We start from the raw sequence: 224549 nt of genomic DNA on the forward strand, positions 1-224549 counted from the left end.
AGCCCGGCTGAGTGTAAAACCAAATAAAATAAAATTAATATAGGTATATCTCGTTTCTTTTAGTTCTGAAAATGTGATTTAGCGAATACTATTATAAGTAAAATGCAACTATGTCATTAATTTTTACTGGGATACAATGGGTGTTTTTATATATATTTGGACCAATATTTTCGAAAGAACAAGTAAATTAGAACGTAAATAAATAAATGATAAGCATTTGGGTAGATCGGAGACGATCAATATCAATAATTCTCAACGTGTATTGATGTGCGATTAGCGGAACAATCGAATCTTCAATACTTTCGCACCAGTTACTTTGTGGACGTCTGCGGCAACATAACCTAATGCTGCAGTGAAACAGTACAGTACAATGCAGTGATATTCTTTGGGTTTTTCTTTCCAAAACACAGGACAATCGCGATATCCGCGTCGTAACCGAATACCAAGGGGCTCTATTGATAGAGCGATTGAACGAACGATTGTCGATTGCACAGCAAAACGACCATTCCTCAGCGTCCATGTCGTTTGTCTATATTGTCTACGCGCTACATCAAAATACACGTCAATGGGCAGGTCCAATAATTGTCAATCGCTTCAATTTACTCAGGAAACTATCAATATTATCAAATGTCCATCGCATTAAAGATGTAACTTGACATGACTATTGACAATTTATATTGATCGTCTCCAAGCGCATAATAAAGTTTTTTGGAGTTAATAAACCGTGTGGTTGTCGGACATGTTGAAAGATGACAGGACTTTAGAAAAATGTTCCACTGGAAGCGACCCAGAGGCAGATCGTTGAAGAAGTAGACAGAATGCGTGGAAGATAATTGAAGTAGGACAGAATGGTTGAGAACTGGAGGCGAATGACGAAGGACTGCGGTCCCGCTTGATATCGATGATAAACGACAGTTCATTTGTTTGTTTTTCCATGTATTTTAATTAAAAAACAAATGCGCCCTAAATCAGGCAATCTGTTTAACAAGTATGCGAAGGAAATTGTGTTATACATAATACAAGACGCACAAATTCTTGATATTAATAGTATTATAATAACGAAATCAAATATGTTCCATTGTTAAAGTTATGTCTAAACAAAAGCAAATGAATTACGAGTATTATGGATTATAGCGGATTAACATAGTTTTGGAAGAAAATAGATTAGATTTGAATACTTAACATGATAACTTACATATCACTCAAACATAAGTACTAAAAGTAAACAGTTCTCAACACTCTACACAACATTCAATTTGGTTTGGGAACCGCTGCCCCAGGAGTCATTTATTACTAAACCGACACCTCTGCCATAGGTCATCCCAAGTGGTTCGACGTTTGGTGATTTAGCAGGGGTGCCGGTTTCATCGGGTGAGGTGTGTTCAGGATACGCCTGCCCTACAGCTGCGTGGCTTGTCAGATCGGGCCGGATTGTGGCCCTTTGATCTCTACAACTGGACTCTTTTGACCCATCGCCTTGCGCCGCAGCAGGAGGCATAGACTGGACACACTGATCCCTAGATTCCTACCTACCCTTCATACCCTTTTCCTTCCCGGAATATCCTCTTCTTCCTTTCCTTAAAAATACCTTCAACACATCATCCCCAAAGATGTAACGTGGTTAATAAAAACAACGCACGTGTCATTAGTGACACTAGCGAACCATTTTTCTAAATAATATTACCTTTGCACATTCTTGCTGGCCGCAGAAATTCCTGTAGATTCCGAAGTAGCAGGTGCCGTAGGTCAGGTCGCACTCAGAACCGGTGCAAGGGGTACACAGGAGTCCATTCTCTGCTTTAATTCTGGAAAAAATAATATATATTTATCTAACAAGTTTTTCTTTAAACTTCGATCTATCTATTTTCAATTTTCGACCTAGTTGCGTCATCTCTTGGGCCAGATAGGAGCCAATTCCGAAGAATATTTTATTTTTTGATTTGATGGAGAATTGAACCTTCCTCCCTGGGGACTAGAGTCAACCGCGCTAACAACTGCGCTAAGTGCCGATCGTTTAGGACAGATATTTATTTCTATAATTAACTGCTTTAATGTCATTCGATTTCAGAGAAACGCGCATACGTCCGCGTGTTTGTACGTGATTGCCACTTTTTACAAGGCGTCGTCATTGACAACGAGTTTATCTGTCGAGTTTCAGTTCCATCGAATGTCGGGAAGTGATGCATTTAAAAACACTTTTCCTCGAAACGAAAACACGAAATAAACGAAACATGTTTTTGATTATTCTAGCGTAAACGACGTTGAGAAACAGTATTTTGTCTATGTCTATTTATATATTATTAGTGAGAAAGGGACAACAAGTGTATATGATCATCGAATTTGGAAGAATCTAAAGTGACGAACTTTGACTTTAGGTAACGTTAGGTGACCTGAATAGCAAATAGACCTCTGCTGGTATAAATGCGAATCAGTCACGTTTTATGGTCTGAGCTCGGTTGCTATTTTTCTTGCATTTATTTAATGCATCTTTTCACCTATTTATTTCTTCTACAGCGTGAAAGGGCGGAAACGTGCCAACATAAGATCACTGTTCGCAAATATTACGCTTCATAAATATGGTTTCCTTTTTAGACGGTTTTAGGAGGCTTTAGTTACTGGAGATTTCAAGTCAGAAAGAGTTTCTGAAAATGAAATAAAACCGTATAACTAGGTATATCCCACAAACGAGATGAGCCCTGAACCAAGCGACCCCTGGTACTGTATTATATGTTAGGTATTCAGCGCCTTGGATCATTGGCTGCTTGGCGCCTTGGCAAGTCGGAGCCCGGAGTGGACTGCTCCAATTGCGCCTACACACGGCTGGCCCTGGATGAGCTAAAGGCTTGAGAAGAACTGTCGGCTGTCAGTAAAATCTAAGAAACTGGAGATGTTTTTGAGAGGTTCAAATCTGTATAGTGTGATACTTAGCATAGATGACACTAGTTCTAGTAGCTTGTAAACTTTATGGAGTCATTCAAGAGACGGGAGTATATATAGGTTCGCTAGAAAATAGAAACCAGGTGAGTTGGCAGTTACTCGTAGGTGTCAACCAACAGAGGAATTTTGAGAGCATATAAAATAGCAAATATAAAAAGTTAGTCTAAATAAGACAAAGTGATTTGTACTGAAAAAGGATTTTTTTTTATTTATTTATAAGAACCATTCACAACAAATTGGCGCAGCCGGTAGGAAGACGATGGTTGGACTTACTGATGGAGGAACCAGTCGCTGGAGGTGGTGAGGACGACTAGGAAGATGATGGCTGGGAACTTCATTTTCGATGACGAGTGAGTACAAACCTGTAAAAATAAACATAATTAATCAATCTAATAAACTTCCAAACTATTAAATGTCTTTAACTTCCCTCACTATTTTGTTATAACAAAAGTTCACTTCAATTTTTTCTGTCCATTGACACTGACAATTTTTAAATCTCACCAGTACGTTCGAACAAAGCATAAAACAAATCCTCCGTCTGTATTTTGTATTTTTAAAATGGCAATTTTTAAAAATACAAATTAAAGTACATATTTTTTTGCAGTCCTCCTCACTAGGTATTTAAAGTCTTCATGAGTGGCCTTGTATTGTTGTTACGTCATAATTTTAATGATTTCCTCATCTTCATATTGTTTATGTCGTTTCTATTTTTTTTTATCTCCATGGTGATTTTATTTTTTTCGCATTATATATATTTAATGTGATTTCAATACTTTGTTTTAGTATAGTGACTAGTGACTATACTGATAGCCCATTCTTCTTCTAATGCTTTTGCTTAAACTTCAGTCGTAGTCGTCACCACGACTAACTCAAGATACCACACGGCAGAACAGATGTTCTAGCACAGCATAGCATGACAAGAGAAATTGTGGTATTCAATAAAATGTACAGTAGATATATTTGATTACTCTCTAAATCACCTTGAAACTTTAAATTAACAAAGCAAATAAAAAATCAGTTTATCGCAATCAACGGCGGCTCGTGAATTTAAGTGTAATGAAAGGATAATGCTTTGTTAAAGTTTGAAAAATGCGGCATTATTGTGTTCCAAAAAGATTTTTTTTTTTGAAACTTAGATTTTTTGGTAATTTCAGTTTGGTCGTGTGCCGCACCGATTTCCTGGAAATCTCTAAACATACACATATAAAAAAACATTTTTCGAAAAAAAGACGTTTTCAGCTACAATATCAATAATGGCATTTTTGCAATATTTTCACTCTATTACACCTAAAAGTCACCATTTGCCACTGCCCGCAAACCAATCGATCTATCTGTAATTTTAAGAAAGAGGGAGTAGTTACAAAGCACCTATCAACACATCAAGTTTGCGTGTAGTTTGAGTTTTTAGACCCAGTATGACACCCTAGTGCATCGAACTCAGTGTTGATTTATCATTGTCAAATTAGCTTTCTAGTACCTATTTACAATTTACAGATCACCACAGGATACACACAGACAATAAACACAACATAAATTATTATAAGGCATTTTCTTTTGTTGACTCGAGAAAGGAAAAGTGCGATGTATCGTTAAAATTTACGGCATTTACGTTCCCACCAAGCGCCACGCGGCTACTTCAATTGGAAGTTGGAAGCGCGCATTTCATTGCACTCTAGCCCGAGAAGCTTATTTAGAATTTATTATGATTGAAAATGGTTTGAAGTGCGTCCGTGATTTCTCTTTCGGTGTTGGTGTGTGCTACAATCTCATCAGACTATATTTCTGTGAGGGCAGATAAAATAATAGAGTAATAACAGTTTTCCGTTAGCCCTAAAAGTAACATGGCGTGTATAGTTTGTACGTACACATACATTATTGCACGACAATGAACTTATGTGACTGTAGATTTATTTATTATTAAAAATACATCAAACTAGGTAAATACCCTTATTATGGTGGCAGAATAATATAATTAAAAAATACAATGACACTGTAAAGCGTATTAATATAACAACAAAAATATGAATTATCTTCTTTCCATTAATTGGGCTGGTGTCCATTTATTGGTGCCCGATGGATTAAAACATTAGAAAGATTTATATGTAACTATTTTTTGTATTTAGCCACACCATCATCAGGTCAACAATGTAACTGGAAAAACTCATGTATTCCATCAAAACTTTGTTTAAAAATTATCTTTCTCATATATGTTTTTGTGCAATTTGTCATTGAAATATTAAGGTGTAGGTATCGACCATTCTCTTCATTTAACTTATTTCTCAGTTTGTGTTATATGCTGTGTTATTATTGGATAGAGACAATGCGTGCGAATTTATACAATGAGGCGTTAAATGCGATCATTTCATCATAGCATAACATTATTTCAGTAATAAACAAATATCTCTTGAGAGCAAGACGGAAATTGCGTTCCCAGAAAATTTCGCCGCGTAAAAAGAGTTAAGTAAACAACCAAGAGATGAAGTGTGGAGAACGGAGAGATGGAAAGTCCGCAGAGTGCAATGGACCAGCTCGGAAATATGGACGTTGCCCCTTGCTATATTTATTCCTGATATTCTAGAGGCATCCAAAATAAAGTTGCACATTTTGAAGAAGTGGAGATAAGCTTGCATTTTTATTAATAAACGAGAAAAAACGGATTTTAAATACGTGAATCAAACTAAAATGCTTCTATCAGAGAGATTATAATACTTAAAGGTGTTTTAAAGGAGTTCTACATATAAAAAGAGTTTATTTCTATCTCTAGCATGTGTAACTAGTTATTAGTAGACAAATAATGTAGAATCTAAAAGAGCCGTTTATTGGATTTATTATTTTTTTTAAATGAATCCTGAATTTCGCAATACTTTTTTATTTGAATTTGATCGCAAGTGTGGAAAACCTTTTGTTATGACGATTGAACGAGCAGCTACCTAATAATATTTACGTAGAATGAGTTCTGATGAAGCAATATTATTTCTTGGTATTTATCTCTGCCACTGATCTGTTTTTAAGTGATCACTATGGCTGAATTCTGTATCATCTGAAAAATCTACATTCTTATTAATTATCGCAAAGTATGCATGTACGTGCATGTCTACAATACTTACAAGAAACAGACATACCACGTGCGAGTGAGTTGTCGCGAGTCTTGTTACCCTGCCAACAATCACATGCGTCTAACAAAAGGTCCGCAAAGGTGTCTTTAAAACTGCGGTAGAGAATTTATTACAAGCCCAATTTGCCTTAATAATTTAGGTTACAGAGGTGGTAATATAAATAGCCAGGTTCCTACCTACTTCCTAACCCAACCTACAGCTTCAATTTTTCTTATCCCTCTAACATTTCTCAAATAGGAAATGCATAGTCGCAAAAACAGCTAAGAAGGGTAGTAGGTAGACTTATATGAGTGAGTCAGAAGATACTGTCCAAAGATCCAGAAGGAAGATGCTCAGTGGATCACCTCGGGCAAAGCTGAAGAAAACAATTTATAGGAGAGGCTGGGCTATGAGGTAGCTCAAGAAATGGACATCTGGAGGCACCTTGTCGAAGCGATGAGTTCCCGACTCGAATAGGACCAGGGAAAGCGCAATGATGACGATAACAATAATGATAAATCAATGATTTGAACTGATCTCAATAGGAAATGGTCTCATCGTGTTAATTATTCTATGTCGTTCTCCGAAGTTGTCTCCTTCGTGAGTCCACTTTTAGTCCGCTTCATGAAGGTTTGTTTGTAAACACCGGAGCTCCGTGCGTCACAAAGCAATTATTGACAACATTCCGGCATATTGAAAGAAAAACGTCGATTCAGATTTTCCTTTGACGTCAGTTCCCGTCCGGACACCGGCATTAAATTAAATATAATTCAGTCACTTCATAAAAACAATTACATCAAGCTTTAGAGCGGATCGTAACTCAATAGATCACGTACCGTTACTTTTGACAAGGAAGCACGAATTTACTCTCGTAATACGCAATTAGAAATTAGGTGCACATGTCGGCAGTCACGTAAAAAATCTTGGCAAATGAAGGAAAAACTAATTTGAAAACATCATGAAAAGATGTAAACCAGATATTATCTCCTAAAAAAATTATACAGAGCCTGGACTGGAATTTATATATGATAGTTTGTAACCACGTCACAACTCAATGCGACTCGATCCTGTATGCGCAGATCTGCTCCTTAAAATGGGTTTAGCTGTGTTTTGTGACCAGAAGTGGGAAATATGTTTAAGAGGAAGGCTGATGGAGATATTGAAAGAAGGGTAAATGCAGGTAACTCCATTAATGGACGACTACAGGCGGTTGGCGCTAGCAAAAAAAACTGTCAAAAGAATCGAAGCTAGCAGTCCACAATGGAGTGCTGGTACCTACCCTGATGTATGGCATTGAGGCATAGAATTGGCAGAGGAAGGATAACAATAGACTGAATGATGTAGAAATGATATTCCTGTGGCGCTAAAACCATGTATGATCGTGCATGGAGAAAAAAGATCCAGTAAAAAAGCGATAACTCTCCAAACTGATCAAATATTAGTCATTCAGATTATATCATGGTGGAATGCGACAATATCAGTATGTCAATATCAATATCAGTATTTGTGTGAACACGTGTTCCGCCATCCTCACAAAACATTCGCTTTTAACTGATAATTTGCTAAGAACACAGTCTATTCATTTGTTAAAGGCCCGCAGTCCCGTTTTTAACAGGAAAACAAATACCGTGACCAGATTTTAAATAAATTAACAGTGTTTTAAATCTGTAGTTTTCTCCGTGTGTGAGAAATGTGGAGATCCGTAAAGAATGCAAGAAGTAATGAACAAGATCAAGAAAGGGACGGAACGAAGAAAGGAGTGCAAGGAGAATAAAAGAAGTAAATGAGAATGGTAGAAGAAGCCGAGGAAGATATGGCACGAGTTAGAATTATAGAAGAGTGTGTATGAATGTGAATGAGGCAAGGAGTGTGTGCCAAGACAGAATTGTTTGGTGGTCCGGGTTCTCTGTCTACCCCTGCGGAAATGACGTAACGGTTAGTTAGTTAGTGACCAGATCGAGAAAGCCAGATAACTTCCGTCTACCTCATCTTCTCTTTACCAATCACAACATCCAGTGTCATAGTTTTGCTTGTTTCGGGTAATTTGCAAATCTTTTGCGGTATATTATTTTTAAAAATAATCGATTTATGACAAATTTTCACTATTTTCTAATAATGATAAAATAATTAACGAATTCATGAAAAAACCGTTATTTCATTCGTGGGGATGTTGTGAAAAATCTTAAAATAATATTTCAAACTCCTCATTATATTTTTTGTTGTTTTATTTAGGTCGTGTTTTTGGGATGACAACTCCCTGGAAAGAAGCCAAATTCTTTTATAATGCCTGAAATAAAAGCCGCATTCAAAAATACTTTTACTCTTTCTTTTATGGCAACAGACTGCAGACTGCAGACTGCATACTGCAGACTGCAGACAGCAGACAGCAGACTGCAGATAGCAGACTGCAGACAGCAGACTGCAGACTTCAGACATGCTCTACACCGTTACCAATTACACCAACATGGGAACAATATTTATTGCGTGTTTCCTGTTAAAATAAACAATTAGAAATCAAATGAGTGAAAATTAAACCACTGTTTTGATAATTTCCCCCAGGGCCTATGTTATCTTTGGGGATGAGGTGTGGAGGGTATTTTTAAGAATAGTGAGTAAAGGAAGTTTCGGGAAGATAAAGGGTGTATGAGGGGTAGGTAAGAATTAAGGTTTCAGTGTGTCCAGGAGTTATAGACGAATGAATCCATGGCAAATTTCACCTCATTTTTTAAAAATTTATTTATCTATCAATATAAAGTTTTTTACTTGTATTTATCGACATCTGTCTCACTAGGGTAAACCTGTATCGAGACAGGCGTATTCAGATACTTAAAGAATATTTACATGCATGACTAAATCAAAATCAAAATACAAATTACAAAGTTGTATACATTTTAAAATATGGAGTCACTAGATAGATAAATGAACCTGGGCAACCCTTGTTATAACTTGTTACTTAGGGTCACCTATAGAGAGAGTGTTGGTTATCCAATAAATGGTCCGCGGTACCCATACCCGCAGCCAAAATTGAATATAAATATAAAAAATATATTTTAGTGAAGTAAATCAAATACTAAGTTAGAATCACAGAAGAGTCTGTGTAAGACGATGTGATAAATATGATTGAAGCAAGACAGTCCATCCTCCTTGCCTACTGAAATAAAATAACAATGTACTCGAAACTATAAATGAGATAGAAAACATCGTTAGATTCTGTAGATCAAGATGACAGGGCACCTGAAATCTTTGCCAGATGGGTGCCCCAATGGAAGCCACCCACAAGCAGAACGAGGAAGAGGTGGATCGAATTTTTGAAAGAAGATTGGAGTACGATGGGTAGAAATGAGGACTGGATGTGAATAGAAAAGGGTCTAAATCGGTAGAGAACGTTTATTTGTGGAGATGGATAAATCCAACCTTGAGATATGGCACCCTGTCGTAAACTGATTTTTAGAGCTTGTTGATGCAACTATATGCAGTGCACGGAGTACCTACATCAGTGAAATTTGAAACAATTTATTATTACATGAATAGTCTGTTAAGAAAACCTGTGCAGTGTACACGTTGAGTGTTCAACAGATTACACAGTTTTTGTATGATGATCAAAATCAAAAAAGAAACTTTACTCTCCGCACATTTTGAACGGTAATCTATTAATAATTACTCCCTATAATCTCGCGTAGACGGAGAATATATATACTACCAACATTTCAATGCCTCGAAAAGAGACGTGCTAGCAATCACGCCAACATTTCATAATTACACAAGAGGAAAACTATGATTTCTAGGGAAATTAGTGTGTCATACGGGTGTAGACTTTCCCGTTTCCGATTAGCATCTCACCGCCTGAGAGTGGATCAACAGCGGAAGTTATTTTGGTCCACGGCGCGTGAATCTTCCCGAGTCACGAGAACGACGACAATTCATTCACTTGTAGCTAAAGGCGATCGCCATCGAGATAAACTTTCACAATAACAATCTGCAGTAATATAAATAATTCATTGTGACGATGATTTATTTTACAAAATAACTTTTCAGCATATTGGACATAATATATTATAATCTACTAGTGGAACCCGCAAAGCTTCGCAATTGCTAATGTATTTCTCGGGCGTCTCCGACTTCTCCCACCATTCATTTCTGTATACCGTTACTGTTAACAAACTACAATAAATCGAGTTAAATTCGACTTCGTATTTCATTCCGGTGCAGAGATGTTGCGTTAAGTATTCTTCAGGCGTCACCTACTATTTCTACCATTGAAACCACTCTCCAAACACTCCTGGCACTAATAGGAACAAACTTTGTCATTTTTAGCGATATCGGTCGACTACTTTGCGAGTTTTGCGAGCGCAAACATACGCAAGCTGAATTTTTAATTATTATTTTATAAGATAAGATTGAAGGGCAGAATCAACAGAGTAAATTGAATATTGATACCTACTTTTACAGGAAGAATAGCTTGGAAGACATCTTTGAGAAATGCGTCTAAAACCATTGGTAAACTTACTGCATACAAAGGCTCTTTAAAAAAAACACCGCTTGATTTCAACTTAAATATTTAATGGAAACTACTATTTAAGTCGGGGGTTTCAATAAACTATGAGAAAAATTGTTTATAGGGTGTTAGTTTGGGTTATTTTAATAATTTATGTGTATTTCCTGATCTACAAACTTATCTTTGATTGAGATAAAATCAAATTTTATGCGTCTAACAATTATTTCTGTGACTATAAAGCAGAACGTTTTTTACTGTCTCACTAAAAACTCTCATATTCTGGCATTTGCATTCAGAGCAAATGAGCTTTCTAATATTAAAAATAAGACAAGTGAGTTGCTAAATTGGTTCGTTCCATATTTTAAAATTGTTCCATGTGTTTAATTCTGATGAAGCCGGGTGGACGGCGGTAGGTACCTAACGACTAGCAATATAATGTTTTATGGTCTGTTTATATTCAGCGGCCTTCTGACAGATTATAATTAATTAAGTAAGTACCAATATGTTTTAAACTTTCCAACGAGCAGATCTCTTAAGAAACGTGTGCCAAACATCGAAATATCTTTACCGTGGTTCTAAAAAACCTAGGAAACTTCCTAGAGAAATGCCACCATATTATAGTTATAAATACTCGTAATAAGTGGATTTAGATTTGTGATTCGGTTCCGCGATGATTTTACACTACGTTTTGTTAGTCACGAATAATATTATTGAATATTGCCACGTAGTATTTTGGCAGAGGAAAGCAGTGTTTATGACACGTTATATTATTTGTTATTATTTTTTTTGCAATTTCTTTTCACGTTCTCGATGAAAACGAAAAAGTCTTGGCAAATGATCGGGACGTGGGGTGATGTTTAGTGAATTGGTAGCCAAAGGGCAAACATCTGTACAATGTACAACATTCCAAATATAAATATTTACGCCATTGACAAAGATGATGTCTTCTCATTGTTTGTTCTGCCTCCTCCTCTACTTACCTCTCCACTGAAAGCTCGTCTGTGGAACGGTTAGATGCATCTGTGTTTCTTCCCTCCTACAAAACGGTCTCTTCACAATCGAGCTTGGTGAGGTTCACTCCTAACTTTCATAAAAACAACACTCCGCAGTACTCCGCACTGCACTCCCAAAGATGACGCACTCTGTTTTGTTTTGTTCCCCGTTAACCCTTCGAGTCTCTGACATTTTGACCGTTATATTTCTTAAAGAAGCTGTTCGAAAGTCAAAGAATTTGTTTGCATTTCCGCGTCAGAATAAATTTGATATTGTATATAAAATTGTGTATTATATATAAAATATGCTTTATCACCTTTCAAAACGTAAATAATTTTATTATTAGAGAAATAAACATTTAAATTTTTTTAAACATAATTTTTTTTAATGCAAACATAAAAAAACATTTTATAATGGCTCGCCTCATTGTTTTTCATATAAACACCGAACTAAAATTGCAGATAAAAAACGCATATTTTAATGAAAAAAATGTACTTTAAACATTACAGCCATACTCCTTTTTTTCATTTTTTATAAGAATAATTATTTAAAATTTCACAAAATGGTTTGGTAGAAGTGTACATTTTAATTTATTCAGTGTAAAAGTTTATGTTTTTTTTTCTTCTTTATAACACCGTTTATTTCATATGTCTAACAAAGGAGATAAACATTTCTATAAGACCATATGAGTTGTTCAAAAAAGCAACCAAATTGATTCTACGTGTACTAGCTGTTTGTTTTCAAAACCGAACAAATTAGTGCGAGGAGTTGAAAGCTTTTTACGTAGTCAAGTACTTCCTACATCCTGTTATCTGTAGCGGTGCTTTCTAAGTTTCTTCACAGAATTATTGGAGTGTTTCAATTAAATAAATTTTGTATTAACGAGTAAAATAATTAGATAATTCATTGATAAATTTTCAGAACAACTTCAAATAATTTGTAATTATCATTATACATTGAAAATAATTGATCAATCTCACGAATAGGTTTGGGTTGTTTAACCGTTTGTGTATAAATTATATTTAAATTACCAAATAAATACAGAACGTAGAGATAATTAAATGAATACCCACATCCTTTTAAATACCATAAATGCATAATAGGGATAAAAACAATTGAAAATTTGACTTTTTTTCAGTTATGATTTTTTAGTCTGTTTAATGTTATTTTTTTTGTAAAACTTATTGATATCTTTAGAATACTATTTTGGAATATTTAAAAATATCAAGTGTATGCTTTTTTCGCCATATTTTTCCTTGTGGAAATGGGTGTGGAAGAGTGAAGGGATTTTCTCTTATAGTGAAAAGGGTGTAAATTAGATTATTAACCAAAATTTCTCAAAAATGCGGGGTTATGCCTCTTTTGCGTTTGTGTCCTCAAAAATTGTTCGATCTCGGAGCTTTGTTTCGAGTGCTTAATTTTTCACCGGCCATTAAAACGTAAGTACATATCACTGACGTCAGAATAAAACTATTTTCCCTGTGGTACTGTACCTACGCACAATTCATAACATAAGGGCTTCGCTCTGCTTATACATGTGTAGTGTATGTACGCTGCACATAGATAGATTTTAATGATTTAGGCGGCCAAAATTATTTTTGGGGTTATTTTAGTTCTAAGTTCAATTAAAATAAAGAAAAGGTATATATTTATAAAAACATACATATATTTGTCAGGTTATAAAGAACAGTAATATATAATAGAGCTAAATTCACTAAAAAATACAAATGAATGGAAACAGAATTTAACAAGTTTTCTTTAAATATAAAATTACATTAAAAATCGGTATCTTCAGGTCCAGATGTCTCTACTGACTCTGTGTTTGGGTCACCAGGTAATAAAAGTTTAACCGTTTCAGGTAGAAATGCGTTACGTGAAGGTTTTCTTATTTGTCTCAAGCAACTAATGAAGGGATCTGAACTTAACAAAAGCCTATAATATACATCTAAGTTACATTCTTCTCTAGAAAACTTTCTGGCAAAGTTTAGCCGGTACGATCGGAAATGCTTGTTCCGGGCTTCTGCAGCTTCTTCCGATAGCTGTCCAATTGGAAGGAGCCCCGAACTTTTTATGATTTGGCTTCCATGTACCAATATCTTGTGCATAGTTGGCGTCATTGGGTGCCAACCATACTGTTCTACGTACAATTTTGCTGTGTCGTACGCATACTTATCATATTTTTCAGCATCAATTTTATGGCCACTAGAAATAGTTTCTAAAATAACCTTGAATCTGTAAATCAGTTCAAAGTTAATACCTGTGATGGCTGAAGCCAATTCGGGGTTTTCAAAAAACCTCCGGCTTGTGTTGCCATCATTGGTGTTGCCAAAGTTGGCCTTTGGCATGTCAATAAGCAAACCGGTTTCATTTCGAAACCTCTCCTGAATTTCCAACTTCTTTTGGGCTTCTAATGCCTTGTCTTCTTCGGTTTTTCTTTCCCTGTATTTTTTTACTGCCAGTTTATACGAAAGGTGTATAATGCTTTCGAAAATGCGGATCCGGGCGTGTAATACTGACAAGCCGAATTCCAAAGCTTGAGGGTTTACACTATTTTTATTCGATAGATCATTAAAGGTTTTCGAAGTAGCTCCACAGATGTAGCACTGGGATGTTGACTTTGTGTCTGTGGCTGCGTTACACACCTTTCCGTCAATCATAGTCATTTTGAGTTGGTGCCCAAACGAAAACTCCTCTTCATTCAACGTAACAACTGTTTTGTTCAGTTGCTTAATGGACTCCTGCACACATTTTATCTCTTCTTTAGTTATGTCCGTTGTTTCTTTTACAAATCGGAATCGAATCGGACGGCAAAACCTTGACGAAGAAGGAGTTGGATTCTGCCAAACAATTTTACTGCCTTCTTTTCCACAAACAATGCGCAAAGGCACAAAGGAACTCATAAAAATGTTGGCATCGGAATCAGTCTCATTATCGTAAATTTGTTTAAATTTGGATTGCTGAGAACCGTCACAACCCCATTTGCAGATTATCATTAACGACTTCCTTTCTTGCTCGTTAAGCCGGATTATCACATCTTCTAGGTATTTTGATAATCGTGTTACGGTTAGATCCATTAAGCACTGTAGATTACTTTCCGCGCAAGTAGCCGTAATTCTTAGGGATTCTTTCGGCGGATAGCACTCTTGTTTTGCTTTCAAAACAAGATCATAGCAAGGAAAATGTTGTGGATTTGTTGCCCTTACTATCTCATACTGTCGTCTCGTAACATCAGCTTCAACGAACATCTTAAGTGCTTGCAGAGGCGTCAATTGAGGTACCTCATCGTTGTTGGTAACTCTACTGTAGGCTTTTCTATATTTACTAGCCCGTGTTGGGGAGTTCGTAATATCTTTAAGCACTTTCGAGGCGTCCTATGTCCCGTTGTCTGCAACACAGATGTAGCAGCATGAACAATAACTTCATCACCTGCGGAGGCCCTTATTCCTTCCGTTTTTCTTCTTTTACTACGCTCACTTAGTTCTCCAAAAGACTTGGGTGGTCGACCTTGCGAGGAGGCTGATTCAATGGGAATCTCGAATGTTCCCTCTAACCATGATTGGTTTATTTTCAGGAAAACATCTTGGTGTTTATTTGCTTTACCCATCGTTGCTTAATATGTGATTTTACAAAAGAAAATCTTTTTTTAAAGTCTTCTTTAGCCTCTTTGTTGTGCCCATAGCGCATAAGGAGAAAATTCTCAAAATAGTCAATTTTTTCATTTAAAGTTGGTAAATTTTGACTCTGTAGTTGGTCAAATATGTATTGACGAGTCACTACTTTAGTACCCGAGGTAGTAGGTAGACCTGAAACAAATATAAAAACAATTTTAATACAAAATATCGCACACTCAATATTTCCTATATTTGACAAAGAGCCTTTCAAAAGGGCTTAGCTCAAAAAAGCGCGATTTTGCGCGGCTATTTCTTATGGAATTAGTTAGTTACATATATGCACTATATAGTATAATGAAAATTAATACAGGGACGGACTCATAAGTACATTAAAAAGGCACTCAAATTTAAATATATAAAAAAAAAAAAATTTTGACAGAGTGATGTTTGTCGTTTTAAAAATGAATGACAGAGAATGTTAATTAATTTTTTCTGTAACGAAAAAAAATTGTTCTTACCTGTATTATCGCAATCCATCACAGTTAAAAGGGAAATATTAGCTTGAAATGAATAATGCACGTTTGGAAAGTTATAAGTTTAGGAGAGCGCCGAGAGCCGACACGTACACACTTGTTTACTATCGAATTCCGACTGATCAAAGTCGACTCCCGCGCTTCCAAGGAGGGGGGAGGGGATGTTATATTGTACATAGAACTGTTGACTCGCCAATTAAATAGATACCTTACCATTATATTGATTTAAAAAAAAATACTTTTGGCCGTCTAAATCATTAAAATCTACGTATGTGCGCTGTATGTATACGCCGTTCGTTTAGTGTTAGTAGGTTCCGGCCTTTTTGGCTTCAGAAGCCGAGAGTTCCTACGTCACTGGCAGGGCATAAACATCTCCAACTCGGTGAAATGCCCGCGCAATTAGATGCCCGCGATACAAAGTTAGACGGAAATAGGAATAGTCTTCTTCCACGGCTTTCATAAACAAACTGAACTTACGGCCAGCACGACGTGCTCCCAATCGCGCCCGGAAAACAGCGCGCGCGTGCTACTAAAGAAAAGCCAAACATTCGTTTCAATATACCGCCATTTCAAGTGAGCTTTTTCAGTAATGCAATATCGCTTTAAAATTTAAAGTGTTTGAATTCATTTTAAACTCAAAGCTTTGTGGTATCGGCGAATAAAATACAATATTGCTGTGTAATTATTGCATTTTTTAAACTATTTATTATCGGAAGTGTCGTACAGCAGGTTTTTTTTTTAAATTAAAAATTAGGGGATCTGTGTTATTTATGGACTGTAAGTTGACAAGAATATTAATAATGGGGATGATAACAAGAGTGAGGGGAAGGTTGCGAAGTGATTCCATGTCGAAGTTGGACCCCAGAGTAAAGGATGAGAAAATTGCCAAAACAGGTAAATTTTTTTTTTGATTATTTGACTCAATTAAATAGTTTATAAAATTACTCGTCTAATTAGCGATGACGACTAAATATTGAACGATGTTTAAATTTTAATTATCTAACCATAATGTGTCTTAGCATACGATCTTTGCTTCAATCACATGCATACGTCTCCTCATACAATGCTCTTTTATACCGACACTAGTGTTCGATGTACCCACTGGATCGTTTCACGTCTTCTTGAGATTACTTAGCTCTAATTTTGCTCTCATCCACTTTTGCATCTTACAATATTACTTCCAATTTAGCTAAATATGTTTAGCAATAAAAAACCCCATTAGTTTTCCAGTAATCTTTTGTTCTTGTATATAAAAACCATTAAAAGCATTACATTTCTTCGCGAATTGATTCTATTTGTGAATATTTAGTTTCGTCTCAACCAACATTGGTCTTTCTTTATTTGTCCAAATCATTCCACGTGATTTTGTTTACCAACGTTATACGCTAGTTATTGCTTTGTTTTTTTATTACTGTAGACACTGGTCACCACAAAGGAGAGGCCACTATTACATAGATCAGGTCCGTTAGTGGGTCGACTTGATCTTTGTAAACACGCCAATATAAAATAGACGCTATTAATCTCCGTGAATCTACAAATTTACAGGTTTTAAAATTGTTCTGTCGACGGAAGTAAATATTTACGTAGAGAAATATTTTGCTATTGTTCATCCTTGAGATTTTTGAATGGTGTTGAAAATTAGCAATATTTAAAAATAGCAGTCCGAATGATTAAAAATAAGTCGTCGTTGGTATTGTATTCTGAATGGAACTTTATTAATATATAACGGTCATTAACTATAAAGCAAATAACTGTTTGTCGCAGCAAAAACTCCAAAACAGAGGCCTCTGGCTTCAATGATACTTGTGTAAATAGTTCGGAGGGCTTTGAAGCAGGGAAAAGACGCTTATTTGGAGAGAGTTTTCTCTTGAGGTGAGACTAACCTCGTCGTTGCTTGAAATGGCTTTCGCCGAGTTTGGTGATCAGATCTGAATAGCCAGGTACTCCCCCACTCTTCACAATATATACCTCAATTGGGGATGCCATAGTCTCACTGTTTCCGGACGGTTGGGAGCAATTGGGAATCTTACTCGGTATTCACATTAAAAAATATATTTATAAAAAAAATGTCTCGGAAAAATTCATGTATTTATTACGTGGAAGGAAACTATCATAAAAAAATATATATTCAGTTAAAAATGCTCGACTTTGAAATTATGTTTTATTAATTTGGAAAAAAAATGTTGGGAAAGAGATATATATTTTTAATTATTATTTCTAATGTGTAAATTTATGAGTTACAACACGACAGGTCGCGTCGTGGAGATCATATGATTTAATATTACTTGTATTTTCGAAACAATTTTTTGGCACTGTTGCTGTCATCATGCTTTCAATTAGAAGTACTGGCCAGCTGTTGTTGTTATTTTCTGATAGATATTATAGAATACATGTGTCTAGATTCTAGATTACAACAGGGCTGTGTATATTTAATAAAATGATTGGTGTTTTTATAATTTAGTAAACCTCCCAAATAACTTTCTTTGGGGTGGAGTTGGGATCAATGAATTTGAACCATAACAGGAGCAACAGCCCCGCCATACTGACGGCATTAAATTTTGAGAAAGAAGCAATGCGGAGCAGTATCTGTTGATAAAATTTTAACAGTGAAGTAGAACCTTTAAATATAACAAAAGGGGTTGGACTTAGAAGGTATTAAATTTGATTGTGTGTTGCAATAATGGGGAGAAAGATTCATTTACTACAAATTACAACACTTATGTATTGTTTGGGAAGATGTTGATTAATGAAGGGTCGACACAACAGAATAAGTGCAGGAATGATTTGCCGCCAAAAACAACATGTTCGTTTTTGTTCGTGGAAATGGCGCAGTTGACGTCACACCCGTCTTAAGGGGGTGACATATTACTCTATAGGTTCAAAGCGTTTTATATAACTCTATATTGCTCGCCATACAATCCCATGCAGACTTGTCACACTTAAAAAGATGATGTGCTATAAGTGTGGGAGTAGCGATGATATGTGGCGCGATCTGCTAAAATAACACGTCTGTAATCTGTCAAAGTGACAGATCCAATACAAAGAAGTGATATTCCGCGGCAGTTCCCTCAATTGATATGAGCCCCTCTTCTGAGAAAGATTATAACGTAGTGTTCCACCCCAATATATAATATAGCGTAATGGGTCTAAGGCTTAAATGACGTTGTAGTTCGAACCGTATAGGAACATGCTGTTGTATATCACTTTTAATAAAAATATGAGTGAATATATTAAAATTACATATTTTGAGTGCAATGATTGAAATGAGAAAATAAACATGAAGTCTTTCGTATATTTTAGCGGTAAAATACCTTACTATTGTGTAATGGAAAAGATCTTTCAGTTAAATATGAAACCTAAATAAACTGTTAGTGTGTTCATAAAATGAAAAAAAAAATCCCAGAAGTTTTTAGGGAACTGAAATTTTCAGCTTTCAGGAATTTTCACTTTTCAGTGAATATTTAACTTTCATAAGTTTCAAAATGGTAATAAAATTTTAAACAGTGTTTTATTTACTCTTACTGGTTATGAGTTTGGTTTTGAAGAAAATTCTCGAACCTCCAATGTCTTTAGTTTTTATTTGAACCTCAGGTACATGAAAAGCTAGTGAGTGTATTACCCTAATTGACTGTAGCGCCGCCACGCCACGTGATTCCACTCGGTGCCACGCGGCGGTTCCACGTTGCAACTTCTGCCACATGCTCGTGAATTATTTTGGATGTTTTGATTGCCGTGCTTAAATTAGACACGACAAGAACTGATACATTGTCGTATTGTCTGCGTAACATACGCCACCACCTGGATGTCTAGTAACATATGTAATATTATTTAACTAACTAAAATATAAAAACACAAATAATGTTGTAAAGCTACATTCTACAAAATGGATTTTAGATACGGACAAGTCTTGTGTCTATCCTAGGTTTGTTTTCAGTCTAGATGATAATAGTAACATTTTGTGAACTTTATAATCTACTAGTTCATAGATGGCGTAATTTTAATTATTTAATTAAATTGCCCTTTTGCTAGTAAACGCAATGTTCATTACAATCTACGTGTTCGTGGATGACGTTAATTCAATTATTTTATTATAATACGCATTTTGCAAGATTTGTTTTACAATACCGAGACGATTTTGTGGTTTGCGTACGTACATAAGCAAAATCAATATGAATAAATAGTTTTGTCCGTATAAATACTCAATTCTTTCAAGAGAGGCATATAATACAATATTGGATTGAATCACCGATACTATATTGAATTTGTGTGTATTTGTTGAAAGAATTGAGTTTTTATGCGGACAAAACCATTTATTCATATTGCGTTTGTACGGGGGCAAACAAATAATTTGTCTTTATATTGTATCATGGATAGTATAATATTATTTGGAAAAGTGGTACATATTGATAACTATTGATTGTCATGTTTCCAGTATGCCTTCTGTCAGTGGTGCTGCTATTGCCGTATTGTGGACGGGGTGCTGGTCCTCTGCTGCTGGGCGGGTGGCTAGCCGCCTACTCCTGCCTGGTGCTTCCTCTTCTAATCTCCGCCAACTACAAGTACCCCGTCAAGGTGTACAGCAGGATACTGGAACATGCCAAAGGTGAGTTCAACTAATTGACTACTTCCAGTTCTTCCTTCTTTCATGTGGTGACCAGTGTGGGTAAAAGGGGAACATTCTGGTCCGCGAATCAATCTAGGGCCTCATATCAGGCGTCGCTCTGTGAACCTCATTAATATGGTATTTTCACTGTTTTTTTGTTCTTGTGATATATATTTATCGAATTTTTTGTTTGTTTTATGTTATCGATTAAATTTTATAATGTGCAATTTTTGTTATGCCACCAAAACTACATGTTCATTTTTGTTCGTGAATATAGCGTTGTGACATCACGCCGACTGACGTCGGTGACAGCCGTCTCACTAGCCAGTTGTGTTTTCTGTATAATAATGACGTTGTAGCCAGTTCGAATCGTTTAGAAATGTGCGATTTTAGATAGTTTTAAAATCAGTAATTATCTATGTGTGAAAATTACATGATGATCAGAATGATAAAATACTTTTTTAAAGGTAAGCGTAGTTTGTCAAAATACCCCATTCCTGTGGGGAATGACACAACGGTTGTGGAAATCGTATCTGGGTCAGGTATTCCAGTCGAATAGCACTTTATGTAGTAAGGTGCGTATTCCCGGTTCTCCAGCCTTCTTCTGCTGGTCTCCAACAATGGTTAGTCAAGTATAATCAACTATACGATGTGTGGTGTTAAATCAGAGGTTGTTTTGAAGTGCACTACGCATTATCACAACTCATGGGTTCACATGGATTTTTTCCAAGGCAAGGTATTATTGTGTTATTATTATGAGGTAACCGAGCTTGTATTTATCAGTTTTTCGATCGAGAAAACTTTCTCATTCGCGCATCGCTTCGTCAGTTGGTTAGTTTTTCACCTCGCCGCCCAGGCTGACAGATGTGATCCCAGGAAGGGAAGTCACAGCTGTGATGACCGATCAAAAGTCATGTTTTTGTTAAGTTACCCAACTTCGGTTACCTCTGGCAGGTCTGACTCAAGAGACGCCTCCTAAACCGTCTGCTTCGGAACATATTACGTTCCTTTGAGAGGAACGGTACAGGTTTAACCTGTTTCCTTAGTGAACCCATGAAGAATACACTGTCAGAATTACTATTGTTGAACTGTTATAAATACGTGTCATACTTGCAAATTGATTGTACCCAAAATAAAGACTAATTGTGTTCCATTATATGTAATAATAATTCCGTTACAGCGTTATTTTTTATAAAGGCCTTATGTTATAGTGCCGGGGCTGCGTATATTGCGCACATGTGTATTGTACGTGGATGCAAAATAACTATTTATCTTTCCGACTAGGCAAAAATAACGGAAACAAATAGCGTAAAAACTAGTGTATTTTTATACTTTAGTCATGGTAGGTAGTTGACAATTTCATGCAGTGCCAGCGTGGTGTCATCTAATTTCCGTTACAATGAGTTTAAAACAAAACCCAACAGATACTGCTGTCACAAAAATCATCTTTCAACAATGTGAAATACTTTTGAACATAGCTATGACGCATTTCAGTTTGTTATTGTAATTTTATTTTTGCTACACACACTAGAAATGTCTTCCATATAGATTTGAATGGAACATAATATTTCATTCTAGCCAATTTGCCACGCGCTCTGTCTCCCTTAAAACTTGCCTGATATCGTATCTATCGCCATCCCATTTGATCTAAATGAACATTTCATAATGATGTTAAAACACAGTTCTGTTGAATTTGGCAGTCACCTCTGGTCTGGAGTAGAGGTGGGTCCTATGAGTAAAAATACCGGTGACAAAATACTCAAAAGTATTTAAATACCGACCTGAGGATTGATTCAGAATAAGTAATTCTAATGAACTCGCATAAATTCTGCCCACATATTCCCCACAAATATTCTACGGGAGCTTGATTCCCCGTTTTATTATTCGAAATCCATGGGGGGGGTTGTTACAGAATTTCTGAAAAACATTATTCCCCACAGCAAAATTTCAAAGAATACTCCATGGGGGGGGGGGGGGGGGGGGTTGTTGGAGAATTTCTTCTGTAAACCACGATTCCCCACAAAACAATTTCAAAATCGGTACACCCCACCAAATTTTTGAAATCCATGGGGGGGGTAGCTACGGAATTCCATTTCGAATCCCCACATTTTTCCCGTCGCTAAATATCTGATCAAAATACCAGTCGAATATGCCCATCAAAAATAACTATCATAAATACCTGCTAAAAATACCCAACAAAAATACTCATCAAAAATACCCATTGAAAATACCTATCAAAAATACCTGCTAAAAATACCCATCAAAAATACCCATCGGAAATACCTATCAAAAATACCTTCTTAAAATACCCATCAAAAATACCTACTAAAAATACCCATCAAAAATACCTATTAAAAATACTTGTCAAAAATACCTATCAAAAATACCTGGTAAAAGTACCTATTAAAAATATTTAGTCCCGGTATAAAATACTTATGAGTATTTTGGAACCAGGTATTTTAGAGATCTGTCACAAGTACAAAGTATCGTATGGAAATACCCGGTACTTTTACTGGGTACGATAAATACGCCTCACCCTAGTCTGGAGCCCTAAAATACCTGAAATACCATTGAGTGTAGACATGGGCTGTCCGTTTGATATATTTCTCTTTCTTAACAAACGGATTGCAATCTTTAGTGCACAGGCGTCAGGTGGGTATGCTGTCCATGTTCTACCGGTATTACAATGGAAGGAATTAGCGTCATTGTTCTTTTCGGCACCGGTGCATAATTGAAAATGTACACGGTTGCCATTTGTCGCACGAAAATGGGTCGCTACCACACGACTCCTTCTTGAATTCAATAGTACTCTGTGTTTCCTCCATCCACATGGGTCTCTTCACTCCTTCCCATCCTCAAAAATACCATTTACACAGCATCCCCAAAGATGACATAGGTCCTGTGGGAAATTATTTTCCCCAGGGCCTCCAGTGTGGAGTTAACATAAGCCTCAGGGGCCTCATGTAACAATTCCAAGACTGAGCATTTCAAACACTCGCTTGTACCTAGATTACATGAAGTTAGTAATAGGTACGCAGATAAAGTGGATCTGTTTAACTGCACAGAAGCTAGGTACAAAAAGGCTTTACTATCATATATTCTAAATCATTTCTAATACAATGTAAGTCAACTCATACTTGTTGATAATATTATGTATGTACTTGTATATCCTTCTAGTATTAATTTTATACTTTCTGTCTCCATTTTATGATCAAATGCCATAGTTAATTGTAATTCTGTGACATTAATTATGATGTATGCTATATTTATGCTGTTGAAATTCAATAAATAAATAACCATAAAAATAAAATCTCACGAAACAAGCCGACATCGCCTATCTTGAGTTCTTCGTTTAGATACGTGTTAATTTGACTTCTCCAATAGAAATACGATACACAAAACCATTGCCAAAAGTCATTGTACTTTTTTTATAATTGTTGTGGATTTATTGCCGTGTGTTTTCGAAGATCCGCGTTGTGTTGAGCGTGTTCATTCATCCGCCCAGTTTGTTATTGTCTGGGCGGCAGCGGTGGAAAGACGTCCCGCCCACCGCAGTGGTCACTCCGGTCACTGGCCGCCCACTAAACTAACCCACGGGGATATTAATACTAACAAAGACTCGCCCGTCCTGAATTGCTGACGACTGCTAATTTTTTAATCGATTTTCACAGCTGATAAGAAAATACCTTACGATAATAATAATTAATATATTCGGCTACTGGCATTAAACCTAGCTCTCTCATTAAAAATTTAGGCGTATCTGAATTCGGTGAATTATTTTCCCATTTGATCTCTGGTGAGTTGACGTGTTGTTCTTGTATCGTTTTGTATTTATTTTGCTTATATAATGCACTTGCATAATGTTGACTGTCTAGAGTCTAGATGATCATTTGTGGAAAAGTGTGTGGAAGGGTTTAGTTTTTCCTATGGGGAAAATTTAACCCGGACATAAAATCGGAAAAGAATGTAAAATGGCATTAGAAGCAATAAGAACGTACAGCTTAAGTAGATACCTCTGGCCATAGTAAAAAAACTGACACTACATGCATACATAAATTAATGAACAAATAAAAACGCTTCTAGGGAAGTGATAAAACACTTTTAAAAACCATAACGATTTGACTATGACCGGTTTGATTACCGTTTTGATTATGACCGGTCGGTGGCTGAGTTAACATCGCGTTTGGGTCCCATCCAGGCTTAGTGTGTTCAATTCCTCGGCTGGCTAAGTCCTCCATCACAACACAATCAAAATTTTCGTGTGGTGGTAGTAGGAGATTTTCAAATATTGTCAGGTTATTCGTAACCCGGGGATGTTTGTCTTTTTTTTTAAATAAAAAAAATTAAAATTAAAGATTAGAATTCTTGCGTTCGGCAAATAAATAAAGGATCGAAATGATTAAAAAAGTAACATGATGTCGTTACAATATTTATTTAAAAAATACGTAAGACTTTATTTCACAAGAGTTACATAAACAATATTATCTGTTCGCAGAGGGGATTAAAAATATATATATTTCCATCCAATATCAGCCATAAAGTGTCGCTAACAATCAACATTGTTATTAAATGGTCATAAAAGGACGGTGGGAGCTTTTAGCTTCCATTACAAATAGTGACGATATTCTATTTACGTAACAGTATGATTGAATGCTTTATAAACCGATCGATGAAAAGCAAAGTTACTAAAAATGAACACAAGAAACAGGAACGTACCTAATGATTTAAGAAATTTTTTTATCATTGGGTAACAATAAGTGAAAGTGAACATTATTACTCTAAGACCAATGAATATTCCTCTTGAGTTGTATCAATCGAGGATTACACCAATTATTGATTACATTACATTCCTCCAGAGGAAAAATCAAAGAAATTAAACTAAGTGCGAGTTGTTTCGGAGAATTTGAACAATTCATCAAATTTCATCGTTCATTTTCGGGTTCTGTGAAAGTCCTATTCAATTTATGTTACTATATCGTTGCAGGCTAGTTGCTTGACAGAACTGAAATAAAAACAGAACTTGAAAAAATCTTTCACAGAACATGAAAATGAACGTTGAAATTTGATGAATTGTTCAAATTCTCCGAAACAACCCGTCCTAAGTGCCTGATAGAATTTATAAATATCCTGTGCTTCTGACCTACTTTCGACTAGTTTCTAACGCATATATATTTTTTAAATAATAAATTTTCGACCACAAGGTCGCTAAAATAACGCTTTGCCAACTAAATTTGTAAGCTTTCGCATAATTCATTTTAAACATAACAATAATAAGTTGGGTTATGTAAATATTTACTATACTTAAACGCTTTTGTAATTTCAACAGTAGGTGTTTAAGGAAACATAACTCAAACGTGTTTACACATTTATCACAGTGGTTAATTATTTAAACAAACTTGAAGATTGTTTACTTTATAAGCAGTTTGCAATAGATTAGACTAGTTCTGGAAAGTCAAAATCTTCCAACCTTTTACATCTGCTTTCCCCATTCAATATTGAGGCTATCACAGAGAACCCGAGCACCAACGATGTATGTTAACAAAGACTATGAAAAACTGAATGAAAATTGAAGCAAATTTTGAAATATTAATTAATTAATAATTAAAATGATTTCATGTTATTGGACATTAAAATAATATTGGATGAACGAAATAATTTTCTTTCTATAATATTATGTCATCCTAGCATTAAAAAACTGTGAGATGCTTTGACCTCTGCAGCTGGACGCTCTCAACCCAACGCCCTGTACTGCAGTGGAGGGATGGATTAATACTCTCTCCTGGACATTTTTTTATTTCTTTATTCATAAAAATATATTTGGATACAGGTTTTTTACATGCTTTTCGACTACCACATTATTACCACTATTGACCCCATGATTTCTAACAACCTCTTATACCTTTACCTTTCCAAAATTTTTTTTTTCTAATGTTTTTGGCTTTCAACCTTCAAGAGTGTTCTAGGCCATCGTTTCACATTATGAAGAGAGGGAAGGTGAATTTATGCATCCATTTTATATAAATTGGAAAATTTCAAAATTAAATAAAAGAATGTAGTCGAATTCAGACTAAGAAGAGATAAGGTCATTTTAGATAAGACTTGATAGAAGAGAGGGTATCTGTTTAGAGAGGGACAACCAAAAAATATGTGATCGAAAGTTCCTACTTCTAGACCACGGAATGTACAATGTGAAGAGAATCTGAATCTGCCCATGCATTTTAAAAAGGTGAGAAGGAACAAAACATTCACAGAACTTTTTTTCCCCACTTAACAATGACCCTCCACACAGTATCCCCAAAGATGGCATACTTCCCGAGTGAAAATATGGGTAGAAATTATTACTCCTGTAGGAGTTAATGTAAAAAAATTCAAAAAGCTTCCTTTACTGTGTGATCAGATGAAAATTATGCAAGTGTGTAAAAGCTGATAAACGGATTTTCGTGGAGATTTCAAGAAATGTATAGCTTTTAGTCAAAGTATTCACGGCGTTCAAATAACAATTTTACAAAAGAAACAGATTTTTTTAAATGTAAAGATATTTTCTTCGGAACTATTCAAACAGAATCTGGAATTATGGTTTTAAAGTTCAATTGTAAATATATTTTTATACATAAAGATTAAAGATAATGGTTGGTATTTGCTCACCGATGTTGATGCAGGATCGGAAGGAGTCGTACTGAATTATGATCGGATTTGCAGCTCTTAAATACTCTTTATTTGAGATAATATATTCAAAAAATGATTAAATTCTGAACTTGCCTCTGTTATAGTTTTATTATATTCTTGAGAAGAGATTGTGTTTTTTTGACGCTGAAGATTTTTATGAAATAATTCGATCGCTGATGAGCTGCTACAATAAACAGGGTAGAATAAGGAAATTTTGATATTGAAATTGTAATTAAAACAGTACACTTTTAGTAATCCGCAGCTAGATTACCCGACAACTACTATATTCCACTGTTATTTTTACTAGTTGAAAGCACAAAATCAATATAGTAAAATTTAGTAGTCCGACGCGTGAGTATTATGCATGAAAAAGTTTACAATATGGAATTTTCTCGCAAGCGTAAACCTAAGATGCACCTTAAAACGACATTTTATGAAAGATCGAGAGCAATGTTTTTTTTTCTTCACGCAACATTTTTAGTATATTTTGTATGCATACACGGATAGAAATCGACACGGAGAAAAATGAGTACCTAATGCTGATTTATTGAACATCTTTTCAAATCATTGTCATCCTTTTAAAAACGGGACCGCACCCCACTTCTGATAAACTGTTGGTAAGTTCGTAATAATATCGGAAAATGTGTTCATCTCATCTACCTGCGTTGGTCTTAATAACATTTCATGACGAAATGCAAAAATGTTAGGACTTTTATGAACACGTGTTCGGACATCTTGACAAAACGTTGGTATTTTACTTAATGTTTATCAGGCAGGATACCTATCAATTCATTTGTTAATGGCCTACAAACCCGATTTCAACAGGAAAACGAATGGTTTTTGAGATTTTTTAATAAATTAACAATATTTTTGGCGTCACGATGAATTAACAACCCTTATTAATAAAACATCAATTTGCCTTGATAATATATCGTGACGATACAAAGAACTTTCGTTGTAATACAAAATATTCGGATTTTCATAATCAGGTATGCCGATATCGTGAAAATGCTCGTATATCCGTGTTTCATTTACTAAAAGTTTATAAGGAAACCTGTTAATTCATTCGTAAGACCTGTAATCCCATTTTCAAAAAGAATTACCAATAGTTTGAAGAGATTTTTAATGAATTAGCAAAAGTCATTTTTATAATCCATATACCATAATTTGTAAGTACATATATTGTTCTATAATCTGCAGATTCCACTAATTAGACATTTATCCGGTTTTTAGAGTAGCTGATTAGTGAGAGAGTACTGTAGTTACTATAGGGTTTTCCAATAAGAGGTGTTATTTTGATATTCAATCGTAAAATATCAATAGTTTCGTTGCTTGTGTGGCACGTAGCGCCGTTTCGTTGAAAGTAAACGTTGTCCAGATCAATACCATCCAACTCCGGCCATAAAAAATCATTAATCATCTCTCGATAGCGCAATCCATTCACCGTAACTGTTGCTCCAGCCTCATTTTTGAAAAAGTAAGGTCCAATGTTTCCCCCGGACCATGAACCGCACCAAACAGTCACACGTTGAGGATAGAGAGGCTTTTCAACAATAAATCTTGGGTTTTCCGAGCCCAAGATGCGACAATTTTGCTTGTTGACGAAGCCACCGAGGTGAAAATGGGCATCATCACTCAAGATGATTTGCATTTGATTCACTCAATTGAATTTCAATGCGCTGTTGAAGCGTGTATCGTTCCATTTTTATTAATGGCGTAGTTTCTACTTGTCAAATTTCAAAAAATGACAGCTTCAAAAGTAACATATACCGAAATAGCGGGCTATTCAAAATAACATCTCTTATTGGAAAACCCTGTAGTTAATACCCGGTTTTGCCAGGTTAGTATAAAGAAGAGACAATTATGTGGCGTCTTGTTTAAGATTTTGTCAATTGTAATTGTTTCAAAGCTGTACAGCTCACAAAGAAAATTACCTTTTTTTTTTTTTTTATAGTGAATACCTCACAAGAGTCCCAACTGCTCCCGTCTGGAGCCAGTGAGACTATGGCATCCCCAATTGGGGGATGTTGTGAGGCAGAAGGTAAGTGGGGAAGGGAAAGAGGAAGGTGGGGAAGTACCTGGCTATTCAGATCTAGTCACTAAACACGGCTAAAGCCATTTGGAGCAACGTTTCAATTCTGAATGGTGGTCTTACACCAGGGCGATACTGGTAGTATCTTCCACTCTGGAACGTGCCGCAAATATACTATATATTATTTTAATTAATTAATTGTGAAATAACACAAATTAATCAAATAAAATTTATTTGCGCACGCCGGGTTCGAACCCGCGACCTTCGGAATGGCAGTCCAATGCGTTACCACTGGACTATGCCGGCCGTCGAGCCTGAGCTGGAAAAAGATGCGTCGATCAAGAAATCTAAAACCGGAAAAATGTGCATTTCATAACATCGGAGCTCACTGTTCGCACATTACCATACTTTATTATATAGATTTTTGGCTTATTTATTTTTATGGAGCCCTTATTTATCGTCGCGGAAACCCAGCGTTTTTGGCCACTCGGCTATTTACAGGTCAATTATTTAGTTTTTTTCAGTGTTCCAATCCAGCCCTATTTTTATATTTAAACATCATTACGATCAAGACTGAAAATAATAAAGCGTGAAATGAACAGAATCTCAACAGAAGACGACTTTTAATTGTTCTGTCATCCCGCATTAGCCTTCCGCCGCCATTGAATCTGTCATATTAAATGACATAATTATTTTACATAAAGGCTCTGTTTATGGATTTGTCCTTGAAGTTTCGATCCTTACGCATTGGAAATATTTTTCATAGGTCATGTTAACGTCTGATTACAACGATAGCTTTTCACGTGGCGCCTGGAGGGTAGGCAATTCACACAACATCAATTAAAAATTATGCTCTTCGAGGAAGTCTAACCAAAACTAACTAATTAATAGTTCTGTGAACAGCAGATTTTTTTCTCTTGTTTAATAAATCAAAACCAAAATTACTCTTGAAATCATAAGACTTGAAAGTAGGTAGATACCTAAATAACTACATCTAATATAACATTTAAAAAAATACAAATAGGAAATTATACAATTTCATAAAAAAAACGTCACTATCTCAATGACTATTCTTTTTTCAAACTTTCTTCTCGTAGGTACTTTTCAGGTAGATAACATAATATTATCGACGATTTCACATATGGAAAAATAATCTTTAGTGAATCATTAAAACTACCACCATCTTGAACCGGGAACGGAACGTACAAACGTATTTAAAGACAGATGAAATGCAAAACCGTCGAGTTAAAAAAGGACTTCGCTACGCTCAGTCAACTAACCATCACGCTTAGGGGTAGACAGAGAGGATGGACCACCAAACAATTTAGTCTTGGCGCACACTCATTGCTTTATTCACAATCATACATCGTCTCATACAAACCCTTCTGTTATTCTGACTCTTGAAATAACCCGACTAAAGTATTTAGTTCACTTTATCATGCCATGTCTTCTTCGGGCATCCCCGACTTCTACCACCAATGTTTTATGTCGTTCTTATCTCAGCATCCTTTTCTGAATCTCACTCATTATACGTCATGCTTTATTTTACGAATCTCCACATTTCTCACACGATAATACGATACATTACGATTTTACAGACATACGCCTCAGGGATCTTATTTTTTAGGCAGTCCTCCTACAAAATACATTAATGAGAAATGTGAACGACATACACAAACATATTCTTCTTCAATTGTTTCGGTTCACATTTAATTAATTATGAATTAACTGATTCATAATTAATTAAATGTGAACTACATACACAAACATATTCTTCTTCAATTGTTTCGGTTCACATTTAATTAATTATGAATTAACTGATTCATAATTAATTAAATGTGAACTACATACACAAACATATTCTTCTTCAATTGTTTCGGTTCACATTTAATTAATTATGAATTAACTGATTCATAATTAATTAAATTTGAACTACATACACAAACATATTCTTCTTCAATTGTTTCGGTTCACATTTAATTAATTATGAATGAACTGATTCATAGTTAATTAAATGTGAACTACATACACAAACATATTCTTCTTCAATTGTTTCGGTTCACATTTAATTAATTATGAATTAACTGATTCTCATCGATATAATAACGATACACAGTGGATACTTACAGTAACCGGGCAACTCAAAACATTGGCAATTCAACACACTTTTGAAAAGTGATATAAATTAATGAAAGTGATGAAAAAAATAACTACGTTAAATCCCTTTTTTATCACTTTTCAAAAGTGTGTTGAATTGCCCCTGCCCCGAATTTCCATGTAACCGGTACTTACGTGGAGAAAAATGAGTACTGCTGATTCATTAAAATGTGGTTAAAAGCGGGATTGCAGGCCTTTTCATATTATATTTTAGTACATGAAGAGCACGTGTTCATGCACTTCCTTTTGCCTTGATAATTCGACCGATCGGTAGCTGAATAGACATCGCGCTTGGGTCCCACCCAGGCGTAGTATGTTCAATTTCTTGGCTGGCTAAGTCCTCCATCACAATACAAGCAACATTTTCCGCTTACTGTAGTGGTAGTAGGAGATTTGTTGGTGACTAGTTATTTGTAACCCGGAAATGTTTGTCTTTGTATATATATATCGAAATGCGGCAATATTATAATTTTTATTTTCCGACATCGTGATAATACATTCGTATTTTACTAAAAGCCTAATTAGGAAACCTATCAATTTATTCATTTTTACAGGATTACGAATAATTTTAAGAGATTCTTAATAAATTAGATATTTTCTATATGTTTTTTTCTCCGTACGTTAGGTTAGGTTTATTGGCCTTTTTTCGTCGCTTTTAACTACTTTATGTCACTTTTCAAAAATGCATTGAATTGCCACTGTCCTTAATTGCCATAGAACCGGTACTTACCTATCAGAATTTAAAAAAAAATAAAATGGAATAATCTGGAAACAATAGCTTGGCACCGCTCTGCGTATAAGCGATTTGCAAAAGCATCTCTAAATGATGCTGGCGGCACTCGTGGTGCGCGCGGTTCCATTTTGATAATTGTAATATTTTTTACCGGCTGCGCCAATATTCAGTAACTTGCTTAGGTAACATGGTTTATAAACAGTTCTTCAATGATTACACTCTATTTTACACTTAGGACGGGTTTTTTCACAGAAATTCAAATGTAACATTGTTATTAAATGGCCATTCAGCGCCATTTTGTTTTTTTGAAAGTTGAGAGGTCCCCGTTAAATGAATATTCCTATCACAACTATGACGTTATTAAGCTTGTCAGATTATTTCAATTTGATAGAAAGCTGAAACGCGCCCAGAATATGCCTTTAACGGGGACCTTTCAAATATCAAAAAAACAAAATGGTGCTGAATGTTCATTTGATGACTTTGTTACGCGTTAATTTCTGTGAAACAACTGGGCCTTAATGTAGTTTATTGGATTGATATACTGATTTAGGTATATATTATGGCAGACTAATGTCTAATTTGATTATTCACTTGGTATAGAAAGAGGCTCTATATGAAGGCTCATCTATTGCCGTCTCATTCTTTACTACGTAAAACAACTTCGCGTATTTTAACACCACGTGACCCATCTCCATTGTTTCTGTTATCTATGGACATAAAATAAAATTAATGAATAAATTTATTAATGTGTTTGTGTGTTGTTGTAGTGTTCGCTCGGGAGATGTACAGCCCCGTGGTGTCTTTCCTGCGCTGGGTATACCGCCCCGTGGAGCGCTGTGAGAAGGTCTTCAACCAAATGACCAACCTCTCCACCATGGCCAATCAGGTAACTACACATCTTCCCTATTCGTTTTCTTTTCCCGATGACCTCGTAACATTCCCAAATGGGGTAGATTCTTATTCACACAGACCACATCCTTGAAAAATAATCTGTGATAGCTCGAGAGAACTATCCTACCGGCTGCGCCAGTATATTGTGAAATGGTTCTTTTTGAATAATTTATTATTTTTTCACAAAAGAAAACTTCTTTTTATTTAGAAGAGAAACTCTTATAATCCGGAATGCGTTTGTAGGACAGTCAGAAGACTTGATGTCCGTTATCATAAGCTCTCAAAATTTATCTATAGAAACAAGAAAACTAACTTTTAGCTTACCTCTATCTGAACTGGATGAGCCAGCTTATTATACTAGAGACATCTCTTGAACTATATGTATAAACCAGATCTATCCATGCACATTTGCTTGTTGCAGTTGGTGTTCTTCGTAATGTGCGACTGCGTGATGATGGGGCCGTGGGGGCCCAAGCAGCGCGTCACCTGTTTATACTCCCTCATGTTCTACAACGTAATAGCCTACTGCGTCTCCTATATCAAGGAGCTCATCGAGAAGGAGAATTGGTCGCCGTACGTCAACATGACGCACCACTCCGACCTCAAACACCTCGCTATGTCCACTACCAAGATCGTACTCGAGTGGACCAAGGCGGTCACTTTCATCATCACAGTCATCTTCATGCTGCTCGTCTTTGGATTGGAGCAAGGACTAGAGCAATACCAACCATCTTCCCTGTACCAGTTCATTACGTGGTCTTACTACATGACTACTGAAAAAGTATTCGTCGAAATCTTTCCTACTTTGCTGAGTCTGTTCCATTTTGAAGTGTTCGAGTCTTTGGAGAGTCTATATGCTCCAGTCATTCTCAGGGTGTTCACGATAGGTTTATCTCTTATATTCATTGTTCCTTTGATATTCTACGCAGAGTACAAGCTGGCTCTTTTAGTCCTTTACGTCAACATCTTCCTGAAGGGCAAGGACGCTTGGCAGAACTCGCTGAGGCAATTGAGGATGGAGTGCGCCGTCCTGGACCAGTTCAGACGGGCCTGCAGAGAAGAAATCAACAGCCTCGAAGACGTGTGCGCAGTTTGCTTGAACTGTATGAAGTCTGCCAGAGTGACTCCCTGCCAGCACTACTTCCACGGAGACTGCCTTCGCCAGTGCCTCAAAGCCTCCAACAAATGTCCTATTTGCATACGCGAGTTTAGATTCGAATAAAACATCTCCATTTGGTTCAACTGAGCTGTAATTTGATTTGAGTGAATTATTTTACGGAAATAATTACACACGTGGGCAGCTAGTTAAGTAGATACTATCTTTTTTATGATTATAATATAAGTAATTACGTGCTGTAATTAGTGAACGCTTTTAAACTATTCAATATAATGACGAGTCTCGAAACCTCGAACACTAAAGACTTCAAAGTGGTATGTCAATGTGACAAAGGTTTGTTTGCAACAGAGAACTTACCTTCATAAGTACGAGTAGGTATGATAAAACACTTTGATGTCAGTAATTGTATTAGGAAAGTGATACAAAATGACATCGCATAACTCGCGAGGATATTTATCATCAAAGGCAGGCGAGCATTATTCAAACATTGTTATTATGTCCACACATAGCCGCTGTCTCGCGAGTCCTTTATTAACCTCGGCAGCCATTAGAAGGTACAGAAGTATTATATTTTTAAGAATATATGATTAGTACAATATTATATTTCCCAGCTTTGATAAAAAAATTTAAACCTAACCAAAATTATATTACGAAACGAAAATTATGTACGATTTCAAATCCTTTGTTGGTAGCCTGAATGATTAAATCAATCGTATTAATATTGTTAAAAGCTTGGTTAGTGATAGAATATGAACTGAAAAATATAAAATAATCGATCTGTGATTGTGCAATTAGCATGAACTTTATATTGTGGTGTCGTTGAAATGGGTTGCATTTTTTTAAATTTAAAAATATTCGTTATAATAATTTTTAATTTTGCTAATGGAGTCAGTCTGTCCTACAAATGTGAAATCTGCAATGTAAAAAGGCTTTTCGAAACTAAAACACTTTGTTCACTTCGCAATGTTTTCTATTATTTCAAATGTACTGTACAAATCTTATTTTTTTATTTTCATAAAAACAAATACTGTTTTAGAAACTATATAAAATTATCTTTCCGGTATATATAAGTATTGAAAATAAAAATTACTAATTCTAAATAATAACATTTTATAAAAGCAGAAAAAATTAGAAAAATCGATATTTCGAAAACAAGTTCGTTTTGTTTAGGGAATTCGTAAGAAAACTCTAACGTTCTTTTTATCTCACTCAAAAAATTACATATTTCCCCATGATAGAAAAAAAGATAAAAATAATTTTACAAAATATGGACGCCTGATCATATATGACCATAAAACGCTGGAGGGGTAAACAAATGTTAAGGGAGGTGAACAATCAAGAGTTGTAGAGGTAATAATGGTGATTATATACTGTCATTATATTATTATTATTATTATAAGTAACAAATTACACAATCAATATTACCAATAAAAATGGTGTGTTGAATTGTCATTTTGATGAGTTATCTCCAGTCACCTGCATAACAACATAACGCAACAATATGCATTGTTCTCGGTAATATTGTTTGTGTAATTTGTAACTTATAATAATAATACAATGACAGTATACAATCAGTACACATTACCTCTACAACTCTTGATTGTTCGCCTCCCTTAGCATTCGTTAACTCCTCCAGCGTTTTATGGTCATATATGACCGGGTGACCATATTTTATAAAAGTATTTTTGAGTTATCGTGGAACCGTAATTTTTGCCATTTAAGGCATTTTTAATACTAAAAACAATAATTCACTCTCAAATCTCTCATAATTATGAATAGAATTTCAATATCTTACACCAAAATTTAAAAAAAAAAGAAATATTATTTTTCATATAAAATTTTTACGAAATTTGTAAATATTCATTTTTATCATCTCTTGTAAAGATTTCATTTTGTTGCTTAAGGCGTAGCACTACTAAGTCATGTGAAATCATGTGTTTTAGGTTTGAATTTGATCGTTTAGAACGATGTTAGAAGAAAACATTGCTTTTGAAATAATCGAGCATTTTATGAGCACAGAAAAAATAAAGTATTAGGCCAATAAAACCTGATTTAAAGTTCAAAATCTCCTGCTTACGAACCGATTTTCCGATATGGTTTTATTGTATAAGTTCTTTAGAAAATTATCGTAAAACATTTAAATATTTGTGTCTTAACTGTGCAAAATAAAATAACACCCTTTTTGGCGATGTTTTTTTCTGGTATAAAACAAAACAGGCGGCTGGTGTTAAGCGGGAATTTAAACCTTATCACCATTACATAAGGAGTGTTATTGTTAGCGGCCCGATTACAAATATTACACGACGTGGTGCGTCGCCTTGAAGGGTTTTGTGGGTTGCGCCAAACCGCAGTCGGTGGGGTAATTAATTCTCATAAAAGGAATCCATTATCTTGGGAGGTGGGAGGGAGAAAAAATCACATATTATTTTGAAAATGTAACCCCTTTTCATAAACAAATGTTTACTGAATGTGTTTTTTTTAATGTGCATTATTTATAAGTAATCATTATGATGATGATTGAGTTAAGTATGACGATTGATAAAATGTGTGACGTAGTGGAACAATACGAGGAAAGTTTCTAACTTCAAATCAATTATGTATTTATATGAACATGTTTCGTTACGTCCCTGAAGGTAATGTTATTTTTAATCGAAGCCATTTTTTTACGTCAAGCCAATAAAAAATTAAACATAATGAAATTGTTTTATTTCATTGAAATAAATAACAACAGCTGCCTAAATAACGGGTTGCAGTAATTTACTAAAACTACCAAGCATATAAGGTGCCATCACGCAGGGGTTTCATCAACAAAGGAACATATTGTTTTACCGGTATTTCGATGGACGATGCTCTCATGCACACCCATAACATTTGACCCCATCAGCAATGTAAAAAAATCTGCATAGGACGGTTTGTTTCACAGAATTTGAACAATTCATCAAATTTCAAAGATAAAATTCAACTTTTGTGAAAGTTCTATTATAGTTCTGTTAGTATTTAATCAAGGGCCTGTTTTTTGGATAATAACAGACTTTTCAAAGGACTTTCACAGAAATTGAATATTGACTCTTGAAAACTTCTCTCCTGAAACTTGATGAATTGTTCAAATTCAAAGTTTTTGACGGGCTCCGTGGACATTTGACTAGCAATCCGGTTGCGGGTTCAAATCCCGGCGTGCGCTAGTAAATTTTATTTGATGAATTTGTGTTATTTCACAAGTTATTAATTTAAAATAATGTATAGTATACTTGCGGCGCATTCCAGAGTGGAAGACACTCTCAATATCGCCCTGGTGTTAGACCACCATTCAGAATTGAAACATTGCTTGAAATGGCTTTAGCTGTATTTGGTCACCAGATCTGAATAGCCAGGTACTACCCCACCTTCTTCCCCATTTCCTTTCCCTCCCCACTACCTTCAGCCTCACAATATACACCAATTGGGGATGCCATGTTCTCAGTGGCTCCAGAAGATTGGGAACAGTTGGGACTCTTGTGTGATATCCATATATATATTTTTTAAAACTAACAAGAATTTTGTGAAACAACCCATACATTATTGACAGTAAAGAAAATCTTTTAAAACACACCACTGATTTTATATTATACTAGCTGACGAGCTAGCTACTTTACCCGATGTTGCTGGGGGTTACCCTTAGGACAGTGCTCCGCAACCTTTTCTCACCTACGACACACCAAATTTCTTCCTAGAATTCCGCGGCACACCAAAATCTAAAATATATAGATATTAAATTGATTCACAAATTTTACAATAATTTCTTGTTTTTTATTTGAAAAGTATACATACATACATATAACTATAACATATTTATTTTTACGCAATCTTCATAATTATTATAAAGTAATAATAAATGAATGAGCGATTAATTGTTAAATTAACCTGCGCTTGTGAACACAAAAGTTTTATATTCGGCTCGATTTTTGACAGCGCGCAACCCGAAGTTCTTGGTAGAGACCTTTTAAGCATGGCTTATCATTTTTAATAAATACAAGTGTTGAAAAACTTTGCTCACATAAATATGTCGTTGATAATGGAAGTAGTGTTAAGAATGCCTTGACGGAAATGTGCTGAAAAGTCAGTGCTTCCGTAGAATTTATTGCATTGGTTGCAAAAGGATTTAGAATCTAATCGTATTGTTCCGTATTAATGGAATAAAAATACCGACCAAATTTTTGCTGAAGCATACTTAAATGTTGTTGGGCCAGATCCACAGTTAATTGTTTGTTTTCAATTGTACTATGGTTGATCCTTTGGTACATTTCCAAACATCCTTTTTGCAACTCTTTCTGCCAAAGTTCGTTATTAAGTTCATTCAAATGCTCGAATATATCAGCCATGTATGCAAGTTTGGCTATCCAGTAATTATCATCGAGGTGCCGATATAGTTTGGGCATATTTTGATTTAAAAGAAACTCACACACCTCTTGACGAAGCTCAAACAATCTAGCCAAGAATTTCAGTATAAAACAATAAGGATTCATATTCGGCTCCCATTTCTGCACAGAGTATTCCAAAGATTCGCGAGTTTAGGGCTCTTGATTTAATTATGTTTACGATTTTAATGCATTCATTCATCGTGTTCAAAAGTTCCTCCGGCAAATTTGTGACCATCGATGCTTCTCGTTGTATGCAGCAGTGTAAATTGTAACGTTGGATTTTTTTGTTTTACACAAGATACAATACCCTTTTTACTACCCGTCATTGCAGCAGTGCCATCCGTGCAAACAGCGATGCAATTGCTCCATTTAATATTATATATTTTGAAGAAATCATCGGTTACTTGAAAAAATTTTTCACATGTAGTTCGCTCTGGAACCTCCTTACAAAATAAATAATGTTCTTTAATAAAGTCCTCGTCAACGAAAAGTACAATAACTACCAACTATGCTTTATTTTTAATATCGGTTGTTTCGTTGATCTGAAGCGCACATTTTTCAGCCAATAACAGTTTTCTAATCAGTGTTTCTAATATATATTGTGAATACGTCTTTTAACAGTATCTACAGACAATGAAAAATAGACAATATTATGAAAAATATTTTGTCATTGTGTATTAAATACATAATGAAATATTGTAAAATGTCAAATATATTGAATTTGACCGCGGCACACCTGTGTCCGGCTCACGGCACACCAGTGTGCCACGGCACACCGGTTGCGGAGCACTGCCTTAGGAGATAGACATATACCATCGTGGACTTTTCTGTAGGCCTTTTAAAGATATACAATTCCGTACTGCATTACTTTGATGTATCTTATAAGGTTTAGTCAGCGTTAGCAATGTAGTGCCTGAAAATATATTTTTACAGCTTGATTATAAAACATCGACCTTCCTCTACTTTCTATAAATATAATATGCATCTATTACATATACATCAACCTTCCGGAAAAAATTCTCTAAATGATAGTGAAAACCCTATCAAAATTTGTTGCGTAGTTTAGAACTAAGCGCAAAAACAGACAGACGAGGATTTATTTTACACTATTTAGAGATTCCGCTATATAAGTTGGTTGACACACAAACTCATTACATTAATTATACGTATAAAAAATGAAGAAAGTAAAATCATTTCATTTTTCCAAGATTTATTAATATGCATCAAGCATGCTTCGAGATTTAGTGAAAAACACAAAATGTTATATAGGTACTACAATATTTTTATCTAAAAGCTGCATGAGACATTATTCTATATCTTAACACCTGAAATAAAAGTCTAATATAATTATAATAAATATCTTATCATATAATAAAGAGAGCAATTTACACATATTATGTAGAAGCAAACAAAAATCACATTCACATAATATCATTTTTCGTTGGCAACACAAGAATTTTGAAAAATCAAATAAAAAAAAATAAAAAAATAGTTTTACAAAGAAAACTCAATTCGTATATTGCAATCAATTACAATGATTTACCAAAAATTACAAGTGATAATACTTTTTTTTAAATAACCCTATATTTTTATATTTAATACTAATAACAATAGTATATTTAAATGGATATCTTCAGAGATCGCAGTATAATCTTATCTCTAGTAAACATTATTCCAAAACATTTGTTCAACCATGCGCATGATTTAAAATTACCTACATAATAAATAGAAACATAATCCTGTATGTATTTTAAAATACAGGTCAATTTAACAACTTTAATGAATATTTATTACAATAACAGGAATCTAGAAAAATTTAACTATAAAATATCTAGAAGATTTATATAAATTGATAAGGAGGATTTGTTTCGTTTTGAGGAGTTTTTGGAAACTGCAACATTGACTTTAACTTTAATTTAGTAAAGTTAAGAAATCCCATAACGGATATGTAAACAGTCAAAAAGCAGATATGATTTGAGATTTTCACGGCCAAAAGTATTATAGCGATTTATTTTTGGGGTATTATGCTGTGTTGCCGGGGCCAATCTCAATAGTTCTTTGTATCCGATAATTGACGGTTACACCAAAACTAAAAGCAAAAAAAAACATTTAAATTATAATGTATTACTAGTTCTAAGTGGATTGGAGTTGGCGATACGGTATCACATCATAAGCACACACTTCACCACAAACTTTACAAATCTGCCCTGATGATGGACACTGTAATACTATCCGAAATGTTGGCTACAGAATGAGGTAGCACAACACAGCATAATACCCCAAAATAAATCACTATAAGTTAAAAATCATTTCAAACCTCACCCAGACAAATATTTATTTTATTTAATCTTGCTTCTTAATCCAACAAAGAACACAGTGTTACAATTTAATACACCCCAAAGAGGTTGCCCCCACGGATTGAGTAACAATTTTACAGTTTACGAAGCGTTCATTGAACACTCCTTTCTAACGTACCTACAACATTACACCCTCGCAGCCGCCAAACATAAATACATAACGAAAAATTGTCTAATTTATGCTTCACAATAAATTAAAATATTCACTGTTCATATTAATGCCACATTAATGTACACAGTACATGCCCGTATTGTGGCTTTATTTGTGGGTTGTTTCAGAAGATGCTCTTCAAATCCATCTATCGTTGGCTGTCCTAGGAAGCATTTACACATTTTGGATTTAAGTTAATTATTATATTGTTTAACCCAACTGGCTATATTTGCAGTCCAGTGAGATAATAACTACCTAGAGGCGCCCTGCGGTGTGACGTGTGTAGTTTTACAAGTTTTGAACGTATTTCGTTAACGTCCATTCAAATTCCAAAGCAAAACGTCGAAATTGTAGAAGTGTATCCATTATTTCAAGTATAATTATATTTGGCTTTCAGATATTTACTAAATTTTACCCAGCTGTGGCCAAAGAGTTTAAATAATGAAAAATTTATCACATCCTAATGACGATACACTTAAATGGAATCGAAAATGGCTGATGGTTATTTTTTCATATTATGTATCGTTGCTTCGTGTTTTTTTAAGCGCTCTGTAAATAAAAAGGCTTTTCCACAAATATCGCACACAAAGGGTTTTATTCCTGTGTGGATCTGCTTGTGTCTTTTTAAATTATCGGGCATGGAGAAGTAATGACCGCAGGTGTCGCAAGGGTACGGCTTGACGCCCGAATGTACTCGCAAGTGGCGTTTCAGGGAACTTTCTACCCTGAAGACACGCCCGCAGAGGTTGCAAAAGAAATTCTTTTCACCAGTATGCTTCATGGCATGTCTTTTTAAATTCTGAGCCTGAACGAACAAGGCGCCGCAGATGTCACAGGAGAAAGGCTTTTCCCCCGTATGAACACGCTTGTGTCGCTTCAAGTGTATCTCACTCGTAAAACAGCTACTGCACTCGGTACATCCGTATGGTTTTGCGCCACGATGAACAAGTTTATGAATGTCCAACTCTGATTGTGTTGTAAAAGATAACACACACTCGTCGCAGTACATGAAGCTCTCTCCCGTGTGTACATGTTTATGTCTTTTGAGATTTCCTGCATGCGTGAATGTCTCCCCGCACTCGTCACAGCTGAACAGTTTCCCGCTGTGCGCCTCCTTATGTGCCAGTAACAAGCTCTCTTCTTCAAACACGCGTCCGCATATCTCGCAGTAAAATGGCGTATCGTCTGAATGCGTCCGCTCGTGTTTTCTGAGTTGGCTCAGGTTATCGAATGATTGTTCGCATTGCTTACAGGATACCTTTGTGTCGTATTGAATGCCGTGTTGTACGCGAGAGTGTTTCTTTAAGCCATACGCGTACTTGAATAAAGATCCGCACTCTTGGCAGGAGAAAGGCTTCTCTTCGGAGTGCCTTCGTTTATGTCTCCTCAAATAATCTTCCTGAGCAAATGATTTCCCGCACTCATTACATGAAAAAGTTTTTAGAATTATGTCTATAGGGCCATTTTCAGTAAATGAAGATGCTTCTTGGCAGCCGTCGACGGCTAGAGATTCTGGGTGTATCTTTTTATGTTTCTTCAGGTCACTGGACTCCCGAAAACGGCCACCGCAGACATTACAGCGAAAAGGTTTGACATCGGAATGGATGCGTCTGTGTCGCCTAAAATTACTTAAATTAGTAAATGACTTGTCGCACTCTTCGCAGTAGAATATCTTCTCTTCAACCGGCCCCTTGCTCTCCCCGCTGGTTAGCGTAGGAACCCTCTGCCCTGAGAGTTGTAAATATAATAACAGAGGATTCAAATTCTCCTCACGAATCTTTACGGGATTTTTTACTTTGCTTTTCTTATTTGTTCTTATCTTTTTAACACCTGTAATAACAAAAAAGAACATTTCAGTCAAAAACTTATCTTACATTAGCTACTAAAACATGTTTAAATGTACACTGTTTTCATTTTAAAGAGTAAGGGTAAATATAGTTTTTTCTCATTGTTATCAAATTTAAAATAAAATGTGCCGGCAAACCAACAAAAAAATAGGGACACACTTAATAAGCCCTTTTTTATTTATAAATACTTTGCAGTAGTTAGATAAAAAGAGAAGTAAGTATTTCAGTTTCCAAAAATAGGAAATAATGCATTTTAATAGTTATTTAGTTAAAATTAAAATCGATTGTTATTTGGCGGCCATTGTTTTTAATTTCTATATTTTAAGGTGAGTTTTTTTTTTTCTTCACTTATTTAAACCATAATATAAACCTAAAGTAGGTTCTTAGGTTATCAGTTTGGGTTTAATTAAAACAAAACTAGCCTAAAAATAACAATTAAAATTATTATGTCAAAACATGGCTTGAAAAAAAGAAGTCAAATTATCCGTTTTTTTTTAGTCAATAGCTACTGAAATGCATTACTATTCATTTCCAGAAACTGAAATACTTACTTCCTATTGTTATCTAACTAATACACAGCGGTTTTTCTATTAAAACTAGGTATCAACCGTGTGCCTATTTTCTGCATATTTACAAAGGTGCCTATTTAGCGTATCCCACTTTTCGGTAAATTTATCAAAGTACGTTGCGCACAACAAAACTCACTTGAGGCTTTATTAACTGGATCTCTTTGAGGGATTAAGTTCTGATAGTCTGAAACCCCCGGATATTCCTTTTTAATGTCATTTAAACCCGGGGTAAATACACCACCATCTTCTTGGCTACTATTGTCAAAACAACTAGTTTGTTCTAGTTTTATATCAGCACTGGGCAGGAGAGAATTTAGAACTAAATCTGTGTTCACTCCCTGCTCTTGATTTGACGAAGTACCAAGACCATCCATCTAAAACAAATAAAGAGTTTTACAATAAAAAAAATAGTTTTGATTTTTACCACGATAACAAAGAACCACAATAAATAAAAAGTAGAACGACATGTATTGCACCAGTTACAAAGAGACATTCATAAATTATACAAACTGAATTACTAATTGGGAATGCTATAATAAAGAACCAAATGTTATTAAAAAATTACTTCGCCAGACTTTAAAAGTGTCCATATGCAAACATCATCTATTTTATTTACGGATGTTTACGAAGACAATTCCAAGCCAGTATGTTACATGTCCGTCACTGGACATTTAACTAGCCTATACTGAAAGTATTGAAATTGCGAATGCAAACACAAAACGCAAAGAAACGATTAATCTTACATTTAAATCCTAAAAAAAACGTAATACTTCTTTTACATATAGCCAAGTGCACAGTTAATTTGACACTAATAAAGCAAATATACACCCAATCTTGCTGCCGAATTTTGACACTTCAGATTTGACATGTCATATATTCTTTTTTTTTTAAAGGTGGTTCACAACAAACTTTTATAAACTCTATAATTCAAATAGGTACTTACTTAAATTATGCATTTTGGTTTAAAGTTTTTTCTTTAGCCTTTCGTCCCATTGGGTCGGTATCGGTACCGAATCGACGAAGGCTGGAGTTGGAGTCCAGCCATTTGTTCCAGCCGATACCGACCCAGTGGGACAACGGGCTTATAATAAATCATATTCAATAATATCAGGAGCGTCGCCAGCTTCCAAGTTAGGGGGGCACCTTCATTTTTTATAGAGCTTATAGGGAAAGAACAATGAATAAACTACAATTTTTTACACACAAGCTTTGCCCGGCTGTACGCGGGGTTAAGAACAGGGCCGTCTTGAAGGAGCCCGTGGGCATACCAAGTAAACCTACTGAAAACACCAAATAATCTCATTTTTTAGATAATTTAATTGAAGCGGTTCGTGCCAGACAGTGATACGGCACCTAATCGTGATAATTTGGAAATATAAGAGCATGTTTAAGCCCCTGCGTTCCCAATTTCTACCGATTTATAACATTTTTCTCTTTTACTCTTTAAGTTTTTAAATTCCAAAAATTTAAGATAATTATCATATAATCAAGAAATTTGTAATACCGTAACGGTAATTATATGAAATTTCCTCTAAAGAAAAAAGAACGCTATGTAATCTCCAAAAATTATTAAAAACACGTTGTGTTCTGTTATTTAATATTTTAAAGTTGTGAAATATTTCACAGTTTATTTTTAAATGCAACTAAAGCATTTGTCAACAGATTTTTGATATACTTCAAACGAGTCGTGTTCTATTAAATATTTTCATCTTTTTTTGCTTAATTATTATCGTTTTTTCTAATATTAGCGCATTCCCTCTAAAATTCATATTTACATATCTCCCTTTCAAACCATATTTGACCGCTTACTACGGGGCCTTAAAAGTAGAAATATAAAAAAAAAATACCGCTATTATCATTTTGAATTGTGTATTTACACAATTTACATATGAAAATATTCTTTTGCATTTTTCGGAAAGGTCAAACAAAAAATAAATGCACAATATTCCCAAATAACCTCGGAGCCTGTGGAACTATGCAATCCCTAACTGGAATAGTGACGAGAACGAAGAGAGAGGAATATTGTTACAACTCTCAAAAAGAAACAGATGAGCCCCCCTGCCGACTTATATGAATAATATTATTAATAATTTTATTAAAAAAAAAACAGTTTACTTATGAAGAAGTTCTTCTGTGGAATTATTATTACGCATGATATAAAAAATATTATTATTCTTTCAGAAGGCTGAACAGCTAACACACATAATAATAACTACCCAATAGAACTTGTTGGAGATTTAAGATTTTTAACAAACGAACCTTTACATTTTTATTATTATAATTTATTATTATTATTAAAATAAAATAAATAAAACAATAACTTAGTAAATACCACTTTTTTAAACTCTTAATGCCGACCGGTTTCGCTACAACCATAGTTATTATATTTAGGTATAGGGGGAGTACGGATATTATCGGACGCATAGTGTTTTTCATTTGTATTTTGTTGTTATTGCTTCAATATACACGATTTATGAATGAATCATTAGTGGAAAGGACAGATCTACATGATATGCTAATTTGAAAAATCAATAACCGTCACTGTTCCCCAAAATATAGATTTTAAAATTACGAAATTTTCGTTTATTATCGGAATTCGACGGGTGTTATCGGACAAATTAGCTCCCTGGTTTAACACTGTATTTTATTTTATTTTATAATAAAACGGTTGCTAAACATTACATTTAAAAGACTTCAAATATATCAGAACAATATCTTTATTAAAAAAAATACAATTAAGAGAAATACAAGAAAAAGGATAACAAAGTATTTGAAAGAATTGTCTATTATCGGACATCAAAGGTGGTATCGGACACGAAAGTAAACAAAAAATATTCTTTTTTTTTATTAAAAAAAGGATTTAATAAAAGTGGTAAAACCGTGTTCAAAATTTTCACAACACGTTATGATATACTGAAAATAATAATTATTTCTGGCACAATTCAGATTTGTAAAAATGCTGGTAAGATTCAAGACCTGTACAATTTTCATGGGCCCATCCGTGACAACCTTGGCATTGAATCCAGTCCTCTTCGAAGCTTTCTCCACAGATTATGCAAACTTCATTTTTGTTGTAATCCTTATGTAGTTTTAGTTTATCTGCTTTCTTAAAATTGATGCTGTTAACATTATTTTCTTTGTTGTGTTTGGGCGGATTCTTTTTTGATTTACCGATTTGAAAATCGTTTTGGCGTTTACCTTTTCCTGATAGCTTTTCTTGTTTTATTTTGATTGGGAGACCCGGTACTTGTATTTTCGCTTCATTCTTTACAATTTTGGAACTCTTTGGAAGTGCACTTAAATTCAACGGTTTTACTGAACTTCTTTTTATTTTAGTTTTATCTCCAGTTTTTTTTCTCCTGCCCTACTTTTATACTTAAGTCTAATCTCAGTTTTTTGGCATCGCTCTTCTTTTTCCGTTCTTCCATTTTTCGCTCTTTGGCTAATTCCTTCGCCTTAGATTCATCGCGTTTATTTTCAAGATCCCTTTTATAGGGGCTCGATGTTAAAATATCTGAATTTTTGCAACGTTTTTTTTGGAATTCATTCTCCGTGTAACAGCATCATTTACAGGAGAAAATATTTTTATTAGTTCTATAAATTTGTCCTTTTCTTTTGAAGTTGATGGTTTTGGAGACGTTGGCGGGAAAGTGACCATTTATATTTGAGGTCTTTCATAAGGGGTAGTTATTGGAGTTGAAGCGGATTTCAAACGAAAGGTTTTCAAGATCATTGGTTCAGACGCACGACACGAATTAATAATGGGGATTATTTTCAAATCAGATGATTTCCCCAACAAAAACTTGAGCTCACTTAGTGACAGATCACGCAGTGAACGGGGTTGGTATACATTTTTGACGTTCGGTAGAATTATTTTTTGGGGTGGAATGATTATGAGATTTTCTACACTTAAAGAAGATTCACATGGTGGTAAATGCTCTGGGGATTGTGTTTTATTCTGTGAAACAATCTTCTGTAGCTGATTTATTTCATTCTGTGAAATACTCTTCTGTACTGATTTGTTTCATAATCAACGTCAGAAATATCTAAACCTTCCGATGGCAGATAGTCTATGTCTGTAAAACTATCAGGATTAAATGGTTCAATACCCGAAGCTGCGAAACCATTTAACGATATTTCCATTCGACATGTTTTGGCGAATGCAAAGTTGACTAGAGAAGCTATGTCATATTCAGATATTCTGAGGAATGGATTTTTACGCTTCCACATAGTACAAGCCACATCGAACATGTTTTTGAAAGGCTTCATGAAGGTGCGGTCCAGTGGTTGTAACCTATTTGACGTGTGTGGAGGAATGCTTAGCATATGAACATGGTTTTCACGGGCAAAAATTATAACATCATATTCCTTATGACTCCCGTGACCGTCTATTATTAATAGCACTGGATCTTGTGCTGTTGGTTTCACTATTTGCACGAATGCTTTGATCCAACTCAAAAATATACCCCCATTCATCCATCCACTGGGTTGCGCATGGAACGTGCTTCCTGCCGGTGCACCCATTTTCAAACGTTCAGCAATCTTCGCGCGGGGAAAAATGAAGTGTGGAGGGATGAAATGGTCACCAGCCGCGTTGATGCAGAAAAGAAGTGTTATCGTCTTGCCTCTTTCTGCGGAAGTCATTTTCCCCACTTGCCTTTTACCCTTCGTGCTTAGAACTTTAAATGTGTTCTTATGCACGCAACTTATTCCCGTCTCATCAGCATTGAGACGTTATATTATATGAGACGGAGAAAAGTTGAATTGGTTTCTCAAATGACGTAATTTTTCAAAGAATATATGAACCTGCGGCTTATTAAATCCAACGGCCCTCGCAATACTGGTAGATTCTGGGGCGCGTAACGACAATTCTGGATGTCTCTTCAGAAATGAATAGTAGAATTCATTGCCAGCCTTTTTCTTTTCCATATTGAACCGATGAGGAATTTTCTGGGATTCAGCCAATTTAAATACAAGTTCTAAGAACTCATCTTTTGGTAACGGAATCAAGCGGTTATCCAAATCCTTTACATGATCGACTAAACAGTCTTCAAAAACTTTTGAAAATGTGGGGTTATAACCACCCACATCGACGTGCAGCTCAATTGGGAATCCATTCTTCAATTTCAACAACCTGTCATTAAGTGTATTTTTAGGGACATCAAAAAATAAGGCAGCTTCTCGAATCGTCATCTTCTTTTCACGACCATATTCCACTGCCGATTTCATATTGCAAGCCTTCCATTCACACCGAGCCCCTGCTCCAACTTTTTTTTTGAATCTCGGCATTATCTGGAGAAATGGAAGAAAAACAGAATGAATTTTTGAAAATATTTTTTTAAAATCAACAATAGCAAACCCTTTGTACATAATTTTCATAGTACAACATACTTTCATAATATATATGTGAAACACTTCATTTGGTGTTGGTATATTAATTTAAATAAAAAAAATAAAAAAAATAATAATTCGTGTGTCCGATAATATCCGTAACAGCCATGTCCGATATTATCCATACGACACGGAGTTAAAAAAATAACCGTCTACCTGGTATGGGACACAAATTTTAAAACAATAGATCGTCATTTGATTGCCACTGAAATGTAGTGTACCGCCTTATATACACAAAAGTAATTAAATTAATATCGTACCTTTTATTTGTCTTCGAATAAAGCTGAGGACACAATATCCGGGAGTCAAAGTTCGTTTTCTGGCACAGCACGACACAACCGACCATGGCGAGAGCCATGGAAACACTGGACCATGACCATCACTGGACACTGGACTGACTGGACACGAGGAATTAGTGCGGCAATATTATGAATTTACTTGCATCGCCCTATCTATTCGCCAGGAAGAGAAATAACACTTGGACGATACTATACGTTGTCCGATAATATCCGTACTCCCCCTATATAATATCTTCAAATAGTATAAAAACAAAGTCGCTATCCGCGTCTGTCTGCTTGTGCGCTTAATTCTTCTAAGGTGCACAACATATTTTGATAAGGTTTTCAATCATTTGAAGAATTTATTCCAGGAGATTTATATGTATATATATATATATTATATAATGTCAACTCGGCCACCGACCGGCCGAGTTGACATCGCGCTTGGGTCTCACCCAGGCGTAGTGTGTTCAATTCCTCGGCTGGCTAAGTCCTCCATCACAACACAAGCAACATTTTCCGCTTACTGTGGTGGTAGTAGGAGATTTTCAAATATTGTCAGGTTATTCGTAACCCGGGAATGTTTGTCTTTCTTTAAAAAATGCATGCATATTAAATTTGTAGAAAGTAGAGAAAAGCCAGTGTTTTATATAAAATATTTTCGGGCGCTTACATTACTAACGCTGGCTAAACCTTACGGATGAGGAATATAAAAATGATGTACCACGGAATAGTAAATCAAAAAGACCTCACAACCTCAAAACTTAGCTCCAAACCATTTTTAAGACCCCGAGCAACGCCGGGTTTCACATTTTACACATTTTTTTTAAAAAGAAAGACAAAAATTCCCGGGTTACGAATAACCTGACAATATTTTAAAATCTCCTACTACCACCACAGTAAGCGGAAAATGTTGCTTGTCATTGACACACATAATCTAAAATAACACTTTAATCTACATGCTAATAAATTACAACTATTGATCGATAGTTATGACTAGTATAAAGTATTTAGAAGCCATGTTTTCAGCATATATCTGAAGTACCTATATCAGCATTGTATTGTTACCCCGTTACCCCCGAGGAGGTAACGGGGTAACATTGGTTGACATCGGGTTTGGGTCACACCCAGGCTTAGAGTGTTCCATTCCTCGGCTGGCGAAGTCCTCCATAACAACACAAGCAACATTTTCCCCTTACTGTGGTGGTAGTAGGAGATTTTCAAATATTGTCAGGTTATTCGTAAACCGGGAATGTCTGCCTTTCTTAAAAAATATATATATCACACGACGTACTATTATAATTTTTTTTATCCTGAGGCAGGTATCTGCAAGTAATCCAATTTCACGGTAGATCAGGGGAGTTAAAAAAAACACTTTTCTCGGGCTTCGAAATTCTCTGCAAAGCCCTGCCTTTGCATACAACGGTAATATTTCGGTGAGTACGTAATTGTAGCATTCTGTCTTGTGGTGATGTCCATTGAAATCATAATTAATACAACAGGTGAAAGGGCAAACGTTCCACCGTGAATACTGAATAATGTATAACTTCGAAAACACGGTGACTTTAATTTAGTCAGTGTGAAAAAAGTCGCGGTTCAATAAGGTTCCTAATTATTTATCAGTAAAATAATAATCATATTACAATGGCAGTGATTTTGGGGAAACTGGTTCAGTTGTACAACTTTTTGAATGATGAAATCAGCAGTGAGTAATTTCTTAAAAAATATAATATTATATCGCAGACTTACAGACTATATTATAATTCCAATTCTGAAAAATAGTCAGTTAAATAATTTTCTGTTAAAATATTATATTTTAGGTAGGTACCTACTTTATCGCTTGTCTGAAATATTCTTAACACAATTAGGTAGTTCCAAATTTGACAATGAACGGCGAAGCTTAATGCCAAATCACTATTTTGATTAATCTTTATAACGTATTTAAACTTTATAAATTGGTGTACATTATGAATACCAAAAATATGCTTTAGATAAATTGAAGGTTTTCCTATCGTTTCGCTTGAGTAATATAAATGTAAACTACTAAAATTTTTTTTTCAACAGAAATATATGAACGCGTAAAGGAAACAACTTAAAAAAATAAAACAAAACAGTATTATAGCATTGATTATCTGTGACAGTTTCACTTGATTAACTTTTATGCTTCATTATAAAATTATTTACAAAATAAATAAAAACCAGTTTTGTACTTGAAATCGAATGTTTCTAGACTCCATTTGCCAAGCGATTTTAATGCCTATTACCTACGATATAAGGTATACCAAGAATATAGACGTTTTTGGCATGTTGCTTCCTCTTAAATTGAAAACAAATTTGAGTTCATTAAACGTGAATAATTTTACGCAACCGAAATTAATATGTTTAATTAAATTTGTATTCTTTTGCGTGAATCAAATACAGTCGCCAATTTTATTTTTCCTTTTAATAGACTATAATCTGCGAGTTGTAGAAAACGTTACCATTGAACTCGTAAATCGAATGAGATGAAAAGTGCACAGGGTTCCCAAACCCAAGCACTGTGGGTTCAAATCCTCCATCATTATACCATCAATATTTGTAGCTTATAATGTTGGAAGAAGGAGTTTTTCAAATATTTTCAGGTAATTCGTAAACCCATAATGTTTGCATTATAAAAAAATAACTAGCTGATGTGTTACCCGGCGTTGTTGGGGGTTATCCTTAAGAGATAGACATAAACCACTGCTTACTTTTCTGTAGGCCTTTTTAAGATATTCAATTCCGTAATACATTATTTGATTTATCTCACAAGGTTTAGCCAGCGTTAGCAACGTAAGCGCCCGAATTTGATCGATAAAACATCGACTTTTTTACTTTCTATAAATATAATATGCATGTATTATATATGTAACCCTTTCAGAAAAAAAATTCGAAATGATCCCTACCAAAATTTTAGAAGAACTAAGCGCACAAAGTACAAGTGCGGATGACGACTTTATTTTATACTATTTAGAGATTAGAGATAATGCTTCAGATATGCCCGCAACACATAAATTAGTTTACTTTTTGTATTACCTACATGTTTACATCTCTTTACTGTTTTGTATTACATGTTTATATCCATTTACTGTTTTGTATTACATGTTTATATCCATTTACTGTTTTGTATTACATGTTTATATCTATTTACTGTTTTGTAGTGAATACATAATTCGTAAATGTGTCCATATCTGAAAAAAATCATTTAAAAAAAAATTAAACACTCCAAAAAATACAAAAATACACAAAACACATTAATAGATAAAAAAGGTATAAATGTTTCGGATAAACATAGTGATAAACGCAGTACCTTTAACAGAAGTGTAACAAAGGAAAACAGAAAAACATATTTGTAAATTATTTATTATTATAATTAGTTCCCGGCGTTGCCCGGGCTATACACATAATTTTTCAACATCAGATGTAGACAGTAATTTTCCTCGCAAAGGCAAAATTTCATCAAGAAGGATCAAAATTCTGCTTTAAGGGGTGGAAAAGCGGATATTCACAGATTCCTTAAAAGACTGCTCCGTAACTCGGTAGTTTAGAGCAGTCGCCTGGTTAGCGGAATGTTCCGAAGATCAAAGCCTGATTATCCATAAATGTCTCGTGTGGTTTGAATCATTAAACATAAAATTAATATTGTTCCAATATTACTATTTTTACTTTGAAATATTGTAGTCTCTAAATTAGTCATTTTGCTTACTGTGTCTTTCGTAATAATATATTACAGTACACAATAGCATGATGTTGCAAAAAATAGGAATCATTTCACATATCATTGAAGTAATGAAGTATCATCGTTTGAATTCATCGGCAAAGTAACATACCTTCCTGGAAAAGACAATGAATGATAATAATTAACATACATTTGCAATGCTGGCTCAAACTGAATAAAATTGAAAAAATAAAGAAAATTGAACAGAATTCGCTAATATTTTTTAACCACTTAAAATAATTCAAAGATTGATAAAATATCTTTTAAAAATATCAACATTTTGTGCAGAAACCCTTTGTACAATATTCATACTACCTACTAGAGACAAAAAGCATGAAAAATATTATATTTTAAAGAAAAACAGTTGAATAACTTAAAATTTCTATCAGAATTACCTTATCTCTAAATAGTATAAAATTAAGTCGCTTTCCGCGTCTGTCGTTTGTGCGCTTAGTTCTTCTAAAATAAACAACGGATTTTGATAGGATTTTCACTATCATTTAGAAAATTTCTTCCGCAAAGTTTACATATTGAATACATGAATATTATGTTTATAGAAAGTAGAGAAAATACGATGTTTTGTAATCAAGTCGTAAATAGAAAAAAATTGTGCGCTTCCATTGTTAAAGCTGGCTAAACCTTATGAGATACCTACATTAAATAATGTACTACGGAATTGTATATCAAAAAGGCCTACAGAAAGTTTGCGATGGTATATTTTTATCTCCTAATTTTAACCCCCAACAACGACGGGTAAATTTCAGCTATATATTATTAATATAAACCTTCCGGAAGAAATTCTATAAATGATAGTGAAAACCCTATCAAACTCCGTTGCACAGTTTAGAAGAACTAAGCGCACAAACAGACAGACGCGGATAGCGACTTTGTTCACTATTTAGAGATACCAATGTATTGTCACGATTACGAATTTACTAAAAGTTTATCAGGAATTTTATCGTTTTCAGTTCATTATGATCTGGGATGTTCAAACATTCGAACATTCCGCAACATTCCAGAATGTTCCGGGATATTCTGGAATGTTGTGGAATGCTTTCGAATACTCTCGAATGTTTTGGACATGTAGAAATTTATAGAGGGCGAAACTTCCAGCCCTTACCATCTTCAAAAGCACCCCCTTCAGGTAAATGCGGGAATATTCTTCATGGATGGGAGATAGAGGGCTACCAAACCATATAACTCTCTTGATCGTACCGGAACTTGTTTCTGGGTTTTAGCGGCACTTACTTTTATAATATAAATTGAAGTCATCAGAATAACCTCGTGTCAAAGTGAAAATAACGATAAAATCCAAAAACTTAACACTAAGGACGGGTTGTTTCGGAAAATTTAAACAATTCTTCAAATTTCAAAGTTAATTTTCAAGTTCTGTGAAAGATTTTCTCAAGTTCTGTTGTTATTTTAGTTCTGTCCAGCAACTAGCCTATAATGATATAATAACAGAACTTGAATAGGACTTTCACAGAACCCGAAAATGAACGTTGAAATTTGGTGAGTTTTACAAATTTTACGAAACAACCCTTCCTTTGCATTTTTAAAATACCTTACTTTAATAATTAAAATAATCTTATTATTTCTTGTTTTTTTATTTTTTTTTTTTAATTATTCTTTTCTGTTTTCGATAAATCTTGCGAATTTCTGATTTATTTTCTTGTTATTATTATCATTTTATTATTCGAGCTGAAATTTCCTCACGTAGCACAGGAGCTTTCTCTTTGTTGTGAGGAAAAGCAGTTATGATTTGATCACTTTATAATAATTAATAATTATTGTATATTTATTTTAAAAAATACACAATATTAAAAAACAATAAAAATGCGACTAGTAAGTTACTATAAAATTAATAACACGTTACTAACTGCAAGTAGAACTGTCGGCTTCGACCCTGATTCAAATGACTCGTTAGTGGAAAAATCATGTGGCGGCCTGCAACACTAAACTACATGAAAAATTATAAGTGCTGGAAGGAATGTGACAATTCACCTGTAATGGTACAACTTACACGGAGAGACCAGACCTCGAGCCTTATCGATACGAATAGAACTCACTGAGAGAGCTACATAGATAACAGGATTATCTACAGGAAACTGCCGTTTGAGAATGGAAAGCTCCAATAGCTGCAGAAGATATAAAGAGGATGAAGATACACCCATTCATCAATGGTGCCAACGTCCTGCCTTGAAGGGAACAAGGCTCAGATAACTACCTGGGGAGACATAGCTGAATTTCCAATGACAAATGTGCTGTGCAATGCAAATCACCGAACATGTGCTCAACGAATTTTCGCTCCATTTCCCCACAGGGATTGATCTGAATCTGAATCCACAGGGCGACTGCCGAGGACCTATGCTGAATTGCAGATAGGCTGGATCCCCATCCAAAGAAGAAGAAATGGCCAGTGACCAGTGGTAGTGCCAAAGGAATAAAGTTAAACATATGAAATAGCGAAATGGGTCTATATCCTGAACGCAGATGAAAACGGCGCTACACAAAAATACAAATCATTCAGATATATTGTTGTTTACAGTGAGCACATACCTAGGGTATGTTAGTTTTAACAACGGTCGTCAAAATCCAAGTATTATTCAAAATCATTCTGAGGTTAAAGGTGAAATACGCTCTACGAATATTTTGTTTACCTATCGATCAAACATGATTAACATAAATTACATTCCAGTTACTTTAAACCTATAAATTACAATAATTCAAAGCTTACCATTTAACAATGATGCAGGGAACGGCTGTCAGTTGTAATGTAATTTTATTGGACGGAATTGGGGGATGTCAATATTGTCAATATACAACAAGGTGTCCTAAAGTCCCGGAACTTTTTTCGGATATTAAAATTTGTCAATAACATGACTTGACATCAGCTTGATAGTTGATCACAATTTGATCAAACACTGAAACAGGTGAAGAATAGTTATGTAACGGAGACTATTCAAATGACAAAAATACAAAATGGCGCCGATTGTCAATTTGATGGTGATCAAATTAATGTGGGAAGTTTGAAACACCTCAACCTTGTGATGAAAGGCTTTAAATCACAGTGAAAGAAAAAACAGATAAACCATAGCTGCAAGAAAATATGCAAATTATTTATGAAAACGGACATGCTAACGACATCTGGCGGAGAAAGAATTGATCCAGCTTGCTTGCAGTAGACTCCTGTAATAGTTGAAATTAAATCAAGGTTCCGGGACGAAAGCAGAGAGGTCGTAAAATCGTCTAGGACGACTGGTACTTCCCCTTTCCTAGGCCTAAAAATAAACATTGAATTTTGTCAACCAATTAGATCTGAACAAAGAGCTATAAAATTTTGAGTAACCAATCAGTGAGCGGAGGGGAGTGTGTCTACGACAGACAAAGGAATAAACTTTGGATCGGGCAATGAAATAGATAATTAATGGCTTCTTCTTTCCCACAGAAATTAGAGGTGAACGCACTTTAGGGTCAACATCGACTTTCAAGGTGACAAACTCCTGGGAATGTTTACAATAACTGGGACATTTATGGGGTATCGAACCATTGAAATCGGGTGCTTGGAAGTTTTACAAGTTGTAAAACGCACACACAAAAATGCAATGAAAAAAATTATAAACGTGATAGTATAAAAAAGGGACGGGAAAAGCGAAGGAAAGTTACTGGCGGAATTTCAACTGTAGTGCAATTATTTATGATAGAAGGAGGGTGTCATGTTCGATAAAAATCGTACTAAAGAGAGGAGTGAGTGTTGGAAACAATGGAAATTAATCGTTATCAATTTAAGATGAAACGGACATATTGGTGAATCAATTTTGAATGAAAAATCTCGCAAAAAAATACACATTTTAGAAAAGTGCGGCGATCGAATGGAAGGATAATACAGAGATTTTAGCTGTTACAAAGGTCCTAGGAAAATGAAAATTGAGTATCAGAAGAAGACAGTAAAACTAAACATATAGCGATAGATTAGATTCAGGAAAAGTAGACATTTTACATAATTATTAGGTTAGATATATATTAGAGTTACCCAATATTACGGAGGGATCGAAACAAGATAAAAGGTTGGCGGTCTCATGTATATTTTGAAGGATAAACAATCAAAATCCGAACATGATTTTTATTTACGTTAAGGTAATAAACGATTAGAAAAGCGATTAACTTTAACGTGGACCTTATGAAGTATTTAGATTAAGCAAAAGAGATTAAAATTAATAGGTTTGAAATTAAATTAAATTTACGAGTCTAGTACCAAAATTTTAAACGTAAACAGGTGTCCAGACATATAATTTATGTGAAATCTTGTAAGTGAGGGATGGAGGATGGGGCGGAGATTGGATCAGGCAATAAAAGTGACAGATATCCCAGAGTCGAATTAGGTATATCTCCCATAGAAGTGTGGAAAACTATATATTAATTAATAATAGATGAAGTATGAAATTTTCCTGGAGACCACACACATCGGGAAAAGTGGAGAAAAGATAAAAGAAAGGGTAAAGAACGGAGATAAAGAATAATCCAAGTGGAGAAAAGTGATACAATTCAAATTTATCCGTGAAATAAATAAATACGACTTGGAAAATAATTAATTATAGAGTTATGAGAAATAACATAAGAAAAAAAGAAGAAATTGTGCAAGAAAACGTCGCGGATAAAAGAAAATCCAAGAAGATAAGGAAAAATTCAAATCTGCGGCATTAAGAGAGAAAGTACTGGTGAAAATGGAAAAGCCCATATAAGGGACAATAAAATTGAGTAGAATTTAGACGAATCGAAATTCAAAAATGCGTAGTAAAGATTTCAGCATGGATTTAAACAATTTCGCACGAGATGCATAAAATTGAGATCTATATATATGTTATTGAGGATGGACCTATCGCGAATTGAGAAAAAAAAGGAACACAAAATCATGAGATTTTAACTACATTTTTGTATGAACAGAGAACAAAGGGAGCTTGGGCGATTAACGCAGACTTACCCGATTCGGACCCTATCGACTTAGATTTGTGAGATGGAAACTGACCACCGCCTTGAGCCGGAAAGCAGAACATCTTATGGAAGCACAATCGATATTGATGGAAGGGGTGTTCGGATTTACGAGTTGATAGGAGATAGAATTAAGCATCAAGAGAAATTCAGATACGTCTTTTGGAACCTGAGAGGGGTATAAAAGATGGAACACATCAGTCAGGAGACAGTCGCGCCGAGGATTCGAAAAGTTGTTACGTGGCAGTACTACGTCTTTGGTAGGATTAACAGTGAAAAATCTTTAAGTGTTAAATTTTAAATAAGCCCCTGGACTTAGGAAAATTTTGTGAAAATTACAAGTGCTAGAGTCAGTGAAATTTAATAAGTCTGTTTAATTTAATTAAACAGTGTTAATAAATAAATATAATTTAAACTCAGTGCTTAAAAAGTAAAGTGAGAAGTGCAAAAAAGTGAATTGTGAATTAATTAAATTCTAAAAATAATTATTTCATTCAAAGTGAAAACATTCAAATTCAATTAAGAGTTTTCGGAAATCTAAAGTGAACGTGATCGCGTATTGATATTTAAAAATAAATTATAATTTAACATCAATTTGGTTAAAAAATAATAATAATAGTAATAAATATTTACGTCTTAGTTTAAAATAAACGCAATCTAGACAGTTCGAAAGAAATAACAACAAATGCTCAAACCTTTGTTCTAAAAGTAATAGTTCGGAAAAGAAACTAATTTATTAAGAATCGAGATAATTAAAAGTCTGCGCAATTCGGAAAAAAATTTTCTTATAAAAATATATAAAAAGAAATTTAGAATAAAAAAAATTTGATCAATTAAAATCCATCGTGCGTATAGCGACAGTGTTAAAAGTGTTTGTCATTTTAACCGGAATTCTAAACATCAATCTACCATTTCGAAAAAAGTATTTTAACAGCTATCATTCAAAAGCCTAAGCTAGAAAAGTGTTATTAAATCAACGGGTTTTCTGAATTAGGATTTCGTTCGGAAGGAAAATCAAATATCAGCTAATTTATACGATTCAAGCGAGAATAAAATATTAAATAGGAATAAATAGTCGAAAAGATTTATTTTGAAATTAGTTGAAAAATACAATTAATTAGGTAGGATTTCTTCATCAAGGTTGTTGTGTACTACCCGACCGGAAATACCTTGACGTGGGTAAGTTTTCCTTTTATAAATAATTTTCAGGTCCCAGGAGACACAGAAGGGCTGTGAAGTGGAAGTATATCAATTGAATATTAAATTGAAAAAAAAAACAAAACAAAGAATTACACATTAATATATGTATATTGTATATTTGTATATATATTTATCTATATAAAAGTAAAGTAAAATATTGTATATAAAGAATATATATATGAGTAATGTAATTATATATATATATTTTATTTATTAATCGAAGCATCGAAATGGTAGCGATTTTTAATACCTACCCGAAGACATATCTATATTATTGAAAAAGAAAATATGTATTTATTAATATTCCAGACTATGTAGAATCATATATTTTATATTTATTTATTAATATATGTACTCTTATTTAACATATTTTGACAATAGAGATATGTGTACTTAAATATATATGTATATTTATTCTTCAATTAAACCTAGTAAGTTTACTAAATTCGGAAAATGAAAAATAGTTTAACTTCAATAAAGGATTTAAAAATATTTTAATTAATAGTGCACAATAAAAGTAAAGAGGCACAAATGACTTCTAAGGAATTTTAAAATTAACAAATCTCACATTTAGGTTAGTGTGTCAGGAGATGTTTATATTATTTGTTTACAAATAAAGAGCTCACTGGAGAATTGGGTCAACTGCATAGTTTGGAAACGACCTTGGCCGTAACTAGATAATTTATCGGAGTTATAAGGATAAACATCAGGATGTTATTGTGCAATGTGCAGCGATTTGGGTCATTCACAAATACTTATCAATCACAAACGACAATTGAAAAATCACGGGTTAGCCAGATTTATATCGAAATTACATGAAACATTTAAATATCATTGATTAGATAGTCGCATAGATTTTTATTAATTACCTGAAACAGCTGGAAGATGCGTGCTCACAAATACTTATCACTCACAATCGACAATTGGAAAATCACGGGTTAGTAGGATTATATCGAATAATTATACGAAACATTTGAATATTATTGATTGGGTGCTCATACAGAACCCCATCAGTTGCCTGAGATATTTGAGGGTCGAGTACTCTCTAATGTGGCAATCAACTACTTGAAACAATTGGAAAATCACGGGATAGGATGAACAAAAATTAATGTTGAACCCTGGAGGTAAAATTTAAAACAAATACAGTTCATCAATAGGAGGCAGTGGTCGCTCCTATAACAAGACCATTAACCAAATCAAATAGAGATGGCGATTCTCTTAAATAAAAACGTCAAAACCAAACAAACAAAAGCCTGGAGTTCGATAGCTCTCCAAAACAAACTATCAAATATGACCTTATTCTACTAGTATTTATTAGTATCACCTTATTAGTACGTATATATTCGGTTACCAGACCTAGAGCTTCGCAGAGTTCTTGGCGCGAGATCCGAGCTCGGGATGCGAGGTAGATAGCCTCGTATTGCGAGTTATAAACCTTTCCCAAACTGTATGTATACATATATTTATTCGTATGTACTGTTTACTGGAGAATGCGGACCTGCATACAGCTTGCATTTTAGGTCTTATAGACCACTCCCGCATTTTCTTTTAAACGTGGAATGAGGATTCATGACCCGTAAGTCCACACCAACCGTGAGTATATGATTGTATATAGGACGAAACCGGTTCGCCCTAAGTAAATTGTAGTCCAAGGAGGGGTCGGAATTTGGGGGTATCGAGACCCGAGGGGAAACTTGAATGCAGTACATGATGACGTGGAAGGCTCTTTGGGACGCGATAACTTAGGTATCAATCAAAGAGCCGTGTCAAAGGATTGTGCAAATTTCTTGTTGACTCACGATCATCTCGTTTACTTGCAGGAGGATTTGGAGCCAAATTATGCCAGCAAATGGGCTATTCCGAGTTCGTCAAATATGCAATTAACTAATTACATTAACCTACTAAATCAATCTCTACATGTACCTTATAGCAGCAGAATCATAAAGGAGTGGCGCCACACAGACCCAAGAGTTTACCAAAATCAAATTTACTAACAATTAACCATTTGAGTTATATTTAATTACTTGTCCAAATAAACATGTATAATATCTTTTATCAGCGTTTAACTACGACTTTGTTAGGGTGCAGGGAATCAGAATAATTACAATAGGAAAGTTAGCTCATCCAGAGAATTCATTTAAGTCTAGGTTTGCAATGGAAAGACCAATAAAATTGTGAAACTCAACACCTCGATCAGAACCAAGGGGGTTACCACAAAAATGAAGGTAATTAAAATCCTATATCATAAATCAAAAAAATTACACAACGTTTGATGGAATTTAATTACAATATAAATACGGAAATATTTGCGTTCAAGTTCGTAAATAACGTATTAATTAGTTGAGTACATATGTCTATGAAGATATATAGTACAAGAGAGCTTTAAGTAGCTTTCTGTAGATATCAAAGAAAAGGGTCCAATTTTCATGGAGGCTTATGTGTTGTAGGGGAGGAATTTTCCATCCCTGCGAACACATATGCAAAGCCTTAGAGAAAAAATTAAATATCGGTCATAGCCAAGAGAGAAGAAAATTTTATATTGTTTTAAACAAATAAAAATAAAAGAAAATGGTGAAAAGGCGAAAACATTACAACCTTAACGACGCCATGACTAGCGTAGACCTTTGAAAACATCACAGGACATTGTTATTATACTACTAATAATTATTCCACGTCAATGGGGGCAAAAAAGTCTTAAAATAGGAGGCCCTGAGGAAAATGATTTCCTTTAGGACCTATGTCATCTTTGGTGATGCTGTGTGGAGGGAATTTTTAAGGAAAGTAAGGAGAGGAAGTTCTGGTAAGGAAAAAGTTAAAAGGAGTGGGTGGGAATCTAGGGATCAGTGTGTCCAAGAGAGCCAGTATGAATCCATCCCTCCCGCTGCGGCGCAAGGCAATGTGTCAATAGTGACTAGATGGAGAGATCAAAGGGTAGTTATTTTTTTTGCATTTACATTAAGGTCCCGGGTGCTGGTTTCTCTGTAATTGTTACTGGAGCAAGCCCATTGGTGCCAAGTGTGTAGCCCCAATTTTCTGAAAAAGTTTTGTATTCCATACTTTTTTTAACTTGATGGTATGTCCTTAATGCATGAAGCAAGATACATTTGCTTTTCGTTGTTGATTTTGTAAAACATTGGTAGCGGACTTCTTCCAAGGTTCCCTTTTCCATTTCGCTGCAGTACTATCTGCTATATCTTCTGGTTTTGCATCGATGTTTAAAAATGCAAATCTTGGCGTTGAGTCTTGTTTTTTCCGCACAAGCAAACAAAATTTTGTTTTTCCTTTGATGAAGAAGGACGATGTTGTATCACAGCCACTAAAGGCGTGGAGAAAGAATGTTCTCAGCTGTTTATTTATATTTTATTCGCAGATTACAGTATTTTAGTTGTTTTGCCTCTCACGGGTTTGCGAAAGTTAGTGATAGGTTGCTTTGAGATAGTGCTAATACGGTCATTAGAACTAGGAGATTGATGTCTTCGCCAATGACGAAAACAGCATCAAATTTTAATGATGAACACAAGAAATCAACACATCAGCATCTTCTTAAAAGCAGCTTGTTCAAATTACTTGTCGGCATCGAAATCAGACGTACCTACTTTACTGTTTTCTCTGGCTAAAAATCGTTCTTGGGAAACTTGAACTAGCATTGTTTCATCGAAAAGAACATACGCAGACATACGTTTCTTTGATCGGGTGAGTCTTTGTATATTTTTGCCATTATCAAACGGAAATCCATCGCGAACAACGACTGCATGTGCTCTGTAGTGATTTCGTACATCATGAACGTACTTCTCCGCCCAGAGTACAACTTTAAGATGACAGATAATTTTGAAACGTAATAAGAAATAATAAAAATAAAATTACAATAGATAAAAAATACTACAACATAAATAAAAATTCAGTGATCACATAGATTTACATGACACTTGAACCAAAGGAATCATTACGATGCCAACATGTGTACATTAATATGACACATATACACATCAATATGCTGACATGTATATATTACGATGCCAAAATGTATACATTGGGATGTCAACATAATAATATAATAATAATAATAATAATAATAATAAAAACGTTTATTTGACAATAATTTTTTACATGTTTGCATATAGTTTGTACACATACATTTAGATGATTATATTGCCAAAAGGGCAACTGCTCAGCTGTACATTCCGGATTTCTCCGGGAATGTAGCTGGTTTTCAGCAGTGCCATGTAGGTATACATTACGTAGCCAACATGTATACATTACAATGCCGACGTTTTTTTATTTATTTTTATTTATTTATTTATTTAGTACAGGTGATGATACAATGACACATGTACATATACATAAAAAATACTTTGACTGCCCAACTAGGAGGAATTCCCGTTTTAGGACAGTCAATACCTTATAGTTATACCTTACGATGCCAACATGTACACATACGGTGCCGGCTCGCCGTCCCGGCCCCCTGAATCGCATGTTAGCTAAAAAGTACAGACCCTAGAAAAATTACAAAATCTGACTTTACTTGTCTTTTAGGGTTTACCCTAAAAAAAATTAAACAAAAGAAATACACACTCCAAACAAGGAATTAAAATAATTTTCTGGTAAAATAATATTATATGATAGGTAGGTACTTTATCGTTTGTCTGAATCAGTTCCAATTATGAAAATGATAAATTAAATTGAAAGCAAATCCGAGTTCATTGAACCAGAGTTACAATCGCAGACACACAACTTAAATTAGTATTGATAATATGTTGGGTTGATAAGATTGTATTTATTTAATTTCCAGATCCCGGCACTCGAGATTGGTTTTTAATAAGCAGTCCTGTCCCTTGCCTGACCTTACTGGGAATATATCTCTACGTAGTACTCAAACTGGGGCCAAAGTTGATGAAAAACAGAGAACCATTTTCACTTAAATACACACTAATAGCTTTTAATGCCGTACAAATTGTGGCTTGTTTCTATACATTATATCAGGTAACAAAATATATTATTGTCCAATGACATTACAAGCTATAGACATGTTGTACAGATCTCAAAAGTGGCAAGCAAAAGATACGCTAAATGTCGTGCTTTCAGTTTAGTGGTTTCAGTGCTAAACTCGTTGTGTGCTATCTCTTTCGTATGCATGCCATGTTGGTCTTAGTGTAAGTGAGTAAGCTTACCTTGTCATCTCAGTCACACCCGTGTTGTAGAATGTTGTATTCGCCGCAACTTTACAGTTCGTACATTCTGTCTTATATCGTTTCATAAACCGTCTTATATTTATTTTGTTCATTCACACATATTCTTTAAATGTCTATCTTTGTCATACATGAATAATGTTTGCATTAAGAATTTTCTGGAAACTTACAAGTGTTTGTTACTTGTCACATTTTGGGTTAATTTAGTGAGACCATAACAAGTCTATTTGTATTGTAGTGTCATTGTTATTGTTGTTGTGTTGTGATTGTAATGGGTAAGCATAAAGATAGTATCATAATACAATATGTTTAATTTCCAGGGAATAACATTAGCGTGGGGTAATAAATATAATTTCGTATGTGAACCCGTGGGCGACTTTGACAACCCTGTAGTAGTGAACATAGCGTGGAAGTTCTGTTATGGCTACTTCGTCATCAAACTTGTTGATCTTCTAGACACGGTAAGAAATAAACAATTTAAACACGATCACCTGCCTAAAAATATTCACAACAATAAAGTTACCACAAATATTATTTTTTATTTTTTAATAATCATCATCCAATTTCAAAAAAAATCGTGTGTGTGCCTGATCGCCACCAAAAGTTGATAGAATGAATTGTCATGGACAAGTAGTATATCTGCCCAGTTTCAGTTCAATTGGGTTAATTTCACTTCTAAGGTTCCAATTCATTCGTTCAATCAAGAAGATGTATTTAAAATGATATCTACTAATAATTAAATTGCAGATATTCTTTGTGATGAGAAAAAAACAGAAGCAGGTGTCGTTCCTACACGTCTATCATCACACCGGGATGGTCTGTCTCTCCTGGGGAATCATCAAGTGGCAACCAGGTATAAATATTCAATAAAACTAACTAACTAACCATAACGCCGTTTTCTCGCAGGGGTAGGTAGAGGACGGCCAAACAACCCGGTCTTCGCACACACTTCATTCATACATCGTTTCCAGAGATGTGCTTTATTTCAAATAAATCCATTTCAAATGGAAATGCAAAATGCAAAATGGGTATTTTCCATTTTGCATTTTAAATGCTTTTTTAAAAACCATTTTGCATTTTTAATGCTTTTCTCAATGCATTTTCCGTTTTTAAATGCTTTTTGCAACATTCTTCCTACTATCTCCACTAATATTTTTTTCATAACCCCAAATATCAGTCGGTCCTCAACCTCGCTATGAGAGATAATTTACATTTGTCAAGTTTCTCCCTGGTAGGAGCCCTGGCAATTGAGTGATACCATTACAAAAAATACTGATTCAAATACTGAATATGGCCATGACGCTGTAATTTTAAATGTTAGATAGCAGTTTCTATGTTTTTACGTTGGCAACATTAGTCCCGCGCAAAATTTTTTGTGGTTCCATAATCTGTAGTCGTGGTGTTTTTGGATTTACCATCATGTAATATGTTTGTTCAACATTGATGTCCAATTATTTAAAAATTCTACAATTATTTAAATTGTTTGACCTGAGAAACCATTTTGCATTTTCAATGCATTTTGAAAATAGGTATTTTGCATTTTGCATTTGAAATGCTTTTCTAAAAACCATTTTGCATTTTGCATTTTCAAATGGAAAAGTTTTGACCCATTTCCATTTTGCATTTCAAATGGTTTTAGGTACCCATTTTGCACATCTCTGATCGTCTCATAATAATAACTCTTCTATTATTCTGGCTCTTGACATGGCCCGACTGAAGTATCTGATTCACTTGATCATGCCATGTCACCAACTTCTGCTACCTTATAATCTTTACTCAAAAAGGTAGATTATCATATATATTTTTTTTATAATAACCCCACACAGGAGGCCCTGAGGAAAATAATTTCCCATAGGGCCTATTTCATCATTAGGGATGCTGTGTGGAGAGTCTGTTTAAGGAAAGGAAGTTCTGGAAAGTAAAAAGGTATGAGGGGTGGGTAGGAATCTAGGGATAAGTGTGTCCAGTAGTGATAGACGCAAGGCGATAGCTCGAGATACCAGTTGGAGAGGACAAAGGGTCTCCTCAAAGCAGCCTTTCCCAATCTGGCACACCACACACCTGGTGCATCCTGAACACCCCTCACCCGACGAACTCGGACACCCCTGCTAAATCACCAAATGTAGGGAACCACTTGGGGTGACCAGAGAGTGACCGAGGTGTTGGTTATCCAATAAGGCGGTACCTTAAGTTAGAAGCCTCGATAATATAGCTTCATGACTAAAATAACTGTCTGTTTCCTCCGTCCGTTGCATGACTTTCTTTCTGTAGACTAAAGAAGGTGCACATTTTACTTTTCTTAATAACATCTACCACACGAATCACAAAAAATGACATAATATGCACTAAATAAAAATAAATTGAAAGAGCTGAAAATTAATAAGTACTATTTGGCTCCGAACCAGTCCACTGGATAAAGTATATTATATATAATTTACAATTTCCAGTGAAATAAATTCCTTTTGAATGGATTTTAATCAAATTAATTTCGTCGTCATTTGCTAGACAAAATTCTTTACTTTTCAAGATACATTAACATCGACCTAGCATGAACTCAATACAAACAAATTCATGAATTAATTTTTTATTTTTGGAATAACTTATTTAGTAAAACCTCAAATTGTAATATTTAATCATTAAAGACAATGACTTTCAAACGAAAATTCGAAATATAAAAGTTAAAAAAAAATTGGTTGCATTTAGAAAATGAACCCAGGACCTCAACCTTGCAGGAGTTTTGCTCTACCACTGAGCTAATTCGACTCTAACTCCTTCGGTCATATTTAACTGTATAATCATGTATCAACAAAAACAAAGTACCACCTTACACAGTATACAAAATAATACAATACAGTATACAAAAATAAAAAATATATGATTTTTAATCGATGAAATACAAAGTAAAAAGTTTTTGCGGTGTTTGAAGTGTTTACAGTGAAGGATTTCAATTCAATTCAATTCAAAAGTGACTTGTATACTGAGAAACATTAATAAATATTTGTGATCCAATGATAAAGTGAAGTGACAATCAAAAAGTGACAGTTCAATGTCTGCTACCAGCTACGATTTAAAATTGTCTTGCGAAATACATGAAATTCTATTGATATAAAATTAGCTAACAATAATTAAATTATCATACGAAGTGTTTTGAATCGGTGAAATAGGAATCATCTCTCTAAAAAAAATTAACAGCAATCAATGAACACAACAATAAAAAACTATTTTTATACATAGCACTCTCTTTAGGGTGAATTGCCTAATACAAAAAAAAAAAAACTATTTTTATTTCTCTGCTGCTCGGATTCTATTATAATCTGATAAATTCACAATTTACCTTGCGGCGTTCGTGGGTCAGTGGTCTAAACAGCCGGACGAGTTTATGCAGACATTCCGGTGAAATTGGATCGAATCCTACTGAAGCCATAAGAAAAAAATATTTTATTTAAATTAAATAAATTCGTACATTTTTATTTTTAAATTAAAAATATCCGATCATCGAACCTTTCTTCAAAATGAATAAGCAAAAGAAACCTAAAAAAAAGGCGCCATCTAGCGACTCAGAAGAAGAAGACACAATGACTAATAAAATGATCAAATGCATTGAAAAAAAATTTAATGAATTAACCAGTCAACTAATGAAATCTTTTATTGAACAAATAAAAGAACTTAAAGTCCGTCGAATTTTGTTGTGAGAAACTAGACGAATATGAAGAAAAAAACAAAAATAAAGAAATATTGATTAAACAACTTCAAGCAGAAAATAAAGAAGTAAAACTACATATTAATAAAATGGAGCAAAATGAAAAATAAAATAACGTAGAAATACAGGGTGTTCCTTTGAAGGAAAATGAAAATATCACAAAAGTATTTAATAATATACTGGAAACACTCAAATGTGATAAAGAAACTATAAAAGTGGCAAATATTTTCAGAAGCAAAAATAAAAACCCAAACAAAAATCCTCCCATAGTAGTTTGTCTACAAAACAAAGATAGTAAAGACGTAATCATAACACATAAAAAGAAATATGGTATTTTATATGCAAAAAACATAAATTTTGAAGAAAACAACACAATATATATTAACGAACAACTGATCCAACACAATAAACACCTACTTTACCTAGCTAAATCATCAAGGCTTGGGTACAAATTTGAACGGAAAAATTTGGATGAGAAAAAATGAAAAATCTCCAATCATACAAATATTCTTATTTGCTCAGAAGACATCCCCTCCGAATAAATAATAATAACACCACATAGTAAACACCAATCAACCTTTAACATGGCTGAAGTAAACCATATACATGAAAATTATAAATGTACCAACCCATATGAACTAAATCTACTTTTAAAAAATGTTAATTTCACGATATTAAACATGAATATTAGAAGTTTAAGGAAACACTTCGATGAGCTCTGTATCCTTATAAATAACCTAGATTTTTCTCCAAGTGTAATTGTTTTGACTGAAACTCAAATGAAAGATGTTATTCCATATAACTTATCAGAATATACCACAATTTCCTCTGCCTGTAAGCATACTGGTCATGATGGAGTCACTGTATTCTTTCATAATACTCTGAAAAATGTTGCCACTGAATTTATTGAATTTAAGTCAGCCAATGCAATAAAATTAACCTTTTTTCAAAACAACTATAAATATCATGTACTAGCCATTTACAGATCCCCATCATTAAATGATTTTTTATTTGTAAAAGAACTAAAATCTTATGTTAGAAATCTTGACAGAAACAATTTTACTTTTTCCATTTTGACAGGTGACATTAATATAAATATTAATGATAACAATATAAATGTAAATTGTCAAAATGAGTATCTAAATTGTTTGTCAAGCTCTGGATATATGTCATATATTAGCTCACCAACAAGAGTAACCTTAAGTAACTCTGCATGTTTAGACCACATATTTGTCAAGTCGCACAAAGCGACCAATATTATCTCTTCAATTCTCGAAACTAATATCACAGATCATTACCCGACCTTTTATGGACACCATTTCAAAAATACACCTTTAAACAGAAATTCCGTAACTCTTGAAAAAGTAGACATTGATTATAAAACTCTAAACTCTTTACTTCAGTCAGAAAACTGGGAAAATGTAATATCAATAGAAAATCCACATTTAGCATTAGAGAATTTCTATAATACTCTAAGAGATTATATTCTAAAAAGTGAAAGTAAAATAGTTGTCACAAACAGAAAATATAAAAAAATTAAACCTTGGATTACAGTTGGATTAATTATATCAATTAAACAAAGGGATAAATTGTATAGAGAAATGTTAAAATATCAAATGGATTGCCAAAATAATAATCTGAGAACAATGCCTTATCTGAAAACAAAATATCTAATGTACCGAAACTTACTAAATAGACCGATACGAAACTGCAAAAAGAAATACTATTGTGAACAAATTGAAAATGCTAAAAATCATACTAAAAAAACTTGGAATATTATAAATGAAATTGCCAACAAAAAAATATGTCTTCAAATATTGTAATGAGGTTAAAATAAATAATGAAATAATAACAAACAAATCGACCATTGCAGAAGGTTTTAATAACTTCTTTACAAATATAGTAGACGAGGTACTTGAATCTTCCGGCATTAATGTTAATGATGATTATATGGAGACATCTCCTCAATTAGATTCTAACAACGATTCAATTAACTCTATAGAATATTTTTCTCCTATTACATTTAATGAAATAAATAAATATATTGATAGCCTAAAACCATCCAACTCTAAGGGAAATGATGGACTATCATGTGATACATTAAAAAAATAAAACAACATATCTTAACTCCATTACAACATATTTTTAATATATGCCTCAAAGATGGTCATTTTCCAGAACAATTTAAAATCTCCACTACATATAATACCTATTCATAAATCTGGGGATACGCATAAATTAGACAATTACAGACCAATATCCCTTGTTTCAAACCTATCAAAAATATTCGAAAAATGCATCAAATTTAGAGTCATTGAACACTTAGAAAAATATAAAATTCTATCGAAAAACCAATACGGCTTTCGTAAAGATCTAAGCACTGATGATGCCATATATGAATTGATAAATAACATTTACACATCTATCGATAAAAAAAAGAAGTGTCTTGCCATATTCCTAGATTTAAGAAAAGCTTTCGACACCGTTAATAATAATTTACTCATTAAAAAAATAACTCGACTGGGCTTCAAAAAAGACACACTAAAACTACTATCAAACTATCTTAAAGACAGAACACAAAAAACAAAAATTGGGAATAATTATAGTTCCGAGACACAGATAAAAAACGGAGTTCCGCAGGGAACTGTGCTTGGCCCGATTTTATTCTTAATTTATATAAATGATTTATGTAATTTTGTAATCCCGGGTAAAATTGTTTCTTACGCCGATGACACGGCAATAATAGTGGATGGTAATAATTGGACAGAAACTTTTTCGAAAGCAACTGTATGTATTTCACTTGTTTCAAAATGGTTAAAATACAACAAACTTGTCTTAAACTACAGCAAAACATATTACTTACCTTTTTACAAAAACATAAAAAACAAACCAAAAGACAACCTTAAAATTAGAATCCATAATGCAACTTTCAATCAAGACATGTGCTTCCTGTGCAACGAACTCGCTAATGTCAAAAATATAAAATATTTAGGAGTATCAATAGATATTAATCTTAATTGGAAATCACATATTAATCAAACCACTTCTAAACTAAGATATCTTACCTACATATTTTATAGACTCAAGGAAATTTTAAACGCTGAAAAATTGAAAATGACCTACTTCTCCCTGGTGCAATCTGCAATCACTTATGGCATAATAGGATGGGGTGGTGCACCTGATACATTTATTAGGCCCCTACAAATAATTCAAAAACACATAATTAAAGTCATATATAACAAAAATAAAACATTCTGGACCGACCTATTATACAAAGAATCTAAATTATTTAACATTCGTAAATTATTTATATTACAAACTATGAAATATTTATTTAAAAACAAAAATAATTTCAAAATAAATGAAAACAGAATGAGTAAAAGAACAATTAATATATTTTACACCCCCCAAACAAATACTAAATTAATGCAGACACATAGCAGTTTCATTGGTCCTCGTACATTTAACCTTCAACCACTACAAAACTCAAATGATAAATAAAACAATAGAATATGTTAAGGAGGTAAAATTATGGCTGAATGACGCAGATATTGATACGCTTTTTATATAAATTTATTGATCCTTTCTACAACTCACTTGCTGAAACTTTATAAACTATTGTACATAATGTTTTCTCTTTACTTTTATAATAACTATAAACAAAAACAAAAAACTTTTTCTACTTATATATATTATACTTAGGTACTTGAAATATAGTAATGGTTTTATATTACCCAAACTCAGGCAGTGCCTTAGTGAGTTTTCATTTCTTGTGTATACAATTTGGTAATATATTATGTTATTATTTACTGTCTATTATTATGTATAATATATGTAAAGAAATGAAAATAAATAAAGTTAAAAAAAAAAAAAAAAAACACTTCGACTAAGAACTAATCAACATTTTAATGCATGTTTTTATTGGGTGCTATTTTTATGTATGATTGCAAGATTCTTCCTGAACTAAATGCAATCTAGATAGTGTCTTGGATAAAATTTTCCATTTTTATTTTTATATGCGACATCTATTGGACTTTCTACAAGTCGGGGTCAGTATTTTTTTTGTTTTTGGAATAATTTAATGAGTAAAACCTCAAATATTTATATTTAATCATTGAAGGCAATGTTAGCGACTCCCGAGGAAGATACTAGATGCAACTGATTTTTCTGTTTCAAATTTTCTTTTGATCGCTAATATTGTCTTTGACAATTAATTTATTTCTACCATTTGGCATTTAGAATGTTTCTTGATCCAATAGTCAGACTATCCTTTCCTTAAATTTCAAATACAGAACCGTGTTTAATAATATTAATAACAATATTTGGATGATTTGTGTAGCGCCGTTTTGCTGGCGCTGTACAAATATGATATATTTAACCATTGTGTATTATGAAAATTCCATTTCGACTAAATGGGATGGCGATATAGGATGTCAGGCAAGTGTAAGAGAGGCAGAGCGCTTGCTAAACGGGCCAGAACCAAATGAACTAAGCCAGTGCCAACATTGGTTTCCATCCGGATCTGAACAGAAGGCATTTCTAGTGTCGTTCTTTAATCTATGCATTGGCAGTTCTATGTTTTCTTGTTGATTTATGTACAAAGTTGGTAAACTTGTTGAATTCCACTGCATGCAAAGGCTCTTTAAAACACAATGCTTGATTTCAACTTAAATATCTAATTGACGCAACTATTTAAGTAAACATGCACAAAATTGGTTTTTAGTGTGTTAGTTTGGGTAATATTAATAATTTATGGGTATTTACTAATCTTCAAACATAACATTGATTGAGAAAGGGACCTTTTATGCATCCCCCAACATAAATAGTTGTTTCTTGTACTAATTAAGTTGAAACCAAGTGCTATTTATATATATTTTGCATATTAAGTGTGCAGCGAAATTTATTTAGTTTATCATTTAGTTTATCTAAGCCCTCAGCGTAAATTCATTTAATGTTTGTATTTCAGGAGGCCACGGTACCTTTCTGCTAATATTGAACTCGTGCGTGCACATTGTCATGTATTTCTACTACCTGTTGACGGCATACGATGAAGAGTACAAGAAATCTTCCTGGTGGAAGAAATATGTCACTCAAATTCAGATTGTAAGTATTTAATAATAATTAAATATTGTGTTAATCAGATCAGAAAACTTAGGCAGTAATTCCCGGTCAAACTCGGCGAACGTTGATCTGAAATTTTGCCTAAACCATGTTCAAATTAAAGTGTCCAGTGTGGTCTTAACCTTGTGGCAGTGTAATTTACCTCAACTCTCAGTTCCCTCCAAAAACTTAAATCCAGTCCTCTTCTTCATCCTGTTGATCACTTTGTATGCCTTATTCGAGTGATGATAGCCTCCATTCAAAGCTCTGGTAAAACTGTAACTCTGATTTGGATTCCTGAGAATGCTGGTATCATGGGTAATGATATTGCGGATGCCTTGGCAAAACAAGGAGCGTCCAACCCTGTTATTACCCACGTAAACCACATTCCCCTATCTGACATTTTTCCCATCATCAAAGATAGATCCCGCAATGTTTGGTCGGAGTATTGGCACATTGCTAGTCAATCTAAGGGAGCCTGCTATGCCTCAATACAAAGGACTATTCCATCAAAACCGTGGTTTCAGCAATTCCCTCATTTTTCCAAAAAAGAAATTTCTTCACTCATTCGAATGAGGATCGGACATTGTTCCGTTCCTTCCCATCTTTTTAAAATTCACGTCGTTGACTCCCCAGATTGTACATTCTGTGGTCTAGAAGTGGGAACTTTAGATCACATATTTTTTGGTTGTCTCCCTCTAAACAAATATCCTCTCTTCTATCAAGCCTTATCTAAAATTGCCTCCCCTCCATTCAACATCTCATCTCTTCTAAGTCTGAACTCGACTCCAATTTTCATTATAATTTTGAAATTTGCCTATTTAAATAAAATTAATATTTAAATTCACCTTTCATTTCTCAATAATTTTAAATGATGGCCAAGAACACCCTTGAAGGGTGAAAGCCAGAAATAATGGAAAAAAGCAATCTGTTTCTAAATAACTAAAATACCACATGTCTTTCTGTAAAAAAAAAAGTCCGTTGACTGTCTCTTAATTCTGCCGTTGCTAGGGAAAGATTGAATAAAACAGCCGTTACAGAATTTAAAAAAATACAATTATCTTTCAGATCCAATTCTGCATGATCATCATCCACTTCTCATCCGTGTTCTTCGTGGAGGATTGTGCTTACCCGAAGATTCCATCGATAATCTTGATTCCACAGAACCTGTTTATGGTCATACTTTTCTCAGACTTCTACAGGAGAGCTTATCTTGTCAAAAAACCAATAAAAAGCGATTGAATATTACCACTAAACCTGAAAAACAATTAATTTTTAAGCCTGACATCTTTTATAACATATTTAATAAAAAAATAATAATTAACAGTATATACACATAATTAACTAAGAATCTTTTTCTTCTTAACTTATTTACTTGAAGGTTATGTAATATATCATACTATACTAATAAATGCTGGTGAGCAACTGGGCCTAACAATCAACGTCAATAAAACAAAATGGATGACATTTGGACGACTAGATCACTCTGAATCAGTGATACAGTTAAATGGTTGCAATGTCGAAAAGGTCGAAAGATTTAGATACCTCGGCAGTATTCTCACGGAGACTCTTGACCCAGATGTAGAGGTTAGGTGCAGAATTGAAGCAGCAAGAACTGCGTTCATTAAAATGAAATCCCTCTTCTGCAATGATAATATCAGCTTAAAACTAAGGCAGAGAATGCTAAAATGTTATGTGTGGTCGGTCTTTTCAATTCAATTCAATTAGTTTATTCCTTTAAAAACATTACAAAATTACATTTTATTTCGTTTTTAAGTACATTTGTAAAATGGTATTACATAATAAGTAAACGGTGTATAAACTATACCAGCATCAATAGAGCTTGCCTTTTAAAGGCAGCTTCACCGATGCTAAATATGTCGATATCCGAATTAATTCTGTTCAACAGCAAGACTGCTCTCCCCACCGGCATGACCATTGGCAAGTTGGTCCTGCAGGCCGGGAGATAAAACAGTCTATGCTGTCGGTGACGGAGATAACCATCAGGAACATAGAGACTAATACTCTCCATGATAGTCGGATTTACTAACCATCCACGAATCAGTTTGAAGAAGTGTGATACAATATGCACATCTCTTCTGACCCGTAGATGGTTCATACCGAGCATGCCCAAGAGAAAGTCAGTAGGATAGAGCCACGGGTAGTAGCCATACTCCCTCAGGTAGAGGAATCTCAGAAATTTCTTCTGCACTCTCTCCAACATAAGGGAATACTTCACCTGATGTGGGCTCCAAACCACCGACCCACTCTCAAGCCTACTCCTAACCAACGCAATGTATAGCACTTGGAGAACCCGGGTGTCTCTAAAATTCATCGCAGTGCGTAGGACGAAGCCCAGCATTTTCAGTGAAGCACTACACGTCATTTCGATATGAGTATGAAATGTCAGCCTACTATCAAACATGATGCCAAGATCTTTCATAGTGGAGACACGTTTTAAACTTCGGGCATTCATGGTATACCGGTAAAACCAAGTATGACGTGCCCTTGTGAAAGAAAGAATGAAACATTTAGAAACATTGAATTCGATCCGATTCCGTTTACTCCAGTCAACAATTCTATTAATGTCCGATTGGAGTCGAATGCAGTCTTCTAAAGTTTTAATTTCCAGGAATAGTTTTAGGTCATCAGCAAAAAGAAGTGACCTGGAATGCAGAATATTTTCTGTAATATCGTTAATAAAAATTAGAAAGAGGAGCGGTCCTAAATTAGAGCCCTGTGGAACGCCTGAGAGTACAAGGAATAATTTTGACATGAATATTCCATGAGATACAAATTGCTTTCTTCCAGTAAAATAGCTTGCAAAGAATATGAGAAACCGTAGAGAAAAACCTATAGTTGACAATTTATTCAATAATATGTCATGGTTTACGGTATCAAATGCCTTCGAGAAATCATTATATGAGCAATCTACTTGGTAGCCCTTATCTAAAGATTTGGAAACATAATCTGTGAGTACCAGTAGGTTAGTATCTGTTGATCGACCTTTTCTAAACCCATGCTGTTCCGATATTAAGAAAGGCTCTACTTGAAACAGCACATGTTTATGAATTATCGATTCGAATAACTTAGCCGGGGCGGAAAGTATTGCCACTGGCCTGAAATTTTCGACAGATGTCTTTGATCCACTTTTGAAAATGGGACAAATTTTTGAGACTTTCCAGGAATCAGGAAATACACCAGTATTTAAAGTTAGGTTGAATATAAAACTTAGTGGCATTTTTAAAAATTCAACACATCCTTTTAAAAAAAATACTGGAAGAAAGTCTGGCCCAAGTGAATGTGTATGCTTTGTACGGGACGGCACTGTAGTCGCCGGCCGCACAGACGATATAGCGGGAGTGGCCGGCTGGCCGCTTCGACGCCTTGGAAGAGAAGGTCGGGAAAAAGTAGGGAGAATGTTGAAATGTGGGAGAAAGGTATAAGGCAGGGGGGAGAAAGGTAGGGGGGAACCTGCGCCCTGACTAGGGACGCTTCGACTATTGTGACAGTTTCTTCTTGATGAACACCAGGGAGCCGGGAGAAAGAAGAAGGCCAGGTTGCAGTGAAGGTCCAGGGCAGAAGAGGCTTGAAGAGGGCAGTCAGGGCAGTCCAGGAGAGATGTTGATCGTTCGATGGTTGCTGGCTCTCTGCCGAATTGCACAAGTTGTCCGCCTTTTAAAGGACCAACGGGCCTAGCTCTCCCTTTGTTAGCGACAAATTCCGAGAGTTATTTTTGGGTTCCCGGAATTTGTCACAGGAGAGAGCGCCGTTGTTGCGTAACTTGGAAGGGAACGATTTTGACTAGGTCCCTGACTGTTCTTCAACCCACTTTGCCCGGGTCATTTTTATTTAAATACATTTTTGTGAGTTTGCACAAATTACATATTAAAAGGGGGAATTGACATCCAAAAGGCAGTTTTGCACAATATTCAATTTTGTGCAAACGGCAAGTTTTGTAAAGGAAACTGCGTTTGCACAATTTCAAACTTTGTGCAAATTTACATTATTAAAGGGAGTTGGTATTAAAGGGGAAGATTTGCACAATATTCAATTTTGTGCAAACGGCAAGTTTTGTAAAGGAAACCGCGTCTGCACAATTTCAAATTTCATGCAAATCTTCCATGTTTTGTACAGATTTAATATAAGAAGGTATTTGGGGGGTCAAGCCTTTGTTTTTTGTCTATAATGATGACTGCTTGACCCCGTGGTTTTATTTATTGATCAGTTTTTCATATAAGATTTACAGTTTTACACAAGTGCAGATAAGATTACAGATTTTTATAGAGAGAATTTTGTTGCCTAAATTCGAATATGCGCAGAGGTGAGTTTGTAAAGGAACTGCCTCTGCGTAAATTCAGATTTATTAAAATTAATTTAAGTCGGTGGAGGTACGTCCGGTACAATTCTCCCCCCGGTGCAGTCACGGCTGCGCCTAGCGGTCCGGACGTGTAGGTCGGCGGCGTCCTCGACGTCAGGTTCCCCTGGGCCGCTGGGGGTTATGGCTCCCATGCGGCATCCGTGGTCCGGGTGCTGTAGAGGGCGGCGCTGGTGCTGGTGCCGGTGCGGGCGCTGGTGCTGGTGCGGGGGGGATGAGGGCGAGTTTGACAGCAGGGCGGGTGTACGTTCCTGTGGCTGTTTGGACCCGGGCTGTCCTCACTTGGCCGTCGGCAGCTGGGATGGCCTCAACGATACGTCCGCGCGGCCAGCTGTTGCGTGGCAGCGCGGGGTCTAAGATGACCACCAAGTCTCCAGCTTTGAGGGGGTCAGTCGCGGGTGCCACTTCTGTCGGGCGCCCAGGGTGGGGAGGTACTCACTGAGCCACCGCCTCCAGAACATATCGGCGAGCTGTTGGCTGATACGCCACTGGCGACGGAGACATACCTCCTCCTCCTTGCTGTCGTAGAGTGACAGATGTGGGCGGTTCCCGGCAGACCCCATGAGGAAGTGATTCGGGGTGAGGGGCTCTTCGTCCCGCGGGTCGACAGAGACATGAGTCAGTGGCCGATTGTTGACCACAAACTCAGCCTCTGCGCCCTCTCCTTTAAGGTGGCGCTCAGGGCTCGTTTTACCGAGCGCACCAACCTTTCCCAGGCTCCCCCCATGTGGGGACTTAGGGGGGTGATGAAGCGCCACTCGATGCCCTTGGTAGCCAAGGCGTCCGTCATCCTGTCATCCTGCTGCAGGGCTGCCGTGGCATCTCGAATTTCCGGAAGTTTGTCCCGTTGTCTGAGTACAACACCTTGGGCTGACCTCTTCGGGCGGTCATCCGTTGTAAGGCCATAATGGCCGAGTCGGCAGACAGCGAGACCGCTAGCTCCAGATGGATGGCGCGGGTGGAGAGGCAGGTAAATAGGGCTCCATAGCGCTTCTCCCGATGTCTGCCGACGGTGACCTCCATTGGCCCGAAGTAGTCCAGTCCGCAGTGTGTAAAGGGGCGGACGTGGTGAGCCAGGCGGGTCGGCGGGAGAACCCCCATCAGTGGAGGAGAGGGCTTGCTCCGTCGTAAGCGGCAGGTGGGGCATTCATGGCTGATTTTCCTGCTGATGGTACGGAGGCGCAGGATGAAAAAGCTGCACCGGATCTCGGCCACAGTTTTCTCCGTGCTTGGATGGTCCGCCTTTTCATGGTAGTGGCGGATCAGCAGTCGGGCGTATGGATCGGAGCCATCCAAGATCACGGGGGTCTTCGCCACGCTCGTGCTTCCAGTGAGCTCCCTCAGCCGTGAGCCCATCCGCAAAACGTCATCAGGTCCGAGGAAGGGGGCCAAACTGACGAGACGACTGGCGGCAGGTAGCGCCTGGCTGCGACGGATGGTGTGCAGGTCAGTGGAGAAGGCGTCTTCTTGGGACCTTCTCACCCATCTGCGCTCAGCCTCCGTCAGCTCGTCTGCTCGTAAGGAGCCTTCAGGGGGTCGGCTTGGGCCCGTCCGACAGCGCCTGATGAAGCGTAGCACCCACGCTGTAGCCCGGATCAGCCGGTGCCATGACGAGAACCTCTCGACCAGAGGTAGGGCCTCTCCGGCTGTGGTGATGTGCCCGACGTAGTGTCGGGGCCGGGTCTCGAGGGTCTGGTCGTCTGGCTTTGTGAGGGTGCGCTCCTTTGGCCAGTCGCTCTCCGGTGTGGTGAGGAAGGCGGGGCCGTTGAACCATCTTCCTTGGAGTGACAGGTCGGGCAGCTCCAAGTCCCGTGTGCCGATGTCGGCCGGGTTCTGCTTGGTGGGAACCCACCTCCAATTGGCTATGGAGGTGAGTTCATCTATTTCGCCCAACCTGTTGGACACGAACGCAGAGTACGTGCGCGGATCGGTGCGTAACCAGCACAGCACTGTGGTCGAGTCCGTCCAGAAGATGGTTGAAGCTATCCTCGCTTGGCTCTCCAACCGGATGGTTCTGGCCAATCTGGCCGCCATGAGTGCGGACTGCAGCTCAAGGCGGGGTATGGATAGCGGCTTGAGAGGTGCCACCTTACATTTGCTGGCGATGAAGGTGGCTTTTAGGGTGCCCTGCACTTCCTCCACGAAGTAGGCGACGGCACAGCAAGCTTGCTCCGAGGCGTCGCAGAAGAGGTGCAGGGTCACGCTGCTTGACCTCTGTCGGAGCGACCGTCGTGGGATGGAGACGCTGCTTTCCTGGAGCAGGCTCATCCAGTCCCTTCAGCGTTCAGCGTGCTCCGAGGTGATGTGGTCGTCCCATCCAACGCTAGAACGCCACACGGCTTGCAGTAGGATCTTCGACCGTATGGTGAGGCAGGAGACGAAGCCCACCGGGTCGAAGATCTTCATCACGATGGAGAGGAGCTGCCGCTTTGTAGGCCGTGTGGCTTCCTCTAGACTGGCCGCTTCCAGGAAAGTGTAGATGAAGCGGTCGGTAGATGGGTCCCACACCAGTCCCAGGACCCTCTCGGTCTCGCTGCTCCCGCTGCTGATAGCTACCGTGGAGTTGGCGCGGTCTTCAGGGGGCACATCGGCGATGGCGTCCAGGCTGTTTGAAGCCCAGTTCGTAAGGTGGAACCCTCCCTTTGCAAGGAGGGCCCTTACGTCTCGGACTAGGGCAGCAGCTTCGTCAGGGTTGTCCACTGCGTCCAGGTAATCGTCCATGTAAAACCGTGAACGAATGGCTGCTGCGGCGGCCGGGTACTGGTGCTCGTACTGACCGGCCACCCTGTCCCGCACGTACTGGGCACTGCTGGGCGAGCAGGTAGCCCCAAACATCATGGACGCCAGCTGGTAGGTGTCCGGCTGTTGCCGGTCCGGCGACCTCCACAGGTAAAGTTGCGAAGACTGGTCCTCTTTCCTGATTTGGATCCTCAGGAACATCTCCTGGATGTCGGCGGCGATGGCTATACCGCCTTCCCGGAATCGGAGGATGTTCCCCAGGAGAGAGGACAGCAGGTCAGGGCCAGTGAGCAGTTGGTCGTTAAGTGACGTCCCTCGGCATCGGCTGGCGGCGTCGAACACAACCCTTATCTTCCCTGGCTTGTTCGGGTTGGTGACGGCGAAGTGGGGAAGATACCACTTCCGTGGGGCAGGGAGCGACGCCTCATTGGGGGAGAGGCGTCTGGCGTAGCCTTTGGCGACAAGCTGCGTCATTTTGTCATTGTACGCCGCTGCCAGGGTTGCGTCCGCTGCGAGCTTTTTCTCGAGGGACTGGAGCCGCTTCAGCGCACACTGCCGGTTGTCGGGTAGTGTGGCGTCAGGGTGTCTCCACAGGAGGCCAGTTTCCCACCGCCCAGAAGGTAGGGGGCGGGTGGTTTCTGCCATTAATGCCATGGCCTTTGTGTCCATGGCATTGACTCTCGCCGCAGACGTGACGCCGAGGGAGTCGACGGCAAAGTTGGATGTTACCAACTCCCTCAGGCGGGCATCTGCAGCGGTCTCCGACTGGAGGGCCAGTGTGGTAGCTGGCCCGTCATTGCTGAGGCTCGAGCCTCCGTGGGCGATCCACCCCAAAGGGGTCCGTGACACTATTCGAGTAGTGCTATTCTCACGGACCTCTCTTGACACGATAAGGTGGGCATTATCCTGCCCGATCAAGAGTTTTGGGGTGACGCGTCTTCCAGGAACGCGCTGCTCCGGCAGGCTCAGGTCAGTCGAAGGACCATGTACGGGACGGCACTGTAGTCGCCGGCCGCACAGACGATATAGCGGGAGTGGCCGGCTGGCCGCTTCGACGCCTTGGAAGGGAAGGTCGGGAAAAAGTAGGGAGAATGTTGAAAAAATGGAAAAAATGGGGAAAAATTATGAAAGGGAAAAATGGGGAAAATGTGGGGGAAAGGTATAAGGCAGGGGGGAGGAAGGTAGGGGGGAACCTGCGCCCTGACTAGGGACGCTTCGACTATTGTGACAGTTTCTTCTTGATGAACACCAGGGAGCCGGGAGAAAGAAGAAGGCCAGGTTGCAGTGAAGGTCCAGGGCAGAAGAGGCTTGAAGAAGGCAGTCAGGGCAGGTGCCAGGATGCGCAGCAGCGGGCGCAGCAGGGGGCCCGCCAGGGTAGGCGGTAGGGTAGGCTGCGGGATGCGCACCAGGGGGCGCGCCAGGGTGCTCGCCAGGAGAGGCGCCAGGATACGCAGCAGCGGGCGCAGCAGGCGGTCCGCCAGGGTGCTCGGCAGGGTAGGCGGCGAGTTGGGTACCAGGGGGCGCGTTAGGGTGCTCGCCAGGGCAGGCGCCAGGATGCGCAGCAGCGGGCGCAGCAGGGGGCCCGCCAGGGTAGGCGGCAGGGTAGGCGGCGGGATGCGCACCAGGGGGCGCGCCAGGGTACTCGCCAGGAGAGGCGCCAGGATACGCAGCAGCGGGCGCAGCAGGGGGTCCGCCAGGGCGCTCGGCAGGGTAGGCGGCGAGTTGGGTACCAGGGGGCGCGCCAGGGTGCTCGCCAGGGCAGGCGCCAGGATGCGCAGCAGCGGGCGCAGCAGGGGGCCCGCCACGGTAGGCGGCAGGGTAGGCGGCGGGATGCGCACCAGGGGGCGCGCCAGGGTGCTCGCCAGGGCAGGCGCCAGGATGCGCAGCAGCGGGCCCGCCAGGGTAGGCGGCAGGATGCGCACCAGGGGGCGCACCAGGGTAGGCGGCAGGGTGCGCACCAGGGGCCGCACCAGGGTAGGCGGCAGGGTGCGCACCTGGGGCCGCACCAGGGTACGTGCCCAGGTGGGTGCCAGGGGGGTCCGCCCCTGGCAGGTACTGCGTCGCGGTGGGGAGGGCTGCGAGCAGCACAGCGAGCTGCCTGCTCATTGTCCGGTTCGCCTTCCGGAGCTGCCTGACCGTGTCCTCTGTTGTGGTTGAATCCTCCTCTGCATCGGAGGACGGTGCGCTGTCAGGGCCGGCAAAGTGAGTGTCAGCAGGGCTGGCAGCGCGTGGGGCGGCAGGTCCGGCAGGGTCAGGGCCGGCAGGGCCGGCAGGGTGAGGGCCGGCAGGGTGAGGGCCGGCAGGGCCGGCGGGGTGAGGGCCTGTCACCAGCTCCACGTCGGGTTGTGAATCTGGGGTGGAGGCTGAAGCCTCGCGGCCACTCCGCAGGGACGGCATCTTGGGACGTCACTGGAAGGCGTGAAGGAGTGAAGGCGTGAAGAGGCGATCGCGGCTCGAAGGACCATGTACGGGACGGCACTGTAGTCGCCGGCCGCACAGACGATATAGCGGGAGTGGCCGGCTGGCCGCTTCGACGCCTTGGAAGAGAAGGTCGGGAAAAAGTAGGGAGAATGTTGAAAAAATGGAAAAAATGGGGAAAAATATGGGGAAAATGAAAAGTCGGGAAAAATGTGGAAAAAATGGGGAAAAAATATGAAAGGGAAAAATGGGGAAAATGTGGGGGGGAAATGGGAAAAATATAGGGAAGGGAGAAATGGGGAAAATGTGGGAGAAAGGTATAAGGCAGGGGGGAGAAAGGTAGGGGGGAACCTGCGCCCTGACTAGGGACGCTTCGACTATTGTGACAGTTTCTTCTTGATGAACACCAGGGAGCCGGGAGAAAGAAGAAGGCCAGGTTGCAGTGAAGGTCCAGGGCAGAAGAGGCTTGAAGAAGGCAGTCAGGGCAGGCGCCAGGATGCGCAGCAGCGGGCGCAGCAGGGGGCCCGCCAGGGTAGGCGGTAGGGTAGGCTGCGGGATGCGCACCAGGGGGCGCGCCAGGGTGCTCGCCAGGAGAGGCGCCAGGATACGCAGCAGCGGGCGCAGCAGGGGGTCCGCCAGGGCGCTCGGCAGGGTAGGCGGCGAGTTGGGTACCAGGGGGCGCGCCAGGGTGCTCGCCAGGGCAGGCGCCAGGATGCGCAGCAGCGGGCGCAGCAGGGGGCCCGCCACGGTAGGCGGCAGGGTAGGCGGCGGGATGCGCACCAGGGGGCGCGCCAGGGTGCTCGCCAGGGCAGGCGCCAGGATGCGCAGCAGCGGGCCCGCCAGGGTAGGCGGCAGGATGCGCACAAGGGGGCGCACCAGGGTAGGCGGCAGGGTGCGCACCAGGGGCCGCACCAGGGTAGGCGGCAGGGTGCGCACCTGGGGCCGCACCAGGGTACGTGCCCAGGTGGGTGCCAGGGGGGTCCGCCCCTGGCAGGTACTGCGTCGCGGTGGGGAGGGCTGCGAGCAGCACAGCGAGCTGCCTGCTCATTGTCCGGTTCGCCTTCCGGAGCTGCCTGACCGTGTCCTCTGTTGTGGTTGAATCCTCCTCTGCATCGGAGGACGGTGCGCTGTCAGGGCCGGCAAAGTGAGTGTCAGCAGGGCTGGCAGCGCGTGGGGCGGCAGGTCCGGCAGGGTCAGGGCCGGCAGGGCCGGCAGGGTGAGGGCCGGCAGGGCCGGCGGGGTGAGGGCCTGTCACCAGCTCCACGTCGGGTTGTGAATCTGGGGTGGAGGCTGAAGCCTCGCGGCCACTCCGCAGGGACGGCATCTTGGGACGTCACTGGAAGGCGTGAAGGAGTGAAGGCGTGAAGAGGCGATCGCGGCTCGAAGGACCATGTACGGGACGGCACTGTAGTCGCCGGCCGCACAGACGATATAGCGGGAGTGGCCGGCTGGCCGCTTCGACGCCTTGGAAGAGAAGGTCGGGAAAAAGTAGGGAGAATGTTGAAAAAATGGAAAAAATGGGGAAAAATATGGGGAAAATGAAAAGTCGGGAAAAATGTGGAAAAAATGGGGAAAAAATATGAAAGGGGAAAATGGGGAAAATGTGGGGGGAAAATGGGAAAAATATAGGGAAGGGAGAAATGGGGAAAATGTGGGAGAAAGGTATAAGGCAGGGGGGAGAAAGGTAGGGGGGAACCTGCGCCCTGACTAGGGACGCTTCGACTATTGTGACAGTTTCTTCTTGATGAACACCAGGGAGCCGGGAGAAAGAAGAAGGCCAGGTTGCAGTGAAGGTCCAGGGCAGAAGAGGCTTGAAGAAGGCAGTCAGGGCAGGCGCCAGGATGCGCAGCAGCGGGCGCAGCAGGGGGCCCGCCAGGGTAGGCGGTAGGGTAGGCTGCGGGATGCGCACCAGGGGGCGCGCCAGGGTGCTCGCCAGGAGAGGCGCCAGGATACGCAGCAGCGGGCGCAGCAGGGGGTCCGCCAGGGCGCTCGGCAGGGTAGGCGGCGAGTTGGGTACCAGGGGGCGCGCCAGGGTGCTCGCCAGGGCAGGCGCCAGGATGCGCAGCAGCGGGCGCAGCAGGGGGCCCGCCACGGTAGGCGGCAGGGTAGGCGGCGGGATGCGCACCAGGGGGCGCGCCAGGGTGCTCGCCAGGGCAGGCGCCAGGATGCGCAGCAGCGGGCCCGCCAGGGTAGGCGGCAGGATGCGCACGAGGGGGCGCACCAGGGTAGGCGGCAGGGTGCGCACCAGGGGCCGCACCAGGGTAGGCGGCAGGGTGCGCACCTGGGGCCGCACCAGGGTACGTGCCCAGGTGGGTGCCAGGGGGGTCCGCCCCTGGCAGGTACTGCGTCGCGGTGGGGAGGGCTGCGAGCAGCACAGCGAGCTGCCTGCTCATTGTCCGGTTCGCCTTCCGGAGCTGCCTGACCGTGTCCTCTGTTGTGGTTGAATCCTCCTCTGCATCGGAGGACGGTGCGCTGTCAGGGCCGGCAAAGTGAGTGTCAGCAGGGCTGGCAGCGCGTGGGGCGGCAGGTCCGGCAGGGTCAGGGCCGGCAGGGCCGGCAGGGTGAGGGCCGGCAGGGCCGGCGGGGTGAGGGCCTGTCACCAGCTCCACGTCGGGTTGTGAATCTGGGGTGGAGGCTGAAGCCTCGCGGCCACTCCGCAGGGACGGCATCTTGGGACGTCACTGGAAGGCGTGAAGGAGTGAAGGCGTGAAGAGGCGATCGCGGCTCGAAGGACCATGTACGGGACGGCACTGTAGTCGCCGGCCGCACAGACGATATAGCGGGAGTGGCCGGCTGGCCGCTTCGACGCCTTGGAAGAGAAGGTCGGGAAAAAGTAGGGAGAATGTTGAAAAAATGGAAAAAATGGGGAAAAATATGGGGAAAATGAAAAGTCGGGAAAAATGTGGAAAAAATGGGGAAAAAATATGAAAGGGGAAAATGGGGAAAATGTGGGGGGAAAATGGGAAAAATATAGGGAAGGGAGAAATGGGGAAAATGTGGGAGAAAGGTATAAGGCAGGGGGGAGAAAGGTAGGGGGGAACCTGCGCCCTGACTAGGGACGCTTCGACTATTGTGACAGTTTCTTCTTGATGAACACCAGGGAGCCGGGAGAAAGAAGAAGGCCAGGTTGCAGTGAAGGTCCAGGGCAGAAGAGGCTTGAAGAGGGCAGTCAGGGCAGTCCAGGAGAGATGTTGATCGTTCGATGGTTGCTGGCTCTCTGCCGAATTGCACAAGTTGTCCGCCTTTTAAAGGACCAACGGGCCTAGCTCTCCCTTTGTTAGCGACAAATTCCGAGAATTATTTTTGGGTTCCCGGAATTTGTCACAGGAGAGAGCGCCGTTGTTGCGTAACTTGGAAGGGAACGATTTTGACTAGGTCCCTGACTGTTCTTCAACCCACTTTGCCCGGGTCATTTTTATTTAAATACATTTTTGTGAGTTTGCACAAATTACATATTAAAAGGGGGAATTGACATCCAAAAGGCAGTTTTGCACAATATTCAATTTTGTGCAAACGGCAAGTTTTGTAAAGGAAACTGCGTTTGCACAATTTCAAACTTTGTGCAAATTTACATTATTAAAGGGAGTTGGTATTAAAGGGGAAGATTTGCACAATATTCAATTTATGCAAACGGCAAGTTTTGTAAAGGAAACCGCGTCTGCACAATTTCAAATTTCATGCAAATCTTCCATGTTTTGTACAGATTTAATATAAGAAGGTATTTGGGGGGTCAAGCCTTTGTTTTTTGTCTATAATGATGACTGCTTGACCCCGTGGTTTTATTTATTGATCAGTTTTTCATATAAGATTTACAGTTTTACACAAGTGCAGATAAGATTACAGATTTTTATAGAGAGAATTTTGTTGCCTAAATTCGAATATGCGCAGAGGTGAGTTTGTAAAGGAACTGCCTCTGCGTAAATTCAGATTTATTAAAATTAATTTAAGTCGGTGGAGGTACGTCCGGTACATGCTTCATGTTATTAATTGAAGATTTAACATCTGATTCGTCTATATGACTTATATCAATGTTTTGGGCTCCCTTCACATTCATCTTGGAAGCAGAAATGGGATTTAGTAATGGAGGCTCGTTACTGTACACTGATTGGAAATGAGTTGCAAATGCATTGGCTACATCCGCTCCTCTAACTTCCCGATCACCATGCATCATGATGTTTGTTATACCACCATCTTTGCGCAGTGATTTTACGTAGTCCCAAAATGCCTTGGGATCATGCTTGATATCACTCTCTATTGAGTCGACATACGTTCGGAATGCTATATGAACAACTGCTCTGAGGTTACTGAACATTTCATACTCATTTTGGTCAACAGTAGCTTTCCATTTTTTATGGTGAGCATGTTTTATCTCAATGCTCCTGATGGTATCTCTAGTGAACCACTTCGGATATCTACGTCCACCTCTGTTGGGAGGTTTCCTAGGGAAGCAAGCGTCAAATACATTATAAATACATGAATAAAAATGGTGTAGCGCCTCATTAACGGTATCGAATTTAGAAAGTTCATGCCAATCCAATTGGCTCATCATCTGATAAAGTTTGACAAAATCACCCCTACCAAAAATCCATCCCCGCAAAGTGCCGTCTGTAGTTTTAGGTAATTTGGTAGTCTTCGGAGGCTTTTTACAAGAATACCGGAACTCTAATGCGGGGTGATATTTGTCCTCATATACGAGGGGAGAATCGCTATGTATGACATTTAATTCAATGTTACACAAAACTAGATCCAACATCCTCAACTCAGAATTGGGAATACCATTATTCTGGGTGAGCCCAAACACTTCGCATAAAAAATTGAGGTCATTTTCAACATCCTTGCCGCTACGCGCTGAATGGATGTTGAAATCTCCCAAAACAATAATATTCCTTCCTCCGAAAAGATCCACGTTTTCGTGAAACTTATCGAAGAATAGTTGATATGTTTCCAGAGTTGATACCGGTGGAAAATATATTACACATATAAAAGTAACAGACAAATCGATTGTAATTTTTATCCACAAGTCTTCGATGTCAGCTTCCAGATCAGGCATGTGTTCGGCCTTAAACTTAGTTTTGACAGCCAAAAGGCAGCCTCCGCCTTGTCTGTGGCCACTACCACTATCTCTGTCCTTTCTGTACACTTGAAAACTGTCATCGAATAACTCCTGGTTGCACACACTGGAGTTCAGCCAAGTCTCAGTGAGCCCTATTACATCGTAATTGTTTACCAAAACGTTAGAATAAAATAGAGAACATTTAGTTTTTAGTCCCCTCACGTTTTGGTAAAAGAAATGAAAACTATTGTACTGTCAACTATGTTTAATATTTGGTAGCCGTGGTGTAATTACCTTATTGACCCATTCTTTTAAAAACGAATGCTTAGGCCAATGCTTAGACTGCAGTAATTCTGCCACCGCTGACCCGGGTACACCGATTTTAAATGATGCATATTCTCCCCTCGTTTTGATTTTTGTTATCTTAAATGAGGAGATACTGACAGATTTACTTATTGTTTTGAGGTGCGATGTTAAGTCATCTACTGTAGTGTCTGGATGCAAGGGGTAAAGATGGAAGTATTTCACTTCCTCCTGGTCCTTTTGACTACCTCGTACGGTGATGGGACGCCGTTTACGATTACGATTAATCAAAGTCCAAGGTTGACTTCCTGGAGTTTGACGTAAGGGCGGTGCATCTGCTTTAGCTCCATCGGGCGGGGGCGGTGCATCCACATCAGTTCCGCCGGCCGGTGGCAGCGCATCACTATCAGATGGCGTGGAGGTAGACGCTGTGGAGGTAGACGCAACGGGTGTCACATCAGGAGTACTTCGGGATGAAGCATACGGGGAAGAAGATTGTCCCTTGTCTGAAGCGTTACTCGTTTTTTTCCCTCTTTGGGAGGCTTTTGCAGCCTGTGAGCGGGTTATTATTTTTCCGACGGCCAAACTTGCAGTGTCATCTGAGGTACGAGTCGGCTTAGTAGACGGGTCGACGTGCGGGGGGAACGGAACGGGGAAACCGGGCCCGGCAGTTGCAGTTGTATTGTCTGCGGTAGCAGCGAGCGGGGGCGGTGAGGTGGCGGTGACGAGGGGCGCTGGCGGGCCGAGTGTGTCGCCTGTAGCGAGAACGGGAATGTTGTGCACACATGTACCTGCAACCGCAGTTTCACTATTGTACAAACTACCGACAATTACTGGTGACGTTTTTAGAATATTTTTAACAACATTCAACTCACTAGTTAAATTGTCCACTTTAACCGAGAGAACTTCGATGGCCATCGTTAGCAAACGAAGCGCATTCGTTTCCTCGTTGATATCCATTAGGATAAACTTGTAAATTATTTAATAAATTAAAATTACGGCGCGCGGCGAAAAACACGTACGTCCTGCCGGCGAATTTAACAGTTATGGATGTGAAACATGGACCTTGAAAGTAAATACCATGAACAGGTTAGAGGCTTTTGAAATGTGGCTTCACCGGAGAATACTCAAGTCCCATGGACCGACATGATCACCAACACAGAAATTCTCAGGCGGGCTAGAGCAGAGAGAGAACTGCTTAGATTAATAAAAATCAGGAAAATTTCATATCTGGGTCATGTACTTCGAGGGGAGAAGTATCACTTGCTCCAGTTAATATTGAAAGGCAAGATAGAGGGTCGCAGAGGGCCTGGTAGGAGACAAATGTCTTGGCTGCGAAATATACGAGAGTGGACCGGCATTAGAAGTGTGGAGGAGCTATTCCGGGCAGCGCAAGACAATGAGACATTTTCCAGAGTGATCGCCAACGTCGGGGGGACCTGATACGGCACATAAAGAAGAAGAAGATACTAATAAATTAAATGAAGCATGAAAAAGAACAAGACATAAAAAATAAAAAGACAACGGTCACAAGTAGGAATCGAACCCACAATCTCTTGTCTTACCGGGACATTATATGACATAATTATATGCCGCTTGATAAACAGATTCCCATGGTTGTGTGGTTTAAGACGCTTGAGTAGTATCTTCACTGTTTTTTATTTCTCTAAAAAAATTACGATAATGAAGGTATATTAATTTTATTTTTATGTTGACGAATATTTGTTCTATAACAATTTTATTTTTATGTTGACGAATACATGTTCTATAACAATTTTAGTTTTGCCGCCAAAATGACACTTCGTTTTTATTCGTAAATTCGGCGGCGTTGACCACACAGATGGTGACTGCCGTCTTACCAGCCAGTGGTGGCCTCTACGTCATAATCATGTTGAGCCATTTGGAACCGTTTTAAATATAAACTATAAATCTTCCACACATTTTTAGCACAATGACAAGAATCAGAAAAATAAACTTTAAATCTTCCACACATTTTTAGCACAATGACAAGAATCAGAAAAATAAACTTTAAATCTTCCACACATTTTTAGCACAATGACAAGAATCAGAAAAATAAACTTTAAATCTTCCACACAATTTTAGCACAATGATCAGAATCATAAAAATAAACTTTAAATCTTCCACACAATTTTAACAGATGGTATGCAAAAATACCCCAGTAGGGTATGTTGTGAGGCTGAAGGTAGTGGGGAGGGGAAGGAGATGAGAAGAGGATGGTATGGAAGTACCTGAATATTCAGGTCTGGTACCAAACACAGCTAAAACCATTTCAAGCAACATTTAAATTCTGAATGGAGGTCTTACACCAGGGCAATACTGAGTAGTATCCTCCACTTGAAAATATTGGCAACCATTTTTAGTTAACTAGGTAGTACATATTTGTAAAAAAAAAATACAAAAACATTATCCAATTCGTAATTATGTAATTAAGTTAACACTTTACCAACGCATGTGATGTAAAAAGCAACTTTTTATAGACAAAAAAAACAACGCACAGTAGCTATTTTTTAAATTATATTTATGAAATTAATAATTCAATGCACAATAATAAAAACAGAAACAGAAATCAAATAATATAAGCTTTAAGGACAAGCAACAATTTATTGAGACCTAGCTCCAAATAATAATTTAACATAGCCTTAACTACACATAACTTAACTTTAACTACTTCAAAGGCTGACTTTGTGACCTAATAGTTTTTACTAAAATGTTATTAACCTTTTAGGATAGTAACTGACTAGAAGAAATTTTTACGATTCATAATCACGGCATTGCTTTTGGGAACATCTCATAATGTCTCATAGAAATCATTGTCTCCCTTACTACTATGGTGTTAAGTAAGAACTAAACGGTGTTAGAAAGAAAAAAACACCATACTTTATATTCAAATCCAAAAGTTAACAACAGAAAAATTAAAATGAAACAGAACATTAAATTAAAAACACCTTTATGAAACCAAAGGTTATGACTGTAATTTCAGAGAAAATTATGAAACTTAGTGAATGTTTTATTCATTATTTTTATATGAAGCAAAAAAAAGTGAGGTGTCTATAATGTTTATAAACATTTGTCTAATAAAGGGGTTGTTATAATAATATACATATATATCAACATACTCAATAATAAATTCAGAACATCAACATTGAATATGATTTATAATTTCAACATGAACATGGAACAAGAATGATACAAGGAACTCAACTAACACAGCTTTGCTGATAATTTAACCTTTTAATATTTTTATTAATATTATATATTAATAAAAATTAATATTATATATTTTGTAATTATATTTTTCATGGTATAATTCAAGTTTTACGAAATCAATAACATTTTATTTGTATGTATTTAACGAACTCATATTATACTTCACCAAATAACCTGTCAATATTTTTTGGCATACTGAAAAATGACTCAAGAGGGTTTTGATGTTTGTAATTATTACATCCTTAAACTGCACACGCAGAAGCTACTTTTTTATAAAACATTTTAACATTTTTTTTATCAATATTGATCAAAATAAATATAGAAAGCGCAAAACACCGCCACCAAGTATTAAATAAAAAAATTTACATTGAAAGGAATGTTAAATTCAATGTGCTACACTAGCACCTCTCACGACCAGAGTTGTTGATATTGCCACTATTTCACTGGAGTTAGACGTTTTATTAATATTATAGGGAATTTGGTAGCACTAATATAATTAAAAGAAAGGAAATATCAGTCAAGCAAAACTATTCAATAAATTATTTTTAATATTTTCAATAACAGTGGGCTGACTGAGTGCCCTTATGATAGCACTAGTAAAGTGGTCTCCTTTCAATTCCCCATTACTTTCCTCATCTTCCGAGCAACTCTCCGTACGTTCCTTGGAAAAATTATTTTTTAAATTCTCATTCAAAATCTCTAATAAATCACTCTTTGAGATCTCTTTTACAACTAGAATACAATCACCACTCTCCCCTATTACTTTATCTATGTTTATTCTATTTTTTTCCACAACAGTGATTTTATCTGTGGTTCTTTTATTCTTTTCAACTGCAATGACTTTATCCGTGGTTATTTGCATATTTACTTTATCTGTGGTTGTTTTATTTTCTTTATGGCTGTTAGATATGCCAACATCTCCGCTAGATGAGCCAGTAGCTGTTGTATCTTCGCACTCAGAGAGTTTGATCCGTTTGGCGGGATTTTTCTTTGGGCGTTGCGCTAGACACTTCACCACAGTACTCTCCACCTGCAGGAGATTGACGGACAAAGGAATGTCTTGAAGATCGTCCTTAAAACATAAAAAAATCATATATAAAGAGGAAATTTTTATCCAGATTAATAATTAGATTCTTCAAATAATACTATTACATTGTCCCCATGCTGCAATACAGGTAATGCATAAATCCTCGAGCCATGCAGGTCGGTTTGTAATTTAAATTGAGTGTTAAGTATTAAAATGCAAGAACTAATTATAATGTAATACATAATATTTTATAGGTATTATAAATGAATTTAGTACCTCATTTGGATTTAATATGTAGGGAAGACATTTATCAGGAAGATCTTTACAAATCTGAGCGATGATAAGTCTGGTGACTGCTTCCTCCACTCTGCTTTCAGCATCCAACTCTTCCTGAAAAGTTAGTCAGTTAAGTTTTAGAATACAAGAAAAAATAGCAACCCAGTACAGTGAAATTCTCTCCTAAGGTGTTTTTGTGGGACCAGAAAGAAGGGAGCAAAAACCCTAATTCTCCCAAGGCTACATATTATAAAAGGGATGTACCAAAACATTCAAAGGGAAATACCAAAGTATTAAACAGTAATGTGAAAATAAAATAAAATTTGGCAATTTTAAAAATAAGTTTTCGAGGGACAGAAAAAAATGAACTTATTTTGTGATTTTTTTTACATGGGAACCTTGTATATATATAATACTAGCTGATGTGAACTCGGCGTTGCTGGGGGATTAACCTTAGGATATAGTTATATACCGTGGCAGACTTATCTGTAGGCTTTTTTAAGATATATAATTCCGTAATATACTATTTTGATGTATCTCATAAGGTTTAGAAAACCGTATCAAAATCCGTTGCTCAGTCTAGAAGAACTAAGCGCACAAACAGACAGACGCGGATAGCGACTATATTTTATACTATTTAGAGATGTGGTTAATAGATAAAACAAAAAATAAATTTAAAAAAGTACAATGAAAAAACTTACAGTAGGAATCCAAGAGTTGATTGTGATTCCAATTTGGGAGACGTGCTCCACATAGTGCCACCAGCGATTTGGAACCACCAAGACGTCACCTGGTTCAAGCACCACCATTCTACATCCAGGTATACCTGCAATATCAAATAATAATAAAAAATAAATAATTAAGATTAACACCATGACACCATGATTGTATTAGTATACAAATGTCAGGGGTAATATCAAAGATGGAAACGTCCGCATTTTTTGTAAAGGCGTTTTTTGCATTTTTACATAGGAGTTTTAGTTAATATTATCAAACATTGTAATTTATTGCAAGAAAATTTCAATATCTTTTAATTATGAGAAATACATAGTTTTTAATAAGGTTGGTATAATTTGTATTAATATTAATTACAGACGAGCAATATAACCTCATAATATATGTGGGCTTGGCCTATAGTATAATTGATATGGTGATATAGGCCAATATGTATAGGATTTCAGCGAAACATTTTTTTACAGAAAGTTTTAAAAAATCAAGGTATCGGGCCCAATCTCGGCTATGTGCTTCAGTTTAACCGTTATCATACAAATTAAAAGTTAATATATGAGTTAAATTAAAGTTGTACTGTCACATAAATATTTTGTGACAAGTTTAGTTCTTGCTTAATTGGGGTAATTTTGTCTATGGTGTTTTTTCTCAAACTCTGGCAATATTTTGAAGGAAGGAAGTACAGTTTTGTTTATGGTCACTTCCTCCCCGGCCTGCCTTGCCGGTGGGTCGGTGGATCCAGTCACTCTCCTTTAAAGGGGCTTCAATCTGAGTTAATCATGTGAATAGGAGTTATTATTTCTTTTAAAAAAGACGCGGGGTGTTTATCCATTCACGAACAGTTCGTGTTTGTTATTATTTTAGTGGGGATTATGGAATCCCGCTTTTCATCCAGTGTTGGCCGTTGGTCACATTTGTATACTCGTGTTTCGGAACTGAAACCGTAAATGGATCGGTCCTAGCTATGGCTAGTAGTTGATGGCTGAGTATTCCCGCGTCGCGAAGGAACGGATTGCTGTTCCCGAAGTCTGTAAGACAAGCCTGGTCGGCTACCACGTGCTGCAGGCCTGATGCCCCTGCAGGCGTCCATTGAGGGAGTTGCTGTCCTCCCGCTGCCATTAAGAAAACGGATTGCTGTCTTGGCTCCGTTGAAGAGTCTGGTCGACTACCACGTGCTGCAGGCCTGATGCCCCTGCAGGCGTCCATTGAGGGAGTTGCTGTCCTCCCGCTGCCATTAAGAAAACGGATTGCTGTCTTGGCTCCGTTGAAGAGTCTGGTCGACTACCACGTGCTGCAGGCCTGATGCCCCTGCAGGCGTCCATTGAGGGAGTTGCTGTCCTCCCGCTGCCATTAAGAAAACGGATTGCTGTCTTGGCTCCGTTGAAGAGTCTGGTCGACTACCACGTGCTGCAGGCCTGATGCCCCTGCAGGCGTCCATTGAAGGAGATGCTTCCTCCTGCTTCCACTAAGAGAAGGATGTCCTGGCCTCCGTCCCGGGTCCGTTCCCCGCTGCCGAGAGCAAGTTTTCGTTCGCCATTCGTTGTCGTTCTTTCGTTTCACGTTAAGTTAGTTTAGTTTAATTCAAGAGTCCATCGGGTATGTGCTTATATTTATTTCTATGATTACATGTTTATCATCTGTACTCCTTTGTAGTTGCTTTTGATGTTTCAATATATTTTCCATTAAGAACTCACTCTTTTATTTATGATCACTTAACTTACTTGACAGGAAATTATTCCCACAATCTTGAGATGAGATCTCAGCTCTACCGTTTCCTTTTAAACATTGGAATGTTACAACAATATACATTACATTTGGCGACCCAACATTTTCCTTACGTTACATTTGGCGCCCAACGTGGGGCTCAATGTAGTGTCAAACATAATACTATGTACTACGTACAATACTTACTTTTTAAATATATTTGCACAGTAATATTCAAGTTTTTATGAATCCAGTACACATTTAAATTACGTCTTTGTCAAAAATAAATTACCTACCTTATTATTATCACAATTACTATCAAAACAAATAACTTGTTTACATTCTAAAAATACTATCTGTCAAAATGTGTACATTGACATTTGTCATCTATCATGATGAAACATAAACATGCAAATAATGTTCAATGTTGTTATTTTATAATGAAATACCTTTTTCAAAGAATCTTTTATATGATATTACCATTTCATATACAAAAATGGTAACGAGACTTTTCATGGTTATTTTTCAATGACAGCGCACTTCTGTCATTATTGATTATGTTGTTGTTGTGGTTTCATCTGACATTAGGTACTAGTAATTACTTCATTGTTTACAAACATTGACAACTGTTTTGTAGGTTATTTAATCGAAATTAACGACGTGTTATTTCTATTAATGAGCATCTTCTTCTTCTTTTTCAATTATTATAACAATTTGGATAAAAAAAAATTTTTTTTTTTTTGATTAAAGTACTGGTATATAATCGTACTCGTATATCGTCGCCTGGTGAGCACTGATTTATTTGGAGAATACGTTGGCGGCACTGTTTTGACGCGTATTAGTGTAAACAATTTCTACTTGTCGAGTTGACTTGTACAGGGGGTTTGGTAATTGATGTGTTATAAATAAATTATTATTTATATCTCATTATTACATTTAAGTTATTATTCTTATTGAAGAATAATTATTGAATTTCTAATTATCATTTTCTCCAGTTTAACAAAAATGGCGATACCTAACATCAATAGTTGTACGAGGGAGGAGTTGATGGTACTTTTAGAAGATAGAAAAATTGTTCCAGAAGCAACCCTAACAGCAATGAGACAACAGGCACGTAATTTTAATCTATCATTTAAAGAAGGGGGCTCAGAATCATTAGACAAATCCTTGGATCCTCAAGTAAATAATATAACAAATAACTACTATTATTCAGCAAGAAAGGAAGATGAGGTCTATTCATGGCAGTTACGTTTTGACGGGACGTCAGACGTCAGAGATTTTTTGTACAGGGTCGAGGAACTGAGTAGAGCCAGGAAAACTAAGACGGACAATTTGGTTTTGGGTTTTGGTGAACTTCTTGAAGGAAAGGCGGCGAACTGGTTTCGTGCATTAGATAAAGAGAATTTAAATTGGAGTACATTGAGAAATAAGCTTATAGACCGTTATGAACGTGAAGACAGCCAGGTAGAAGCAACGCGATTAATTTACACTATGCGACAGGACACTAATGACAATGTTGCTGATTTTGTGGACAATTTGAGAATAGCGAATTCCAAATTACTAGAACCCCTTTCTGACCAGCAGATGGTGCGTCTGGCAAGGCATAGTCTTTTAGACAAATATGCAAGTGTATTAGCCTCCAGCGACACATCCGATCTAGAGTCCCTAGTTTCAGCTTGTACAAAAATAGAGATGTACACTTCAAAGCAACCCTCACATGGTCAACCTCGGCGGGCGGTTCATTTTGAAAAACCGACTACTTCTTCTTCTTCTCGAAATAATCCTCCTCCGCGAGTTTCGTTCCCTAAATCGTCGTATTCTAATCGGGTTCCGTATTATCAACCGTCGTGTCCGCCTCAAGCTCAAGGGTCGTTTTCTCCACGTGTTAAGTATAATCAGGCTTCCTTTTCTCCACGCGCGTCTTCTTCAAGTTCTTCTTCTAATAGTAAGAAAACTTTTAATTGTTTCTATTGTAAAGAACAGGGACATACGAAACAATTTTGTCAAAAATGGAAAAGGGACTCTTTTAAGCATAATGACGCAAATAAGTATAATTCAAAAAACTAGCCAACGATCTTTTGCATTCTGTGCACAAGGGTGATAAGGGGTCGTCGGCAGTTTCTAGTAATAAATCTAAGTTTAAGTTTTCCACGCGCAACATGGACGCATGTTTGCCGTTAGCTGATTGTGGACAAGATGTTAGACCACATGTTAATATTAAAATTAAGAATTTGGTTTTTTCAGGACTTTTAGACAGTGGAGCATCTGTCAGTTGTTTCGGGGGTTCTGTTTATAATTTTTTCATAAGTCTAGGATGTAAGTTAAAGAAATTAGATTCTTACGTTACCACCGCGGATGGCAAACGTCAGGATATAATTGGTACCATGCGAGTATTGGTATTTTATAATAATATTAAAAAATATATTAATTTTTTTATAATTCCGTCTCTGTCCTCTTCAATTGTTTTGGGAGTTGACTTTTGGAAGCAATTTGACGTGGCCCCTCAGTTGTTTCCAAAAGTTGACAGCAATGTTGATTTTGGGAATGTTGTCAGTGAGGTTCGTAAATTAACATCAGCTTCCTTGCTGTCCCCTCAAGACAATCTAAAGTTAAATTCGGTTATATTTAAGTTCAAGTCGATTTCTTTCGAAGAACGAGGTTTAGGAAAAACCCATTTGGTACGTCATAAAATAAAGACAACAGGGGATCCTATTAAGCAGCGTTACTATCCTTTGTCTCAAACTCGTCAGAAGCAACTAGAAGCTCAATTAAAAGAAATGTTGGATTTAGGTGTTGTCCGCCGTTCTCGTTCGGCTTGGTCAAACCCAGTTTTGATTGTCCCTAAGAAGGATGGTTCTGTCAGATTTTGTTTGGACTCAAGGCGCTTGAATAGCGTTACTCTGGCTGATTCCTATCCTCTTCCGTATATTTCACGTATTTTAGATAAACTTAGGGGTGCTCGTTTTATTTCATCAATAGATTTGTCCAAATCGTTTTGGCAGATTCCCTTGGATAAGGAATCCTGTCCTAAAACGGCTTTCGTTGTACCAGGCCACGGTTTATTTGAATTTGTGAGGATGCCATTTGGTCTTAAGAATGCTCCCAGCGAATTGCAGCGTCTTGTGGATGCCCTTTTTGGTCCTGAGTTCGACGAGAACGTATTTTGCTATCTCGATGATTTGATTATTATTTCAGAGAATTTTGAATCACATTTGAAGATTTTGATTAAAATTTATGAACGTTTAAGAGATGCGGGCCTAACAGTTAACCTCAAAAAATGTGAGTTTTGTAAAGAAGAGTTGAAGTATCTAGGTTATATCGTAGACGCGAAAGGTCTTCGTACAGACCCCGTTAAATTAGAATGTATTCGAACGTACCCTACCCCTCAAAATTCTAAACAAATTAAAGCTTTTATAGGTCTGTGCGGTTATTACAGGCGTTTTATTAAAGATTTCTCTACTATTGCGGCCCCGTTGACTAAACTCACTGGTTCTAGAATGGGAATAAGTAATTTTTCATGGTCTCCAGAAGCAGAAAACGCGTTTAAAGAATTAAAAAAAGCTCTTACTTCTGCTCCCGTTATTAGCTGCCCAGATTTTTCTTTGCCCTTTACTATACATTGCGACGCGAGCAACGTTGGAATCGGCGGCGTGCTTACCCAGGTGTTCGACGGTGAAGAACATCCTGTTTCTTTTTTCTCTAGGTGTTTAAATGTTCACGAGAGAAACTATGGCGTTACGGAGCGCGAACTCCTTGCGGTGTTAGACTCGGTGAATCATTTCAGGCCTTACGTAGAAGGAGTTCATTTCACAGTGGTAACGGATCACTCCAGTTTGCAGTGGTTGGTTTCGTTGTCCAATCCAACTGGTAGACTAGCTCGTTGGTCTACGCGTCTTTATCAGTATTCTTTTGATGTGGTGCACAGAAAAGGAAAATTGAATACTGTTCCAGATGTTCTTTCTCGTAAAGATGATTTTACCGTTGCTGCCTTAGATTCTACGCCTACAATTTCTGATAGTTGGTATAATAATTTGTTTTCCAATTGTATGAATAATCCACAACGATTCAATAATTTCCAAATTAAAGATAATTGTTTATTTAGACATTCTAAATCTCGTTTCGATTTGCAGGAGGATACAGCCTGGAAGTTGGTTGTGCCTTTTGAGGACCGTAACGCAATTTTAAGTAAAGAACACGAGTCTATTAATTCTTGCCACCCAGGTGTATTCAGAACATATAAAAAAGTCCAACTACGTTATTTTTGGCCGGGTTTGTACAATGATGTCAAAAAATTTGTTAATAAGTGTAAAACGTGCAAAGCACATAAAATAAATACATCAGCGCCGGCGGGTATTTCTACGAATCCTAAAATAGTCAACAGACCGATGCAAATGTTGTCTATCGATCTTGTTGGTCCTCTTCCACGTAGTTACGCGGGATTTATGTATATTTTATCGGTTGTTGACGTCTTTTCGAAATACACTTGGATTTTTCCGCTAAGAAATGCTACTGCTAAAAGCATTGTAAAAAATGTTGAACAATTCATTTATCTGGTTCACGGTGTTCCTCAAACCTTTGTGTGTGATAATGGTAAACAATTTATTTCAAAAGAGTTTAAACAATTGTTGTCCGATTATAATGTTCCTATGCCTTTTTATAACGCGTATTACACCCCGCAAAACAATGTAGTCGAGCGATATAACCAAACTGTCGGGACTGCTTTGTCTATCTTGACCGAGTCTGACCATCGTAATTGGTCTAGATTTCTGCCTCAGATACAGTCAGCCTTGAATAATTCTGTTAATTTTGCTACAGGCTTCACGCCTTTTTTCCTCATGCACGGCAGGGAACAAATTATTGACGGTAATTTACATAAATTTAATGTTTCTTCTAGTCCCACGGACATACCTTTAGATCAGTCTAGAGCCGATTTTGCAAAGAAGTTGGAAGACTTAGTTCCTATTTATGAACAAGTTTCAAATGCATTAGTACAGGCCTTTAAAAAGAATGCCCAACATTATAATTTACGCCGTAAATCCGTGGTTTATGATATAGGTGATGTCGTTTGGAGGAAGAATTTTGTTCAATCCAGTGGTCCGGATTACTTTTCTCATAAGTTGGCACCAAGATTCGTGCGTAATGTTATAAAAAATAAAGTTTCAGATTTAGTATACACCTTGGCAGATATGCAAGGTAAAATTGTAGGCAATTTTCACGTAAAAGATATTGTTCGGGTAGATTAGTTTTGTTTTTTTTCCTTTAAGGAAGCTAATGTTTTAGTGTGTAGGCCTACCAACCCTTCACATTATGGCATTTGTTTCTTTTGTGACTGTTCTGTTCTCATGATTTGGAGTTTGGTACCTTCATTTCTTGTGCTCAGTACGGACACTAAAATCTAGTTTATCGACGATAAACCGTTTATTTACCCTCGGTAAACTGGAACGTGATCCTTGTGGTCACTGGCGCCCAAATTTTGTTAGTTAAGTCTTTCTTTTCTTCGTTACTATGTTTTTTCTTGTTATTAATGACATACACTAGTTTCGGGATTTTGGTAGTTTCAAATATTTGATTATATTGGTTATAATACACTTAGTTACATACATGCACACACATTGATTTATTTCTTGGTTCCGTCTGTATAACGGATTATGTTGTAATGTTTTTATTTTTAAGTTTAAGCCCTTCTTTCTTTAGTCCACTGGAGGCCCTTTTATCGGCCCATTGAACCTCCAGGGAACTTGAGAATGTATATCTTGGAATTTTGTGTTTCAGAGACTTGAGCTACTTTCTGATGCACAAAAGTTCTGTTAGTTCTATTATTGATAGTTTGTATTTCATAAACTTTAAGTATGGTATTGCTTTCCTAAAAGTTCTTTAAATAAGTCTTAGTTCATAAGAAAGTTGTTTTGTCTCTAACAAAGTAAGTACTGCTTTGGCGTGCTTAACTAGTAATTAATTCCTTTGGAATTATCACTTTGCCTCTAATACAGGAAAGTGTGTTTCTGTTTAGTTTTTAAGTCTAAATGTGATAAACATTAGAGTCTTACTGTTAATACCAGTATTAGACTATAAATTAAGTATTACTAGTGTCATTCATTAAATTTTGGATTGATCACCCCTCGAATAGTGTCAACTCACTGAAAGCCATAGTTGATCACACAATTTTGTTTTGTTTGTACAAGAAATGCTGACGTTTTGTCTACACTTGGAGTGTTTTTTTTAAGGAATGCCAGCTTGGGTATTGCCTTGGTCTCTTTTCTTTTACAATCAATGTCACTCTGTTGAGTGTTTGCTGCAGATTGTTATATGGATTTTTGTATATCCTAAGGTATGAGCTTAACTTACTAGTTTCTGTTTTGCTTTTTAGTACCATTTGACTTTGGTCATGAACTGATTGATAAATAGATAGGTATTGTGTTATGTAAACCCTATTCTGTCCACCTTGATTGGCAGGTATTTATTGTTTTATAAATCCTGACCTGATTTGACTTTCGCAAAAAGAATAATTTGAATATTATTCTTGTTTGACGACTCTGTTACTTATTGGTATTTCTTCGGAATTGTAAATCCTGGTTCAATAACGAACGAAAAAAAAAAAGATGGATAAATAATCCAATACAAACCCCTACTCTGGTCACGTCTGATAGACAGTTTGTAAACTGATTCTATACTACTAATAACACAGAAAAGTATTTTCTTGTGTACTAATTTTGCCTACTTTGAACTCCATTGTTCTGAATTGTAATAAAAATGTATATCTATAAAGATATTTTCATTATCTGTGATTGTTTAATTTTAAGTATTGTTTAATTTTAAGTTTTGTCATAAGAATGTTGTCATAAGATTTTTGTCATAAGACTGTTAAACCGGATGGACTTAGTTAGATAGGTTTCTCATTTTGCTATTTAATTATAGCGTAAATTCAGTGCAAGTGAGGGTTGTTTAACCACCCTAAAGTGAAGCCAAATTGGCCTTGATTTCCTGTGCAAGGAAAAGTGATCTTGTTTTTTTTCTTTATTATTAAGAAATTTATTTTTAAGAAATTTAGTTTTTAAGAAACTTAATTCTAAGTTGTTATTATAACTACTAATTATTGTTTATGTTTTCATTTTTCTAGACACCTGATGGACTCATAGTTAAGTTTATTAGTGGTCTTAGTTGTTCATGTTTGAGGGCAAACATTTTGTGGGAAGGGGGGAATTGTCACATAAATATTTTGTGACAAGTTTAGTTCTTGCTTAATTGGGGTAATTTTGTCTATGGTGTTTTTTCTCAAACTCTGGCAATATTTTGAAGGAAGGAAGTACAGTTTTGTTTATGGTCACTTCCTCCCCGGCCTGCCTTGCCGGTGGGTCGGTGGATCCAGTCACTCTCCTTTAAAGGGGCTTCAATCTGAGTTAATCATGTGAATAGGAGTTATTATTTCTTTTAAAAAAGACGCGGGGTGTTTATCCATTCACGAACAGTTCGTGTTTGTTATTATTTTAGTGGGGATTATGGAATCCCGCTTTTCATCCAGTGTTGGCCGTTGGTCACATTTGTATACTCGTGTTTCGGAACTGAAACCGTAAATGGATCGGTCCTAGCTATGGCTAGTAGTTGATGGCTGAGTATTCCCGCGTCGCGAAGGAACGGATTGCTGTTCCCGAAGTCTGTAAGACAAGCCTGGTCGGCTACCACGTGCTGCAGGCCTGATGCCCCTGCAGGCGTCCATTGAGGGAGTTGCTGTCCTCCCGCTGCCATTAAGAAAACGGATTGCTGTCTTGGCTCCGTTGAAGAGTCTGGTCGACTACCACGTGCTGCAGGCCTGATGTTCCTGCAGGCGTCCATTGAGGGAGTTGCTGTCCTCCCGCTGCCATTAAGAAAACGGATTGCTGTCTTGGCTCCGTTGAAGAGTCTGGTCGACTACCACGTGCTGCAGGCCTGATGCCCCTGCAGGCGTCCATTGAGGGAGTTGCTGTCCTCCCGCTGCCATTAAGAAAACGGATTGCTGTCTTGGCTCCGTTGAAGAGTCTGGTCGACTACCACGTGCTGCAGGCCTGATGCCCCTGCAGGCGTCCATTGAAGGAGATGCGTCCTCCTGCTTCCACTAAGAGAAGGATGTCCTGGCCTCCGTCCCGGGTCCGTTCCCCGCTGCCGAGAGCAAGTTTTCGTTCGCCATTCGTTGTCGTTCTTTCGTTTCACGTTAAGTTAGTTTAGTTTAATTCAAGAGTCCATCGGGTATGTGCTTATATTTATTTCTATGATTACATGTTTATCATCTGTACTCCTTTGTAGTTGCTTTTGATGTTTCAATATATTTTCCATTAAGAACTCACTCTTTTATTTATGATCACTTAACTTACTTGACAGGAAATTATTCCCACAATCTTGAGATGAGATCTCAGCTCTACCGTTTCCTTTTAAACATTGGAATGTTACAACAATATACATTACATTTGGCGACCCAACATTTTCCTTACGTTACAGTACGTTAAACAAATAAAGTTAAGGTGATTTTCCAACGAAAACGGCGATATGTAAATATTCCAATAATAGTTTGTATTATAACTTACCACCAAATGCAGTTAAATCTGTAGGCAAGTGGAAGTTGTGCTGGCTGTAGATGCTAGACTCTTCATAGGGCACTCTGGTTGGTTTCATTCCGCCACATTCTGGAGGGAAAAGAAGCCACCTTTTTCTGAAAAATGACAAAAATTTTAAACATTTTGAAAGATTGTTTATAAGTTCTTTTCTGGTTTTGTGTGTATTTTGATATTTTGACACAAGTTTCCAAAATAGTATATGAAGCAGGCAATAAAATAATCTATATATATTTATATAAAGAAGAGTGTGTGAGACGGGAGGATGGGCAGCGTGGCTTTGTTTTATACACAGTTTTATTCCGACATTGGATACATTTAGCACACTTGACCTTTAAAAGAACAGGAAGGTCACTGTCTACATGAAAAATTGAAGAACTACTCCCATCTCCTTTTCCCACCCTTTAAAGCAGAGTTTGATACTTCTTGATAAAATTTTGTACACTTGATGTTGAAAATAAGAAGAAAATTAGTGTCTACTTCTGATTTGGAGAAAATCTGCATTAAAGCCCGGGCAACATCCAGGACTTCAGCTAGTACCTAAATAGTCGCTATCCGAGTCTGTCTGTTTGTGTGCTTAGCTCTTCTAAACTATGCAATTGATTTTGATAGGGTTTTCACTATCATTAAGAGAATTCTTCCGGAAGGTTTATATATATATAATACATGCATATAATATTTATAGAAAGTATGGAAAAGTCTCCGACCAACGCCGGGTACACATCAGCTAGTATAAAAATAATTCTCTCAGTTACGCAAAGAGACGAGAGACTCCACTGAATCAAAGATATATTATAACAGAAGATTCCTTGCCTCCCATAAACCTGCAACACAATGTTCCGGCCATAGGTGTCCTGGTGACAGGGCGTGTGAGCCCCCCTGCTGCCGACCCACAAGGTTGACTCGGGGGCCCCTGCTTCGGGAAATCCAAATGCATCCCATCTAAGTTGCTGAAATATTATTAATCAAATTTTTAATTTGTTTATACCGAGTTAAAAATGCAAATTGTGATGATGTATAGTATGGATGATCTGCAGTCTCTCGTGTCTAGGATGAACGAAGTATGCATGAAGAATGAGTTAATGATGAATGTAAGTAAGTCTAAAGTAATGGTGTTTGAAAGAGAAAGTACGAAAACAGTGTGCAATATAGTTGTGAATGAGGAATACTTGGAGCAGGTGGATGAATTTGTGTATTTAGGAAGCATGTTTACGAGAGATGGGAAGGCTGACAGAGATATTGAAAGAAGAGTAAATGCAGGTAACTCCATTAATGGAGGACTGAACGCAGTTGGCGCTAACAAAAAATTGTCCCAAGAAGCGAAGTTAGCAGTCCACAATGGAGTGCTGGTACCTACCCTGATGTATGGAAGTGAGGCATGGAACTGGCAAAGAAAGGATGAAAGTAGATTGAATGCTGTTGAAATGAGATCCCTGAGGCGTATGTGTGGTAAAACCATGTATGATCGTGTGAGGAATGTGGATATCCGCAAAGAGTGCAAGGCTGATGTAAGCGTAATGAGTAAGATCAAGAAAGGGACGCTTAGATGGTTTGGGCATGTAGAGCGAATGAGCGAAGAAAGGAGTGTAAGGAGAATATACGATGCAAATGTGAATGGTGGCAGAAGTCGGGGACGCCCGAGGAAGACATGGCACGACCAAGTGAATCAGATACTTGAGTCGGGCCATGTCAAGAGTCAGAACAATAGAAGAGTATGTATGAGACGATGTATGAATGTGAATGAGGCAAGGAGTGTGTGCCAAGACCGAGTTGTTTGGCGGTCCGTCCTCTCTGCCTACCCCTGCGGGGAAACGGCGTGATGGTTAGTTAGTTAGTTAGTTAGTTAAGTTTCCTTACTCCGCTTGTACGCCCAAATTATTGAAGTACCAACTCAACAAAATAGGTTATTAGGTTCTTCATTTGGATTATTTAAACATTAGAGTGCTATGCAGCGCTATCGCGCTGCAAGGATTACTAGCGAAAATGCGTTTGTCGGTCCTCGGGAGGGCGTGTGTTACATTTGAGTGTGGTGTATTGCAGTTGACGCCTGTCTTGATACCTGTATTTATTGTTTATCTTGTTAAAATAAATACACCCTAAAGTGAATCGATATTTTTCATCATATCGGATGTTAGTTCTATTGTGGACGATGTATCAAATGACAGCGACACTACGGACGACGAGACTTTTGTTTGACAAAAGCTTTTACGAAAGTTTATTTGTAAAATTTTTTTTTTTGACAAAAGTTTTTACAAAAACATCTGACAATTATTTTTGAAATCCTGGACCTAGACAATTCCTTCTTCTGATGCAAAACCAACAGTCTATTCAATTTATTTTGCACTCGTCACTTCTTGAAATTTATTTGATATTTTTTGTAGTTCTAACGTGTAGTTTTTATATTAAAAGCATAAATATTATTCTTTACTTGTTTAATTGCAAAAAGAATCATGTTGATATTTGTCCAAGTTATTGTATTTTTATTTAATTGTAGCAATTGCCATACGTACTTGGAAAATAAGCATTGCACTAAAATGGTTAAATAATAAGTGCGTATTTAGATTGAAACAGAACCTTTCGCAGACCTAAATTCATAAAAAATAATCCAAAATGGCGGAACAAGGTCTTTAGACATGGGAAATATGATTGAATAAAAATTAAACTTTTACATATTTTACCATTTCCCCGTGAGTAAATAGTTTTCTAAAAGAACTGTTTAGTAAATAGTATTTAATTTGTCCGCATTGGGTAAGCGGAGTAAGGAAACTTTACCAAAACGAGCGGCATGCTTTAGAGAGAACATTTAGTTAATAAATAATAAGGGAACTAAGAAGGAGTGGAGAGGAGAGGTGAGACCCTCTTACCTCGTGGGACCTTTAGGGAACCAAGGAGGAGTGGAGAGGAGAGATGAGGCCACTTCCGTGAACTCTTCCCTTGTGGGGCCTTCAGGGAACCAAGGGGGATAGGAGAGGAGAGATGAGACCTGGGAACACACATTGTGGAACCAGAAGACATAGCCCCATATACAATGGCAACCCTGGTGAACTTTTTAAAAAAGACCGGGTGACTGTTAAAGGAAGGAGGAAAAATGGAAGATAGCAAAATGAGCCTGTGGCCTAAGTGCTCACGATAACTATATGTAAACCGTCTCCACTTTATAAATAAATAATAGGTATCCGAATGAGAACATCATCTGATATTATTATCGTAATGACTGTGCAGTTTACGATTGTTGTAAATGGAAGTGGCGCCTTCTGTTATATTAACAAAGAACCGTTAATGTTTTGAAACCACGGCAGCGGGTTTTTATCTGCTAGTATAAGTATATCATTATTGTATTAATTACCTTAGAAAATTCGCTGTCAGCTTTGAACCATTGATGCACATATTTATAGTCAAAATAAAACCAATCTTTCGGGTCAGATTTAGCGATATCAATAAACTTTTTAAAAGGCAAATCTTTCATTTGGCAGTTTCTTTCCCAACATGGCTCTCTGGTCGGCCTGACCGGGTTACACCTGAAGGCGAGGTTTCCCGAAGGCATTTGCTTCTCCCAGTCTTCCAATGTCCACTTTAACAAAGGCCAATTACATATATTTTTTAAAACAATGGGAAACTTGACGTTTTTAATTAGTTCCTTTAAAGTTTCGGGATTCGTAACTCCTTCCATTTTCACTCGGTAATTAAGTTACAAGCGTGCACTCCTCAGCCGTATGATGCACATTACTTGAAATGTGACTAAAAGCCTATGTTTCTGACGTAATTTCTATAATTAGCGTATTGTCTGAACGAGGAATCATTTTTACATTATGTTATTTTTTACGAAAACGTAAATAAAAAACAAGGGTTAAGGTGGGTTAAGGATTCTGTCATTATTTTGAAGTATTGGGTGTTGGCAGTGTTGAAAATAACTCAATTTTTGGGGTTAGGTAGTTTTATTTGAAAAGATAAATGCATGAACCTACCTACTCCATAAAATATTACATTAAATTTATGTGAGTGGATTATTTATGTTTAGAACCATAAATAAACCACTCTCTTTAGTACCTACTAGCTGAAGCTTCCGGCTTTTCCCGGGCTTTTTTCTACTATAAGGGGCGAGAAAAGGGGGTGGGGGTGGTTTTTTCAAAATCTCATGTAGACAGTGAACTTCTTTTTGTTTTGAAGGTCAAATGGGCAAAATTTCACAAATATAGCTCCTTTGTTCAAAATCTTAAAACTCGGAAAGTTCTTCTCCGATTGCTTTTAAATTTTGACACAACTTGTATTATATAAATGTCGACTGTGACGTAAAAGAAACACGCGCTATTGTTTCTCTATCTGCACAGACAAACTAAGCCACAGTAACGTGTAGTGGGGTACGGTTAGTCTTGGAATAAAACTGTTGATCTGTATAAAAATAAACAGGCCGCTCTCACAGAACTTTTATTTACATAAATAGATTTAAGATTAAAAAAACGGGTTTGCGTTTTCATAAAATCAAAGAGTAGAGGTGTATTATTATATTATATCAATATTTTAGACTGAGCATCGAAGTCCTGTTTTCGTTCAACTGTTTTGCATTTCGTCTTTCCGTAAATTTGTTTATACATTCCGTTATGTTTTAAGATGGTGGCCGTTTTAATGGTTCCGTAAAGATTCTTTTTTTATACTGAAATTAATGTGTGTTGTTTAGTCTTTCTTATTTATTTTTTTCAATATTCAATATCATTGATATAGTGACGTTTCTTTGGACAAATTGTATAATTCCTCATTTGAAATAAAAAAAAAATTTACATAAAATAAATGGTTTATAATTAAGTAGGTAGGTACCCATTACAAATATTATGATTTATGAAGAGATTTTGGCTTGATTTATAGTAAGAGAAAATTAGAAACATACTTTTTTGGACCCCGGGATAACTCCTGGCAACTCTGGGTCTAGGTACTGTTTACAAAAATTACTCATTTATCCGTTATATATCCCAATGTCGATATTTTCACTACAACAAAACCAATGAATTAACCATTTTCAAGTCAGTATTCAGTGGCCCGCCAGTGATTTTTAAATCGTCAATTTCGCCCAACTGTTGGGCAGCCTTGTGCTAAACGATTCTGCATTGAACATCGACATTTTCAACGTCACTTTCAGACAGTTCAACAACTATATTTTGACATATTTCACAAAATAGTAAAATTGCCCCCGTGACCTTTTAATACTTTCTCAAATTTGTTATATTCTCCGTAATATATTGTTGTTTAACCATTTTATGGAGATCATAAGGAAATAAATAAATATGTATGTACATACTTTTTATACATTAGCTCCACGTAGGAGGCCCCGAGGAAGAAAAATTCCCTCAGGGCCTGTGTAATCTTTGGGGATGCTGTGTGGCGGGTCTTTTTAGGGAAAGGAAGGAGAGGAAGTTCTGCAAAGGAAAAAAGGTATGGGGGGTAAGTAGGAATCTGGGGGTCAATGTGTCCTGGAGTGACGGGCTTATGAATCCGTCTCTCCCACTGCGGGGCAAGGCGATAGGTCGAGAGAGTCCTACTGATTGGTTATCCAATAAATGGTTCGCGGGGCGATGGTACCCATACCCGCCTCCCAAAATTCACCACAAATGATTCTATCAATATTGGCGTGACCTGATATTGACTGTTATATATAGACTGTTGACTGAGATGAGATTAACTTTTCCAATTAAGAGTTACAATTTATATTTAATTTTAGCCTAGTATAGTAGTCAAGAAAATAAAAAACATAATTTATAAAGATACTAAAAAATAAAAATGCGTAAGAAAAAATTTCATCAGAATCAAGCGTGCATTGGAATGGGACGATAAAAAGGTAAAAATCAAATACAAATTTTTTACAATACATAATAATTTATTTATCATTACGAATGCGGTTATAAAATGTCAAAAATAATAATTTTTAAGCAAGAAAATAATTAATTAATACAAAAATAATTATTTTACTAGCCACTGTTACAGGAACTTGATATTTTTTCCAATTTATAATAAAATCTTTAATACTATTCAAGAAGAAAATACAGATCCACTGTTCTGCCGTGGTAACTAAAAACACAGTGTTTTCCTTGAGAGTCTCAAGGCATACCTTGTGGTGTTCTTAGTTACCACGGCAGTATTGTTAGCAAGGATTTAAAAAAATATTAGCTTCAGTTTTTTTTTCTTTCATATATTCGATAAAATTATTATTCAAATTGATATATTCAATAATATTATTATTCAAATTATTAGCGCCTTCAGAAGGCGAAACAGCTGTCACGCGTAGCAGAACTTTTTTAATAAATTGAATAATAATATTGTTGTGTCGGTAAAGTTAGTTTTAGCAATTTACCCCAGATGGCGCTAGTGTGCCGCAAGCGATGCCCGCTCACGCCAGGTTCTGAGAAGATTCCTGAACCTAGCCGAATGTAGGTAGACAGCGCAGTATTAGAAGCGGTTCCCTCAGAATAACTTTTAGAGTCTAAACAATAAGAGACATCAGTCCAGTAACATTACTTTGTAATTCTTATAGTAAATAAAGAACCTTGTAATCTAGACGAACCGTCTATGAATATAAGTAGTAATTGAAAGACATTACAAATATATAAAAGAAAAACTTAAAATTGAAATGGAGTTCTGCAAATTGCTTCATGTAAATAAATTTAAAATCCTTTTTAAAGAAAGACCGGCTGTTTCAATTATTTACTTAAGGCCAGAGCCTGGTCAACAATCATGTTTTTATAATAATTTCTTGCCGACAAGGTAAAATTTTCTGTATTGTCAGTAAATATAGCGCAAGAGTAACGTGTATTGTCTATTCTTGTTGACGTATTGCTGTCTTGATGGTGATTTTGCTCGGCTACCAATATTATGACAAAATAGGGCGAAATCTATTTCCTTCTCGCTCCGTTACATATGTACATCTCTGTTTGACACCTAGCCTCTACCAAAACTATCATAATTTCAAACAAGATTAAAGTTAATGAACAATTTCACGATTTCGTGGGTGGACATTGTTTTTTCATGTTCTGAATTTGTCTTATACATTACGGCAATCTTGACGAGACAACAAAATGGACAGCCGACACCTTGCCCTGCAAGACAATTATTCGGCAATAGACAATTTATCTCGCACCTTTATCAACTCCTTTATAATATTGTGTGAGGAAAAAAGCATATGTAGGTACAAAGTAGGTACCTTTTCTGAGAAAGGGGACAAAACTCGGCACTATTTCATGAAATCAAAAATATTATGGACAAGACAAATTACTATTATTTATGTAATTATTTGGAATACTATTTAACTAAACTACGCTTACATATTAAAACTAAATAACCTACGGTTGTTTAAAAATATTTCTATAATAATTTTTTTACAGTTTAGTTTGGACAAGGTAGGTATATATCAATTTCACAAACCTTGGAAGTGAAGAAGTATTTACATTTTTTCAATAAAAACAGGGACTAATAAAAAATAAAATATAAACTAAAGAGTAGACAGAAATATTTATTTACTGCTTATTTTTGACATTCTTTTAATTGCACGTTTTACAATAAACTATGTTTAACACTTTACAAGATAGTAGAATTTGATTGGACTTTTGCAAATTAATTCACACAGGTATTTAAAAATTATAAGAGGATAAGTGAATTCACACAATGAGGTTGTCTCCTATAACGAATTTTCGCTTTCCATATTTACAAATGTATCATATTAATTAGAGCATGCGCATTAGAATCAAAAAAATTTGTTAGTTAGTATGCGGAAATACTGGTTCCACATACGCAATGCAAATTCTGAACAGAACTGACTTATTTCTGTTCTTAAAAGACGCTTTTTTATTTTAAAAAAGACAAACATTCCCGGGTTTCGAATGGAGGACTTAGCCAGCCGAGGAATTGAACTCATGATGTCTGGATGGGAACCAAAAGCGATGCCAACTCAGTCACTGACCGGACAAACGTAATATATAGCTTTCAGCTTAGTCATATCTCAAACCACTTCATAACGTCTTACCAAATCTATAGCTGTTTATCTCCCACTTTTACAGCAAAATTAATACACATATACATACTTAAATATCAAACAAAACCTTGTATACCAAATCAACTGATGCTTCACATATGTCTAGAATCACACTGGTCATACGTGTTGGAAGGCGTGACGGCCACCCCATCCACCATTTATACCTTCCTTGCTGATCTGGATAGCTAGCATTGATTGCAGATCGGGGCTATGTGGGGAGCATAGGACCGCATTGCGTAAGGTAAGTGTGTTCCTGAAGCATCATTTTTTTATGTTGTCTAGGAGTCTCAACGCATTGCGTACGCGGGACCAGTGTTTCCCTACCTTAAAATTCTGTAGAATGCCTCAGAACATCTTAGGCAGGCTATTTTAACATTACAATTTGTATAACATAGCCGTGTGGCAGACGAACAAGAATAAAAAAATCGGATCATGAAAAGAAATAGGACAATGAATGAATATGATTAATTTCAAATGAAAGTGCTAAAAGAATGATAATATTGCATATCTCTTTTTATATTTGATATTCCCATTGTAAAAGTTTTTTGTTGTTAAAGCACCTATATTTTATTATTTTCTTTTTAATTTGTTGTGTACTGTTGATTTATTTGATTCCTTTCTTGTTATTTTTATATTTTATTGCCGTAGCATGAAATAAATTATTATTATTATTATTATTACTTTACAATCAACCAAATATTTATTTCAAATTTACATAATAAGATTGCATGTACAGGGCTTGCAATATAAAAGTTCACTAGACAAACTTATAGCTCGATAATATAAAAAATAAATCTATTCTATTACAAACGTTAAATAAATTCAGGCTACCATTTTCTGGAGCAATTTCTAATATATCACGGATTCAGATCACTAATTCTACTCTAGCGTAATTTGTTTTTTATAACATTATTTAATAATTACATATTATTCTAAGATAGTTTACCAATTGGGGAACCATTTATTGGATAGCCAACGTCACTACCATAGGTCACTCCAAGTGGTTGGCTACGTTTAGTGACTTAGCAGGACCCTTTCCTCTCCAAAATTACTCAGTGGGAGGGATGGATTCATATGTCTGTCACTCTTAGACACTCTAACCCACTGGAGACCTTTGACTTCTCCAGCCAGACTCTCTCGACCCATTGTCTTGCACCGCAGTGGGAGGGATCGATTCATACGGTGACCGGATATCTCATCAAAATGACAGTTCAACACACCTACAAAAAGTGATAAAAAGTCATAAAAAGTGATGAAACAAAAACTAGGTTACATAGGTAACTGTTTAACCTAGTTTTTGTTTCATCACTTTTAATGACTCTATATCACATTTTAAAGGTGTGTTTAACTATAATTTTGATGAAATATCATGGAACCGATTCATACGTCTGTCGCTCCTGGACACATTGACACAAATTCCTATCCACCCTTCATACCTTTTCCTTCCCAGAACTTCTTTCTTTTACCTAAAAAGACCCCTCTACACAGCATCCCCAAAGATGATACAGGCCCTGAGGGATTCTTTTTCCTCAGGGCCTCCTTTGCGTAACTAATGCAAAAAAAAAGATATGGAGTAAAATATCACTCAAATTATCATAATGTATTGTTAAGAATTATTATAATACACTACAGCGTTATACTTAATAATGAATAGGCCATTACTATGATCTACAGGTTTACTGATCAGTTGATCAGTTCAGTGCGTTTCTATCATTAAAGAAACATTATTGCAAATGCCTTCCTACAAATAACAGAATGTTGAAAAATAAAAAGTTGTTTATCAATATAATACAAAATTGGAATAACTAAATTTACCTCAAACAAAATAACATTTTTTTAAAGTTTGACTTTATGTAAATCACGAATGCATTAAATAATAATATGGCAACAAATCACATTTCAAGCCAATTTTGAAGAATGATTTTTTGTTGCATTTTTAAAGATAATAATTTCACATTTTTTGAGAAAGTAATACACACTTTGAAGCTGTGATGAATTTAAGCTCAACAATAGCAAAAATATATATAATATACCACTTATCACAATGAAGTATTCTCCGCATTGTGAATACAATAATTTATGTGAGACACTTAATGTTGTACAAACACAAAGTAATCTTAATGTGTTTGAATAAATCTTTAGAAAATTTCTCTTTTTTGATTTTATTTTGAGCTATCAAATAAAAATAATTTCAACAGCCGAGAATTTGTCCTTGTTGTTAAATTTTTTTTTTTCTACATCTGGGGAAATGGTTTCCATAAACAATTTCTACGACTTGTGGATTTGGCTCTTTACGACCAAAAACCATTTCCAATTTGAGGATTTAGCTCTTTATGACCAAAAACCATATCCAAATTTGAGGATTTAGCCCTTTATGACCAAAACCCATTTCCAATTTAATGATTTAGTTCTTTATGACCAAAAACCATTTCCAATTTGAGAATTTAGCTCTTTGTGTCCTAAAAGCGTAGAGTTTTATCGAAAGCCGAGAAAGTCTGTCAATCTGTCGTTCCAGGAATCGAGCCATCGAAACCGGTTCTTTTCTGGAGTACTGCTGGGCTCCATGGGCAGATAGTCCTCTCCGCGGATGCAGAAGTAACTGTGAATTGGAGATCGGCAGATTGGGCAACGGTCCAATTTGTCTGCAAATCAAACAAAAAATGCTTTGTTAATTGTAAAGTCTCTAACCGTGATTACAAGAAAACCCCCTTTCTCCGAGACAAGAGACAAGCATGTCTATGTAATGTATTAATAATAATAATTGGCTAATTTTTAGTTATATTTTGGGGAAATATTATCTATATTCCATTCCTTAGTTTGCACGCGTCTCAAATTCAAACATTAATAAAAGATTTATTTTTCGGAAGAACTTTATTGAGTAAAACCTCAAATTGTAATATTTAAATATTGAAGACAATATTAGTGATTTCTAAACGAAAATCTGAAACAGAAAAATCAGAAAAGGAAACGGTCACATCTGGGACTCGAACCCAGGACCCTTGTCTTTCCGTGACAGTGCTCTACCAACTGAGCTAATGGGACCCTATTAGTACAAAAGAGTTCAGAATTCCTAGGGTTCATGTAACCTAACTTACTTCATGAAAACATAAATTTATGAGAAAAGAGGTGACGATAAACAATAAATTTTGGACAGAAATTCAGACAGGGGGCAAAAAATAATTAAGAATAAATTACACAAATAATTTATTTTTTGTGAAATCTTATTTTGGATTTCAATCATCAGCACAGGTCACCCTAGTGAGGAGGACTAAGAAATACAATTTACTATACATATATATATTCACATCATATTTTGTACGTACAATGTTTAAGTAGTCACTATAATAAAATAAAAAATTAATGGGTTATATGAATAATGAGTACTCACTAAAGCACGGGGCGCATACGCAGGTGTGACGGCACGGCAGCAGAGCGCGCGACAGGGGGAAGGCCTGGCACACGGCGCACAGCTGCTCGCACGGGGGCTCCGACACCTCGTAGCTGGCCGGGTTGCCAGTCGCCAGATACAGTTGCTATGGAAATGAAGAAAACATTTTTCAAAAATTTGCTTTTTTAAATGTCTTTTTAAAAATATTATCAAAAATTAAATTATATTTGCACACCAGATCTAATTCATAACTAACAACAATTTCACTTTCTAATTGAAAAATATTGTTTCAAAGACCCCCTGAAACCTTAAGATGGTGTACTATGGAATTTGGCATGTGAAAGACACTGAACTGCACAAAAGCATAGTTCTGAGATAATTAGGAAACAATATTTTGGGCAGATTGAATCATCTAATTATAGTAGACTTAAATGAAATTCTAGGACTTTGATCTAATGTAATTGTAATCATTTGGTGGTGGTGATTTATTTATGGCAATATTTAAAAAACGTATATTTCTAAAGTAACCACAGATTACCACTTGATACTTTTTAGATCAGTATACTAAGCATTTCCTGATACTTAACTAAAATTGCAAATTTTTGAATTGGTAATGCGCTCAAACAACTCAATTATGAATTGATTGAAAGTGGCACATATTAACACATTTCGGCTGGGTATTTATTGCGCTGGCGTTATGCTGTGTCCGGGCGGAGTAAAAGGTCCCGTGCGAATTTCTTTAATTTGTTTTAAATCGCTATATCTATTTTACTAAAAATTTCTACATAGTAACTCAGCATACTCAAGCTATAAAAGTACTAAATGAAAATCGAATAATATTTGAAATGCAACTCAATTAACCTTGTAATATATTTATTACAGTCCGCCTATCGGTATTTGCTCATCCCTGCTTTTTTTAAATACGCCCGACATCTCTCGCTCGCTTGCACATTTGAGTTGAGTGGGTGCGGAACGGAGAAAGAGATTCGAATCGGGTCTCACGGTCATTAAAACCCTCATTCCAGGAATCGAATTATTTCGCTAACAAATAATTTACTATCCTTTTGTGGAAATACCGATGTAAACGATAGGCAAAAAATAAATTTAAAAAAAGACTTGCATTACGACTCGATAATTATGTACATTATAGTTGGGACCTTTACAAAGAGATTGGTATATAATATTTATGTAAAAACATTGAATAATTCCGTCTTTTCTGTCATTGAAATGAGGCCGGCGCAAAAGGTAGAACTACCCTTCCCGGCCTGTATCAATCGACCGAACGGGTAGAACTACCTTTCCCGGCCGAAGTGTGTTAAGTAGAACTAAGAGAGTTGTGAATGTAGTAAGAATGTTGGTACCAACCTTGAGACAAGACAACTGTCCGTTGGCTTGCTTGAGGTACTGGGCCAAGATGCTGGTGGGCAGCGGGCACACCGAGTCCCTGATGTGCACCACGTTTACCAACACAACCTGCGTCAATTATCAAACAATACATATTATAATAATTAACTTCTTCATTGCGGATCACACACGTAAAACAATAACAGGGGTTGGATAGAACTTTTACAGAATTTAAAAATTATCTTTGAAATTTGATGAATTGTTAAAATTCTGTGAAACAACCTGTCCTTAGTGTCTGGAGTGCACTTTGGTTCCTTGAACCTTACCGTATGAAAAGATTATCTGTTCCAGAAAATAATTCTTTATTTATTTTTGGAATAACTTAATGAGTAAAACATCAAGTTGTAATATTTAATTATTGAAGACAATATTAGTAATTTTAACAGAAAAAGACACGGTCGCATTTAGGACATTAACCCAGGACCTTCGCTTTGCCGGGGCACTGCTCTACCAATGACCGTATCTTTGTTTCAAATTTTCCTTTAACTATCCCGCAGCCATGTGGAGGAGTAGGTAGTACCCAAAATTACTATCCTCTTTATATTAGCTATGCTTGACATATCATTTTATTATTTTACGTATTCCTGCGCAAATACATTAGTTACCATTAATAATTGACTGAATAATTGGGATTTCTATAGTTTAAAAGCCCATAAGACAGAAAAATGAATGGCGTCGTCGAAAAACCCACTTGGTTACAGACGTTTCATTTGGCATCTTGGCCTGTCAAGAGTTAAAAAATCGCTGATATTGTCTTCAATAATTAAATTCTATATTTGAAATGATTGATCAATTTCCTCAAAGTAAGAAAAAATTTACTTTACTTTGGATACACAGTCGCCCACAAGCCATAACATTCTTTTATCTCTTATCACAAAACCCAAAGTAACAATTTAATAATATCACATTTATTTTTAGAGTAAGTTACATTAAATTCTATTGCCATAGTAGGCGAGTTCTGCCCACATTCTATAAAAACACAAATGCAAGAGAATTTGCCTTCAGACGCTCGGCACTAATTTATTTGAGGAAAATTAGGATTTCATGTCATTGACCTTACTTTTCGCTTCTGCCTAACACTGAATAAATATTATCACAAATTATAAGAATACATCAGTATGGAGAGTCATCTCCAGAGGCTGGGGGGGATTTCTTGGAAGCGACCAAGACTCTCAAAGGTTTACAATGCTGATGATGAATGGAAGTGTCTAGATAAGTGAAGAAATAGACGAATGAATGAATGAATGAAAGGTAGGTGGGAATGAAGCATTAAAAATATGTGTTTGAAGTGTTAAGGCTCCGTAGTAAGCATTCAAAAAGGAGAAGATTACTGAAGATGTTTTAAAAATTATATAAAAACAAAATATCGCTCTAATAAAAAATATTGAAATTTATGACAAAATTATGTAAAATGAAAAAATATTGCTTTAATAAGAATGTTGAAATTTATGAGTAAATTATATAAACAAAAGATTGCTTGTAGTAAAAATATTGAAATTTATAGTTCAACAAATAATATTTAAATACGAATGTTAGAGGAAGTGCGCTATTATTAAAAAAAAACATTATAATGAAAAAGTGTGTGCAAGTGTTGTGAAAATATTCAAAAAACATGAACTATTTAAAAAAGAGCAAAAAAAATGTATATAGAAGTTTTTCTAATTTCATCTAATTACTTTTTAAAGATTATCTTAAAAAAATATCATTTTATAAAAACCTAAAACATTAAATGTTCAAGGGAAGTATGTTATATACAATTCGGAATGCATCGGGTCTTAACCTCTTGAACGCCACACGAGAAAAATGATCATGTTAAAATATAGTAATAGCATGCCAATATCCTGATAAAATATTTGTCATTCAGAATATATCGAGAACACGTGTTCTTTTCCTAATAAATATCATGACAAAATGCGACAATATCAGTATGTCAATATCAATATCAGTATTTGTATCAGCCATGTCCTCATAAAACACCAGCTTTTAACTGATACTTTGTTAGGAACTCTGTCAATTCAATCGATAAAGGCCTGCAATCCCATTTTTAACAGGAAAATGAATAATTTGACAAGATTTTTAATAAATTAAAAGTATTTTATAATCAGTAAGTTTTCTCGGTGCAGCGTAACTTTAAGGATACGTTTAAAAAATCATTTCTCTGAATATAATTAGCTATTCTGGGAAAATTACACAATATAGTAGAAGATACACTTTAAAAAATATATATGCAAGCATATTATCTGGCAAGTTACGATTAATAAAAACATAATTAAGTAAGTTAAATAGAATCCGCTGGCACATGTTTGGCATCGGTTATCAAGAAGTTATTAAGAAGTACTCACAGTATCATCAGACTGCAGCCGGTCGGGGTCATCATCCCTGGTGAGCAGTACCACCAGCGGGTAGCACAGGCGCGGAGGGGTGCCGAGCCGTAGCTGCGCCGGCGGGGGCAGACTCAACCGCAGGATCTGCTCCGAGTGGTTGCCGTCTCTAAAACACATGGAAACACAAAAATACATTCATTTGTTGAACTATAACACACTTCGGATGGGTTGTTTCATAGAATTTGAACAATTCATCAAATTTCAATGTTCATTTTCTATGAAAGTCCTATTCAAGTTCTGTTATTATATCATTATAGGCCAGTTACTTGACAGAACTTTCACAGAACTTGAAAATTAGTTTTGGAATTTGAATTTTGAAATTGTTCAAGTTCTCTGAAACAACCCGTCCTTATAAATGATCTGAATATGCTAAAATTGTCAAACAGAAAGATTTCCAGTGACTTGGTAGTTCTATATGAAATTTTAAATAATGCATGTATAATATAACTTGAGCTTTTGGATGTCATTACGTAATACAAAGTAGAAGTCGGGATTTATTTCAGTGCAAAAATTCTGGAACTAACTACCATATGTACCCCTCTTTGCCCAGAATACTAATGGACGGTAATAATTGGACATTTTCAATTAAGCATAAAAGATTGTTGCTGGGGCAGTTCAGTTATACACAAAAAAACTTATTAAATAAAAATAAATATATTGATTTCAGTGGTGTTTTTCTGTTTAACTCCAGTTCAATGACCTTAAGAACTGGAATTTGCTTTGATTTTCAAAATTGGAACTGATTGTCGGAAAAATTCAGAAAGTCGATAAAGGAGGTACCAAGATTATTTAATGAATTAATAATTCTATATTTGAAACATGCATTAAAATTTTTGACAGACGTCGTAATTTTACAAGTTTACTAACAGTGTTAATTTTTAAAACGTTAATTTCTGATTGCCTTTTCAAAGGCAATGATCCTGAGGCAAATATTTATTTTTATGAATAGGTACTTTCAGCTTTACAAATCCTACAATTATAATATCCCTAGATTATTCACAATTTTTATCTATTCCTAAATAAAAGCCTAAAAAGGGTTTTGATATATAAATAAATTAACACTACAAGTAACGAGAATTTGACATTAAATAATTGTGGCTCAGTCTGTCAATAGCGCGTTTTGCTTTTACGTCCAACAGATGGCGGTGTTTTTTTATAAAAGCGTGTTTTTATCTGTCACAGGTGACACCTATATAATATAGAAATATAAAAAAACACACATGTATTCAAATGCAAAGTTGTGTCAAAATTTCAAAGCAATTGGTGAAGAACTTTTGGAGATTTAAGATTTTGAAAAAACAAACATTTACATATTTATTTATAAAGTTTAAAGATTAATATTAGGTGAATGGGTTGGGACTGACCTGATCTCCGGCGCCCTGTACTGGCAGTGCGGGGTTGCCAGCAGCGCCCCCCGGGACAGGGCCTCGCGCAGCTGTCCCCAGGGTCTCCACAGGGCCCCGTGCAGCTCCCTAATGGACACGCCCCAGAAGGCGCGGAGCGTGTACCGCACCTGGGAGGACACCGAACACTGAACCTCTGCAACAGAATAAACAAATACATTAGTCACTGACAGACAAAGTTTTGACACTTTTAAAAACAATACAGTGAAACTCATCTTACCGGCTGCGCCAATGTTATTAATATTTTTTTTTGCATTAGCTCTAAACGCTCTAACTCTCATGGCCTAACTCATCTTTGTGGATATTGAGTGAAAGATCTTTTAAAAGAAAAAAGAAGAGGAAGTTCTGGGAAGGAAACAGGTTTGAGGGGTGGGTAAGAATCTGGGGCACGGAGCTACAATTAGAAGGGCTATTGCGTACTAATTAATATCTCGTCGAAACTTGTTCCACTATTAGAATGCGATAAGCGGTGTGCGTAGACCCGATTTGGTAGTTTTAGTTAAAGCGTTGCGAGAGTTGGAGGTCAGTTGGAGGTAAAGTGGAACCTATTTTTTCGCTTCATGTCTCATCTAAATATAACACACCGAAGTCTGGGGGTCAGTGTGTCCAGGAGTTACAAACGTATGAATCTACTTTTCTCACTGCAAGATGTTGATTGTAGGATTGAGAACAGACTCTTCAGTTACAGTTGACTCTACAGTAACAATTGTGTTTAGCAAACTAACATCTCAGCTGATGGAGTTCTTGGAACAGACACATAATTATTGAGTATGAACTACTGTATATAAAACATTGTCTAGTGCCGTCGCACTCTAACACTATTTATAGTAGTGGAGTTAACAACTTTATTATACCAAAATAAAGTTTCCGCATAAGTTTTTTTTATGTCACGTAATAAGTTGTTTTTCTGGTTCCTTACGACAGAAATTTTTAAAAAAGCCCAATATACCTATAACACTATACAAGGTTTTCCTATATAAGATTTATTTGATCTGTTGAAAAACTTTAAAAGAAAACATCACTGTATTCATATTAAATTTGTAAAATAAAACGTTGTAACTTTGTGTACACCAACATAATTAATTTGTAACAACATGTTAACCGGTTTCGGAACAACCGTTGCTTCATCAGGGCAGATATAAACCCAAATAACTGAAATACAAAGTAATATCAGCAATCTGTCATAGAACAGATTTCGCAAGTATAATATAATGTTTTAAATAAAATAATAAATGCCTAATGTAAAATAAAAATAAAAGATTTATAAAGTAATTTGTCGAAACTGATCGGCGTTGAGCTAAAACTTAAAATGGTGTAATTCGGAGTTTTATTGATTGAGAGAGTTTGTGAGAAAAACCCCGGAGAATCAACAAGTGTTTTATTATAAGTAAAAAAATAATATGTTAATGATACAAAAAACATTATGTTCAAGTAAAAAAAAGAAGCACTCTTATTGTGGGTCCCTCAATCACGTAGGAGAATAGTTGAGGACAAACAATATCATATAATGCATATTTATTTATTTACGCCTGTTCAAAAGGCTTTTATATGGTTTATATAATATAACTAGCCGACATGTTGTTGGGGGTTATCCTTAGGAGATATACATATACCATCGCGTACTTTTCTGTAGACCTTTTCAAGGTATACAATTCCATACACCATTATTTTGATGTATCTCATAAGGTTTAGCCAGCGTTAGCAATGTAAGCACCGGAAAATATATTTTTACGACTTTATTACAAAACATCGTCTGAACTTTTTATAAATATAATATGCATTTATTATATATGTAAGCCTTTCGGAAGAAATTTTATAAGTGAAAGTGAAAATCCTGTCAAAATCTGTTCCGTAGTTTAGAAGAACTAAGCGCACCAACAGACAGACGCGAATAGCGACTTTATTTTATACTATTTAGAGCAAGGCTGCCCAACCTTTTTAACAGTTGGGCCAAATTGACGATTTTGAATCACTGGCGGGCCACTGAATACCTTGACGGTTCCTATTTCCATGGGGGGGGGGGGGGGTTGTTAGAGAATTTCTATAAAACATAATTCCCCACAAAATGAGTGCTCCCCACAAAATATTTGAAATCCATGGGGGGGGGGGTTGTTACGAAACTTCGCTGAGAAAAAAATTCCGCGGACCCAAAACCATCATATGTGATTCCCCACAACAATTTTTCGAATTCCAATGGGGGGGGGGGGGGTGGCTACAAGATTCCATTTCGGACGCGAAAAATATTATATCAAAAACCGCTGTATTTTTGTTTAAAAAGTAAGTTCAACAGGTTGGATTTTTTCGTCGCTGATTCTCGTTCTGAGTAGCCTAAATAGCGATAAATCGCCTTCGTTGGCAACACTGGTGACCGCGCGCAAGCTGCATGTTTTTTTTACCGCGGGCCCGCGACACTTTTTCAAATTGGCTGGTTTTTTGAAAATGGTTCACGCGGGCCACTTATAATTCGTTCGCGGGCCACATTGTGGCCCGCGAACTCTAATATCCAAAGAGCACTGTTTAAGTTTTTCATGCAAATTTATCTACCCCTGTTTTTTTTTACCTGCTAGTAATAATAAATATTACATTAACTTCACCCACTCTTCAGACCAGAGCAAGATGAAGAAAAAATGAGGGACATGGCAAAATATGAGAGAGAGCACAGGAAAAACAAGAATCATTCCATCTAATTAGTTTTACGATAATGACGGCATTCGTATTATTTTTTTTGCATAAATAAGTAGTAAAAATGATGCGTGTTAAAACATCTATAAGGTCAGGGTTTAATTGTTTTATATGACAATATTTTGACATAAAAAATCAAATGTTACATCAGGCACGCTGTAAAAATATGCATACTACTATAATAAAAACCCAAAAAAATATTTTCAATTTAAAAAAAAAAAAAACTTTAATATTTCCTGTGAGTATAATATGTTATTAAAGACATTTCATAAATAACATCCCATCAAAAAACACAGGATAAGGAAAAAAATTTAAATAATTGCAGACGAACCTCTTTTTTGAGATATATTTTCAAATAATATTGGTATTTCCAGATAACACATAAATTATGAATAGGATATAATAAGAGTGTCATTATTTATTAGCAATATTTGACAGAATATTTAATATTTGCCTACGAAAAATTACAAACTCTGATCACCGGGATTCATGTAGACCAATTTTTAAAAATCCCAAACTTCTGAAAGTGACGGACATAATATATATATATATATATATATATATATATATATATATAATGGAGTTATGCCTGTTAGTTCGATCATCTCCAGAAAAGTTCCCACAGAAAAACTCGACACATAAACACGCTACAAGGTTCACAGAAAACTTATTAATCCCAAAAGCAAACAAAACTATATTTCAAAAAGGACCACACTACATGGCCATTAAAGTATATAACAACTTCCACGTAGCATCAACAAATAACCGACATACTTAAATTTAAATCATCACTAAAAACATTTCTTTTAAACAAATGTCACTACACCTAAAATGAATACCTTGCATAAATTAAATACCTCTGTTTTTTTATTTTTTTATTTACATACATTTGTTAACATGTAATTGTTGGGTTATGTAATATAATGTGTGTTTGTTGGGTTAGCTGGAAGAAATAGGATGTAACCTATAAGCCCTTTGTACTTTGTATTTTTGTGCAATAAATGTATATATTTTTTGAATTTGAATATGGCCAGATGATCAAAATGAAAATTGTAAAACAAAGTTATATTTATGGGGCATAAAAATAATGGCATTGAAATAAACTGTTGTAATCTTATACAAGGTGTTTCCCAAAAGTCATTTTTAAATGGACTGTTCAAAAAAGATTTGTTAAAAAAATGGCATCGGGGAAAACAAAAAAAAAACGAATTGGACAAAAGATCATTGAATAACTTTAAAACATCCTTCCCAAGTTTTGTATAAAAACTAGCTGAATTTCCCGGAGTAGCCGGGGCTAAACGCAGAGTTTTTCAAAATCAGATGTAAACAGTAATTTTGGATAGCGAAATGCGACGATGCGTGCAAAATTTCATCAAGTAGTGTCAACATTCTGCTTTAAGGGCATGGGTGGTTTTTCAAAATCTCACGTAAGCAGTGACCCTACTCTTGTTTGAAGGTGAAGTGTGTAAAATTTCATCATCTCGGAATAAAACTGTAGATTTGTATAAAAATGAGATCCACGCCGTCAGCCTCAGACACTCATCTTTATATAAATAAATAGAATATAGCTATATATTGTTCATAGATTAAAATGAGAAATATAGCATCTTAAAATGATGTACCTAGATTTTTACTAAACAAAAAATAACAATTTTAATACAGCCATAAGTTTTATTTATTTAATTATAAACACGCTGTAATTGAGTAATAAACTTAATATTTAAAGCACGTAGGTACTTAAACAATCTAAAGCATTCTTTCTCATAGTGGCGATAATGCCCCCTTGTGGGCGCTGGACGTTTTCAGGGGGCAGTAGAAAGCTCAAAGAAAATTAGGGGGCGTTAAGGAAATCTAGAGGGGCGACAGCAGACAAATTCTATGTATAAAATTCGACGGAATCTAGTTGAAATAAATAATAATAGGTTTTTTTACTCTCCCAGTCTTTGAATCTCCAAACTAATCGGTTACCCAACGATTTCTGATAGCATTCCCATCGTTGTACTCGTGTGAAGGTGGATTTAGTGCTTTAGCAAAGTTGTTAACTAAAAAGGGAAATCGGCTGCAATTTACTGAACGCCTCGACTTACGGCTGTTTTTAAGTGAATCTAGCCCGATATTAACAAACTCATCGACATGCATCAGAGTTCTATTCTAGTTTTAAATTCAAAGCCTTCTTTTAGTGATAATAAAAAAACTTCTAATTATGATTAAGTATGAGTTTTATTTCCTCTATTGAAGCATTCTTTGATCTCAGAAATAACAAATATGGGTCACACCCTATCTATCTTATCCATATAATAGTGCATGTTTAAACATTATATTAGCAATAACTGTTTTTAAAATACGCAACAGATGGTAATGTGAGAAGGTAAGTTCAAAAATATGGGGGGCACTCATAGACATATGAATATTAGTAGACCTGCCCTAAGTGATTAAAAGCGTATTATCCCCACTCCCCATACCGGTTCCATTGAGCCGGCTGGGCTCGCGTATGGCCTCAAATGAAATTTGAAAACGTGACGTCATCATTCTTGTGCGAACTATGGTCGAGGCATCATCGGTTCATTTTACGAAATAACACGGCAAAATTTTGACTTGTACTATGAAAACTGGTAAAAATAGATGTGAAAAAAGAGAATAAACCCAATTGTCGTATTACATTCCATATATAAGCATTATTTTACTTTATTTTAAGCATATTCACATCGTATAATATGAATCAGTTGTTACTATCACATCGAGAAACGTCTGGACGCGAAACACAAAGCTGGTTGGTTGCTGGGAAGTAAATTATGAACATTTATAAAAGTGTCTTAACTAAATACTCTGAAACTAACTACGACTCTGAAAATAGAAGCTGCCTTACTTTGCCGAATTTGGACTTCGCAAATTTGTTCATAACGTGGCGAGTAATTTGCGCTCCCATGTAAAAATGTCTATTCATTCAAAGCAGATTTTACTTTTAAGAAGTAAATGGTGATATTATAATGCGAGATGCCTATTTACTGTCAGATTGATTTATTGACGAATCACAGTCAGCTTCACTCCCTTCGTTCTTCAACAGTTGATTTTACCCCTCGCCCATATCTTCTCGTCTATTAATTCCTATGTCTGTGGGGGCACTAGATATTTTTAAATCTCAAAGTGATCGAAATAAGTTTGAGAACCGGTGATCTAAAGTATTAAAAATTGCAATAAAAAATACCTATCAGAAGTTTTTAACAACATGTACACACATATTATTTTATGTTTTTGAAAGTAGTGCCAATGCCGAGGACAAACATAAAATATTGACTCGTATGTCACAGATTAAAGAAATTTCAGTTCATAAGGTAATTTAATATTTTTATAATATTATTTCAAAACCAAAGCAAGTCAATCAAAATATAATTATTAGAATAAAATGCCAATACGCAATCTAGGCGGCGAATAAATTGCTAATACGGAATCTAGGCGGCGAATAAATTGCTAATACGCAACCTAGGTGGCGAATAAATTGCTAATACGGAATCTAGGCGGCGAATACATTGCTAATACGCAATTTGGGCGGCGAATACATTGCTAATACGCAATTTGGGCGGCGAATAAATTGCTAATACGGAATCCGGGCGCCGAATAAATTGCTAATACGGAATCTGGGCGTAGAATAATTTGTTAATACGGAATCTAGGCGTCGAATAAATTGCTAGTACGGAATCTAGGCGCCGAATAAATTGCTAATACGGAATCTAGACGGCGAATAAATTGAGGATTGCAAATAAAATAGATGAGGAATATTAAGTAAGTCACAGTAGTTAAAGATAATATTATGAATGAATGAGCCAACTGTATTAAGTTTTCGTTGGCTCAGAAACATTTATAGGAATAAATTTTTTAAAGCATTTTATAAAAAATAAAACAGCTGACCCGGCGTTGCTCGGAAGTATGAATGGTTTGGAGTAAAGTTTTGATCAAATATAAGTATATTATCGTACATAAGTGTTTGTTTCACCCATCCCAGACTTCTTGCACCATTCTCTTTTTCTTCGTTCATGACGTACACTTCATTTTATCAAAAATAATTATTTGACTCGTGTCTTCCTCAGGCGTCTTCGTCTTTTTCTACCATTCACTGCTGTATACCACAATGTTACTTTAGAAAAACTACATTAAATCGACTTTAACTCGACTGTGTATCTAATTCCCGTGCAAGTTAATGCTAAAGTCTTCCTCGGGCGTCCCCGACTTCTACCATTCAAACTACCATCTAAACACTTCTGGCACTAATAAGAACAAACTTTGAAATTTTCATCAAAATCGGACCAGTAGTTTTGGAGTCTACAATAACAAAGAAACATTAATTTTTATACATCGGTACAGAAAATAAACGAACCAGTGTTTTTATCTTGTGACTATATGTGAATTTTCGGGACCGCATTCTCAGCTCGCAAAGCATTTCCATCATGAGCTATGAGCTTTGAAATGTCGATTTAATTTAATGCTCAACAATAAACCTCTGATGGGGTCGGGCAGGAGATGTCATGACTCTAATTTAATTACAAAACAAATTATCTTATTTTGTACGACCGCGTTAAATATTTTAGTGGTGAATCAAACCTATGTTTATTTAGCAGGATATACACAATAATGTTCGCGCAAGGCGAAATAGGCCAGGTCAATTTAGAAATTAAATAAAACGGAACAATTTTTATTTAAATTACTACGGCAACACCGAGAGACACTTTTAAAAACAAATTATAGAACCTACGCGGAGAAAACTAATTGATTTAAAACATTGCTAATTTATCGAAAATTTCTTCAAATTGCTCGCAAACCCGTTAAAAACGGGACTGCAGGTCTTTAATGAATGAATTGACTCATTTTCCAATAAACTGTCAGTAAAACACGAATGTGTTCTGGCGATATCAGAACACGTGTTCAAAAAAATTCTAATATTTTCGCATTTTGTCAATATATAACAGGATAAACACAGCCGCATTAGCACGGGTTCCGATATATTATGAAAGTACCTACTAATAGTTTATTAGAAAATGTCCTGCTATCATATTTTTAACAGGATTTTAATAAATCAGAACTACTCATCCAAATAATAATAATATTTTGATGATTTCTATAGTGCCGTTTTTGTTCAAAATCACCTCAAATGTGAGGTTATGATTGATATTTGAAAGTAAATCAATTTTTTCACTTGTTTTGGAAGGATAAAAGTGCGCGTTTTTTATGTTTAGCTCAACAGATTTTGGTGGCTTTTATAACAACTTCATAAAAAAACACTTTCTCACTTACAAAGATTTAAAAAATAACAAGTTCAAATATTAAATTACCTTACATAGAACAATTGAAGTATACCGTATGATTTTCTGAAAGTAACACTACTTATTTCTAAAGATTATATTATACACGTACAAAGATTGACGAATAATTTCATTCATTAACTTAATTCGTTTAAGATATATATCCAGTTAACCATTGATGCATTAGTTGTAAGTAGTCAGTGCAGTTTACCCATTGGGCGCATTTTGCAGCCGTGTTCTAAAATTAATTATAAAAACACCCTACTAATATTATAGAACTTCCTTCTTCTTCTGGCGCTAGTAAAATTCGATTGTTAATGTTAATGTTAGTTGTAAGTTTCTATATGTAAATATATATGTCATTAAGTTAGTAGTTATATGCCTAGTCGTAAGTCCTTTGATATAAGTCTTATGCTGCGTATACAACCGCGAGCCGAACTGCCGAACCAAACTTCAACACATGGTAAAGAAACGAAGCAACCGCAAATGGTGCGAAACGCGCTTGCAGTTGATTCGTTCCTTTCCCGTAATTCGTGGTATGGTTCGCGTTTCGGTTCGCAAATGTATACGTACCCTTAGATGTAAGTCACTAGTTTTAAGTCAGTATTTCTAGTATTAATTATTTAATGAATATATTTGTACAGCGCCCTTGAGGTGATTTTTCACGAAAACGGCGCTATATAAATTAGCCAAATATTATTATACGCATAATGTGAAAAATATGAGACCTTAGTGCATTTTCGAAGTTACGTTATTTTTCATTTTGGGTAGCTACCATTTTGATAACATACCCGGTCACCAATAAATAATACCACGACACTGCAACTGACAAATATATTTTTCCAACAGGTTTTTTTATCATGCAGGATATTGTTATTATTCAATACATTATATTGTCACGACAGCGATATAAATTTAATATTAAAAATAGGAGGAAAATCAACCAGGCAGTAAAGTCACAATAAATTATTTAAATGGGATTATAAATAATATTGTATATTGTGTGGTTGCTAATGCTAAATTACGAACAAGGATGATCTATGTCCAATTAGATAGATACTGTAAGGATTGCACACTAGTAAATGCAGCGAATTGTCGATATTCAGTTATTTATTAAAGTAAATTATTTTCTTCGTCGATATTCCTATGGATATGATTGCAAGATAAGCTATTTCCGCTAGAATTTGAAATAATATCACGGATATTTGCACAAGGTAAAAATGTTTCCAATAAGGAAAAACTATTGTAACGAGCTACGAAATCAATTAAATCGGAAAAAACCGCAATAGCAATAAAATAAAGTAAAACAGAGATATTTATTATAGGTATGTGTCGTGATAAAACCTGATATGTAAAAGTAGATCCAAATTGTCTTTTGAATTACACGCCTACATAGGAGTAAATATTAAAAAATATCAATTTGGCATCTCTCAAATATAAAATCAAGCACATCAGAAGTAGTACTGTATCAAAATATAACTAGCGGTTGGAATTAATAGTTATATTCATTTAATTACCAAGGCTATTGAAAAAAAATTACATCAATAGGTTAAATTTTTTTTTTCTTTATTTATAAATATACTGAGGAGATCCAGAAGCGCATCGTGAATGCAAACCGCTGCTATTTCCGCCTACAAAAACAAATAAAATCCAGACTGCTTTCCAGAACCACCAAGGTATTAGTGTACAAAACACTAATTAGACCAGTGCTTACGTACACAGCCGAGACGTGGGTTCTAACTAAGAAGAATGAGCGAGCACTGGACGTTTTTGAAAGGAAAATTTTGAGGCGCATCTTCGGACCGGTTCTAGAAAATGGATTTTGGCGCAGACGTTATAACAATGAGCTCTATACTCTGTTTAAGAGGGTAGCAGAGATAACGATTTTGTCGAAATTTACTAAAATAGTTAAAAAATTGGTCAACTGTGTCGCCCTCATCGTATTTTGTAGACAATTCCGCCAAAACGTTACTTACAAGTGGTTTGTTTATACTATCCGGGCATAAACACCCGAGGTCTCCCGATCGACAACAACGAACATTCCCGATGACAAATTCAAAATAGCGTGTTTTATCTTAGCCGTTTATGTGGTAGCTGGCTTTCAATTTTTCCCTACAATGTGGGAATTTTCCCTTGAGATTCCCTAATGTGTTGATAAACATTATATGAACGGCTTTTTAAAAACTGGCGGATATCCACGATTAAAATAATTTGATTTTATAAGTAAACTATGAGCTTTTTACTGAGTTTAACCACTACTATTTATGCTTATTTTAGTTTCAAAATACATAAATGTCGAAAGAGATCTCCAAGTTTTATGTAAATCTGCATCTTCTCCATATGATATAATTATTAGAGAGGTATCGATTTAATTAACATGTAAACTAAAATTCCCTATAAAATTGTAAGAATTTAGGAAAAAATATTTTTTCCCCAAATATTGGATATATTTCAATTCGATGAAAACACTCACCAACGGCCGGCTCTCTTGTGACCGACTAATAAGCTTACGACTGCTGCTATGGTTGTTAGGGCTGTCACAACATTGAAATATAAAACACCGTTGAGAATACATTTATTTAATTAAAAGTTTAGGTTTTTACAGTGAGTAGGCTGTCACAACATTGAAATATAAAACACAGTTGAGAATACATTTATTTAATTAAATGTTTAGGTTTTTACAGTGAGTAGGCTGTCACAACATTGAAATATAAAACACAGTTGAGAATACATTTATTTAATTAAAAGTTTAGGTTTTTACAGTGAGTAGGCTGTCACAACATTGAAATATAAAACACATGAGGCTGAGAATATTCTGTTTCTTCATGCTTTTAGCGGCTGCGATACAACATCGTCCTTCTTCAACCAAGGAAAAACAAAATTTTGTTAGATTAAATTAGACTTACAAAAAAAAACTTTCTACAAAAAATGTAGGTAATTTAGTTGTCTTTAAGTTTGCCCTGAACAATTTGGTTGTAAAAACGACCACTTCACAATTATTTTGAAAAAAACAAATTTTGGCACCTTCAATCCAAGATGGCGGGTCGAGCTCGACCCTCCCAAGGTCGAAAACTTTTTTTTTTCTTTAGAGTCCCAATCTTAACAACATATATCAAAATCGCAACTACCTAACCTTTGCAAGGTAAAACTCCCCACTGACTGGACTATTAGGTCTTGATATGGTATTTATTAATAACAGTAGTCTTAATATATTTAAAGTATTTATGTTATAAAGATATTAAAAAAATCATACTTTTTCTTCTTTCTGTTGAGCTGACGGAAAGTTTTGGAATGCCATTTGTTTCCCATATTTATACACTGAAAAAAAATTAATAAGCTAATTTTCATTTCTTCAAAAATGGCAAATTCTAAATAAAATTAACAAATATATTCAAAGAATAACTAGGGTTAGATATAATTTAACAATATTTTTCACCTCTAATTAATTTTTCAAGAAAACTTAATTTAACTAAGCAAATCATAAATAATAATAATGGTTATAGACAAAAAATTATTGTCAACACTTAAAACAGTCATATATTTACCTGTTACAAAAAAAATATATATACATATATTATATTTTCATTTGTTCAATTCACGAAGAACTATAATAGCCAAATTAAATAATCAAATTATTATTATAATTAAAAATCTATTTGCACAGCCCTATAACAGGAGTCACATGAAATACGATACGTCTGTTCGTCTATCCTGCTGGAAGCAATTATAATACTGCTGTCTCGTTCGTACATATCCACAGCGGGCGCTGGCAAATGAGATGATTTACAATAATTAAGACCTGCCACATATTGTTCAGCTGGATGGTAATATATGAGAAAGTACAATCATCTCAACAACGTTTGCCTCCGCGCGATTCACATCCTTGTTCACCTTTGACTCGCTCCCTTCAAATTACATGAACAAATTCTACGTTTTGATTTTATGTCTACAATATGTACGTATATCGAAAATAAACTAATACACTTACGTTTTTTAATACTACTTCACAGAAAACAGCGTCGCGAGACAACCTCTTGTGGCGAACGATATTCGCGTTATGATTGAATATGTAAAATGCCAACATTTATATGTGTTTGGGTTTAAATGAATATAGAATATTACCAATTAAATCTTTAAATTAATTTTATTTATTTATCAATTAAGATAGTATAAATACTGTTTAATTATACAGTATTTTTTTTTGTTCAAATTGCTGTTTTTTAATACATAAAATTGACTTCAAAGTAAGTTGATTTACATAGTTTTTCCAAATAATATCACACAGTTATTTAGCTATTATACAAAAATATAAAAATTGGGTCCTATAGGTTGAGATATGTTCTATTACAAAATATTTTTTATATATTTTTGTCATGTTGTATGTAGTAGCAGATGAAAGTAATGTTGAGGTCGATTGGCGATTTATTGAAAACTACTATTTTATAAACAGCTGTAAAGTAAGAAAAATATTTTTTTAGATTATTTATTTTTAACAGGTTGTATAAAACATACATGTATCTAAAAAACATACACAATAAATATTTTTTTGAATATGCTGTTACGGACACAAGTGACTTCGAAAATACGAAAAAAACCGCAAAAATAGAAAAAGCCCTCTTGGACTGTTAAGGAGCTAAACGTCACAAAGTTCATAAAACTGGGAAGACTTCGGTGGCTAGGTCATGTGGAGAGAATGACCGAGCATCAAGAACCAAAGTCCCTGCTGAGCTCAAGACCGATAGGGAGAAGGAGCCTGGGAAGGCCAAGGTTAAGATGGAGCGACAACGTCCTCAAAGATTTGTCTGCCTTGGAGCTTCGAAACTGGAGAGAGCTGGCGCGGGACCGAGATGAGTGGAGGAAGACTCTTGAGGAGGCCAAGACCCACCAGGGGTTGTAGAGCCAAAAGTGATGATGATTCATAAAAATATATTTGGATACAGGTTTTTTACATGCTTTTCGACTACCACACTAGACACATGTCCGTATTATGGTAGTCGAAATTTGTGTATAATTATATAAACTAGCAGTTAAAAACCCGCTCCGCGGGTTTTTTTCTGCTAGGCCCTGCGGGCGGCTCTTGGTTTGGCTTCGCCCATTTTAAGTGATATTAAAAACAGTTACATTTAATAGATAGATATTAGGACATTCACAGAGAGAGGGTGAGTATATTATATTGTTAAACACGGAACAGGAAGGAGTTAATTAATAATAACATGCTAAATTTACGCATAATAAGAATGACAGTTGTTTGAATAAATGAAATTTTACTTATTTGTGATGGATTATTTCAAATGAAACACTATTATTGACTACATGTCTACAACTGATATTAACTGTTATCGTACCTAATATAATTAGCTCATAGGAGACTTGCAGTGCATATGTGTTACAACCCTCAATGTCTATAAGTTGAATCAATATCGTTTAGTTTGTCACAATTAAAGATAGTTATAACAAAGTTCACTTAAATAATAGATTATTACATACTGATTAATTGTACCCGTGTTTATGAATAAAAGGAGGGTAATTGTGCGATGACATTAGCAGGCGGTTCAATTAAAAGGTGTTAATTTTACTCCAACTGGTGGTAATTCTTTACCTACAACTGTTACTGTATCTAATAAAGTTTAAAGTTAGATTATATATACACCTTCATCAGGAGAGTAAAAATCTATTTATAAAGGTAGATTATTACAATATAGCGCCCCTGAGGTGATATCTCACAAAAGCGGCGCTATGCAAATTGTCCAATAAATTAATCAATATAATGTTTACATTTTATTGTGTATACACCGAAGTCAAAAATTAAATATAGATTGCAATTGGGAAAGAAGAAGTGGAAGGAGGGGGGAGGGGTAAGAGTAGGCTGGGTTTATAACAATTAGGAATTACAATATCGTTAGACGGGAAAGACCAGTTGAGTGGGAAAATATTTAAAAGAGTGTTTATAAAAAAAATCTTGTTAATTATATTTGTTTTTATATTAACATGTTTCCTCATTTCTAAAATTTCAAAACTATTTATAGTGAAGTATTTTAAGACCTGAAAAAAACAAATAGCATATAACCATAAAACAATATATTTATAAGACAAATAGCATTTAATAACGGTTATTCTAATAAATTGATAGTTGAAATACTGAATAAAAAAATTAAACATATTCTCTTCAAACGGTCTTTCTAAAGATAGAAATAAAAAATGGCGTAGAATTCTGTTTGTGGATAACGATACTAAAATATATAAAAACAATCCTGGTACTATTCAACTGGCGTTTTACACGAATAACAATGAAGAAATATATTCTTAATAATAAAGATAGCAAAATTCAAACAAAAAATCAGGAGTTTAAAAACTCAATTGAGATGACTGTAATTTCTTTTACAAAGGTAGAACCAATAGAAACTTTGAAGTCAGAACTAAAGAATATCGCAGGGCTCTAAATGGAAATATTGAATCTGAGTTTGAATAATGATCACACTTTCGATAAAAAATTCAGGTCTTAAAATACTTCACTCAGGATATAAAGCATCGCAAATAAATAATTTTGAAATTTTAGAAATTAGAAAATATGTCAATATAAAATCAGATATAATTAATAAACAAAAAATATATAAATAATAATGAAAAATGCCATTACAAAGTGATAAGCTTCCAGAAGAAATCTTCTTATTACGCTTGTTAATCGTAAGTAGTCAAATATTGTGAGCTGCATATTTAAATATTCGCGCCATTCATTTGGTTGGTTTTTATACCGCCAGAGGTACGCTCTGTCGGCCATCTAATCTATAGTCGTGCGTATCGGCCATTGAAGGAACGCGTGATTTTTTTATAAACGTCAAACATAATCACGTAACTGTGGATAATTTTCACTGTAATGTAATTAATCCAATGGATTATGAACTTTCTAAAACATATTTTCTTCGATATTATCCAAAAATTATATGACAGAAACGATGCTTTTGAAGAAATCTCGTATTATTATGAGGCGATCCTATTTTAGTATGAAATCGTGTCTTAATTTTCAAGTTACCCGAAACAGACAATTTTAATTTGACCAATCAGAGGGCCTACATCGTCCAGACGCTGGGACAATAATACTATCAGATGTAATACATGATTCATTCAGTTTTGTAATTCATTCATTTTACCAAAATACGAATATTATTCAACGAGTCCACGATTGACGCCTAATAAATAAAAAGGGTGAAGTGTTTACACTTCTTAAGCGACATTACGCGAAATTTTAAATAGTCTTTTGGTTATGCAACTCCTACTAGGCTTTTTTATTATTTTTCCATCCGAAACGGCCGATAATAGCGCCAACGGACAAATCTATCAATGGCAAGCAAATTTCCAACGCAGGTCGTTGGATTTTATTTGTGTTATAATGTACCTAATATTTCAACAGTATTGGCGGATGAAGACCGATATATAAGAAGGGTGAAAAGATTACACTTCGTCAACGATATTATGCCTACTTTAAAATGATCTTTTGGTTATGCAACTCCTACTAGACGTTTTTTTGGATTTGCCCATCTGAAACAGTCAATGACTAGCGCCAACGGACAATCAAATCTATCAATGGCAAGCAAATTTCCAACGCCGGCCGTTGATTATTATTTGTGTTATAATGTACCTACCTAATATTTCAACAGTATTGGCGAGTGACGCCCGATATATAGAAAAAGCATCAAGAGATTACACTTCGTGAACGATATGATGCCTAATTTGAAATGATCTTTAGGTTATGTACCTAACTACTAAACGTCTTTTGAAAGTTCCTATTCAACAGGATCAAGTGTAGCGCCAAGTGTCAAGTAAATTTATCGGTGATAAGCAAAATAACGATATTATTTTTTTCAATAGGACTAAGGCCAGCGCCACACTTGACGGAAATTCCGTCGCGGATCTTTCGCGACGGAACGCCAATACATGTAATTGCATATAAATTACAAATAGCGGGCACACTACGCGGAAGATCGGTCGTTACGTCGCGGACGATCGGTCGCTCCGTGGCGGACCGCCGACTCTCGCGTCTGTTCCGTCCTCCGCGCACCGATCTTCCGTCGGCGGAAGATCGGCAACGTCGCATTCCAAGTATTTGTATGCATCGCGCCACATTCGGCGGATAAGACGCGGCGACGACGAACGCACAGGATGTTCGACACTGAACGATTTACTATCGAAGTGCAAAATAAAGTCGACTGATAATCCGCCACTGAATATTCAGTGTGGCTGCAACGTATGGTAACGGATTGACTCCCGCGGAAGTTACGCGACGGAATTTCCGTCAAGTGTGGCGCTGGCCTAATTATATTTTCAACACCAACGAACCAAACTTCCAACGTTATTACGGGATTGTTGTTATATGTGTGGGGCGCGGGGCGTAGGAGACATAATAAAGCAATGATCCGGGAATCACACGGTAAGGGGATTCCTTAATACTATTTTTATCTATTTTTCGTTGGTTTATGTTAGTAAGTGTCGTTTCAATCTCTTGAACGTTTAGTTTGATTGTACTTACGAAGTGAAAATAGCATTTAATTCAATAACCAGGTTAAGGTTTTGTTTATTTAAGTATAGTAACATATACCTACAAAAATAAAATTATATCTAAACGTGTGTCACTAACAATTTATTTATTGCATGTCACTATGCATAAAACACTTTTTTCTCATTTTCTTTTTCTCAACAATAAAGTGAAGATATCATTAAAGTGCAAACTAATATTTTTAAGTTTTAGAGAAGATTGAATTCACTAGTATAAATAAACACGTGAAAAAATAAAATTGTGAAATTTAATAGATTCTTGTAAATAATTGTGATGAATGAGGATTCATCAGGTACGGAGCAAAAAATAGTCATATGAGTTAATAAATCACTAGAAATAATAAATTATAGTTGCGTCAACTACGGCGCTATTTTCAACGGTTATTTTCAACAGTTGAAAATCGTAAACGATAACGACGTTGGCGTTGGATGGAATTATCGTCAACGCCTAGTACTAATCAGAAGTGTACCGGACAGCAGGTGGATGTACCTAAATAATAATTGAAATAATTAAGGAAATGAATATTTATCTGTTATCATATATTTTACGATGCCGAATCCTTTGAGGCTTATCACTGGACTCATGTGTCAAATGGGATTTAACCGTAGTAATTAGAATTTGGTTATTTTTCTTGGTTCCTTAATGCTCTCATGTATCCTGTTTAGAATGGTAAGAATAATTGCTGCACATTAACACATGTAGAAACTGTTGAATTTTAACCCAATAAATATGCAAACAACTGGCCCAATTAGTCAGTGTGTTTCAATTGCAAATCCTTCCCCAAGGTACCCCCGAGAGGAAACCGGCATTTTACAGTCGATGTCACTGGCGTAGGTGTCCAGTACAATAAGTACACGAAGAAAAATTATCTCGTTAAAAAAGCGATAGCATGCCAATTTTCTGATAAATATCATGACGGAATGCGACAATATCAGTATTTATATGAACACGTGTTCCGCCGTCCTCAAAAATCACTCGCTTTTAACTGATACTTTGTTAGTAACTGTCAAAAATATGAATTTGGAAGGTTTGTTAATGTTTACTGCTCCCTGTATTATAAGTCATCATCCCCAATAGGGGTATCTTGTAAGGCTGAAGGAAGTGGGGAGGGGAATAAGGTGGGGAAGTACCTGGCTGTTCAGATCTGGTTACCAAACTCGGCTAAAGCCATTTCAAGCAATGCATAAAATCTCAAACTGATGTCTTAAAAGAAACTCTTATTTGATATAAATATACTCAGCACGATATTCAACTTAGTCAAGAAAATGATCCTACCCCATGCAACATTACGAAATGGAGTAATTTAAAAAAATAAACATTTAAATGAAATCTTAACAAACTATATTATCAAGCACTCAAAAACAGAAATTAACTTAATTAAATTAACCTTAGTCTGTGCGATATTTTGAGAAACACTTTGAGAATCTCCTAAATAAAGATGCGTGCTATATAGGTACCTCGTACCTTGTTTCGAAGTATGATGCTTCTTATTCCTCTTTACTAACGTATTCAAATACTTGTACTTCGTACGTCGAAAACTTTACGGGTGTCCCAAGTATTTGGATTAGGGAAACATTATTTTTATGTTGGCGAGTAAGCGAGAAAGAGTACGAGCTTTTGATTGTAAATGCAGTATCATATATTTTCTTGCTTACTCACCTACTATTTACCTAGTATTTGAATACTAGGGAAACACTCTTCTTATATAGGTGAGTAAGCGAGTTGCGTATAGATATCTCCCGCCCACGGTATGTATACGCAAGACGCGCAATGCAAATGCAATGAAAGTATCTTTGACATATCTAAACCACTGTTCTAGTACATACGTATATACGCTTCACCTCTAGTTCGCACGTTTTACGGTAGAACTTCCGAACTGACGACGGACGGACGCCATTTTCGCTCCGTGCCGTTTTACGTAAATTGTATTAAAATGGAATAAACAACATAATATTATTATTATTTCGATTGTTTTTTATTTAAATAATTTTACTGCACTAAAATATCCAGTAACAAACAAAAAAATAGTGGCAAAAGCTCTTAAAAGACATTTCCTCAGCAGCTTGATTAACCAGTGACACAATTTTTCTTTTGTACTATGTAATTTCTGTATATTTATTATATAATATTTTAAAATTAACAATTTGTCTAGTGTTTTTTAAAACATATGTATACTTTTCATTAAATTCGCTTTTAAATTCATATTGTTATGAAAAAATAATTTCCTATTAATTGTATAATGTTGTCTTTCCCGAAATGGTTATATTTAAACTCATTGGGAATAATAATAATAATAAAGTGTTTATTCCGGTATGTGGGGAGGTTAGTGCAGTCCCACACATTCCATATAGAGATACAATAAAATATATAATCAAAAACAAAAAGATAGAACAGAAAACCAAAGAAAAGAAAACAGAATAAATTGAGAATAAAATAGAATAAAATGATAAAATAATAGAATAATAGAAAGTTGAAGCCTTTAGGGAGCCGTGACTATATTAGGAGCTAGTATTTTTCTCCAGTGTGCGTCAATGCTGGAGGATGGAGTGAGGCGGGCTTCCATAGTGAGGATATTTCCAGAGCTTCTTATCCTTTCCCTCATTCCTGCCACCCTGGATCTAATAAGGGCTGCATATCCGGGAACTCGCCCCTCCGTGAACATACGGGAAGCGCTGCAGTATCTGGGGAGACAAAACACTGTGCGGAAGGCGTTGTTGTACTGGACCCGTAGTCTTTCTATACTACTCTTTTTGTAGTTTGCCCATAGTTCGCACGTGTACAACGTTGCGCAGAAGGAAAGGAAGAGCGTCCTTTTTACTGCGGTACTACAAAGGCGAAATCTTCTGCTGAGCATGTTTGCTTTAACGCTTTAATGTATTATAAATATCACTGTTCATATTTTGCAATGTATTATCACACAAATAAATAAATTTAATTATTAAGACTTTTTTATATTAAAGCCCTAAATAAAAATATCATGTAATAATTTGTCATTTATTGTAATAAAAAAACTATAATATAATTTCCTTTCCTTTTGTTTTGTTTCACGTTGAAAAAAATAGGTTTACGTAAACAAGATAGCCTAAGTAGTTACTCCGACGTCCACACCACACATACATAAACCACTCCTCCGAATTAGAGGCGAGTCGTACTCGTCTTCATACTTGGAACAATTGGTACAAGTATGAATAAATATACTTAGTCCAAATACTTATTATATACTTGTACTTGTCCAAATACTTGTACTTACTTTTAAAAGTAATGGTATGCCAAAAGGTATAGTTGTATTGTATGGGGTATTGCTCACTCGGTGCTGGATTCCACACAATACATTTTCAAATCCATTGAGCATTGACAATGATTTTTCGAATCCATGGCTTGGAGGGGGGGGGGTAGCTAGAGAATTTCTTCCCCCGACGATTGATTCCCACAATAATTCTTTGAATCCATAGGGGGGGGGGGATGCTAGAGAATTTCTAAGAAAAGTAAATCCCCACAAAATAATTCCAATGTACTGATGGGGGGAGGGTAGCTAGAGAATTCCCTGTTGAAATATTCCCCACATTTTTTTTCGTGAGGTTAGATGAACACTCTTCTCAGCGTCTTCCGGCTGCGTATACGGGACGCAAAATACTCGCAAGACGTGCAATACTCGCAAGAAGTGCAAGACTCGCAAGACGCGCAATAATCTTTGAGATATCTGTTCCTAACATCTGTTCTAGTAAATACGCTTCACCTCTACTCCGAACATACTGGCGCACTCGTAAGCGTGTAGATGTCGACGTTTGACTTGCCGATGCTTGCCAAGCATTCAGACGGGAGCATTTCTCTCAGCTTTGGCCTTGAAACTCATTTGAAACCGCCACGCCCACCTCAAAATTCTTATAGAAAACGAATAATATGGCTAAAAGCTCAGATCTCATTGGTGAGAGCAGAAGGATTGGTTTGATCTCTCACTCTCTACCACAATGAATAATAATAATAATAATAATAATTGGATAATTTGTAGAGCGCCGTTTTTGTGAAAAATCACCTCAAGGGCGCTGTACAATTTATTTCCTAGGATCTACATTTGTTATTTAGAAATGATACCAAAACATACTTACCTGGCAAGTCACTTCCAACAAACACACTTATATTAAAAATTTTATGCTTATAAAAGATAGAACTGCACGCAGAGGACACTATATCAAAAAACACTGGTCGTCGCATGATCTTAAGTCTGCTATAGTTTTTATTTTTATTTAAATGTATTTTAACTGTCTTAAAAGCCTACAAATTGTTAGTTGTTATCATTTTTATTTATTTATTTTTAATTATTATTTTTATTTATTTTATTTTATTTTTAGTATTTTTTACATTTTGTTAATTTAAATTTAAATTGCCGTCAACTGTGAAAGTGGAGGTTTCTGAAATTATGGATACGACTGTCTGAAAAGGTGCGTTTTAAGTTTAGACCTAAATTCTGTCGAGTCTGCGATCATTCTCAAATCATGTGGCAGTCCATTCCAGGCTTTAGGTCCTGAAACGGCAAAAGCACGCTCACCGAACTTAGTATCTGGTGTGCGCTTTGGTTCCTTCAACCTTCCGATAGCTGATGACGTTGCTGACCTAAGGGTTGACTGTCGGGAGTTGGAATCTTCTGGAATACACAATTCTGATAAATAAGCCGGAGCCATTCCGTTAAGTGACTTAAATACCATCCAGCATACCTTGAACTGGATTCTTTCAGGACATTTGAGCCAGTGCAGATTTTTGAGATGCTCTGAAATGTGGGAGTATTTAGATACTCCGGTGATAAGCCTTGCCGCGGCGTTGAAAACGGATTGTAATTTGTTGATTTGACATTTAGGGAGACTTGCATATATTCCGTTGCAATAATCTAGACGTGAAACAACATAGGAATTGACTAGCAATTTAGTCGCCTCTGTTGGCAGGTTTCTCCGCACTGCTTTAATTTGCCTTAATTGAAAGAACCCCGTGCTTACAGTTCTGTTCACCTGAGTTTTAAGGGAAAAATTAGCATCCAGATTGACACCCAGTAATTTGATGCACGTTTTTGGAGTGATGTCACTTCCGGAAATGGTTATTGGGGAGTTTTCAATGTTATGCTGACGTCTGCTTGTAGCAGTCCACAGAAACTCAGTCTTTGTGGGATTCAGTTTCAATCTATTTGAGGTCATCCAGCGAGTAATTGCTTCTATACACTCAGTTATACGAATTTTTAGACTGTTTATTTCTTCTGGTAAGCAGTAAAAGTAAACTTGCTGGTCATCAGCGTAGCAGTGAGATAGAAGGCCGAATGATTCTATTATTTTAGCGACATCATTTGTGAAGAGGATGAAGAGTAGTGGACCCAGAACGGACCCTTGGGGTACTCCAGATGAAAGGGTTGCATAATTTGATTGTTTTTTTCCTACTTTTACGGCTTGTAAACGGTTGGCCAGGTACGATGTCAGCCAGGTCTTAACATCGCAGTTTAAACCACGTGAACCAATGACTCGTGTAACAGAAAGAGATGACGGAATTTTGCCGTTTGAGAGTTTCAAATCATTCAAACAAAATGAGAGTGGTTTATTTATACACGCGGGTTGTCATTTGCTGCCGAAATACTATCATTTCCGTCGAAAATATTGCGCGTAAGGCTGGCCGCATACATACGTTTTCCGTATTCGATTTCCGAATTCGTTTTCCGTATTCGGACATCCGAATGCACGGAATCAGTAGAAAATACATTAACGTTCGTTTTAGTTCCGAACGGAACAAATTCCTTACGCACGTTCCGAATGCGAGCCGGCGCGTTCGGAGAAACCGAATGGAAAAAACCTAATGACGTCATGCGGAACGCAGCTATTGCATACAGTTTGTTTGTGCCGAGGAAACGTTCGGAAATTTCTGTTCAGTAATTCAGTGTTGCCAACGGATCTTGACCTAATATCGCCGTTTCTCATACATAAGGTAGCGTAAAGTAGCCGAATTTGCTGTTAGGTGGGACATGTTTAAAATTGATGTTTTTACGTGAAAATAAAAATTTCGTGGGGGGGGGGGGGGGTGGCTAGAGAATTTCAAAAAAATAAAATTTGTCCCCAGAAAATAAACAAATTTCAAGAAAATATAAAATTTGTCCCCAGAAAAATAAATTTCATGGGGGGGGGGGGGGGCTAGAGAATTTCGGGACATGTTTAAAATTGATGTTTTTGAAGTAGCTTAATTGGCGACCAGTCGCCTTTTAGATTTTTTTCGGCGCCGATTATCGCTCTGAGTAGCCTAAATAGCGATATATCGCCATTGTTGGCAACACTGGTACTGACGTTTATACATTCCGAATGAAGAAAAACGAACGTTTGCGCTAGTCTCACGGAATTCCGAATACGGAAAACGAATTCGGAAATCGAATACGGAAAACGTATGTATGCGGCCAGCCTTAAAGTTGTTCGTGATAAAAATACAATATAAGCCAGTATAGTGTTAGCGAGTTACAAACATATATTCAACCTACCTACGTAAGTCAAGTTTAAAGTGAATTGACAGTTTTTAGGTTATTCGTTCGGTTTTTTGAACAATGCTTCATACTTCGTATTGTTTATAAATGATTTATCTTTATGTTTCGAAAATGTCAAATTCATTCTATTTGCAGATGACCTAAAGCTTTTTAAGATTATAAAATGTTTAAATGATGCACTTATCCTTCAGCATAATATAGATAGACTTGCTAGCTGGTGTGAAATAAACAAATTATTCCTAAACGTAAAAAAGTGTTTCCACATGTGTTTTTACCGTTCACGGACTCCAATAACCATATCGTATTCAATTAACAATAATGAAATTGCATTAGTACCATTTATCAAAGACCTTGGTGTTATTTTTGACAGAAAACTTACCTTTGATCGTCACTGTGAAACAATTTCCAATAAGGCCATGCAAATTCTAGGTTTTGTAATGCGTAACACAAGGACTTTTCAAAACATTGAGTCAATTAAATTACTCTACTGCTCTCTTGTGAGATCGCACCTAGAATATGCATCTCCTGTATGGTCTCCGATTTATACCTGTAACTTACACCGCTTGGAGAAAGTACAAAGAAAATTTCTTCGATACGTTCAATTCAAATTGAGACAGCCTGTAATTGATATCTGCTATAATACATTAATGTCTGGTCTAAATCTACCACTTCTTTCTACCCGGCGAACTATTAATGACATTCTTATACTTTTTAAATTACTGAACAATCTCATAGACTGCCCTCAAATGTTAAGTGTTATAAATTTTCGTGTCCCTGTTAAATCAACTCGACTCCACCATCTTTTCCACAGTGACAATCATAACACTAACTATTTGTATCATTCACCGTTGGCGCGTTTTCACCGCACTGCCAACACGTATACAGACCTTTTTGATATTTTCAAAACCTCACCGTCTTGCATCAAGGCAAAAATACTTGGTTATGAATGTAATTGATATGTTTGTGAAATGTTAAATGTCTGTTTGTACTGCATCATACTGACTGTTGTGTTCTTCTTTATGTGTAACATATATATGGTGTTCTATACATATACATTCCACATATATACATATATGTGAAATGTATATGTATAGCATCAATAAAAACTGCTTGTGGATGTATTATTTTAATGAAAAATGCTATTTCTAATTGTCAAGTCTCTGACAGCCCTGAACTGTGTACTTATAATCCCATGTTTCACATTACTGTAAAAGCCTTTTATGGCGTTTAATAAATAAATAAATAAATAAATAAAATACTTGGCATATGTCTTCCTAAACAACGTATAAATGTTATTTATTATATCGATAAACTTATTCATGTTATTGATTAGTGTTATCCTGTATTATCTTATTGTTTTGGTGAAATTAAAGATTTTTAAACATATGTAACCATGAGTTCATGAGGCTGAAAAATGTCGGAATTCTTCGTCGTACTGTCGGACAATCATGTTTTGGAAATTTTCTTCAGTGTTTTTGCAAATTTCTTGTCATTTTGGGTTTCTTCTTCTCAGATTAACAAGTTTCATCTTAAGGAAATGCACTGTAAAAGTTTATTTTCTTAGTCAGATGAACATCTTTTTTTAAATGGCCTTGAGTTTCCTCTACCTTGTCTACTGCTCTGCTCCGCACGGTAGGTACTGATTGTATATCTGTGGTTAAGTACTGTATAATTCCGTTACATACAAAAAGCCCGAAGATATCGATCTAGAGAGTGGTATATTTATGCATTCAGACAAGCGGCTTGTGACAAGCGTGTTCAAGAGTGTAGCACCACCATTTCCTTTTTTTCTGTCTTGTTTTGTTTTCAAGTTTCGTTTTGATTTATTGGTATTATCTTCTTTTTCAATAATTAATTAATCTTTCGTCAAATCTACACGACTTCGAGTGGTTCATTGACTTTCACAAAACCCTGTTTGTACCTACAACGAACATTCGGCAGTTAAAAATACGCAGTAAAACAATAATTCAAAAAAAATATTAATGCAAATTACGTTAATTTGTTTATCTGTTAAAGTATGCATCGCACGGGATACAATGAATGAGATAGACTATGAGAAATAACGACAAATCGTGATTTTTTTCAACAATACATTTGCATTGCTTTGTGTGCACAAGAAATTATTATTATAAGTCCCAATCTATCGATCTCAGTTCCATGGTATGCATTCATTCGCCCCTAACAATAAATGAATAAATCAATGAAATATATAACAATAATGCACTACATCATCCGTAGGTAGAGAAACTGCATAGCTGCATTTAGTTACTGCAGTAATATAATATCGCGTGTAGGCTGGCAGCTGTTGACTATGGGAATTAAATAAAACGCAGCTAATGTATTCAAATTATTATGCACTGTGTTGCAGATGTTAGGAACAAACGTCCACACGAACTCGAATATCGGACTCGGCAGCCTACAGTCGGTTAGTTTACCTTGGTGATTCGAGAAAGGTCAATTGATCAAAAAGGCGGGTCTAATGACACCTTAAGATTTTTTGCTGGCACGAGAATAAAGACTCTCAAAATCAAGAATTTTTTTTTACTAAAAAAATGTACGTCGATGATTTTTTTTTAATCTATTAGAATATGGTAACAAAATTATGATTAGAAGATTTCACCAGTTCTTGATGGCAACACACAAAAATAAGATCGGTGAGAAGTACATAGTGCTAAACCAAATTAGGAGTCTCTAAACACAAAAGTCTTACTTATAAAGATTCCTAATACGCCGAAGCAAAACTGGTATACGGTGAAGAGGGCCGTATACTACTGGGATTAAAATATTTACTCGTAATAATATTCATGCAAGATTTTTTTAGACTGGCACCACATTGTTCCGATCCTCAAAAACACGGTCATTTTCGCATTTCGCTTTTCGTTGCTAACTTCACATTTCTTCAAATGAAATTTGCGATGTCACTGACTGGGTGTGCTTCGAAATGCTTCGAAATTTGGCCATTTTGATTATGCGTTCCGTATTTCCTTTGGTAAATCAATATTTCGATTTCAAATATTGAGCGACCGATCGATATTTGTCAAATCAACTAGATTTTTAACAAAGTCCGCGACCTCCGCGGTCATAAATCTGTCAATAACTAATACTGCGGTATTACGGCAGCCGGTATACGCAGTACGCATGCATGTGATTATGAGTAACGTTTTCAACTAACCTGTTCTTATCCTCCGTAGTATCTATTATGAGAAGACAATTAGGAAATGGACCATATAGAATTAAAATCAACCACGAACTCGAGAATCTAATTGATCATTAAAACAGAAATCATCGTAAAGGCTGGTTTACACGCAAAGAATTATCGTACGTTTTATCGGATTCAACAAAACCTGTCAAGAGGGAGCGCATAGACGCCAAAATGACGTCTAAATACGTACTCGTACATAAAAAATAATAATAGCGCTTCTCCCTTGTTGCACATTAGGTACGGTTTTTTTCACCGAATTTTAACAATTCATCAAATTTCGCAGTTGATCGATCTCATTTAAAACTCACAATAATATTTTACTATATAAATATATGTAAATAAAAATGTAAGTGTTCGTTTGTTCAAAATCTAAAATTTTCGAGAGTTCTACACCGATCGCTTTGAAATTTTGACACAACTTTGCATTCGAATAGACTAAATACACCAATGTATTTAAATGAACAAAAATGGAAGAAAATAAAACATTAACTATTATTATCATTTTAAAGCTCGATTCAAGATATGTTATTTTTTCAGTTCTGTGAAGCAACTGCCCCACAGTGATATACAAACGGAACTTGAATAGGACTTTTACAGAACTTGAAAATTAACTTCGAAAATTGACGAATTGTTCAAATTCTGTGAAACAATGGGACCCACATATAATTATTGTAGAATACAATAATCAAATAGATATAGCACACCACAACTAAGAAGTTGGAACTGGAAACTGAGGGAGAAAACGGAGGGAGAAACGTTATACTTAACAAAATTTATTTTTTATATAAAAATAAAAATTATTATTATTTTTCGGAATTATTGAGTAAAACCTCAAATTATAATATTTAAATACTGAAGACAATATTAGTGATTTTTTCAAACGAAAATCTGAAACCTTGAAGACCTTGCGATCATACATAAAGATAGTTGCCAATAAAAATGTGCGGTGAAAAAATGAAGACAACGTTGGTAGTTCTTATTCGAAGTATGATACAGTTAAAAGTGACCGAATAGGATAGGGTCCCATTAGCGCAGTTGGTAGAGCATTGTCCCGGAAAGACAAGGGTCCTGGGTTCGAGTCCCAGATGTGACCGTTTCCTTTTCTGATTTTTCTGTTTCAGATTTTCGTTTGAAAAAATCACTAATATTGTCTTCAGTATTTAAATAAAAATTATTAGTTGGATAGCCCTGATATACTAATGTTGATTCACTTTAATGTTCCTACCATTAGCCTAGGTTCCCTAGTATGTATTATTGTAACAATCATATTACGGTTTCACGCTATAATTCTGTTATAAATAGATTACACACCACTTTGCAATGTTAGCTGATGTTTTTAATATGCCTCTATCGAAAAATAAATCTGTACAGATTAAAACTTTTAGAAGTGTATATATTAATAAGGTTAAATCATAACAGGTTTTTGGTTTTGTTTCTTCTGTATTTCTTTTAATAACTTTGTACTAATGTATATTCTTTTTTCCGGTTACCTTAAAATTCAAAATTCAAAAAACATTTATTGCACAAAAATACAGAGTACAAAGGGTATAGCTTATGGTTACATCATATTTCCTCCAGCTAACCCAACAAATACACATTATATTACATAACCCAACAATTTCATGTTAACAAACGCATGTAAATAAAAAATAAAAAAAACAGAGGTATTTAATTTATGTAAGGTATTCATTTAAAGTGTAGTGACATTTGTTCAAAATAAATATTTTAAAGACGATTTAAATTTGAGTATGTCGGTTATTTGTTTGATGCTACGTGAAAGGTTATATAATCTTATAATGTTTAATCTTGTAATGTTTAATTCTGTCAATAGCTTTCATGTTTTGTATTACATTTTGTAAAACCGATAAAATGTATGAAAAGTCCTAGCGTGTAAATCAGTCAGAAAAGACTGAAAGAAATGCGGGAAGAATGCCAGATTTCAGGACTCATGGTAGACCGAGGAAGAGATGGGAAGACTACGTGGAAGGAGATTGGAAAAGGATGGCTAGACCTAAATGCCAGTTAAGAACGGAAGCCAAATCCCACCTTGAGAATTATTGTAACGACAAACGTAACTAATTGTACTAAAGTCTAGGACTATAAAAGAGGGTTTCAACTCATTTTCATAACCCGAGATAACCCAATCTTCATTGAACAAATAATAATAATCAACTAAACAAGAGGTGTCTGACTTTTTTGGTGTACCCGATTTTAAGTATATATTTCTTTAACCCATATACACGGTGACCGGAAACTAGTGGTACAAGCGGGAAACTGATCTAGACATAGACAACCCAAAAAAGATATTTTTTTCGATCTGAGCATTCGGATTTTTTAAAAATCTTTATCAAAAAGCCTTTCGACGCATTTTAAAACGAATAAAAACGTAGCGCCTGACTTTAACCGTTTGGGTGCCAATCGTCGATTTTCGTCGATTCGTGTTTTAGCGAAAATTGCCGATCGTCGATTTCCGTCGATTGCGTCAGTGGCGTTCTGATTCGCGCGTACGTCTGTACGTAAAATTCTCATTTTTTCGAAACGCCTGGACTTCGGGATTTTCCTCCGCGTGATTCTAAACCAATATTCTTTAATAAAACACCGAAAAAATCATCGAAATCCTTGAAAATTCAAAGAATTTATGGGGTTTTAAAAAATATATATAGTTTCATAAAAAATAATGTTTTTTTGGTGGCATTTTACAAGCAACTGTATGAATTTTTTTGGCACTCAAACGGTTAAAAGAAAATTGACCTAAAAAATTCAAACTTCAGACTCGATTTACATGAAATAGTGTTAAGGCGATGCCATACGTAGTAATGCAAAATCATGTGTTTTTGGTTTGAAAATTTGGTCGCCTAGAAATATTTCAGATGCTTTAATTAAATACTGCGAGTAGAATACATCTTGGCCTTTGAAATAATCGAGTATTTTTTAGATACTTAAGTCGTTCTATAAAAGCCCAGAAAAAAATAATGTATAAGGCCTATGAAAACTGCTTTAAAGTTCAAAATCTCCTACTTACGAACCCATTTTCGGTTATGATTTTATTGTATAATGTGGCAAATAAAGTTATTTATAAAATGATTGGAAAAAAATTAAATATTTATGCCTGAACTTCCACAAAATACAATAAAAGTCACTTTTTGGCCATGCTTTTTTTCTTGCATAAATTAAAACAGGCGGATAGTTTTAAGCGGGAATTTAAACCTTATCGCCATCTACGTAAGAGGTGTTATTGATAGCAGCTCGATTTAAAATATTACACGACGTAGTGCATCGCCTTAATAGTGAATGGTTAGATTACTAGTTTCAAAAAATATTTTTTTACAGAGACGATACATTTCATTGTTGTATCGAAATTTAAATATCTTGCCTGAGTAGGCCTTACTATGGGACAAATAATTGATTCAGTATATATCTGTATCTGAATATAAGAGGAAAGTGGAACAAGGTCCACAAAGAATGAAGGCATGCTTGTTCCAAAATATAGCAATAAATACGGACAGTGAACCCTTCAATATAACGTGCCAAAATGTTAAACATAAATAGATTAATATATATGCTGAAAACGGTTCCATGATAACTCCTCACAATGTGTGTTGAATTGTCATTTTGGTGAGTTATCCGGTCACCGCTGAAAACACGGCTCATAACTAGAGATACTTTATACTAGTCATTTTTTTTTATTTTTTTTATAGTGAATATAAGTCATTACTATCACTCAGTTATTATTCATTAGCAAGTACATAGAAAACACGGCTCATAACTAGAGATACTTTATACTAGTCATTACTATCACTCAGTTATTATTCATTAGCATGTACATAGAAAACACGGCTCATAACTAGAGATACTTTATACTAGTCATTACTATCACTCAGTTATTATTCATTAGCATGTACATAGAAAACACGGCTCATAACTAGAGATACTTTATACTAGTCATTACTATCACTCAGTTATTATTCATTAGCATGTACATAAAAAACACGGCTCATAACTAGAGATACTTTATACTAGTCATTACTATCACTCAGTTATTATTCATTAGCATGTACATAGATTAAGGACGGGTTTTTTTCGGAGAATTTCTCGAACAATTCATCACATTTCAACTTTCATTTTCGGGTTCTGTGAAAGTCCTATTTAAGTTCTGTTATTATATCATTATAGGCCAGTTGCTTGACAGAACTGAAATGATAACATAACGTGAAAAAATCTTTCACAGAATTAACTTTGATATTTGAACAAATATTCAAATTTCAAATTTAATTTTCAAGTTCTGTGAGAGTTCTTTTCAAGTTTTGTTAATATTTCTGTCAACTAACTGGCCTAGGTATATTAAAATAATAACAGAAACAATGACATTCACAGAATCAGAAAATGAACGTTGAAATTTGATTGTGAACCCGTCCTTATAGTGTTATTGTTGATTATGTGTGCCAATCATAATAATCGGAATATTTTAAAATTAATTACAATATTATGTAGATTTATAATTAGTAATAATACTACACATACATATTTACATTGTAATTGAACGTGAGCATCCTGTTTACAAACCGATGTACATGTTCAATGTTCATACTGAACAATAAAAAATAAATAAACGAAAAATCAAAAGATTTTTGCCATAAAATCGACTTGAAATGTGAAGTAGTTTCCACAGTTTCCTACTTGTACCACTAGTTTCCGGACATCATGTACATAAACAACAATTTATATATAAACATTTACCTATACATAATCGTTTATAAAATGGAACCCGAAAGCGACTTGAGTCACTGAACCTTCTACATCCAAATTGTTGACACAGAAGCCAGACACTCTATTGTCTGCGAATTCAATCTACGTAATTATTGTCATCTGTCATATAGCTTAAATAAACTGCTGACATTTATCATTGGCGCAGAATAATTATTCAGTCCAGACACATCTATGCAGATGCACTGTAATAACAAGCATGATGCACACAGAGTTATTAATAAAAGTAAAGTTGGTACGTATTCCATATGCATGCAACATGCGCTTCAATTAATCATCACACCACATTATTAATTTATCAGTGAAAGAGTTATGGCTTTAAATAATTTGTGTACGCACAGACACGGACGTTGTTATATAGATTATAAATGACACAGACAATAAAGTTTAAGCTGCTCATTGTCATTCACAAATTAAAGCTAAGTACCGACTCTTTATCGGAGTTCATTTTTTGTGTAAATGTATTTTCCTCTGTTCATTAATTTTCTACAGTCTTACTAAAAAAATTGTGAAAATTTTATTCATTTAAACGAAAGTGTACTAATTGAAACATATACAGTTTTTTATTTAATATAGAAACTGACATAAAACAGGTTATGGAAAGATGCATAAATAAGATACATAAATTGCTTATCCAATCAAAGAGGGTTGTTTATCTGTTGTATAAACTTGAAATAATAATAATTTCTCATTGAATTTTGGAATTTTTTTCCAAGATATTTTAAATGTTCTATATAGTTTGAAGATGTAGAAAAACAAATTCCTTTTACGAAACTGGATAAAATAACCTTTTTGAATTTTGTATTTGAAATACACTTTCAAACATAAAAAAAGTTGAAAAAAAAACATAACAACAAACATTTTTAATCAAATCGTTGAAGATTTTCAGAAAATTAAAAAAAAAAACATAGTTCTTTTATCCAATTAAAATTCGGGATTGCAGGCCGTTTCTTGTCAAACTTTTAGTACATTTCTAATATATCGGAACACGTGTTCATTCACCTGTCCCGATAGTATAAAATAACTAATAATAATTTTTATGAATCAGCAACACTCGTGTATTTAAATAATTCGTTTTAATGTTTTAAAGCATAACTTGCAAAAAGTGTATTTTCACAAAATAATTAAATCAACGCCATCTATGAACGCGTAGATTATAACGTACGTTGCGTTTACCACTAACCTCTAAAAGTATGTAACGTAGATGTCCGGAATAAACTGTGTTTTTCCTTATTTCTAGTAAAAGAATTTTTTTTTATTTTTTTATCTCAAGTCTTTAATGAAGAGACAATTTAATTTATCTGTCTGGGCCCTAGGAGTCGAAACGTATGATGTAAATTAGCGCCATCCATTTCCTTTCTTATCGGTAAAAATCTCTTCTAAGGACCATTTATTCTGTTGTAAAGATCACAAAGATGTAATACATTTTGCAGACAGGGCATTCAAATCGTGACTCCACGTGGCCCCCTTTTTTCCAATATCGAAGCAAAATACTCCTAAATTATGCGCAAATTTTTATTAAAGGGTTGCGGTTAAGTTCACCGTTAACCTTTTCGCTACTGTATTGCTGGCTACTAAACATCGCATGCCAAAAGTTAAATTAGTAAATTGACTGCAGGAAGCCCTTAAATTTATGAAAACGTGCTTTGATAAAGGGCAACGATTATTAATACAACCATAAAGATACCAGGAGGTCTGGCACGGACGATCCATAAAGCCCAATTTCACAATACAATATTGACGAAATATGTCATCCGTCAGTTAGCGATATTTGCGAGCACGGTCAACGATTGATAAGAAATATTCCGACCGACAATTTTTAGCGTAGCCTCCATAGTATAAGATAAGCTTCGGTTAACTGTCAGTATAGACGGCATTTAAATAATTTCGTTCGTAGTTGAACTAACGAAGCTCTTAAAATTGAAAGAATTCGCATACGCGGCGAGTCGAATCCGTTCAGGGCAATGACGCTACATTTGTTCAGGCTTGTAAAACGGAACTTTGTTCACATAACAAGTTGTGAATAAAGACTTCTTAAAATAATTAACTCGCTTTTCAGTGTCAAAAAGTAAATGCGGACTGCAAACGCATATTTATGTTAGTATTTCAATTCAACATTGCCAATTTATTAATATTTTTACGTGACTGTATGACGTTTCGGATTGTAAATTCATAGAGTGTTGCTAGCGATTTATGATTTATCACGTTATCGATATCGGTCTGGGTATCAACAGCGCGACCGTGTTCGGGAAATCGCAAAAAAAAACATTGGTAATTACGCCTATTGATCTGATATTTTAAAGTTATCGATCTCACTAATGTCATCCGATTTCCGAGAAAATCGTATATGTCTGCGTGTATGTTATGTGATTGCCACCAAGAGTGGATAGAATGCACTGTCATTGCATGTTCACACTTGTTCTATTCTATGGTCTTACATTATTTGTAAATTCTATTTTAATAAACCCCAAACCAAACAAAACATAATTTCTTTTTGAGCGATAAATCTCGTGTCTCAGGAAACCTACGTTATTCTTTGACAGATGTATCAACCCATAATTGATTCGCTAGAATTGAAAAGGATTGTTTCCTGTACAACATTGTGTAAAAAAAATTGTATATTTATTCACTACCAATACCATGCTATAAAAGCTTTCAACAGTGTAAAACTTGAAATTAAAATTGAGGAAAATAAAAATAAATTCACACACAAAATTACAAAATGGATTAAAGAACAAAAATGACAATATTACCAAAATTGAAATTGTCCCTATTAAAACTTTCAGAAAGAAGAATTAACACAGATTTAATAGTACTACATAAAATACTTCATTACAAAATTGACTGTCCTGAGTTACTCCAATTAATCAGCATCCACATACCCAAAACATCTTTCCGAAATTTACTACCCTTCTATTTTTACAACACCAGGACACTGTCTTATCAAAATTCCCCGATTCCAAGACTTCACAGTCTCGGAAATAAATACTCTGATCTGGGAGATATATTTCATCTTAAAAATAATCAATATAAATATTGTTTATTTTAATTCTTTTATATATCGAGACACAAATAGACATCTATAATTTCCGCAATATATATATTTTAATTTTGAATATCTATTTATGTGAGACTTCTTATCATTTTTACCAATGTATCTTATTTTATTATATGCTTTTGTTGTAACATTTAATATTTTTTCTTTTTTCGTTGTATTATGTTTCCTTTATTGTTTTAATTTTGTAGAATTTATAATAACTGTGATACTCTACTATTAAACTTTGAAGTGTGTAAAACCCATTAGGGCGTGTAATAATAAATAAATAAATAAAATGTCATAGCATAAAATAAAAATAAAACCTACACGTAACACACAAAACCAATACAAACACACATCACTCACAAACACACAAGATTATATTTTAAATATATTATTTTCTTTTTAAATGTATTATGTACATTATATTTTCGTATTATAAAATGAAGGCCTCAGCACGGGCAAGCCACCCAGTGGGGCCAACATTACTGGAAAACTTTGAAATGTAAAAAATTTTGTACCAAATAAAAAATAAAATATATCATTTCGACGAGTTTCAGCTCGTAGTTGCAGATCGGATCATAAAGATTTTCATTAATTTATTCCCGAAAACAGAGGTGAAATCAAACTGAAGCATTTAATAAAAATATATTCATTCAGCAAGCCGAGTGTGGGCATGCTATCAAAAAAAAGGTTTAATTTATTGACAAGTTGCGTGGCCTTCAACGAGTAACCTGTCGCAGCGTGGTGTAATTTTTCCTTTCTATTTGCCCGACCTATCCTAATATAAGTGGAAATAAGTAGACCGAGTAAAGAGTAAAGACGAGCGCAGTGCGATTATTATTTGTTACGTAACAGTATATACTACTGCGTCGACTGCACGGCCATTATTTACTTCACTTTCTCCGTAGGTCTTCACAATACTATTTATTATCTGTGACAAAACAGAACGTTAAAGAAAAGTAAGAAAAATAACAAAAAAACAACAACAAACCTAACCGAATCTAAACTAAGATAGCGTGAATTAAGCTTTTTAATGCGAATCCGCGCAAGAGTGACACTATGGCATCCCCAATTGGGGTGATTTGTGATGCTGAAGGTAGTGAGGATGGGAAGGAGATGAGAAAGAGGAAGGTGGGAGAGTACCTGGCTATTCAGATCTGGTCCCAAAAAACAGCCAAAGTCATTTCAAGCAACGTTTCAATTCTGAATGATGGTCTTACACCAGGTCGATACTGATAGTATCTTCCACTCTGGAACGTGTCGCAAATATACAATATATTATTTCAAATGAATAATTTGTGAAATAACACACATTAATCAAATAAAATTTATATGGGCATACCGGGATTTGAACCCGCGACCTCAGGCTTACCTTTCTCGGGCGCCTCCGACTCCTTCTACCATTCACCACTGTACACCATATTGTTAGTGTTGAAAGACTACATTATATTAATTTTAATTCGACTCCGTTTCTCAATTCCAGTGCAGAGATGAAGCGTAAGTCTTCCTTGGGCGACCCCGCCTTTTTCTCCATTCAAACCAAAACAAATCACTCCTGGCACTAATAAGAACACATTTTAAAAATTTCAGCGATATCGGTCTACTACTTTTCGAGTTTGCGAGAGCAAACATACGCAAGCTCAATTAAAACGGTTTGAAAATATTACACAAGGTTTTTCAACTATAAAATTAACGGTAAGCACCAGATTTTATTTGTTTAGATACATCCGATATTTTAGTAATGCGTTAACAGAATTAACTGACCATCATCTGACCATGTGTGCGTTCTGGATTCCGCTCCTATGAACGGATTTTAACACGGGTGCGGGAGGATTTATGAATGTTAAAAATTTAGTAATATTATAATTAATGTTTGCCTTTTTTGTCTTTCTTACTGCTTGGGAGTTCACTGCATATATTCCTTTAAGAAAACCGACACTGGCACATACTAGAAAGTGCAAGATAGCACAAAAGATTCCTACATGCAGCAGTGACAACAGATTATCCCAGGGGTCGGCAGACTTTCAAGTGAAAAACAGAAAATTAAAGAAGTAGCATCATTCAACAATTATATTCTAAAAAAATACTCCTTTAGTTTCGTAAATATAAAACATAAGAAATAACAACCAATACGTATATTAAATGTATGAATGGATCTAAAACATATCCAATAAGCAATTACAATGACTACGTTTGGACAAAAAAGCTTCCTATACTATGGTACTAAACTCTACACAAGAAAATCCCACTTTTATTGAAAATTCACAACAATATTATAAGATTTAAATCTAAAATAAAAAGCTGGATACAAAACTGGGGGAGATCAGAGATAGAAAATATTCTGACACCAAATACAGACTGAAACAGAAACAACCCAACTGCACTTAAAACAATATGTTATTTATTTATAATTATTTAAAGTTAATTCTCATAAAGCTAGTTGAGTGAAGGTGAAACGGGTTGCCAGGTTACCAGATTTACCGGGTTTGAGTCAAAGTTTATTCTCATAAAGCTAGTTGAGCGAAGGTGAAACGAGTTGCCAGGTTACCAGATTTACCGGGTTTGAGTCAAAGTTAATTCTCATAAAGCTAGTTGAGTGAAGGTGAAACGGGTTGCCAGGTTACCAGATTTACCGGGTTTGAGTCAAAGTTTATTCTCATAAAGCTAGTTGAGTGAAGGTGAAACGAGTTGCCAGGTTACCAGATTTACCGGGTTTGAGTCAAAGTTTGTCCTCATGAAGCTGGTCGAGTGAAGGTGAAACGAGTTGCCAGGTTACCAGATTTACCGGGTTTCTCGTAAATCTGGTTGAGTGAAGATGAAACGATTTGAGATGATGTCTGAAAAAATGTCCACGCAAAGAACGCGGTCTGCCGACCCCTGGGCTAGCCCGTTGATTCAGATACCGAGATCAGTAATAACAACTCTCAAATGCATTTCATAAATTAACTTTCTTCCAAGAAAACGTCCATCTTACACGCGCTCAGTTTGTCTACATGGAGTGTGATTTACAAGTAAACCTGAAAATAACGCACACGGAGAAAAATGAGTATTGCTATTTTATTAATCCTTAAATGCTTGATTTATTAATTTTTATGGAAAAAAAATATTTTGTAGATATTTACATACATATGCAAGGAAATATAAATAATTTATTTTTTTTGTAATTTTTTAATGATATTTGATTTTAAAAAAATTGTTGCAGATTTACAACACCATGTATTTAATAAAAAATAAAATGAACAATTTACGTATGAAAAAAAAATAAAAAACCTAAAAAAAAAAAAACTTTCTCAAAACTTATAAGTGTACCCGAAAAATACGAGTTATTACATATAAGTATTGTATTATTGTATCTACTGACCTAAGAAAATCAAAATAATAACAGCAAAACCAAACTGTAATTCTAACCTCCAACCAATTTTCGAAAATCTTCACTTTGTTAAAGAAAAAGTGACATTTGACATTCACGAAAGAAAAAAAAGGTGTTGCCACTCGATAAAATATATTACCGTGAACTTGATAATTCTAAAACGGCATGCATTAAGTATACACCAAAGAGTTAAAGGTGGTTTGAACGGTATGTTGCAGTTTTGCAACAGTATGCATTTAAGGGTTAAGAATCTCTTCGATTATTGGTTATCCGGTTAAAATGATATTGCAGGCCCTAATTAATGAATTAACTGATTTCCAGATAAACTTTTACTAAATCACGATGCCGAAATACGTGTTCACGAAAATTCTAATATTTTCGCATTTCGTCATGATATATTTATTATCAAGGCAAACGCGCGTGTTCTGACATCGGAAGTAATACTCATTTTTCTCCGTGCATTAACTAAATTTGCCAATGCAAATTAGACAACTTCTGCACAGAGAAAACTTACTGGCACAAAATACTGTATATTTATTAAAAATCTGGTCAAATTAAAAATGGGATTGCGGGCCTACAAGGGATGAATTAAAAGGAGTTCCCAACAAAGTATCATTCAAAAGCAAATGCTTTGTGAGAACGGTGGAACACGTGTTCATACAAATACTGACATACCATTGATACTGGCATATCTACATTGTATCATTCCATCATGCTATCTATTAGGAAAATAACACGTGTTCTAGATATATTCTGAATGACTAATATTTTATCGGGAAGTTCGCATGCTGTTTCTTTTTTAACAGGATCATTTTTATCAGTATGTAGCAGAATTGTAAGCTCAGTGGCTCTCGACTCAAGATTTGATGAGCGCAAAGCCAAAGGGAAAAAAAATCACAATACCGCACACAAGAACTGCTCACAACCGTCTGTAGCCAGTGAGACTAGCATCCCCAATTTAGGAGAGGCTGTGATAAATAATTGAGGCTGAAGGTAATGAGGAATAGAAGGAGATGAGAAAGAGGAAGGTGGAGAGAAATACATAACCATTCAAATTTGATCACAAAACACGGCTAAAGCCATTTCAAGCAACTTTTCAATTCTGAAAGGTGTTCTTTCACCAGGGCGCTACTGAGAGTATCATCCATTCTGGAACGTATCGCAAATATGCTGTATATTATAATATATGGTATATTATAATAACACAAATTTATTAAATTAATAATGTACTTGGGCACGCCTTGATTTAAATTCGCGACCCCCGGATTCGTAGTCGATTTTCAGTGATTAAATAATATTACGATTAGATTTATAAACTTCAATACTAATCCTAATAAACTGAATATTTTTACATACATAAAACCAAAAATGTGTGCGATCAAGAATCGAAGTCGTAATTTTAAATAAATAGTACCATAGCACAGTCGTTACGTTCGAAAAAATTTATTACAATTAAAATTTAAAAAAAAGAATAGTATGTAAATTAACCTGGGTATGACTTACGTGACCACAAATAAAGTAGATTCCTAAAAAAAATCACGAAATGTAAAAGCAGGAAAAAGAAACATATTAAAAAATAACTGATATACTAATAACAATAACTAATGATAGGTGGACGTTCAAACTGTTATTTCTAGTTTCCACTTCCAAAAATCAAGATGCAATAATAGTACCTAAGTTCGAGTTCACCAACCTGGACCGGTTAAAAGCATTAGGTACGGTTCGGCCTACTTAGTTAGTTTATTTAACCCTCCACTGGGCGCACCTGATCTGACAGGCACAAGCCGAGATCTTTTATTACCTCCTCCTCGCCAGAGAAGATCCCGCCCTCAGGAGGCGCATCAAACCCCCTAATCCAGTTATCATATGTTTCCCTCATATCTAACAACATGGAGGGTAGTATGTGACGTCCATTTTCTCTCCGATTTTGTCATATTTTTAGAGGCACGTATTTTCTTAATAATTCCATCACAAAGATTACTGATTCTGATTCTAGAAACATTGAAGTCCCTTACAATACATGAACCTAAAAGCCCTGAGAACATTAGTGCGATTTTGTATAAATGGCATTGAAGACAAATCTAGGAAATGATATGTATGAAAAAATGGAATGAGATGTCATAAAAAAAATTAAGTAGGTTTTGAGATTTTTCATTTATCTTTCCCCTCACCTCGCAACTTCAAGTTGTTCTTGAATAGCTCCGCCCAGGGCCTTTTAGGTTAGTATTACAATATGTGTTTATTAAGTAATTTTAATATTTGGAGACGTTTACGTTTAGTGAAAGAATGATTACTTTTTGATTTACTACGTAAACTATAATACTACTTATTATTAAGACAGTTAACTTTTTTTAATCAAATTTCATGTATTCTCTTAGAGCTTTACTAATAAACATGTTTTAAATTGTAAAATTCTGATAAAGAACAGTTATGTAAAGTTTACCAGTTGTGTAAAATTTAAAACTCGTTTTATTGGTATACATTAATATCCCTTTGAAGGTCAGTTGAACTGAGATGAATATAGGTGGTTGAGAACGAGAACGGCCATTTTCAAACTAGTATCTGCCAGGCACATTGCGTCTGAACTCACGTGGGCCAGAGGTGCGCTCGACAGAAGGTTAAATGTTACTACAATTACAACACAGCGATAAATAATAGTTGCCCCGTTGCCTGAGAACAAATTGATAAATAAATTAAACTAAATTCTACGAGTGGAGGATTCTTTACAATTCAAAAGGGAAACGTTGCTTAAAATTAATTAGAGGTTCGATAAGTGATCAGATCTGAACATTTAGGCTTACCCTAATTTTATATTTAAAATGTGCTGTATCGTCACGAATGATGCACAACTTTTTCGGTCAGAATTTTCTAGACCTTCCCAATTACTTCCAATTCAAAATGTGATTACATAATCAGCTAAGGAGCTTTGAAATACGTAGTTCGGTTAAAATATTCATGTGGATAGATACATTAGGTGGTTCTTAAACTTTTTGAAGTCAGGGAGCACTTTGACAGTGTTGATTTCAAAGTTGAGCTAACTCGATTTTTTAAGTAAATCTAGCTATATGACACCCGAAAAAATCAAAATTCTATTCATCCTGGGAGAGCACTTTTTTGGAGCTGATGACATAGCAACACTGCATACAAACACAACTTTTATAAAAAAAAAGTTAAGTCTTTTATGCAGATTTCAGCGATATTAGGTCTAATATTCAATACATAACTACTTTCCAATCTGCATCTAAATTGGTAAGTCTTTGAAGTTTCTTAGTTGTTATATTCGTTATAATATTATTATACATTGGTGGCGGAGCACTTGCAACAAGCCCGCAGAGCACTAGTGTTCTGCGGACCACCGATTTAGAAACGGTTTTTAACCAGATACCCTCCGCTGGTTCCCCATCATTGCACGAGCAACATTTTTCGCTTGTTATGACGGTGTGCCCGTATACACTTCTATCGGTATATATATCGGTATTAATAATATTAACAAGCAAATGCTTTCAATGGAAGAGTAGTAAAAAGACCCAAGATGTAAAATGAATTATGTACCATGTAAACATATTATTAAAAATAAAAAATAAATTTATTTATATATCTTCTTCTTAATGGCTAAAAATTCGTAAACTTTATTAAATTGTGAAACAGTGACTGGTCACAGACGATAATTTCAACTGATCATCTAGTTAATTTATTCTTACTGCAATGCTGAGCAATTGAAAAGTCAACATTAAATTTGAATTATTTAAAAAGGTTGCAAAAAATATGGTAAACATCGTTCATTTATTGGATTAGTTAATTTATTGGATTGGTTCATCTATTGGATTAATTCATCTATTGGATTGGTTCATTTATTGGATTGGTTCATTTATTGGATTGGTTCATTTATTGGATTGGTTCATTTATTGGACTTATTCATCTATTGGATTGGTTCATCTATTGGATTGGTTCATTTATTGGATTTATTCATCTATTGGATTGGTTCATTTATTGGATTAATTTATCTATTGGATTGGTTCATTTATTGGATTGGTTCATTTATTGGTATGGTTCATCTATTCGATTGGTTCATTTATTGGACTAATTCATCTATTGGATTGGTTCATCTATTGGATTGGTTCATTAATTGTATTAATTCATCTATTGGATTGGTTCGTTTATTGGATTGGTTCATCTATTGGATTGGTCCATTTATTGGATTGTTTCATATATTGGATTGGTTCATTTGTTGGACAGCCAGGAAATACAATGTTTTCGTGAAGACGTGACAATTTTGTTGACATTTAAAATAATCCAAAATTAACTATTTGGCCTAGCCCAGAAAACTTAAAAATAACCTCTATATTCTAGAATTTTGTGTCTTGTTATTCTCGTTCATTATCGAGTTTCATAATATGTTTTTTTTGGCGTATGACCGGAGAAAGGCAGGTGAACTTAACAATAAGGATTGATGTTAGATTTACAAGTCGAAATGACGAAAAAAACTGCCGCTGTCTGTTAAAAATAAATTAACAAATCAGTTTTTAAAATTTATTAATTTTTTTATACAAAATATTACCTAAAGCGTCCAAATTGAACTAACTAATTAACTAACCACCACGCATTTTCCCCGCAGGGGTAAGCAGAGAGGACGGACCGCCAAACAAATCGGTCTCGGTACACTGGAATCGACCGAAGGTCTCGGTCTTCTGGGATCGCATACTGGGAGTAGTCAAAATGGCGGTCTGATAGGCAAGAAGACAACGTGCTTTGAAAAACAATTTCTTTAAAATTAAGATGAATGAATGAGGTTTAACCTTCAATAATGACGGATTAACAAACATTGAATTTGCAAATTTATATTCGCCACAAAGCGAATTCAAGGACAGTGTAACACGTCGCTTCCTGGTGCGGCAGCTTTCCAAGTAAATAATTTTAAATAGTGTCATCGTATCATTATTCCTTATGCAAATGGCCGAATAATTAATGCAGCTGTAGAAAAAACATTACAACATAAGCCATAAGTATTAAGTTAAGTAACAGCTAGTGGATTAGTTTCCTTATTTGCAAAATGAGCATAGAACAGGAATGCAAATTATGATAATGTTTTTTTGCGTTACTAACACCAGCGTCGTTCTAACAATTATCTAAACGTGATCGTTATTTTTGTGGGAAACCTACCACTGAGAAATAATATTAGATTAATCATAATAACACTTTCATCAAATCAAACGTAACTTCTGGAGTACCACAGGAATCAAATTTTGGCCCTATGTTTTTCCCCTATTTGATCTTCTTGACCATTCAAACAATATTTACGTTGGAATCTCAAGCGTAGGCAGTTGAATGAGAAATGTTACTAGGTACTGTGTTTTTCAGTGATAAACCGAGCATCGTAGAAAGTTAATTCTGTATTGCGAGCAGCGGCTTATTGCAATTTTCCAGAATCTACGAATTTTCCAGAACCACCTATTTTCAGAAGGATTGTTTTTTAAGTGGATAAGGAAGTTTGGAAATGAATATTTGGGGAAGTTTTCGGTTAAAAAATACAAAACAAAACTTTTGATCTTAGAGATGGTAAAAAAAAGAAAAATCCTTTTCACGGCACACCCTAATTAAATTAACCCGATAATTTCACAATAAAAGAAAATGAAATAACTTTCATATCGTACGGGGGTACATTGATGTGTTTTTCTGACTGACGAAGGTCACTAACATTGTTGTCACAGATATCTGATATTAGTCAGCATCAAATCTGGACGGCAAAAATCAGGGCTGTAATCAGCCGATCTGACCAGGGCTAAAACGTGTTGAAATATCATATTTAATAGTAAAGTAGAAAATTTAAATTTTAACCAGAAGTTTGAAAAAAAATTTCAAACGGTTTTGATTTTTAATAGATTTTATTTTTACTATTTACAGAAATCCATATTTGTTCTCTTTTCTTTGTATTTGTTGTACGAGTATCATGTTAATTCATTTTGTTCTATCTTATTTTTTTTATTCTATTGTTTGCTTCAGTATAAATTGAATTGCACATCCCAAATAGCTGGGGATAAATGTATTATTATTTGTATTATTGTTATGTGAATTTTAATACACAAATGTAATTAAGATTAGTTTTATGTAAAAATCCAAAGGGCGTAAACAAATAAAATATATTTATGAATATGTATACTTGTAACACTGCGTATTAAAATATAATTAAGACAGGGGTGTGTGTGGCTGGGATATTTTAAATTCCACTTTATTTTTAAAACACTTCTGTCATTTACTCCTGAAATTCGCGGACTATTTATGAAACAGTCACAATATAACATTGAAAACAGAATTTAATAAGTTCACAAACTTTTTGCAATTATTATTCAAAATCCTGGGTTCATCATTCCTGGGTTCGAGTCCTAGATGTGACTGTATCTTTTTCTGTTTCAGATTTTCGTTTAGGAATCGCTAATATTGTCTTCAATAAATAATTATTATTCAATTACATAAAATCAAAACAGACATGTGTTACCTATTAAATAGTTGTATAAAAAATAAACCACAGAATTTGTTTTATGTACAAATTAAATACACTATTTTAATCTGTAGTGATTTTAATTCCTACCCAGAGAGGTTTTTTTTTTTAAACTCTGACAAAATATAAATAGGACAACACGCGGCCACTAGAAGTGTGCCGCCCCAGACAGCTGCCTAGTTTGCCCCTGCCATAATACGGCACTGCTTACAATAACAATAAGTCGAGTTATGTTGATACCGATGAGGCACACCTTTTTACTTATACCAGTCGTTACTCGTTACACGAGACACGAGTAACACAGACAGGTCATTGAACGGTGTATTTTATTATCAACAGCACGCAGAGGTCATTCCTGAGATTTTAAATAAGAGCTTACTTTGATAGTAGCAGCCACTTAACTTTAATCTTTAAAAATGCGGTTTCTCCTTATCTTAGTTTTCTCCTTAAAGCAACGTTGCTAGAAGCTAGTATTGTAGCAGTTTTGTATTAATCTGAGGTAAGCAATTTATTTATTTAGCCTTTATACAGGGTGTCCGGTAAAATATCAACAGTTCATTTTTCTCTTATTGGTACATTGATTTCGTTAGCTGAATTTATATATATTTTAAATTGTATACTACATATATTATCTTAAACTATATACTCCTTATTTTCTTTTCAATTGTATACTTTTTATACTTATTTTAATATCTTCTATATTTCATCCTTGATTTATTATTTTAACGTAGTGTGTATATAATAAACCACCACAACACGAGCATGTGCTTGGTGGTTTTAACATACCCAAAAAGTGTAGAAACCCCAAAAAACACTGAATAAAGCAAAAACAAAGAAAGAAGTGCACTGGCTTCGGGGGTGATTTTATAATGTGATTTTACAATTAGCAAAGATAAATGACTTTTTTCCATTTTATTTGGTAGTAATAGGTTAAAAAGTTGAATTATTAGTATGGAAAAGAAATATCATTCGATGGAAAAATATTTTAGTATGGGGAACAAAAATTTGGAATTTCGAAAACAGTTATTTGTCTTTTTTACTTCTACTATCATGTAGAATCACTTCCCGAAGTTAGTGCACTTTACCCCCGGACACACTGTATATGGGAAATCACCTCATTATCTATTCTCGTAGCGAGAATTTAACATCCTTCCCTTGAAGTTTTTAAGCTCCTAAAAATATATGATATTTTTATTCTCTTTACATTTGCCGAATTGGAAAAGAAATGATATGCAATTCTCTAGAAAATGTTTTAAAAAACACATCTGCACGGAGAATACTAACTGATATAAAATATTGCTAAGTTATTAGAAATCTTTTCAAATTATTCTTATTCCGGTTGAAAACGGGACTGCAGGCCATCAACGAGTGAATTGACAGATTTCGTAATAAAATATCAGTAAAACACGAATGTGTGTTTCGTATATTAACTGCTGTAATGTTACGGGTTCATGTCCGCGTGTTTGTTCGTGATAGCAACCAAAAGTTGATAGAATGCATTATCATCGACAAAGAGAGTATCTGCCAAGTAGACCGATTCATTCCTTCCCGAAAACAAAATTGAAATTCAAATAGATGTAATTAAAAATAGAGTTGATATTTTGGTCGCAATTTAATATTTCAGCTTGAATTTAATTTGTGTTTTACCACAAAATTCCCATTTAAAATAATACAGGGTTTTCCAATAAGAGGTGTTATTTTGAATAGCCCGCTATTTCGTTATATGTTACTTTTGAAGCTGTCATTTTCTGACATTTGACAAGTAGAAACTACGCCATTAATAAAAATGGAACGATACACGCTTCAACAAAGCATTGAAATTATTAAAATTCACTTGAGTGAATCAAATGCAAATCATCTTGAATGATAAGGCCCATTTCCACCTCGGTGGCTTCGTCAAAAAGCAAAATTGTCGCATCTGGGGCTCGGAAAACCCATGAGTTATTGTTGAAAAGCCTCTCTATCCTCAACGTGTGACTGTTTGGTGCGGTTTATGGTCCGGCGGAGTCATTGGACCTTAATTTTTTTCGAAAATGAGGCTGGAGCAACAGTTACGGTGAATGGATTGCGCTATCGAGAGATGATTAATGATTTTTTATGGCCGGAATTGGATGGTATTGATCTGGACAACATTTACTTTCAACAAGAAGGCGCTACTTGCCACACAAGCAACAAAACCATTGAACTTTTACGATTGAATATCAAAATAACACCTCTTATTGGAAAACCCTATATAAAGTACATTTGCGACACGTTCCAGAGTGAAAGATACTGTTAGTATCACCTTAGTGTAAGACCATCATTCGGAACTGAAACGTTGCTTGAAATGGCTGTGTTTGGTGACCAGATTTGAATAGCCAGGTACTCCTCTACCTTCAACTTAATCTCACTGGATCCAGACGGATGGGAGCAGTTGGGACTTTTGCGCAGTTCACAAAAAAATAGAGAAATTCGGTCTAGCTAAAAAGTCTTAAAAATAAAGGTATTGCAAGATTCGCTGTTGAAACACACTTTATTTGTTAGTTCAATCAAATAATTTGCATTGAAAAGGTAGATGGTGATAGGTGATAATGTGAAAGTACTTACATCATAATACTGACGATGTAATTGAAGATGCAAACATTTAAAGTATTTTCAAGTACATGGCACGTGGTTCAAAATAATATTATAGTCCCAACACGGATCTAATGAAATTATTTGAAACCACCAGAGAGCAATAAAAATATATGTAATGCGTGATATATACGTAATTGTAAATAGTTACCCAATCGAAGCGAACTATGTGGAAATTAATAAAGCCTTATGTACCGGGAAAATGCGAAGTAGCATCTTGAGAACTGGGAACTAGGCAACACTTTCTTATATGACGTTCTTTTAAGTATGATTCAATCTGATAGTATTATTATGTTAATGACTGCACAGTTTAGGATTATTGTAAACGGAAGTGGCGCCCTCTGTTATTTTGAAAAAAAAAAACGTTGAAATTTTCGAACATTTTTTTAAAGAAAGATAGATATTCCCAGGTTACGAATAACCCGACAATATTTGAAAATCTCCTACTACCACCACAGCAAGCGGAAAATGTTGCCCGTGTTGTGATGGAGGACTTAGCCAGCCGAGGAATTGAACACACCACGCCTGGGTGGGATCCAAACGTGATGCCCACTCAGCCACTGACCGGTCAGGAAAATATATAAAAATAGAATATAAAATAGAAATTGAACAAAACTCACCTTCCAATTAGTAAAAGCACAAATTAATACTTGTAAAACAAAACTTTGACTGTATCAGATGACGCATACTCTTTATGGCGTGGCCTATTTCAGCATATCGTTCGCACACGCTCAATTTTTCAATGGGATATGCTGAAATAGGCCAAGCAATGAGAGTATAGCGCAAGTGGGTTAGCCATACTACTATAAATTTGGAAATGTTTAGAGATTTTCACGGCTAAAAATATTATCGTAATTAATTGTTGGGTTATTATGCTGTTTTAATGTGGATTTCGGTGTTTAATTTCGTTAAAAAATCATATTAAATGTAACAAAAAAATACTAATAAAAAATGCTCTTTTTAAAGTACAAAAAAATCTTACAAGGTGGTGGATTTTTTAAAATGTGAATACCGTACAAAAGACTCAACTGCCCGGAGCCAACGGAACTGGCATTTCCAAGGGATTTGTCGTGAGGCTGAATGAGTGAGGAGGAAGGAAGGAAAAACCCAAATGAATGATCAGATGGTGTATTATATTCTTTTAATACTAAGATTGTTCAGATACATTAAAAAAATATCGTATCCATTTAGCGAAATCTCAAACCATACTCGTCAAGAATGCCATTTCTCAAGTCACAAAAAGTCGTGACGCAATGATGACAAAATACAGGTCACAGTGAAATAAAAACGAGTCGGTTTTTTTTTAACATACATAATACAGCTATACATTCGACGTTCACTTTCAATACTATTGAATGGGAAAACGAGACGAAAAAAAACTCGAGTTAATATTACACAATTTTATTGGTTTTACGTGAACTATGACTGAGGATTGTTTTTAGAACCGTTTATGGCAAATAATTATTATAAAATATGTGCTTGAGAAAATTTCTAATTTACGACTTGTTTTCTGATGGCTTGTCAGTGTTATTTTTAACGATTCGATGAAAAATAAAACAGTTTAAAAAAAATCAACCAAATACAACAGTGATAAGAGATGTAAGTGAGTTGTGGATGTTTCCCAGTGGCTGAAGTTAGCTCAATTTACTAAACTGACGACGTCAGTTTTCTTTCAAATCGGTGGATACATGCCGCGCTTCTACCCGTTCAGAATTGCGAACATAAAGCTCGTTGCACACGGTGGATGCAATATATTATATTTATGTTATGGTAAGCCACATCTCACGATATCGCTCGCCATACAATGTTCTTAGCCGAAACAGATAGGTAATATAATATATATTACAATGTGGGCGTGGCACAGTGGTCCCAAATCCCGATCTAGCTAGACAAAAATATTTTTTCATGTCATTTGACGCAAAAGGGTCACAATGTAATAAAAAAAATACTTAAAAAAATATACATTTATTTTAGCTATTGTTACGGAATTTTTAAAACAAAATTAATTACTAATAAAATGCGTATGGTATAATGGTTCGGTTACGTTATAACGAAGTACTTATTTAAAGTTATTAGTTAAAAATATTTTTTAACATAATATAAGAACAAAACCAAATGACATTTTTTGTTAATGAACTACTGGCCGAGTCGCTATCATCACTCTTATTGAATGCTAATGTTCCAACAGTGGCTTTGTTAACAGACTTCTGTATTTTCTTCGCTGGAACCGAAGTTTATTATCGATTCTGAATATTTTGTCAGCATCCCGTTTTCCACGTCACCTCAAGCTGATTTGAGTAGCATGAGATAGTTCTTGTGGACTTCGAAAGTTCAGAAGACATTTATTTTTTTTTTTAAATATATATTATAAAGAACACAATTTTAAACTTTTTTCCACTTGTTTTTATTTGACCGTGACCGGTTTCAGCCAGTCTGAAGATGGCCCTAACAGGCTGAAACCGGTCACGGTCAAATAAAAACAAGTGGAAAAAAGTTTAAAATTGTGTTCTTTATATATATTTATAATGGAATTCCACCACGAAATAACAGTTTCAAATATTAAAATATTTTCTTGTTTTGCTTTTTGACGAGCATAAACCAAATTCTTTTTCTGGTATACCGCGTAGTCCTTCGTCACGCGTCACTACATGAAGAATAAAAACTGTGTTAAGCCATTTTACGTGTTTAAACATCAATTTTAAAGTACTTCTTCTGACTTCAAACCATTTTCTATGAAATATTAATAGAAACAAAGCGATTTTTTTCTTAAGTAAACTATCCACGAGACTTTTAAAACTGTTTTTCTTCAATAAATATTTTATATGTTCATAAACACACTGCCTTATTGCAGCACAATTCAACTTTGAGGTGCCCTTTACTTCTAGAATCTCCAAAATATCCAAACGATAGATTGTAGGTACAGGCTCTGTAAATTACAAAAGAGCAAGTTTGAGCAAAAACAATTTATAAGATATTATACATAAAGAATGGTTTTATATGAAACTAGTTTCGTTTGGTGGTACAAATCGGTACACGATTTTGAAAGTTTAATTAAACTTTGGTAAATAATTGTAAATATTGACACTTTTTTCACGATTTTTAATTAATAATTAAAGTAATGTTGAATAGGCAAATTATAAAATAATTAAATTAATTTGAAAGAACATACTATAGAATTCAATTTCTGTCTTTGCGTAATTTCTCTCCGATTTCAAATAACAACACTAACGATCGAACAGGGTGCACACCCGAAAGCGACCGAACGCTGGGCGAACGATTGGCACATCCAAAGTGTCGTGTTTACAATGTTGCCACGTATCGCGCGTATTGTTTTAAATTTTTTATCAATGTGAACATAATACTATGGACATTTTCCATTGTTGTGAGAATATTTTTGTACATAAATAAAAACATCGTTGAAATCTTTTTGTCTAGCTAGTTTTCTCAAAGGGGACCATAGTGCGTGGCCTAGATATATTCCTTGGTAGGCACGTCGAGCGACATGCGTAATACAGGGTGTATCGGCACGTACACGACAAACTTTAACCAGCTATTCCTTGGCACATTTGGAGTAAAAAATGTTATTGGCACTTTGCTGTCCGGTAACATTTTTTTAATAAAAAATTTAGTATTCATATTTTCACCACATGTCACCAATGTTTTATCCTTTGTCAAAGTTTGAAAACCCATCTGGCAATATTTTGTTCGAGTTTCGTTGAATAATGTACGTACGTACCTACGTTGGCGCGCTTTTACAATCACAACGAAATGGCACGGCACCATTCGTCTCATTTTTAACTATTATTATTTTGTGTGTACGAAAGAGCGAGGACACTTTTTGACACACTTACTAATAACAGCTGTTGAACACGAGAAACAATGCAAATGACAGTGACGGAGTGTGAATTTTTTATTTATTTTTTCTTTTTGATGGAAAAAAAATGTTACCGGACAGCAAAGCGCCCATAACATTTTTTACTCCAAATGTGCTGAGGAATAGCTGGTTAAAGTTTGTCGGGTACGTGCCGATACACCCTGTATATATTTTCCCGGTTACCGGATAACTCATCAAAATTACAATTCGACATACCTTTAAAAAGTGATATAAAACCATGAACAGTGAAGAAAGAAATACTAGGTTTCATAAACGAAGAAAAATGAATATTGCTAATTTATTAAGAATCTCTGAAAATTATTGGTAATTCGCTTAAAAACCGAAGTGGGAAGGGAATAGGTAAAGTGAAAAACAGGAATCTAGATTGATATTGCGTACAGCTCTGCTGGTAGAAACGGTTTGCATCGAACTATGGTCAGTGACTTATTTCCCAATATTTCTCAACAAAGACCTGTGGACTCGTGTTATTACTTAGAAATTGCGGAAACCCGTCTTTACAAATGCTAATAAAATAAACTACTTATTGTCAAATAGGTTCAAAGTTCTAGAACTTCTACTCGAAATTATAATAATATAGCAATTGCCCCATTTTAATTGAATTTCCTGTATTTGTTTATAACGAAATTTCAACATTAGAATAATAATTATTTTATAAAATAAACACTCCTATGAACAAGACTATTTTTATACTTGGTAAATGATAGACATGATGAAAGATTTTACGGCTAAAAGTATCATAGTGATATATTTTGGGGTATTATGCCGTGCTGCGCGACCTGCTTCTTTATCCAAAGTTTCGGACAGCACTAAAGTGTCCATCATCAGGGCAGATGTATAAAGATTGTGGTAACGTGTATGCTTATGTATGTATATGTGTGATATCGTGTTGCCAACTACAATACTTTAAGGTCTTGTAATGCATTGTAATTTAAGATGGTTTTTTGCGTTTAGTTTTGGTGTAGCAGTCACTTATCGTATACCAAGAACTATTGAGCTTAGCCCAATATAACATACTTAATACAACAATTTTACAATATCATTACGATGCAAAGATATTGAGTGAAGTTTTCTCAGGTGACCTCAATTTTTTCTACTATTTAAACATCTCTAAATACTCCTGGCACTAACAACAAACTTTTATTTTCAGCTATATCGGTCGACTACTTTTAAATTTTAAGCTACATCGGTCGACTACTTTTAAATTTTCAGCTATATCAGTCGACTACTTTTAAAATTTCAGCTATATCGGTCCACTACTTATAAATTTTCAGCTATATCGGTAGACTACTTTTAAATTTTCAGCTACATCGGTCGACTACTTTTAAATTTTCAGCTATATCAGTCGACTACTTTTAAAATTTCAGCTATATCGGTCGACTACTTTTAAATTTTCAGCTACATCGGTCGACTACTTTTAAATTTTCAGCTACATCGGTCGACTACTTTTAAATTTTCAGCTATATCGGTCGACTAATTTTAAATTTTCAGCTATATCGGTCGACTACTTTTCAAGTTTTGCGAGCACAACCATATGTTTTTTAAATTTTGATATTTTAAGATTAGAAACAAATTTAACTCAACCATTCGGAATGCATTTTATAATATAAGACGTTGTCCTGCCACAGACAGCTTTCTACGTAGGGAAGTTAAAATTTTTTGTTGTATGTATTTTAAGATGAGAAATATGAAAGAAAAAAAAATTGTTTTGTTTTTTAGATTTAGGCAACAGCGCCACCTACCAAGTTCAAGACTATCCCATATTTCAAGCTGGAACCAACCATACACCTTTACAAAATCAAAATCAATTCATTGAAACCGGTTGGGCGGTTTCGGAGATTACCGTGTACGAACAGAGTGACAATTTATTTTTATATATTAAGATTATATAAATATCACATGTGAAAGGTAAGCACATGTTTTTTTTAAACAGCGCCAACTGTTGGACGTAAAAGCAACATGCGCTATTGTTTCTCCACCTGCACAGAAACTGAAACACAGGGTACAGCTGGTAGAAAATAAAAGTGAATTAAAAAAAGGCATTGAAAATTGATGAACGTTCACGGATTAATTCCTTTCTATAAAAGCAAGGGAAACCCTTATATTTTCATGTACAAGTAAAATGTAAAATCCTATTGATTCTAAACACGCCACATTTTATTCTCCAACGAATGCGTTATTTTGTAACATCGTCTAACGCATGTCTAATATTAGTTACTCTGGACCCCTTTTTACACGGTGCATACGCTCCACGCAACACCGCGTAAAAAAAGTATGAGATAAAAATATACTTGTATAAAAATTGATTTAGGAAAGCAAAAAAGAAAATTCATTATTGTTTATTGTATCTTAATTTTCTTTTAGAAGATGAACCCGTTTACGCACATTTGGTAAGATACCTAGGGATGTAGCACCGTGCTATTTCGAAATTGTGTAAAAAGGGAGTTAAACGGTTAAATACAAGCATTTTCCACAAGATACCTTCAGATTATGTTTATTGCTATGGGGTATATTTCAATATGGGAGGCGGGTATGGGTACCGCCGCCCCGGGAACCATTTATTGGATTACCAAAACCTCTACAATAGGTCACCCTAAGTGGTTCGCTACGTTAATCATTTAACTAAATAAACGTAAACTCTATTGATAGCCCATTCCTATGGCTATACGCTGCCTGAAAACTTCAGCCGTAGTTGTCGCCACAACTTGTTCGAGATACCACACAGCAGAACAGATGTTCTATCACAATATAGCCTGACACAATATATGAATGGTGCAGTTGAATGAAATTTATGAAATAATTGATGCATTTAATTCCTCGTTAAATATCATTATTTTTGTATAATTATCTTCCCAGATGTCAAGAGCGTCAGAAAGAGAAGTTTGTACTGTAATTGTATGAATAATTTGTCGTCAAATCTCTAAATAGTATAAAATAAAGTCGCTATCCGCGTCTGTCTGTTTGTGCGCTTCTAAACTACTCAACGGATTTTGATAGGGTTTTCACCAAAGATATTAGAAGAACGAGATATGCTATGTTGGCCGCCGGACCGTAGCCGGAGTACTACCTAATTAGGGTACTTTGAACGGTATCGGGACGTGTACGCACAGAAATCTGTTCTATGTATTAGTGTGGATACCTTAGCGCAAGCGAAGGTGTGCAGTAGTATTGGTGAACAAAACCGGCGACACTCGGCAAAACAATTCCACTCAGTACGAAATGCGCATAGCACATCTCGTTCTTCTAATATCTTTGGACAATTTCTTCCGGAAGGTTTATGTATATACGTGTAATACGTGCATATTATATTTGTCGTAAAAATATACATTTTCGGCGCTTACATTGCTAACGCTGGCTAAACCATATAAGATACTTCAAAACAATGTACTACGAAATTGTATATCTTAAAAAGGTCTACAGAAAAGTCCGTGATGGCATATTATGTCTATCTCCTAATGTTAACCCTCAGCAACGCCGGGTGCACGTCAGTAATAAAAACTTTCGGCCAGTCCATTTGTACCACGTGATACGGCACCGTCCCGTTCAGCATTAGTAAGTAGGTTTGATGGACATTTCATTTACAACTGTCACAGCCATAGACATATGAATATTAGTAGACCTGCCCTAAGTGATTAAAAGCGTATTATCCCCACTCCCCGTACCGGTTCCATTGGAGCCGGCTGTGCTCGCGTATGGCCTCAAGTGAAATTTGAAAACGTGACGTCATCATTCTTGTGCGAACTATGGTCGAGGCATCATCGGTTCATTTTACGAAATAACACGGCAAAATGTTGACTTGTGATATGAAAACTTGTAAAAATAGATGTGAAAAAGAGAATAAACCCAATTGTCGTATTACATTCCATAAGTAAGCATTATTTTACTTTATTTTAAGCTTATTCACACCGTATTATATGGATCAGTTTTAGAAACATACTATCACATCACAATGTAGCGATTCTCAAGTGTGCTCATCGTTGTTTACTGGGGTAAGTAAATTATGAAACATTTGTAAAAGTGTCTTAACTAAATACTCTGAAACTAACTACGACTCTGCAAACAGAAGAAATTTACTTTGCCGAATTTGGACTTCGCAAATTAGTTCATAACGTGGCGAGTAATTTGCGCTCCCATGTAAAAATGTCTATTCATTCAAAAGCAGATTTTACTTTTAAGAACTAAATGCTGATATTATAATGCAAGATGCCTATTTACTGTCAGATTGATTTATTGACGAATCACAGTCAGCCTTACCCCCTTCGTTCTTCAACAGTTGATTTTACCCCTCGCCATTATCTTCTCGTCTATTAATTCCTATGTCTGTGGTCACAGCATAGTTTTCCTTCTCTAGGTAAACAAAATCAATTAAGCCAATAATATTATTTCCCTAGACATGTCTGTGTATTTTCTTATAATAAAATAAAAGCGGAATTAAGGATTGGATATCATTAATTCCATGGCGTAATTTAAACAGGAGGCCGTACCTTTTGCATTATTGCCACGAAGCACGAGATATGTCATATTAACTCTTGACAGGCTAAGATGCTAAACAAAACGTCTGTAAGCAAGTGGGTCTTCCGACGACCCCATGATTTTTCTGTCTTATGGGCTTTTAAACTGTAGAAATCCCAATTATTCAGTCAATTATTAATGGTAACTTATGTATTTGCGCAGGAATACGTAATATACTAAAATGATATGTCAAATATTTAAGATAATATAAGGAGATTACTTCCCCACTTGGCTGCGGGATAGTTAAATTAGCTTTTATTTAAGCCCCCGCATTCCAAATTTCTACCGATAATATATTTCTCTTTAACACTTTAAGTTTTTAAATTACAAAAAAAAATATTTTTGAAGATAATATCTACACATTTGTTATGCCGAAACGGTAATTATATGAAATTCCCTTGATAGAAAAAAATCGCAAAGTAAGCACCGAAGATTATTAAAAAACGTTTTTTTCTGTTATTTAATATGTTATAGGCATGAAAAAATTCTGAGTGTAACTTTTTTTAAATTTTTTATTTTTTATTTGGTTCAATATTTTTTACATTTCAAAGTTTTCCAGTAATGTTGGCCTCACTGGGTGGTTTGCCCGTGCTGAGGCCTTCATTTTATAATATGAAAATATAATCTACATAATACATTTAAAGAGAAAATAATAATTTAAAATATAATCTTGCGTGTTTGTGAGTGATGTGTGTTTATATTGGTTTTGTGTGTTACGTGTAGGTTTTATTTTTATTTTATGCTATGACATTTTGGTAATATTGTCTTTTTTTTAAATACAGCTAAAATATTTGTCGAGAATTTTTTGCTCTATTTCAAACGAATCGTGTTTTATTAAATATTTTCACCATTTTCGCTTAATTATCGATTTTTTTTAAATATGAGCTCGCTCCATCTAACATTTGTATTTACATATCTCCCTTTCAAACCATCTTTTAAAGCATCTGGGGGTAAAGTGCACTAACTTTGGGAGATGATTCTACGCGATAGTATAAGTAATAAAAAATAACTTTTTGAATTTCAATGTTTTAAAAAATGTGAATTGTTGCATGGGAATAAAAATTATGGGGGAAAAAATGGAATTTCTAAAAGTTTTTAATCTTTTTTACTTCTACATCATGTTAGTGCACTTAACTACCAGAAATCCTGTATGTTTCTATTTCTTCACTCTGTTCTGTCTCGTCCTGTAACCACATAGATCAGATAGAATGGACTCACCAGCATACGTGGACCTGGAAGTGTCCAGCAGCTTGAAGGTGAAGGGGATGTGAACCTTCATCATGTTGATCTGCGGGGCGCGCATTGGCGGCGGGGCCCGGTGTAGCGGGGCCCGGAACATCATGTCGTCCCCGTGCACTCGGAGCACCATCATGTTCCTGGGGGGAAATATATTCATTCGTTTATCTATACAGGGTGTATCGGCACTAACCCGACAAACTTTAACCAGCTATTCCTTAGCACATTTGGAGTAAAAAATGTTATGGGCACTTTGCTGTCCGGTAGCATTTTTTTTTCAATTAAAAACAAAAAAAAATAAAATTTCCACACTACATCACTGTCATTGGCATTGCGTTTCGTGTTAAACAGCTGTTATAAGCAAGTGTGTCAAAAAGCGTCTTCGCTCTTTCGCACACACTAAATAATAATAGTTAAAAATGAGACGAATGGTGCCGTGCTATTTCGTTGTGACTGTAAACGTGCGCCAATATAGGTACACACGTGCATTATTCAACGGAATTCGAATAAAATATTTGCCAGATGGGTTTTCAAACTTTATCAAAGGATAAAACAGTGGTGACATGTGGTGAAAATATGAATAATAAATTTTTTATTAAAAAAAAACGTTACCGGACAGCAAAGTGCACATAAGATTTTTTACTCCAAATATGCTAAGGAATAGCTGGTTAAAGTTTGTCGGGTACGTGCCGATACACCCTGTATACCTACATGTATTTTTATAAAATAGCATATTATTACAACATCCCGTACGCTTAGCTAGGAGTTCAAACTTCACCTATGTTGCAGTGTGTAGAATACTGTGAAGTTGTAGCAGTGTGTTGTTCCGAAACGCTTTTGACAGTTGCGCGGATTTTGTGTAACTTCGCCCGCAATAAACCCGCTCCAAATGATTTTATAGCACAATTTGTTTGAAAAATTCGCGCGAAACTTTTAAAAAGCTTCCGCCGCAACTTTCCTATTTATTACGTTATTTTTAAACGGTTTCGAGTAACAGTTTATATAGTTAAACCGAAACAGTTTCGGCTATTTTTAAAAACAAACTGAAACGCCCACTATAATAATAATAATAATAAGCCTTTTATTCTGAACTTCTGTTAGGTACATTAATATTAGAAATATTTTGTTTGTTATAATATATCCCGAAGCTCAGTTTGCCTCTTGGCATAGGCCTCCTCTAACAATTTCCATTGGGACCTGTCACGCGCTACTCTTCTCCATTGATGTCCAGCCGTGAGTTTTAGGTCGTCTTCCTATCTCATGTGTTGACGTCCTCTACTTCTCTTGCCATCTCTGGGATACCAGTCAGTGACATTTTTACACCATTTCTCTTGTGGGTCTCGGATCATATGACCTGTCCATCTCCATTTTTGTTGGTCTATTCGGGTAACTATATCGGCAACATTAGTTATCTCCCTTATTTTGCTACATCTCACTCTGTCCTGTTTTCTTATTCCTGTCAAACTTCTCTCCATGGCTCTCTGGCAGCGTTCCAACTTTTCTCTTTGGCGTTTGGTGAGTGCCCAAGTTTCGCATCCATAGGTGATGACTGGAATTATACACGTGTTGAAGACTTTCCTTTTTATTTGCATACTTAGTTCCTTGGATTTCAAGACTTCTTTCAAAGACCAGTATTTCTTCCATCCATTTGCTACTCTTCGCTCGATTTCTTTAGTGGTTTGATCTTTGTGTGATATTATTTGTCCAAGATAGATGTACTCTGACACATATTCGAGTGGTTGGTTGTCAATTTTTATAGTTACTGGATCAGAGTTTGTAAGTAATTTTGTTTTGTCTTTGTTCATGCATAAGCCGACTTTCACACTTTCCTCGTTTAGTGATTCTATCATTTTATTTAGGTGCATTGGGTTTTCCTCGAATAGGACTATATCGTCTGCAAATCTTAGGTGGTTCAGTTTTGCACCTTGCACGTTGATACCATATTTTTCCCAATCTAGTTTGCGGAAGATACTTTCTAGAGCAGCCGAGAATAATTTTGGTGATAGAGGGTCTCCCTGTCTTACTCCTCTCTTGATCTTGAACTTTTTCCCCAAGGTTTCTAGTTGGATCCTCGCTTCGCAATTCAGGTATATGTTTTTTATAATATTGATGTATATTAAAGGTATCCCTTGCTGTTTAAGACTATCCCATAAAGCTGTGTGTTTTATGCTGTCGAAAGCTTTGGAGTAATCGATGAATGCCATGTATAGTATATTTTCTTGTTATACTCGTTATATTTTTCTACTATTTGTTTCACTGTGTGTATGTGGTCCAGGGTAGAGTATTTTTGTCTGAAGCCGGCTTGCTCCCGTGGTTGGTTTTCGTCTAACTTTTTACTTATTCTTTCCAGGATAACCTTGGAAAATACTTTGTAGATATTTGACATCAAACTTATAGGTCTGTAGTTCCCTATATCTTCCTTTTGTCCTTTTTAAATATAAGAATAATGTTTGATGTTTTCCACTGTGGAGGGATTAGACCAGTTGTTAGTATTTCGTTGAATATTGAAGTGAGTATTGGCAGTAGTTCTTTTAGGGTGCCTTTAAGAAGTTCGTTTGTCACTTTGTCTGGGCCTGGAGCTTTTTCCATCTTCTGACTGAATATGGCTTTTTCTACTTCTTTGGAAAGTATTTTTGGTTCGGTTATAACGTTTTTCTGCTCTTTAATGACGTTTGTCTTCTGATCGTATTTTTGTTTGTCGTCTGGGCTTGAATAGAGGTCCTGGTAAAATTTTGTGGCTATTTCGTTGATGTTATTTCTATTTGAAGAAGTAGTCCCCTTTTTGTTTAGTTTTGGTATCCATTCCTTATTTATTTATTTATTTATTTATTTATTATTGGATAATTTGTATAGCGCCGCTTTTGTGAGATATCACCTCAGGGGCGCTTTACAGTTGATGCAGGTATTACAGAAAATATAAATATTACAAAAATAGAGTGAAGTTAAGTTAAGTAAAATGAAGTAAAGGAACAGGTGACACGAAGATAGAAGATGGAGACTCTGCAGCAAGAATCCCAGGTGGTGAAGAAACTGGTCCAGCTGCTGCAGCGAAAGAGTCCACCGCGTCCACCAACAGTGCCAGCACGAGGTTCGTCATCCGTCCAGGTATGTGTCTGCTGCTAATAAAGCGCTGACACACTATCCTCTCACAGATACCAGACCTTGGCAGCACCGCTGTGACGTTCTACGAAGATAGAAGATGGAGACTCTGCAGCAAGAATCCTAAGTGGTGAAGGAACTGGACCAGCTGCTGCAGTAAGAGAGTCCACCGCGTCCAACAACAGCGTCCAGGTATGTATCTGCTGCTAATAAAGCGCTGACACCTCACATAGATAAGAGACCCTGGCAGCACCGCTGTGACGTTTGGCAAGTCCATCATTTATCTCCATGTAATCCTGTTCCTGGTAATTGTTGAAGTGGTGCATTCTGTCCGCAATAAAAAAAAGCGACGGTTGGGTAATAAATTGCCCTGGGCTTAGTAAAAAACCAGTGTCCAAGCTTGCCCAGTTTCCGAGAATTTTGTTGAAAACATCTGGAGTGTATTTACCGGTCGCCGTTCGTTTCGAAAGTCCGATATTTTTGAGCAAATTTCAGAATATTCACTTTAAAACACTGCACTCAAATCACATATTATAAAGTTCTAATAATTATTAAGTTTATTTTTATTTAAGTTCAAATGTTGATGGATTGATTTTAAAAATAATTTCAAAGGGATGTTGCCTCATTTCCCTTGAAAATACTAAAAAAACACAAAAAGCGGTTGGAGGAAGCGTTAGGACGCGTCCTGCTGCCACGAAGGGCGCTACAAAACCTTATTTGATTCCTTCAATTCTTTAAGCGCTTTTTTCACTCCTCCTGTTTTCACTATATGCTTTTCCAATGTTTGCAGCCTCTTGGTCTTCCTATCTTTCCTGATGTTCTCTCTGATTTCCTTACTTAGTTTCGTTATAGTTTTTATGTTCTCTTTTTTAGGATGTTTTGTAAGTAGATTTTTTCTTTCTTTTATAAGTTGCAGCGTTGTGTCACTTAGCTTGTACTTGTTTCTATTGCTAGTCTCAGCTTTTACTTTAGTTAGTAGATTTTCTAGCTTTCCATATTTTGTATGAGTATCAATGTTACTCGTAGTTAATTCTGCGGCTGATCTAATTAGAGATTGTGTTATTACCTTTAAGTTTTCATCGCTGTGGTGTTTTGTAGTGAGTGAAGCGAAATGTTTTCTAGATTTCTTTGGTAATTCTATTCTTATGTTGCTTCTGACCATTCGATGATCTGTATCGAAGTTGAATTTAGTTAGAACCGACGTATCCGTGAAGGCTTTTGGATAGTTTGATGTTATGTAGTCAATTTCGTTTTTGGTGTTGCCGTCAGGGGAGATCCATGTCCACTTATTCTTTTGGTTTTTCATATATAAACTGTTCAAGAGCGTTAGGTTGTGTTGTAATAAGAATTCAACCAGAAACTCACCTTGTGGACTTCTTCTACCTTGACCGAACTTTCCCAAGACATATTCTTAAATATATTAAATAAAATATTCTTAAATAAAATATTCTAAACGCCCACTAGTGTAGACTAAACTTAATAACAGTAGGAAGCAAACACTACTAAAATTGACACACCATTTTTCAAAGGGTGACCGGATAAAATCATCAAAATGACAATTCACCACACCTTTAAAAGTGATGAAACAAAAACTAGATTGAATAGATAACGTAGGTTTGGTTTATAGGTTAGTTTTTTTTCCAGCGCTTTTAATAACTTGATATAGCTTTTAAACTGTGTATTTCAAAGGCCAGCTCGTTGTAAAGGCGTGTTTTTTATGTTTTCATTTATTTATTACAAAATAATACAAGATTTCAAATTATAACAGTATGAAAAATAATTTTTTTAAATACTGATTCTTCTTCTACTCCATAAGGTGAGCTCCAGGAGCTCGTATTTACGGGAGGAGTAAGTACAGGGTTTTCCAATAAGAGGTGTTATTTTGATATTCAATCGTAAAAGATCAATGGTTTCGTTGCTTGTGTGGCACGTAGCGCCTTCTTGTTGAAAGTAAACGTTGTCCAGATTAATACCATCCAATTCCGGCCATAAAAAATCATTAATCATCTCTCGATGGCGCAATCCATTCACCGTAACTGTTGCTCCAGCCTCATTTTCGAAAAAGTAAGGTCTAATGACTCCGCCGGACCATAAACCGCACCAAACAGTCACACGTTGAGGATAGAGAGGCTTTTCAACAATAACTCTTGGGTTTTTCGAGCCCCAGATGCGCCAATTTTGCTTGTTGACGAAGCCACCGAGGTGGAAATGGGCCTTATCACTCAAGATGATTTGCATTTGATTCACTCAAGTGAATTTTAATCATTTCAATGGGTTGTTGAAGCGTGTATTGTTACATTTTTATTAATGGCGTAGTTTCTACTTGTCAAAAATATAGCTTCAAAAGTAACATCTACCAAAATAGCGGGCTATTCAAAATAACACCTCTTATTGGAAAACTCTGTATATACAAAAAGAAAATAATGTTTAAAATGTGATGTGTGAACAGTTTTCAAAGTCTTATTAAAAAAACTACAAAATAACTAAACATAAAAAAATTAACATAATTCAATATTTAAATTAGCTACAAACATAATTCGATATACATAATTCAATCTTCAAATTAACTACAAATATAACTATCAAAAGTATTATAATCGTATTATAAAAATAATAATATTATAACATAGTATTATTACAAAAGCCAACGTTTTTTTTAAATGCTAGATAGTATAGATTGTATGCGTATATTAAGGGTACAATATATCATTATCCAATTTCAGGTAGTTAATTTTCTTTTTGAATTGTTCAAATTTCAATTCTTCTGTTACCTTAATATTGTTTTTGGACAATAATATACTGTACCATTTCACACCTAAATACAAATAGTGGTGCTGCGCCGTGGTCGTTCTTAGCATTGGGATGGCTATTGGGCCCTTTGTTTTGAAAGGTATGCTTAGATTGTTTGGGTACAGGGAGCGGATGAACCATAGACATATGAATATTAGTAGACCTGCCCTAAGTGATTAAAAGCATATTATCCCCACTCCCCATACCGGTTCCATTGGAGCCGGCTGTGCTCGTGTATGGCCTCAAGTGAAATTTGAAAACGTGACGTCATCATTCTTGTGCGAACTATGGTCGAGGCATCATCGGTTCATTTTACGAAATAACACGGCAAAATGTTGACTTGTACTATGAAAATATGTAAAAATAGATTTGAAAAAGAGAATAAACCCAATTGTCGTATTACATTCCATATATAAGCATTATTTTACTTTATTTTAAGCATATTCACATCGTATAATATAGATCAGTTTTAGAAACATATACTATCACATCGAGAAACGTCTGGACGCGAAACACAAAGCTGGTTGGTTGCTGGGAAGTAAATTATGAACATTTATAAAAGTGTCTTAACTAAATACTTAAACGAAATATTCGACTCTGAAAAGAGAACCGATTTTTTTTGCCGAATTTGGACTTCGCAAATTAGTTCATAACGTGGCGAGTAATTTGCGCTCCCATGTAAAAATGTCTATTCATTCAAAAGCAGATTTTACTTTTAATAAGTAAATGGTGATATTATAATGCGAGATGCCTATTTACTGTCAGATTGATTTATTGACGAATCACAGTCAGCCTTACTCCCTTCGTTCTTCAACAGTTGATTTTACCCCTCGCCATTATCTTCTCGTCTATTAATTTCTATATCTGTGGGATGAACGAAGAAAGGAGTGTTGAGAGTTTAAATGAATGGCAGAAGAAGTCGGGGACGCCGGAGGAAGACATGGCACGATCAAGTGAATCAATTACTTACAAAATGAACTTTTTCAATAATTGATAATATTATTATCTCCACCTTGAAACTACACCCAGTGTACTAGAATCCACAACCCCAAAACTTTACTTCAAACCATTAATAACCCCAACCACCGCCGGGTTCACTTCAGCTTTTTATATAAAGGCCAACCGGCTGTGGCAGTCGGCGTTTATTTGAATTGTATACAAATCAATAGTTTTATTCCGAGATTGATGAAATTTTGCACACTTGACCATCAAAATAAGAGAAACATCATTGTCTAAGTCTGATTTTTAAAAAAACTCTGTGTAAAGCCCGAGCAACGCTGGGTGTGCAGCTAGTTTATAATATAACTTTATTCTAACTGCACGGAAAGAACCCGTGTAAATGAAATAAAACATAATCCATCAGTAAATATCTTCTGCACCTCGCTATAAATATGAGGTATATTAATTAATACACGTTTATCAGTGAATATATCACCAGATAAAAGCGACTGTCATAAAAGTGCCTAAGAATGCAAAAAAAACATATTCGATGCACAGCGAACCAATCTTTCTACGCTTTTTGCAACAAAAGACATACCACTTCTATATATTTCAAAGAGAAATATGCCAACAAATTCACCTACGTTCAATCATTTTTAGGCAGATATAAAAAATAACATAATTAATTTAAATTTTACAAAGTCAATATTTTAGTTAAATTAAAATGACGCCACAAAGTGATTTTGAGATTAATAATTCATTTCTATTTTGAGAAACAAAATCTATAAAAACAATAATGCAGATTGCAGATTATTCAATCGTTGGTTAGTTCTAAGCAATGTTTATGTTTAAATGAAGATGAGGAGATCAACAAACATAAAGACGAGATCTACAAACATGAAGATGATCGAATCATATAAATTATGATTTAACAGTAACTAACACTAACACAACAACTACAGTAACAGTCCACCTCAAAACAAGAATCCCTAGCGAGGAAGACTGTGAACTATAAATGAATATATTATTGTATATGCATAGAATAAAGAAGAAAACTAGAAGTGTCTTACATGTAAATTTGAATAGAAATAAATGTTCCATTTAGCGCAATAGCCCAGCGCTCTATCTCACTTACACTCGCCTGACATCGTTGATCATCCTATTTGAATTTCGTAAACACTGTTTTGTATTGGAATTTTAAGGCCCGTATGGGCAAATAATTGGATCGCGAAAAACGTTCACAAGGCATTTTACTCATTGATCATTGATAATTAAAAAAAATATATAAATAATGATTTCTTATTCAAGAAAAAGACAATATTTATCATGATCTTCACAATTATTCCATTCATGGAGAATAGATAAAAAATAACATAATAATATTATGTTAACGACTTAGTAATAGTAATACACACTTGTTGTTGATAAATGCTGATAATTAATTACATACCTAGAAACATGCACTCGAGTACCAAGTACTCGATAACATAATGCTACGTATACATACGCGAGCCGAACTGCCGAACTTATGAGAAAGGAATGAAGCAACCGCAAATGGCGCGAAACGCCGCTTGCAGTTGCTTCGTTCCTTTCCCGTAATTCGTGACTCGGTTAGCGTTTATGTTCGCAAATGTATATTTACATTAATAACTAACATCTAATTACTAACTTAGGTAAATAAAAGACAATTATTATGATAAGAGTCATTTAACAAGGTGATGTAAATACTAGGTAATAATGAATTATTCTTCAGGTAGTTATTTCAATGAAAAATGGAAGTGGATTTTAAAAACAATTTTAGTATTTTTAACATATGGCGATATTATCAGTCAGTTATTTTTATGAATACTAGCTATAATGCAAAAAACACTTATTGTAATGAACGTAGGTCGAAAACTATACAATAATAGTGAACGCAAGTCTCTGATTAATTTACGACGCGAACGTAGGATATAAACTCCAGTTCGCGTGATAGGCCATTCGTACACGAGATACGAGGGCCATTTGAAAAATTTCCGTCTTTTTTAAGCAAAAACACATATTTTGATAAAAAAAATCATTTCTTGACGATTTCCCTGCAAACTCGATACATTTGGTCCAACGCTGGAGCAAAATCCGCTGGATTTTTTTTGATACAGTCTAAGATAATTACTTGGTCGTTCGGCAACTAGCGCGGCACGCATCGCCGGATAATGTTATAATATCCAAATCATGATGTAGAAACATGTGCACCTGTTCAGATGATATCCCACAAGCCTCATCAATATCCTTAACAGTCAATCGACGATCTTCCGTCCCAGTTTGATACACTAAATCGACGATTTCGTCAGTTGTAGCGGTTTTCGTAACGTTCCTTGTCTAAAATGCTCGCAGGAACACGTTTTTTCTCGACCACCCAATGCTTGACCGTTGTAAATGAAGAGGAGGCTTCGCCGTATATATAATCTAACCAATCTTTTATTTCCCGAGCCTTCTTATTTTTAAAATGAAGGAATTTTATCACTGCGCAATACTCAATTTTCTCCGTTGTTGACAATGTCAGCTGACAACTCTGGAGGACTGCCATAGACAAAGCAATGATCAGAAAGACTTGAAATTTTTACGGTTTACATATATCAAGGCCATCTATCGGATGGTGATAGAATATTTATCTACAGTGACATTATATCAATGAGAAAACTTTTCAAATGACCCCTGTACTTACAAGCGACTCGAGTTTTGTGTGCGTAGCATACGCGCCGCCTTTGAGCGTCCGCCATACTATTTTGCTAGTGTTCGTGCAAGACGCGACCCGTTGACTACAGGTTTGAAGTCAGTCGCACGAGCTACATGCTACTGACAGTGCTGATAGCACGCTACGCCAGTTGCATTCGCATCTACTACTCGTTTGACAGAAATGACGTCCGAACATGATTTCAATGTTAATTTTGTTCTGGAGGTGGAAAAATATACAAGTTTTTATAAATATAATATACCGGAATTAGTTAGAAAGGATTTATCGGAGAGAGCGTGGATTGAAGTTGGAAAGAAAAGTCAATTTGATATCATTCTCATGTAGTACCTTGGCGGCAACGAATGCCCTAAAATTAAAATTTCCTTAGTTGTATGGGTGAACCCAAAATCTTCTTTTAAGGAAGAACAATATTATTGTCTTCAACTGGCGTATTAATTCTAAAAATGATCAAGTTCTGTAGGGTTCTGGTAACGCCTTGTACTGAAACCAGAGTAGCATACTACTAGGCTCTTGTGGTTGCGTCGCAGTCACTTAGCGTGCAAGTATTATAGCTGTGTGGGAAGGGCCTTAGTCGCTCTCTTCCATATTGACCGTCTTACCAGTTGTATTTTAAATATAATACTTATACTTATAGTCTCGGAGTCTACAATTTAATGTATTTTGAATTCACAAAAACACAGCCATGATATAAATTCAAAGAAGCAAACAATAAAGTGCATTCAATATCTTAAGTCAATAAAATTTTGAAATATGATAACTGATGAATTAAACCAAAAAATGAATATATTTATCATCGTATTGAAAATTGAAATTACTGATACATAAAACAGGTTGTGTTGTTGACCTGAAGACATTATTTGCTGCACATAACGTCACGGAATGGATAAAGACATAGAACGGTTCCGAGGGCGTGTCGGTGTGCCTGAATAAGGTTATTTTTCTCTTATTAAGAGTAAAATTGATCTAGCTATTTCAAATATTGAAATTCTTTCTTTTTAAAATCTTTAATTCGAACAGAAATTGTAAGCCATTTCACAAAATAATGAACGTACCGTATATTTTCAATCTGTTATTTTTTTCAAAATGTACACTTCTCTTTCATCCACAAGCAAATTCTTTTAATGGAAGAGCTAGAGCAGTATGAATTATAAATAATAAGATACAAAATAACCCATTAAAAACATACCATTGAAATATAATAATGCTAAAAAGTTGCATAAATATAAATAAATAAATTGTTATTGAACCAAGAAAACCACTTCTCACTTAATACCCAATAATATTGGCGCAGCCGGTAGTTGGGCTGAAGGGAGAGAGGTAGGAGATTAGAGGATTGTTGGATTCTCAATTATAACTGTTCAAAGTTTACAGGACGGTGTGTTTTCACGTAAACTAGCAGATGTTAAAAATATCATTGACAGACGGTAGTGGGATTATTTTCGATAACTTTTTTTTTACACAACCCCACACCGGAGGCCATGGGGAAAATAATTTGCCTCAGGCCCTATGTAATCTTTGGGGATGCTTTGTGGAGGGTCTTATTACGAAAGGAAGGAGAGGAAATTCTGGAAAAGAAAAGGGTTTGAGGGGTGAAATGAGAGAGGGTAGAAATGTAGGGATCAGTGAGTCCAGTAGTGACAGATGAATGATCTATCCCTCCCGCTGCGGCGCAATGCGATGGGTCAAGAGAGATCAGTTGGAGAGGTCAAAGGGTCTCCCCAAACCAGCCTATAGCTGGTGGGCAGGCGCATCATGAACACACCTCACCCGATGAACCCGGGCACCCCTGCTAAATTACCAAACGTATCGAATCACTTGGAGTGACCTATGACAGAGGTGTTGGTTATCCAATAAATGGTTCAGGGGGAGCGGTACTAAAACCCGCTTCCCAAATTGAAAATGCATTATTAAACTTAATATTCACATGCTAAAAATAATACAGTATTCAAACCGAATCCTACTCAAGGCCGCTGAGGTAAAAATAATAATATATATATAATGGTACATTGATGGTCGCGGCACGTAGCAAACTCCATATTTATTGAACCGAAGTCCGTACCAATTGTTCTATGCTCCATTCAGTATGGTCAAGGTAACTGAAGGCTTTGGTTCGGTGTACTGATTAGTTAATTAAGCGAATGGGACTCAAATCAAGGTGGCGTATCTTTAATTGTCATTAGTTAGCCTCCTGTTTTAGATTCATTGGCTATAAAACAACCTACCACTAAGGATCTGAAAAATACTGAATACGTAGTGATTTATTAACAGTTGATTAACAGATGAGAATAATTAGGACACTTGTCGAAATAATCGAGATACCTATCCATTTTGAATAGTCGATTGAAACTCATTGACGCAGAAATCGAAACTGATAAGTCCCCCCCTGCAAAACCAGGCTGGCCCAAAGACACAACTATATTGGCGCAAAATTGTTAAATTCCTTGCCGAATTCCATCAACATGTTCCAAAACCTAAACTCGTATAGAATAAATGTTAAAAGCTGTGCAGGAAAAAATTCTGGAAGTAAGAAATGAGAACATTTTTCTATAATTTGTAATACGCCTATGATGCCTAAAATATGCCATTACCGTCTACATTAAAAAAATACTTTTAAAGTTAGTTGAACTTCTATTTAACTTTAACTGTTTTTATTAAATTCGCAGAAACTCCAGTAAAATCACATTCATATATCTATATGTACTATATTGTTTTCTTTATTTAACCACCACTGTTTTGTATGCATAATTTGTAATGGCCACGCACAGGCTTCGCCTTTGTGGGATTTGTTTTGTCTTATATTTTGTGTTATTATATATGTACCTGTATGTATAAAAAAAAAATCCAATAAAAAAAGTATAAATCATATAAGAAGAAAAGCGATAAAGTAGGTACAACTTATTTATTTTAATTTAATAACTAATAGTAATAACAATTCCTTATTTAAAATGGGTAGTTCTAAATCTAAAAGATCTAAGATCTAAAAATTTAACTGATCTAAATCTTCGTAATGATTTTTAAAGTTTACCAGTGCTGATTCGAATTGTAAATTTCTGTTGGTCTCTATTTTTTGATAGGCAATGCTATTGAGGAAAATGTTTTATAAATACTTTCAGCTTCACAAATCCTACAATTATAATAAATTGTGATTTTTCACGGGTCTGCGCTAGTAATAATATAATAACCGAATGATGTTTCGAAATCACATCTTCGATATTGTTATTTTGTTGTTGTTACTGTTTATGTTGAGTATACGGATGACAACAGACAACAGATTAACAACGTTTAGAAAATGTAGTCTAAACAGGGTGTTAAGGGACGTACTTGATTTACTTTAACTAGTGATTCCTGACATTATTTCGAGTAAAAAATGTAAATGAAATTTTGGTCTCAGGTGAAAATTTTAATGTTTATTTTCCAGTATTAATTGGACAGCTAGGGTCAATGTGAGGGTTTTTTTTATAAAATAGTTTTTATGTACCTAAAATGATTAGATTTTTTTTTAAATTAAAAAAAAACGAATGATTCTTTGTCTGTCACATAAGCGTTCCTATACAATTCATCCGATTGCCAAGAAAATTTCAATTTGTTCTTATTAGTGCCATGGAGTTTAGAGAATGGTTTAAATGGTAAAAAAAGTCGAGGACGCCCGAGGAATACATAATAAAATAATTATTTGATTATTATTTTTTGGTAAACTAATGTTTTAAGACAAGATTTTTTATGCATAGCACAAAGGGTAACAATTATTTTTATAAGCAATAATTATTAGCCTGAAACACTCATCCACATTGAAAAATCTCCTGATAAAAGATACATGGCGACGGAAATCGAAAGGACACGGGTTCAAGTCCCGTTGGCGTCACGTATCTTTTATCAGGAGATTTTTCAATGTGGATGAGTGTTTCAGGCTAATAATTATTGCTTGTAAAAATATTAATTATTTGATGTAATGTTTCGTTTTTGATGAACGATTTAAGGGGCGTAAGGGAAATGTATAACGTGGAAGTTAATGGTAGAAGAATTCGAGGAAGCCACGGCACGTTCAAGCGAAACAAATACTTAATACAATAATGATGCACACAGTACATTAAAAATGCACCCAGTACATTAATGATGCACCCACTACATTAAAAATGCACCCAGTTTTCAGTTGCACTAGAATTAACAATCTCAAAACTTTACTCCAAGCCATGAATAACCCTGAGCAACACCGGGTACATGTAATCTAGTAATTTATATAAATCTGATTACAGTTACTGAGAAATATAATTTGGAAGTCTAACCTTGAATTAACGCGAAGACAATAATCGAAAACGTGGTCATTGTCTTGATTTTATTACGTGACTCCATAAAGAACTCAGCAGGTACTGACAACCTCATCAGAATTTCAAGGTCCAGCTCAGACATTCAATGTCAGAGTTTCAACCACGTGGAAAATACTAATTTAGTGGGTGAGTGGTTCAGAGCGCCGAGTGTGCGCACAGGAGTTGCGGGATCATTGAAGCGAAGTTAGCAGTCCACAATGGAGTGCTGGTACCTACCCTGATGTATGGAAGTGAGGCATGGAACTGGCAAAGAAAGGATGAAAGTAGATTGAATGCTGTTGAAATGTTATCCCTGAGGCGTATGTGTGGTAAAACCATGTATGATCGTGTGAGGAATGTGGAGATCCGCAAAGAGTGCAAGGCTGATGTAAGCGTAGTGAGTAAGATCAAGAAAGGGACGCTTAGATGGTTTGGGCATGTAGAGCGAATGAGCGAAGAAAGGAGTGTAAGGAGAATATACGATGCAAATGTGAATGGTAGCAGAAGTCGGGGACGCCCGAGAAAGACATGGCACGACCAAGTGAATCAGATACTTGAGTCGGGCCATGTCAAGAGTCAGAACAATAGAAGAGTATGTATGAGACGATGTATGAATGTGAATGAGGCGAGGAGTGTGTGCTAAGACCGAGTTGTTTGGCTACCCCTGCGGGGAAACGGCGTGATGGTTAGTTAGTTAGTTAGTTAGTTGAATAACTAACATCTCTGCCACAGTAGACTCCAAGTGGTCCGCTGCGTTCTGTGACTTAACAGAAGTGCCTAGTTTCATGGGATAAGGTTTGTCAAAATCTTGGCGGCGGATGCGTTTGTCCACCAACTGCACGGCGGGCCGGATCGGGAGGGGGCGGTTGAGGTAGACCCTTTGACCTCTCCACCTGGACCAATCGGACGGCAGTGGGAGGGATGGATTTATACGTGCGACACTCCTGGACACACTGATTCCCATATTCTTAATCACCCCCTCAAATCTTTTTCCTTCCTTCCACGGCCTCTCCAAAGATGACAGACGGTGAAGGAAATTATTTTCATCAGGGTCTCCCGTGTCGAGTTCTACTGCTAGCTATTACCTCCATATTCTTCAGTCAAAACGCATATCAAATAAAAATAAAGCATAAAATTATCTATTAAAACATACATTTTTTACACATCTACTTATGTGTGCTTAAATCTAATGAAATTTCTTTGTAAGAGTGTTTCTTTCACATTTCAGAATCTCGCAACTATACTGCCGTAAATTTAAAAAAAACATCTATCTTTTACGGTATGTTTGGTACACTGAACGAAAAACCAATAGACATGATACATGATATATAAATGTAGGGAGAAAAAATATCTGTGCTAGTAGTGGGCGGAACGGCTGCGTTTAGCGAACCGGTTCACCAATTCCAGCTTTTATTATGTAGATGTCTCATGTGAGAGGTAAAGACAGCGCCATCAGTTAGACGTAAAAGCAACACGCGCTATTGTATGTCTCTGACAGACTGAACCACAGCAACGCTTGGTGGGGTACAGCTAGTTAAAAAAAATTAGAAATTTGTAATCTTGAATGCATGTAAAAATGGCTAAATAAAATAAATATTATTATATTGTTTGTAATTAATTTTGTAAAGATTTTTGCTATTATTTTTCTCACTGGCCTCTTGTGTGGAGTTAAAGTGAAAAAAATGTAGGAATAAAAGTATTAAAAATAATCTATTTAAAAATATCATATTTACGGCAATGTAGTTGCGATAGTATGATTTAATGTTTAAAAAAAACGGTGTTAACACATTGAAAATTATAACATAATTATTAAGTATACTTTTATGTATTATATACACTGATGTAAAAAAAACTAGATAGATGAGAATGAACCACTGAACAGAAAATCAATAGAAGTGTAATCTATATAAATTTGACAGAAAATCGATGACGGCATTTTAGATAAGATCTTTTAACTGAAATGGTGTGACCAGATCTGAATAGCCAGTTACTTCCCCACCTTCCTCTTTCTTTCCCCATCTCCTTCCCCTCCTCGATACCTTCAGCCTCACAACAAACCCCATTTGCGGTGCCATAGTCTCACTGGCTCCATACGGGTGAGACCAATTGGGACTCTTGGGCGGATTCACATAAAAAATAAAATAAAATCGAACAAGACGCGTGAGAAGGGAGGGGATGATCGTCGATGACAAACGGCATCTGTTTTTCCTCCTTCGTGTTTTTTTTAAATTTACATATTTATATATTTTTTTAATTGGCAATTTAAAATACTATTTTATCAAATAACATTTTAATTTTATTCATTAAACAGTGTGTTGATAAATCAAAAATGATTTATGTTGTTTTAATAAAAAAATAATATCGCTTTGTATTTTTTTCAAAATGGGGTGGTGCAGGTATTTTTTTCTTGTATTCGACAAAACACAAGAAAAAACATTTGGAAGTCAATTGACGATTTATTGAAAACAGCTCTTTGATAAAAGATTTTTTAAATATTTATTTTCCCACGAATTTAAATAATATTTAAACTCGTGGGAAAGAACATGCAAATATCTAACATTGTTCATGTTAAACTTTTTTGGGATGCTGTTATGGACATAGGCGAATTAGAAGACACGCAAAAGTCATAAAAATATATTGAAATATCCCTCGTGGTCTCTTAACCCTGTAGGCTAATTTGTTCGCTTTTGGGAACGATTCATATGGTCTCATAGAAATCGTTGTATCTCCCTTACTGTCATTGTGAGAAATATGATCTATACGGTGTTAGAAAGAGATAGCACCACGCTTTATATTCAAATCTAGAAGTTAACCATAGAAGAATTAAAATGTGCACCTTTATGAAATAAAAGGTTCCGAACGCAATTTAAAAAAAAAACTGTTAGAAAGAGAAAACACCACACTTTATATTCAAATTTATAAGTTAACCACATAAGAATTAATAAGTGCTCCTTTACGAAACGAAGGATTCAAAACAATAAATAAATAAATAAAAGTGTTTATCTGCCGCCGAGTTGTAAAGGTGCGATGTTTGCCTAAGATATTAGTTTGACGTGACCAGACGCCAGACTAATAACACAGGCCTGCGACCAAATTGCTTTCTTTAAAATAATAATAATAATAATAATAATAATTGGATAATTTGTATAGCGCCGTTTTTGTGAAAAATCACCTCAAGGGCGCTGTACAATTTATTTCCTAGGATCTACATTTGTTATTTAGACCAACTGTGCCAGCACGAGGTTCGTCATCCGTTCAGGCATGTGTCTGCCGCCAATATAGCGCTGACATGTATCTGCTGCCAATAAAGAGCGCTGACACAACATCCTCACATAGACAACAAACCTTGGCAGCACCACTGTGACGCTCGACGAAGACAGAAGATGGAGACTCTGCTGCAAGAGTCCTAGGTAGCGAAGGAACTGTACCAGCTGCTGCAGGGAGAGAGACTACCCCGTCCACCAACTGTGCCAGCACGAGGCTCGTCATCCGTTCAGGCATGTGTCCGCCGCTAATATAGCGCTGACATGTGTCTGCTGCCAATAAAGAGCGCCGACACAATATCCTCACATAGATAACAGACCTTGGCAGCACCGCTGTGCAAAATCACCTCATCCTAGTTTACCTTAGTCTCTCCAGTCACCTCCCAGCCTTTCATGCCACCTAGTGCATCCTCTCGACCCTTTCAGACTCCTTCCTGGCTCCAATACATTCTTTCTATTGTCGTGATCCGACGATTTCACACCTCTGTCTCAGACCCTTAGGGCTCGCTTATCGCAGGCTATCATAAGCAAAATCTTGAACCAAAGTCAAAGTGAAGTTTATGAGTGTCATCTGTAACAAAATACATAAACAAAAACAGAAAATAAAAACAAAGACGGGTGATTCTTATGTATTTTAGTGCGCTGAATTCAGAAATGCCCCCAGTTTTTTTCCAGCACGTAAGCATTTTCCGCAAAATGCATTTTTCTGCGGGATTGCCTACCTTAAGGCGTATATTTATGAATATGCCGAAAAAAGTTGTTTTTCCTATTCGGCTTTATAGTTTTATATCAGAAACTATGAAATATGATAAAAATTAGTATATTTAACAGTATTAGTTGAGATTTGGAACTTCATTCTCTTGGTACAGAAGCAGAGAAAAACAATTTGAGCCAAATTTTTCTCAAGATGGCGAACTTGTATATTGTTCTGATGTTCCCAAGTTGATGTCAATATTTAACATTCAACATGTGTCAGATAATTGGAGGCTTTTTATTGAATCATCAAAAAGAAGTTGTAGCAGTTTTGCTACACAATGGCAATAAATGCGCTTCTGTACCCGTGCACTCTGTGCATCTAAAAGAAAAGTATGACAACATGTCTTTTATACTTGATAAATTGAAATGTAAGGAGTTTGGATGGCCTATCTGTGGTGATCTCAAAGTCATCTCTATGGTGCTTGGACAATAAGGTGGCTATACGAAATTCCCCTGTTTCCTATGTGAGTGGGAAAAAGTGTGGCCAACGAGATCTTTGAAGGTTGGAGAAAAAAATGTTCACTTTGAGTCTTTGGTTGATCCCAAAAAAGTGCTTTTACCCCCACTTCACATCAAACTTGGACTGATGAAGCAGTTTGTCAAGGCATTGCCAAAAGATGGCGAAACGTTCAAGTACCTTGAAAAGAAATTCCCGGGACTGTCTGAGGCAAAGTTAAAGGAGGGTGTTTTTGTTGGTCCGGACATTCGGAAACTAATGAAAGACAATCAGTGTGAAAAGGTGATGAAAAAAGCTGAGAAAGAGGTGTGGATATCATTTAAAGAAGTTGTGACTAAGTTTTTGGGGAACAATAAGGACCCGGATTATGAAGAAATTGTAAATAAAATGTTGAAATGTTTTAAAACCTTGGGGTGCTCCATGAGCTTGAAACTTCACATTTTGAACTCCCATTTGAATTATTTCCCAGAAAACCTTGGTGCCGTAAGTGAAGAGCAGGGCAAGAGGTTCTACCAAGACATCAAAGAAATGGAACGGAGGTACCAAGGACGATGGGATGTGAATATGATGGGAGACTACTGTTGGATGCTCCATAGAGAACTTCCAGACATCCCACACAAACGGAAAAGCTCAAAACGGAATTTTGAGGGAAAAAGATGTAGATATTATAAAGAATTATAAATCCTTATTGTATATAATATTATTTTTATCAAATTGTATTTAAAAATGTAAATAAACCACTAGTAATATATATTTATTTTTCATTTCAAAATGTATTTTTACCTATATGTACTGCGGGTTTTGCATAACTTTCATTTTCATTTTGCGGAAAATCCCTACGTGCTGAAGAAAAACTGAGGACAAATTTGGACTCAGCGCACCAAAATACATACGATTCACCCATTATGGTGAAAAAAACTATCAAAAAGTGTCAATTTGCAGGCCTGTGTAATCTATATCGATGCTAACAATGCATAAATTGCACTAGATAAGCGATAAATCACGAGTTATTTTTAAACTAAATCTACTGAGGCACGTTCCAGTTCCTACCTAAATTGCCTTTTCCATTTGTTTTGTTCCATTCCTAAAGACAGCAAGAAAGAAGATTTGAAAAAAGGAAAACCTATGCTAGTATCATTTCTTTTTATGTTCGAATATCCTTTCGAATATTAAATTATGTTGCACGTAACACTCTCGTGAAAAGTTCGTGATGCGTACATTGAAGAGATAACTGATTAAAATAACGTAATTCTTTTCTGTAATAACGTAATTCTTCTAATCGGTTTACTTTCAAATCGGTGTACATAGATAACGAGGCGCTTGTTCGCAATATCCTGGAATATAGCTCCATTATGTGGGCCCCTTGTGCACAAAATAAATAAAGTACAAGAGAGGTTTATGCGTTTTCTATAATAAGTAGGCCCCGTATAAGGCGCCAATGCTATATAATAAGTGCTGTATAATATCAACGTGGTTCAGTAATAAGTAGAGCTGCTTTCCTACGTTGGAAGCCAGAGCAACATAATTAGTGATGTAGGATTTTGAATACCGGTCGATCGACATTACTTCGGACTAACTCTTTCGAAGGCACGATATCGACTCTCACTCAAGCGGGGGGTAAGCTATCATCTTCTGCTACATCATTCAGAAGGAGACACACTGAAAAAAATGAGTTAGCTAAAGTGTTAAGCTAATTGAAGTTGTGTAACCATCGCCTAAACTTTAGCTACAGTACCTAAACTACTTTATGTGCAGATACCGTCGTTGTTTAGTAAAATGTGCTTGAGCTATTACAACTAAACTTTAATAATAGCACACTAAAGGCTTACTTACCTAAACAAAATAATCGGTTTGGTTAATTAACCTAAAGTAATTTACTAAACCTATTTCACTTTAGTAACTTAAGTTTATGTGTTACTTCCCAAAGTATTTAGTTAAATTTAACTAAACATCTAGTTTGGTTAATTTTTTTGTTCAAATAGCTAAACTGATGTTGGAATATCTAAATTTGATATTTTTACATAACAATTAGTTGCATTGCACAAACTTGAGCAAAGTATAACAAAACTTTAGTTAAAACAACCAAACACACCGGCCTTTTTGTCGTGTAGCCGCGATGACGCAGTTTTCAGTTCTTAGTACGCACTGCCACCGCATGTGACGCCATCTTGACAGTTCAGATATTTGCGTGTTTTGTGTTGTTGTTCTTTTAAAATGTCTGAAGATAAAGTGGATAAAGTTATCAAGCCGTGTTGTGTGAAGGGCTGTAGTGACAGACAGTAAACACGGAGTATATCAGGGTAAATGGGCCTGGTGAATTGATAGAATCGAATACGTATCCTACCCTATAATGGCGAGATATGCGTTAGTTAGCGGCTGCCATTTCTCTATTAAAAACAAAAAGCCCAATGGATCGCTGCGTTTCAAGTTCTGCAAGTTCTGCACTGCCACTTTAAATCTACCCGGCATCGGAAGTTATCCAGATTTAAGACAGTATCGCACCCGTTATGACGAAAATACAGGTGTGAATATCCCTTTGTCTCCAGTGTTCCATGCAATGTGTAACTTAATTTCACCTAAGAATTGAATTTATTTTTATACCCCATCCGTTTTCCATCAGGACGATGTGATGTCATAAAAGACCATAATTACTTGCAATATGATATTTTAGTTCACGAACTTTGGTTAACCCGATAAATATGTTTATTTCAGAGCTTGATAACATCTTACCGGGTTTCAGCAGTGTGGTTCCTTCTGCCAAAAAGATCATCTAAAATTATAAAGGTAAACATCTCTTCTATGTTACTTGTTATCCAATATGCAGATCTTTTCTTTCTTTCCTTTGACCACTAAGATCATTTTGTTTTCAGACATCAGTGTTCCTGTTCCTGTGGGACCCAGCTGCAGTAATTCAGTCGCTAAACGGAAACACGCACTGAAAAAAATGAGTTAGCTAAAGTGTTAAGCTAATTGAAGTTGTGTTCCGCCAGGACGGTGCGATGTCTTCAAAGACCATAATTACATCATGGAAAATATAAATCCTTCCAAAAGGATCATGCAGAATTGCAGAGGTAAAAATCTGTTCTATTTTACTTGAAAAGGAATAATATGCTATGTGTTCACAGACGTTGGTTAACCCGATAAATATGTTTATTCCAGAGCTTAATATCTTACCGGGTACCAGCAGTTTGGTTCCTCCTGTCAAAAGGATCACGGTAGGTAAGATTACATCTGTTCTATGTTACTTGATAAGGAATAATATCGTCGGCTTAAAGTGTAAACCTGCTAAATCCATTTTGACTGTTTTTACGTTTATTATACCATTCAAAAGAGAAAAAAAATACACAAGCTAGGAAAAACAGCTAGTGTCAGTTTTGGCTTTAAATTGACAAAAACGCGTAAAACTGCCAAATCCATTGCGTCAAAAGTCTGCTGCTAAGTCCATCTTAACCGCCTTTCTGTATAGAGTTTTCGATGACAGCACGCGTGCTCTTACAAATAATGACATAATTCGGTGTTAGCACTTACAATGCCTTTCTCATATAAAAAATAAAGTTGGTTGTTTTCAGGTGAAAAATGTAACAAGCAGTAATTGTTGAATGAAACACTAGTATATTATATTGAATAATTTCGCGGGTAAGAGATAAGCCGCCATAGCTCAGTGGTCAGAGCTGTCGACCGGAAATCGAAGGGACACGGGTTCGAGTCCCGTTGGCGTCATGTATCTTTTATCAGGAGATTTTTCAATGTGGATGAGTGTTTCAGGCGAACAATTATTGCTTGTAAAATAATTGTTAAAAAAAGAGTAGTTTATACTATAGAACAAAGCTCCAAATACACAATCTTGCCTTAATTTAAAGAACAAAGATGGCAATTGCTAATTATGGAATGAAACCGAAGAAGGTTTAAATTCGAAAGAGTTTGCAAGTATATGGGTCAGTTTAATTGAGAACAAGGTTTTACGACAAAATGAACAAGCAAAACCACATAAAATCATTGTTTATAGCGATGGTTGCATGTATCAAAACATGAATTGTGTAACGTCTAATGCATTGCTATTGTCTGCTATAAACCACAACATAATCATAAAACAAAAGTTTCTAGAAGTTGGGCACACACAGATGGACTAAAACATCAATTTTAATAAAAAGACAAATAACTTTGTTTACATCACTTTAGTTGTACACAATCAACATGCTTCATGAACAATGTACACTTCTTCAGGATCAAACGTATACGTATACGTTTGATCCTGAAGAAGTGAACATTGTTCACGAAACATGTTGATTGTGTACAAATAAAGTGATGTAAACAAAGTTATTTGTGTTTTTACTTTGTAAGCATTGTAAGCATAAAATCATTGTTTATAGCGATGGTTGCATGTATCAAAACATGAATTGTGTAACGTCTAATGCATTGCTATTGTCTGCTATAAACCACAACATAATCATAAAACAAAAGTTTCTAGAAGTTGGGCACACACAGATGGACTAAAACATCAATTTTAATAAAAAGACAAATAACTTTGTTTACATCACTTTAGTTGTACACAATCAACATGCTTCATGAACAATGTACACTTCTTCAGGATCAAACGTATACGTATACGTTTGATCCTGAAGAAGTGAACATTGTTCACGAAACATGTTGATTGTGTACAAATAAAGTGATGTAAACAAAGTTATTTGTGTTTTTACTAAAATAAATAATGCCATCACAAAGTGAAAACCTTTCCGAAGAAGTTTTCTTCGAAAAATTAAAAACATCAATGTTCCTGCGGAGTATATATCTATTTGCAGGTCGGCAAGGAAAAACCCTAGACCTTATGATGTAACTTACTTAAACCATACTTTTTTCAAAAGCTTTGATGAAGTAAATTTTTTAAAAAGCATTCGTCCTGGACGTGGTAAAGATGACGCTAAAGTTACTGATATTAGAGCTCTTCAGTACACTCCAAACGGTGACGTATTTTTTAAATTGAGATTCACTGATGTATGGAAAATACTACCGCAAAGAAAATCACCGACTTCAATTGCATAGCCTTTTGATTTCCTTAGAAATCACTTTCAAACAAAAATAAAAATTACGAAAAGGAAGTTTGAAGACTTGCAATATTTAAAAAGCATTTTACCTGAAGACTATCGTTATTATTATGATAATTTACTTCATGACTAGTCACTACTCGTATTAGTAATAATTGAGACTGACTGGTGTGTAATGTGATTTATTTTGATTTTATTTTAGAAATATTCAGGTTACAAACTTTCAACGTGTAACTGTTACTTTATGTTAGAGAGTAAAATATAAAGAGTTCAATATTTTTTTGATAAGAGAGAAATTTTGTTTTTAAGAGAAGCTATTATAGTAGAGCATTTAGTTTTAGAATTAAATTACGTGATAATTTTCCAAAGTTATAGAATCTATCAATATTATAATATTGAGACCGAAAAAGGTGTTCCTAATCTATATTAACAAAACGTTGTATTTAGAAACATTACTTTTAATAAAAAAAAAAAATGAAGTAGTTTGAAGAGTGAAAAACTGCCAAATCCTTTATTAATAATGTTACTGCACTACGAAAACCTGTTATATCACAAATGTGTTAATTATTAAATAAATACTGAATTTATTAACTCTTCTTTTGATTTATATTATAAAGAATAAAAAAATACACAATACTGTATTAGAACCGTTTCTTAAAATTATTTTTTTTTTTTTTAAGAACGTTTTTTGTCTCTCCTGTAAAGTTACCTATTTGGCCGTTAGCAGGTTTACACTCTAAGCCGACGATATTCAAAATTTTGATCATCCAATATGCTGATCGTTTCTTCCTTTCCACTAAGATAATTTTTTTTTCAGACATCAGCGGCAGTAATTCAGCCACACGGAAAAACGTTTCTTCCCTGCGTAAGAATATTTATAGTTTTTTGTTTTACAATCATTATTTTTTTTCCTTTTGTTTGAATAATGTAATAATTAGCTTGAAATATTGTGTGTTTTCCAGGTAAAAGGAAGAGCATATAAGGTTACATTGGGTCAACCGCAGCTCTTTCTCCCAGGAAGAAGAAAATGCGTTTGGAGATTTTAGGTACCAAGCTGAAGCTGCGGTATGTCCAGCGTAAAAATTGTTATTTAAAGAAACGCCTCTCTATGGCAACTCGTTACAGAAATAGAACCTGCTTGGAAGATTCTCTTTAATTCATTTCACTCTCTAAATTCATTTTATCACAATCAAAGCTTAGCCCGGTCAAAAAAAGGGTCGAAGATATAGTCGCGCGGATTAATTTTTGCACTTGCTGTATATAAGGGAGGACCAAAATGTTATCGATTCTTATCTAAAATTTTTGCATTACCTTCGCCTTTGACCCTGAAAAATGAATTAGCTTCAGTATCTCTAAAACCGGGAATTAATCAAAATTTATTTGAAAATTTAAAAAAAACAGCAGTATCTATGCCGGATATTAAAAAATACTGCATTTTAATGTTTCATGAGATGAGTATATTTCCTCATATTAACTTCAACGTGCTAAGTGAGGTTCAAAATTCATTCGCAGACTTGGTTACACACTTAAAATGTGTTTCGTGCTCATGAATGCTGTATTCATATTATTTTTTGAATAAATTTATGACTAAAACCTCAAATTGAAATATTTAATCATTTAGAACAATATTAGCGACTCAAATGAATATTTAAACCAGATAAAGATTCGGTCGCAGACTTGGTTTACATTTAAAATGTGTTTTGTGCTTATAAATTTATTTGTGTTTCTTGTTTTTGTCATATTAGTGAAATAAAATAAAAATACTTCACAACATGTAACAAAGTTTTTCATTTTTCTGATAAACAGAGAAATTTTAACATTCAATACTGTCGTAGAAAAGCACAAAGACACATACAGGCAGCGCCGAAAAGAATGTGCCAAATCAGGACACAAACAACTTTTACTATATTTAAGAAAAAATTATTATAAAAAATGATAATATAAATGTGTGTATGATCAAACGTGTTTTCTTTTTTGAGGCTTTGCTGGTAGCTGGAAATAATATTTTGAGAGACGATTCTTAACAAAATAAATTTTATGTGAATGAGGTTTTTAATAAGTACATTCTAGTCTTACAAAACATAATATTTATTTATTTAGGTTTTATCTCTCAAAAGGGTTGTAATAAACTACCTGCAACTCATAGTATTTAACCCATGATTCTGAATCAATTCTTGGAGTTGATGGTGGTTACATTTACACCCTGTATTGTTTTCAGCTAAACTGCAAAGCTGCACTTCCTATTTAATACAGATAATCTAACCAAAAAGCTAAGCTACAGTACCTAAAGCTAGCTAGCAGTAGAGCTAAAACACCTATATCGGTAGGGCTATTTCAACCGAAGTTTAGTTAATCAACCTAACCATTTCGGAATATTAACTAAATAATAAGGTTACTACATCTAAACAGTTATGTTTTTCTAACCAAACACTACAAAATGGTTTAGGTATATATTTTTTAGTTTAGGTAACACAACTAAACACAGAAAGCTGTCTCAACCGATTAGTTTAGCTAGAATATCTGAATCGTTAGCTGTCAAAAATACAGTTTAGGTAACACAACTAAACACAAAGCTGTCTCAACCGATTAATTTAGCTAGAATATCTGAATCGTTAGCTGTCATAAATACAGTTTAGGTAACACAACTAAACACTAAGCTGTCTCAACCGATTAGTTCAGCTAGAATATCTGAATCGTTAAGCTGTCATAAATACAGTTTAGGTAACACAACTAAACACAGAAAGCTGTCTCAACCGATTAGTTTAGCTAGAATGTCTGAATCGTTAAGCTGTCATAAATAAACTGCTGTTTAGCAAACAGTAGCTAAAAGTTCGGCAGTCACCACAGCAACTAAACTGTTTAGTAGATAATTACTGAAAATTTTGTAAATAGTACCCAAACATTTCTTTCAGTGCAGGGGTTCATTAATGACAAAATAGTTAGGTTTCAACGTTATATTTATGGAAAGGGCTACGTTACAAAATACACAAAGAATTCAACACAAAAAATGACATCTTATACGTATGGGACATGGTAAAAATTACAGGTACAAATTATAATCCTATCTAATTGTGATTTCCTTCTCTGAATTTAATTTACGAAATCGGCATTGAGTTTACGAAAGCACATGAATAGGGGGTACAAAGGTCAATCTTACATAGTTTTCTACTATGGGTGATGAGATGTGAGGCCGCCATTGGTTAACATGGTTAGGTTTGCTGACAAATCCGGTCAGTTTATACTATATTCCTTGTCGAAAGGTAAAGATTTTAGGGTGATTATCCAGACTAACGTCCAAATATTCTTTTGAATTCGGTTTTGGTTTCCGGGTCGCGTTTCGCGAGGTACGTGTTGATGTCCATACAGGAGCTGAAAAGGCCCGAGAACGGGCAGCAAGCCGGCCGCGTGGGCCGTTAGTTCCGAGAATTGCCGCTAGGATTGCAAGCACTAGCGTGTGACAGCTTTGATTGTTATTATTCTTTTCTACGATTCAAATCGCTACATAACACTATGAGAGAATATACGTAGTATCCATTTCTATATTCATCCTTGTTCTTAGCAGGATTGCTCGATTTAAACACCTTAGAAGTACGCCGAAAATACCTTTACGTAAACATGTTTTTAAACTCATCTTTAGAACTATAATTAATCCACTTATATTGAATGAGGTTAACTAATGCGCCAACCAACAGAGCGACTCAACTGCTTAACGATTCTGCATTGACTTTCGACATTTTCAACATCACTTACAGACAGTTCAGCAACTATCTTTTGAAATATGCAACAAAATAGTAAAACTGTCCCGTGACCTTTTATACTTATATGTACCTCAAATTGTGATCTTCTCCGTTGTTTAATATTAAAACAGTATTATGAATATTCCACGTTCCAGTTCCTACCTAAATTGCCTCTTCCCTTCTCTGGTTTTGTTCCAATCTTAAAGGCCTTACCTACAAAGACAGCAAGAATGAAGATTTGAAAAAAGGAAGACTGACGCTAGTATCGTTTGTTTTTATGTTCGAATATACTTTCGAATATTAAATTATGTCGCACGTAACACTCTCGTGAAAAGTCCTTAAATTATCATCCCCAAGTTAAATATATTAAACAGTGTGGTGATTACAAAACAGTTCGTGTTGTGGAAAAAACGGTGCTTAATGTACATCTAAGAACTAATAATAGTGCCCACAGAACCTTCAGAAACCACCAGAACTTCCAAATGAAAACAAACACCACTCACAAGGAAAGGCCTCCTTTTCCCCATTCCTGACTTTCCTTGTGATAAACAAACACGATCATTTGATTATTTCTTTCTCGATAATAATACAGTCCATTCGTCCAGTACCAATCGTCGGTACGCAACACCGTAAAATATTAAAGAGAAAAAGTAAAATAAATAAATAATACGACACTTCTAGGTATTTTCTGTTCAGTGAATGCGTATGCTTGGGTACATACATTTTATGTAGAATCTTCAGTATAGCACAGTATAGCCAGCTGAAAACATTATACAATATTTTATATATTTTTTTAACTCCACTCAAAAGAGTCATTGGCCAAATTCAGTTGATGTATTTGGTTAAAGAAATGAAATTATATAGTCATAAAGGTCGCTAAATAAAAGATAAAAACAAGTTTCTAACGTTCGATAAAAAACATTTAAAATTATTAAGCTGCAATTTTTTATGCATATTTTACCAATAATATAAATGAAATAATGTTTATTATTACTACCTTTAATTGTATGGATTCATATGCAAAAATGTATTGGCGTGATATAAACAATAATAAAATATTTAAATTGCGTGCTATTTATAATTATCATTAAAGCATTGCTAATATGGTAATAAGTGTATCAACTGGTAACAAAACCTACCATTGGTGAGAAAGATACCCGCAATAATTAACAACAAAAATTAAATTAATCATTTTAATATCTATCTATTTCACAGACATAAGAATATATAGACTAGAAATTAAAGGTGAGGGGTAAAATCAACTGTGGAAGAACGAAGGGGGTAAAGCTGACTGTGATTCGTCAATAAATCAATCTGACAGGATATAGGCATCTCGCATTATAATATCACCATTTAGTTCTTAAAAGTAAAATCTGCTTTTGAATGAATAGACATTTTTACATGGGAGCGCCAATTACTCGCCACGTTATGAACTAATTTGCGAAGTCCAAATTCGGCAAAGTAAAGTTCTTCTATTTTCAGAGTCGTAGTTAGTTTCAGAGTATTTAGTTAAGACACTTTTACAAATGTTTCATAATTTACTTACCCCAATAAACAACGACGAGCACACTTGAGAATCGCTACATTGTGATGTGATAGTATATGTTTCTAAAACTGATCCATATAATACGGTGTGAATAAGATTAAAATAAAGTAAAATAATGCTTACTTATGGAATGTAATACGACAATTGGGTTTATTCTCTTTTTCACATCTATTTTTACTAGTTTTCATATCACAAGCAACCATTTTGCCGTGTTATTTCGTAAAATGCCTCGACCATAGCTCGACGCTAGTTCGAACAAGAATGATGACGTCACATTCTCAAGATTCACGGGAAGCCATACGCGAGCCCAGCCGGCTCCAATGGAACCGGTATGGGGAGTGGGGATAATACGCTTTTAATCACTTAGGGCAGGTCTACTAATATTCATATGTCTATGATCTATTTAAATAAAAATTTAAATGTTCGTTTGTTAAAAATCTTAAATCTCCGAAATTTCTTCACCGATTGTTTTTAAATTTTAGCACAACGTTTCATTAGAATACTCGTGTATTTTTACATTCCTATATTATATAGATGTCACCTGTTACAGGTAAAAACCTGTTTTTTTTTAACAGCGTCATCTGTTGGACGTAAAAGCAACACGCGCTATTGTTTTTGTCTGCGCAGAAAGACTGAGCCACAGAAAAGCGTGGCGGGGTACAGCTGGTATTATATAAACATGTATTATTAGTTACGAATGATTTTTACAGTAGCAAAGCCAGTGTCGTAAGGTATATTATAAAACTTCACAAAAAACATCAAAACACCCAAATTACAAGAAATAAAAATATTTTAATGATATTTCAGAACTTCAACGGGATTCAAACCCGATATCTTCACACAAAAACAAATGCACAGACCGCGCCCTTGAGGTAATTTTGCACAAAAACGCGCTATACAAATCATCCAATGATTATTATTATAGATATTAGAAACAAATGAGATGATTCGTGAACCTTTATTAGTTGGTTGAGTGGTTGGGTACTAACCAACCCGGCGTTGCTGGGGGTTATCCTTAGGAAAGAGACATGTACCTTCTCTGACTTTTTTGTAGGCCTTTTTACGATATACAGGGTGTATAGGCAAGTACCCGACAAACTTTAACCAGCTATTCCTCAGCACATTTGGAGTAAAACATGTTATGGGCGCTGGTCCATCTTCACGTCGTTACTAAGTATGTGTAGATCGAACATGTATGTAAATAACACCCACCACCACTTCTTGCCTCGTATTGAAGTTCGATACGTTGAAATCGACTGATCGGCTTGATCGACACCGTCCATGCCTCTGTTGTAATTCATAAATACTTGAGGAATATTTTCATCGATTTTCTTCTTTTCGATTGAGCTCGGAAGAAAATTATCGTAGTTTGTTCCCATTGTACAAACGCTGTTATCCAGCCAGCGAACAAACAATATTTTATTGACCGTGTTGAACCGGTAGTCAAAGTCAGCACGACTTTTCTTTTTCATCTCCTTGACGGGTGTGAGAGAAAATTTGCAGGTCCCACCCTCACGTACAGTTCCTGTAGCCAGATTCCCATAAATCCCGCAGCAATGCATAGCTAGTGAAAAAATTATCGAAGAACACAACATGGTCTCTAGGATCTGTGTTTAGCTTGTTCAACAGGTTTTTCACAACTCGTGTACTCAACAACTCATTGGTGGGTATTTGCGACTTGCCGCAATAAATATCAAAATTGTAGCAGTAGCCATCAGCACTAGCGAGCATCCAATTTTTATAACCGAAGCGTACAGGCTTACCTCGAATAAATTGTTTCGATGGATGACGTCCAAAATATTTCACCATGGATTCATCTATTGACAGATTTGTGTGAAACACTCCCCATTGCATAAATTTCTTCATGAGAACCTCAGCAAGGGTTCGCATCTTGAACATTTTATCTGATGTTTCAGCAGCTACAGTATTATCACAAAAATGTTGGTACTTTTTGATATCTAAAAATCTGTTTCTTGTCATTGCCTTAGAAACAACAGGTACATTACAGTCCTCGTCTAAAGACCAAAATAGACGTTCGCGAGGCAAAGTGTGATAACCAGATAGAGATAGAATGCCCAAAAATGTTTTCAACTCACCAATGGTAATATTGATATCATGTTTATTGTTTTGTGATGCATACAAATCAGAATATTGAAGAATCATATCGATTACTTCCTGATCAAAAATTGAAACAGGATTTTTACCTTTGAGATCAGTAATTAGGTTTTTGCATCGTTGTTGTACATTATTCTCATCAAAAGGCATGTGATCGTAGCTAGGCTCGCATTTACGCCAACGGAGCCCAACATTGCATCGTTGCCTTCTAGCGGAATTCGACAAAGGCTCTTCATCAGAACTGTCACAATCTTCTTCGTTTCTGTTTGCAAAAACTTCGATATTTCCAGGAATATCTCTTGGCATGTCATTGGTAATAATATTGTCTTCATCGCCTTCTTCTTCGTCAGTGAGGATACTTGTTTCTGGGGGAAGAGCAACGATATCAAATTCAACATCTGAGCCCTCTTCTGCCATAATAGCATCAAGGGCCTCCTGGAGTCCATGATAGTTATCGCTTACTTCAAATTGCCGTTTTGACATATTTATGTGCAGTCAAAACTCTGTAAAAAAAAAAGAATATTTTACTCTTTATGTGCCCACTGTCCCTATTTGGGGACACCAACAAAAAAAAGTAGTTCACAGTTCAGTAAATTATATATTTTACCTTATAAAATTTTTATTCAAAAGTAAACAAAGTGTTCAATAAGATTATGTAGAAAAATTAAAAATTTACGAACGTAAACATATTAAAAAAAATACTTACATTTGGTAATCACCGCGACTCTGAGATTCCCTTTATTTATGACACTAAAACACTGTTTATAAATGGTGTTATCCAAAATGTTTGATATAAAATGTAAGACAAATCAATTAACTCGACAATAATGCACTGTTAGCAAAACTTACCACATTAATAACAAAATGGTGGGTAGATTTGAAGGCGTCCTCGTTTGGGCACGGCAGGCGTAAATGGGTTAATAGAATTTTTGGTCAAATTTTAAAAATCAATCGCTAGGGAGTTATTATCAGCTGTTTATTGTCTTTTTAAATGTGTCGAAGTGTAGAAACGGCTCCAAACGAAATATGATACAGAGAAACGGCTCCAAAGTCTTTTTAAACTTTAGTTGCGGAAAAAAGGTTAAAAAAGTATTAAATGGTAAGTTTTTAGATTCTCACGGCCAAAAGCATTTTTATTGTTTGTTTTTGGGGTGTTATGCCGTGTTGCGCTAACTCCTTTAAAAAAATTTACACATCTTCGGATCTACCGGATCTGCCCTGATGATGGACACTGCAACGCTGTCCGAAACGTCGGCTAAAGAAGGAGTTAGCGCAACACGGCATAATACCCCAAAAACAAACAATAAAAAAGTATTAAATGTTCAAAAATTATTAAAAAAAAGTTTTTTGGGTTCTCTGTTTGATGCATGCCACAGTTTGCCGCTTGTGCTACTGGTTTCCAGACACCGTGTATATTGTAGCTATATGTGTGTATATTTTCGGAACGTTCCAAAATCGTAGGCAGATTTACAGTAGCGCCCTGGTGAAAGATCACCATTCAGGATCAAATTTGCTTGAAATGGCTTTAGCCATGTTTGGTGACGAGATCTGAATGGTCAAGTACTTCCCACCTTACTCTTCCCCTCGTGACCACCATTATCCTCACAACATACCCCAATTGTGGTAGCCATACTTGAAATACATGGCTACCCCACGAGAAGCTCTAGAGGTTTTAGACTTTCGAGAACAAATTTGTCGGGAACCCAAAATAATCTCTATTTTAAAAGATTCAAGATATTCAATGAACTACCGACGGATGTTAAAGAAGCTAAAAGCCTTGGGGATTTTCGTGAGTTATGCCTAAACGCTATAAAGAATAAATTTAATATATATAGTCTCATTGGCTCCAGACGGTTGGGTTGGGACTCTTGTGCGGAACTCACATAAAAGAGTCGCCAACATCATTCAGCCATACTACTGCAAATCTCATTTACAGACAACGGCACCCTGTGTTTATTTCTACCTACACATCAAACGTACAACTTTCATTGGATTTGACTCGGTATATGTTCCATGCCATATCTCCTTTTGTTTTTCTCTATGACACAGAACAAAGTACTATGCAGACAGTATTTACCTTATTTACGTAACATAATAACTTATATTTAAAGACAATAACTGTACATCTTTAAGCTATACAAAGTAAATAACAGTGAAAGAATTATAAATTATAACATAAGATAAGGAGATAACTGCGTAGTAAACGAAGTCTCGAAATATGTGTTTTTCACAGCGTAAATTTAGATACACACATGTTTACACAGATACTGTATTTAAAAAGCAAACAACATGTTGACATGAATAACTTGGAAGGAGCGTTTTTTTAATATTTAATGTGAAATAGTTCTCCCAGACAGTAGGTTATATTTTGATCATATTGTGCATGCATATTATTAAAACAATGTTTGTATGGGGTCACCATTTTAGGCCAATTGATAACTGAAGACATAAAGATCTTTCTGTTGTGTAAGACCACCATTCAGAATTGAAACGTTGCTTGAAATGGCTTTAGCCGTGTATTGGTGACCACCTCTGAATAGCCAGGTACTTCCATACCCTCCTATTCCTTTCTCATTCCCTTCCCCACTACCTTCAGCCTCACAACATACCCCAAAAGGGTTTGCCATATGCTCACAGGCTCCAGACGTTTAAGAGCAGATCCTTGGGCGGTATTCACATAAAAAATACTAGGTACTTCTTGATAACAAAACATGAAACGTTTTGATTTACGATTTTAAAAACTTGGTACAGTTCACGATTCACAAGTTCACAATTACCAAGTTCACAATTACCAAGTTCACAATTCACAAGTTCACAATTACCAAGTTCACAATTACCAAGTTCACAATTCACAAGTTCACAATTCACAAGTTCACAATTCACAAGTTCACAATTCACAAGTTCACAATTCACAAGTTCACAATTAACAAGTTCACAATTCCCAAGTTCACAATCCACAAGTTCACAATTAACAAGTTCACAATTCACAAGTTCACAATTCACAAGTTCACAATTCACAAGTTCACAATTCACAAGTTCACAATTCACAAGTTCACAATTCACAAGTTCACAATTCACAAGTTCACAATTCACAAGTTCACAATTCACAAGTTCACAAGTTCACAATTCACAAGTTCACAATTCACAAGTTCACAATTCACAAATTCACAATTCACTAGTTCACAAGTTCACAATTCACAAGTTCACAAATCACAATTTCACAATTCACAAGTTCACAGAAAATATGGTATTTACAACGATATAGATATAAATTGTATAGATACTGATATCATTTAAGATCAGAATGGTAGATGATTGGGAAAATCTTTTGTTTAAACCCAAACCATTTCTTATTTTAGTAATTTATAGTTTCACATCACATCTACCAAATGACACATTATATTGAAAAAACAACTGTACAACAGTTTTTGTCAATACGCCAATATACTGACACCCATATAAGCTAACCTAACCTAACCTAACCTACCTTAGTATATCATAATTCAGTTGTTGATGACTTGACGGCCTCCGTGATCGAGGGGTATGGCTCTCGACTAGCAATCCGAAGGTCTAGAGTTTAAATCCCGGCGTGCGCAAGTAAATTGTATTTAATTAATTAGATGTACCCCGCCACGCGTTGTTGGGCTCAGTCTATGCAGATAGAGAAACAAAAGCGCGTGTTGATTTTACGTCCAACTGATGGCGCTGTTTTTACCTGTCACAGATGACATCTACATAATAAATGTATATAAAAACACACGCGTATTGGAATAAAACGTTTTGTCCAAATTTCAAAGCAATCGGTGAAAAACTTTGGGAAATTCAAGATTTTGAACAAACGAACATTTACATTCTTATTTATATAGGTTTGTGTTGTTTCAAAATTAATCCATTTAAAATTGTATATTTACAGTGTATATGTGGGACGCTAGAGTGGGAGATACGGGTGAAATGCAGATTACGCCAAACTCTGGGAATTGAATAAAAATGCACTTTCTAGATGAGAAAGGTGTGTAGAAACTCATTAAAAAAAGAATTAAGGCGCGGAAGAATAAATTGAGGGAGATACAGCCGATCAAAGTTTAATAAAATTGCACTTCGCGATCTGAGGGTAAAATTCGGAGTCACTCGAATAACCGAAATTGAACTTGATTTAGACTAATTTAGGGCTGGGGAATCTGAAAGAATTAGGTGGGGGTCGGCACTGTTAACTGAGTTATAGGGTTTTGAAATTTCGTACGCGATACATAGAAACCATGTTTTATTTATCAACAATCAACTATGACTTAAGAAAATCAAATTAATAACTATTTTAATTTCAGTAGTGCCAACCAAAAAAAGAAAAGTGTTGCCATATAATAATAATATTTTTTTACAAAATAGGTTTTTAGTTTGGGTTAGAGTAGGCAGAAGAACATGGGAAAAAGGTATTAGAATTAAATCACAAACCAGTCTATACAAACCTAGCGTAGCCCACAAACTACTTGAAAACTGGGATAAAACTCTAAAGTGGACGCGAGCAGGCGTTATTAAAGGGGCAATTTTGTGTAACAGGAAATAACATGGAAAAAAGGTATTAGTATTAAATCACAAACCGTCTATACAAACCTAGCGTAGCCCACAAACTACTTGAAAACTGGGATAAAACTCTAAAGGGGACGCGAGTGGGCGTTATTAAAGGGTCATTTTTTTGTTATAGAAAATCACAGTTAGGTTAGGTTATATATATATATATATACATAAATTAAGTATTTACAAGATTTTAAATAATAAACTACCAATCTGGCAAATGATATTTAATTTTCAGAATTTTCCATGCATTGATATTATTATATGGCAACACTTTTTATTTTTGGGTTGGCACTACTGAAATTTCAAAAGTATTAAAAAGTTATTAATTTGATTTTCTTAACAGTGACAAAATATGGCGGCTGACTGTCCGAATATGGTCATAATATCAGATCGCGAAGTGCAATTTTATTAAACTTTGATCGGCTGTATCTCCCTCAATTTATTCTTCCGCGCCTTAATTCTTTTTTTAATGAGTTTCTACACACTTTTCTCATCTAGAAAGTGCATTTTTATTCAATTCCCAGAGTTTGGCGTAATCTGCATTCCTCCCGGAGATACTCTCAGTATCGCCTTGGTGAAAGACCATCATTCAGAATTGAAATGTTGTTTGGAATGGCTTTAGACTTGTTTGGCAACCAGATTTAAACAGTCAGGTACTTCACAGCCTTCCTCTTCCCACCTTCTTTCCCTTCCCATACCCTCCAGCCTCACAACAATTAGCAATACCATAGGGGACTCATAGTGGGAACTACGGAATGGTTAACACAGATATATAAAAAATAATGGCGGAACATTCGTTCCAACACAGAATGCATTAAATAGTGTACATGTGAAGCGGATAATAAGCATATAAAAGTATGTTCAGGCTTACATGGTGTTAAAAAGTTATTCGTTTTATGAAAGAGAAACAATAGCTAGTATAATTAACAAGGTATGTGTGTTAATAAGTTTAAACGTTGATAAGTTTATAAATAAGACAATCGTTGTTTTGAGTAAACACATTCTTAACACATTCACGGACACAGCGTCTAATGAGATGTGATGTCACAACCCACAAATGAGGAGCGTTTTCATAAAGAGAAATATCTACCCAAGATAAGTTTTGAGGTTGTGAATTCCAGGATAAACATCGACTTTCCTCTACTTTCTATACAACTAATATACATATATTACATATATATATAAACCTTCCGGAAGAAATTCTCTAAATGATTGTGAAAACCATAGACATATGAATATTAGTAGACCTGCCCTAAGTGATTAAAAGCGTATTATCCCCACTCCCCATACCGGTTCCATTGGAGCCGGCTGTGCTCGCGTATGGCCTCAAGTGAAATTTGAAAACGTGACGTCATCATTCTTGTGCAAACTATGGTCGAGGCATCATCGGTTCATTTTACGAAATAACACGGCAAAATGTTGACCTAATGCTATGAAAACTTGTAAAAATAGATGTGAAAAAGAGAATAAACCCAATTGTCGTATTACATTCCATATATAAGCATTATTTTACTTTATTTTAAGCATATTCACATTGTATAATATGGATCAGTTGTAGAAACATGTCTGGACGCGAAACACAAAGCTGGTTGGTTGCTGGGAAGTAAATTATGAACATTTATAAAAGTGTCTTAACTAAATACTTAAACGAAATATTCGACTCTGAAAATAGAACCGATTTTTTTTGCCGAATTTAGACTTCGCAAATTTGTTCATAACGTGGCGAGTAATTTGCGCTCCCATGTAAAAATGTCTATTCATTCAAAAGCAGATTTTACTTTTAAGAAGTAAATGGCGATATTATAATGCGAGATGCCTATTTACTGTCAGATTGATTTATTGACGAATCACAGTCAGCTTCACCCCCTTCGTTCTTCAACAGTTGATTTTACCCCTCGCCATTATCTTCTCGTCTATTAATTCTTATGTCTGTGGTGAAAACCGTATCACATTCCGTATCGTAGTTTAGAAAAACAGACAGTCGCGTATAAGGACTATTTCTTATACTATTTGGAGACGAAAATGTTTACGAAATGATCCATATTTTTAAAAACAAACAAATTACCTGTTTTATGTGTAATAAATAGTAAATAATAAATGGTCAAAAAGTGAATTATCTACTTACCTACGACATAGTTAAAAAAAGTTAAATAACCAGTTAGATTTATAATGTAAAAACTTTTTTTAATTTATCTGAGAAGGTCCCTATTTATTAATATGCTTTATTTTTGATTCCCTATCACATTTTTTTCCTAAGTATTACTTATGCAATTTTTGTATGTACGTATGTATCAACGGTAGGTATTATATTTTAAATTAATAATTAACAATTTGGAAGAGTTTGTGTATTTAGGAAGTATGTTTACGAGAGATGGGAAGGCTGACAGAGATGTTGAAAGAAGGGTAAATGCAGGTAACTCCATTAATAGAGGACTGGACGCAGTTAGCTCTACCAAAAATTGTTCAAAGAAGCGAAGCTAGCAGTCCACAATGGAGTGCTGGTACCTACCCTGATGTATGGACGTGAGACATGGAACTGGCAGAGAAAGGGTGAAAGTAGACTGAATGCTGTAGAAATGAGATCCCTGAGGCGTATTTGTGGTAAAACCATGTAAGATCGTGTGAGAAATGTGGAGATCCGCAAAGAGTAAAGGCTGATGCAAGCGTAATGAGCAAGATTAGGAAAGGGACGCTTATATGGTTTGGGCATGTAGAACGAATGAGCGAAGAAAGGAGTGTAAGGAGAATATATGACGCAAATGTGAATGGTAGCAGAAGTCGGGGACGCCCGAGAAAGACATGGCACGATCAAGTGAATCAGCTTCTTGAGTCGGGCCATGTCAAAAGTCAGAAGAGTATGTATGTAACAATGAATGAATGTGAATGAGGCAAGAAGTGTGTGCCAAGACCGAGTCATTTGGCGGTCCGTGCTCTCCGCCTACCCCTGCGGGGAAACGGCGTGATGGTGTTTGATCCTTTCAGATGGTTTCCCTTGCTAAGAGATCGCTGAAAATTGTTCAGCATCCGTGTTTTATATAGTGCTTACCTTCTTATTTCACGAAATGTGCGTAACTTCTACCGTTTAGCCGGAATTTGCAATTATTATAGCATTTTAAACCGATTAATTTTTAAAAGTGAAGCTAGAACGAAGAATTCTCAATGCAGTCGAAGATTTTATACCTGACTCAAGTGTCAAGTGGTGTTGGGAATTACGGGACCTTTTCAACCGAGGATGTCTGCATGGAGGACAGATAAGCCATATTTTGTTTAAAGTTTTTGTCTTTGTTTTTATTTTCTGTTTTTGTTTATGTATTTTGTTACAGATGACACTCATAAACTTCACTTTGACTTTGGTTCAAGATTTTGCTTATGATAGCCTGCGATAAGCGAGCCCTAAGGGTCTGAGACAGAGGTGTGAAATCGTCGGATCACGACAATAGAAAGAATGTATTGGAGCCAGGAAGGAGTCTGAAAGGGTCGAGAGGATGCACTAGGTGGCATGAAAGACTGGGAGGTGACTGGAGAGACTAAGGTAAACTAGGATGAGGTGATTTTGCACAGCGGTGCTGCCAAGGTCTGTTATCTATGTGAGGATATTGTGTCGGCGCTCTTTATTGGCAGCAGACACATGTCAGCGCTATATTAGCGGCGGACACATGCCTGAACGGATGACGAGCCTCGTGCTGGCACAGTTGGTGGACGGGGTAGTCTCTCTCCCTGCAGCAGCTGGTACAGTTCCTTCGCTACCTAGGACTCTTGCAGCAGAGTCTCCATCTTCTGTCTTCGTCGAGCGTCACAGCGGTGCTGCCAAGGTTTGTTGTCTATGTGAGGATGTTGTGTCAGCGCTCTTTATTGGCAGCAGATACATGTCAGCGCTATATTGGCGGCAGACACATACCTGAACGGATGACGAACCTCGTGCTGGCACAGTTGGTCTAAATAACAAATGTAGATCCTAGGAAATAAATTGTACAGCGCCCTTGAGGTGATTTTTCACAAAAACGGCGCTATACAAATTATCCAATTATTATTATTATTATTATTTATGTTAAAAACAATAATTTTACTGTAGAACTAAACTATATGGGTATTTCGATTTATGTAAACATTTTTTTATTCAAATATCCACATATTTCACTTTTGTCAAAATTCGTACTTTTCGATTTCTTTCTTTAAATAAAGATGGCATTTCACAAATGAATAGTTTTCTTATTTTTCATCTTGTCTAAGAGTTAATTGAATTCTAGTACACTATAACACTTCTAAACTTTGTTAGTGTCACACCGAAGAATTACACACGTGTCACGTGACATCATGCGTCGTATGACGTGTTTTGCGGCAAATGTCCGTCAATGTGTTAATATTGGTACTTTCCACACATAATATAATATAATCTACACATAATAAACAGCGTAAATGATAAACAATGTTGATGAATTAAGATGTTTGTAAGAAATAAAACTACATCCACGTGAAACAGTGAGTTAAATATGTTAAGTATCAAATAATCATATTATAAAAATAATTCATTTTAAAATAGCTTTGTGCCAACTAAAAGTGTGGCGGTTAGGTAAATATTTACCGAAATGTGTAATATTGCCTCAGTAATACTAATAACGATCCCTCTCGCAAAGTTTCGTTCATATCAAACCAGACTACTGTGTTCTGCAAACTGAACAATCCTGACATTAATTTCTTAAAAGTTATGAACAAAATTTTTGTTCATACATATCTCATTTTTCTGTTAGGTAATTTAAATATATAAATAAATACGTGTGTATTTGCAAGTATTATATATTGACTTTGTGAAAATATTTTTGTTTCAATAAAATTTATAAATTGACAAACACAATTAAAATAATTTGACTTTTGACCTATCTAAGTTGTACCAGTTGTGACTAGTGACAAAAAAAACCAGTTAACATTTCATAATGTGTTATTTGCCACACTGAAGAAATACTGACATTTTATACAAAGCCAGCACAATAAAATTATTTAATAAATTTGAAAAGTAAACGTACCCACTGTATTTTATATTAAAAAAGTTTATATTTAAAAAAATTATTATCGGTTATTCTTATTTGTCTTATATTAATAAAAGAGACTAGAGCCCGGTATATCAGTTGATTTAAAGCTCGGCTTGGTCGGAATGTGGAGCTTAGCGCGGCTTGGAACATAATCCGTATATTGGTCGGGAGTCTAGATATCAGAAATATTAAAAGTATTGTCTATGATTTTATTAGAGGAATTATTTTAAGTACTTTATTTTTTATGTTGCGTGAGTGGTATATTTATGGCTACTACGCTGAAAACACTGTCCTAACGTTGAAAAATTCCTCTTATAATACCTTATCAGACTATTTTTCTATTTTATATTGTTATCAATTAATAACATCAACATCCCCTATCGCTCGATGAATGTAAACCATCCATACTGATAAAATTATGCAATGTACGTATATTTCGGTGAGATTGGGGTACATAAATACTTACGTCAACGTCATATTTGACATTTGTTACTGCTAGCGCCTCGGTGTCTAAAGAGGGAACTATTCTGCGGCTTACCAAGGCTTAAGCGGCCGATTAAGCCCGCTTAAATTTGCGCGAGGAATGTCGCACATATTGAGAATACTGATATACCGGGCCTAGGTGAGATATATAAAAAAAAGGACTCAAAGTAACTGAAATAAAACGACGTAAGTGAAGAGGCCATGCACAAATATAAGTGCCGCGCGGCGCTGGTGTATTGGACAGACCTATGGTTGAATTTTCCCTAGCATTTCTATAAAATAAAGTGGGAATATAACGACATAAGTGATGAAGTCGTGTAAAAACAATTTTCTGCGCGAGGCCCGGCATAATGGACGGACCTACAGTCGAATTTGCGCTAGCAGAACTAGAAAATTATCTTTCCGCAGGGTTTATTTGATGAACGCATTACTAAAATCTCGGATGTTTCTAAGGGAATCCCTCGGGAAATAACTAATTCATTTGGTGCTTACCGCTAATTTTATAGTTGAAAAACGTTTTACAAAATTTTCAAATAAAATTCTTTAATGGTAAGGTACTTTTTTACTATGTTAATTATTAAAAACTTACATTTGGCGGCTTTTGACGGCTACCGTGGTCGAGGGGTAATGCTCTCGAATAGCAATCCGAAGGTCGCGGGTTCAAATCCCGGCTTGCGCAAGTAACCCTGTTTAATTGTAACAATTCCAAGACTGAGCATTTCAAACACTCGCTTGTACCTAGATTACATCAATTTAGTAATAGGTACGCAGATATAGTGGATCTGTTTAACTGCACAGAAGCTAGGTACAAAAAGGTTTTACTATAATATCTTCTAAATCATTACTAATACAATGTAAGTCTACTCATACTTGTTGATAATATTATGTATGTACTTGTATCTCATTCTAGTATTAATTTTATACTTTCTGTCGTCATTTTATGATCAAATGCCACAGTCAATTAATTGTTATTCAGAGACATGTATTATGGTGTATGGTATATTTATACCGTTGATATTCAATAAATAAATTTAATTTGATGAATTTGTGTTATTTCACAATTTATTCATTCAAAATGATATATGGTGTACTTGCGGCAAGTTCCAGAGTGGAAGATACTCTCAGTATCACCCTGATGTAAGACCACCATTCAGAATTGAAAAGTTGCTTCAAATGGCTTTAGACGTGTTTGGTGATCAGATCTGAATAGCCAGGTACTCCTCCACCTTCCCTTTTTTCCCTATCTCCTTCCCCTCCTCACTACTTTCAGTCTCACAACATACCCCAATTGGGGATTCCAAAGTCTCACTGGCTCCAGACGGTTGGGGCAGTTGGGACTCTTGTACGGTATTCACATTAAAAGAAAACATCCGTGGGGATTGGTCAAAAATATATATATATACAAATATAAATTCGTCGGAATGAATTAAAATGTGAGCTTCGAGCGAACTCCAGTTATTAGAATTATTGTGTCGCCAGAAATCAAATTACCCAATCACTATTCTTGTACATATTTCAATTAGTCTACAATCAAACTGCACAAACATTTTATAAACTGCATGGTTGGGTTCACTCATTCCATACAAAAACACCATTATATTCTATAAACAATATTGTCATTATATCAGTCAGAGAAGGATTTTAACTTTCTTATATTGTTTTCGGTGAAGTGACTTAAATAATATATATACGTAATTTACACGAGGTATACTTATTATTGTCATGTCATCACAAATTAATGATTAATTACCATATTGTTTTCATTGAAATATCTTTTTACATCAAAATATTTAATTATCTTATTCCAAATCATTAGTGAACTCCTTCTAACAAGAGATGATTTGGAATTTTCACGGCTTGAAAAGAGTATTAACGTGATTTATTTTTGGGGGATTATGCCGTGCTGCGCTTCCTCGTTTTTACCCATGTTTCGGACAGTTCTATAATAACTCAAAACAATGACAATTCAACACACCTAAAGCGATGTAAAGTCTTTAAAAGCGATGAAAAATCTAACCTAGTTTCTGTTTCATTACTTTCATGACTTTAAATCACTTTTTAAAGGTATGTTGAATTTTCACTGTGTTGAGTTGTCCGGTTACCGTTTTGGACGGACTTACATTGTCCATCAAAGGTCAGATGGGGTGGTTTATTTATGGTCAGATGTACACAAGAACTTATTTACTTTTGATTTAAATTGCCTCCGTAATTAGGCGTAATTGAACATGGTATAAAAACTGTTAATAAGATTATTTAGGTGTGACAAGAGATAAGAATCATTCTAGGAATATAAAACATTTTCGTATAGAGAGATGACAGATGACCACTTATATCAATAACTCCAGACCGAAATTTGAAAACATACCAAATATTAGATTTGATGATGTTGACTTCAAATAAAAGCAAGCTGAGGAAACATAATCTAAAACAGGAATGTTTGTAATGGACCTTAACCACACTTTGTTATTGACAGATGAATAATTTTTGGTGAAAACATAAATTTTTTGACAGTTGTCAGTGACAGATGATGACATTTTGTGGTAGTCGACATTAAAGTCATGTCGTAAACTTAAATTCACATATGATGTGTTCAATTTTCAAAATTAAAATAGTACGTACCTCATAACAAACAAAACCATCGCACAGAAACATATTAATACAGCTGAAATCGAAAATATATTCGACAAATCTGTGAACGTTATAGCTGATGTGGAAACAGCACTCATTTTGATATAATTCAGCGCACCGGATAAACAGCACAATCACATCGCGCACAACGAAAACAGACCAAATAAACAGACGATGTTTCTAATTTTATATCGTCAGGTGTAATCACAAAGAGTCGCGTGAGGTGCCATTTGCGGAGGGCACTGGAAACAACGACAAACAGTCGAGAACTGAACGAATGTGAAAGTGTTGATTGAATACAGCCAACAGATCTGCCGCGATGACCCTGTCCTCGATATTTTCACGAGAAATTATGTCATAATCGCCGCGGCCATGCGAAACAATTTGAGATCTGTCAAAATAATGAACCACAAAGTTGCCAGGTAAAAAAATAAAAACTCCCTACCAAAGCAATAAAAAACTACCTAGATTTCAGACAGTCAGGTTATATTGTGAAACATTCCTAATATACCTATAGGAGCAAAAAATTCAGATAACTTTTGACTTCACTACTAAAATCTAAAAATTTTTGAGAATTCTCGATGTCAACTTTTTTTTGCCGAAATCGATTTCACCCTAGATTATTTGGCAAAAACTCCCATTCTGCACTTGAAACTCTCTGTTTCTCCTCTAATCTAGGGATTTCTCCCTAGACATGACAACTTGGCTGCCTTCAGTCTTCACTAGTGACATCTAGCGATGGAAACATAACTGACGCCTAAGAGCCGCGCAGTTGTTTTGGAGATAAAGAAGATTCCTTCTATTCAACATCAATTTTCCAGGAATTTTCCTGTTTTGGGTGTTTAACACTTTATGAATGCAATTCATACTACACGCATTCTTCAAAGATTTATAATAGTTTGGAAAAAAATGTTATTTTTATTGTATGACGTATAATGTTCACAAGTGTACTTCATAATTATGTGTCACAAGTCTACATAATGTAATATAATATTATAATTATGTTACGACTCATAACTTATAACAATAGAATATTATGTTTGAATAAAAATAGTACCTACACACAATAATATGTGTCATTTCAACCTCAATGAATGTAAGAATTATAGGAAAAGAAGTTATCATCTGGCTTTAATTTTATTTTTTATATTAGGGAACATTAATACCTACCCCATTTATCTTATTTAATATTAATACTGCATAAAAGTCCCAGATGTCCAGAGCCACTCTACTGCATCACGCCAATCATCGCCAAAATGGGTATGTTGAGAGGCTTAAAAAAGTGGGGAGAAAAAGATACAGGAAGGGAGGAAGTGGGTAAGTAGGTTCCTGGATATCTGGTCACCAAACACGGTTAAAGCCATTTCAAATAACGTTTCGACTCTGACTAACGGTCTTTCACCTGGGCGATACTGAGAGAATATCTACAACTATAATAATAATAATATTTGGATGATTAATATTGCGCCGTTTTTGTGAAAAATCTCCTGAATGGCGCTGTACAAATATATAATATATTTCTACAATGATCTATCCCACCACTAGCCATAGACTAGACTAACTATTATCAACTTATGGCTAACAGATTACATCCACCGGTTCGTCGATCACTAATACAAAACTATATGTACCTACAATGCATTTAATCAACGAACTTGATTGTGCTTTGGACATATACAGCAGTGCTCCGCAACCGGTGTGCCGTGGCACACTGGTGTGCCGTGAGCCGGACACAGATGTGCCGCGGTCAAATTCAATGTATTTGACATTTTACAATATTTCATTATGTATTTAATATACAATGACAAAATAGTTTTTATAATATTGTCTATTTTTCAGCAAAGGAAGCACTGCCTCTGCAAATTCGAGTGGAATTTACAGATTTAAATAATGACATTACATTAAAACTTCACTTCTCCGAAGATCAATTAGATGTTTTCTGGATTTACGTCAAAAAGAATATCCTCACATTTCCGTTAAAGCATTCTTAACACTACTTCCATTTTCAAAGATATATTTATGTGAACAGTTTTTCAACGCTTGTATTAATTAAAAATGATAAGCGGTCATGCTTAAAAGGTTCCAAGAACTTCGGGTTGTGCTGTCAAAAATCGAGCCGAATATAAAACTTTTGTATTCATTGAAACAAGCGCAGGTTAATTTAACAATTAATCGCTCAATAATTTATTATTATTTTATAATAATTATTAAGATTGCGTAAAAATAAATATGTTATAGTTATATGTATGTATGTATACTTTTCAAATAAAAAACAAGAAATTATTGTAAAATTTGTGTATCAATATAATATCTATATATTTTAGCTTTTGGTGTGCCGCGGAATTCTAGGAAGAAATTTGGTGTGTCGTAGGTGAGAAAAGGTTGCGGAGCACTGATATTCAGGGTTTTCCAATAAGAGGTGTTATTTTGAAAAGCCCGCTATTTCGATAGATGTTACTTTTGAAGCTGTCATTTTTGACATTTGACAAGTAGAAACTACGCCATTAACAAAAATGGAACGATACACGCTTCAACAACGCATTGAAATTATTAAAATTCACTTGAGTGAATCAAATGCAAATCATCTCATCAATCAATCATGAGGCCCATTTCCACCTCGGTGGCTTCGTCAACAAGCAAAATTGTCGCATCTGGGGCTCGGAAAACCCAAGAGTGTTTGTTGAAAAGCCTCTCTATCCTCAACGTGTGACTGTTTGGTGCGGTTTATGGTCCGGCGGTGTCATTGGATCTTACTTTTTCGAAAATGAGGCTGGAGCAACAGTTACGGTGAATGGATTGCGCTATCGAGAGATGATTAATATTTATTAATGATTAACAACAAGACGGCGCTACGTGCCACACAAGCAACGAAACCATAGATCTTTTACGATTGAATATCAAAATAACACCTCTTATTGGAAAACCTTGTATAACAATTTATTTATATTCCGTACAGGCAGATAATGTAGATACTGGATCATACCTACCTAAGATATCACTTGAGATTATCATTGTTCATTGTCTATTAGATAAATTTATATACCGTTCCCACGCAGAGGACATAATTAGAGCACGTGTAATTAGAAATTCCGTTGTTAATTCCGGTATTTATTTTATTTAATGCGTGTCTATAGGAGAGGAGAAGCAACTCTCATATGGTGCAAAAGTACAAGGATTTGATTAGAATTTATCTTTCCAAATGTGATTGGTTCCTCGGTATGAGACAGATTGATAAATATAAATATATGCTTCAAATGATGTAATTCCAATAAGACAGGTGTGATTAGGATTTATTGTAGGCAATAAAAGAATGCTACTCTCAGGCAGATATATTTAGTTGAAGGAAATGAGTGCCTAAAAACGTAAGTTTTTAGTTTGGACCTGAATTCAGTTGGGCTTGTTATGCATTTTAGCTCCGGAGGGAGTTTGATGATGTTGCTGATCTAAGAGTTGACTGCCTCAGACCAGTTTTTTCCGGGACGCATAGTTCAGAGATGTGTAGGGTGGGGCCATTTCATTGAAGGATTTAAACACCATCCAGAACAATTTGTACTGGATTCTTTCATGGCACTTGAACCACTGAAGGTTACGAAGGTGTTCTGAAATGTGCGAATAGTTAGAGACCCCGGTTATGAGCCGTGCCGCTGCATTAAACACTAATTGAAGTTTGTCAATTTCATATTTTGGAATGCTGGCATAAATTCCGTAGCGGTAATCGAGACGTGAGACTACGTAAGAGTTGATTAGTAGTTGTGTTGCCTCTGTAGGAAAGTTTTCTCGGACTGACTTGAGTTCAGCACGAGGGGGAGCGAGAACTAGGTGTGGGGCTCCCGGGGTATCCGGAACTCATGCCATCGCAGTACTTACCTAATATTTAAAGTGTCCTTCAGATGATTTTGTTAAGAAAACCGAATCTCGATTCACACCGAGAAATTTGAATGTTGTTTTTGGAATGATATCGCTACCGGAAATAGAAATGGGTTAATCATATATAAAATATCTATAAGAATCGTCTATAATTTTTTTTGTAAATACTGATATTTAATCTGTCATTTTCATTATATTGTGTAAGCAAAAACTTAGATAATATCCACTCTATAAATTGTCATCTTCAGACAGGCCTTTCATACCTAGTTAGATGGGCAATACGTCATTGCCGTAATTAAATTTAATATTAAAATAGTTAAATAAAATATAAAATTTAAAAAAAATTGTTTGTGGCCACCCAGAGAAACTCAGTCTTAGATGGATTCAGATTCAGCTTGCTTAAAGACATCCAACCAGTTATTGCTTATAGATATTTAGTAATACTGATCTTGAGATTATTGATTTCGTTTGGAGTGCAGTAAAAATAAACTTGCTGATCTTCAGCATGGCAGTGAGGCAAGAAACCAAATGAGTCGATTATTTTGGATATATCATTTGTAAAAAGGATGAAGAGAAGAGGTCCCAAAATGGATCCCTGGGGTACTCCTGAAGAAACTGTTGCGAAGTTAGATAATTTATTTCCAACCTTTGACCTTTGTCAATTTATGTTGTATTTCAAACCAAATGTTTCCTCTAATCTCTTAATGAGGAAGTCATGATCAATCGTGTCAAACGCTGAACTCATGTCTAGAAGTGAGATAAGCGCTTACTTACCTGACTCTATAGAAAGAGTTATGTCTGACAGCATATGAAGTATGCCGTCTTATACCTGAAAGAAAGTAGGTAGGTACCTGTTTAGACACCTGATGAAGGTAAATAAGTAGTTACTACCTAGTGTTTACTGAGGAAGAACGCCAATGGAAACTAGTTGGTGTATATGTTTGAGTTCTCTATGGAGGTTGCTCTAGCCCGTTGTCATGATGACCTAGACGTTCAAAACATTACAAATGTCGTATTATCGATCCTGAGTATGTGACGTCATACGGAATCAGATCGATCGGTAAGCTAAGAAAACATTTTGATTTTCGTTCTCACTTTAGGGGAAAATGGTTATAAACTAACTGCCGCCATTATAATTTCAACCGGCCAATAGGAGAGCTAGGTTTAAAAGAAAATGGCGGAAAATTTACATTCTCTAGGTAGGTACCTAGCCGGTTTTATTTATTTGGTGTAGTGCGTAAA

General features: G+C 35.7%; 6 protein-coding genes and 1 long non-coding RNA gene across 8 annotated transcripts; 3 read left to right on the plus strand and 4 right to left on the minus strand.

Moving 5' to 3' along the window:
- The first annotated feature begins 16120 nt into the window (after positions 1 to 16120).
- Positions 16121 to 36578, plus strand: LOC149416545 (uncharacterized). The gene is made up of 4 exons (XM_089640809.1): positions 16121 to 16558; positions 20097 to 20267; positions 32623 to 32741; positions 33168 to 36578. Exons 1-4 carry the CDS (start codon positions 16435 to 16437, stop codon positions 33966 to 33968), a joined length of 1215 nt encoding a protein of 404 aa, XP_089496935.1. The 5' UTR covers positions 16121 to 16434; the 3' UTR covers positions 33969 to 36578.
- Positions 36579 to 40144: 3566 nt separating this feature from the next.
- Positions 40145 to 44036, minus strand: LOC149416546 (uncharacterized). The gene is made up of 3 exons (XM_089641395.1): positions 43928 to 44036; positions 43321 to 43558; positions 40145 to 42598 (listed from the first exon to the last, which is right to left on the minus strand). The coding sequence occupies exons 2-3, from the start codon at positions 43556 to 43558 to the stop codon at positions 41271 to 41273; spliced, it is 1566 nt and encodes a 521-aa protein (XP_089497521.1). The 5' UTR covers positions 43928 to 44036; the 3' UTR covers positions 40145 to 41270.
- Positions 44037 to 50434: 6398 nt separating this feature from the next.
- On the plus strand, positions 50435 to 74144 carry LOC149416547 (very long chain fatty acid elongase 7-like). The gene is made up of 6 exons (XM_089641396.1): positions 50435 to 50558; positions 63568 to 63758; positions 64285 to 64425; positions 64712 to 64817; positions 72631 to 72767; positions 73833 to 74144. The coding sequence occupies exons 1-6, from the start codon at positions 50498 to 50500 to the stop codon at positions 74004 to 74006; spliced, it is 810 nt and encodes a 269-aa protein (XP_089497522.1). The 5' UTR covers positions 50435 to 50497; the 3' UTR covers positions 74007 to 74144.
- Positions 74145 to 77928: 3784 nt separating this feature from the next.
- On the minus strand, positions 77929 to 79410 carry LOC149416548 (uncharacterized). The gene has a single exon (XM_089641271.1). The coding sequence runs from the start codon at positions 79408 to 79410 to the stop codon at positions 77929 to 77931; it is 1482 nt and encodes a 493-aa protein (XP_089497397.1).
- An 11844-nt stretch (positions 79411 to 91254) lies between these two features.
- Positions 91255 to 107048, minus strand: HSPBAP1 (HSPB1 associated protein 1). Its single transcript, XM_089640810.1, has 6 exons — positions 106548 to 107048; positions 104015 to 104151; positions 103175 to 103299; positions 92888 to 93012; positions 92187 to 92300; positions 91255 to 91955 (listed from the first exon to the last, which is right to left on the minus strand). Exons 1-6 carry the CDS (start codon positions 106869 to 106871, stop codon positions 91401 to 91403), a joined length of 1380 nt encoding a protein of 459 aa, XP_089496936.1. The 5' UTR covers positions 106872 to 107048; the 3' UTR covers positions 91255 to 91400.
- Positions 107049 to 109054: 2006 nt separating this feature from the next.
- LOC149416550 (cell growth regulator with RING finger domain protein 1-like) lies at positions 109055 to 219837 on the minus strand. The gene is made up of 7 exons (XM_089640811.1): positions 219432 to 219837; positions 175931 to 176088; positions 119756 to 119930; positions 118350 to 118497; positions 115969 to 116076; positions 114604 to 114748; positions 109055 to 113857 (listed from the first exon to the last, which is right to left on the minus strand). The coding sequence occupies exons 1-7, from the start codon at positions 219536 to 219538 to the stop codon at positions 113691 to 113693; spliced, it is 1008 nt and encodes a 335-aa protein (XP_089496937.1). The 5' UTR covers positions 219539 to 219837; the 3' UTR covers positions 109055 to 113690.
- Positions 196188 to 201718, plus strand: LOC149416551 (uncharacterized). Of its 2 annotated transcripts, none has more exons than XR_016303428.1 (6): positions 196188 to 196812; positions 197003 to 197074; positions 197161 to 197361; positions 197450 to 197509; positions 200150 to 200197; positions 200295 to 201718. It is a non-coding gene; the product is annotated as an uncharacterized LOC149416551 (long non-coding RNA). Both variants share the same exon structure in this region.
- Positions 219838 to 224549: the final 4712 nt, after the last annotated feature.

This window comes from Hesperophylax consimilis, chromosome 16 (assembly GCF_061612785.1).
Source record: "Hesperophylax consimilis isolate HC1 chromosome 16, BYU_Hcon_1.0, whole genome shotgun sequence".
Classification (NCBI taxonomy): domain Eukaryota; kingdom Metazoa; phylum Arthropoda; class Insecta; order Trichoptera; family Limnephilidae; genus Hesperophylax; species Hesperophylax consimilis.

Bases quoted from the DNA above. Each gene is read 5' to 3' on its own strand.
- LOC149416546 (XM_089641395.1), bottom strand. From the start codon at position 43,558: ATGGATGGTCTTGGTACTTCGTCAAATCAAGAGCAGGGAGTGAACACA. The intron at 42,599-43,320 runs GTGAGTTTTGTT...TTGTTATTACAG, and splicing joins TCCAGTTAATAAAGCCTCAA to GTGTTAAAAAGATAAGAACA.
- LOC149416545 (XM_089640809.1), top strand. From the start codon at position 16,435: ATGGACTGTAAGTTGACAAGAATATTAATAATGGGGATGATAACAAGA. The intron at 16,559-20,096 runs GTAAATTTTTTT...TCATGTTTCCAG, and splicing joins TGAGAAAATTGCCAAAACAG to TATGCCTTCTGTCAGTGGTG. The intron at 20,268-32,622 runs GTGAGTTCAACT...GTGTTGTTGTAG, and splicing joins GATACTGGAACATGCCAAAG to TGTTCGCTCGGGAGATGTAC.
- LOC149416550 (XM_089640811.1), bottom strand. From the start codon at position 219,538: ATGAGTGCTGTTTCCACATCAGCTATAACGTTCACAGATTTGTCGAAT. The intron at 118,498-119,755 runs GTCAGTCCCAAC...CATGTGTTTTAG, and splicing joins TACAGGGCGCCGGAGATCAG to AGACGGCAACCACTCGGAGC. The intron at 116,077-118,349 runs GTGAGTACTTCT...TAATTGACGCAG, and splicing joins GGCTGCAGTCTGATGATACT to GTTGTGTTGGTAAACGTGGT.
- LOC149416547 (XM_089641396.1), top strand. From the start codon at position 50,498: ATGGCAGTGATTTTGGGGAAACTGGTTCAGTTGTACAACTTTTTGAAT. The intron at 63,759-64,284 runs GTAACAAAATAT...TTTAATTTCCAG, and splicing joins GTTTCTATACATTATATCAG to GGAATAACATTAGCGTGGGG. The intron at 64,426-64,711 runs GTAAGAAATAAA...ATTAAATTGCAG, and splicing joins TTGTTGATCTTCTAGACACG to ATATTCTTTGTGATGAGAAA.
- LOC149416548 (XM_089641271.1), bottom strand. From the start codon at position 79,410: ATGAGCCTGCTCCAGGAAAGCAGCGTCTCCATCCCACGACGGTCGCTC.
- HSPBAP1 (XM_089640810.1), bottom strand. From the start codon at position 106,871: ATGGAAGGAGTTACGAATCCCGAAACTTTAAAGGAACTAATTAAAAAC. The intron at 103,300-104,014 runs GCAAGGAATCTT...GTCATTTTTCAG, and splicing joins GTGTTGCAGGTTTATGGGAG to AAAAAGGTGGCTTCTTTTCC. The intron at 93,013-103,174 runs GTAAGTTATAAT...TTGATATTGCAG, and splicing joins AGATTTAACTGCATTTGGTG to GTATACCTGGATGTAGAATG.